The sequence below is a fragment of the Diplotaxodon limnothrissa genome, linkage group LG16, assembly GCF_057381915.1.
Source record: "Diplotaxodon limnothrissa isolate DT_005_m linkage group LG16, D_limnothrissa_male_GT1.1, whole genome shotgun sequence".
NCBI lineage: Eukaryota > Metazoa > Chordata > Actinopteri > Cichliformes > Cichlidae > Diplotaxodon > Diplotaxodon limnothrissa.
Genome location: NC_140611.1, coordinates 26,090,513 through 26,374,252, shown reverse-complemented (window position 1 = coordinate 26,374,252; position 283,740 = coordinate 26,090,513). Strand labels below are relative to the sequence as shown.

At 40.6% G+C, this 283,740-nt stretch overlaps 9 protein-coding genes, 1 non-coding gene and 2 pseudogenes across 15 annotated transcripts; 8 read left to right on the top strand and 4 right to left on the bottom strand.

The window, feature by feature from the left end:
- Nucleotides 1-4,381: 4,381 nt before the first annotated feature.
- Nucleotides 4,382-19,697, bottom strand: sona (SON DNA and RNA binding protein a). Its single transcript, XM_085374805.1, has 10 exons — nt 19,578-19,697; nt 17,289-17,384; nt 15,218-15,425; nt 13,956-14,029; nt 12,032-13,843; nt 11,449-11,836; nt 10,771-11,294; nt 10,105-10,592; nt 9,560-9,651; nt 4,382-6,156 (listed from the first exon to the last, which is right to left on the bottom strand). Exons 2-9 carry the CDS (start codon nt 17,314-17,316, stop codon nt 9,577-9,579), a joined length of 3,597 nt encoding a protein of 1,198 aa, XP_085230931.1. The 5' UTR covers nt 17,317-17,384; nt 19,578-19,697; the 3' UTR covers nt 4,382-6,156; nt 9,560-9,576.
- A 928-nt stretch (nt 19,698-20,625) lies between these two features.
- Nucleotides 20,626-26,458, top strand: ercc1 (excision repair cross-complementation group 1). Its single transcript, XM_085374602.1, has 9 exons — nt 20,626-20,772; nt 21,032-21,445; nt 22,105-22,208; nt 22,469-22,568; nt 25,402-25,478; nt 25,635-25,734; nt 25,945-26,016; nt 26,239-26,307; nt 26,396-26,458. Exons 1-9 carry the CDS (start codon nt 20,713-20,715, stop codon nt 26,456-26,458), a joined length of 1,059 nt encoding a protein of 352 aa, XP_085230728.1. The 5' UTR covers nt 20,626-20,712.
- A 1,390-nt stretch (nt 26,459-27,848) lies between these two features.
- Nucleotides 27,849-32,305, top strand: prmt2 (protein arginine methyltransferase 2). The gene is made up of 9 exons (XM_085374868.1): nt 27,849-27,929; nt 28,026-28,223; nt 28,947-29,108; nt 29,444-29,608; nt 29,754-29,929; nt 31,403-31,532; nt 31,619-31,755; nt 31,840-32,014; nt 32,219-32,305. Exons 1-9 carry the CDS (start codon nt 27,849-27,851, stop codon nt 32,249-32,251), a joined length of 1,257 nt encoding a protein of 418 aa, XP_085230994.1. The 3' UTR covers nt 32,252-32,305.
- Nucleotides 32,306-33,032: 727 nt separating this feature from the next.
- Nucleotides 33,033-34,573, bottom strand: LOC146616327 (uncharacterized). Its single transcript, XM_085374939.1, has 2 exons — nt 34,468-34,573; nt 33,033-34,128 (listed from the first exon to the last, which is right to left on the bottom strand). Exon 2 carries the CDS (start codon nt 34,062-34,064, stop codon nt 33,033-33,035), a length of 1,032 nt encoding a protein of 343 aa, XP_085231065.1. The 5' UTR covers nt 34,065-34,128; nt 34,468-34,573.
- A 329-nt stretch (nt 34,574-34,902) lies between these two features.
- LOC146616326 (sacsin-like) lies at nt 34,903-55,640 on the top strand. Its single transcript, XM_085373879.1, has 8 exons — nt 34,903-34,924; nt 35,486-35,531; nt 36,161-36,248; nt 42,314-42,425; nt 42,642-42,788; nt 42,878-44,306; nt 44,486-44,574; nt 44,686-55,640. The coding sequence occupies exons 2-8, from the start codon at nt 35,503-35,505 to the stop codon at nt 55,638-55,640; spliced, it is 12,849 nt and encodes a 4,282-aa protein (XP_085230005.1). The 5' UTR covers nt 34,903-34,924; nt 35,486-35,502.
- A 20,734-nt stretch (nt 55,641-76,374) lies between these two features.
- Nucleotides 76,375-83,062, top strand: LOC146616325 (sacsin-like; annotated as a pseudogene).
- Nucleotides 83,063-85,361: 2,299 nt separating this feature from the next.
- On the top strand, nt 85,362-92,823 carry LOC146616324 (uncharacterized; annotated as a pseudogene).
- A 4,152-nt stretch (nt 92,824-96,975) lies between these two features.
- LOC146616323 (sacsin-like) lies at nt 96,976-116,274 on the top strand. The gene is made up of 7 exons (XM_085373880.1): nt 96,976-97,007; nt 97,535-97,622; nt 100,340-100,451; nt 103,224-103,370; nt 103,462-104,893; nt 105,077-105,165; nt 105,278-116,274. The coding sequence occupies exons 1-7, from the start codon at nt 96,976-96,978 to the stop codon at nt 116,272-116,274; spliced, it is 12,897 nt and encodes a 4,298-aa protein (XP_085230006.1).
- Nucleotides 116,275-118,352: 2,078 nt separating this feature from the next.
- On the bottom strand, nt 118,353-207,689 carry dip2a (DIP2 acetate--CoA ligase A). 2 transcript variants are annotated; one of them, XM_085375284.1, is made up of 40 exons: nt 207,196-207,689; nt 154,234-154,305; nt 149,279-149,398; nt 149,070-149,189; nt 145,563-145,832; nt 143,220-143,357; nt 140,844-140,885; nt 137,644-137,763; nt 136,470-136,667; nt 136,194-136,285; nt 134,998-135,108; nt 133,921-134,044; nt 133,728-133,837; nt 133,473-133,575; nt 132,973-133,037; nt 132,420-132,513; nt 131,885-132,004; nt 131,614-131,728; nt 130,991-131,130; nt 130,457-130,593; nt 130,133-130,213; nt 129,059-129,186; nt 128,853-128,967; nt 128,496-128,697; nt 128,254-128,363; nt 126,167-126,247; nt 125,660-125,777; nt 125,433-125,554; nt 125,127-125,238; nt 124,935-125,044; nt 123,949-124,079; nt 123,666-123,834; nt 123,112-123,282; nt 122,222-122,251; nt 121,025-121,086; nt 120,813-120,870; nt 120,629-120,703; nt 119,729-119,903; nt 119,482-119,605; nt 118,353-119,328 (listed from the first exon to the last, which is right to left on the bottom strand). In XM_085375284.1, exons 1-40 carry the CDS (start codon nt 207,317-207,319, stop codon nt 119,076-119,078), a joined length of 4,842 nt encoding a protein of 1,613 aa, XP_085231410.1. In that variant the 5' UTR covers nt 207,320-207,689; the 3' UTR covers nt 118,353-119,075. The 2 variants fall into 2 exon arrangements, with proteins under 2 accessions (XP_085231410.1, XP_085231409.1); XM_085375283.1 differs by lacking the exon at nt 122,222-122,251.
- Nucleotides 207,690-209,703: 2,014 nt separating this feature from the next.
- Nucleotides 209,704-216,117, bottom strand: LOC146616321 (CASP8 and FADD-like apoptosis regulator). 2 transcript variants are annotated; one of them, XM_085374069.1, is made up of 10 exons: nt 215,912-216,117; nt 215,464-215,810; nt 215,276-215,381; nt 214,874-215,009; nt 213,232-213,287; nt 213,112-213,136; nt 212,889-212,935; nt 212,707-212,785; nt 211,375-211,876; nt 209,704-211,282 (listed from the first exon to the last, which is right to left on the bottom strand). In XM_085374069.1, exons 2-10 carry the CDS (start codon nt 215,748-215,750, stop codon nt 211,153-211,155), a joined length of 1,368 nt encoding a protein of 455 aa, XP_085230195.1. In that variant the 5' UTR covers nt 215,751-215,810; nt 215,912-216,117; the 3' UTR covers nt 209,704-211,152. The 2 variants fall into 2 exon arrangements, with proteins under 2 accessions (XP_085230195.1, XP_085230196.1); XM_085374070.1 differs by having other exon boundaries at nt 212,889-212,932.
- A 3,549-nt stretch (nt 216,118-219,666) lies between these two features.
- On the top strand, nt 219,667-269,602 carry LOC146616320 (hyccin 2). 4 transcript variants are annotated; one of them, XM_085373903.1, is made up of 13 exons: nt 219,667-219,914; nt 241,830-241,914; nt 247,411-247,492; nt 249,304-249,405; nt 251,154-251,333; nt 254,475-254,555; nt 256,411-256,526; nt 259,118-259,213; nt 259,944-260,060; nt 262,050-262,137; nt 262,367-262,523; nt 263,239-263,418; nt 266,969-269,602. In XM_085373903.1, the coding sequence occupies exons 3-13, from the start codon at nt 247,442-247,444 to the stop codon at nt 267,613-267,615; spliced, it is 1,815 nt and encodes a 604-aa protein (XP_085230029.1). In that variant the 5' UTR covers nt 219,667-219,914; nt 241,830-241,914; nt 247,411-247,441; the 3' UTR covers nt 267,616-269,602. The 4 variants fall into 4 exon arrangements, with proteins under 4 accessions (XP_085230029.1, XP_085230028.1, XP_085230032.1 ...); XM_085373902.1 differs by lacking the exon at nt 219,667-219,914 and adding an exon at nt 229,345-229,448; XM_085373905.1 differs by lacking the exon at nt 219,667-219,914 and adding an exon at nt 237,504-237,800.
- Nucleotides 269,603-274,816: 5,214 nt separating this feature from the next.
- Nucleotides 274,817-275,007, top strand: LOC146616319 (U2 spliceosomal RNA). The gene has a single exon (XR_014906978.1). It is a non-coding gene; the product is annotated as a U2 spliceosomal RNA (small nuclear RNA).
- Nucleotides 275,008-283,740: the final 8,733 nt, after the last annotated feature.

Sequence of the window (283,740 nt, the reverse complement as noted above, 5' to 3'; positions counted from 1 at the left end):
AAGACACTGACTGATTAATGTAATTACAGTCCACAAATTAAATGACTATAATTGGACCAGACTATTTAGACAGAGTCGTTCTTTTGGAGATTGCAGTTAACTGAGATTACAAACCCCAGCCCACACATAGTAATTAAGAAAATGACATTGGAATCTAAAGGTGGAATTGAAATACTGCCTTTGCATTTCTAAGTAAGGTAGTCCTTGTGGGGTTTTTTTGTTTTGTTTTTTTGTTTTCAAAACTATGCAAAAATCTAAAATGGGGGACCAGAAACAGGGTGGGGTGCACGTTTTCTTTTAATGCAATACTTTTTTCTATGTGTTATTTTTGCCTTAAAATTGAGTCACGAGCCACTTTATTAGGAACACCAGTGCATATGCTCATAAATGCAAATACTTAATCAGCCAATCACAAGGTAGCAACTCATAAAGATACCAAAGTTCAAACTGAGCATCAGAATGAGGAAGAAAAGTAATTAATGTCAATTTGAATGTGGCATGGTTGTTGCCAGACAGGCTGGCATAAGTGTTTATGATCTGCAGGGATTTTACAGAGAATACTCTGAAACAGAGAAAATATCCAGTGAGCATCAGTTTTCTGGGTGTAAATACCTTTTTCACGCCAAAAGTTAAGAGGAGAGCAGCTCATAGAAAGATGACAGTAACTCAAAAAAAATTTATTACAACCAAAGTATGCAGAAGAGCATCTTCTGAACAAACAATACAATACAATCTTGAATCAGACATGCAGCAGAAGACCACGCTGGATGTGAATTCTGTCAGCTAATGACAGAAAACTGACAATACGCATAGACTTACCAAAATCGACGTTGTCTCATCTGACGAGTCTCGGTTTCTGCTGCAACATTTGGATGGTAGGGTCAGAATTCAGCACAAACAACACGAAAGGACGGATCCGTCATGTCTTGTATTGACAATTAAGGCGATGGTGTAATGATGAGGGGGATATTTCCTTGGCACATCTAGGGACACTCAGTACCAACTGAATATTGTTTAAATTTCACAGCATACATGAATAATGTTGCCTGAGATATAAGGCATGCCTGTCCCTTTATGACTACAGCATACCCATTTTTTGATGGCTTCTGTCAACAGGAAATTGTATCATGTGCAAAAGCTCAAACAGATCGAGAACTGTTTTCTTGAACATGACAGTAAGTTATCTGTGGCCTCCACAGTCACCAGTTCTGAATCCAGTAGAGCACCTTTGGAACATGGTGGAAAAGGAGATTCTCATCAGGGATGTGTAGACAAATCTACAGTAACTCTGGGATGCTATTATGTCAATGTGGGGCAAAAACTCTGGAGAATGTTTTCAGCACCTTGTTGAATCTATGATATGAAGAACAGACAGCTCTGAACATAAAAGGAAATCAAACCAAGCTCTATCAATATGTACCTAATAAAGGTGTCAGTGACTCTACAGTCATTTTTTAAAATCTAGTGTTACAGGACTTAAAAATAATTCAATTAAATTAGCAATGAGAATGAATACATGTAGGGTTAATGGAATTTTCATGCTGTCTTTCATTTGTGTTTAGAAAAATACTGCAATATTCCTCGATATCTTTTTTATGTAAGGTTGCCCAATTAAGGTTTCAGACACGCAGGCACAAGTCGTTCACGTGGGTGTGCAGATACTTACAAAGTGTTACATCATACTGTAAATGAAGAAATGCAGGCAGGTAACAAATTAAAGGGAAAAGCAACATAACGTGTCTTTGTAAGATGTCAAGTCATCACAAACTGCCAAAGAACCTTCAGTCTGCTTTGGCATTAACTATACAAGTCTGTGTCATTGTTATGGAGGGATGTGACAGTATTCTTCTGAAGGATTTTTCCTCATTTGGTGATTTGATGATGGTGGCAAAGAGCATTCCAATAACAGGTCCAAGCTCTCCATCCAGAAATGATGATTTGATTTGTTTTTATACCTGGTGACTGTAGAGGTCAGAGCTTGTTCACATAAATTTCAGCCCAATGCATTTCTGTCCGGCAGTAAGGAGAAATAAGACCGAAATGTTTGAACAAAGGATAAAGGTCACTCAGAGCAACTTTGTATTGATTCTGTCCAAGAGGACCTAAAAATGCCAGAGAGATTCCCTCCACAGCAAAAACAGAGCCACTGGATTTCCTCACTCTAGGGTCAAAGGTTCAGGCTTTCCCTTCAATATGACGCCATTTTTTAATGGCCCGTGTATTGATTCGACAGGGCGTTGAATGTCCATCTCAATGGAGAGATTTTAAGGCAATGCTGAGAAACAAATGTGTTATCAAGCTTAAAATTCAAAGAGAAAAATCGGATAACTTTTGACAGCAAACCAACAAATAAAAAAGTCACTTCACTCGTGAGAGACTGAAGATGAAATAAATGAAAACGATCCACTGTCAGTCCAAAGCCTTTAATCCATGACCAGGTTGCAGATAAAGACTTAGGTAGAAACTCTCACTGTGGAGTGTTAAGCTTTTTATTTAATTCACCAAGAAAATCCACAGATTAAAGGCTTTCAAACTCTCTCCATGAAGGCTCTCCTGTGTAGCTCGGTCTGAGTAACACAAAAGGCTTGCATACTAAAAATAATATTTCAAGTGTCACTTCCCAAACAAACTTCTGTTAATGCAGTTCCTACACAATATTTAGGGATTCACATTAGTGTTTTAAGGGCATTTGTCGCAAATCACGGAGTGCGTGATTTCACAGACTTCATGTTTCTTGATTTAAGTGTCAAAACTTCCACGATGAAAGTACAGTGGAAATAAAGAGAAAGTGCACCACTTATAGGAGAGATTTATAACTACTGCTTTTTTCTGCCCTAAATCATTTTCTGAAAGGGCATTTTAATTATCTAAGCATTGAGGATATAGTAGCACAAGCCCAGTTCAAACATTATCATTATCTCTATCTATCTATCTTTTTTTTTTTTTTTTTTTAAACAGAGAAAATACAAACTGCTCACACACCAACAAACACTCTTCCAAATCAATAACTTGTATAGACTGTGCAGTTGAGCTCCATCGCTACGTATCCCTATTATGGAGTGTCTTAAACCATGCTCAATCATCAGGGTAAGGAAATCCCAAAAAGTTGATTCTGTTCATCTGGACGTAGCGTAGCCTGTTATGGAGGTTTCTGCCATCAACACAGCACTGATGTGTCAGCACCGGCTTCACACCATATAAATTTGATATTTCTTTTCATATAACTTGGCAATTTCTCTTGAATTCTATCACTTTAATATAATTGCATTTTTCTTTAAAAAGTGTCATGCCCACATTTTAGGAAGGTGTTATTATTTTCAATATGTTTCCACCAAAAATGGGTGCACTGTGGTCACAGAGGGATGGACATGGTCAGCAACAACACTTAGTTGCTGTTGTTTATTATGTAGTACACTGAGACCAAAGAAATATCCGGAGCCCTCTTCCTTGTATGTGTACAGACACTTTATCAGTAACAAGGATTCTGATTCTGTGATGTTTAAATTATGCTCAGTTTATACGAAAGGGCTAAAAAGGGTGCCAAGAAAACATCACCCACACAATTACATCGCCACCACAATTTAATATGACTCTACAAATTCAGTAGAGATCATTTAAACCATGCTGTTCCCTTCCCTTAAAAAATATATATATATTTAAAAACACCCCCGCAAACTGGTAAATTTAGAGAGAAGTCTTTGACTCCACTAGACAGAACCAAGAGACATTTGATGGAATATTGAGCAGTGCATTGTTTCAGAGTTTGGAGAATTTAATTCATTAAGGGTGGTTCTTACCATGCAATACAAGACACAAAATCAATTTCTTTAAACAATGTCATCTACTTATGCATCCAAGTGTTCACATCGCTTTGCCAAATAGTAGTACTAGTATCCATTCGTTTTTCTACATATCCAAAACCTCTAGCTTAAGTATGAACAAGATGTGTTAAATCCACTTCAAATCACCCATCATGCCAGTGTATCGCCACACACCTTTAAAATCACAACGGAAAATTTCTTCACACAAACACTATAAACTGTGGATAATTTTTTTTTTAAATTTATTTATTGCGATGCATGTTAGTACAGCACAGCTTGCAGCTGAAAATGCACACACCCTCTATGGGAAGCTTTACTAGTTAATATTTATACTAATTCTTGTAATATTCAAAATAATGTTTTGTAATGATGATGATGTCACTGGAAATTTCTCCAGAAATTAAGATCCACATAAAAATGACTAAAGTCAACAAAGAACAGGAGATCAGAAGTACTTATCATTGAGGTTTTTAATAATCATCGACACATTTATGTACAAAGCAAGCGATGTAATATTCAAATGACCAAAAAAGAAAAAGAAAAAATCCTAAAATGCATCACCTTGTTTTTTTCTTTCATTAAAATAGCTACCTCAGGGATCAAGTCAACCGAATAAGTCTTGTTAAAACTTTCAGATTCCCTCCAACAGTTAAACAGCCCTGGGCATGGGAGGAAGACAAAGCCAGATGGATTCAGGAATATTCCTCCCTCTAATGAAAACAAATGAATTATGAGTGCAAGATTTTTGTAAAACCAGCAAAAAAAAAAAAAAAGAAGAAGAAGAAGAAGAAGAAGAAGCTCGTCCCTGTCAGTTTTCCCAAGAGCACCAAGTTTGTCTTTGTTCTTCAGTTAGGGACAAATTAATTCTATGAAACATGTTTTCCCGGCCCACATAATACAGGATAATGTAATAGCATTTACATGGAAAGCAAATATTAAATGTGATGAAATTAAATCAAAAGGGTTTGTTGGGCGTTTCATGTTTGCACGATACACTTTTCTTGATATCAATTCACTTGTATTTGCCACCTGAGTACAAGACGTGTACATTTCAAGCAGCTACAGTTCTTTCTTCAAAACAAGCATATTGAGAGAAATAACCTGATTGTCAAATACACAAAAACAGAGCATCGTCAACTCATTCTACAGTATTAACCATGCGCTAACCCCAGCTCAGTACAATACAACCATACCTTTCTTGGTACTGACATGCCATGTCTGCCTCTTAAAAAAAAGGCCCATAAACACAAACAACTGACATTTAAATGTGTAAACTAAAAACCTGATAAACCTGTACTGATGAACTCTATGAATATGCACCCCTCTTTTTTCTCATCAGGAAACCTTCTCAACCGTTTCTGCCTGTGATCTGAATATAGGATATTCACCACTTGTCTTAAGTACCTCTAAGACAGCCCATCAATCTCGACTGCTTGTCATGCCTGACAAATGGCACTTGTTGCCATACTGATGGAAAAATAAACTCCCCTTTCAAAATTTGAAGCAAAACATGTTCCTAAGTTCAAAACATCCCAACAAAGCCCAAATGAAAGACCAGGACAGAATCAAAGATCAGCTTGGTGCTATAAAAACAGGGGGGAGGGGGAGAACACCCAGGGCAGTACAAACTGAATTAGTCATGTTTAGTGAAATGAAATTCTTTTTTTCATTGCCACAATTCAAGCACTCTTTTTTTTTTTGGCAACCTATATATTCAAATGACTCTTTCCTTCAAAAGAACCTGTGGTTACTCACACACCCTGGAGATCCAAGCTTATTAAAACACGTGAGGATCTACTATCTCTACCTTAATATGCATTATTTATTTATAAAATCAGGGACTAGAGATAACCGAGGGAAAAATACAGCAGAACAAGGAAACAGTCTCCACTGAACACAATTCTTAAGAAAGCATGAAGGTAAAACAAATGTAGAGAAATTTGGAGGCAGTTTACAAAAACACTTGCGCCACTAGTTTGGTTTGTTTCCTCTTCAGTCTTTACAACAGTGACTGCTTGCATAAGCAGAAACACTGAGGTGTTGGTGGTGTAAGTCACTATGTACAAACACACACGCACACACACACAGTACAGTCGTCCAACTGTTGCACGCCCCAGAGTCCCCAGTTTTCTCAGTGGCATCACAGGTGGAAGTCTGGTTGTATCTCACTCCTACAAACCGGGGAGCAGAGTGGGCAGTGGCCAGTACTCCTATGTTGTGTATGACAACTACAGTGCTCCTCCACTCAACCAAGTCATCTGTCTAACAGAGAGAAAAGTCCTTTTGGGGGGGAAAAGACAAAAAATGTTTTCCTTCAGTCCTTCGAGGGAAGAGGCTGTATAGAGACAAAGACAGAGGAAAATATAAATGTATGGTATTTTGTCTAGTTTGAATAATCGACAAAAATCACAAAACTGATTAAATGATCACCATCTATGCACAAAAACAGGGCTGTAATGTGCATTTATTTTTTCTGAATTATTTGGTTTGGTATAGCTGTTCTCAGGTCCGTATACCCTGTGAGCTTAAACTATAATAGCTCTACTGATGTTGACATGCTTGTGTTCTAAATTAGTACTAAAATTAGAGGGGGGCGCTCCACTCAAGGCGTTTTGGCAGTGCACAAGTTGTTGTCCACCAGCTATAGACTAAAAGCTGCATGCCTTTCCAGGCTAATATATGACCTAGTGCCTAAATATTTGCATGAACAAAAATAACATATTTAGAGGTCTCCGTTGCTATGGGGAACACAAATGGTGTCATTTACAAGAACAAAAGTAAAATTTATATTTTCAACTGTCAGATGAGCAGCTATAATAGTAAATGTGCAATTTTAAAGCTGAAATTGCACAGTTGGCTTTAGTGATTTAGTAATGTAGTTACCGTAAAACAAAGAACTTGTGAACTCTTTGGAATTGCCAAGATTTTAAAGTGATTACTTGTAAATGAGGCCTGACTTCATCACAATTATGGACAAACAATCAGCCCACACTAATCACAGCAAACAGTCAGATAAAAACTAGAGATGGACCGATCCGATATTACGTATCGGTATCGGTCCGATACTGACCTAAATTACTGGATCGGATATCGGAGAAAAATAAAAAATGTAATCCGATCCATTAAATATCACGAAAGCACCTCACAAAACTTGCAACACGCCGTAACTCAGAACGTCGGAGCAGTATGCATCACGTGATAGAGCAGCTGTGGCATGCGGGACCTGTCGGTGGTCTGGATAGCATTTGGAGCTTCGCTAGCAACCTGGCATTTCATCTCCGACAAAGTTATCCCCGAGAGAAGTAAAGCAAGTGTGTAAGTCCATCTCTGAATGTTTGTAAAGCATTCCCACGTTAAGCTTAACGAGCGACTGCCTCTCGCTCTCCGGCTGCTACTTCAATCGTGAAACTGCTAATGATCAGCTGATCGGCTTTTCTGTCGTGAGTCTCTCTTGTTTGTTTTTGGTCCACTTTGCGCCAGAAAGAGCAAACCAGCGGCTGAACAACAGCAGCACGTTTAAGCTTGATAAGCTGTTATTAGCATTTATTTAATATTACTTTCTACACCAGGATCTTTTTCTACGTAGCTGACGGCTGGTAACTGTGCAGGGGCGGATCTAGCAAAGTTTAGCCAGGGGGGCCGATAGGGCATTAACTGGGAAAAGGGGGCACAAAGACATACTTTTCTTTCTTATTCTCATTTAAAATGTCTAGCTTTTAATAAATAATTATCTGACAGCCAAAGTTTTAATTTGATGTAAAATGAATAGAAGTCAATTACTGTATATAGTAACTATTAAGTCTAATATATACCCTAGTAAGCTATAGTACATTTTCCTTTGGGAAGGTACCATCTGTGCAGTCTGCAATTTTGTTGAAGAAAGATGTTGAATCTATTTAATATTTCTTGAAAAATAATTGATTTCTGTGCATTTTTTTTTCACACTGCATCAAATTAAGGTTGATTACGTTGATTAAGCATCATGAGGTGGAGTGTGAGGGGTGGTTCCCTATTTTTTATTTATTTATTTTTGTTGTTGCTGGGAGTTGGAACCCTATTAGTTAGGTTGCTTAATATTTACACTAAGTACTCTTTAAAATACCAGAATAGGGAGGATGGTGTAGGTCTAAGTTTATTAGATTGATCAGTATTGCTGAACTATGAAATATTTTTTTTGTATACAGGTATAACAGAATAGCTTTAGTGTAGTTGTTGTTTTAAACTTGAGTATGAACTTGCAGACTTGCAAAATGCAGCAAGATATTTTAAAAAACAGTTTTGTTGATTAAAAAACACTATATCGGATTCATATCGGTATCGGCAGATATCCAAATTTATGATATCGGTATCGGTATCGGACATAAAAAAGTGGTATCGTGCCATCTCTAATAAAAACCAGACACATTATTCATTATCACTTTTAAAATGTTTATAATTTCAAAGAGTTTACAAGTCATTCCTTAGAAAATAATGAATGCTACACCTTTCTGAATGTACAACACGGACACTTCACATTTGATGGGCTATAACTTTGTGTGATTCAATTATATAAAAATTAAATTTAAAAAGTTTATTTGATGGAGCCTAATGACTAAGCTGCTGAAAGGTGTTGCAGCACATAGCAGAATGAGGAACCTACAGGAGAATAATGTATAATTTATGAAATTAATATAAAGACTAGGGCTGCCACGATTACTATCAAAATCGTCGAAGTTAATAGTCGACGTGTCGTTGGAAGCTTTGTAAGATCCCAAAAGACGCAGGAATAAGTAGTAGGATTTAAGAGTGTAATAACGGACTGAAACAGAAGATGGCAGCATTGCATGTACAAGGACGCCAGCTGCCATTAAACGCTGAAGAAGAAGAAACTGTGTCCCAGAATTCATAGCGCGGCCCATCGCAGCCCTGCTCAGTTTCCAACAATGGCGGCAGCTAGTTAGTTTTAATATTACTCTTATTATTCTTTCTGGGTCACAAAATAAATGTTTAACATATTTTCAGACGAGAATGTAGCTGTGTAAACTTCAAACATCTGCTCAGTTTATCAGACACCACATATTTTCAAAAGCGCTCCGTTTTCGGAGACGTCTGTTACCCACTAGCTCATTAGCTAGCCGAGGTTCAAGGCTCACTAGAGCCGGTGAGAACACCGGACTTCCGGCAAATCGTTTTCAAACCCACCGCCGTCTTTCGCTACTCAGGTTAAACATATATAAGTCACTTAGATAACTTAAAAATGTTATTGTTTGGCTTTTTTCAGTATTTTATTTGTCCCTGAGTAAATCTGAGGCTGAGATTAAAGTTATAGTTTTTACACAGCTGAATAAACGTCAAGCAGACAACTGATTACGGTATCAGAAGTGTGAGACGCTCGAGAATATACTCCAGTGTCCTGTTATATTTTAGATAGCAAGGAGCAGACGGCTGAGTTTATTAAACTCCACCGAAACAATCTGCAAACTTCATTAAAATTTAATAAACTATCATCCTGTCTTTATTTTTAGTTAGCACATACCTTAAACACTTAAAACTGTAAGCTAATGATTGTTATATAAGAGCAGATGCATGCTGGTGCAATAAGCTGTACGTTTTACATTCAATGGATGCATGATCTGATTAGTCGACTAATCGCAAAAATAATCGGTGACTAGTCGACTATCAAAATAATCGTTTGTGGCAGCCCTAATAAAGACGAAGGTACAGACTAATATAGAAATGAAATAAAGACAGACATTTACCTTGAGGGTTGGGGTGTTTAGCTTTCATCATCTGAGACATGTGGTTTAGCAGTGGCCATCTCCTCCTTGCTATTTGCTATCATCTTACACTTCTACAAAAAAAAAAAAAAAACATCAGGTAAAGAATGGTCCATACTTTACATATATGAACCATTACAGAAATGTTATGGGGTTCAAAAGTAGAAAACACAAGCAAAAGAAATTCCATTGTGTTCTTTGCATGGTGACAAACAACTTCACCTCAATATAACTGAACCCTGAAAAACATTATGTCACTATGTCAAATATTTAATATTCTAACTGCTTTCAATTTGCACTTACCGTGATTTGTTTTAGATGGCTATATCCAACACATTATTCTTTCAATAGACATAAACCTACTCAAATAAAAAGATAAATGTACTAAAGCCTTGAACGATTTAAAAAAAATTAATAAATAAAAACAAAAACAAAAAAAAATCACTGCACTACAATATTTTCTGTTCCACATGATTTCAGAAAAACAGCAACGTCAATCAAAATCTGAAGCAAAACCACACGTTTACCTCAGTAAGCTCTTTGATGGTATGTATGTTAGCCTGTTGAGTGACTTTCCTCTTGGCTTCCTCGATGTGGTCCAGGTTAAGAGATGGTGTTGGTGGGACAAGGCACGGGGGAGGCTTGTTAGTTATTGTAGGAAGTGGAGCAAGGGGAGGCATGGCCGCCAGGGCACCCATGTTGGTCAAGGCAGCGGTCATAGTAGCTGCTGTCATACTTGCCACAGCAGCACTCATAGTGATGTTTGACATGCTGGGTATTCCCGGAATATTTGGTAACCCCATTGGACCAATGTTGGGCATATTCGGCATGTTTGGCATTCCCATGCCCATTGGAAGGGGCAAAGGTAAAGGTAAGGAGATGGGGGAAGGAGATGGAGTAGGCAGAGGGAGCTGAAGGATGGCTTTTGGTCGAAGACTCTCAGGAATTGGAACCCCGGCCTTGGCACACATGGCAGCAGCATTAGCCTTGGCTATCTCGAGCAACTGATCCTTATCTGAGGAAAGGAGGGTAAAAGATTGACAGAATGAGGGGAAACACATTAGGGCAAAGGAAGCTTAGATAAAGCAAATGGAATTAAGAAACAAAACCTCTTGCATATGTGGAGCACAAAAAGAAAAATCACGTAAACACGTTGCATAAATGTTTAGAAATATGACATCAAAATGTCTTACCCAGATCAGTCAGCCGTGGAGGAGTCTTGCTGGTGCTGCGTCGTGTCCGGGAACCTGAGCGACGTTGTTTGCGGAGGATGAGAACTGGAGAGTGGCTAGGTTCCCTCTTCCACCTGTCTCGTCTGTCAAAGGATCGACTGCGAAATACTGGGCGCCTCCCTCGACCCCTCGACCTTGACCTGCGTCTACGATCCGGTGAACGAGATCTGGATCGCCTGCTTCTATCTCCTGATCTGGACCTTTTTCTGCGGCCAGTGGAGCGACTCTTAGAGCGCTTACTCCTTTCTGTGGACTTCCTCCTTCCTCTGGGATTTGGTGAGTGTGAACGAGATCGCCTCCTGCGGGTTGCAGAACGGGACTTGGACCGGCGCGTTTTGGTTCGTGACTTGGACCGTGAGCGCTTGCGTCGCGTGGCAGACCGTGACCTTGATCTCCGACGACGTGCAGGGCTCCGAGATTTGGACCGCCGCTTCTTCCTCTCTGATGGAGAAACAGATTCTCTTTTCTTCACTGGAGACTTGGACCTAAGGGAAGGTAAATGATAAGACTGATAACCGTACACTGTACTCACATTTAATATCTGTACACAGTCCAACAGTTTAACAACTACAGAACAAGCAAGAGGGAGAGATTTCTCTCGTTTACTATTTTGGTATCATGTAATACCACAAAACAAACCTGGACAGTTTTCTTCTGGATGTAGACTTTGATGCTGAACGCCGAGGTGATGAAGTTGAACGAGAAAGTTTTCTGTGCTCCGCAGGTGAGGGAGATGGGGAAAGCTGCTTTTTCTGTACTTCTGGAGATGCTGAACGTGAGGAGCTTCTCTGGCTTTTGGATCCCGTTTTAACTGGAGATTCCACTTCCTCATCTGAGCCTTCCGAACAATCTGACCCATCCGTGCCAGTGCCAGGCTCTTGAGAAACAGACCTGGACCTGGAAACATCTCCCCCTTTTTGAGGAGAATCTGAACTTGTCTGATTAACAAGTTCATCCTGCAACTTTTCTGAAGAATTCCCAATTTCAGAGCTGGAAGATGTTGCTGGGAGTACTGGCTTCCAAGCACCTGCAACGTCAATGACATATCATATGAAGATATGCACATTTGCATAAACTAAACCAATCAATCAATTAAATGATTGATTACTTGAATCTAATGGGCAATACATGAATTGGGACACTTATATGAAGATAAAAACATCTGGAGAAAAACATTGGTTTCAATGGCTTACTTAAATATTTTGAAGGGAAAAGGTCTCACCTTCTGTAGCTGCAAGTCCTCCATTTTCCCCAGCAACCTTAAGCAAGGGGGGCTTCTTCTGTTTAACTGGGGAAGGAGATGTGGATCTGGCTGGAGATGAGCTGTCAGAAAGCCCACCACTTGACTCAGACCTAGACCTGCAGTCGGCAGACTCAGATTTAGACTTTGATCTTCTTCCACTCTTCCTCGGAGTTTTGGACCTCCTTTTGCTAGGCGGTGGTGAATGTGACTTTAACCGGTGTCTTCGAGTCAATGAGCGAGACCTAGACCGTCTACTAGACCGTGGTGGTGAACGATTTCTCTTAGCAGGGGAACGAGAGCGCCTTCTGACTGGAGATCGGGATTTAGACCGCCGTCTGGAGGGAGGGGTCCTGGATTTTGTTCGTTTGCGGGGACTCCTGGATCTGGAGCGACGACTGCGCTTAAGCACTACAATAGAACGTGACCGAGTTCGTCTGCTCCTGCGGACCGACCGAGATCTTGAACGACGGGATCTGGGGAGTGGTGATCGCTTGCGCCGAGACAAGGATCGACTCCTGGAGCGTCTCCCTCCAGTACGTCTTGCTGGTGATCGTGATCTGGAGCGGCCAAAGGGACGTCTGGATCTAGAGTGGGAGCGGCGTGGTCTAGTGATTGAACGTGACAGCGAACGTCTGCCAACTCCACCCCCACGGCGAGGTGAGCGGGTCCTGGAGTGCCGCGTGCCTCCACGGGAACGAGACTTTGACCTTCGACTTCTCCTCGGAGACCGAGATAGAGATGGTGACCTCCGCCTGTCACGTTTAGGGGACCGTGATATCTTTCTTTTTGGAGACGGAGAAGGATGACGACGCTTTGGGGAAACAGATAGGGAACTCCTCCGCCGTTTCGGAGACCTGGACTTCCTTGGAGACTTTGACACTTTCTTTTTAGGGGTGACAGAGTGAGAAGTAGATCGGGACCGACGGCTTACTCTTTTCGGAGACTTGCGGGGGGGAGACAGTGACTTCGTCTGGGATTTAGGGGTCTCGGAGCGGGACCGAGAACGGGCGTGCTTTATAGGAGTTGCAGATCGTTTTCCCTTTGAGGTTGACCTGGAATGGGTTCTTGACCGTTCTTTCACTAATGATGTTGTCTGAGACTCCTGCCTGCTGGGACTACGTGATGGTGACCGACTTGGGCCTGACTCACTCTTCTTTATTTCTACGGTTCTGGAAGGTGAAGGAGAATTACGCAATTCATCCTCCGTGACTTTCGCCCCTTGAATTGAATTTGTCTGATCTTTCAGTACTGGGTCATCTCTTTGAGCAGCACCTTCCTGTTTTGGGATTATGTCAGGCAATTCCTGGGCATGGCTGAATGTACCATCTCCCTGACTGCACTCTGTTTTAACTGTTGCCATCTGGACTGCCTCTTCCTGGTCTACAGGGGGTGATCTCATAGGCTTCTCCTCCAATTCATTAATGTTACTGTCCTGCGCCTCAGTTGTGGGCACATCGATATCTGATGTCTCTTCTTTTTTGACTCCAAGCAATTCAGATTTCTGCTCAATGATGGGAAGGGGTTTCTCCTCCCCTCGTTTGCCTTTTGGAACCAGTCTGGATACTGGTTCTTTGAGGTCAGATGCCACAGCTGGAGAGTATTTACCACCACCAGATGCTTTGCCTCCTTCACCTTCAGAGTCTGAACCTGAGGCAGAGCTGCTTTCAGAAGGGGAGCGAGATGGGGATTTCCTTTCCTGCTTTTCATCTTTCTTTCTCTTTTTTTTCTTCTTTTTAGCTGCATGCCTTTTTTGTTTTTTGGATTTTGTCTCTCCCTCTGTATCAATACGATCTGAAGAAAATCACAATTTAGAAAGAAAAAGAAGACAAAAAAAAAAAAGTTGACATTACACCATTGCTTTTTAAGCAATTATCAATTATAGCCATGTCTGACTTTCTCCTACCTGTAATTGGATCCTTTTTGCTTTCTTCCTTGATTCCTTGGTCTCCAACTCCTGCAGCTGCTGCCAGTCTGGCACTAAAAATACAACAAAAACTAAGTTAAAGAGATTTTTCTTTGTTAATCTGCTAAAAAAAAAATTTAACACACTTGAAACAAAAAAATTCAGCTAATCTATCAAAAAAGGTTCACAGACAGTGAAAATTTATTGAAATAGCACACTGGGTTGATTCAGAATTCATTAAGTCTTTAGTCAAAGGCAAAACCTGCTACTTTTATGCGCAGATGTATAGATCTGTTAACTGGCTTTGAAGTGGAGGTCAGCCTAATTGCAACCATGGGCTCATTTAGACAAAATTGATTTGTCATGAGTGTTTTAAAAGAGATGCAGACAGTCATGCAATTTCAATTGAATGAATGGTACCAACAAAAGAAAGATACAACATGTAGACATAGACCTTTAGGAAATTCAGATAATGTGCACGTGTCTGTTCTGCACCACGGTTTAGAGAGGACACAGATCATTGGTTGTTGAGGTAGCTGATTAAATGTTGTGATTCCTCTCAAACTGCTCATCAAAAGAGAACAGATCCATCAAAAATCTTTATAATTCGTGCAGTCTGTGCCCAACAAAAAAGGCACCTTGTGACTTTTCTTAGAAAAGCTTCCCATTTAATATAGGCCTTTTTTAAAACAACTTCAACTTTTATATTATTTTAGTGGTTTACAATTTCAGTTATTTCTACTTACATTAAAAAGAAAAATGCAACGTCTATGTGTTGTTTTAGTCAGATTACATTTGTCTACAATTATGACTTACATAATGAACAATCACATCTTCATTTCATTTATTTATTTCACACTTGGTACAACAGATCAAACAAACAAACCACACTTTCTATCAATAAAGCACTACAACCATGTGTGAAAAGGAGCAGGAAGAAGAAAATATTCTTATTAAAATTTAAGATTGCAAATAATTTCCAATGGTTTGAATACAGGATTTTCCTTGGTCAAATGTAGGCCTTCAAGGCACAAGAGTAAGCATGAATCAGTCCATGTACAGTAACGGCAAAGAGTCAACTACAGAAATCTAAGCACTTCTGAATAACAAAACTGATTATTTTGTTTTGGAAAATGAAACTTTTATTAATCAATTGCTTTTGTATGCAAGAAAAAAAATCCTAAATATTAAGTAATGTACAATTTTTACTGTGCCAACTTATCAAGTCTCACATTTAGTTTAGAATTTTAAATTTTTCCAACCTGGCTCTGGTGGTCCTGACAGGTCTCGGTGGAGGTGGAGGCTCAACATCAGACTCTGCACCAGATTCTGAACTACTCTCCTTCTCGCCCTTCCTCCGCCTCTTCTTCTTCTTGCTCTTGTGTTTTCTGTGTTTCTTGTTTTTCTTGTGGGAAGGCTCAAGCTCTTCCTTGGCATTCATGTCATCTTTCTCAGGTGCCTCCCCCTCACCTGCACAGGGAATCCAATATTTCAAATTACACAAGTCTTTGACAAACAGAAAATGAAAAATCTACAGCAAGCAGATACCATTTAGTTCTGTACGGTTCATCTAGTTTATAGTGTAATGTTGTGAGCAAGCTGTTATGAGATAGTTTACAGATATTGGTTAGCACCAGCATTAGGGTTGGGTCATATCATACCGTTCACGGTAATACCGGTATAATGTCGGGCAACGATAATAAAATGAAATATTGCAATAGAATATGGGTAAAACTTACTGACAATACCCAGAGAACCATGTTGGGTAATTTACCACTTTTCATGTATAGTTGTTTTTTTTTTTTTGTAAGGCAAGAGCACCCAGTAGGAAGGGTGATGGCCACACACTCTGTGAATTCACTCAACAATTACCTGCGTAATTCGAACACTTTTGTAACAAAACATCACACAGACTTTGTGCTCCAAACTGGACTTTGTGTCCACGGAGCTGGTATCTTGAATATCCTGTTCAATATCAAATCCAACACTGGGTGAAAACAGTTCAAGAGAAAACTAGAACCATCTAGAGAGAGGGATAACTGTAACCAACTCTGTACATGGTTCTGGGGAATGCCAGATGGTGTTCAAGAGCGCTGGTCAAACATAATGAAGCATGAGATATTCTGAATGTTCAGTCTGTTTTGATAACCTTCTTCAGCCAGTTTCAAGCATCTAGTAGATGGGATGAGCAGCTGATCAATGATACTGACAGAACAGCAGGCAGCAAAACCTGTGCCCAAACAACTACATCATTCCCAACAGGCTTTAAGGTTGTGTTTCCCATACACTTGGAATACAAGGATTGACATCTCATTCACAATTTAGTTTTCACTGGCAATCACAGCCCACCCAAACAACTATCAAATTACAGTGCATACCTAGATAGTAGCTTTACCTGTTTGAGAGAATACTAGATCTAATTATTGGTAATTATTTTACCCAAGATGAAAAAACGACTTTTTGGCAGCTGCAGTGGCGTTTGGTTCTACATTTTCCTGTTTGTACAATGTAAACACATTTTTACTAATCAGATGCCTGCTTATTGTTTATTAGTGATAGGTAAACAGCTCTGATCAATACTACCACCACCTGGCACTAATAGGACATTACATCTTACACAGCATTGCAAAAGAACAATATTTTCAGACGGAACAGTCATGTAAACCATTACTTTTTTTTTTGTATTTTAATAATTTAATCACTATTGTAACTGTAACTTCGGTCATTGCTGTGCTTTTTTTTGGAAGTCGAATTTCCCAGAGGAACCCACCCGAGGGATTAATAAAGTTCTATCTTATCTTATCTATTCAAATATTCAACAATGATCGTATTTGTGTCCATGCCTAATAACAAGCAGTGTTTCCAGTGAGTCACTCTCGTTCTGAACAGATCATTATTTGTTGGGAAAATAACTAATTAACTGTAAACAGACTAATTAATCATTTAGTTATCTTCATGTCAATGGGCTTGCTATGTGCAAAGGGAAGTAAAGAGCTTTACACAAAGAGAGGAGAGAAACTAGCACAAATACTGTGGTTTATCCATCCCAAAAATGAATACTAAAAGGCATCCGCAATCATGCAGTGAGACCAGTTCAGCATGGAGCTTTACAGAAATTAAAAGCAACTTGATATTTTTTTGTACATTTATTTTAAATCTCACATAAATTAGAGATAACAATAAATATAAGTTATATTTTATTCATTTCACATAAATTTACTGAGGCACATACTTACACTTTAACACTGAAATCTGTGGGGCAAAAACAAACTTAAACAAAATGAGTCAAATCTGAACAGATTCGGACCTCTTTGGGGCTTGTGCATCGCTTACCTGAGGGGATGTCCACTGCACACTCCATTATGCTGTTATGCTGATCTTGTAAAAGATTATTTCAATGTCACTGTTGTGCTGTTCCCTCTCTCAACTCTAGGGAGAGAAAAAGGTAATTTAACTTGAGCAACAAACGGATGCCATACCAACAGAAGTATAGATTCACCATACTTTAGTATACATTTTGGTAACGCTACTGAAACTGCTAATATTTCCTCAAACTACATGTAAGGATGAAAACTTTCTACTGATTTGGAGCAAAACAGTAATCATTGGTTGTTATGAGTCAACCACTGTTGATGACTAAATACCATTTAAGTGGTATTCACGTATCTAATAAAAAAAACAGCCCGATCTAATTGGTTTTAAATGTCGTGGGAGAAATATTCTTAATGCCTAACATGAGTCTGAAGAAAAATTTGTTTTACTACACTTGTGTTTTATTTGCCCCTGCAATTATCCAAAGGTACAAAAACTGCCCCAAAGTAATCAGTAGGGCTGTGATTAAAGCTGCTCTGTTTTTCTAAAACAAAAGAAAGAAAAAAAAAAAAGACAGTGTACTCTACCCAGTCCCCATGGCAAGCCAACTTAATGCTCCCTCACAAATAATATAGCCATGGTGCGATTAATACTGATTTTGATTTTACCAAAACAAATGAATTATTTGAGAATAGCCTTCTACTAGGAAACTAAGGTAGCTCATCTATGAAAAAGGATATAAACCAGTACATCAAAATCAGACAATATTCTGAAAGAAAAACAGAATAGCTTGGCCTATATTTAATCACAAGTTTTACTGTGAAACAACAACAGACCATCAAACGGCCATCTTCCTACATTTCTCTAATTTTTAAAAAGACTGACGTTTAACACTTAAGTCCCTTGTCTTGAGCAGCAACTTCCATATTAAAACTGGTATATTTCTGGAAAATTATCAATTAACACTCTTCAAGATTACTCTGGAAATAAACAATGAAGTATCAACCAGAAAAATCAACATAGATAACACAGATTTAGCAGATGAGTATCCTTTAATATTTACATGTCCAAAGAACAAAACATCGCTCTTTTATTCCGCTACTGAAGAAAGTAGTTTTCTAGCACTTCCAGTAATATGTCTACTATAAGCCAATATCATAACCCATTTAGCACATAATAACCAGAATCAGGTAGTTTACCCTTGCCGTCTACCACACAAAGGTGAATCTTAAATGTGAAGGCAAACATATTTCAAAAGTATTCAACAGTGTAACTTAGCCACGTAGTTTTAAGCAATAATGCTTCGTTAGCCAAAATCTAAGATCAACGGACATCTTAAGTAACATCTAAAAAACGATTCTATAAATCTTTTACAATCAGGTCCCAATTGCTTATTTGAGGATTTTAATTCGGTTTTTTCTTTCCATTAAACTCTGCACATTACTCACGGACGAAGTGGTTTTGTAACGCTAAAGCTTTAACAAAGCCATCAGTAGTCCTTGCCAGCATGGATACATAACCTGCGAAAAGGACCAATGCTCACAAACATTATTAATAACGCCAATTTCGGGACGTAAAGGCTTCACTTAAGGATAAATTCAGAACTGGTTACTTCAACGAAAACAAAGACGATACTACGCTAAGATGCACACGGTGTTAAATAGCTAACACGTTTAGTGGACATTACGTTTCTCTATTAAAGCTAAGGCTAACGCCAGAGAACACATTATTTTTGGATTCAGTTACCTTGAGCTAGTTTAGCTGGCCTTTCAGCAACAGATATATTATAATACAGTTTTGATTAACTGCGAAATACAACCCTCCTGTACTCGCAGACCAAAAGCTAATTTTTTTTTTTTTTTTTTTTTTTTACCAAAAGCTAAATGAATGGCGAAAACAAGGGACACAAAGTTTCAAACTGCGACAGTTCGTTAACACGTTAGATAAGCCGCTGTCGGGCCTGCGCTGCTAAAGCTAACGTTCATTCACAGATGACTGCAGCTGGTTGCTGCTAGTTAACGTTAGCTTACTTTTAAAGAACAATAATTCCGATGTTTGTCAAACTATTATTCCCTTTAACCTAAACGATTACCAGCTAGGCAACACGAAAGCAGTAAAAGACAACTATACTGCCTGCACACCTCGGCCTCAATGTCGGCTCATTGCCCGCTTGCTCTCCAGCGAGGACATTACCGCTAGCCATAGCATGCTCGTTAGCTTAGTTTGCTAATCACTTGGCTGCTACTTCTTTCAACAAAACAGATTAGTTCGTTCGTTCATCATACAGCCCTTTCAGTGACGCAAACTTACTGTGTTAATGTTGGATGGCTGCGCTTCCCGCGTAGAGGATGCCAAATGAATGCAAATTGCCCGAAGCTAAGAAGTCACTGAATATGCTAACCGTAGTCGTTAGCCAACTAGATGCCCCGCCATGATGGGGAAGGTATCCCAACATGCCATGCTCCGCGGGTTTGAATGGCGGCGTCACTGTCTCCTAGGCAACTCCAAGCGCAGCCAAATGCATTAAAACTTGACATGTTTATATCTCGGTGTTTTCCTATTTATTAATTACTTTAGCTTGCAATGCAAAAAACCCTATATAGCCATATCGTGTACATAAGTGGTGGTGTGGAAATTTAGTCCACTGCACACATAGTTTAGGCATGTAGTTTAAGCTACTCTCTTGAACGCTATTTACTCAACAAACTTGGATTTTGGTTTTGATGCACTTCTGCTGATATTTGTTTAGAAATATCTTCGGCCTGAAGTGTTTTTCATAATTTTTCCAGAATTTGGTATGAATAGAAAGCTAGATTTATTTTTAAGATTTTTAATAAATAGTCTTCATAGACTCTTGTATCCATTCAATTTAGGGGTAAAAAACAGTTAAAACATATATTTAAGCCACCGTTCTCTCTTTGAATCGCCTTTGGATTTCAACAGGGATGCATAGGTGGTTTATCACAGACACGTTTCTTTGAGACATGTATTCACTTTGAAAATCAGAGCCAAACAGAATTAGGGGCAATGCTTTGACATGAGGAACGAATGCTAAAGTGGGACACCTAATCCCACTAATGAGGAATGACACGCATTAAAAATGTCCTTAAAATGAATGTTAAAAAACCTTCAAATCAGTTGCGGGTCTGTGTGAACGTGGACTAATTATTCGGAAATATCAAGACAAATTAAGGTCGTGTTGATAAAGTTGTTTTAACTTACTTGCATGTCATGCCAACAGTCTAGTTTAGTGCATAATTATCGCGTAATAACGCTTGTTTTTATCCTGTGACAGAAGGAACTGAAAAGGCTGTGTGTTTGTGCTTTTATTCTGAAAGGATTGGCCCGGAAGTGCCGTTGCAACCTTGCATTGTGTGTCAGAAAGCGAGTTCTTGCAAGTTCAACTTAATGTTTTTACTTGAGAATTCTCCAGCTGTCAACAGACATGAAGAAGAGATTTAACATCAACCTGGACGATTCTGCTTTCACTAAAGAAAGAACACCGGTCTGTATTTTGCTAAAAAAAATAAGTTCACGGTTACGTAGCAGGCTTGCTAGCAAACGAGTCTTCAAGCATACAATTTAAATTTTTAACGTAAGATTCGTTTAAAAATGAGCTATAAAAACGTATCTATAAAGGGTTTTCGTCAGGTGGATTTCCAGACTCGTGAATGTTGGTTTGATATGATTTAATTCATAGTTAAATTATCGGTTCTCAGAGAGTTGATTGTGATTGTTGATTGATCATTGTGATTGCGTTTCAGCCAAAGCCACAGTTTCAACTCGCTTCCAAAGTTGGACAAAGCACTTCAGCTTCAGCTACCACAAAGCCTGCTCAGTCAGTGACCCAGCCGGTCTCCTACGCAGAATACATCGTCCAGAGTAAAAGCAATGCGGCTGCTGCTTCACGTAGAGATGCTGCCTCCAAGTTGCCCAGGAGCGATAATGCTGAAGTTACCTGTGTGAGGCAAAGTGAACCATCTACAGTGTCCTCCAGCACAGAAAAATGTAAAACAGTGCAGGACTTGGCTAAAGGGCCCCATGTCAAACTGAGTGAAGAGGCACAAGAGGCTACAACGGGTCAAATAGAGGGAAGCGGCCAAAGGTCAGAACCGGGCATCAGCTCCGGTCCTAAACCAGTGGGATCTGGGAGCACCATTATTGTCAGTCCTCGACAGGTATGTATTAAAACTATATAGCTTTGATCCAACAGGTTATGGTTTACAGAAAACCGTAGCGTCCTTTCATGCATTCCTATTAGTGTCCCAGATTTTGGCTTGCACAGCTGTGGACTCCTCAGTGTCAAGCAGTCTGCACACGGAGAAGTGAAGTACAATTCATAATTCAAAGTATATATTAGACACATGAAAACAGGAAATAATTGTGATTGGCTGTTGATGGGAAGATGCGATGGTTTAGACTTGTCGCCCCCTGATTTGTTCTCCTCAGGGTTCTTCCGCATGGCAACGGTCATTAACCTCTAGTCAGGGATCTTGTGAGAAAACCGCTCCCTACCTTACAGTTGTTACCAGCGATGTTTTATTTTCATGTTGAAGTCAGCTTTAATTGACACAATGAAGTCTCTATTTCTTGTTGGCTATAGCACCCTGTTATTATACACTCAAGGTCAAGTAACCTTTCTTGTCTGATACTGTGTTCTGTAAGTGTGTAGCAATTTACCTTCTGCACCCAACTCTTTCTATCTCTCTTAGTTCATCCTTTACAACATGGGGTTAATGCTTTTAATGAGGAGTGTGTCAACTCTATTATGAGCATATATTGCAGTCGATGTTGAAAAGACACCCAAAAACCCCAAAACTTATTTCTAACACTACAGAGAGGAAACCCCATTCTGAAGTTTGTTAGGAGTGTCCCATGGGAGTTTGGAGATGTTGTGCCAGATTATGTCTTGGGACAGACAACCTGTGCTCTCTTCCTCAGGTGGGTTTTTGTGCTTCACAAACTCTGTTTATGTGAGCAAGAAAAAGTTGTTGTCACTGCACACACACTGGAACATTTTTGTTTTACTTTTTTCTGTTACTGTAATATCATGTTGTTATAAAAAAAAAAAAGGTTTCTATGCTTATATTTGTTGAAAAAATATGCTTTTTTCCTTTGCTTTATTTCTATTGTGTATTTTGCTTTGCTTTGATGTTGGTTTATGTTCTTTCTGTTTGTTTGTTTTTTGACTCGACATAAAGTCTGAGGTATCACAATCTCAACCCAAACTATATCCATGACCGTCTGAAACAGCTTGGACACACATTCACACTACGAGTGCTACTGGTTCAAGTAGACGTGGTAAGTAAAGATGCTCTTTAGCATTACCGATTATTTAAAGTATTCTCAACATTCAGTGGCCTGACTTCTTTGTGGTAACTTGGAGATTATTACTATTTATCAAACCATTAGGGGATGCTCTGTGTCAGTCATTGTCAAATCTAATCAAATTAAGATCTTTGAATGGCTGCAGCAGCTATTCTAAGGTGTCATTTCCTCTGATAAAGTAAAAATAGCACATGCTTATAATATACAGTCCAGTTTAGAGTTTTTTCTCAATTGTCTTAATGTGTTTATTGTTCTACTTTTATCAAAACCTTACTGACTGCAAAAACGTGAGCCTAATGTTAAGTGTTCAGATTCTTAAAAAGGAATGTAAAGGAGTGTATGTGCAGAAACAACAGCAGTTTGTACAGACGCAATGGGAAATGCTAAGGTTGGTGGGGAAGCGTGTTATTAATTTGAGAAGAGCGGTGAGAATGGTGTTCCTGATGTGAGAAATGCGTCAAAGTGATTTGAAACTGTAGTCACATAAATAATGCATTAAGGCACTTTTTTTCTATTTCAAATGCAGCTCCTGCATCTTTTTTAATCATTCAGTACCTCAGAAGCTGTTGAACATTACTCTTGTGAAATCTATATCTGAATAGCTTCAGTTTGTACATATCAGGAAAGGAGGAGGCTGTACAAAGTTTCCTGCTACAGGATTTCAAGACTGATACCATCTTCTTATTCTCTTTGTTTTCATCTAAATCTTTTACACTTCCTCCAAGCAACTAGAAGCCGTCTTGTGACAGGATCAAAACAGTGGTGATGCAAATTAATTTGCGCTCATGCTTCATTTTCTTTTGTTGTGCACTACACATCTGTGAAATATAATGACTGCATTTTGCACAGCTGTGTGGTATTACATTCAGAAGATTTGCACACAGACAGCAGACGTGGGTACACACCTGTGCAGTACCACTTGGTTTTAAAATTGTGTCGTTTTCTTGTAACTGGATTACATCTATGCTGAACAGAATTTGCTCTTAAAGTAACTCATTTTAGATCCTGTTTAGATCGACTATAATAAAAGCAGAATCAGTGCAGCTACTGCATTTTAGATCTTTTTATACTTTAATACTTTGTGTCCATCTTTATTTTTCACGACAGACTCAGTCCTCCTCCTCATGGAGTATACTTTTTCTTTTTCTTATTAGGTGGATGGTTTGTATTGCTCTATCCTTTCTCTTTAAACTGGTTCAGTTGGATTCAAGTCAGGCAGCATACTTGGTCTGACCTGAAAAGGGAAGGTCATAGTGTTTTTTCCCTCTACTTTTGAAACTCTATTGTGATGTGGGCAGTGTGCCTTGGATCATTATTATGCTGGAATATCCCTCTTCTGCCGGCTTCTGGAGATTAGGAGTCATGGTGTCAGACAGTATTTTGGTACATTCATAGTGCAAACTATAAAGGTCATCTCCCCAGCACCTTTTGCACCAATGTATCCACACCTCATCAAACATGTTTGATCCCATTTGAACTGAACATATTTATATTGTTCTCAACTGCCCAAAGAACGTGCTCCCAATATTCATCGGTTTGTTTTGGGTTTTTTTTTTTCCATGTCCTTTTTTTCTCCTCTAAGTTTAATATTACAGTTTTGTACTGAAGAACAAGCAAGTTCTTTTACTTGGACGCCATCCACTGAGCTTAATGTTATGCATTGTCCTTCACAGCTGTCACAAAAACTCTGATTTCCATTTATAACCCCTGTGCCAAGTCTTAAGCACTTACCCAACTGTTTCTCAGAGCTGGATTGTGCAAGCAGTGCACTGTTGGTGGCATCATTTTAGGAGGACAGCCACTGCAGCTCTGATGAGTGGCAATATGGCTCATTTTGTACCTCCTGATTACTGCTGCAGCAGCTGTGCTTCCACTGATTTTTAGGTGGAAATCAATCTTTCTTTATGTTTTTTCCATCTTTGTGGAGCTTCGTGTTGAGATTATTCAGTTCCTCTGACAGTTCTTTTCTATGTGGAACCATGAGGCAGACATACAGATCAGACAAAACCCACAGGTCCAAAATTGAGAAAGTCCAGCAAAGAGTGTTACTTTTCATAAGAATCACTACTCTAAATGTCAGCTCAGGAGAATGCAAGTGCCATAAGGTGATATAATTTACATCATTTATCATTTAAACACTGTTTCAAAGGATTATACTCACCTTTGTTAAATACTGTGTAAACATCTGCCACAGAACTCAAAAGTAAATTTGTGATAGTTCTGCAAGTGTTCGTGTCTCCAGGGCCGCTTTGGGACATCTGGGTAATACTAGAAACAAAATTTGAGGCTTTTAAGCAAGTGAACAACAGAAACGGGGAAACAAATTACCTCTATGAAACTGTGGATTATCTAACGATAACAGCTGTCAGGTTGGTAACGTCAGCTGGCCTTATGAATTGCTGACAAAAATGTAAACATCCAAAAGTTTTATATATTAACAAGACAACAATCTTTTCAGGACATTACAGCTCTCCTTTAGCAGCTTAATGTAAGTGATCAATGCAGATCTACTCATTTGTGAAGTATATCTTGCCTCAGCTGAATTAGTTTCGCTAACAGTGGTGTAAATGAAGTGTGAAGAGGTGCAGCTGGAGACTATTTTTGGCACTGTGCGTAGGAAAATAAAGATCTCAGAGCTGCCAAATAATAGATACTGTGTAAGAAGACTCAGATTTGGGTCAAAATGAAAAAATGTTACAACATCTCAATTTGTAGCAAATCTAAAGGAATAATGTGACTTCATGAAGTCTTTAAGAATGAATTGTTGTTGTATTTTGTTTTAACCCTAACATCTGTTCAACTACAGAAAGATCCTCATCATGCGTTAAAAGAGCTGGCTCGCATGTGCATCATGGCTGACTGCACTCTCATCTTGGCTTGGAGGTAAGCAGCTTGCTACAAGACACATATATAAAATAAATAATCAGTGTGATTCTGGCTCCAACATCTAAAAACTATAGTTCAAAGACAAAGTCAAACACTTCTTGTCTTTTTAAATGTGTTTTGTTGTTTTCTGTCGTTTTCATTTTGAACTGCCAGTCCAGAAGAGGCAGGTCGCTACCTGGAAACGTATAAGTCGTATGAAAAGAAGCCAGCTGACATGCTGAAGGAGCAAGTCGAAAAAGACTACCTGTCAAAGGTGTGTGTAGAGTCACTGTTTTCTATGTGAGCTCTTGGTGCTTTTTTTGTCTTTTCGCCTACTTGTGCCCATTTAATAAAAGAAATAGATGTTATAGAAATGTCATGGAAGATATGATAACATGGGAATGTACAGTATTTGCCAAAATGTTGCAGTAGCTTTAAGACCATGAATACTGAAAATGCTGATTGGATCTCTGCTTACTTCAAGGTTACAGATTGCCTGACAACTGTGAAGTCTATCAACAAAACTGATGCCATTACTTTGCTGTCTGCGTTCTCTGTGAGTGCCTCATTTTTTCACAATTTTCACTTCAAGTATTAATTAATCATGTTTATTAAATTTCTTTAAAGACTCACTATATATACCACAAGAGTCTGCAAAGCCTAAAGGGAGATGTGCAACTTGATTGGTTCATGAACAACTGCGAGTGTGTAATTGTAGTTCAGTCATGTTGTCAGTGGATATGATCCAATCAATAAACAGACATGATGTATTCTTCAGTCTGTAGAAGGAATCGTCAGTGCCTCTAAGGAAGATTTGGTTGTCTGCCCAGGACTTGGACCACAAAAAGTGAGGAAAACACATGTGCTGAGTATAAATATACACGGCGTAGATGAAGTGTTTGATGACTTAACATGTTGACATTTTGTGTTTACAGGCAAGACGACTCTTTGACGTCCTCCATAAGCCCTTTCTCAAGGCAAAGACAAAAGACAGCTGAGACTTTTGTTTTTTTTTTTACCAAGAATGTGATATGCTTCTGAAAACAGTTCTACATGTTTGATCATCATGTTGAACATCAAACTAAAACACTCAGGAGGACTGAATACTACAAAGTCTATCGATTTACAGAGTTAAGGGAGAAACATGTTTATCCCATACAAACTCAACTAGACCTCAAACTTCATGCCATGGCTTTTCTTTTGTGGATTCTTGACATGAACTGGTTAGTTTGAAGTGGTCCATGTTTAAAATGTACCTTCTTCCTCGCTGGAATCAGTGGATGTGTTTTAGGAATTTAAGTTGTGAACTGTTTGAGCTTCAAACTTATGTATTTTTTTTTCTGTGTGTGTGCGTGTGTTATTAATTTGTATAATTTGTTAATAAATATTTTTGTTATATTTTGGTTTTTACATTATTTTATTTTTAACTGTATAATATATCTTAATATTTCATTGCAGACACACAAGACAACAATGATTTTGCTTGAATCTCTGCAGAAAGTGCACTAGAAAAAAACTAGTGCTTTAAAAAAAACTCATTCAAAAAAGGAATAAATAAGGCAAAAAAAATTTAAAGTCTGATATAGAGGTATGGATAAACTGGCGACTTGTCCAGGATGCTTTCCTTTTTATAGCTTTTATGATCTAAGTTTTTGAGAAAGTGGATGGAAGGATATCTAAAATTCTTTGAGATGTCCAGCAGTATATTAAATCTGTTTTATCTTCTTGCAAAAATTTTTTTTAATGTATTTGCATGAATGGTCCAGGGTTATTTTTAATCAAGAACCTAATGTTTAAATTTGAGGCAACGGGAAAAGCGTGCAGATCAAAAATAAATTTTTCATACCCTCAAGTCATTTTCTTTTAAGTCAAACATTTTGTCCAGGAAATTGTGAAATTCTGTTCTTTGGTCTTTCAGGAAACTTTCAGTGAAGGGTCGCTTTACACAAGCTTCAAGTCGGCCAGTTACTTAACGTGATATTAACATAGAGGCCATTTGGAAATAGAAGTGAATATGACACCAGAAGAAGGACGAAAATGCAACTGTGAAACAAACCGAATATGAAGACCAACGTATCTCATAATGAAGCTTAATAATATTTGGTGCACAATGCAGTAAATGCAGGGTTAAATGTCGTGTTATTTCGTTTGAGATGAACTTACAGTTTCGAAACTTCCGACAGCACGTGAAGGCTTGATAACGCAACCTTACGTCGAAACAGGAAGTGTTTGCAGTGCGCGCTGTAGCTGAAAGTAGGAGTTTCGCCGCTCGATTCACTCTAAACACACAGTGGGGGTTTTTTGTAGTTTTTTTTAGTTGCTCTGCACGTGAAATGGTTTGGCTTGTTTGTTAGAGAAAAACAACCAGCGAAAGTGTCAAAAGCAAATATGCAGACGGAGGATGAGGATGAGGCGTCCTGTGAGGAGTACGTTGCCCGGTCAGATTTCACTGGAAGTAGCACCGATCAGGTCAGAGAGACCCGCAGACCTCCGAGATCCTAGCCTTAAAATGGGAGGTGGGGGTATCAGCAATAACCGTGTGACTTTTTTTTTTTGGTCTCACAGCTTAGTTTCAGCAGAGGGGACAGATTGCTCGTGCACGCGAAGCCCTCCTCAGAGTGGTGGTGGGCAGAGCTGCAGGGGGTCATAGGTTATGTCCCTGCCAGCTACATGAGCCAGGATGCTGCAGGGGAGGAGGAGGAGGACCCCTCAATAGAAGACCCGTGGCAAGATGAAGAATACTTTGGCAATTATGGAACGCTGGTTGGACATTTTAAAGAAGTGTATTGCTTTGCATATGTCCAGATTATTATCATGAACTTGAAGATAATGATGATTTGATCATAATATGCGAGTATAAACTGTTTCCCAGCGCGTTAAGCAGCCATGCGTCTAAGCATCGTCTTTTGTCGACACTACCCTGCAATGTAGCTGTGCTGGTTTAAGATGATGGTCCTCAGTGGTGCATGATTCAGAGTTTCCAGTGATATATTTACTCCTGAGATGCTGGGAAACCATGCTCAGAATAGATAAAAGATTGCTTTTAGACCCTGATTTCCAAATATACACATGTAAGCCTTTTCTTGAATGCATTACCCCTGATAAACAAGGGGGGGAAAGCATGTAACTAGACCCTGCTGTGTTTTGGGAATTTATTTGGATCCCATTTGGAGTCGTTTATTTATCAGTCGATTAATTATCAAAAACTCTTGTTTAATTCAAGCAAATTTTATATGTCTGATTTTATTTCATATTGCCATTTAGAAATTAACGTTTTATTTTATGAAGCCACTTTTCATTATAAAGAGTTAGGTTTAACAGGGGCACAGTTATGTGACTGATCACTGCTTTGATCAGTATTTTATTATAGTTAAAAAAATGTCTAACTTTTGAGCATTAAATAAACTGCCAGTGGCTACCTGTCAGTTTGCTGTACATACATTTTTTTAGGCACTGTGTTTCATTTAGTCATGTTTCACGACACAGAGGCTTCACCTGGAGATGCTGTCAGACAAGAGCCGCACTGAGGCATACCGGCAGGTTATTCTCAGCAACAGTGCTTCTCTCAGCAGCAAGAGGGTAATGGACCTCGGCTGTGGGACTGGCATCATCAGTCTGTTCTGCGCTCAGTTGGCACGCCCCTCAATGGTAATGTTGAATCTTGGATTTTGTGTTATAAGGAGAAATGAAATCAGATTGAAATGAAATGAGATTGCATTCATTTTTAAATAATGAGGAAAAATCTGCATATATTGTGAGTTAAGTTTAAGTTTCCTGCCAAATAACAAAAACGAATTAGAATCTAAGGGTCCAAAAGTAAAATCTTTCACATAAATGTGGTTACTTAGAGGAGCAAAATCACCAGTTAGGTATTGAACATTGGTGTACTTCTACTTCCATCTGCTGGACAAAGAGTGTTGCTGCATTGAGGAAACAGCATGATGTATAGAGTGCACGGAAGGAGATTATCTGTGGTGTTGTAGGTGTATGCTGTGGAGGCGAGTTCAATGGCAGAGTACACCAGGCAGCTGGTGAAGCAGAACGGCTATGATGAGGTGGTCACGGTGCTTCAGGGGCGGGCTGAGGAGATCGAGCTGCCTGAACAGGTGGACGTCCTGGTTTCTGAGTGGATGGGTAACTGCCTTCTGGTAATTATAACACTTCCTGTCCTGCTACTTTAAAAAAAATACATTGTTGTGGGACATCCTTTTCTGCTCTTACCCATGTTCAGGTTTTACTATACCACATTGCTTCTTTCGTTGTTGTTTGTTTTGCCTTTTCCCCATGCTCTAGTTTGAGTTCATGGTGGAGTCAGTTCTGCTGGCCAGGGACCGCTGGCTTAGAGATGGTGGCACGATATGGCCCTCCTCTGCGGCCCTCACCTTTGTGCCATGTCAGGCCGACAGCTATTATGCCGAGAAAATGGCCTTCTGGGAGCGGCCATATGGCCTCGACTTCACTCCTCTTCAGTAAGAGCCATTAGTTCACAGTTGACAGTGAGGAATGTCCTGTCACTTACAGATATGTTTGTGTGTGTATGTGTATGTGTATCTGTCTGTCTGTCTGTCTGTCTGTCTGTCTGTCTGTCTGTCTGTCTGTCTGTTTTATTAAGTCCAGTAATGGCTGATTTCTTACTTTATGTGCTTGTGTCAAAATCTGTTCTACCGCTAGATGGCCAGCTTTGAATGAATCATCCTCTCTGATTCATATCTGAGAGACAGCCTTGTGCCAGTTCATGCGTTGCCTTAAACACTTATATTGCAAAGCAAGTTCAACACATCCAGGCTTTCTTGATTTAGCTGGCTTGATAGAAACTAAAACCCCAGTCTGAGATAAGAGGCTTCATGATGCTGTGCTATCAACAGCCAGTCTTTCTGCTTCAGGCTCTGTGCACGTTCACACAAAAAGTCTTTTACACATCATTCTTTTTCCACACAAAATCAGCTGTGGACAGCATGGTGCAATCAGGGACAATATCAACAATATAAGAGCATCTAACCTCAATATGTAAAGATTATAAAACGATGAGAGCAAAATGCAGCACTGGAGCTGCAAATAATATGAGATTATTTCTTCAAAAACTCTACTCTGGTGATTTGATCATCACAAGCACACAGAGCAGTACAATAAATATATTTCTGTATTACTGCTCAGTGAGCTGTCTGTGTTGCTGTTTCTACCATGTCAGCAGCACGTTAGAGCTCTAGAACTTTAAACTTCTCAGGAAATGAAGAGTCAGTTTCAGCTCTTGTTCTGTCCTGCTGCCCGATCAATTAAACGTAGGAATTGCTGTAGTTTGTCACCAGTACAAAGTGAAATTACTTTTATTGATTGAATATTGATAGGTTGGTGATAAATAGCCCCAAAATGTAAGTGATCACTCTTTTAATGTGTGTTCCCATTACTACATTTCCACTAGTGTAAAATAAAAAAACCTGGCAGTATTAGGACCAAACTATGAAAGCTTGTGTCCATTACTGAAAAGTGATATGTCAGATTTTCAGGTTATTATCTTGTAAGTTGTAATTTTGAAATAATAACACAAAATTTGGCATCATCAGTTTTATGTATGTAAATTACAATTACAATGTAACATAGCCAGGTTTTTTACCACAAATTTCTGTAACAAGTAAATAAGGTTTACTTATATAGCGCTTTACAATACAGAAATAGGGATAACTGACTTATCTTTAATGTTGCAATTGAAATCTAACGTGAAACTTTTTCATCTGGGGACTTGTTTTTTGTTCATCAGTATTTACAATAATATTTTGTTTAGCTGACTAAATACAATGCACTTGGAGGTTAAGATGCTCCTGCATTTAACATTTTTATATATCAGAGTTCATCACATATTGGCTAGAAATATATAAGGTTAGAATAATTTACGAGTACACTGATAATTCATTTTACCCTTGTGCTAAATACTTTTGTTTCTGGAGGCCTTTGGCACAGCAGGAGTTCTTCACCAAGCCCAAGTTCAGCCACATCATTGAACCATGTGACTGCCTCGCTGCTCCTTGTGATGTCATCTCCCTCGACATGTACACTTTACAAGTGGGAGATCTCGAGGTCATTTTTTATTTATTTTTTATGGGAAAGTTATAAATGAGCCAACTTGGATTTTATTACTAATGCTTGACTGTTTCGTTTCTCAGGAAATGAAGGGTCAGTTTCATTTTTGTGTGGAGAAGTCTGGAGTTTTCCATGGATTCACCACCTGGTTCACTGTTTGCTTCGAGAGCCTGGAGGCAGGAGGCGCAACTGTGGAGCTAAACACCGGCCCCAACTCTGGGTGAAAACATGAAAAGCACAAAAACAATCTGATGCATAATTAGTTAAATATGATTTTATACTAACTAGTCCCTTTTCCCTACAGGCCAACACACTGGAAGCAGACATTGTTCATGCTAGACAGGCCAGTAAGTGTATGCGCAGGAGACTCGATCAGTGGAACCATTGTCCTCCAGAGAAATCCTGTCTGGAGGCGCCACATGACCGTTACCCTGCACTGGACCATTAAAGGGAGCACAGACAATCCAGACAACTCCCAGGCAAACATCTTCATTTACTATATGCACTTTATCTGAGATATGTATTGATTATAAGGAATTGGAAGGTTTCTTTATTACTTTTTATATGAGTGTTCTTTGGAAGGGTCTTTTGTTTGTCTTTTGCATTGTTGTTGCACAACCTCCTAACTTAACCCTGCCCATAAAGTTGTTCACTTGCTGTTTCCCCCTCCCCTCTGTCCTTAGGCTGGAACAAAGAGTTTCCCCATGTGGAGGTGACACATATTCGCTCATCACCGGTGAAGATCTAAAATAGAAAAACAGTCTAATAAAATTAAACTGTTCGGCTGTGAGACTGCTGCTGAAGCGGACTGGTGTGTTGCTCACATGTTGCAATGAATGTGCCAGAGGAATTCCTGCTATCATAGTGATGAGCCCGATTGCTGCAATCACACCACCCTAAGAGCACGTTTACTGCTCATTTTTATTGAAGGGCAAAAGTACTTTACATAAAGCAGCACTGTGTCGCACAGCTGGAACATCAGTTGTTGTTTTTTTTGTTTACTGAGATGCAAAAAAAAGACAAAGTTGAGTCACACTAGGTTACTTTTCATCAAATGGCATATTGTTTTACAATAAGCATTTAACTTACATTTTTTATTGTTTGTACATACATGCCACTAGGCTTTTATGCATTTAGAAGAACAGATTAATGAAAACCATAAATTACAATGGTTTAAGATATGACCTTTTTTTTTCATTTTAACATTGTAAGATCAGAACAATGTACGCCTCTGAAATGTTACAAACATTAGCCTAAAAGATACCTCAATAAAAATATTATAGTGCTTAAAGATAACTGCTCACAATGGAAATCACCATCTTAAAATAACAATTAGTGAACTCACATTGATATAAATTAAATAAAAATTGGAACTGTTTCAACTATCAATCTGGTGTTTGTCCCTTTCTTACCATCATCTGTAAACATTTAACCTTTTAAAACACCAACATTATACTACTGCCACCATCTCTGTCTCAGCTGACGCTCTCCTTCTGGCTATGGCTCTGTTTTAATCTTTGCTTTTGCTCTGGAGCGTGTGTTGACCTCCTGGGATAGCTGCTGAGCAGGTAAGGACTCAGGAGAAGAAGGCCTGGAGAGCGGAACAAACAGGGGAGGTTTGACGACTTTGTCTTCCACCCCCTTATTTTTATCCTTTTTCTGTCTCAGGTGTTTGTCACAGTGGTTCACAAATGTTTCCAGTTTGACAAAAGTCTTGTTGCACACTTTGCAGTGATAAGGTCTCTGTCCTTTGTTGAGGCGAATGTGCAGCCTGATATAAGATGACCTGACAAAAGTGCGACAGCAGACACCGCATTTCAGATCTTCGCCGTTGGTTTGTGTTTTCTGAGGCTGGCTGAGCGGTGGTGGCGACAGTGACTTGGCCTGTCCGGAAGCCTCTTGAGCCTTGTGAGAGAGCAGCAGTGACAAAGAGCGAAAGCCCTCGCCACACTGCTCGCACTTGTATGGTCTCTCCCCGGTGTGCAGACGAACGTGTGCCAGTAGCCCAGCCTTCTGGGTGAAGGACTTGTCACAGTAAGTGCATTTAAAAGGTTTTTCGCCTGTGTGGAGTCGACGGTGGGTCTTCAGGTGTGAAGCGCGCCCAAAGGTCTTACCACAATCTGGGCATTTAAACGGCCTGTCTCCGCTGTGGATTATCTTGTGTGCCATTAGGTGGGAGGACTGATGGAAGAACTTGCCACAGGTGTTACATTTGAACTTCCTTTCCTTATTGTGAGAAGCAAGGTGAAGGGTCAGGTGAGCGGAAGAGATGAAGGTTTTGGAGCACAGGCTGCAGCTGTGAGGGTCCAGGCGGATGCGCCGGTGTGGCCGGCGTCCATTCTGGGGGCTGCTGCCTGCCTGGCAGGATGGGCATTTGGAAGAACTGTCTGCTTTATTCTGCTGTTTAGGATCGGCTGGAGTGTCATCGGAATCAGGCTCAGAGTCAGGATGTGAAAGATCAAAACTGCACCCACAGTCTGAGCAGCGCCCAGACTGCTGCTCCACTTGATCACCGGTGTTATCCAGCATGGTGCCATCTACGCCCACAGCAGCAGGGGAGGGGTTTTCACGGTCCTACAGATGATGGGAGCATCTGAGAGACAAACATGACATAATTATTGTTATTTTTTGTGGGGGAAACGCACTGTTTAATCGATGCCCCCCCTGCTTACTGACCAAACAGTTTTATCGCTGTTTCAGGTGAAATATAAGCCGGATATCCTTCATCGGTTTTTGGGCATGTTGTATAGGTTATGATCGCATTAGCGCTCCTTGTCGGCCAAATAGGCGACAACAAGACCTGTGCGAATATAACAAGTATGTGCACTAGCTTACTTAGCAGCCTACCAACTATTGTAGGCCGTGGTTGGTTTTAAACAATGCGGAAGATATTTGAGGACGCAAGCAGCACACAAACAACAATTTCACATACCGTTCTCATCCTTCCTAAGCAATGTGCTTGAATGTAAGTACTTTTCGTGCGAACGCGGTAAAAACACCATATTAACAAGGGTTAAATAACGGCGGAACACTGTCGTCTACATTTTATCGTTTTCCTTTGAGATGATGCTGCAGCCCGTTTTCTGATAAAAACGGGCTGCAGCATCATCTAGCGAGCGGCGGGACAACTGTCCTCACTGGGAAGCTCTGAATGAGTTTCACGAGATGCTCTGAAAGTTTCGTTTCACTCAGAACATTTGAAGAATGTGGCTGTTTTTGTTTATTTCGGTTTCGTTTCTAACAGAATAAGGGCGAAAATGAGACAAAACCTGAGCAGAAGTCCACGTGCCACGCTGTGATTGGCCATCAGCAGCCTTTATATAAATCAGACTGATGTAGGATCATTACTTTAACTGGACCAGATGGGACCACTCACTTTCATAAGCGAGGTACTATGATTTTAATCTTTTAATATCATTGGTATTGCAGTTACCTACTTAGTATAATGTACTCCTTAAAGGATGTACAGATATGTACAAAGTGTGGCTCTTTAATAGTTTAATAGTTTAATTATTTATATAGCACATTTAATTACAACAGAAGAGTTGACCAAAGTGCTGTACAAGAATGCAACATACATAATAAAACAACTTAGAGTATTCATAGTTTAGTTTGCATAGTATTGCATTGTATCTAAAAACAGTGCAGCGTGTAGGTAGCTGATATTTGATTTTTTAAATTCCAGCTGATTAACAGGAAGTTGGCTGCTATTCAGCGATCGTGTATATTTCCTTCCTCTTAGAGGCCACCCAAACACATGAGATATCAATAAAAAGCCCAGAATGTCCTCTATTTAGTACATCAGGACTTAGTGGGATATCTCAAATAAGTCAAAAGATATAGACCAAAAAACAAATGTCTATTACAGAGGACATAAACGAATAGGCTGGTTCTCAGGAGGATATGTTATATGACTTTGTTCTGCTCACAATACCCTGAATTTCTTACAGGAACCAACCCTGGAACAATGAGTCTGAAAGCAAAAAAGAAAGCTCGGTGAGTTACTTTGATTTTACTTTAATGTTATGTATACAGTTCTTCCTACTGTATATAAAACAATAGGAAATACTGTTATGCACTTCCTACAGAACAGTATTTCTGTAGGAAGTACTGTACGCAAAAAATGTGTGGCTCTATAGTACTGTAGGAAGTGCTGATACATATTAATATGATTTTTGGCGCCAATGTTATTTTCTCATTTTACTTGTAGGTCAAATTATTTATTGAATTGAATTACTGCTCAGTCTGTAATTATTTGAATCACTATATGAAATGTTTTTAATAATCTTTGAGTGCACATCTTCATTCATCTCCATTTGTAACCAGTTCCCTACAATTACATACTAAATGCAAAGTTCGTATTCAACGTTTTATCATCCAAATTACATCAAGTACCTGCCCCTTTTCAATTTATCGTCCCATAAAGTATCTTCTGATTTCATCACAAGCTGTTATCTGATTTAAAGTTGAGAACTTTATGGCTAAGAATACAAGTAAAATACACAAGCTTGTTTAATATTAGCTCTTTCCTATAATCAGTGTATCAGGAGGACTCACTTTGTTTTAAATTAAATTCAAACTCGGTGCTTTTTAATTTCTCTGCTGATACTGTTGCTTTTTTATAGGACTTCTTTCGGGGCCACAGCACCGCCCTTCATTGACTACTTGAAAGATATTCTACGTCGATATCCAGATGGCGGACAAATTTTGAAGGTTGGTGTAATGTTTTGCCAAAAGTCCATTTCATCAGTTACTTCTTAAAGTACTTCATAGGGTTGCAAAAGGATTTTCAGTCCTTTAGAAATCCGGTTTCAAAACTGTCCCTTGACTCTGATCAGTAAATGCTTTCCTAATGATTGAATTGTCTCAGTTACTCATTTTGACATTTTGTACCTTGCTGATAAAAAAACATGAAGTCCATTTTGTAAATAACTTTTAAATAAATCATTATGTGATCATTTAAACTGTCACAAAGGAGGGTTATCTAGTCTGTGCTAACGGGCTAACTCCTTGTTATTAAAAAACACTATTTTCACAGTAAGATACACCATTGTGCACCCGGTTTCCAAAAAATAACAAGATAATGACAGCAAAAAAACACTAAGATTGTGGCCTCATAACAGACGTCAATGACTAATGTCACTGTGGTTCTGTCCAACTTTCATAGTGTGAAGAACTCATAAACTAATTTTGACCAAATTTCACACAAATGGATACGTTTTAGGAAATGATGATATTTTATATCCAAAGGGTCAAATTTCTGGTTTACAGTAACATAATATTAAAAAAAAAACCACTTTTCTGGCTATTGTTCAATACTGCAACACTAATCCTGGATGTGTACCTTGTGAGTATTGTCCGACTATTTGAACCTTTTTGCTGCTTGGATACAGTTTCTTTTTAGTAACAAATATATTTAAAACTCTTTTGGCTATCATAGCTATAAACTTGTGTGTGGAATCAGCTTTACAGGTCAAACGTGAGCACATGTAACATGTTTTTTGAGCTTCAAGATCTGTACCGCAAACAACATTCTCTATCCTAGATGCTTGACTTGGATAGGGATCAAATTAGTGGATTATTGGAAACATGGATGTAAACTGCAAACTGACTGCAAGCATTACTATAATTCTGTTTTTTCTGAGGTTTTGCACCACTTGCACCACATAAGCACCATGTGCATTAGGGTTCTTCTACATACTCAGTTGCCTTTTTTGTGTGCTTTAATGTTGGAAGAAAATGTGAAAATATAATACAGTACAATTCAACACTAATAGTATACAGTTGTGTTCAGAAGTTTACATACACAGGGGCATGAATGTCAGGATAAATTTTTCTTTGAAAACTAAGAATTGTATGCCCAAGTTTGGATTTATTTTGGATTTCCCCTAATCCACCAAGGGTCAAAGATATATATTAAGTTAGCCTTCTTTATCCATCTCAAAACCGGTTTTGATGTGCGTTTAGGATCATTGTCATGTTAGAACACTCAATGGTGTTTAAATTTTAACTGTCTGACTGTTGATTGGATGTAAAGTTGAAGAAGTCAATTTTCAATATTCCATCCCCTTCGTGTAATGTACCAGTACCATAGCAAAACAGCCCCAAAGCATGAAGCTATTGACATCATGCTTGACAATAGGGCTGAACGATTATGGAAAATAATCTAATTGCGATTTTTTTGCCCCAATATTGCGATTGCGATGCGATATGCGATTATTTTTTAAGGTATTTGTCTTCTGTATTATTAAACAAAGACAAGCAATACATCATATAGTATGGCCAATACTATATTACATTAATTTTAAACTGTTCTTTCCTGGAAGACAGACCTCTGTTATGATGACATGAGGTGATGCATGAATTGATGACTGACATTTTTATTTAACTTCTTCAATCACAACAGTATATTTGAACATACACAATAGTTTATTTTTAGCTTACAAACATCTGAGCATAAAGTGCTGACAAGGAACCCTGGTGTAAACATTAAAATGAAAGTCAGTACAATGTGCAGATTGCAGAAATATACATAAAAAAAATCAGTGGCTTTACCACACTCAGTTTTTCGACATCTGTGAACTACTAGACAGTCATTCAATTAAAAAATAATATTAAATAAATAAAACTAATAAATAAAAAATACACACATCTTACTGATCTCTGCAGTCAGTAACATTACACATAAAGTGCAAACATAATAGCAATTGTATAAACACACACACAAACACGCCTTTAAAGTTTAAAGGCGTGAAATTGGACGGTCTAGCCTTCTGATTAGCGTCACCGCTGTCTCGGTGGAGTTTAATAAACTCGGCCGTCTGCTTCTTGCTATCTAAAATATAACCAGACACTGGTGTAAATTCTCGACTGTCTCATACTTCTGTTTAATAAGTTTTCTGTTTGACGTTTAGTCAGCTGTGTGAAAACTAGTGATGTGCGGATCGATCCTGAAATATCGATTCCTCCGATACCAATCATTTATGTTCTAGAATCGATTCTCACATTAAAATATCGATATTTTAGTAATTTAGAGTAAATTTGTAGTTTATCATTAACAGGAACGCAGTGGAAAGAAACTATAACATTCGGATTGTCTACATTCAAAGGAACTACTTCCTCTTCCGCCTTTCATAGTCATGTGCGAAATACGGCTGTATAAATGTCTCGCAGCCCCTTGGCGTGCGCACTCACAACAATGGCTGAGCGTAATTGAAGTCATGTGCGGACGTATTTTACCTCCACACACAGCTGAGACGTGGTTTGCAATACATGTGGCAAAAAAAGTGCTCCTAGAGTGAGGTGTTGTGGCCATACTAGGGAGACATTCAAAAGGGCGTTTGGGGGGGGGGGGGAAATACATTTTACAGGGTTTATTTATCGGATAAAATACGTTAAATGTCACCGTTATTATTGGCCGGCCCGGAAACAGCAGGGGTGTCCAAATTCAGAGGCTGCTTCCACCTGAGGACCCGGCCTTCGCGGTCTAAAGAAAGCCGGGTAGTACGTCACAGGCTCCCTCGGTGGAGTGAAACTGCTGTCTGCTCCTTGCTCTCTAAAATATAACCGGGCACTGACGTAAACTCTCGACCGTCTCACACTTCTGTTTAACCATTTTCTGTTTGACGTTTATTCAGCTGTGTGAAAACCCCGGAGGAACCCTTCCGAAGGATTAATAAAGTCAAATTTAATTTAATCAAATCTAATAACTTTAATCTCAGCCAAACCGATTTACTCACGAACAAATAAAACACTGAAAAAGCCAAACAATAACATTTTTAAGTTATCAAAGTGACTTATATATCATGTTTAACCCGAGTAGCGAAAGACCACGGGGGTTTGAAGACGATGTGTCGGTCGGCTCAGATATTTGAAGTTTACACAGCTACATTCTCACCTGAAAATATGTTAAAAGTTTTTTTGCGACCCAAAAAGAGAAATAAGAGCAATATTAAAACTAAGTTGCTGCTGCCATTGTTGGAAACTGGAATTGGCTGGGCCACGCTATGAATTCTGCAATATGATTTTTCAATTTTGTTGTCTTAGAAAATCGGGCGAAATTCGGGAGAATGGTGGCTCCGGGAGATTTTCGGGAGGGCACTGAAATTCGGTATTCTCTCGGAAAAATCGGGAGGGTTGGCATGTATGGTTGTGGCAACATCACTAACCTTGTCAAACACCTCAGAGTAAATCATATCACAGAATATGACGAGCGTATGTTGAGGTGAACTGAAGAGGAGGAGAGAGACAGGTGCTGCTAGGGCGAGACAGACGTCTCTCACGGAGTCCTTTAGTGCTGCAGGCAGGCAAGCTGTTCAAATAGCACAACTTCATTTTTTTTATTTCTATATGATGAACCCTGCATTATTAAGTGATAAGAACAAATAATCTGTTGTCCTGGAATCATTATGATGCTATAATTTGAGATACAATAAATAAAATAAGTTTTTGTACAAAGTATCGGTATCGGATCAGTATCGCCGATACCACCCTGAATATTACTTGGTATCGGATCGGAAAGAAAATCAGTGGTATCGCACATCACTAGTGAAAACCAAGGAGGAACCCACCCGGGGGATTAATAAAGTTTTATTTTATCTAATCTAATAACTTTAATCTCAGCCAAACCGATTTACTCACGAACAAACAAAACACTGAAAAAAGCCCAACAATAACATTTTTAGGTTGTCTAAGTGACTTATATATTACGTTTAACCCGAGCAGCGAAACTCCGCGGTGATCTGAAAATGATGTGCCGGGAGTTGTGCCGTTCTCGGCCGCATCAGTAACCCTCGAGCTCCCGGCTAGCTGTCGAGCTGGTGGGTAGCAGACGCCTCTGAAAACGTCGAAGCACTTTTGCAAATATGGGATATCTTGATAAACCGAGCAGATATTTGATGTTTACACAACTACTTTCTCGCCTGAAAATATGTTAAAAGTTTATTTTGTGACCCAGAAAGATTAGTATGAGTAATTTTAAAACTTAGTAGCGGCCGCCATTGCTGGAAACTGGAGTTTGGCTGGGCCGCGCTATGAATTCTGGGATATGGTAGTAATTTGGACAGCCTTCGGCGCGTCGCTGTGACGTAATCGGTCTACAAATGCGGCCTCAGGAGGATGCAGCCCATGAATTGTATAATATAATCGCAGTATAATCGCAGCCTTTGCGGTTAGAAAATTGCACTTGATCATGTCGCGATATTATCGCAAATGCGATATATCGTTCAGCCCTACTTGACAAACTGGCACACTGTTCTTAGGTTTGAAAGACTCAGCTTCACTGCTTTTCATTGTGGCCAAATACCAGAATCTTTGTTTTCGTCTGACTATAAAACTTTTCTCCTGAATGTATTTGGCTTGTCCTTGTGGGAAGCTGCAAATTTTAGTTGAGCAGAAGGTGCCAATTTTGGAGCAGGTGCTTTTTTTCTTTGTTAGCACCGTCTAAGTCCAGGGCGAGGCAGAAATGGGTCTTTGGGTCTTCTCACAGACCAAGGTCTGTAAGAAATAAATGTAAATCCTGTAAACTTTCAGTTATAGCCAGTCATGATTTAATAATGATGATAAGAATTTAATAGGCCTTGGCATTGTAAAAGACACTGTAGAACCTTCAGTAGCACTTAAAAGATTTAAGTTACTGTATGTATATAATATATATATTATATGTTATATTTTGGCCTTCTGTGGATTAGAGAAAATCTAAAATAAATTCAACCTTGTGCATCCAATTCTTGTTTTTTAAATAATTCAAAATATATGATGTTACAGTAGGAAACCTAAATGGCTAATTAAAGCAGGGCTAGATCCCATTTAAACGAGTCACGTTCAGGGTTTAGTATGCTGGTTCACAGGAGAGATGGGACGCTTCTTGGAACAAAACCATTGTTCACATCACCTCTCCTGCTAAAGTAAGGAAAAATTGCTTGTAGGGGTGCGGCTATCAATTATTTTAGGGATCAAGTAATCTATCGATTATTCAATTGATTATTCGAGTAATTGATAAGAAATACTTTTGTCTTATTAATGAGCAATAATAAATAATCAAAAGAGAAAGAACCAGCAGTGCATTGGTTTCAATTTTACATACTGCAATGTTTTAAAGTTTAACTGCATACAAGATCTGTAAAAAATAAATAAATAAAATAAAATCTATATTGAAATTTTAGCTTTTAAAGAAAACAGTTTCTTAAATGCAAAATCTCAAATCTCAATCACAAAGTAAACTAAGGAATAAAAATGTACCTTTTCTCTGTCTTGTTGGAAGATTTTCTGACATTATTAAAAGGTAAGTTTAAAAACCCTCAGGTCAGGTACACCTCATCTCCCCCTTTAGCCTCACCCCTGTTTGCTGAAGGTATCGCTTTTATGAAATTAAATCATGATTTTACCAGTCTGGTGTCAGACTAAACTCCCAGGAGCTTTTTTCCAGTAAAGGTTTTAATGGTAATTACATGAACAGCCCTGCTGTTTTGGACGCTCATCCTGACCTCACCGTTCTTGGTAATGACTCTGACTCTTTGCTCTGTGTAAACAGACTCTGGCTCCACATTAAACTGTGCCAACATCAACATCACTGCTGCTATTGTGTTATCAGTGTTTTTGAAAAGCTAGCATTTACGTTGTTTTGGCAAATGAGCGCGCTACAGAGCCTTGCGTTAAACACAGCATAGAAGAATTTGTGTCGAATGTTTTTTAGAATTAAATTACTTGATGAATTTTTGCAGCCCTACTAGCTTCCATTGGCTGTCTAATGTTAATAGTTGGTTTTGTTGGTCAATCAGGAACTGATTCAAAATGCAGATGATGCTCAAGCCACAAAAGTGGTTTTCATCCATGATGAGCGAAGCTATGGGACTGAAAGCCTTTGGACTGAAGAACTGGGAAAATTTCAAGGTATTGATTGATTAACAATAAATAAAAAACCTTTTCTATAAAACATATGTTTCTAACGTTTCTTTTACTTTTACATGAAAAAATGTTAAAAAGAACAAAAATAGACAATAAGGAAAATAGATTGTTGGGGGGGGGGATAACTCTTTTTTTTCAGTCTTTCTTTTTCTTTTTTTATGTATTATCACCAATCCATGAGAATGTTTTATTTTTACGAAGGTCCTGCTCTCTATGCCTACAACAATGCCGCATTCACTGAGGACGACTGGGGAGGAATTCAGATGGCTGGAAGGAGTGTCAAGCGTGACGACCCGAACAAAGTCGGGAGGTTTGGAATCGGCTTCAACTCTGTTTACCACATAACAGGTGAAACTATGTATAGTTATCACACTTGATAAGAGTAATGTTTTTTTAAATAAACAATTGACAGTAGCATATCTTTACTTTGTTCATAGATGTTCCAAGTATATTCAGTTCAGGCCACCTTGGCATGATGGATCCCCAAGAAAAAGTATTTGGAGAGAGAAATGGAGGGTTTCGGTGGTCTTTGGATGATTCTGAAGACCAAGAAGTTCTGCTGAATATGCATCATCAGTTCCAACCATTTAGAGATATAGTCTCACTTGTATGTGAACATGGATGGTCAAAAGTTGTCATGGAGGATCAGCACTTCAATGGGACAATTTTTAGATTTCCTTTACGCAATGAAGCATCAGAGATTTCTGATAATCTGTATGACTCAGATAAAGTGGTTGAGCTTTTTGATAGCTTCATTGCAGATGCAGATTTGAGCCTCCTCTTCTTGAAAAATGTCACCTCTGTGTCCTTGTTACATATTAGTGAAGATGGAGCTGTTAACACCAGACTTGAAGTGAAATCCTCAGTCCCCACAGATGTTTTGGAGCCAGAAGAGGAGTCAGTCACTGAGGGTCTAACAAGGTTCAAAGTTATAACTGTGAGTTCAAAAGACCAAAAAGAGACAAAGTGGCTTCTGACAACATGTACCATGAAAGAGGGCGTTGCAGAAGATCTTGATTTGCTTACAAAGAAGTTGAGCTTTTTACCTCAAGTTGACCTGGCATTCCCCTGTGGTGAGAAGAGAGACTGTAGCCAGAGCAGACTGAGCTGCTTTCTCCCCCTTCCAAACAATGAATCCAATAAGACAGGACTCCCAGTTTATGTCAATGCATGCTTTGGCCTCACAGACAATAGAAGACACATCAAATGGCAAGAGGAAGACCAGAGACATGATGAACATGCTTTGTGGAATGAAATGCTGATGAAGAAGGTGTTTCCACAAGCATACATCAAGATCATTCAAGATGCCATTAAACTTGCCCAAAAATCTATCCTCCCTGTTTCCTCTGTGTACAATCTGTGGCCAGATCTCACTCAGATACAACACAAAGAAAAATGGCATGCTCTCACTCTGGATGTTTTTCATCACTTATTCAGACAGAACGTGGCCATCCTCTCTCTTGCTAAAGATGAAAGACAGTTTATCTCTCCATCAGAAGCTGTTTTCCCCTGCAATGGCCCAACAAGCACCAACATATTGTCTGCCATTAAAAGGGCTTTAGTGTCATGTGGAGAAAATCTTGTCACTTTACCAGCTAGTGTTGCAAGGGCTATAAATGAGGCCTACCCAAACCCTACTACCCTAAAACATGTGACTCCAGCATTCCTCAGGGCCATTCTCCACAGGACCGGTGTGGATAACATCACTAAAGATGACAAACTCAGTCTTTTGGAGTACATTTTAGGGGATGAACAATATAAAGAACTTGAGGGTCTTCACCTCCTTCCACTCAGTGATGGCTCTTTCAGATATTTCACATACGAAGAGGAAGACACTGCTTTGATTGACAGCCATGAATGTCCAAGGTAGGGTTTCCATACATCTATCAATATTTAAAATAATGTTATATTCATTATGACTAAAGTTGCCATTTTTATGTGTTATTCACATATTGATTGTAACTGAATATTTGGAAGGTTCAGGAATATTTCTATACTGAATGAACTCCTAACAGTTTGACAGAATCCATTGCACTTTTTTATAGAGTCTTGCTGCCATTCTGTAAACCCTTCTTCATCCCACATGATCTGACTCCAGCCTGCAGTGCACATCTGAAAGAACTGGCCAGAAGAAGTAAGTGAAAGTAATTTTAAACAATACAGAGTCATTTGTACACAGCTACACATTTTAGCACACACATTTATTCTTAACTTTAAAAAAAAATCTTTTTAATCTGCTCTTCAGATTTCTTCAAGATCACCAACATTGATGCATCCCATTTGGCTGAATATGCAAGACGATATTTGCCACCAGACTGGAAACAGACAGGGAAGAACCTTGTTGCATGGGACAACAACAACAGTCAGCATCCACCTTTAGACTGGTTTCAAGAATTCTGGAGGTTTCTCAACAATCATTTTGATGAGTTAAGTCCTTTCACTGACATACCTCTAATACCAGTTAGTCCTCTGTCTGGCAGTCAGACTGTATCAGTAGCAAAACTACAGCAGAACACAACTCTGATCTTTCAGAAAAGTAAACAGCTGAGTTTGCCAGACCGAATAGCTCAGCTGGTGAACAAAGTTGGTGGCACAGTGGTGAGAGGAAATGAGTGGCTCAAGCATGTAGACCTTGACTCGTATGTGCTGTGCCCATCTCCAAGGAGTGTTTTGAAGGTCCTGATGAATTTAGATTTCCAGCATCTTGTCACAGAACTCAAATCTGCCTCTTACACAGCACGAGAAGAACTGAAAGATTATCTCTCTTATCTGGATTCTCTCTCAAATACAGAGAAAGATTTTCTCTTGAGGTTGCCTTTGTTTCAAACCATGAAAGGATTCAGTGTTGCAGCTCAATCAAAACAAGCTGTGCTTCTGATCTCAGGCCTAACAGTACCAACAGAGCTCCCTATGCCTGATTCCATAATCCAGTGTTCTACTGAGACTGACCGCAGACTGTTACAGCTGCTCAAAGTTCATCTCTTGGACACCGCCGAAGCAGCCAATGTTCTTGTTGACAGCATAAGGAAAGGCGCTTGCAGCAGTGACAACACTAACAAAACAATGACTTGGATTTTACAGCATGGTAAGGTGCTTTTCTCACAAAACGAATCCCTGAAATGCAGCTGTAAGGACTTGAGCTTCATTGAGGTGAATGGACAGCTGAAAAAGGCATCTGACTTTTTTGATCCAAGAATTCAGACTTTTAAAGTCATCTTTGAGTCAGACTTCTTTCCACCGCCTTCATACACTCATTCACTGCAGATGCTGGAAAGCTTAACAGAAATCGGATTACTGAATAAAGAGATGGATGTCTCACCTGAACATTTGCTACATGCTGCCACGCTGACTGACAAACTGTGTGTGAACTCACAAACTGAGGCTCTGAGAAGAGCTCAGGTTCTGTTGGAAATGTTGGAAAGTAATGATCTACTGACAAAGTTTTCTCACAGACAGCTTCATTGCCTCAAAATGCTTAAATGGATCCCATGTGAACAACCTGGAAGTGAGAAACAATTCAGTGATAAATCTCAGAAGTATTGTTTGTTTTGCCCAAATGAAATAAGACATTCTGTTTATAAGGACATTGTTGGACATGTAATGCCACTAACAGGGAAGCTCAGTGACAGAGTTAGCAACAGACTTGGTCTCAAAGACCTACCACCACCTGAAAAAGTGATTGAAAATCTTTCAGTCTTGAAATCAAAAGCACTGGAAATGGCTAATCCTGACACAGATGTAGACTTCAAAAGACAGCTGCACAGCATTTACAAACACATGCAAGACAATGTCTCTGTATTTGTTACAATGATGGGCAATGAGACATGTTGGCTATGGGCCCAGAACGAGTTTGTTGCACCCCAGGATCTGGTTCTTGAATACCCAAATAATCTAGATCTGAGTTCTTACATTGGGAAGGTGCCAAGTGAATTTTTGCCATACAGAACATTGTTCCAGAGGTTTGGCCTGAGAAAAGTACTTTCCAATGAAGACATTTTGGGCATTCTGTACTCCATCCAGCAAACAATTGAAGCAAGACAACCGCCATTTGCAAGTTCCTCAGAGGTCAAAGTGTCAATAGAAATTCTCAACTGGCTCTGGAAAGAGAAGAAAACAGTTCAGGATGACATCCCAGTGCCAGTCATTGCTGAGGGAGGAAAATTTACCCTTAAACCACGATCAACAGCTCTTTTCTGTGATGTAAGCAAAAATGGACTGAAAGAACTAAACTGCAGAGAAGAGGAAATTTATGTCATACATGAGGAAATCCCAAAAGCAGCGGCTGAATGGCTGGAAATTCGTTTTCTCAGTACCCACATCCTTGATCCAGAGGAGATAGGAATAGAGCAGTGTGGACAATCTGAACCAATAACAATGAGGATAAAAAACATTCTTAAAGAGTACGATGAAGACAGTGACATCTTCAAAGAGCTCATCCAGAATGCAGAGGACGCTGGGGCAGATGTTTGCAAGTTCTTGGTGGATTTCAGAGTACACAGAGATGCCCCCGAAAGCCTGATTGACCCTGACATGGCTCTTTGTCAGGGACCTTGTCTTTGGGCTTTTAATAATGAGCAGTTCACAGCCGAGGATTGGAAAAATATTGTCAGAGTTGGCTCAGCCTCAAAGGAAAACAAAGTGGAAAAAATTGGAAAGTTTGGACTTGGATTCAACACTGTGTATCATGTGACAGATGTCCCCTCCATCCTTAGTGGCAACACTCTTCTCATACTTGATCCAAATGTTACTCATCTCACAAAGCATATCAAACATAAATCAAATCCTGGACTCAAGCTGGATCTCTCTCAACAGCGACTCTTTCATTGTTTTCCTGGTCAGTTTGGATCATATGAAAACATTTTTGACTGTAATTTCACTCGAAAAAGTCCTCCTGAACCCTATCCAGGCACTCTGATCAAATTACCTTTCCGAAGTGAAGAAGAAGTTGTCAAATCAGAAATAAGCACAAATGTGTATCAAAAACCCCATATCCTTGATTTTCAACATCTCTTTTCTAAGAATTCACAAACCCATCTGCTCTTTTTAAAGAACATCATTACATTATCCCTCCAAAATATCCCACACAATGGATCAACTCCACCAACAGAAAACGAAATAGAGACCATCTTCTCTGTGTCCAAAACCACTGTGAGTGCAATGGAGATTCCTGATGACACCAGTGTGTCCAAGCAACGTCATGCTGAGAAATCACTGATGAAAGTTGATGGTAAATGCAAAGGACTAATTGAATCTTGCACAGTCAGAATTATCCAAATATCCAGTCAGCAGTCTAATGAAAATGAAGTTCAGCTCTGGCTCCTGTACAACTGCTTTGGGACAGATGAGTCCTTTAAAATGGCCATTCACAAAAACAAGCAGGCCAGTTTCTCTTTGCCCATTGGAGGGATTGCTGTGCCTTTGCAAAACGATCCAGAAACTGGAAAATTCACCACATTACAAACAGAACTTGTTGGACAGGCCTTTTGCTTCCTTCCTCTTCCCATTCACACGGGTCTTCCTGTCAATGTAAATGGCACATTTGCTGTGACAAGCAACCGAAAAGGTCTGTGGGAAACTGGAGTGAAAAATGACTGGAACAAAGCTCTCCTTCAGGATCCAGTAGTGACAGCATATGTTACTGTACTCAAGGCACTAAAGAAAATGTCAGAAAATAAACAGCTGGTGAGTTACTGTTATCACACATTTTGGCCTGATAGAGAGAAAGTGAGTGAAACTTTCAAGCCTTTAGTGGATGCACTTTACTCAACCATTATTGACGACTCTGTTGGTCCAGAGCTCTTTAGTGATGGAGAACAATGGTTCTCAATGAACAATGCCATATTTCTTCATGAGAGCATTGAAAATGATGAAAAGATTGGTGACCTTGCAGTGCAAGTTTGTCAGAAATATGCAAAAGGACCCAATCATGTTGTTCCTCTTCCACTTTGGCTGAGAAATAGCTTCAAACAGGCTGGCCTAGAAAAGGTTTTACAAAACAGGACCTGGAACTGGGAGAAGTTCTACAGAGAAGCAGTGTTCAGTAACCTAACTACAATGGACTCGAAGAGTAGAGATACCCTTGTGCTGCATGCTATTGACCTTCATATCAAAGAAATTGACAATCTGCTGCTCTGCTATCCATGCATACCCACAAAGGGTGGACAGCTCCAACATGTCAGGAAACTTGTGAATCCTACAGGGAAATTGGCCTGTCTTTTTGAACCAAACGAGGGACGCTTGCTTGATGGATCCGAAAATGACTTCAGATCTCCAAAAAGGATTCAGCGTTTGTTGGAACTTGGTATGGCAAATGACCATCTCCCATTGGAAGACATCACAGAGAAAGCAGGCACAATTAATAAAACCTGGAGCATTGACAAAAAGAAAGCATTTGTCCACTTGAAGTGCCTTTTTGAACTTATGAAGAATCACATTTATGATGAAGGCTCTCACCACTGGAAAACACTGAGGACAACTGCATTTCTTCCAGCATATTCACCTGGTGATGCAAAAATGGAAGGAAATGTAACACTTAAAAAGCCCACTGATGTTTTTAGTGACAAATGCTCCCTTCTTGTTAACATGACACAACCAGTGCTGAATAATAGTAATTTGAAAATACACCACAGTGATCCAGTCCTAAAGATCTTGGGCGTGAACAGCACTCCGAAGCCAGAGGTGGTGCTCCAGCAGCTGCATGAAGGAAGCAAACAAGCACACTCCATTGACAGATCCATGCTTTACAAAATAGCATTTGAGTGCTATACGTGTCTGGATCAGTGGATCTATGACTCTGGAAATGCCTCTTACATTTCACAACAAGCAAATTCATTTCCATTCATCCTCATTGGTGATACATTTGTGAATGTTGATCGTGTAGCTGAGAACGGGCAATTTGAAGCAAAGCCCTATCTCCACGTACTTCCAGCTGCCTTCACAAGCTTCAGGAACCTCTGGAAATGTATAGGTGTTGAAAAACAATTCACGACCACTCAGTTTCTAACTGTGTTGCATGAATTAAAAGTTCAACATGGAAACAAGCCCCTAACAGAGAGTGATCTCTTAGTTTGCCTCACAATTTTAATCAAAGGGATATTTGAGGCCAAAGTCAAAATCACAGATGACTGTTTGATACCCAATGAGCATGGAGTTTTGCAGTTTGCTAGTGAGCTATTTTACAATGACAGCCCGTGGATGCCACTCACTTCAGGTGTCACATTATGTCACGAGAATATCCCACGAGCTATGGCTCGCCACCTTGGAATCAAAACAACAAGGCATCATTCTCTGGAAAACCACATAGTTGATGACATGTCACCATTTGCTTTTGACTTTGAACAGCAGGAACAGCTGACTGTTCGTATTAAAAACATAATTTCAGCCTATCCATCAAAGAAGGATATCCTTAAAGAGCTCATCCAAAATGCTGATGATGCAGAAGCAACAGAAATTCACTTCATCTGGGACAAAAGACAACATGGAAAAGAAAAAACATTTGGGAAGAAATGGAACAATCTCCAGGGTCCAGCACTTTGTGTGTTCAACAACAAAGTGTTTTCTGATGCTGACATTAAGGGAATTCAACAGCTGGGAGAGGGAGGAAAGCACAGAACCACAGGGAAGATAGGCAAGTACGGAGTTGGATTCAACTCTGTTTACCATCTGACTGACTGCCCTTCGATCCTTACAGGAGATGAAGTACTTTGCATTTCTGACCCCAATCAAAAATACATTGAAAATCATTCAAATAACCAGCGAAATGGCATTGGCTATAAACTCGCTGACACTTTCAAAGAAATGTACGTAGATGTCTACAAATCCTTTCTTCCAGACAAATTTTCTCTTAAAGACGGCACCATGTTCAGATTACCTCTGAGAATGGGTACAAATGCAAATGCCTCCAAAATATCACAGCAAGGAGTCACTGACCGTGACATGAAAGAACTGTGCTCTGCCCTGTCTGAAGATCCTGAAGGACTAATTCTCTTTCTGAAAAACATCTGCAAAATCAAAGTCCATGAAATCAGTGACTATTCAGGAGGACTTAAAACCATCTTTGAGGTTGAAAAAAATCTGCCACAGAAAAGTCGGGACGAGAAAGATGCTTTTGTGAAACATCTACAAAATGCACTGCAATCAGACAAAACAGCAACACCGCACAAGACTTTCTATGAAACTGTGATTTCCACCTCAGATAAAAGACAAACTACATGGATTGTTGCAGAACAATTTGGCTCCTTCAAAGACAGCTACGATTTAAAACTGTCAGACAAACTTCCCCAAGCATCATTAGCTGCACGTGTGAACACAAAAGGATCCAGCGTCATGGATTTTAAAGGAGAAGCCTTTTGTTCACTTCCTTTGCCAGGGAAAACTGGACTGCCAGTACATGTCAATGGAAACTTTGAGGTTGATTCTGCCAGGAGAAGCCTTTGGAAAGAAGATGGGAAGAGTAAGAAATCCAACTGGAATGAGATTTTGAAACAGAACGCCATTGCTCCGCTTTATGCAGACCTCCTGCATTACATCAGGCGAATGATCACAGTCAAGAAAGTTTCCCTTGCAAGGATTGAATCATGTTTCAGTACAGAATACTTGTGTTTTTGGCCAACTGTGTCCAAGGATGTTTGCCCAGACTGGCATGAAATGATACATGAAGTATACAGATCACTGAAAGAAAAAGGCCTTGATGTAATCCCTGTGATGAAGAGCTCAACACGGAAAATTGCAGATAAAAAAATTAAAGAATACTCATTTGACTGGTGTAATGTCAGCGAAACAGACTCAACTGAGGCACCTTACTTGACAACCTTGGGAAATTTCAAGCTGAATAACATTTTGGAAGATCTTGGAATGAAGCTGGTTCCTTATTCCACAAACATGCAGAGGATTTGGACAAGTTTCAGATCTGCTGGGGTTGAAGTGAAAGAGGTCAGTCCCTCCACTGTGCAGACTTTCCTACGAGCAAAACCTCTAAATGATCCAACCCAAACAGATGAGGATTTGCCTTTACCCATAAGCGCCACTTTGATCAAAGATGAGAAAAGATGTTCAGAGCTCCTGAGTTTTTGTTTAAAAGATTTCTCCTCACAAAAGGTCACACAGAATTTACTCAATGGCCTTCCACTTCTTCTCACAAGAGATAAAGTTTTAAGACTCTTCAACTCCCAAACACCCACGTGGATATCAAGGTATGAAGATCTCTTCTTTGACTGCCAGGCTCAATTTGCAGATTATCAAATCAACATTTGGCACACTGACCTTCTTCAAAGATTAAAACTTGTCAGAAATATGACTTTGCACCACTCAGAGAAATATCTGAAACCATTAATTCAGCATCTTCTTTATGACTGTGACATTGATCCACACAGTGGTTTTCATGTCCCCAATGAGAAAATGTTGGAGTGGCTGAAATCACTTTGGAAGTTCATAACAAGTGAAATTAGACTACCAACATCTAGCGATGACAAGTCAAGTCTGACACTAAGTGATGTGATGAAACTCTTCAGCGACTGCTACATTTTACCTGTTGTGTGTCCAAGGTTGAACAACAAGCTCTTCCTGCAAACAATGAAACACATGTCAAGTGTTGTGTTTGCCTCACAGAAACACAAAGACATATCAGGCATCCTCTTCAAACTTGGTTTTATGAGGTTTGATCATGTTTTCTTCTCTGAGATGGACCGATGGATATATTCATGTCTACAAGATGAACTTCTTGATGTAGATGATCAAAGCTCAGTGTTGGATCAAGTGTACAAAATTAATCGCTCAGAGTTTTCCCACCTTTCAAATGATAATATGAAAGAGTTTCAGATGTTCCTGCAATCAGGATTATCCAAGTCCAAAGACAATCAAGAGTATGTGAGGAAACTTAAATCCTTACCAATATTTGAAACAACACAAGGTGAACGAGTGAGGGTTGATGGAACTAAACAGGTTTATGTTCTCAACATCGAATATTCAGTGAAATTTCCAGATTTGTTCAACCTGCCCAACACCGGCAGCATTTTTCTCAAGTTCAACTCTGAGAACCGCACACTGTCAGAAACAGTCAACATTCAGGTCCTGGATGATTTGCAGTATTTCATGAAGTTTATACTGCCTGCTGTACACCAACTCACAGAGACACAGATTCTTCACAGCCTCAAGCTGTTGCTCTCACTACATTACTCTTCAGAGGACAAGAAAACTATCATCTCCTCACTGAAGACAGTGAAACTGATTCGTAGTTCCCAAGGTAGACTAGAGCCTGCATCATACTACTTTGATGAGAGTGTGGAGCTGTACAAAACAATGCTGCCTCAAGAGAAATTTGTTCCTGAGAGATTTTGGACTGAGCTGTGTGAAGGAAATGATTACCGGTACGCACCAGAAAAGGCAAAAGAGCTGGTCAGAGAACTTGGAATGAAGCATGTTGTGTCAAACGATGAAATAATAAATTTCGCGTACCAGCTGGAATCAGAAGCAAAAGGAAAAGGAAGAATTGAAGACCTGAAACGGAAATCATCATTACTTTTCAGTGAAGCCTTAAATAAAGCATGTGATCCCAAAGACAACAACGAAAGGTTGCTGGAAAGCATTGCTGACATCAAATTCATTTTTCCAGTTATGATTCGAAAAGAACTGTCCAACTACCACCAACCATTTGCTGCTGAAGGAACTACTGTTAAAATTAGAGGCTCGTTGATTGAAAAAAATCCAGGACATCAGGATTTGATTTGGACCTCAATGCCAATTATTCACTTACCATTTTATACAGCACAGAAACTTATGCAGATGATGAAAAATGCAGGAGCTCATGAAGAACCACCTCCAAACTGTGTAACCAGTAACATAAGAAACATCTGTCAGTCACCATGTGAAACTGACCAGCTGATCAAAACACGAGCTAAAGTGTTCAGAAGTTCCTACGCTTACCTGCAAGCAAAAAGATTTGAAGGAAACCAGCTGGCTGGTCTTCCTGTTGTGTTGGTTGAAAAAGACACAAAACTTATGAGGCCTGATGATGTGTGTCTGTCGCTCTATGATCTGGACTTCAGACCATATCTGTACAAGATTACTCCAGAAGATGCAATGTATGCACCGTTCTTTCAGAAAATTGGTGTGAAGAACGAAGCTACTGCAGAGCAATATTGTAATGTTTTGGCAGCAGTTTACGCTGATTCCTGTGATAAACAGGAACTACATTCAAACCAGCTGATAACTGTGAAACGAGCTGTTGAGCAGTTGTTTAAGTTAATCAATGCTCAGGGAAACCAGACGCTTCTTGAAAATGTTGAGACTCTGTATCTTCCTGCAGTAGATGGTAAATTATACCCATCATCCACACTCTGCTACAACGACACAGTGTTTGAGACCAAAAGGTTGGAAGAAGCGCTGGAGAACAAGTTCCTGCTGCTTCAGAAACTCAGTGAATGTCATTTGGGCAACGACAAATACAAGCATCATCAGCTGTTGGAACTTCTGCCTCAGAAATTTCAGCCAAAGATGCTGTCTGAGTTCACAGAGGAAAGAGTTGTGGAATCAGAGATGCAGCTTTGTGAACTTGAGACTGGCTGTAAATTTAGTGGATGGTTTGATAAACATCTCTCCTCAGGAGCCTTTAAATATGGATTAATTTGTCTTATTAGAGAGAATTCTCAAGGCAAAATAACACAAGAGGATGCCACTAAAATGTGTGAGAAGACTTTTGGCAGTATACAAATTATCTGCTGCAAAACATTGAAAACAACACTCTGGCTCGATAAACAGCCCCTTCCCAAAACAGATGAAGAAACAGATGTATCTGTGAAACGAGGGCAACAAGGGTGTACCTTTTACTTAAAGCACAATGATGACATGGCTCTCAAGGTAATAAATGAAGTCATCATGACACTGACAAAGGAGATTAATGCTCTTTTAGGGAACAGAATTGCATCGGTTCACCTTCCAGTGCTGGGACAACTCCTCATGTGTGACGATCTGCAAGATGTTCGGAAAACTCTGGCTAAAAATCAGATCCTTGACAGTGCTGAAACTGAAAGTTCCTCTTTTAGTCCAGCAGCCCCTGGGACAGAGGTTCCAGAAGAATGGCATGATTGCTTGGACATGAATGTCCTCAACAACTTTGAGGAGGGGGAATATGTTGGTTACAGCATTTATGACAAGTACATTTATGCAGTTATTGTTGAAGAACTGCCTGGTCACAATGGACGATATTCATGGAGATACAAAATAGAAGTAGGAGAAGATGAGCCCATTGAAGTCAGCTGTGTTGATCTGTTTCAGTTTAAACGAGAAAAGAAGGTAAAAACAGAAAGGAGGAAATGCATGGAGCCAGGACCACAGAAGAAGACGCTAAAACCAGAAGAAAACACTTGCATGGAGCTGGAACCACTGACAGGAGCTGTGCCACATTCTTCTGAATCATCAACAAATTCTTTACCAGCCTCTGTTGAGGAAGCTAAAAGGGAAATTGATAAATGTTTGGCAGAGATCTGGAGGCTTCCTGAGGAGGAGAGGCACAAAGCCATCAAGAGACTGTACCTCAGGTGGCACCCTGACAAAAATCTGGATTGTCAGTCTCTCGCCAATGAGGCATTCAAATATTTACAGAATCGAATTGATGAGCTCAGCAAACCCAAAGCTGCAGGCTCGACCTTTTCAAGCAGAAACACAAATTTCAGAGGCTTCTATGAAGAGTGGAATCAGGAGGCCAGGTATCACAGAAATAGTCGAGAGAGGTTCTCTAGAGGCTATAGAGGTTTCCATTCCTACAACTTCTGGACCCATAATGAAAATGTCCCAAGGCCAGACAGAGAAGAGGCCAGGCGCTGGTGTAGACAGGCTCGCTGCGATCTCAATGCAGCTCACAAAGACACTGGTGGAGGGAGCACAGAGTGGTGTCTGTTTAAGGTCCATCAAGCAGTAGAAAAGTCTCTCATAGCAGCATGCTATAAAAGAAATGGACAACGCCCCAACAGCAGCTCAATTTCAGCCACTGCTGCACAAGTTTCCCGCTACAGCCTCCAACTGAGAGATCTGCCTGAGATTGTGAAAAACCTGCAGACACTCGGAGTGGATCCCAAAAAGACTCAATATCCCAACTGCCATCCATATCCTCACATACCGAACGGACGATTCAGATCAGAGAATGAAATGCTGGCACTGAACAAGGCATCAGAGCTCCTTAATAAAATAGAAGCATATGTGAATTAAGGATTTAAGACAAGGTATTGGTCAGTGTAACTGTTTTTCTAAATGTTAAAAGGATGATTCCCACAGTGGAAAACTGAAATATTATTTAGCATCACAACCAAAAAGGAATTTAAGTTGTATTTTTTTTTTTTTGAGTAATGATCACTGAATGATGTTAGTATGAAGTATAAACAACAAAGGTTTTTGTGCACTTTCATGAATATTCACCTAGGAAACATGTAATGACTGTATGACTTTGTTTTGCTTTGCTTTCGTTTTGAAGCTGCTCATTTGTGATATTGATATATTATGTGTTTTGTTTTATTTTGAAAATGCGTATATCAAGTATTTTTTGTATGCAACTTAGTTGGGATTTTTGACTACTCTTTGGAGTAGGTCATTGGACTGCTTCATTGTTGTTTGGTAAATACCTGCTGGGAAGCAATATACTTACTGTAATATAACATTTATGAAAAGGCAAATGTGAAGACTACTTACTGATTGAAGCTGCAACTACTGTAGAAGTTCTGTCTAATGTATTTAGAGATTTTCTTACTTATTTTTCTTACATTTTAAACAGTTATTACTATTGACATCCATAACTTTTGGTGACAGAAGACACTCAGCATGTAATTTTGTTATGTTAAGTGCAAATGCAAATGAAATTGGCAGAAATCTGTCCCAACCTATTATTATCATTTAATAAAAGTTTTCTTATGAAAGAAAAGAAATGGCAATGCCTGTCATATTTCTAAAAAGGGGTCAAGGGTTAGCTAATATTACTATAATTAAGTATAATTATATAATAAGTTTAAGATTATTACTTCATTTCATTCCTTGTTCATTTACTGTATATTCAGGAGTTCTTAAAGGAATAAAGATTACCTACTTTACACTAACTGTGTCTGTTTAATGTGATTTCACTTTTTCACTGTATCATTTAATTTTAATGTGTCAGTGGCCAGTGTGACATAAAAACTGTACCCGGTAATACCAGTAAAATCTGACAGGAAAAAATCTCTGAAGTTTGCTGACTTTGACTCTCTCCCTAAACTTCGACCACCATCTATGGCAATGTAGAATTAAGGCTACGTCCAAACGTACACGGGTTTTTTTGAAAACGGAGATTTTCCGTTTTCGTTTTAAAAAATAATCCCGTCCACACGTAAAGGCAGAAATGAAGGAAAACGCTGCTAGGAACATGCCAAAGCAGCGCACACCTTTGATGCTGCGTTTTCTCCGTTTTTCTCATCCACACGTAAACGCAAAAACGGAGTTTTCAAAAATATCCATCCTGGCCAGAGTCTTTAAAAATCTCCGTTTTCAGTGACCGAAAACGCTGTTTACGTGTGGACGAAAGGTGCAAACGCATAGAAAAATCTGTGTTTTCAAAAATACCCGGGTACGTGTGGACGTAGCCTAAGATTGCTCAAATTCAGGATTACTTGAGCTCTGCAATTCATGAGCTGCGGCTGAGATGAACATACAAAAGACATCTATGCTAAGATGAGATCAGCCCTGCACAAGATTAGACAAACCATTGAATCAAAGTGTTTTGGGCAGTTTAAAGACAGTGATGCTCACTTAAAGATTACGTTTACATATACTGAACTCAAAGAAACGTAATTAGAGACGAGATCCGTTAGAAAGAATAAGAAATGATTGTACATGATCATTAAATGTACTTAAGTTTCTCAAAAATTGTCTGTGTGAATCTTAATCATCCATATTAGTAAATGGAGTTTGCTGAATTAGAATTCCAAGTGTACCTCCAACCACCTTCAAACCAACAAGTAGTATAATCAACCCAACTATGTAACATGTCTATATGGTCTCCACGAGAATCTTGTTTTCACAAAGGAAATTCTAATTTGGGTGTTAGCAGATAATGAACCTAAATCTAAAAAATGTCATTGGACCCCATTTGGATGTTCAGTTGTCAGTGAAGAGGAGCACGAGTTAAAGTTAAAAGCATTTTTTTTTATTCATTGTAAAGTCATGTTATGAATATAATGACACCTTAACAACATATCTGGCCAATACATGTTTCCATATATTGTTTGTAAGGAAAAAGTTCACATATATATCAGATTTGGTCCTTGTGTTTTGCCTCCTATTCTCTCTTCCTTCAACTGATAATTTACACTAAATCTCTACATACAGCAGGGTGGCGCCTGTAACTGAAGGGATGTGAAGATAATAATAATAATAATAATGGATTGGATTTATATAGCGCTTGTCAAGGCACCCAAAGCGCTTTACAATGCCACTATTCATTCACTCTCGCATTCACACAGTGGTGGAGGTAAGCTACGGTTGTAGCCACAGCTGCCCTGGGGCAGACTGACAGAAGCGAGGCTGCCATATCGCGCCATCGGCCCCTCTGGTCAACACCAGTAGGCGGTAGGGTAAAGTGTCTTGCCCAAGGACACAACGACCATGACCGGGGATCGAACCGGCGACCTTCCGGTTACAGATACGCTTCCCAACCCCCTGAGCCACGGTCGATAGAAAAAAGAAGTAAGGATCTTTACAAAGTTAGTGCGATACAATGGGAGCTCAAGGTGTTACAAGCATATTAGACACTTGCCTTAATGACACATCTAATCCAAGCCTGGAGGGAACTGCAATAGGTACATTCTTCTATTGGTATATTTTGTGTTGAAGAGACTCAACTCATTAACGCAAAGACATGTTTTGGGTTTTGGAGCTTAGGTTCTAGTTGTGAAGGTTGAGGTGGACACATCAGAGTTGTTATAAATGTGATGAATCACGAGCTCTGCAGTTTGTTAATAGCTGATCACGAGGCAACATGAAAACCGGTTTAGCTAGAACACCATGTATTATTACTGAATACCCACCTGGCAACTTTTCTGTTGCCAGGTGGGTATTAACAGAAAGTTCAGCACCTATTTTATCTAGAAGAGAACAAAAATACATCAGAGCTTATGAGAACATCTCTCAGAAAAACTTTGTTTTATTCAAGAGTGATGCAGCTTTTAGGACGGATATACATGATATAGCTAAATCACATCTCCCCTGCTAATGGCCAATTCAGCTTTGTTACTGTATCAAATAAAGTCACCATGACATGTAAAATTAGCCAAATGGGGAACAGCCTATGAATTACTGTAAGCTGTACTTCATTTTAAACAATGTGGAGCTTCCACATTCCACGGGAAGGAAGGACACTAGAAGTGGATAAAAATAGATTTTACTTTTACCACTCCTCTTTCTTCCTGAGAAAATGTGCTATTTACCTTGTGCAACACCATATTATCGGATTGAAATAAGCAGCTCCGTTTTCCTGCAAGAAAAAAACTGCAGTCCATTTCCTGGTGAAAAGCTGCTGAAGTGGAACAATTGTCCACAAGAGCAATATGTGCCCATATTTCCAGTGTCTGTCATAGCCTTTGATAAATGAATGGATTTTCTGTCACCTACATTTGATTCAACATCTCTTGCCTGTACAAGTAGAAGATCCATGCAGTAGTACAAGGAGGATGTTGCTTTAGCGACTCATATATTCACTCATATAGTCATAATTTGTTTTATGAAACACATGTTTACAATGAGTCTTACAAATTTTGTTGTATTATATTCAGTAATAGGGTGGGTATTGACAGAAAGTTCAGCACTTATTTTATCTAGAAGAAAGCATAAATACAGAAGAGCTGATGAGAAAATCTCAGAGAAACATAACATAGACTTTGTTTTACTTGAGAGCGATACAGCTTTTAGGACTGACATAGATGATATAGCTAAATCACATCTCTCCAGCTTATGGACAAATCAGCTTTGTTACTGTATCAAATACAATCGCCATGACATGTAAAATTAGCCAAATGGGGAACAGCCTATGAATTACTGTAAGCTGTACTTCACTTTAAACAATGTGGAGCTTCCAGATTCCACAGGAGGAAAGATACTAGACATGGATAAACATAGATTTTAATTAGTCTTCCTTCGTACTGAGAAAATACACTCAACAAAAATATAAACGCAACACCTTTGTTACTGCTCCCATTCCCCATGGGATGGACGTAGAGACCTAAAATTCATTCCAGATACACAATATAACCATCCCTCCCAAACAGTGGTCACAAATCAGTCCAAATGTGTGGTAGTGGGCACATCTGCTATATTGAGGTAATCCATCCCACCTCACAGGTGTGCCACATCAGGATGCTGATCTGACATCATGAGTAGTGCACAGGTGTACCTCAGACTGCCCACAACAAAAGGCCACCCTGGAATGTGCAGTTTTTTTGCGCTATTGGGGGTCTGGGGACCCAGAACCGGTCAGTATCTGGTGTGACCACCATTTGCCTCATGCAGTGCAACACATCGTCGCATGGAGTCTATCAGATTGTCAATTGTGGCCTGTGGAATGTTGGTCCACTCCACTTCAATGGCTGTGCGAGGTTGTTGGATATTCGTGGGAACTGGTACACGCTGTCGTATACGCCGGTCAAGCACATCCCGAACATGCTCAATGGGTGACATGTCCGGTGAGTATGCTGGCCATGCAAGAACTGGGACATTCTCAGCTGCCATCTGCCCTGAACAATGTGAACCATGATTCATCCGTGAAGCGCACACCTCTCCAACGTGCCAGACGCCATCGAATGTGAGCATTTGCCCACACAAGTCTGTTACGGCGACGAGCTGGAGTCAGGTCAAGACCCCGATGAGGACGACGGGCATGCAGTTGAGCGTCCCTGAGACGGTTTCTGACAGTTTGTGCAGAAATTGTTTGGTTGTGCAAACCAATTGTTCCAGCAGCTGTCTGGGTGGCTGGTCTCAGACGATCTTGGAGGTGAACCTGCTGGATGTGGAGGTCCTGGGCTGGTGTGGTTACACGAGGTCTGAGGTTGTGAGGCCGGTTGGATGTGCTGCCATATTCTCTGAAACGCCTGTGGAGACGGCTTATGGTTGAGAAATGAACATTCAATGCACGGGCGACAGATCTGGTTGACATTCCTGCTGTCAGCATGCCAATTGCACGCTCCCTCATTGCTTGTGGCATCTGTGGCATTTTGCTGTGAGACAAAACTGCACATTCCTGGGTGGCCTTTTGTTGTGGGCAGTCTGAGGTACACCTGTGCATTACTCATGGTGTCAGATCAGCATCCTGATGTGGCACCATGTGAGGTGGGATGGATTATCTCAATATAGCAGATGTGCCCACTACCACACATTTGGACTGATTTGTGACCACTGTTTGGGAGGGATGGTTATATTGTGTATCTGGAATGAATTTTAGGTCTCTACGTCCATCCCATGGGGAATGGGAGCAGTAACAAAGGTGTTGCGTTTATATTTTTGTTGAGTGTATGTTACTTACCTTGTGCAACACCATATTATCGGAATGAAATAATCAGCTCCGTTTTCCTGTAAGAAAAAACTGCAGCCCATTTCCTGATGAAGAGCTGCTGAAGTGGAACAATTGTCCACAAGAGCAATATGTGCCCATAGAGTCATGGGGATATTGGCACAATAGTTCTTTATTGTTTTAACTACTATTCTGCAGTCTCATAACAAATATAAACAACGAGAGTAGATATACTAAACCTGTATTCATTAATTATTACATCATGCTGCCGTATTTATTCATGACTGTGCTATACACTGCAAACAAACCTGTGACAAGTGCCATAATTTGGTTACAAGAAGAAGTTCCATAATTCCATAGCTTTGCCTAATAACAAATGCATGAATGTTTTTTTAAAATGTTTTGTTTATTTATTTATTTTTGCACTTTATATCAGTTGCAAGAAAGTAGCTGTCTACGTAAGTAATCTGGGTTCTACAGCTTTAAGCAGCTGCAATCACTTTCTGGCAGACAATCACTTTTTGGCACAACACCGGCAATGACTTTGCAGACATCCTGGAGTCAATCGACAAGCGATTGTCCAGTTTTGATGCGAGGATATCCCTGGTGGAGATTTCACACCGGGAATTTAAATCTCTGAGAGAATCCCTGGAGACTGCTGAAAACGCCACGCTATGGGAGTCGGTCAGATCTTTTACCGAAAATGTGACCCAGCTAAACATAGAAGAAGAAAAAAAAAGAGAGACTGTTATCATCTACAAGCCCGTAGCATGAGAGATAACCTTGTGCTCTCTTGTATTCCAGAATCTGCTGGAGAGGACACGGAAATAGCGGTGGAAAAGCTTCATTAAAAACACCTGAAGCTGCCTGAGGACACCGTGAAGAACATCACGTTTGAAAGAGTGCATCGTATCAGGGCCATGAGGTTGGCGACTGGGAGACCACGTCCAATTGCGACCAAATTTGGCCACTTCAAACAGAAGGAACAGGTGAAGAGTCGCGGCAGAGAGCTGAAAGGAACGGACTTCAGCGTACACGACCACCCCAAAGAGATCCTGGAACGACGCAAGGTCCTGTTCCCAGTCCGACATAGCTTCATCCAGAAAGGCTCCCGCGCTGTCATCGCTGTGGACCGACTCTACATGGACGGACAGCTCTAGCACGACCCCGGCATCACTCCGTGGTTGTATTGACTTCACTCCAGATAAGAATCCACTACACTCTTTTCTTATCCACTCACACTCTCTTGCATTAACATGTGTTTAACCTAGCAATACCAGTATGATGTCATAGCAGATATAACACTGTCACCCTCCGTCATTGTTAATTGGAACGTTTCAGGTTATTTTTCTTTTTTCTTTTTCTTTTTGTCGCATACCATTCTCGTTGGTTTTTTTCTTTCTCTTTTCTTTCACTGTGGATACTTTGAAAGGGAAGTTTCAGTTCCCAACCAGCTACAGCGCAAGTTATTTGCGCCCCATCAGTGTAGCCATCTTAAGTTTTGGCCTACGTTTGCACCATATAAAAAAGCTTAGCCAGGCATTCAGACCCTTCATTACCCTATTTGAAAATATAACCGGAATCATTTGGACAGGATATAACAGTCGAGGCAAAATATTCACCCGAGTGTAGTATTATATAATGCAGCAGGAAATTTTTTAAGCCATATGAAAAGAAACAATCTCCATATATTGACAACATAATGAGAGTATAAAAAAAACTATTTAAAAAAAGATGAAGCATTTTATAAAGTAGTTGTTATAATGAGTTTTTACAGACCATTATAACAACTTTTAAAATGTGTTCACCATCTGGGTATCGACGTAGAATATTTTTCAGGTAGTCATGAAGGGTGGCGCCGTTGCTCCAAAAAAAAAACTAAACAAAACAGCAAGATTAAACAGAAAAAAATTAAACTGGGGTTAAAATTCATATATACACGAGGTAAGTGCTGATGAAGTGATGATGGCAAGGATAAGGTCAACAAAAATGTATTTGATTTTCATGCTTAGCTATAAAGGGTTTTGGTTTTTTTTTGACATTTTATTTTATTTAAATGAGCTCATACATCGTCATAAAATTAAATGACTTCATTCCGAGATGTAATATTCACAAGTATATTGTAAACAAGAAAAATCAATGACGTAATTTTGATGATGACTGGTATAAATGTGTATTTTATGTGTGTATATATTTGTCAAAAACTAATCACAAAACAAAAGCTTCTACATAGCTCACTTGCAAATCTTCTTTCCTGCTCGGTAAGTATTGAAAAAGAATTACTATTATTATTCATTATTATTAATATCCATCCCTACTCAAGACGTAGGAAGAACAGGAATGTGTCATGTGAAGGCTGTGTGCAGGCAGGAAAAGGACCCAAAGTGCAGACTCCGGAGACAAACGTGAACTCAAACAGAACAAAATTAAGAATTCCAATAACTTACACGGGCATACAGAACACACAGCCTATATGATGGTAGATCACGACACGGACACAGAGAAACACAGGGCTTAAATACACAGATCGCTGGATTGGGACACAACCCATATATACATAGCACATGATGAGGCTAAGGGAGAACAGGTGGGAAACATGGCAGGAACAAATCAAGGTTAACTAGAAAAAGGGAGTTAAAGTGAAAATGACATACAAAAGGCAAGAGACTTAGCAAAAATAAAACAAAGTAACAAAATCACAAACAGGGATGGAAACTTGACAAGGAAAGGGGAACACAGGGGAAGGCTGATACCTGAAATAAGGGAATAAATACAAAGCAACAAAGGCCAAGAACATAACCTAAATATTCTAGACAGAGAATGTCAAACAGAATTTGAAAGCCCAAAACTGAAAACACTGGGTGAAGACCCAGGATCATGACAACTTCTGTTGTCATATTGTGCATATTAACAACAGAAGTACAAGGGAAATGACTTGATTTCGGAGTAAGCTTTAATTGGTCATTTGAGGAAGAGCAGTTGTTTATACTTTAATGTCAGCTTTTCAGACCATCCACCTCACACCTGAAAGTCTGTTTGTAATGGAGTTTAAATGCTGTTGTTTTCTTTTGAAGGCTATGGGAGTTTGAATTAGAGGATTTTGAGGAAGAAGAAGCCAAACCTTTTCTGAAACTGGTAAGACTTTAAAACTCACAAGAATTATAATTTGGAGGGGTTTTTTTTTCATTATGTTCACATAACCTCTAAACAAAACTGCACTGTATATGTGTTTTCTGTTTTAAGTGTGGGCAGTGAATGTAATTAATAAAATGAGGGACAGAGTTCCCAAATCCTCCTTAAATTTCTAGAGGCCATACTTCCTTTCAGTAAGTCACATCTGACATTCACAGGAGTCTTTACTAAAATATTCAACCTGTCCTTAACACAGGCCACCGTTCCACCCTGCCAGAAGTCCTCTACCATCATCCACATTCCAAAGAAAACTACCATCCAGTGCCTAAACGATTTCCGGCCAGAGGCTCTTACTCCAGTCATCTTGAAGCGTCTCGAGAAACTGGTCAGAACTCAGATCATTCGAGGACTCCCAGCCACATTCGATTCCCACCAATTTGCATACATGAAGAACAGATCAACAGAAGATGCCATAGCCACAGCCTGACAACCCTAATTCATTTAGAACAAAAGGACAGTGACGTCAGGCTTCTTTTTATTGATTTCAGCTCGGCTTTTAACACCATAATCCCTGCCAGGCTGGTAACCGAATTGAACGACCTCTGCCTCCCTCTGGATCAAGGACTTTCTCAGTGACCGCATATAGAGAGTCCAAGTAGGGCCTCGCCCATCCTCAGCACTCAGCCTCAAGACCGGCTCCCCTTCAGGGATGTGTGCAAAGTCCTCTGCTGTACACCCTATATACTGCAACACCATCCACCTGTACAACACTATTGTGAAGTTTCTGGATGACACAACTGTAATTGGGCTTATCACGGCGGGAAATAAGTCTGCATACAGGGACGAAGTGGAAAAACTGTCATCATGGTGCAGCCACAAAAAACAAAGAAATAATTGTTGACCTCAGAAGGAACAAATCTGACCCTCAGCCCATACACATAAATGGGGACTGTGTGGAGAGGGACTCTGCCTTCAAGTTCCTGGGCCTGAACCTGGGTGATGACCTAACCTGGAAAACAAACACTACAGCTATGATTAAAAAGGCACAGCAGCGACTCCATTGAAAGCACATTGACATATTGCATCCCAGTGTGTTTTGTACTGCTCAGGAAAAGGTAGCACAGAGAATCATCAGTTATGCTCTTCACTCTCTGGAGGAGCTGTACAGGTCCCGCTGCCACAAGAAAGCCTGCAGCATCCTGAAGGATACATCCCACCCCACCTGTCACCTATTCCACTTGTTACCCTCAGGTAACGACACGACACGTCGTTACACGGTACACGACAATAAAAGCCAAAACAAACAGACTGAGAAACAGCACATACACCGGGACTGTTGCATTAACAAATGTACTCAGGGATAAACCACTGTGAAAATACAAACTTTTAACTGTGCAATATTTTCTTTTTTTTAACTGTGCAATATATTCTAAGGGACTAATCACTGTACAACAACTGCATTTTCACTTGTTCATTCGTATATACTTTTGTATACACTATATTTATTTATTTATTTTTTGATTTATTGTACATGTATACTTTTTTCCCTCTTAAAGGTACGGTCTTTTCATTTGCACTGAACGGGGTTGCATTCAAAAGATTCTGATTCTGATGTTCTTCCCAGTGAAGAACCTTCTTCCGAAAGTCTGTCAATGCCTGATGTCCTTCCAGTGAGAAAGTCGTTTGTGAAAGTCACAGTGCCAGTCACTGATGTTCCATGTGAGGAACCTCCTTCTGAAACTTCATCCATGTCTCAGTCTGTAACACACACAAAAAGATTCTAGGTCTGACCAACCTCCTCAGCCGTGAGCAAAAAGATGACAGTCAATAAAATTCAAAAAGATAATTTATTAACACAATCAAAAAGGTAAAGGATTAAACAGCCCAGTGTCCCATTGGCAGATCAAGTAAAAACACACAGTCCAAGGCCAGAGCAAGCTATGCCACAATGCCAGTTGCACTCCACACGTTGACTTCAACAGAGTTAGGAGTTGTCCTCTGAGACCCACCACCCTGTAAGTAGATAGCCAGTGGTCACTCCAGCCTCTGCAACTCAGCTGCCTTTAGGCTGTGGCATATAATAGGCCCTGGCCTGCACAGAGAGACAAAATAACACCTTGAAATGTGACACACACACAACCACTCCCAACCCAGTGCAACTTCACACAATAATATGGAGGTGAATTAATACAGGCAGAGGTGGGACCAAGTCATTGTTTTGCAAGTCTCAAGTAAGTCTCAAGACTTTATCCTCAAGTCTCAAGTCAAGTCTCAAGTAATGTCAGGCAAGTCAGAGTCGAGTCTCAAGTCACTGGTGTAAAAGTCCGAGTCAAGTCACAAGTCTGAAATTTTGAATTTCAAGTCCTTTCGAGTCTTTAAAAAAAAACGAAAAAAGAATGTTGCAGTTATATGCTAAATGTAAATATTAGACCATGTAATTTTTAAATCTGTGTTTTTCTCAACACATGACAAAATAGTGAACTTAGAAAATATACACAAATTGTGAAATTGCACCTCTTTAAAATGCAGCTCAATTAAACCTAGCTTCAAGAATAATTTTCACCGACAGTTCTGAGATAAGCTGCATGTTATTCTTGGATGCGCTTGTAGGACCGGCTTTAAAATTGCATGACAAAAATATCATACACATTAAAAAAAAACTGTATCACCAACGTAGCCTGGACAACATTTGCTAGTTAGATGAAGTCAGCTATCTCATCCTAGCATATTTATATGCATATTTATAATTATACGCTTCTTGGAGTGAGTGCATACACTCATGAAGTTTAGTAACTTCCGGTCACTGCAACAAGCCCAGGTACAGTTTACCGACGGATGGGTGCAGGACCTTGAAATGCACCGTGTAGAACGAAAGACCATCGTACGTATCATAAGTTTACCAGTCTCACAAATCGTCTTCATAAATACACATTCGTTAACCGTTTATTAATAGGACCTTTAAGCTCAACGGTAATTAATTAGTAGTGGAAATAATTTCTGGTAGCATTACAGAAATGTAGCAGTGACAATAATACTGTATGCTGTAATCGTACTGGGCAATTAGTGATACAAAACAACTGTTTTACCCTGTGAATAAAAGTATATGTTTTTGTCAATGTACCATAATAACAGAAGCGAAACGCAATATTGTGTCAGGACAATTCACTATTTATGCACAATAAACAAAGGAGCATAGCGCGACAATTTCTGTTCAGCGCCAGACTTGCTTGTAACCTATATCACCAATTATTATGTTATGAAAATGACGTATTAACTACTACAAAACACTGACCTCTGTGGAAATGCTTGGAGCAGACTAACATGTGAGCTGGAGTGTTCTGGGACGTTATATTTGATCTTTGAATGGCTGCAATCCAGTCGCCTCTTTGTTACTTCGGAAACATGGCTCGAACAATTTCTCTTCAACGACATAATCCGATAAAAAAAACGATCTCTTTACCCGTCGGCTTCCCGTGGCTGTCATGTGACCGGCTATTGCAGTTAATAATAACAGCTTCTTGACATTTTTGTGTCTCTTTTTATCGCTGTGTGACTGATTTCAATTGAAAGCCTGCGTGCGCTAGTACCTCTTGCCACGAGTTCCCAGAATCCTTTGCGGTTCTACCCCGGAATGACGTCACATTTTCAATCTCCATATAATATACATGTTAAATTTTATGTTTGGGGTGAAATATCAAGTCTTTTCAAGTAAACCGGTTCAAGTCCAATTCAAGTCCCAGGTCATTGGTTTAAAAGTCCAAGTCAAGTCACAAGTCTTAGAACATTTTTTCAAGTCAAGTCTAAAGTCATAAAATTAATGACTCGAGTCTGACTCGAGTCCAAGTCATGTGACTCGAGTCCACACCTCTGAATACAGGCACATTAGTCTACCATGTTACACCGTCAGCTGTATTTGTTATCAGTGTAACAGAGAAGTCAGATGACCATAAAATCAGGAAGAAGAAAAAAGAAAGAAAAGAGCTTTGCAATAAATATTAACACTACTCCACATCTTTGTTAAACTAAAAGAGTTTAGGTGTATATAAATCTAAAGTTGATCAAGGTGAGTAAAAAAAAGTATAATAAAAGTTTTTTGTGTTTTCACCTCTAAAAGTTACTCTATACGGTTTACAAAGCACCTTATTTTCCTTGCCATCAAATTCAAAATGTGTCCATCATAAATTAATGCATGACAAAAATAACTATTTAGATTAAAAAAATGTCTTTATAACTTTAAAGTTTAATTCATTAATAATTGCTTATACTAAAGCATGTGTGAAATAGAGTCACTATAGAATTTGCTTAAATTATTCACAATTTTTTATTTTATCCAAACTTAAACTTTCTGTGGATATCAGCAATTTAATCTTTCACAAATGAGAAAAGGAAAACCCACCAGGGAAACTGCAGATTACCCAGGTGGGTTTGTCGTACCTGACCAGAAAAATATTGGATGTAACTTACATACGTTAAACATGCATGATTGTATTATGTGATTGTGGAGTTTGAAAGAGGTTTAAACTTAAGATTCTCGAACAAAAAGCCAGCATATTTATATAGAACAGTTAAATAGTGACAATAATCTTAAATTCATGTGAGGGTGTACAATACTGTTCAAAACTCTTTGGCAACTCACAAGGCACCAATCTTGTCAGGACTGGTGGAATTAACAACACAGAAAAATACCGTCAGATTTGTTCCAGCATGCAGTATCATCTGGTAAGGGTCTGATTGGCAACAGCTTCATTTTTCAGCCTTACAATGATCCCAAACACACTGCCAGTGCAGTAAATTCATACCTGGATAGAAAAACACAGAGTGGAAAAGTATCCGTCATGGATTTGCCTCCAGCTCTGTTCTAGTCAAATGTCCCTGTAAGTAAAGCATAAATAGGTCTTATTAATTTATTCTTTACACCTGATCTTTATTACTCCTGAGCACTCACATACTGCAACAGATCTTTTTTCAGGCATTTTGATAAGAAATTGTATTTGGAAAAAAAGTGATTTGGGAACCTTAATGATGGCTCTGTACCAAAAAAAAAAGCTACAGATTTTCTCACAAGTTTAATAGCATGTCTACCAACTATTACCTGTTTAAATAACTGCTGAGCATTACTCCAAATACTTTATTTGGTGGCTCCTCATTAAAATTTTTATTTATTTGTTAACATGAGCATCAGTTACTGTGTATTTTTAACACCTTAAATTCAATGTGATACCATTATCCTGCCTAACAACCTAAAAAGCTCCAAAAGGATTAAGTATGGAACATATTATAAATGGAAAATCATATATTGCACTCCAAACACAGCAGTTCTGAAATGGCTGAAAAGACCAATGCTCTGTTGCAGTATGCAGAGTACATGTGTAAATTGATCATAGTACAAAAAAATATAGTGCCTTTGTAGAGCGGTGATCAAATACAGAGATAGAGGTCGCTGACATTGAGACATTCAGAGCCATCATAAGGCAGTAACTGACAAATAAGACAGCACAGCAGTTACATGATTCGATCTTACCACAAGAGGTCAGTACAATACATTAATGTAGTAGACACAAATTATGCAGGTTGAGGCATAAAAATGTACAGAGTAAAAAGGTAAATGAGGTAACCAGGCTTAAAATCCATCTTTTCTTTTTCTGTACACAGTCAAGTAAAGACTGTAAGCTTTCCTCTGCTTTAGAGGAGTTCTTTCAGGCTTGCTAATTCTACTTTTGTCCTTCCAGAGATGGTTGTCTGGGAAAATCCCAGTAGATCAGCAGTTTCTGAAATACTCAGATCAGCCGATGCTCACTTTGAACTTAGCTGGGTCATCTTGGCCATGTCTACATGCCTAAATGCACTGATTTCCATTTCCTAAACTGACACTACAGTGTTTACACTAGACAGTATAAAGTTGGAATTCAGTGAATGAATCGAAGCATCACCAGTTTAAATGCAAATTTATCCCTGCTACACTTGATGTAACATAAGTCTGACCATCACAACCACAGCCACTGTGTATCAGTCTAACACAGATCTTTACTGTGAATTCACCACAGTCCTGCAAACTAACTAAAATGTGTAATTTCTTAAAGCACATCATATGAACTACTTTCAACCCACTTTCATTCCCAAACATTTCTGTTATAAATGACACCGCTTAACCAAAAGTAACAAGTCCGTTATGAAAATGTAAAAAGTAGAAAGTAATTATATTTGTGTTAAAATATAGGGAGTAAAAGTAAAAAGTTAATAAGTACTCAAGTAAAATATAGATACCTGAAAACCAAGGCTGGACTGGGACAAAAATTCGGCCCGGGCATTTTGACTAGAGACCGGCCCACCAGGATAAAGATTGAAAATGTGACGTCATTCAGGGGTAAAACCGCAAAGGATTCTGGGAACTTGTGGCAAGAGGTACTAGCGCACGCAGGCTTTCAATTGAACTCAGTTACACAGTGATAAAAAGAAACCCGAAAAATGGCAAGAAGCTGTTGTATTATTAACTGCAATAGCCGGTCGCATGACAGCCACGGGAAGCCGACGGGTAAAGAGATCGTTTTTTTTATCGGATTACGTCGTTGAAGAGAAATTTTTTAAGCCATGTTTCCGAAGTAAGAGCCGACAGATGGTCTGGATATACCAAATATAACGTCTCAGAACACTTCAGCTCACATGTTAGTGTGCTCCAAGCATTCCCACAAAGGTCAGTGTTTTGTAGTAGTTAATACGTCATTTTTCTTAACATAATTGGTGATATAGGTTACAAGCAAGTCTGGCGCTGAACAGAAATTGTCGCGCTATGCTCCTTTATTTATTGTGCATAAATAGTGAATTGTCCTGACACAATATTGCGTTTCGCTTCTGTTATTACCATGGTACATTGACAAAAACATATACTTTTATTCACAGGATAAAACAGGTTTTTTTGTATCACTAATTGCCCAGTGCGATTACAACATACAATATTATTGTCACTGCTACATTTCTGTAATGCTACCAGAAATTATTTCCACTACTAATTAATTACCGTTGAGCTCAAAGGTTATATTAATAAACGGTTAACGAATGTGTATTTATGAAGACGATTTGTGAGACTGGTAAACTTACCTTTGTTCGTACGATGGTCTTTCGTTCTACACGGTGCATTTCAAACCGCGGTAAAGTGAGCCGTCATTTGTGAGCCGCGGTCAAGCCAGCCGCCTCTTATCCGCAGCATAAATTTCCTTGCGCTTTTACACCAGTCTTTACGGTAGCGCCTTTTCGCTTTATGTGCCGATTGAAAACCTATACCCGCGCACACGTGCACGCGCGCGAACAGTCGCACGCACATGCGCGCACACAAATTACAATGAAACAGCCCGGTACAGTCAATGCAATTATGGAAATGTCAGAAATTCATGAAAAATCATCCTGAGTAGTTGATGTCCAACTTTCAACACATCCCTCCTCTGGGACACCTACTGTACCTGTGTGCCAAGTTCCATCCAGATTCACTGTAATATTCCTCAGAAATTACAGGAAACTTGTATTCAACGCAATACAGTCAATACAATAGAATTATGTCAATTTTCAAAAATTCATTAAAAGTCATCCTGAGTAGTTGAGGTCCAACTTTCAACAGATTACTTCTCTGGGACACCTACTGTACCTGTGTGCCAAGTTCCATCCAGATTCACTGTAATATTCCTCAGAAATTACAGGAAACTTGTATTCAACGCAATACAGTCAATACAATAGAATTATGTCAATTTTCAAAAATTCATTAAAAATCATTCTGAGTAGTGGAGGTCCAACTTTCAACACATCCCTCCTCTGGGACACCTACTGTACCTGTGTGCCAAGTTTCATCCAGATTTACTGTAGAATTCCTCAGAAATTAATGGAAACATTTATTCAATCTAATACAGTCAGTACAATAGAATTATGTCAATTTTCAAAAGTTCATTAAAAATCATCCTGAGTAGTTGATGTCCAACTTTCAACACATCCCTCCTCTGGGACACCTACTGTACCTGTGTGCCAAGTTTCATCCAGATTTACTGTAGAATTCCTCAGAAATTAATGGAAACATTTATTCAATCTAATACAGTCAGTACAATAGAATTATGTCAATTTTCAAAAGTTCATTAAAAATCATCCTGAGTAGTTGATGTCCAACTTTCAACACATCCCTCCTCTGGGACACCTACTGTACCTGTGTGCCAAGTTTCATCCAGATTTACTGTAGAATTCCTCAGAAATTAATGGAAACATTTATTCAATCTAATACAGTCAGTACAATAGAATTATGTCAATTTTCAAAAGTTCATTAAAAATCATCCTGAGTAGTTGATGTCCAACTTTCAACACATCCCTCCTCTGGGACACCTACTGTACCTGTGTGCCAAGTTTCAGCCAGATTTACTGTAGAATTCCTCAGAAATTAAAGGAAACTTGTATTCAATTCAATACAGTCAATACAATAGAATTATGTCAATTTTCAAAAATTCATTAAAAATCATCCTGCGTAGTTGAGGTCCAAATTTCAACAGATTCCTTCTCCGGGACACCTACTGTACCTGTCTGCCAGGTTACAGCCAAGATTTACTGTAGAACTCCTCAGAAATTAAAGGGTACTTGTATCCAATGCAGTCAGCCAATACAATAGAATTATGTCAATTTTCAAAAATTCATGAAAAATCATCCTGAGTAGTTGAGGTCCAACTTTCAACAGATTCCTTCTCTGGGACACCTACTGTACCTGTGTGCCAGGTTTCATCCAGATTTACTGTAAAATTCCTCAGAAATTAAAGGAAACTTATATTCAATTCAATACAGTCAATACAATAGAATTATGTCAATTTTCACCTTCTTCAAGCAGTGGTACAGGAAGAAGTCTGCATCCTTCAAGAAAAACATGATTTTCATGCAGGACAATGCTCCATCACACGCGTCCAAGTACTCCACAGCGTGGCTGGCAAGAAAGGGTATAAAAGAAGAAACACTAATGACATGGCCACCTTGTTCACCTGATCTGAACCCAATTGAGAACCTGTGGTCCATCATCAAATGTGAGATTTACAAGGAGGGAAAACAGTACACCTCTCCGAACAGTGTCTGGGAGGCTGTGGTTACTGCTGCATGCAATGTTGATGGTGAACAGATCAAAACACTGACAGAATCCATGGATGGCAGGCTTTTGAGTGTCCTTGCAAAGAAAGGTGGCTATATTGGTCGCTGATTTGTTGTTGTTTTGTTTTTGAATGTCAGAAATGTATATTTGTGAATGTGGAGATGTTATATTGGTTTCACTGGTAAAAATAAATAATTGAAATGGGTATATATTTGTTTTTTGTTAAGTTACCTAATAATTATGCACAGTAATAGTCACCTGCACACACAGATATCCCCCTAAAATAGCTAAAACTAAAAACAAACTAAAAACTACTTCCAAAAACATTCAGCTTTGCTAATGAGTTTTTTGGGTTCATTGAGAACATGGTTGTTGTTCAATAATAAAATTATTCCTCAAAAATACAACTTGCCTAATAATTCTGCACTCCCTGTAGGTCTGTTGACAGAGCTCTGTACAGGTCTGCTCGAGCTGACCTGAAAAGGGGTCCCACCTGTCCAGCAACAACACATGGCATGGAATAATAGACATCATAAACCACAGAGGCAGAACTGTGAAAACAGAAAACCTGAGTGTGCAGCTAGCAGAGGAAATAAACAGCTTCTTCGCCCGCTTTGAAACACCACAACAGCAGCATTCATCTGCCTCAGCCCTGCTCCCATCCTCATCCTCACCTGGTTCCTGCACCGCTCCATTCACTGTAACGGAGCACGATGTCAGATGTGTGTTCCTAGCAGTGAACCCCAGGAAGGCGGCCGGTCCAGACGGAATACGTGGTAAAGTGCTAAGACCATGTGCCCACCAGCTCACCCTCATCTCCACCAGAATCTTCAACCTCTCACTGGATGAAGCAGCCATCCCATCCTGTCTAAAATCAGCCACAATCATCCCAGTACCAAAGAAGTCTCCCATCACCAGCCTGAACTATTATTGCCCTGTGGCCCTCACACCGGTAATCATGAAATGCTTTGAGAGACTAGTCCTTCAGCACACCAAGGATTACCTCCCCCCAGAATTCGACCCCCACCAGTTTGCATACCGTGCAAACAGATTCACAGAAGATGCCATCACCCTCCACTCGGTGCTGAGTCACCTAGAACAGCGGCAGAGCTATGCCAGAATGCTCTTTGTGGACTACAGCTCACCCTTCCACCACTCGCCCATTGAGAGCCTACTAACTTACTGCATCACAGTATGGTACAGCAGCTGCACTAAGGCGGATAGAGCCACCCTCCCAGCATGTTTGCAATGAGTAGGAGATGCTCTGTATCTCACTGTACAACTGTATAGTGACAAAGGTATTGGGTTCTTTTCTAAAAATTGCTATAAACAGAGGAACCCAAACTGATGAAAAGTGGCGAATATTTTTTTTCAAATGACTATTTTTAGTGGATGTTTGATATGGAGGCAGAATGACAGAATGTTAAAAGAAGTTACTTTTAGTCATTCTAAGCCGGGCATTGCGTTCTCTGGCTGTTCAAAGCCATGGAACTTTAGACTTTCCAAGCAAATAATGATGGCCATACTGATGTTCTTTTCAGTACATTTTACTTTATGTTCATTTTCATTTTTATGATGTTTCTATTTTTACACAATTCCTCCCACATAGCAAAATTGGTATGGCCTGGATCTGTCCCACACAATGTGCTTACACATGGCCTGCGTACCGCAAAGAATGACGGCCCCATGGTAGAGTTCAAGGCTGGACTGGGACAAAAAATCGGCCCGGGCATTTTGACTAGAGACCGGCCCACCAGGATAAAGATTGAAAATGTGACGTCATTCAGGGGTAAAACACAAGTCTGGGAACTTGTGGCAAGAGGTACTAGCGCACGCAGGCTTTCAATTGAACTCAGTTACACAGCGATAAAAAGAAACCCAAAAAATGGCAAGAAGCTGTTATTATTAACTGCAATAGCCGGTCGCATGAGAGCCACAGGAAGCCGACGGGTAAAGAGATCGGGTTTTTTTTATCGGATTACGTCGTTGAAGAGAATTTTTTAAGCCATGTTTCCGAAGTAAGAGCCGACGGATGGTCTGGATATACCAAATATAACGTCCCAGAACACTCCAGCTCACAGGTTAGTCTGCTCCAAGCATTCCCACAAAGGTCAGTGTTTTGTAGTAGTTAATACGTCATTTTTCATAACATAATTGGTGATATAGGTTACAAGCAAGTCTGGCGCTGAACAGAAATTGTCGCGCTATGCTCCTTTATTTATTGTGCATAAATAGTAAATTGTCCTGACACAATATTGCGTTTCGCTTCTGTTATTATGGTACATTGACAAAAACATATACTTTTATTCACAGGGTAAAACAGTTGTTTTGTATCACTAATTGTCCAGTGCGATTACAGCATACAGTATTATTGTCACTGCTACATTTCTGTAATGCTACCAGAAATTATTTCCACTACTAATTAATTACCGTTGAGCTCAAAGGTTATATTAATAAACGGTTAACGAATGTGTATTTATGAAGACGATTTGTGAGACTGGTAAACTTATGATATGTACGATGGTCTTTCGTTCTACACGGTGCATTTCAAGGTCCTGTACCCATCCGTCGGTAAACTGTACCTGGGCTTGTTGCAGTGACCTGAAGTTACTAAACTTCATGAGTGTATGCACTCACTCCAAGAACCGTATGATTATAAATCTGAGCGTGGTGAAAGTTGGGCAGCACGCTAACGTATTTTGTCCCTCTGCGTGCTCGTAAGGGTCTGACCCTTTCACTCCTTTGATTTTTTCCTCGTATCTTTTCTTTGTCTTTTCGTCGAGTCTGTCTTTGTACGGACCGGCATTGTTCTCCTTTTGTTTTGTACATTCCTTTTTTGTGCGGCAAAGAAAAAACAAGAAGGTATTGGAACCAGAGAATGAACGTTTTGCGGTGCTGCAAATGCTTGCATTTGATGCGGTACTTGGATTGTTTTGCCACTAATTCCCGGCATGCAATGCGCGAAAACCACGTGATTGTTAAACAAGGGGGCGGGTGCATTCGGCCTCCTCGGCTGTAATTGGTCCAGCCCAGAGTCGATCATGAACAATTGGCCAATCCAACACCTTTCATTATATATACCCTTCCTAAAAAAAAATAAAAAAAATCCATCGGCCCATAAAAACAAAAAATCGCCAGCGGCCCACCGGGCAAATGCCCGGTATGCCCGATGGCCGGTCCAGCTATGGATGCCACTCACTTCAGGTGTCACATTGTGTCACGAGAATATCCCACGTGTGATGGCTTGCCACCTTGGAATCAAAACAACCAGGCATCATACTTTGGAAAATCACACATTTGATGACCTTTCACCATTAGCTTTTGACTTTGAACAGAAGGAAGAACTCACTGTTCGTATTAAAAACATAATTTCAGCCTATCCATCAAAGAAGGATATCCTTAAAGAGCTCATCCAAAATGCTGATGATGCAGAAGCAACAGAAATTCACTTCATCTGGGACAAAAGACAACATGGAAAAGTAAAAACATTTGGGAAGAAATGGAACAATCTCCAGGGTCCAGCACTTTGTGTGTTCAACAACAAAGTGTTTTCAGATGCTGACATTAAGGGAATTCAACAGCTGGGAGAGGGAGGAAAGCACAACACCCCAGGGAAGATAGGGAAGTACGGAGTTGGATTCAACTCTGTTTACCATCTGACTGACTGTCCTTCGATCCTTACAGGAGACGAAGTACTTTGCATTTCTGACCCCAATCAAAAATACATTGAAAATCATTCAAATAACCAGCGATATGGCATTGGCTATAAACTAACTGACACTTTCAAAGAAATGTACGTAGATGTCTACAAATCCTTTCTTCCAGACAAATTTTCTCTTAAAGACGGCACCATGTTCAGATTACCTCTGAGAATGGGTACAAATGCAAACACCTCCAAAATATCACAGCAAGGAGTCACTGACCGCGACATGAAAGAACTGTGCTCTGCCCTGTCTGAAGATCCTGAAGGACTAATTCTCTTTCTGAAAAACATCTGCAAAATCAAAGTCCATGAAATCAGTGAAGATTCAGGAGGACTTTGTCACGGTCCGCTGTGGCAGACCGTGTGGAGAGTGCGTGGAGGACTCAGGTGCAGACACGAGTGACACGGAAGTGAACTTAAACAAAAAGCGAACCTTTTATTGTGGCTGATGGATACAAAAGAAGCAAACCAGAATAAGGGCAGCACAAGAGCAATAACTAAACAGAAACCTAAACTGGGAATAAACTAAGGTAAGGCTATGACTTGGAATACAATAGACCGGGCATGGAAACACGGAGGGTGGGAACACAGACGACGCGACACAGACTGTACGAAACACAGAGACTAAATACACATGAGGGATGATCAGGGGAAGTGGATGCACACGGGGAACACAGGTGACACTGATAATCATAACAAGACACGGCAGGAGTGAACGTAACACTGATGGGAGATGGGCAAAGTAAAGCAGGAAGTACACAGAGGTTCAAACAGGAGGAGAGAGAGCACGGGGAGAACGCAGACATAACGGGCTGGGGAAAACATAGAATAAAGCACAAAGAGAGACGAGGGCTCATAAATACACAGAGGGGCACACAGGGGGTAAGAGTCACGAAGGGAAAACACATAAGGAACAACGTAACAGATCAACCCAGGAAGCATGGCCTAAATAAAGAACAAAATACAAAGATACATGAAAACTAAGAATACTGGGCCCACATGGCCCAGGACCATGACAGACTTAAAACCATCTTTGAGGTTGAAAAAAATCTGCCACAGAAAAGTCGGGAAGAAAAAGATGCTTTTGTCAAACATTTACAAAATGCACTGCAATCAGACAAACCAACACCGCACAAGACTTTCTATGAAACTGTGATTTCCACCTCAGATAAAAGACAAACTACATGGATTGTTGCAGAACAATTTGGCTCCTTCAAAGACAGCTACGATTTAAAACTGTCAGACAAACTTCCCCAAGCATCATTAGCTGCACGTGTGAACACAAAAGGATCCAGCGTCATGGATTTTAAAGGAGAAGCCTTTTGTTCACTTCCTTTGCCAGGGAAAACTGGACTGCCATTACATGTCAATGGAAACTTTGAGGTTGATTCTGCCAGGAGAAGCCTTTGGAAAGAAGATGGGAAGAGTAAGAAATCCAACTGGAATGACATTTTGAAACAGAACGCCATTGCTCCGCTTTATGCAGACCTCCTGCATTACATCAGGCGAATGATCACAGTCAAGAAAGTTTCCCTTGCAAGGATTGAATCATGTTTCAGAACAGAATACTTGTGTTTTTGGCCAACTGTGTCCAAGGATGTTTGCCCAGACTGGCATGAAATGATACATGAAGTATACAGATCACTGAAAGAAAAAGGCCTTGATGTAATCCCTGTGATGAAGAGCTCAACACGGAAAATTGCAGATAAAAAAATTAAAGAATACTCATTTGACTGGTGTAATGTCAGCGAAACAGACTCAACTGAGGCACCTTACTTGACAACCTTGGGAAATTTCAAGCTGAATAACATTTTGGAAGATCTTGGAATGAAGCTGGTTCCTTATTCCACAAACATGCAGAGGATTTGGACAAGTTTCAGATCTGCTGGGGTTGAAGTGAAAGAGGTCAGTCCCTCCACTGTGCAGACTTTCCTACGAAACCTCTAAATGATCCAACCCAAACAGATGAGGATTTGCCTTTACCCATAAGCGCCACTTTGATCAAAGATGAGAAAAGATGTTCAGAGCTCCTGAGTTTTTGTTTAAAAGATTTCTCCTCACAAAAGGTCACACAGAATTTACTCAATGGCCTTCCACTTCTTCTCACAAGAGATAAAGTTTTAAGACTCTTCAACTCCCAAACACCCACGTGGATATCAAGGTATGAAGATCTCTTCTTTGACTGCCAGGCTCAATTTGCAGATTATCAAATCAACATTTGGCACACTGACCTTCTTCAAAGATTAAAACTTGTCAGAAATATGACTTTGCACCACTCAGAGAAATATCTGAAACCATTAATTCAGCATCTTCTTTATGACTGTGACATTGATCCACACAGTGGTTTTCATGTCCCCAATGAGAAAATATTGAAGTGGCTAAAATTACTTTGGAAGTTCATAATGAATGAAATTAAACCGCCAACATCTAGAGATGACGAGTCCAGTCTGACATTAAATTATGTGAGGAAACTCTTCAGTGACTGCTATATTTTACCTGTTGTGTGTCCAAGGTTGAACAACAAGCTCTTCCTGCAAACAATGAAACACATGTCAAGTGTTGTGTTTGCCTCACAGAAACACAAAGACATATCAGGCATCCTCTTCAAACTTGGTTTTATGAGGTTTGATCATGTTTTCTTCTCTGAGATGGACCGATGGATATATTCATGTCTACAAGATGAACTTCTTGATGTAGATGATCAAAGCTCAGTGTTGGATCAAGTGTACAAAATTAATCGCTCAGAGTTTTCCCACCTTTCAAATGATAATATGAAAGAGTTTCAGATGTTCCTGCAATCAGGATTATCCAAGTCCAAAGTCAACCAAGAGTATGTGAGGAAGCTCAAATCCTTACCAATATTTGAAACAACACATGGTGAACGAGTGAGGATTGATGGACCTAAGAAGGTTTTCATCCTCAAAATCAAATATTCAGTCATGTTTCCAGATTTGTTTAACCTACCCCAAAACAGCAGCATCTTTCTCAAACAGAACTCTGAGAACTACATGCTGTCAGAAACACTCAACATTCAGGTCCTGGATGATTTGGAGTATTTCATGAAGTTCATTCTGCCTGCTGTACACCAACTCACAGAGACACAGATTCTTCACAGCCTCAAACTGTTGCTGTCACTAGATTATTCGTTGAAGGAAAGAAAAATTATCATCTCCTCACTGAAGACAGTGAAACTGATTCGCAGTTCTCAAGGTAGACTGGAGCCTGCATCATACTACTTTGATGAAAGTGTGGAGCTGTACAAACGAATGTTGCCCCACGAGAGATTTGTTCCTGAGACATTTTGGACTGAGCTTTGTGAAGGAGATGACTACACAACAGAAAAAGCAAAAGAGCTGGTCAGAGAACTGGGAATGAAGCATGTTGTGTCCGCGGACGAGATAATAAATTTTGCATACCAGCTTGAATCAGAAGCAAAAGTTAACAGAAGACTCAAAGACATGAAACAGAAATCATCACTACTTTTCAGGGAAGTCTTAAATAAAGCATGCAACATCAAAACTAAAAAGCAAAATTTGTTGGAGAGGATTGCCGACATCAAATTCATTTTTCCAGTGATAATTCGAAAAGAACTGTCCAACTACCACCAACCATTTGCTGCTGAAGGAACTACTGTGAAAATTAGAGGCTCTTTGATTGACAAAAATCCAGAGCATCAAGATTTGATTTGGACCTCAATGCCAATTATAGACCTGCCAATTATAGACCTACCATTTATGTCACAAGGTCTTCAGAAAATGATAAAAAATGTTGGAGCTCATGAAGAACCACCTCCAAACTGTGTAACCAGTAACATAAGAAACATCTGTCAGTCACCATGTGAAACTGACCAGCTGATCAAAACACGAGCTAAAGTGTTCAGAAGTTCCTACACTTACCTGCAAGCAAAAAGATTTGAAGGAAACCAGCTGGCTGGTCTTCCTGTTGTGTTGGTTGAAAAAGACACAAAACTTGTGAGGCCTGATGACGTGTGTCTGTCGCTCTCCTATGATCTGGACTTCAGACCATATCTGTACAAGATTACTCCAGAAGATGCAATGTATGCACCGTTCTTTCAGAAAATTGGTGTGACGAACGAAGCTACTGCAGAACAATATTGTAATGTTTTGGCAGCAGTTTACGCTGATTCCTGTGATAAACAGGAACTACATTCGAACCAGCTGAGAACTGTGAAACGAGCTGTTGAGCAGTTGTTTAAGTTAATCAATGCTCAGGGAAACCAGAAGCTTCTTGAATATGTGGAGACTCTTTATCTTCCTGCAGTAGATGGTAAATTATACCCATCATCCACACTCTGCTACAACGACACAGTGTTTGAGACCAAAAGGTTGGAAGAAGCGCTGGAGAACAAGTTCCTGCTGCTTGAGAAACTCAGTGAATGTCATTTGGGCAACGACAAATACAAGCATCATCAGCTGTTGCAACTGCTGCCTCAGAAATTTCAGCCAAAGATGCTGTCTGAGTTCACAGAGGAAAGAGTTGTGGAATCAAAGATGCAGCGTTGTGAACTTGGGACCGGCTGTGAATTTAGTGGATGGTTTGATAAACATCTCTCCTCAGGAGCCTTTAAATATGGATTAATTTGTCTTATTAGAGAGCAGTTGCAAGGCAAAATAACACAAGAAGATGCTTCTAACATATGTGAGAAGATTTTTGGCAGTATACAAATTATCTGCTGCAAAACGTTGGAAACAACACTCTGGCTCAATAAACAGCCACTTGCTAAAACTGATGAAGAAACTGATGTTTTTGTGGAACGAGGGCAACAAGGGTGTACCTTTTACTTAAAGCACAATGATGACATGGCTCTCAAAGTGATAAATGAAGTCATTACAACATTGACAAAAGAGATTAATGTTCTTTTAGGAAACAGAATTGCATCGGTTCATCTTCCAGTGCTGGGACAACTCCTCATGTGTAATGATCTGCAAGATGTTCGGAAAACTCTGGCTAAAAATCAGATCCGTGACAGTGCTGAAACTGAAAGTTCCTTTTTTAGTCCAGCAGCCCCTGGGACAGAAGTTCCAGGAGAATGGCATGATTGTTTGGACATGAATGTCCTCAACAACTTTGAAGAGGGGGAATATGTTGGCTACAGCATTGATGACAAGTACATTTATACAGTTATTGTTGAAGAACTGCCTGGTCACAATGGACGATATTCATGGAGATACAAAGTAGATATTGGAGAAGATGAGCCCATTGAAGTCAGCTGTGTTGATCTGTTTCAGTTTAAACGAGAAAAGAAGGTAAAAACAGAAAGGAGGAAATGCATGGAGCCAGGACCACAGAAGAAGACGCTAAAACCAGAAGAAAACACTTGCATGGAGCTGGAACCACTGACAGGAGCTGTGCCACATTCTTCTGAATTATCAACAAATTCTTTACCGGCCTCTGTTGAGGAAGCTAAAAGGGAAATTGATAAATGTTTGACAGAGATCTGGAGGCTTCCTGAGGAGGAGAGGCACAAAGCCATCAAGAGACTGTACCTCAGGTGGCACCCTGACAAAAATCCGGATTGCCAGTCTCTCGCCAGTGAGGCATTCAAATATTTACAGAATCGAATTGATGAGCTCAGCAAACCCAAAGCTGCAGGCTCGACCTTTTCAAGCAGAAACACAAATTTCAGAGGCTTCTATCAACAGTGGAATCAGGAGGCCAGGTATCACAGAAACAGTCGAGAGAGGTTCTCTAGAGGCTATAGAGGTTCCTACAACTTCTGGACCCACAATGAAAATGTCCCAAGGCCAGACAGAGAAGAGGCCAGGCGCTGGTGTAGACAGGCTCGCTGTGATCTCAATGCAGCTCACAAAGACACTGGTGGAGGGAGCACAGAGTGGTGTCTGTTTAAGGTCCATCAAGCAGTGGAAAAGTCTCTCATAGCAGCATGCTATAAAAAAAATGGACAACACCCCAACAGCAGCTCAATTTCAGCCACTGCTGCACAAGTTTCCCACTACAGCCTCCAACTGAGAGATCTGCCTGAGATTGTGAAAAACCTGCAGACACTCGGGGTGGATCCCAAAAGGACTCAATATCCCAACTGCCATCCATATCCTCACATACCGAACGGACAATTCAGATCAGAGAATGAAATGCTGGCACTGAACAAGGCATCTGAGCTCCTTAATAAAATAGAAGCATATGTGAATTAAGGATTTAAGACAGATGGACTATCAATTACTGTGACTGTGTTTTGACATGTTAAACAGATGATTTCTACAATCTAAAGCTGAAATATTATTTAGCATCACAACCAAAATCATTTCAAGTTGTCTAATTTTTCACAGTAATAATCACAGAAAACATTAAATGAAAAATGTTTTTATTTGTGTCAATGCTATTTACTCACTAGTGTTTTTATATACATTTAGAAATATTTACTTCAGCTTTCCTGACTTTGAGATATTCAATGTATGGTTTTGTTCTGAAAACAAAAAATCAAATATTCTTCTTGATTAAGTTTGTTGACATCTTTGAGTTGCAGCAGAATCACTGAACCATCTGCTGGAGATCAACATATTCACTGTAACACTGTCATGAAATGAAAAATGTCAAGGTTTCTATGTTTTAAACAGTTGTGACTACTTCTCAGAGCACAGTTTAACTACTTCATCTATAGATATTTTCCTATGTTTTAAGCAAGTTCTACTACTGTGACCCAAGTATGTATTGTTAAATTTATATGATTTATGATACTGAGGACCAAAACAATACTGTATGAATTTCCAATGAAAGTTTGTTTTTGCAAAGATTTTTTTAGCATTCAGATGAAACAAAATATTTAATGCAGTATTTGGCATTTGAGGGGTTTTAATGTAGTAGTTTTGTTCTGGAAATAAAAATACAAAAGATTTTAATGGAAACTTTTTCAATTTTTATTTAATTTTACCTATAAAATGAAATGATGAAACAGCAATCTCATATTTCAAACACTGATTCCCAGTCTTTCTAATACTTCTATAGTTACTTTTGGAATTTTACTGTCTCTTTTTATTAATCATGTACCCAAGACTTTTGAGAAATAAAGCGTACTTACTAAATAATGACACTGTGTATGTTTATGATGTGATTTCACTGAATGTTACAGCAAAGATTTACCACTTCTTTTATCTTTTATAAATTGTGGGGATTGAGCCCCCAGAGGTCCAATTCCATGTTTGAGAGGACATGCAGTAAGTCCATATGTTTTGACAGATTTCCTTTTACATCAGGCACACCGTCAGGGATCTGAGCAGAGAATAGCAAATGTGATCACAAAGAGCATATGAACAATAGTTTTCAAGTGTCATTATATCAAACATGTCTTTGCATAAAAGCTGCAAAACTTTATGGCCATAGTGTAAAAAAACCCCACAACATTTAAGCCTTACTAAAAATTATAAAGATATGAAACAATAATATATATAAAATACACAATTACTTAAAAGAAATCAATAAATACACAAACACTTCAACCAGTGCTTCCTCCAACTGGATGAGTAACGGGAACCACTCACTGTCGGATTTGTGAGTGCTAAAATTATACTGTTACTAGAGCCATCCAGTCGTTCTCTACAAGTGAACATTAAATTTTTTAAGAGTGCTTTTAAAGTCCAAACACGCACAGCTACAAACGTCTGACTGGCACTACCCCTTCTAAGTATCCTACAAGGATTCTCAGTGCATCATTAAATGCAACATGCAGTTTCTGCACGCTATATTGCTTGTTGGATGACCACAAGGGGGCAGTATATAGCAGTGTGCGATACGCTTTAAAAAAAGCCACTTTAACTGGAACTGAACAGAAGCTGAATTTGTGTGCAATAGTATTTGCCTGCACATAGAGCTTACAGCATTGTCTGTATATGTCATCATCATTTATTTGATCAATAATAAAGTGATCGAGGTATTTCACCTTTTTATGAACCTCAAGAGTATTGTAGGACAGTTTAAACACAGGGAAATTTAGCTGTTTATCCTGCTTGGTTCTACATATCAAGATAGCATTGTACTTTATATCATATAGCACACCATATTCAGTACAGATATTAAGAAGCTGCTGTAATCCAGCACTACTTCGACTAAAAACAACCAGGTCATCTGCATACGTAAGATGAGTTATCAATGTTTTACCTAACATACATCCAGTGTTACAGGTTCTCAGCTGTATGGGCAAATCTGGAGGGTAAACTATGGAGACCCAGAAACACCTTTAACAGTTGATGGTAGAGATGGTTTACGATTAAAGATTTTATTTACATATATACTACTCAATAAACATCCAACAATTAATGCAATACTTATACCCCTTAAATTAAACCTGAAAGACTGCGTTTTACTCCTAACTTCACTGTATGAAGAAAAATCCACTGTGCTAATATAGAAGCAAAATGACGGAAAAACAAGGAATTGGTGTCCATATATCTATGAACCTAAATTTGTCTCTGAGGTTTATTTGTGGCTTCTCCCTTCATGGTTGATGGCAGTGATGGAGGGTTCTACTTCCACCACAATCCCTATGATGAGGTAGCGCTTGACCAAAACTACTAGGTCCAGGGCCTCCTGCTTGGGTTCCTGCAGTTCTACAACAACCACAAGCAGGTTGGTCAATGTGAGTACTGCATCAGGAGTACAAGATGAAGAATGAAAGAAAATACATACAGTATAAATTAGTGGTCAGACCACCAAACTTCCTCATTAGTAGGCATTCTGCTCTACCACCTGAGCTACAGCCACCCCAAAATTACCCCAAATATGTAAAAGCTAGACTATAGCTAAAGGACTTCTGGACTAAATTATATTTACAGATGTTCCTTAACTTGTTTTCTTCCCCCTTACATATTTATTGTACACATCGAAAATAAATGTTGGCAGAATATAAGAAAACATTTCTGAATAAAGTTCAGTAAATCAATACTACAACCTTTGTATAACACATAATTGAAAGCTGAAAAAAGTTAACTGAAAAAATTGCTTTTCAGCCTAAAATGCTATTTTGTGTACAACTTGATTTTAGCTTTACTTTTTTTAATGTAAAGCTGCTTTGCTGCATACAAAATATCTGCTTTTCTATAGCCATCTTGTCTGAGATCTCTAATTTCTCATAATACACAATGTTGCCCATGTCATCATTTTCTCTTACAAATGAAGTAATATCAAGACTATATCTTACAATAATTTTTAAAATACAGCTTCTCTGAATAATTGCACAGATTCAAGACCAAAATTGACTGTGAACTTTTGATTGTCAGTCACTTTTGACTTTTCCCACACTCTTAGAAAAGATGTGTTAAAAAATGACACAAAAAATGTGTTGTTACACTATTAACACATTTTGTGTGAATTTTAACATAACATGTGTAAGAAAATGTGTAAACATTGAAAAAATGTGTAAAACGCTTAACACACTTGATGTGTTGCACAGTTTAACACATTTTGTGTGTTATTTTCAGAATCTAACAACATGACCTAAAATTAGTAGCTCAGTAATTTGATGCTAGCCCTGTGTTTAGTGAAATAAATTGTAGATTAACAATGTATTATAACTATATTAACTGAATAAATAAAATGTTTAGTTATTGTTTGTTTTCCTTAATCCTTTCCTCATTACGTTCAACAAATAAAACATTTTATAATTCAATGTGGACCAAGGTGTGTATGGTGTACTAAAATTCTGAAAGAGGATTAATTTTTTATTTCTCAATATGTATGGCATACCAATTAATGGCCATGGCTATACTACAAGCATAAGTATCCACAAAGAACAGGCTTAATTTTGACCGTAACATGTGAATACAATTGAAGCAAAAGTAGGAAATTAAGAATACACATGCTGAAAATTGAAACAAAATCTGCCCAGCAACATGACATACCAGCAGCGGGAAGGGGGCGCTATCTTTCGCGCCACTGAGACAAAGGAGACAAAGATGGAGGTTACGTCGCCTAGTATGTTGTCAGACCTTACAGTAAGTATCATTTACCAGTTTATCTTAATGTACTGAAAATATGCCGGGTTTCTGGAAGAATGTGAATTTATATAAAATATTGGAGTTATGTAGGAGTTTTGAGTTTAAGTTAATTACTGCTTAACTATACCTAGCTAACCTTAATGTAACAGTCTTGCTAACATATCCTACTCTTAATTTTATTATTAGTTCTTGGCTTTCGTGCCATACTCCATTAGAGTTAATGTGTTTTGGTAGTATTTTTATGTATTACTTTATTCATGTATTTATCTATTTACTTTATTTATGTATTGGAGTATTCAGAAATTGCTCTTAGAACCAGTGTGGTAGTTGGCTAGCGGCTCCGACAGGCATTATGTTGTCTATGAGCAACGCCAGAGTCAGCACCTAACCATAGCAGTGTTGAGTAAAATGACAATATTGTCATTAGCTCTGAATATAGCAAATGTAGTTATCACCACGACTACTAGCACAGAATAGGAATAAAGACTGAGTAACTTTAACATAAAATATACCTCATATTGACAGAGATAATTATTTTTTCAAGCAGTTAAAGCAGTTTTTGCATCTAGTATGATTAACTAAAGTATGTGCACATTATTTTTTAAGGCTTATTGCTGGAAACATGCTCTGATATAGTTTCTTTTTATGCAGAACTTCTGAGGAAGTAATATTTAGTGTTATTAAAAAAACCAAACAACAGCAACTTGACCATGCAAATTATCTTACTTATTTAGCCATGTGTTTCATTTTTTCAGCACACATATGACAACTTAGAATCTGTCAAAGTCCTTGTAACCACTTTTATAGATGAGAAAGAAATTTGTAAAAAAAGAAAATTCTTATTGTCAGCAGTGCCACAGACATCGTAGGTCAAAGCCAAGCTCAGCACATGGGCTGTGTGCTTGATAGTTGCTAAAGTATAACACTGATTTCATGGAATATATTGATGTTGACAGTGAGGTAGACGTGAGGCTATCGTCCTGTCAGCCGGAGGGCCACCGATGGAAACCTCTCTTGGGGAGACAAAATCAGGTACACTTTGCATTTCTCCTGTTTCCTAAGTCATGAAATGTGTTTTAACAGTTATTAACTATTAGTCAGGATCAGATTTATTCACCAAGTAGCAACTAGAAGAAAATCAATTTATTTATTATTCAGAATTTCTTTTATTCATTGCGTTATAATCACGGTAGTTAAGAAACCGCCTTCCAGCCCTGGAGCAGGGTGCCGCCGGTGTGTCGAGCCACCTGGGGGGCTCTTCAACTGGTGGGGGAGATTGTCACATCTTGCAGGAGCTTTCCTCTCCTCAGGAGCTCCCTCTGCAGGAGGGGGAGATACAGGAGAGGTGGAGGAAGATCTCAGCCTGGGTGTTTATTGTCTTATGTAGTCTGGAAGATGAGTGGATGGTGGGGTGGGTGCAGTTTTCTCTGTGGTGGGGTTGGGTGGACTGTCCCGGGCTCTGTGGGGCCGGGCGGTGCTGCTGCACTGGGCCCGGTCTGGATGGGCCTGGGCCCCCTTTCCCTGGCGGGTCGCGGAGTATGGGGGTGCCTACTGGGGTCAGCGGGGGAGCTGGCCCCAGGGAGGGGTCACTTGCCCCTCCCTTCCTTCCCTCCCCATCTCCAGCTGCCTCCCTCTTCCCGCTCCACCACAACCACCCACACATGCAGGGCCTTGGAGTAGGGGTATGTCACCAGGGTGCAGAGGAGGCTACCCCCCCCTCTGTCCCCTTCTGGCTGCCTCTGCCTCAATTTTATCCCACAACTTAGACATTCACATTATTCACACTCTCATTACACATACATATAGTATCTTGGGGGTGGGCACGATACACGGAGTCCAAAGTACCATCAGGGTGTACACCCCACTCCTGGCGTCGTTGCCCACCTCCCAATTTTAAATACACGTAGACATTGAGGGCTAGCAGGAGGGACCATGCGCTTACCTGCTGCTCTCTGGCAGGTAGCTCCAAGCCCTCCTGGGTTTTAAATGCACCTTAGAACACACATGCATCAACACTACAATGAGCGGGTGGAGGGAGGTTTGGAGTCTTCTCTCACCCCCGTTCTCTGCGACCTGCTGGAGCAGGGGGGCTAGGACTAGGAGGAGGAGTTGGCCGTCCGACTGCGGTCTGGAGTGTGGAGCCTTCCTGCTGCTGCGGAGTCGGGGCGGTCTGCCTCCCCCCACCGCAGGGAAAAGGGAAACACCACCTGGGTCTGGGTGCAGTTCCCCCCTCCAGGGGCGGGGGCACCTAGACCCGGTTTGTAGAGTACGCTTGGGGAGTGTGATCGTGTGTACAACGTCTCTTTATGTCTGTCTCCACGTTGGTTGAGTGTGGAGTAAGTGCATATGAGAGCATGAGGGTGGGAATGGATGTTTGTATCTGTGTGTGCCTGTATGTCTGTGTCTATATGTCAGCTTGGGTGTCAGGCGCCACCTCTCTGGGGACATCTCAGGCCCTCCAAGGTTTGGAGGCCTATCTCCCCCTACCACCACTTCCCCTGCCAGTGGCGGACCCCCTCAGACATTGGTGCGTTGGTGGTTCTTTGTGTCCGGGGATGGGCGTCCAGGTACACACCGGCTCACTCCTTGGCGGCCGCTTATCGGGGCCTGGAGCCTGGGGCTCGCTCGGGCCACTTCGGAGGTGGGGTGCCCCCGGCCTCTCGGCCTGGGGCTCGGTCACTCAGGCGCAGCTGGCTGCCGGCGGAGCTCACGGGCGCGTCACTGCAACTCCCCCTGGCTTCTGCTCCGCGGCTGCTGAGTGAGCCCTCATCTGGGACTCTCCTCAGCTCTTTCCGGGACAGTGGCGCAGCTGGCCCTCTGTTGGTCTTCCTTGGTCTCTTGTGTTCTGAGGGCCTCTGGATGTCTGGAGTTTTGATCTCCTCCACACCTGCTTCACGCCCTGGAGGACGGGGCTGTGGCCCCCCCCCCACACCCTCTAGCAGATTATTACATGAAGGAACCTTTTAAAAAACAAAAAACAAGCGCGTCCATGCTCACAGGTGTACACACGGGTGATCACACCCACAAACTACACCCTCTTTGGCTCCTACCTCAAAGCACACTGTGTTCTGTTGATCTTATGTGCTGCACAATAATGTTTAACATTTAGTATTTACTGTCATATTCCCATATATCATTGTGATGTTGTTTATTCTATTACTCTTGTTCTCTTCTGCTTGCTTTCTTTTTTCTTTCTCAGCAGGTGATCCAGGTGATTGATATATGCATTTTTTTTTTCTCTGCCCGTTCTGTTGGTTTTTGTCTTTTGCCCTTCTCCCCCGTCCCTCTTCTCAGCTGTTTCTCTTTCCCTCTTTCTTTCTCCCCTTCTTTCCCCCAGTCAAGTCTGTCCCGTATTCAAGAATACTTCATGGGGAAACAACTGAGGAAGTTCAGCAGTGCGGGATCCAATGACAAAATCATGTCTTTATTCTGTCTTCTTCCACTCACCCCAACCAGTCACAGCAGATGGCTCCGCCCCTCCCTGAGCCTGGTTCTATTTTCTTCCTGTTAAACGGGATTTTTTTCCTTCCCACTCTCAACAAATTGCTTGCTTACAGTGGGTCATTTCATTGTTGGGGTTTTCTGTGTTTTCTTTGTATTATTGTAGAGTCTTTATCCTAAAATGTAAAATGCCTTGAGCTGTTGTTGTGATTTGGTTCTCTATGAATAAAACCGAATTGAACTGAAAAAAAAAAAAAAAAAAAAGAAACCGCCTTCTTCTGCTGCAGCTTTTTGAGTAAACTCATGCTTTTATGCTCTGTGGAAATTTGCTGTCATGACTTTGAAGATTATTGCAGAGAGGTAAAGTCTCTGGTGTTGCCTTTACACAGTCTACCATTACCACAGAAGAACAAATTCAACCCCTGAAGTCACTCAGGAAAGCCCCACAGATTCTTAAGGAGTATGAAACCTGTCGGTGCCATCGAAGAAGCTCCTTGTGAAGACTTGCATTGGGGATTTGGTGGAGAGGTGTGGTTAGTAAGTATAGCACTTTACTGTACTTTGTTAAAATTTTGCAATGAATGTTTTCCTTTAAAATGTTGAAGTGCACAGAAGTAAAAAAGTTTACCTTTGTTTTCCAGTTACCCTCTTAGTGCAGAGAAGCTAACTGTAGCGAAAAGCATCATCACCACTTTTCCATCCCTGAGTGGCAGGACAGGGGGAAGGATTTGTAAGTAAATTTAGCATTTTAGTAATTTAAATTCCACTACATACTGTAAATTGCACTTGTTCCCACTTACTGTGTATCGTTTAACCTTTATCTAATTATTTATTAGAGCTTTTTTTCTCAGTTAAAATTGCTCAGCTGTTACCCATATACCTCTGTCCTTTCTAACTAAGGAGCATTATTATGATCCAGTCTCTCATTGTGGATTCCTAGAGACTAAACTGCGCAACCTTAGACGGAATCTCGACCAGGGGCAGAGACGTTATAAGAAGTGAGAAGTGACAGATGACTGTGGTGAAGACAAGAAGCTCATGCGAGAGGATGGGAATACCAGCAGCACAGATGAGTGGGTCACCCAAGTTATTGCGGCCCTCAGCTGAGAACCTTCCAATTATCATGTCAGGCATGGAAGAAACATACACCAGTCTCAGAGCCTGGAATATTCGGAGAGTACCCACGGTTTTTGGACTTGCCAAGTCTGGTAAGTTGCTTGGTTCCCTGGTAATGGTTTATGTACTCCTTCTCCACTCAGTTGTGTTTTGCATACAAGTATGTAACAGGAGTCGATACATTTGGAGGTATGTTTATGAGCTCCTAGTGAATATTTTGAAAGTTTTATAACTTCAGAGTTTGATCATTACTCACTGCGCACTGATTACAATGAGCATCACTTTTCACATGGTCCAAAATCTTAGTCGTACCACCAAATGACTATCTAATAGTAGGGACATCAAATAACAATGCAGAAAGTGCTGCTCGTGGAAGTGAAAACCCTACAAAAAAATCACCTAAATCTGTATGAAACTCTGCTTTCAGCAGCACTATTTTCGGCAAAAAAGTTCTACAGGACAAACCGCAGACAGACAAAATAAGAAATTGTCTGCTAGAAAGTTGAACATCAGCTAAAAAGTCCAAATTTTTTCTCAGGGTCTGATGGACCCAAATCATAGCTAAAATTAAGGAATAATGGACTTGTATTCAAATACCACTCCAAGTAAATTGTTATGTTTCACTGTGTAGTTAAGCTTGATGTGGAATGGGTAACAGAAATGTGATACTGTAAAGTTTTATTTTAGCCATACAGCTACCAAATGGACAGAATGTACTTTTGGTTTAATGTATTTAATGCTTCATTTTAAACTTAAACACTTCTTTTATTTCTATAAGCTGGACTTGGAGTTTGGCAATCTTACAGGAGGAAAGGTGGACCTCTTTTTGCGAAAATGGGAAGCCAGTATCATTCCGAAGCTCAAATCAGTAGCTGCCCTGGAAACAAGAAACCCCCCCCCCCCCCCCCCCGCCGTGTGTTGACACACCTACTCCCACCAGTTGGTGCCAGTCGTTGCAGCCTTTTTTGCACTGGTATGTATTCAGTAAAGTTCTCACGGTATTTACCTGAGGAAAGCATTTGTCTACACCTCACTGAATACTTCTCTAAAAATCTATCTTTATCTTCCCCATCTCCAAGCCTGGAACAAGTATTGCATCGCTTTGCAGTGATCCTGAAGCATCATCCACAACACACCAACCCCAGCTGATATGCATCGGTGATCTAAAGAGGGCAACCAGGCAGTACATCATTGTTGCTAAGAATGACAGATTAACCATTTCTCTGAATGATGGCCTGACGTGTGCTGTGGATAAGCTTTTCAAACTGTACTGGGTATGTAACTTGTCCTATCCAGCACCAATTGGCTCCGTCTTCACCTTCTTTGAGTTTGTCTATGACCTGCCGCTGTCCACCCAAAGGAAAACCAAAGTGCTGGAGCTGATTGCACAGATTAAAGGATGCAAGTAAAATGTTCACCTGTCCAAAATGTAGAGAGTCTCTGTTCACAGAGGTGAGAAACCTAATTTGGCATCTTTGTCAAATACACTGCTTATCAGGACTGACCATTTTTATGCCTATGCAATGGAAAGGTCAGACAATAAAAACTGATTGGCTGAATTTTTTGATTTTCGTATTTAAACCCAAGGTACAAAATTTTATATCCTAGATGCTATATTCGCCAAAATGTAAGTTTTTCTGTTCGCATGCAACTGCACATTTGTTAAATGTTGACAATTTGTTGAAGATGACAATTGTTGCCTTTTAAAATTTTTAATTCATGTATTGTCTGGATTATATCAGAACATATATATATATATATATATATATATATATATATATATATATATATATATATATATATATATATATATGTATATATATATATATATATATGTATATATATATATATATATATATATGTATATATATATGTATATGTATATATATGTATATATATATGTATATGTATATGTATGTATATATATATATATATATATATATATATAGATATATTGAAAAAAGGGCAATCATATATATATATGGTTGCCCTTTTTTCATTTTTTTTTGACATTTTAATGATCTAGAGAGATAGAAAGCTAGTCAGATATGAATTTTGTTTGATTTTGTCAAGTAAAAATTTTGAAAAAAAATGTTAGCTTTGGCTAAAATTGAATTTAAAACATTTTAATTGAAAAGATTCTGACAGCTGTTCATTCAGTTTGTAATGATTTATAATATGCCAAATAAAAAATGGAATTCAATAAATATATACTCATCTTTTTTCTCCTTTTTTTTAAAAAAAAATTGAAGTGTACACGTTTTAACACATCTTTGTGTCAAAATAACACATCCTTGTGTTTACATTTTTTAACACAGAAGATGTGTTAAAGGAGCAGACACATTAATTGTGTTAAAACTGACACATCATGTGTTGTCCTTAATCTGATGCAGCACATGTGTTAAAATTTAACACATGATGTGTCAATTTTAACACATCCCTTCTAAGAGTGCAGTCCAATCTTTTCTAATTTTTCTTAACCAACAACTTACCTGGATAAAGACTAAAACATTCACTCTGCAGCTGAAGGTGGTGCTGAGTAATGGCTACGTGGAGCCTTTCATCTGCTACCACCAGGCATGTAGACAGGGAAAATTTGCAACTGAATATAGAAAAAAAGTAAAAAAATTAAAAAAAATTAAAAAAAAAGATTATATTGAAAAGAAAAATTAATTTGAGTGTTTTAAATCAACATTTCTTTCCCGTTTGCAAGACTTTGGGGGGAATCCCATTTATAACTTGGACAAGTTATACAATTTCTAATTCAACAATAATTTCCAGTGGACCAGCTTCTAGATCTCACACATATTACAGTGTATGTTTGTGGGATCCACATATTTGTTTTTAACATGTAAATGGTAGCAAAGTGGCAATCCAGGCAGGAAAGTCAGTACCCTCCCCCCAATCCACCACCACCACCACAAAAATAAAATAAAATAAATTAAAAATAAAAAATTCAGTTCATATGGCAAATGTATTGTTGGAAAGATAAAGTGATTGCTCTTGTTTGATATGGTGAACCCATCCAGTCAATCTATGAGGACCTGTGGTTAGTTCCATGTTTATAGACATTACAGTTGGAATATAGACATACAGCTCAAATAATTGTCTCCCTTTCTCTGACCTTTGAGTCCAACTCCTGTCCATGGTGCTGATCAAAAGCTGGAATGATGATATTATTTCTGCACTTACAGAAATAATAGGGATATGAGATCAAGTGTACTTGACCTAGTATGACGTGGCAGTAAATGTTCAAAAATATCAGCACCAGGGTCTGTCATCAAGTTGTACATGGAGCTGAAAGGGCATTCTCATATTAATTTTTCTTACAGTGACTCAACTCATTAAAGTACAGACATGAGTTTCAAAAATAAATAAATAAAATATAAATTTAAATAACTCTTTAAAGGCCTGGACCTGGATGGACATTTGGAAGAACTGTCTGTTTTATTCTGCTGTTTAGGAGCAACTGGAATGTCATCAGAATCAAGGTCAGAGTCAGGAAAGACTAAAACTACACCAACAGTCTGAGCAGACTGCTGCTCTACTTGATCACTGTGTTATCCAGCATGGTGCAATCTGAACCCACAGCAGCAGGGGAGGGGTTTTCACTGTCCTACAGATGAGAAACATGACATAATCTTTATTTTTTACATAGTTATGCAGATTTTTGAGGAGACATGCACTGTTTTATAACCATCCCTCCCCTGCTTACTAACCTACAAGTTTATTACTGTTTTAAATAAACAATAAGTTATGTTTCCTTTTTCATCAATAGTTTTTGGCTATTTTATATCAATTATGATTGCACTGACTCATCCAATTACGCCCTTTATGGGTCAAACAGGCCACCATAAGAGACATGCAAACGTAGCAAGCAGGTGTACTAGCTTACTTAGAAGCCTACCAACTATTGTCTTGTATATATAAGGATGCAAAGATTGTTCATGTGGGGATTTTACTGCGTTTGTCAGATAAATATCTGTCTTCAAGTACATTTCTTAGGAAGGATGAACACAGTGAAAGTCGCTGTAAGTCGCATTTCCTCTGTTTTCCTGCAGCATCATCATCATCTAGCTAGGAGGCAGCTGGATGATGCGGGATGCGGGACAACTTTCCTCCGAAAGTTTCGTTTCTTCCAGGACATCAGAGGAAATTTAGTCTTGGATCTGCTGCTTCTGTTTCAGTCAGTTTCGTTTCTAACGAGATGACGGAACTCGGAGGAGAAAAAGAAGACAGGCGTTCGTTGCTGTGATTGGACATCAGCAGCCTTTATATACAGCAGACTGATGCAGCATCACTACTTTCCCTGGCACTGATAGGACCCTGCACTGGCATGACTGAGGTACTGTGATTGTATTTATTTGTTTTATTGGCGTATATAGGTAGGTTACTAGCTAAGTAATAACGAAAATCTTAAAAACAGAAATACACACAAAAATGATTTTGCTATTTTAAACACTGTGATCACAGAATAGAGAAAATCTTTATTTGTTAATTTACTAACTTTTTAAAAAATATATTTTTTACACTTTTGTCAAATTATATACAGATGATCTCATTTAGATCTGTGTTTAATTATATTTGCTGCTTTGTTGTTGTTTAATTCCAAAGTACAAATGCTTTGGAAGCAACAAAGTGAACAAAGATGGCTCACAAGGACAATTTCAGTGTGCATCATCAACCACAGCCCTGGTACTGTAGCTGTTTAGTCTGTTTGAGAGGTGGGTGAAGTAGCTAAATCATAAGATCATCTAGATTCAGGCTAAGTTACTTAAACACTTGAATTATTGATCGTTTCCTTGTGCAATACACTGTTACTCAGCAAAATGATCAGAACAAAACAAGAAATAAAACCTTGAATGACTCATAGTTCAAAGATTTGTTTCACATTTATATTTTCTTTGGTTTAAAGAGAGCACTATAAACCTAATTTGTAAACTAAGCAAAAGGTTTGCATGTGTTTCTAAATTGTTAAACCTTTGCTATCATCACACAATTATCTCAGTCATCTGATCCAGAGGAGTACAGTCTCCTTTCCCACATGGGTGTGGTTTACATCACACATTAAAAAGAATAAGTAAACAAAAGCATGCAATACTTGAAACAGAAATCAATCATCCTAATCTACTTTCTACAATAATGCTGCGTTTGTAGCTCTGTGCCTTGTGGCCAAACTTCTCCACTTTGGTGGGGAAGACTAGCAGCTGTCCTGAATGTTTTGCTATTAATGTCATTAATCACCTTCCAGCTCATGGGTGCTACCTACTACAGTAAGTACTGCAGAAGCAGTGTGTGTTTATTTGAGTTTTTTTGCACTGCTTCTGTATTTTGATTTCATTTTTGTTAAATAAATAATGACACGGTGTAATATGTCACGTTTAGATGTTCATCTGAGGTTTTATTGACCTATTTTTAAAACCCATTAAGCCCCATAGTTCATGTGTTTTTTTATTACATCCAGATATATAAAACCTTAAAACTAAAAGTGTGACAGTAAGTTTGCACTGCTGTAACACATGTCACAATTTTCTGAATTTCTTACAGGAACCCGTTCTGGCATGGTGAATCCAAAGGCAAAGAAGAAAGTCCGGTGAATTGCTTTCTTTTTAATATACTGTAAACAGTAGGAGGCAGTAACTATTCTCCTACATGCTGAGTAGACATTATATTAATAGGATTTGGGCACTAATGCCATTTTTGATTCTGCTTAAAGATCAGATTCTTTATTGATATCATTACTAACTACTAGTCAGTTTCCTGTGGTCAAAATAAATTAGGGAATAAATATGTTTTCAGCATTAAAGCAAATGTGTGGAATCTATACATGAAGTAAACATTTTGAAACCAGATGGCCAAAATTATTTTTATACTCGACTTTAGTGTCTCTTTTTAATTAAATATTAATTTTTGTCTAATTTCATAAAGATGATTCTATTTAATTTAAAGTAAAGAACCTCATCTCTAACAATATCAGTCAAATAGTCAAATATGTGCATGTGCTTTGCTAACTTAGCTCTCAACCTTATCCTTACTAACATTGCATCAGCAGGACCAACATGGTTTTAATTTGCCTTCAGACTCTAGTTTCTTTCTGTTTAATGCTTTTACTTTGTTTAGGACTTCCTTCGGGGCCACAGCACCACCCATCATTGACTATCTGAAAGATATTCTACGGCGATATCCAGATGGTGGACAAATTTTGAAGGTCAGTGTAATGTTGTAACAAAAACACACAACAGTTACTTTAGGTAATATTGGGATGCTGTGCAAATAATAATAACAATAATAAAATGTAAATGACAATAGAAAGCGACGGGTTTATGAGATTTACTACATTTTGCAGTTCTCACGAACATAAAAATGATTCACAATGGAACAACTGAAAACAGTAAAAATTTAAACTGAGACATTTTATTATTTCATGAAAAAAATTGTCTCATTTTGGATTTGGTGAAATCAACATGGTTGAATAAGTTGGGACGGGGCAACATTTAATGAGGTTAACTGGTAAAAAGTCAGTAACATGATTGGACAGAGACAAGTGAAGGGGCAGAGGTTCACCAATCTGTAAAGAAAAAAACATGTCTACAAGTTGTAGACATAGTGTCAGAATAATATTCCTCAATGCAAAATTGTGCAGATTTTGATTATTTCATCATCTACTGTATATAGATTCAGAGAATCTGGAGAAATCTCTGTGTGCAAGAGATAAGGCCAAAAGTCAGTACCACAGCCACACAGGATTTTCAAGGCCTCAGGCAGTTCTGCAAAACAGGCATGATTCTCTCATGCAAACCACTGCATTAGCTCCAGAACACTTCCACAAATCACTGTTTGTGAACACAGGTCACAGTGCCATCCACAAATGTGGGTTAAAGCTGTAGCTTGCAAAGAAAAAGCCATATGTCAATACGATTCAGAAAGGCCACAATCTTCTCAGAGCTAAAGCTTGTTTAAAATGGACTGAAGAAAAGTGAAAACCTATTCTGTAGTCTAGACAAAAAACTCAAAATTGTATTTATTTTTTACAAACATAGACGGGTATACAACTATTGCAAGAGCTTGTTCCGCATAGCCGGCAATAAGCCGGAGTTGCTCCCGGAGGGTGATGGGCTCTGCCAGGGCTGCCCTTTGTCACCGATTCTGTTCATAATTTTTACGGACCGAAGTTCTAGGCCCAGCCAAGTGGCGGAAGGCTTTGTCTCAGAAGGTGACAGAGGTGGTCTCAGAATCTCATCTCTGCTTTTTGCTGTGGTTTTTGATGTGGTTCAGTTGGCTTCTTCGAGTGATGGCGTCCAGCTCGCAGCTAAGTGTGAAGCAGTGGGAATGAGAATCAGCACCTCCAAATCTGAGGTCATGGTTCTCAGCCAGAACAGGGTAGAGTGCCCGCTCCCAGGTCAGGACAGGGACGAGTTCCTGCCCCAAGTGGAGGAGTTTAAGTATCTCGGGGTCTTGTTCACGAGCGACGGGAGAAGGGAGCTGGAGATCGACAGACGGATTGGTGCTGCGGATGCAGTGATGCGGATGCTGTACCAGTCCGTCATGGTGAAGAGAGAGCTGAGTGTAAAAGGAAGCTCTCAATTTACCGGTTGATCTACGTCTCTACCCTCACCTATGGTCATGAACTGTGGGTAGTGATCCAAGATCGCGGATACAAGCTTCCTCTGAAGTGTGGCTGGCCTCTTCCTAAGAGATAGGGTGAGAGGTTCAGCCGTCTGGGAGGGGCTCAGAGTAGAGCTGCTGCTCCTCCACATTGAAAGGTGCCAGTTGAGGTGGTTCAGACATTTGACAAGGATGCCTCCTGGGCGCCTCATGGGTGAGGTGTCCTGGGCATGTCCCACCGGGAGGGAGGAAGGAAGGAAGGAAGGAAGGAAGGAAGGAAGGAAGGAAGGAAGGAAGGATGGATGGATGGATGGATGGATGGATCATCTGCCAGAGTGAATAGAAGAGGGCCCATATGGCATATTATCATCACTATGCATGTCTGATGGTATGGGGGTGCATTAGTGCCTATGGAATTCGCAGCTTGCATATCTAAAGGCACCATCAATGCTGAAAGGTATACACAGGTTTTAGAGCAAAATGTTCTCAATGAGGTAATTTCTTTTGCAGGGCAGGCCTTGAATATTTTAGAAAGATAATCCTAAACTCCGTACTGCATCTAGTACAACAGCATGTTTTCACAGTAGAAGAGTCCAGCTGCTGAACTCGCCTGCCTGCAGTATGGACCTTTCACCCATTAAAAACATTTGAAAGTGAACCTACACATTAATTGTGTGAACACAGAAGAACAAGAACAACAATTATTTCTAAATTGAATGAAAGTGTAATTTATTTCTACATAACATTGTGACAAATCCAAAATATAAAACAATGAGCTTCATAATATGTACTGACTCTGTCCTTAGACCATCAGCTCAGATTAGAAAAAGCTCTATTTAATTGGCAAAATGGAAACATGGATGTTGGTGGAGGTGTAACTAAAATATGGTTGTAATTCACAGAAATCTCCCAGATTTTGTGCTGCTTGCAAATGATAAGAGCCTGCAAATTTTTGCTTTTTTGCAACCGACCATACTGAGCTGGCATTTTATCAGACAAAATATTAAAAATATAATGCAGTACAATTCATCAGTTTTACCACAGAGTTAAATTGACACAATTATTGACCATTTTTGAAGCTTAAAACATTTTTGCCATTGTATGCTAAAGAACAAGAATGACTACATCATATACTCTGATTGGACACTTTGGACTACAGTGTCCAGTGAGTCTGAGTTAGACTGAAATGGACCCTTTTTTGTTTTTCCTCTGTAGACATACTTGCTGTGAGAAAGATCTACCAGCTTTCTGTGCAGAACTGTGTCAGTGGCAGCGTTGTACTGCCATTTTCTGCTCAAGGTTGTTTTTATTTGTCAACAGGAGCTGATTCAAAATGCAGATGATGCTCGAGCCACAGAAGTGTTTTTCATCCATGACGAGCGAAGCTATGGGACTGAAAGCCTTTGGACTGAAGAACTGGAGACATACCAAGGTATTCACTGAATAAAAGAAATATATTTCACAAAAACTATTATTTATTTACATTTAAAAGTAATAAATAGAGCCAATACATCTCCAGTTAAGAATGTCTGTCCGGGTTTGCTGGGAACTTTTTGGTTTGTTTTTATTTAACATTCTGCTTCCTTTGGGGGTCACGTCGAAAAGTGGAGCTACTCACTGTGGCAATCCCTTGTGACTAAAGGAGCAGCTAAAAGTAGCAGGTTCTGTTTGTTTCAGTGTGTAATTTCTCCCAAAGTATAGTGTGTGGATGTTTTTCCCCATATTTTTCCACATTATCAAACATTTCCTAGGTGGCTGTTTTTAGAAAGCCCTATAAAACTGGATTCTGATTGTAGACTACATAAAATATGTGATGTCACATGGTGGGACTGCAGTTCTGAATCCTCAGCTTTGGAATTTTGGCTGTCACCATCATTGTTTATTCAAGCTGTCCAAGGCCCTGGAAAAACTAGATTTCCAACAACAACTGATTGGAAAAACAAGTACAAAAATTTTCTCATTTTATTTATTTATTTTCTATTGTATAATTTTTTAATAGTAGTAATAGTGGGTCTTAGGTTGCTTATATTCTTTCATGTCTCAGGTGGTGCATAACAGGACAGATTACATTTTCTTAGTCTATATTTTCTGTGCTTTCTTGGATATTTGTGCTTTCAGAGACCAACGTTATCACTGTTAATGTGCTTCACTTAAAGGCATTGGTCATATAAGAAAACATGAATAACCTATGTGCATTTACAGCATCATTAAATAATATAGCTCCTGCTTCCTAACAAATTCCCACACTCACTTAAACCCTTGGTAGAACCTCAAAATCCCATCCTTTCGTGAACCTCGGGACCAAAAAATGGTCCCGCCCCAAAAGTGCTCTAAAAATGTTATATATCAATATTTTTTTCTACTTTAAATTAGTCAATCTTTTAAAACTACTTCTGCTTAAAATATCCATGTCAAGTTTTAATTATATTTTCATTGTTTTAACCCTTTAAATCCCAGTTTTATTACATGAGCGCCCTGTTTTTTTAGCCCCAAAAAACAAAAAAACTAAATATTTTCCAAAAAAAACATTTGAAGTAATATTTGTTTGTTATTATAATTAGGCCTTTAGATGGACTAAAGATTGGCACCAACAGTCATTTCGATCGCCTTTTATTTTTTTTTCCAGGAGCGCATTTCATAAAATGCACACTATCGACCACGCCCAAAAAGTGCTATAAAAAATTTATATATTAATATTTTATTCCACTTTAAATTAGCCAATCTTTTAGACCTACTTCTCCTTGAAATATTCATGTCAAGTTTTAATTACATTTCGCGGATTTTAACCCTTTATATCCCGGTTTCGTCACATGAGCGCACTGCTTTTTTTGCCCCAAAAACATAAAACATAAAACATAAAATATTTTCCAAAAAAAACATTTGAAGTAATATTTTATTGTTATTATAATTAGGCCTTTAGATGGACAAAAGATTGGCACGAACATTAATTTCGATCCGGTTTTAATTTTTTTTGCAGAAGCCAAAAATGTCCCCAGGCGGCGCTGCTGCTCCTGCTCCCCCGGGGAGGAGTGCCTCTGCCGCGGGTGTGTTTCGCGCAGCGCCGGAGCATATGGTTCGGTTCCCGTGTCTGCAGCACACACTTCCGCTACCACGTGAAAACAAATACGTCATTTCCTGTTGATTAAAAAAATAAAATAAAATCAAACGAACCTAAGGGTAGAAAATGGTCCGGAACGAGCAGCGGGCCAAGCTGCTGCTGTACGCGGGAAATTAGTCTGCCTTTTCCGGGTATCTGTCTCGAGCAGGCCGCTGGAGAACATGTGTATGTTCCAGCAGGCGTCACATGTGGAGCAAGGGCGCCACCCGGTGGACAAATAAAAAAATTACAACTCTAAGGCCTGTAGTCCAAAACGAAACCTAAGCTGGAAACCTGACGATCGATTTGACCGTAATTTTTCTGGCGTGAAAAATAGCGTTTATAATGGGTTTCAATGGGGCACAAATCGGCCACGAGGTTCGGTAGTGGATGTATGCCTTTTATTCAGCCATTTAAGCTCATTTAAAAAACTCAGACTGAAATTTTAAAATAAAATGGGGAAAAAATACATGTTTGAAAATTTGGCTATACTCCATTAAACACAGTGGAAATGGCGTGGAATTAAAAAACGCAAAGGCCACGAAATGGTCCCAGGTTCTACAGAGTTCCATGTTTGTCTGAAAGGCAGAGCCTTGCAAAGTAAAAACTACTTGTTAACAAGCTACTGGCACTGTAATTCACTATGATAATGAATGTTGACTAGTGAAAACCAAATGTACTCACTTAATTAAACAGCCAAATAGTTTTATATGTATGTTCATGCAGCCCTCACCCTTAACACAGTTTAAACTTGCACAAGGTTGTTGAGCATTTTACTTTTGGAGCAAACCTCAGCTGTTCACAGCACTGCAGTTTTTAAAACTGGCTTCATTTTTCAACAATGGAGCTTTCAGCTTAATTATAATATGCAGATCAAGAGAGAAGATTTAGGATAGTCACTGTTAATATTGTCTCTAGTTACCGTTACACTCAAAGTGTTCTACATAAAATCCATTTGAATAGCAACTGAAAAGTGTCTCCTGTCTTCTGATTTCCTTTCTGGAAAAATCTCATTCAGTGCACGTTGGTATAGAGATTCCAGAGAATGTGTCACTAACACATAGATACCTAAAGCATAAGCCTTGAGTTTGTTATGTTTTTACGAAGGTCCTGCTCTCTATACCTACAACAATGCCGCATTCACTGATGAAGACTGGGAAGGAATTCAGATGGCTGGAAGGAGTGTAAAGCGTGATGACCCAAACAGAGTGGTAAGGTTTGGAATCGGCTTCAACTCTGTTTACCACATAACAGGTGAAACTATGTGTAGTTAGATCACAGATATGAGTAGTAATTTTTGAAAAGATAAACAGTTAGCAGTAACATATTTTTACTTTGTTCATAGATGTGCCAAGTATATTCAGTTCAGGCCACCTTGGCATGATGGATCCCCAAGAAAAAATATTTGGAGAGAGAAATGGAGGGTTTCGGTGGTCTTTGGATGATTCTGAAGACCAAGAAGTTCTGCTGAATATGCATCATCAGTTCCAACCATTTAGAGATATAGTCTCACTTGTATGTGAACATGGATGGTCAAAAGTTGTCATGGAGGATCAGCACTTCAGTGGGACAATTTTTAGATTTCCTTTACGCAATGAAGCATCAGAAATTTCTGATAATCTGTATGACTCAGATAAAGTGGTTGAGCTTTTTGATAGCTTCATTGCAGATGCAGATTTGAGCCTCCTCTTCTTGAAAAATGTCACCTCTGTGTCCTTGTTACATATTAGTGAAGATGGAGCTGTTAACACCAGACTTGAAGTGAAATCTTCAGTCCCCACAGATGATGTTTTAGAGCCAGAAGAGGAGTCAGTCACTGAGGGTCTAACAAGGTTCAAAGTTATAACTGTGAGTTCAAAAGACCAAAAAGAGACAAAGTGGCTTCTGACAACATGTACCATGAAAGAGGGCGTTGCAGAAGATCTTGATTTGCTTACAAAGAAGTTGAGCTTTTTACCTCAAGTTGACCTGGCATTCCCCTGTGGTGAGAAGAGAGACTGTAGCCAGAGCAGACTGAGCTGCTTTCTCCCCCTTCCAAACAATGAATCCAATAAGACAGGACTCCCAGTTTATGTCAATGCATGCTTTGGCCTCACAGACAATAGAAGACACATCAAATGGCAAGAGGAAGACCAGAGACATGATGAACATGCTTTGTGGAATGAAATGCTGATGAAGAAGGTGTTTCCACAAGCATACATCAAGATCATTCAAGATGCCATTAAACTTGCCCAAAAATCTATCCTCCCTGTTTCCTCTGTGTACAATCTGTGGCCAGATCTCACTCAGATACAACACAAAGAAAAATGGCATGCTCTCACTCTGGATGTTTTTCATCACTTATTCAGACAGAACGTGGCCATCCTCTCTCTTGCTAAAGATGAAAGACAGTTTATCTCTCCATCAGAAGCTGTTTTCCCCTGCAATGGCCCAACAAGCACCAACATATTGTCTGCCATTAAAAGGACTTTAGTGTCATGTGGAGAAAATCTTGTCACTTTACCAGCTAGTGTTGCAAAGGCTATACATGAGGCCTACCCAAACCCTTCTACCCTAAAACATGTGACTCCAGCATTCCTCAGGGCCATTCTCCACAGGACCGGTGTGGATAACATCACCAAAGATGACAAACTCAGTCTTTTGGAGTACATTTTAGGTGATGAACAATACAAAGAACTTGAGGGTCTTCACCTCCTTCCACTCAGTGATGGCTCTTTCAGATATTTCACATACAGAGAGGAAGACACTGCTTTGATTGACAGCCATGAATTTCCAAGGTAGGGTTTCCATACATCTATCAATATTTAAAATAATGTTATATTTATCATGACTAAAGTTGCCATTTTTATGTGTTATTCACATAATGATTGTAACTGAATATTTGGAAGGTTCAGGAATATTTCTATACTGAATGAACTCCTAACAGTTTGATCCACATAATCCATTACACTTTTTTATAGAGTCTTGCTGCCATTCTGTAAACCCTTCTTCATCCCACATGATCTGACTCCAGCCTGCAGTGCACATCTGAAAGAACTGGCCAGAAGAAGTAAGTGAAAGTAATTTTAAACAATACAGAGTCATTTGTACACAGCTACACATTTTAGCACACACATTTATTCTTATCTTTAAAAAACAAATCTTTTTGATCTGCTCTTCAGATTTCTTCAAGATCACCAACATTGATGCATCCCATGTGGCTGAATATGCAAGACGATATTTGCCACCAGACTGGAAACAGACAGGGAAGAACCTTGTTGTATGGGACAACAACAACAGTCAGCATCCACCTTTAGACTGGTTCCAAGAATTCTGGAGGTTTCTCAACAGTCATTTTAATGAGTTAAGTCCTTTCACTGACATACCTCTAATACCAGTTAGTCCTCTGTCTGGCAGTCAGACTGTATCAGTCGCAAAACTACAGCAGAGCACAACCCTGATCTTTCAGAAAAGTAAACAGCTGAGTTTGCCAGACCGAATAGCTCAGCTGGTGAACAAAGTTGGTGGCACAGTGGTGAGAGGAAATGAGTGGCTCAAGCATGTAGACCTTGACTCGTACGTGCTGTGCCCATCTCCAAGGAGTGTTTTGAAGGTCCTGATGAATTTAGATTTCCAGCATCTTATCACAGAACTCACATCTGCCTCTCACACAGCACACAATGAACTAAAAGATTATCTTTCTTATCTGGATTCTCTCTCAAAAACAGAGAAAGATTTTCTCTTGAGGTTGCCTTTGTTTCAAACCATGAAAGGATTCAGTGTTGCAGCTCAATCAAAACAAGCTGTGCTTCTGATCTCAGGCCTAACAGTACCAACAGAGCTCCCTATGCCTGATTCCATAATCCAGTGTTCTACTGAGACTGACCGCAGACTGTTACAGCTGCTCAAAGTTCATCTCTTGGACACCGCCGAAGCAGCCAATGTTCTTGTTGACAGCATAAGGAAAGGCGCTTGTAGCAGTGACAACACTAACAAAACAATGACTTGGATTTTACAGCATGGTAAGGTGCTTTTCTCACAAAACGAATCCCTGAAATGCAGCTGTAAGGACTTGAGCTTCATTGAGGTGAATGGACAGCTGAAAAAAGCCTCTGACTTTTTTGATCCAAGAATTCAGACTTTTAAAGTCATCTTTGAGTCAGACTTCTTTCCACCGCCTTCATACACTCATTCACTGCAGATGCTGGAAAGCTTAACAGAAATCGGATTACTGAATAAAGAGATAGATGTCTCACCTGAACATTTTCTACATGCTGCCACGCTGACTGACAAACTATACGTGAACTCACAAACCGAGGCCCTAAGAAGAGCTCAGGTTCTGTTGGAAATGTTGGAAAGTAATGATCTACTGACAAAGTTTTCTCACAAACCGCTTCATTGCCTCAAAATGCTTAAATGGATCCCATGTGAACAACCTGGAAGTGAGAAACAATTCAGTGATAAATCTCAGAAGTATTGTTTGTTTTGCCCAAATGAAATAAGACATTCTGTGTATAAGGACATTGTTGGACATGTAATGCCACTAACAGGGAAGCTCAGTGACAGAGTTAGCAACAGACTTGGTCTCAAAGACCTACCACCACCTGAAAAAGTGATTGAAAATCTGTCAGTCTTGAAATCAAAAGCACTGGAAATGGTTAATCCTGACACAGATGTAGACTTCAAAAGACAGCTGCACATCATTTACAAACACATGCAAGACAATGTCTCTGTATTTGTTACAATGATGGGCAATGAGACATGTTGGCTATGGGCCCAGAACCAGTTTGTTGCACCCCAGGATCTGGTTCTTGAATACCCAAATAATCTAGATCTGAGTTCTTACATTGGGAAGGTGCCAAGTGAATTTTTGCCATACAGAACATTGTTCCAGAGGTTTGGCCTGAGAAAAGTACTTTCCAATGAAGACATTTTGGGCATTCTGTACTCCATCCAGCAAACAATTGAAGCAAGACAGCCGCCATTTGCAAGTTCCTCAGAGGTCAAAGTGTCAATAGAAATTCTCAACTGGCTCTGGAAAGAGAAGAAAACAGTTCAGGATGACATCCCAGTGCCAGTCATTGCTGATGGAGGAAAATTTACCCTTAAACCACGATCAACAGCTCTTTTCTGTGATGTAAGCAAAAATGGACTGAAAGAACTAAACTGCAGAGAAGAGGAAATTTATGTCATACATGAGGAAATCCCAAAAGCAGCGGCTGAATGGCTGGAAATTCGTTTTCTCAGTACCCACATCCTTGATCCAGAGGAGCTAGGAATAGAGCAGTGTGGACAATCTGAACCAATAACAATGAGGATAAAAAATATTCTTAAAGAGTACGATGAAGACAGTGACATCTTCAAAGAGCTCATCCAGAATGCAGAGGATGCTGGGGCAGATGTTTGCAAGTTCTTGGTGGATTTCAGAGTACACAGAGATGCCCCCGAAAGCCTGATTGACCCTGACATGGCTCTTTGTCAGGGACCTTGTCTTTGGGCTTTCAATAATGAGCAGTTCACAGCCGAGGATTGGAAAAATATTGTCAGAGTTGGCTCAGCCTCAAAGGAAAACAAAGCAGAAAAAATTGGAAAGTTTGGACTTGGATTCAATACTGTGTATCATGTGACAGATGTCCCCTCCATCCTTAGTGGCAACACTCTTCTCATATTTGATCCAAATGTTACTCATCTCACAAAACATATCAAACACAAAACAAATCCTGGAATCAAGCTGGATCTCTCTCAACAGCGACTCTTTCATTGTTTTCCTGGTCAGTTTGGATCATATGAAAACATTTTTGACTGTAATTTTACCCGAAAAAGTCCTCCTGAACCCTATCCAGGCACTCTGATCAAACTACCTTTCCGAAGTGAAGAAGAGGCTGCCAAATCAGAAATAAACCCAAAAGTGTATGAAAAACCCAATATCCTTGATTTTCAACATCTCTTTTCTAAAAACTCACAAACCCATCTGCTTTTTTTAAAGAACATCATTACATTATCCCTCCAAAATATCCCACACAATGGATCAACTCCACCAACAGAAAACGAAATAGAGACCATCTTCTCTGTGTCCAAAACCACTGTGAGTGCAATGGAGATTCCTGATGACACCAGTGTGTCCAAGCAACGTCATGCTGAGAAATCACTGATGAAAGTTGATGGTAAATGCAAAGAGGTGATCAATTGCTGCAAAATCAGCATTGTGAAAATATCCAGTCAGCAGTCTAATGAAACTAAACTTCAGTTCTGGCTCCTGTACAACTGCTTTGGGACAGATGAGTCCTTTAAAATGGCCATTCACAAAAACAAGCAGGCCAGTTTCTCTTTGCCCATTGGAGGGATTGCTGTGCCTTTGCAAAACGATCCAGAAACTGGAAAATTCACCACATTACAAACAGATCTTGTTGGACAGGCCTTTTGCTTCCCTCCTCTTCCCATTCACACGGGTCTTCCTGTCAATGTAAATGGCACATTTGCTGTGACAAGCAACCGAAAAGGTCTGTGGGAAACTGGAGTGAAAAATGACTGGAACAAAGCTCTCCTTCAGGATCCAGTAGTGACAGCATATGTTACTGTACTCAAGGCACTAAAGAAAATGTCAGAAGATAAGCAGCTGGTGAGTTACTGTTATCACACCTTTTGGCCTGAGAGAGAGAAAGTGACTGAAACTTTCAAGCCTTTAGTGGATGCACTTTACTCAACCATTGTTGATGACTCTGTTGGTCCAGAGCTCTTTAGTGATGGAGAACAATGGTTCTCAATGAACAATGCCATATTTCTACATGAGAGCATTGAAAATGATGAAAAGATTGGTGACCTTGCAGTGCAAGTTTGTCAGAAATATGCAAAAGGACCCAATCATGTTGTTCCTCTTCCACTTTGGCTGAGAAATAGCTTCAAACAGGCTGGCCTAGAAAAGGTTTTACAAAACAGGACCTGGAACTGGGAGAAGTTCTACAGAGAAGCAGTGTTTGGTAACCTAACTACAATGGACTCGAAGAGTAGAGATACCCTTGTGCTGCATGCTATTGACCTTCATATCAAAGAAATTGACAATCTGCTGCTCTGCTATCCATGCATACCCACAAAGGGTGGACAGCTCCAACATGTCAGGAAACTTGTGAATCCTACAGGGAAAGTGGCCTGTCTTTTTGAACCAAACGAGGGACGCTTGCTGGATGGATCCGAAAATGACTTCAGATCTCCAAAAAGGATTCAGCGTTTGTTGGAACTTGGTATGGCAAATGACCATCTCCCATTGGAAGACATCACAGAGAAAGCAGGCACGATTAATAAAACCTGGAGCATTGACAAAAAGAAAGCATTTGTCGACTTGAAGTGTCTATTTGAACTTATGAAGAATCACATTTATGATAAAGACTCTCACCACTGGAAAACACTCAGGACAACTGCATTTCTTCCAGCATATTCACCTGGTGATGCAAAAATGGAAGGAAATGTAACACTTAAAAGGCCCACTGATGTTTTTAGTGACAAATGCTCCCTTCTCGTTAACATGACACAACCAGTGCTGAATAATAGTAATTTGAAAATACACCACAGTGATCCAGTCCTAAAGATCTTGGGCGTGAACAGCACCCCGAAGCCAGAGGTGGTGCTCCAGCAGCTGCATGAAGGAAGCAAACAAGCACACTCCATTGACAGATCCATGCTTTACAAAATAGCATTTGAGTGCTATACGTGTCTGGATCAGTGGATCTGTGACTCTGGAAATACCACTTACATTTCACAACAAGCAAGTTCATTTCCATTCATCCTCATTGGTGATACATTTGTGAATGTTGATCATGCAGCTGAGAACGGGCAATTTGAAGCAAAGCCCTATCTCCACGTACTTCCAGCTGCCTTCACAAGCTTCAGGAACCTCTGGAAATGTATAGGTGTTGAAAAACAATTCACGATCACTCAGTTTCTAACTGTGTTGCATGAATTAAAAGTTCAACATGGAAACAAGCCCCTAACAGAGAGTGATCTCTCAGTTGTCTTCACAATTTTAAACAAAGGGATTTTTGAGGCCAAATTGAAAATCACGGATGACTGTCTGATACCCAATGAGCATGGAGTTTTGCAACCTGCAAATGAGCTGTTTTACAATGACAGCCCGTGGATGCCACTCACTTCAGGTGTCACATTATGTCACGAGAATATCCCACGAGCTATGGCTCGCCACCTTGGAATCAAAACAACAAGGCATCATACTCTGGAAAACCACATAGTTGATGACCTTTCACCATTTGCTTTTGACTTTGAACAGCAGGAACAGCTGACTGTTCGTATTAAAAACATAATTTCAGCCTATCCATCAAAGAAGGATATCCTTAAAGAGCTTATCCAAAATGCTGATGATGCAGAAGCAACAGAAATTCACTTCATCTGGGACAAAAGACAACATGGAAAAGAAAAAACATTTGGGAAGAAATGGAACAATCTCCAGGGTCCAGCACTTTGTGTGTTCAACAACAAAGTGTTTTCTGATGCTGACATTAAGGGAATTCAACAGCTGGGAGAGGGAGGAAAGCACAACACCCCAGGGAAGATAGGGAAGTACGGAGTTGGATTCAACTCTGTTTACCATCTGACTGACTGCCCTTCGATCCTTACAGGAGATGAAGTACTTTGCATTTCTGACCCCAATCAAAAATACATTGAAAATCATTCAAATAACCAGCGATATGGCATTGGCTATAAACTAACTGACACTTTCAAAGAAATGTACGTAGATGTCTACAAATCCTTTCTTCCAGACAAATTTTCTCTTAAAGACGGCACCATGTTCAGATTACCTCTGAGAATGGGTACAAATGCAAATACCTCCAAAATATCACAGCAAGGAGTCACTGACCGCGACATGAAAGAACTGTGCTCTGCCCTGTCTGAAGATCCTGAAGGACTAATTCTCTTTCTGAAAAACATCTGCAAAATCAAAGTCCATGAAATCAGTGACTATTCAGGAGGACTTAAAACCATCTTTGAGGTTGAAAAAAATCTGCCACAAAGAAGTCGTGAAGAAAAAGATGCTTTTGTAAAACATCTACAAAATGCACTGCAATCAGACAAAACAGCAACACCGCACAAGACTTTCTATGAAACTGTGATTTCCACCTCAGATAAAAGACAAAGTAAGTGGATTGTTGCAGAACAATTTGGCTCCTTCAAAGACAGCTTTGAATTAAAACTATCAGAAAAACTTCCCCAAGCATCATTAGCTGCACGTGTGAACACAAAGGGATCCAGCGTCATGGATTTTAAAGGAGAAGCCTTTTGTTCACTTCCTTTGCCAGGGAAAACTGGACTGCCAGTACATGTCAATGGAAACTTTGAGGTTGATTCTGCCAGGACAAGCCTTTGGAAAGAAGATGGGAAGAGTAAGAAATCAGGCTGGAATGAGTCTTTGAAACAGCACGTCATTGCTCCGCTTTATGCAGATCTCCTGCATTACATCAGGCGCAGCATTGCAGTCAAGAAAGTTTTCTCGAAAGTAAGAAAACTTACTTTAATAGAAAATACTAACTCATGTTTCAATACAGAATATTTGTGTTTTTGGCCAACTGTGTCCAAAGATGTTTACCCAGACTGGCATGAAATGATACATGAAGTATACAGATCATTGAAAGAAAAAGGCCTTGATGTAATCCCTGTTATGACGACCATAACACGTATAACTACATATAGAGAAATTAAACAGCACTCTTTTGACTGGAGTAATGTCAGTGAAACAGACTCAACTGAGGCACCTTACTTGACAACCTTGGGAAATTTCCAGCTGAATAACATTTTGGAAGATCTTGGAATGAAGCTGGTTCCTTATTCCGCAAAGATGCAGAGGATTTGGACAAGTTTCAGATCTGCTGGGGTTGAAGTAAAAGAGGTCAGTCCCTCCACTGTGCAGACTTTCCTACGAGCAAAACCTCTAAATGATCCAACCCAAACAGATGAGGATTTGCCTTTACCCATAAGTGCTACTTTGATCAAAGATGAGAAAAGATGTTCAGAGCTCCTGAGTTTTTGTTTAAAAGATTTCTCCTCAGAAAAGGTCACCCAGGACAATGCCAGTTTGCTCGAAGGCCTTCCACTTCTTCTCACGAAAGATAATGTTTTGAAAATGTTCAGCTCCCAAACACCAAAGTGGATATCGAGGTATGCAAATCTTTTCTTTGACTACAAGGATGAATTTTCAAATTATAAGATCAACATTTGGCACATTGAGCTTCTTCAAAGATTAAAACTTGTCAGAAATATGACTTTGCACCACTCAGAGAAATATCTGAAACCATTAATTCAGCATCTTCTTTATGACTGTGACATTGATCCACACAGTGGTCTTCATGTCCCCAATGAGAAAATATTGAAGTGGCTAAAATTACTTTGGAAGTTCATAATGAGTGAAATTAAACTACCAACATCTAGAGATGACGAGTCCAGTCTTACACTCAGTGATGTAAGGAAACTCTTCAGCAACTGCTATATTTTACCTGTTGTGTGTCCAAGGTTGAACAACAAGCACTTCCTGCAAACAATGAAACACATGTCAAGTGTTGTGTTTGCCTCAGAAAAACACAAAGACATATCAGGCATCCTCTTTAAACTTGGTTTTATGACTTCTGATCATGTATTCTTCTCTGAGATGGATCGATGGATATATTCATATCTACAAGATGAACTTCTCGATGTAGATGATGAAAGCTCAGTGTTGGATCAAGTGTACAACATTAATTGCTCAGAGTTTTCCCACCTTTCAAATGATGATATGAAAGAGTTTCAGATGTTCCTGCAATCAGGATTATCCAAGTCCAAAGTCAGCAAAGAGTATGTGAGGAAACTTAAATCCTTACCAATATTTGAAACAACACAAGGTGAACGAGTGAGGATTGATGGACCTAAGAAGGTTTTCATCGTCAAAATCAAATATTCAGTCATATTTCCCGATTTGTTCAACCTACCTACAAACAGCAGCATTTTTCTGAAACACAACTCTGAGAACTACATGCTGTCAGAAACACTCAACATTCAGGTCCTGGATGATTTGCAGTATTTCATGAAGTTCATTCTGCCTGCTGTACACCAACTCACAGAGACACAGATTCTTCACAGCCTCAAACTGTTGCTGTCACTAGATTATTCGTTGAAGGAAAGAAAAATTATCATCTCCTCACTGAAGACGGTGAAACTGATTCGCAGTTCTCAAGGTAGACTGGAGCCTGCATCATACTACTTTGATGAGAGTGTTGAGCTGTACAAACGAATGTTGCCCCAGGAGAGATTTGTTCCTGAGACATTTTGGTCTGAACTGTGTGAAGGAGATGACTACACAACAGAAAAAGCAAAAGAGCTGGTCAGAAAACTTGGAATGAAGCATGTTGTGTCAGCGGACGAGATAATACATTTTGCACACCAGCTGGAATCAGAAGCAAAAGTTAACAGAAGACGCAAAGACATGAAACTAAAATCATCATTACTTTTCAGGGAAGCCTTAAATAAAGCATGTGATCCCAAAGACAACAACGAAAGGTTGCTGGAAAGCATTGCTGACATCAAATTCATTTTTCCAGTTATGATTCGAAAAGAACTGTCCAACTACCACCAACCATTTGCTGCTGAAGGAACTACTGTGAAAATTAGAGGCTCGTTGATTGAGAAAAATCCAGAGCATCAAGATTTGATTTGGACCTCCATGCCAATTATAGACCTCCCAATTATAGACCTACCATTTATGTCACAAGGTCTTCAGAAAATGATAAAAAATGTTGGAGCTCATGAAGAACCACCTCCAAACTGTGTAACCAGTAACATAAGAAACATCTGTCAGTCACCATGTGAAACTGACCAGCTGATCAAAACACGAGCTAAAGTGTTCAGAAGTTCCTACGCTTACCTGCAAGAAAAAAGATTTGAAGGAAACCAGCTGACTGGTCTTCCTGTTGTGTTGGTTGAAAAAGACACAAAACTTGTGACGGTTGATGACGTGTGTCTGTCGCTCTCCTATGATCGTGACTTCAGACCATATCTGTACAAGATTACTCCAGAAGATGCAATGTATGCACCGTTCTTTCGGAAAATTGGTGTGAAGAACAAAGCTACTGCAGAGCAATATTGTAATGTTTTGGCAGCAGTTTACGCTGATTCCTGTGATAAACAGAAACTACATTCAAACCAGCTGAGAACTGTGAAACGAGCTGTTGAGCAGTTGTTTAAGTTAATCAGAACTCAGGGAAATGAGACACTTCTTGAAAATGTTGAGACTCTGTATCTTCCTGCAGTAGATGGTAAATTATACCCATCATCCACACTCTGCTACAACGACACAGTGTTTGAGACCAAAAGGTTGGAAGAAGCGCTGGAGAACAAGTTCCTGCTGCTTCAGAAACTCAGTGAATGTCATTTGGGCAACGACAAATACAAGCATCATCAGCTGTTGCAACTGCTGCCTCAGAAATTTCAGCCAAAGATGCTGTCTGAGTTCACAGAGGAAAGAGTTGTGGAATCAGAGATGCAGCTTTGTGAACTTGAGACTGGCTGTGAATTTAGTGGATGGTTTGATAAACATCTCTCCTCAGGAGCCTTTAAATATGGATTCATTTGTCTTATTAGAGAGAATTCTCAAGGCAAAATAATACAAGAAGATGCCACTAAAATGTGTGAGAAGACTTTTGGCAGTATACAAATTTTGTGCTGCAAAACTTTGGAAACAACACTCTGGCTCAATAAACAGCCACTTCCCAAAACTGATGAGGAAACAGATGTTTTTGTGAAACGAGAGCAACAAGGGTGTACCTTTTACTTAAAGCACAATGATGACATGGCTCTCAAAGTGATAAATGAAGTCATCATGACACTGACAAAAGAGATTAATGCTCTTTTAGGAAACAGAATTGCATCGGTTCACCTTCCAGTGCTGGGACAACTCCTCATGTGTGACGATCTGCAAGATGTTCGGAAAACTCTGGCTAAAAATCAGATCCGTGACAGTGCTGAAACTGAAAGTTCCTCTTTTAGTCCAGCAGCCCCTGGGACAGAGGTTCCAGAAGAATGGCATGATTGCTTGGACATGAATGTCCTCAACAACTTTGAAGAGGGGGAATATGTTGGTTACAGCATTTATGACAAGTACATTTATGCAGTTATTGTTGAAGAACTGCCTGGTCACAATGGACGATATTCATGGAGATACAAAATAGAAGTAGGAGAAGATGAGCCCATTGAAGTCAGCTGTGTTGATCTGTTTCAGTTTAAACGAGAAAAGAAGGTAAAAACAGAAAGGAGGAAATGCATGGAGCCAGAACCACAGAAGAAGACGCTAAAACCAGAAGAAAACACTTGCATGGAGCTGGAACCACTGACAGGAGCTGTGCCACATTCTTCTGAATCATCAACAAATTCTTTACCAGCCTCTGTTGAGGAAGCTAAAAGGGAAATTGATAAATGTTTGACAGAGATCTGGAGGCTTCCTGAGGAGGAGAGGCACAAAGCCATCAAGAGACTGTACCTCAGGTGGCACCCTGACAAAAATCCGGATTGCCAGTCTCTCGCCAATGAGACATTCAAATATTTACAGAATCGAATTGATGAGCTCAGCAAACCCAAAGCTGCAGGCTCGACCTTTTCAAGCAGAAACACAAATTTCAGAGGCTTCTATGAAGAGTGGAATCAGGAGGCCAGGTATCACAGAAATAGTCGAGAGAGGTTCTCTAGAGGCTATAGAGGTTTCCATTCCTACAACTTCTGGACCCACAATGAAAATGTCCCAAGGCCAGACAGAGAAGAGGCCAGGCGCTGGTGTAGACAGGCTCGCTGCGATCTCAATGCAGCTCACAAAGACACTGGTGGAGGGAGCACAGAGTGGTGTCTGTTTAAGGTCCATCAAGCAGTGGAAAAGTCTCTCATAGCAGCATGCTATAAAAGAAATGGACAACGCCCCAACAGCAGCTCAATTTCAGCCACTGCTGCACAAGTTTCCTGCTACAGCCTCCAACTGAGAGATCTGCCTGAGATTGTGAAAAACCTGCAGACACTCGGGGTGGATCCTAAAAGGACTCAATATCCCAACTGCCATCCATATCCTCACATACCGAACGGACAATTCAGATCAGAGAATGAAATGCTGGCACTGAACAAGGCATCTGAGCTCCTTAATAAAATAGAAGCATATGTGAATTAAGGATTTAAAACAAGGTATTGGTCAGTGTAACTGGTTTTCTACATGTTAAAAGTAATGTAATGTAAAGTGTAAAACTGAAATATTATTTAACATCAGAAAGAAAAAAGAAAACTTTTATTTTACTTATTTGTCTCACTTCTCATACTCAGTACTTATTATTATGTTATGGTGTGCATGTATATGTAAACACACTGAAGAAAATTGTAAGTACTAAATTACTTTATTTTGGATTCTTGTCATTTAAAGCTGCTTATTGGTGATATCGATATATTCTGTGTTATGAAAATGAAAACATCAGATGTTCTTTGTAAGTCTTGTTGACACTGTTGACTACTCTCTGAGATCAAAACAGTCACTCAGTGAATTTCTTACTGTTTGTTAAAAACCTGCCTTGGATCAATATACTCACTGTATGCTTGTAATGTAAATGCAAATATGCAGTTTTGGTGTTTTAAAGTTATGACTATTTGCTGAGAGACAGTATAACTACCGCATACTGATTTTTACTTGTATCCAGTTTTGTCTTCTGAAAAACTTAAAATCTTTAAACTTAAATCCACATTGCAATTGGGGAATTTTTGTTTTGTTTTCCTTTTTTTTTTTAAATATTTGCTAGCAGAAAGATCTGAAGAGGACCTTAAATGATGTCTTTAATCATTTCTCCTCCCATGTAATTGGGACTTTTTTGTCTGATTAGTTAAACAGACCAAATTCTCCCTCTTTAAGTGTTTCCAAGTCTGGTCATGTCTCTGGACATGCATGTGGATGGTTAGAAACAATATTTACCCTTAAATGTCAATGTGATATAAAAGAAAATGCATCTAGAGAGTCACAGACCAAAGATCTGATCAATAACAGACAAGCCACTCACTGTGGAAAACCTTAGCCATATTTATTTTATCCAACACTGTAACACTATGATAATAGGTTCCTTTATGTATTGGACAGATCTGTTAGAAACAGTAACAAGTGCTTCACTGTTTAACATCACTCCTAAAACCTGGTTTACTTTTTATGAACAACTGATCAGACGTTCAGTAACCAATGAAGAGAAAGGCTTCAAGTTAAAAGAACTTTTTTTATTCATTATGAAATCATGTTATGAAAATAATGACAACTAACCATATATCAGACAAATGCATCTTTCCATATGTTAACAACGTTTTGCTGTAAAGGCTGTGACATCTCCGCCGTCACCAGAGCATAACTGTGTTCTGTTTGTGCTTGGCGTGTACTTCACCTCATCCTGCTGTTGTTTCATACCATAAAAATGTCTACAAGGCTTTTCACGTCTCCTTCCAGTGTTTCCACATGAAAATCCTTTGCAAATAACCTTCTGTTTGTAAGGGAGAAGTTCACATATATACCAGATTTAGTCTTTGTGTTCTGCTTCCTGTTGTCTAATCCTTCAATCAATAATTTACACAAAATCTGTACATACTTACAGCAGGCTGATGCCTGTTTCTGAAGGGTTGTGCACATAGAAAAAAGAAGCAAGAAAGTTGACGTGATACGATGGGAGGTCAGGGTGTTATGAGCATATTAGACACTTGCCTTAATGACAAATGTAACCCAACAACTTTCAGTCACTCAAAATGAGTCTGACATTCTGCAACAAAAGCCACACCCACTTCTTCCAGTCTTTTGCTATAAAACACACACTCGACACAGCTGACAGGGACGCACATTAAAATATTTATGGAATGAATGAGTGTGTGTTTGTAATGGCTGATGTTAGGATCAAGTATATTTATCTTAGCCAAAAAGATGCAAACCTTTGGGTACGATAAGAGCGAAATTTGCTATTTCTAACCTCCATCTGCATATTTACCCCCCCATATCCAACAGCTGATAAACTCCAGCTGGGCCTGGAACAGACGTCTGAAAAAAATACTTAAGGCTTTTATCGTTTAGCACGTTATTCTTCGACTGATCGGCACTTACTGTATGCAGTCATTCATCTTTCACATCACTCATATTGCATTTTTGTTCACATAAAACTCTGTTACACATTTCAGAATTAGAAAACGATGAGACTGAGTTACCACAGCATTATGTGGAAGCTACTGGAGCTACAAACTAAAGCACAAATGAGCGAAAAAGAAAATAACACGAACTGCTCCTCCTTCTCCTCGGACGCCGCTGCTGTGTGCTTCTTTATTGTTGCGATAACTTGATCTGTACTGAGCTGCAGAATAAAAATCTGGGGTTCATTTCAGGGTGCAGCTGCTCCTACAGGTGTAGCGGCAAATCCCGTGAAAAGCATTGGACCAGTAATGGTGCAGGAGGCTGAACATGAAACGTGTCGGAGGTCATTCGAGTCAGGGTTTGGGTACTGGCATCAGTTCTCTTCTATGGCACAAGTGTTTGGCAAACACAGTTAACATTCAACATTTTTGAGATTGACAAAATAAATTATGTCAATGGCACACCGCTGTATCATACCGTAACCACCTGCTCTGCCGCTCTCAGGTGTCCTGGGTTTAGATGAGGTTTTGTCATACATACAAAACTCACTTCAATAACACAAGAATGCCCTTTAAAAAGTTATTTGCTGAGACCAGAAATTGAGAGAAACAGGCTTGAGGTTTGTGTCCAAGTTTTGCATCCATGTTTCTTTCACATTTTTCCTGCACGAGTAGAAAAAAAAAAAGCGGGCAGATCGCTTTTGCACAACCGAAGCCATCCAGAGATCGAGCCTGCAACTGCTACAAGCCCCTGTAGATGCTTGTCCTGCTGTCTCCTGTAGTGTCATAAAGCCACATAGGGTAGTGGGGGTCAACCCTGCCACAATTAGCTCCTCACATGTTGTAAGCCACATATATGGGATCCAGCTGGTCAGCCAGGAATCCATCTCTGAGGTGCATGCGTTGTTTCTCCCCTCTGGAGTTGATGGGGATGACGCCGGGGTCTACCACCACCACCACCCCTACGATGAGGTAGTGCTCCTCCAGGACCACATTGGTGACCAGGGCCACCAGGTCGAGGGCCTCCTGCTCAGATCCCTCCAGTTCTACAACCACCACGAGCAGGTTGGTCCATGTGAACACCGCACTGGAGAGAGGAGGAGGAGGATGGTGGATGAAAGTAAATACAGAGAAGTCATGTAGAATTCATATTTCTTCGTCATTTTTAAAATTGATCAAGTAAATAAATCTCTGTTGTCATATTGACAACTAGCGACTAAAGGTGTTGTAGGTTTCTCACCATTCAGCTATGCTCTTGTGAGAACGGATAACAGAGGTCTCGATGTCAATTGGGTGATACCTCATCCCCCTCAGCTCCAGAGTCTCATCAAGAGAGCCCACCACATAGAGGGCGTCGTGACGCTCTGAGACACACAAACACCCACAGTCAGACTGTTCAGTTTATGTTTTGATACTAGAAAATACTTAAATTAGCTTTCCGTGGAAAGATTGCAGACTTTAAGTTAGACTAAGCATTGGTCACTCACCTCCGCTGGCATCGGTCAGCTCAGTGCGCCGCAGGAAGCCCAGGTAGCCGGTCCTTGCCCAGACTGTCTGAGTGTCTCCGAAGCTCAGCTTGGTGTTGAAGTGGTCAGCATGCAGCGCCTCCTCCCCATAAACTGTGTAGTATCCTGTGGCATTGTGGGGACTGCTCACCCAGATCTGATACACATATTAGTTACAATTGGTGACTGTTACATTCAGAAGCACACACTTTGCTCTTTCTTCTGGTCAAAGTTCTGAAGCGCTACAAACCCAATATGATGAGTCACAAGCTGCGTATTCCTCATGCTGATCCCATTAAAGGGTATCAAGTATAAAATCGGTGCCAAATCAACATACAGATCTATTTGTTGTGGTGACCTCTTGAAATAAGGGAGAAGCTGAAAGAACCCTGCAAACTTGTTCCAAAAAAAACAAAAGCCAAGTAAATTAATCACATTAACATTGAACTGCTGTTCAGCCTAAAAGGTCACTTTGTGTAGCTTTTACACAAATTTCAGCAAGATGTTTTAAAAAGCAGCACTGATATGTAAATAGACATTTGCTTCTACTGTGCTGAATGAATTCTGCTGCTAAAAACAAAAAAACAAAACACCTTAACTCTAAGATGTTTTTAGGTTATTGCAGAAAGCGACTGTAACCTGCTTTAAAGGGGACTGAATAATAAGTGGTTTTTCTTATTGTCTAGAGGTTGCCTTAGAGAGTGGATGGACTGAGGGACTTCAACAAGGTCTAGTATAAGATAAATATGGATTATTTTAAACTGTGAATCATCCAAATCCAAATCCAAATCTGGAGATGGAAACAAGCACAACAGGTTCCCTTTAAGCACACAGAAGAGTGACTGACTGACTGACAGCTCTGCTCTCTTAAAAACAACTCACCTCTCCTAGATGGGAGTCTCCCAAGGGTCCTTTAGTCTCCGTGTTTGCAATGATGACTTTTACTCCAGGGAGGATCTACAGCAGCAGACAGCCAGGACTCAAATTAACAAAAAAAGCCCTGGAAGCAGCAGCGTTACACACTATGTTGCTGTGTTTCAGTTCTTAGTTTTAAATTAGGCCGTACCTTTCCAGACTCCATCAGTGGCAGGCTGTGCGGTGACCCTCTCTCAACCAGGCGAACCCTGAAAAGACAAAGTGAGCAACGTCATATCCACTGTTTTTGTAAATATGACACGTAAATAAAGGAAAGAAAAAAACTTTGAGTACTAATTAGTTCAAAGTCGGGTCATGTTTTAAATGCATGTATATGAATGCATACTGTCACAGTGTTCCCACCTATCGTGCCGTAGTGCTCTCATGTCCACATAAACTGTGGTTGGATCTGGTCCAGCTGTACCCTGGGGAAAAAAGAAAGAAACAAGCAGATCCAGATATGAGCCAATAACCTATGTGCTACAGCTGTGGCATTAACGCTGCATGTTGCTTAAGTGGAGTGGGGTTTGGAAGCTGATTATGAAACTACTGCTGACAAAGCAAGGGGCAGCCAGAAGCCAACCAGCCAGGCTGCGATAGTTAGGACTCTGGCAAAACCTGGGCCATGTAAACACAAATACCTCCATCACCTGCTCTGTGGGAAAACCTGGAACATTTATTTAAATTCTAAATAATAATGCTTATAAAAAATGACTCAACAAAGTCTAAACATCATTTGTTTTGATTAAAAATCAAAGTACTTCAGTGCAGCTGAATTCTAAGTGATTCATTTTTCAAGTGCTGATTACAGCTGTCAGATATAGATCTCTTTGTGTGGGATTTGTCATCATTACTGCTGTGAGACTGGTCACAACAAGTTATGTTTTCCATCACTCGCTTTGCCAGTCTACAGCCAGAGCACAAGCCAGCAATGAGTCGCTGCACCGAGGTCTGTGAGTCACAGCCAAACACAGAAAGCAGGATTCAGTTTACTAAGCAGAGCACGTCTACCTGAACGACCACCTGTCAGTAACATAAAGGTTCCTCAGAACATACATAAGTAATTCATTAGTCTATATACTGAAAACAAGATAAAAACAAAATATGGTAAATTTTAAATATGTTCAAAAAGCTGAAAAACATTTATATATCCTAAAAACTGAATAAAAAGACACACAAACAATTATGCCCTGTTAGTTTGTATAATATTGTGGATTGAAGTATGAAAGTACGACATAAACTCTACTGATTATACCCTAATTTACTGAGTCGCAGCAGAGTTCATGCAGCCAGCTCATTGTATTATGTGTGGATCATGTATCTAAACCTGCTGTAGAGCAATGATCAGGAGCCAGCTGATAGAAGCAGGACTCGGCTGAAATAAATAGCGATACAGAAGCTGAAGCTCATCGGGAAGAGGAAAAAAAACGAGCTAAGTGCTGAAAAAAATAGTGAACTGTGGCTAAGCATGACAAAACTTCATGCAAAATAAATGACAAACGTGAACACACAGAAACAGACCAAGCAGCAGAGCAAACAGCCACTCTTATCACACAGTACCTGCTCAGCCAGTTTCCCTAACCTGTTGGGCTGACAGGACAGGGCAGGACAGATAAATAAAGAGATATATGTGTATGTATTCAGATACGTGGGCAACTCTCATACACACTCAGACACACACATAAATCATCAGGGACTGAAAAAAATAAATAAAACTATAAAACAAAAGAACAAGACCAAAAACTGACAAAAGTCAAAGTCAAAACACGACTTATTTCACAGTTTTTATAAACTGGAACTAAATGTAAGATGAACCATTGCACTTTCTAAACTCTTCCTTAACATGCAGTGAGCTGGTAAATCAAGGTCTTGTATTTCACGCTTTAATTATCTAATAAAATAGTTTTATTTAATAAAAAGTTTTAAATGCCCCATTTTTTCCAGTTAAAGTGTTTTGGCTTGTGTTTCAGGGTGTGTACAGAGCTGCACTGCAGGAGCTAGAAAAAATAACCAACCAGTTAAATAAACGAGGAAATGAAATCCATCGGTTAGAGATAAAATAAACAAAGCTGTCTGCAGAGACAAAAAACAACTGGACTGCGTAGCAGTTTTCTAATCGAATCTTAATTTTTGATGGATTTATGATGAATTCTAATTAACTTTTTCAGTTTCTTTACATCGATACATCAATAATTACATCTTGTTGTCTTTTATTCTTCTCAGCTAATGCAAGCATCCACAAACTTTCCAAGTTCAACATCACTAACATTCATGCTTTTATGAAGTGCTGTCAAACCGACACCGCACAAGAATTTCATTAACATCTTTGCCATGAATCTTTGCCCAGATTCATGGCCTGCTTTGGCTCTAAAACACTGACATTCATTCATTCTGAACTTTTCCCAGCCCTCCCCCTTTCGCTTCTAATTTTCCTTGACCAGTGGGCCTACCTGCAAACAGATCGCTACGTTCACCCTGCAGCCGAAGGTGGTGCTCACAGCTCTCGGTGAAAGCCCCAGGTCTTTGAAGATCTTCGAGAAGGACTGAGTGAGGGCTATGCGGGGCCTTTCCTCTGCTACCACCATGCAGGTACGCACACAGGACAGGTTCACATTTCTCAGCTGGATATGGGGGAAAAAGAAGATCAGCATCAGCGAAACCTACGAACTTGAGAGTGATAAGATTATTTTGGTCTTTGCAGAAAAAAGGAGAAAAATCGTTTCTGTGTTCTAATATTAATAATTATTTTCATTAGGCATCTATTAGACCACAGACAGACCAGTCTTAAGTGCTGCAGACAGTAATCAGCAGGCAGACACGGAGCAGTGAAGTGCTTCACCATTGAGTACCCTAACTTTGTCTAGATAATTATGGTGCTGTTGCAACAGCACCGCAGGGAAAAGGACCATTTGAAGAGAATCACTTCAATTTTGTGCAAGAAAAACGCTGTGGTTTGTTGTTTCCCCGCAGTGACACTGTTCAACAGCTGAAGAGACAAACTGACCCGCAGTGCTTCTGTCTGTGAACCCAGTCCTTTGGTGCACATCTCCATGACTGAGTACGAGCAGAACGTGACGCGCACTTTGTACTGGCTGACGGCTGCAAGCCACAGAGATGCGTTGCTCTCCAACTCCAGCGGTGGAACCAGGATCGACTGATGGCCCGAGTACACACTGAAACAAGAAGATGCAGGCGAGAGAGTAAACAGGAATCCACAGAAAGAAAAGATAATAATCTGTGTCCAGATTTTCAAATGTTACTGGTGGTCGTTTGTTGAGAGCCCCTACCTGCACAGGCACCAGAGAGCAAAGCCCAGGCCGCAGTACGGGTCCAGACAGATGGCGATCTGCCGGGATGGGTAGAGCTCACACTGCAGCTTAATGGAGCGACACAAGGCACTGGTGGCAGCATGAGACATCTAGAAGAGACAATATGATATAAAAAAAGAAAAGACTGGGCGCTGCAGTAACATTCAGGCATTCATTACTTCACAGCAGACTAAGAACCTTTTAAGCCTTTACTGTTGTCCCATAAAATCAATCATAACTCCAGAACGTGCTGAAGTTCACCCAGTCAAACATGCCGTTTGTTCCTCTTTTTAATTAGACTTGCAAATCTGTCAAATAGGACTTCATAGTTTTTTTTTTGTAGTTCATTTCATTTATAGGCAAGTATCTGAATCCAGTTTTTCCAAATTAAGTGTGAACAAGAGGTACAGCTAATGTTAAAATGTCCTGCGACCTGACACTGAATGCAAGAAAAGTGCTTAAAATCAAGGACTTCAAACCTTACTTTCTTTATATACCCTTCAAAAGATCAAATGTTTTTTATTGCCTCTTGAGTAGATTGTTGTAGTTAGTTACATGTCTGATAGGTACTAACATCCTGGGAAAAGGGGTTTTAAAGGGGGAAATTAGTCTCCTGATATATATGTCTAAAGATAAGCATTTGCCACCTTTTCTGATAATGATACACTTGATATCTGTTTGTAACAGGATTAATTGTAAAATCTTATTCATGAGTGCCTTAATGGGCTAGCCTCAGATTATCCCCATCACTCTCACGTGGTGGTCGTCTCAGGTCATTTGCTTAGGTCACTGGACCAACAGCTCTTCGTAGTCCCAAGATCCCACCTAGAACTTCATAAGCGTTTTCAGTTCCAGCTCTGGAACATCCTACCCCTCCATTTCAGGGTGTGCATTAACAGGAACAAAAAGAGGCAATATGATGGCAACATGTGAATCTACTGAACCAGACAGTTCCTTCAACATACTTTGACCCCTGCCAGGATGCCTGTCGTGGACACACTGAAGTCCAGGTAAGCCAGCATCTCTGGGGTTGGGGGCTTGTACATCTGGGGGCTCTTCTTCCTGGGGAGATCATCTGTAGGATGAAGAACGAGCGAATTAGGAGAACGTTCACTGCAGAAATTGATATTAAGCATTTGAGTGTGTACATAAATTACCAGTGTCCAGCACGGTGGGCCAGCTCTTGATGTCCACAGCAGCAGCAGCTTCTTTGGATTTCAGCAGCTTCGTTATTGCTTGGGTTGTCAGGATGCACACTGACTTGCTGACCTTTACCACAGATAGTAGAATCTAACTACATATGTTGTGTTGCTGTTCACACTGTTTTCTATTAGACAGTAAAGCGTCGCTAACAGAGCACAGATACATCTGAAGATCACTGACTTTAATGTATTTTTTAATGCATACAATCCACATTGACTGCCATAAGCACTTGATGTGTCCCCAAACAGCCTCTGTGTTACCTCAACGATCATTTTGACGGTGGGCAGAGTGGTGGCCAGGTTCTGTGGATGTGGCGGTCTGACGGTGACCGGCACACAGCCAGCGTACAGGCAGCCGTAGAAAGTGGCAATCAGGTCAATTCCTGCACATAATGTTTGTTTATATATATTTTTTCTCTTAAACCCAATGGAGTGAGGATGTTTTAAAAGGCCAAGAAGCACAGGGCAGCAGATGTTTGTTTTTTTACCTGGCGGATAGACAAGTGCTACGTGGTCTCCAGTGTTCAGGCGTCCCATCAGAGCTGCTGCCACTCGCTCTGCTCGCTTGTGCAGCTGCAGACAGGAAGCTGAGCTGGACACTGTGCCCTGACGAGAAAGCACAAGAGTAACATATATCTGCACCGTTCTCTTTATTTAATTCACCATTATCAAGATTTATCAGTCCACAAATGTCTAACAAGCTAACTTTGCATTACAACTTTTTTTCTTTCCTCTTATGAAAACTTGAGTTGCAGGAGTTTTGCATCACTTTAATGAAGTATCTTTATTCATGACTCACTTAATTTAACTGAATCAGGGTAACAGATAAACCTGAGACAACAATCTTTTTTGTAAAAAGGTTTTAAACTGAATTTCAAGGAAATTTACTGTAATAACACATCAGTGTTACTACCTTCAAAACCACATTCTATTTAGAGATCTTTCTATCGATCGTATTTGATCTTTCTTAAGTCAAACCCCAGTACAGACAATACCTTAGCATTGAGAACCAGAAACAGAGGATGGTCTGGAGTGGCCTGAGCTCTCCACTGTAGCACATCCTGAATGTAGAGGAACTAAAGGAAGAAAACACAAAATTAACTACAAAGATATCAAAGTGTCACACAGAAATAGGAGTTAACCTGTGGAATAGTTATGACAGTGATTTAAAAAGGTGTAGTTCATTTTCCTTGTTTAAAAACATGTTTAAAAATAGAGTAATAGAAAAATATAGAAATCAAGAATGAAAAGAGCAAAAAGGAGAAAAAAAAAAACAACCTCTTGATTCTTTTGCTTTGATGTAGTTACTTATCTAAGGTGGAAAGTTTTTTTTTTTTTTCTTTGTTTTGTTTGTTTGTTTGTTTGTTTGTTTGGTTTTTGCTTTGTTTTATTATTTTCTTCAAGCCCTGTGTACAGGAGCTGCATACAAAAAGATATTTTGTGAAAAGGGTTGGCGTAATAAGCAAATGCTTCAGCCAATACCTTTTGATTAGCCTTGTCTCATGCTTTCTTTCTTTATGGTAGATTTTTGTTCTGTTTTCACTGTTTGTTTGTTTTTTTTTTTGTTTTTTTTTCACTGTTTTCACTGAGATTTGAATTTGAATGTTAATCAATAAATCAATAAATCAAAAAATATCTTGTCTCACTTAATAAATGGTGTTAAATATTGTTGCATAATGGGACAAGGCTGTTTTTGCACATGAATAAGAAACATTTAAGGGGTAGAGCACATGTGCAGATGATGATCAAAAGGCAAAAAGGTGTAATGCATGATGGGAAAACAATCTGAGTTATGTGATGCCTGTGTTTTTTGCAGAAGGGAAGGCCATCTCTCAGTTGCATGTACACTCAAAAAAATAATTAATTGGATGAAGGTAATTTTATCTTGCCACTTATATTCCATCTAAACAAATCATGTTATATTAATCCATCTTGGTTGTGTTGTGTCAACACGATATATGTGTGTAGGTTTAACATAATATTAACATTAACATTCAATTAATTTGACTTTTGTTCAATCAACATGTTTGCACCACGTTAGTCTAATTAAATTTATTTAAATTCATCTTATATTGTTTAAACACTTTGGCACATCAAAAGTCAGTCTTGTCACATGAACTAGTAAAATATTTGTTTCTTACACCAATGATAATCTTGTTGAATGAATGAAATGTAACTTATGTCTGTAGTACATGTTGTATTCATATTACATAATGTTCAACAAAAAAATTTGTTTTACAGCAACTTCCAATCCACCCATCTTCTTATCTTTATCTGGGCTGTGGAAGTGATAGGGTAACAGGAGCAGGGTACAGACTGGACAGGTCACTAGTCTATCATACAGAGACAAACAACCATTTGCACTTCAACACATTTGGGTAATTTAGAATAACCAGCTACCCTTACAACTGCATGACTTTTAACTGTGGAGGAAACCAGAATACGCAGAGAGAACCCACTGCAAACTTTGCCACATTGTGGATTTGAACCCAGGATCTTCTTGCTCTGAGGCAACAGCACGAACCACCATGGCATTAATCTGTCAATACAGTCTTAACAAAAGTAGGAAAGCTATGCTTGATGATGCTTTATGTTGTTGTCCTTGACAAGTTAAACCATAAGAAATAGTAACAGCATACACGTGATGTGGTTGTCTGCCTCTTGTAACCCCAGTGATTTTCCTGTGGTTTGACATCTAATGTGATCTTCTGAATTTAGCGAGTCGACTCAAAAAAATGAAATTGGGTGGTTGTTACATGCACAAGATCCAGACTTGTAATTTGAACTAAATAATTCCATGTTTCTATGGTGAACGTAATTAAATCATGTAGCATCTGCATGAAATTCAGCAACTTAATTTGTTCTTGTTGAGATGACATCATACAATCTAGTAAGAGTGGCTGGATCCAGGCAACTCGTCTTTGTAACATCCGTGCTGTTCAATTTCCTGACTGAGGTTGTCCAACCAACTGAAGAGCACATAAATCTAGACTCAGATTTCTCCCTCAGGTGTGGATCCTTACCTGTGTCTGCAGTGTGTGAGAAGAGGTGTGGCATGGATGAAATGAGGATGACTATCTACCTTACGTGCCTGGTCATTGTCCTCCAGCTGTCCCAAGTCTCTCCCGCAGGCTTGTGCTATCCTCTTGCCTGCCACCAAGTTGCCCACTATCATAGAAGCAGGACCAACCTCTGTCCAGCACAACCAAAGCATCATCATCATACATCTCAGTGAAGTTAGCACCAAAAATCATTTTAAGGCAAACATATTGGAATAATTATTGTTGTGTTTTTGATCTCAGAGTGAGGTGTCTTGTGGTCTACCTGGCTGTTTCTGTCTCGGCTTGGGCAGGTTAGTGACGCATGTGTGAGGGCACATAAGGACATTGCAGGGGTGTAAAGCACCCTCCAGGAAGCGCTGCTTGGTCTCAGATATATGGATGCCGCCGAGGGGAGCCTTAGGAAGCGTGTTAGCAGGTACCAGAGCCAGGCAGTACACCCCAACCTGATGGATGCTGTCTATGGCCTGAAAACAAACAGCGAGGTTACACAAAGCTGTCAAGTGACGACTTTTACAGTGCCTGCTTTATATTTTTTTTGGTAAAGTTTGAGATTCATTTATTATTTTATAAACATGTAAATTCAAAAATAAACCAAATCAAAACAAAAAATATTGAGGACCTGGAGGACACGGCTCATCCACTGGAAGCTGTCTTCCTCTGAGGCGTCTGGCCTCTGCTCTGCCACCACGACGATCCTCTCGTCGTGCAGTACAGACACAGAAAACACTGCGATCCTGGGGAGCAAAGCAACACCGTCACAAACTGGCTGTCCTGCTCAACAAGAAGTGCAAACTTTCATAATTTCCATGCCGCTTCCTCCTTTACCTTCCCCTGTACACAAACTTCATGGGCTCCACGGCCAGCGCTGTGGCAACTACGTCATCAGCGTTATGTCTCCGCCCACTGACGACCATCAGTCCATCCATCTTTCCCACAACAAACACAAGGCTGTCCTGGAAAGAGTCACAAAAGTTCATGTGGTGATCCGCACAACACACGAGCTCCTGGTGCAAAGAAATCTGAATGCCTCAAAAGGTTTACAGACGTCTTATAAACTATCATCAAACTCTTCATCCAGGAGCTGTCATGTCCTCAAAGGGAAAACAATTATGCTTTAAACTTGGAAATTAAAAAAACATCACCATTTGTCAAGTGATAATGACACTGGTATGATCATCTCCATGATTTTAACAAATAAACTCAGGTCAGCTCCATCTTTCACTGGTTTGAAAGTCTATAAACACAAAAGCAATCCTTCAAAATAAAGAGATTTACGTTTCTTTCTTTCTTTTGAAACTGCTGAATAATCCAATTCAGAAATAAACTGCCGACAGGGAGTTTAGTGAAATATCCTAAAAGAAAAATTAATCTTTTAGACTAAAATCAAATGCCATAGCCTCAGAGACCGTTTTCTTCAATTCTGTGAGCACATTAAATTAAAATACGAACAAATACCTGCAACAATTACAGAGATGATTGGTCTTTGCGCATTGACTGGATGGACCCTTTAACTGGGCAATCTAATGTTGCAAATAGTTAGTTTAGTTAGTAAAACATTTGCATATTTGTTACTAAACTCACTGTTGACTAACAACCACTAACACAAACCATTGAGAGTCTTCCTGAGTAATTTAGAAAATCACAAACCAGAGTAGAGGCAACAAGATGGTAAAACTGATAATATTACATGTGGCGCTTCATGCTGATTATTTCTGACAGATATTAATATCTGTTCTATTAAGCAGAAAAACCCATTATCATTATTTTTTATTTTTTGCTGCCAGAACGGTCACAGAGGTACTAGAGATCTGAAAGGACAGTTAAAATGTACCTGTGTAAAGCTGTAAGACTGACATTAAATCAAGGGAAGGTTAAAAGGAAATCTAAAGAGGAACTTACTGGCCCTACAAAGCCCAGCAGTGAGGTTCTAGTGAAAGGTCGGCCACTGATCGGGATCCCAGACGGTGTTACAGGGACAGTCTGCAAGAAGATACAACACTATTAAAACCAAACATCAAAACAAACAGATACTGCCTTCACTTAATAGAAGTCCAATCAGATGATGACTCATTTAATTTTAGTGCTATCAATTAAGAAGATTTTTAGAAATGTGGTGCTATTACACTGCACATATGAAGTGACACTCATGAATAATAAGATTAGGAGAAAAGCGCTGAATCCTTTGTCACACCTGACCACTTACAGAAATAACGAAACACCAACCTCAAAGATGTTCTTGGTCATGCCTGGGAGGCCGTAGTAAGCGACACCGGTGCTGCCTGAGCTCACGCAGATCTCTCCGACCTCGTCTGTCTGACAGAGATAAGGTATTCCCTCGGCTCGCACCACACAGACCAAGGCTGGAAATGCAAAATGGACACAGAAGGATGGGCACAAGGAAGAATGAGTCATAAGGTCAATATTTAAATCGATTCAAAGATCCCGGTTTGCATTAAGCTTTTCAAAAACTTCTATGAAACACTTCAAAAAGTTCAAACAGTAAAATTTGGTAAATAATTTCATTTAAGTTGGATGTGGTGATTTATTGGTGATGCGTTTAAAATGTTGTTTTAAAAGAGGCTTTTAAGGTGAATATTTTGCTACAAGCACTTTTATATGGTTAGATATTTCAGTGTCAGCATGTACACATTTTTTTTTTTAATTTTTGAAAATCTCCTTTTTCTCAACCTTCTTCAGAATCAGTATTTTAGTCATTAACATCAGTAAAATGTTAATAATGTGCATGGTATACTGTACCTCCAGGCATGACCTGTCCCACATCCTGCACTGTAAGAACAGAGAGTTTCTCCTCAGTGTCCACACGGATCACCCCATGACTCAGCCCACCCATGGACAGCACCGCCTTCCCGGGAGGAGGAACCCCCATTTCTGGAGGTCTGCGGGACACACAGTCATGCTATTACTTAAGCCATACTATCACTTAAATTCTTCCTTTTCTGCTTACGGCAGTCAGACTGAGCCATCTACTGGTGTAGTACAGTGACAGCAGTACTAACACTTAAAAAGAAGATATGAACTGGTTCTGGAGAAATTTAATGACTCTGTGGCTCCATCACATTTCTTAACTCTTGCATATATTTAAATTTGCATTTCTCTCACTAAAAATAGTGCCAGCTTTTCAACTTGAAGCATTTTCTTGCCTCCCAATCCGTCTGGCATCGTAATCTTCCTCCAAAACTGAGCTTCACAATCAGCAGAAAGCTGTGAGACTCTACAGTCTGCGCTGTGATCAACAGAACAAATCTCCCTTCCTCCCTGCAGGAACCAGCTGATGTTGCAAGCATGGTGTGACATAACAGCAGCACAGAAAGCCAAAGAGGCTGCTTTTGTTCTCGTCAGGTGCAGTAACGGAAGCGCACCTGCGGATGGCGACAGTCATTGCTTCTGAAGAGCTGGCACATGGACAGATCACCTCAGGTCGCAGCCCACGTGACTGAAACACGTTGAGGAAGGCATCGCAGGAGGATATCGACCCTGGGGTAACACACACACACACACACACACACACACACACACACACACACACACACACACACAGAGCACCGGGCAGACAAACAAAGCAAATCAATAATAATTTCTTGGGACTCCAGGGTGTTGTTTTATTAAATGAGCCTCTGCAGATGGACTCACATGGGTTAGCTCCGTCAGCAACGATAAGCATTCGCAGTGAGCTCAGGCTGATGTCTCTCTGGTCTCTCTGGGCCAGCAGAGACCAGTGCATGTCCCTCGACTTCACCACTGCTACCCGAGCTGCACGGGGGACACAAAGACAAAAGCAATGACCGACACAATCATGACCTCTGTGGTCCAGTTTGACGAGATCATAAAACCAGACAGCAAGGAGCGACGCAAGCTGACTCAGTCGCCAACAGATGATTGAGCAGAGCTGTGGATCAGTTTTATTCAGGGCACACAACCCCAGAAATCAATAGGTCCAACAAATGATCTCTTTAATCCATCTACTCGTGTCAAACGTGCACTGAGAATCAAAACAGTAACAAGCAGGAATAAAATCTGGTCTTCTTAACAATAAAACACCTGAAGTGTATCTTCCCTAAGGTAGCTTCTTGTGAAAAGTGTGCTCTGTCCTCGTTTTCCGAATTAAACAGCAACAAAAAAAGATCTAAATTCCTTACTAACCCTAAATAGATGGACTGGCCCTTACCTTTATATGTGTGAACCTTCATTATCCAAGACAGAGGGTTGACTTTCATCAGGGAGTAGGGAATGCTGATCACATGCATCCGATTCATGACGCTCTGCCAGGAGAGCAGTAAGCATTGAGATGAGCTCCAATATATGCCAGAAATGCATCACAACTAAATGAGGTCACTGTAAACACGCTGCAGGTTATGATTTTATCTGCCAAGAGTACAAAAATAAGCCTGTTTATACACGTAACAACAAATCACGTATGACCTAAGGCACCGGGAATTCTCATGCATGTTTGAAAGCAGTCAATCAAAGCTGGGATGTCTGTGTCAGTGGAAGCAGCTTTATTTTTCACAGGTTTGAAACTCCTCAGTGGTTAGATAAGATGCTTTTTCCCCCCCATCAGGACTTCATTAGTTTGAATGCATTTACATACTGATAAAGGCCTCAGTGGGAAGCCGGTTAGATAAGTTTCAGTTTTTATCTGCAAACTGAGCTCAGATCTCCTCCATTTCTCATTATATAAGCGCCCCATTAGCTCTACTAGAGGTCTGGAGACTACTTACAGTGAGAACACCGTGCCATAATCCTGCTTCTCTCTTGAAGTCCAGGACGTTGGTTATCGTCTCACCTACAAATAAAAAAAAGGAGAATTTTTCAAGGTTAGGAGCACAACACAGTTACATAAGTTTCTGTAATTCTGACTGTAGCAGCAGTGGTTTGAGTAAGCCAAATTAAGTTACAGAAACAGATCCGGAGAGTCTCTGGGGGTTGCTGGTGCTGTTTGCAGTTACTCAGAACAAAAGTAGGACACTAGAAGAAAGGAGCTACTTTATGTTCTCTTTCTTTTTAAGCAGACCTGACCCAGGTATGATGGAAGGAACGCAACCAACTGAGCAGCTGCATTTATCAAATGAGACTGTATTTACACCTAAAAGTGTCTCAGAGCATTTCTCCTGCCAGCACCAACTGAACTTTCTCCATGTCGGAAGAAGTGATAAATGATGGAGGGAAAAATTGCAGAAACAAAGTATGACCAAAAAAGTAAATTAAGATTCCTCCTCACCTTCAGTGTAGCCACAGGCCTGCGTGAGGGCATGACAGTGAGCCAGCATGGCTGAATGGGACACTGTGATTCCCATGGTGCTTCCTTCTTTGCTGGTTTTATACTAGATGTAAGAAGCATAAAGGGAAAAAAAAACAGTTTCATTAGGAAGAAAAAGGATCTGGTAAAAACAAAAACTGCCTAATAAGTTGAATAAGTAAAAAACAAATCCAGTAAAAACCATCGCGTCACATCCTTTGATTAAACCCCACTTACTTCTATGTAGGCAATGTCGTTACTGGCTTCCCGTATTGGAGGGTGCCAGTCTTTTGGAGGCTTCACAACATGTTTTCCATCTGTCACAAACCACAGCAACCGCGGCCAGCCTGCAGAGACAGAGACATGAAGTCATCTCAAACCAAATGAAACTATGCACACACATTCACAATGAAAACAAAACAGGCTGTACCTTTGAAAGTGGCAACCTCCCCTGTTTGTGCTTTGGGCAGGCCTTTCTGACAGGCGTCAGTGGTCAGTGCCAACGTGACGCCGCAGCTGCCCAACAGAAAGCCGATCTGTTGACTTCCCGCATCCTGGGGGAGCAAAGAGAGTATCTGTCACACACAACGATCAACTACTAAAAACAGAAAAATTCAAAATAACTTTGAGAAAGGATGCGCCGAGGGAATGTGGGAATTGCTAATGGAGTGAAAACAAGGCAATGACAAGAAGAAGAAGAAGAAAACAAAGAAGAAGAAGAAACCTCAGAGCATCACAGCAGCATCAAAGCAGCAGCAGGTGAGCAAGCGGAGTGACGGCCAGTCACTATTAAAAACTCTACTGCTGTGCATCAAAGCCAGACTGTAGCAGGAATGAAACCCGAGATCTGACACACGCTCGCTCCTATTTGATTGGCTGTGCAAATGAGCTTATAGCTAAACTCGTGCTGTGCAAAGTGCGCTGCTCAGAAAAGCAAAAAAAAAAAAGGTGGGAGACTCAAGATGGGTGGGGAGAGGCGGAAAGAAAGAAGAGGAGGGTAATAGGGATAAAGAGAGGGACACAACGAGAGGACGAGGAATGATAGGAGCTGACAGAGTGAGCAAATGAGCGTCTGACTCCTGAGAACAGTTGGCCTGTGATCTAATATTTTGACTAGAATAACACATCATTTCACCTCACTCAAATCTCATTAATTACAGCACAGAGTCTGCCAACAGCATGCTTATAAAGGGCAATCACGAACAGGCATTAATATTCAGGCTGTGCAACTAATATGGATAAATTTAGATCGGCTTGAGCTGATCGATGCTCTGGGAACCGCAAAACATCATAAGCTAATACTCTGCATTTAAACATTTAAGAGATCAGATTTACAAAGATGTGATTTAGCGTAAGGAACGTCAAAGAGAGTGAAGATTAGCACTGAATCAAAAACTGCATCTGACTTAAGTACGTCTCTCATGTAAACACATTGAGGTCAGATGTCCAGTAGGGGTCAGTAAAACGTCAAAAATCACACATTCCCAGGAGACCCTCATTGCTTTACCTTTCTGGTCAGCGGCACTTCAATAGGTACAGGTACGAGCTCCGCCAGGAGACAGCCGTAGAAGGCCACCATGAACATCACCGGATCATTGTTGGGGAAAACAAGTGCAACCTGCAGGTGTGTTCAAGACATGGTTACAATACACCAACATTACTGTTTTAATGGACAGTATTGTGGACTGACGGTGACACTAAACATGTCATACAAATAATAAAGCTTTAAAGTTTAAGAAATCATTGCTTTCTACCAGAGAGTTAGTTGACAACTCTAGCTTCACAACAATAATATTTATATTTTCAATAAATCCTTGGTTTTAGTCAACAGTCAGTTATTCTATCTTGGCTTGGGTCTGTTTTCTGTTCACTGTAGCCCCCATTAAACGTGAAACTGCCGTTTTTGCATCAGACAAAAATCACACATGCACCATCTCGCACCAAAACAAACAGGCTTCTCAGCCAGCCTCCCCCATCTTTTTTGATTATTTTAGACAAGAAAAAAAGTCCAGCCACAACGATTAACCCAAGCAAGTCAACTAGACCCAAGCCGAGCCGTTTTTGCAGCTTTCCTCTGCTCAGGGTGAAACTGAAAGCAGAGGAGCAGAGGAGAGCCGCAAAACAACTTTAGAGACCCTGAAAATGAGATGAAATTAAATGTCTACACATAAATTAGGTTTTTAAACTTTACAGTTATGAACTGTGCCAGACTGGGCTCGCTCATTTCACTTTTACGTTCCCAGTCAAAGATTTCAAGGTAATAATGCAGATACAGACTTGGCTTAACACAAACATGTGAGGAATGGGACTTTCCTCTCTGCTAAGAAGTAAGGAAGCACTCCATTAATTATTTCATAGGAAAAAAAAAATTGTTTTCTGCTATATTAATGTTCCAAATTCAAATAGAATATTAAAGCTTTTAAGTGGATCTAAAACAACAAAAGTAAACGCAAATTAGAGAGCTGGTCACTTTTTCATCTAGCAGGAAAAGGCAGTAACTATATTTCCCAAAAGGTTCCTATGTAGGAATACTTTCAGCCCCCTGTTTTGTTTTGTTTTATTTTATTTTCTCACGTCATTGAATTTATTTGGTGATTAATTCCATGTTGAATATTTGTAATAGTGCTGATTGATTGAGTGAAATGCCAAAAAATGTAACACATTCAATCGCCACCGAACACACTGTAATATATCATGACTTACTCTGTCTCCAGGCACGAGCAGAGGCTCATTTCTGCTGCTCAGCTTATTAAGAAGCGTATAGGCCAGTTTCTGACTGCGGGTCCACAGTTTACCTGCAGAGGTTAACACACATTGTCAACGAGTGCCTTTGATTTAACTATTCTAACCTGCAAAACAACATTTAAACAGCAGAATACATCATGTCTGTTTTTCAAAGACACAGTGGATGAAAAGAGGTGCTATTCTTTTCCATCTGAATTGTCATTTCTGGGCCAACATCCACAGGCTAACACCTACCATAGGTGAGTGTGTAGACGGGCTTGCCAGCATTGTCGAGTGCTGTCAGGCAGGGGCTCTTGGGCTGAGTGGTTCCCCACCTTTGTAGGGCTGCTGGCAAGGAGGGAGGCCAGTTGGTCACCACCCCAAGAGGCTCCCCTTCCAGGGGACACATCTGCTGGCCTTCTGGCTTTGGCTGGTTGGGATCTGGCTGCTGGACTGAAAACATGAAGAAGATGAATTGGACATCTTTAAGACTTTGATTCGAATTGAGCGTAATATAAGCTCCTGAGCTGCTTGATAAAGAAGACCGGCTAGTCTGCAAAGAAATGGTAAATATGTAAATTAAACAACACTTGTAAGGAGGACAGGGGAGGAAAAAAAGAGTGTGAGAAAAAAAAGACAATGAGGAAGGTGTGATGGAAAAGGAAAAGCTGGAGGATATACAGTGAGCTGTGTTCTGTCCTCATGAGTCTAAGCTGCCTATTATTCCTACTTGTGAGAAACTCGAAGCTGCTGCTTACTGGAAATCAGTCTCGCCTCGCTCCTTCTTTAAGTACTCTATTGACTTCTGGATTTGACTTCCATCTCTTCATCTCTATTCTTACCTTCAGACTCTCTGAGCAGTAGAGTTCAGACCTGTTTAAAGAAGCAGGTAAGCCATATCTCTGCCAAATATAACATCTTTATCAGTGTTTGGATCCTACCTCTGAGTGTGTTTTTCTGCTCACACTGAAGCTTGCCATACCACAAGGAGAAGCTTTACAGTTACCTGCTGATGCACTGCTATTCCCGCAGCATTTTCATTCACTCAGTGTTTATTCAGAGTGGCAGAGTACCACCCAGACCCACCGATGGGTTTGGTTGGAATGGAGGAAATGGTTAGGAAGGGCTGGTCCAGTCCGTGTGCACTTCCCTAAAAAATTCCCTTTCAACACCTGGTGGTCTTCGGGGCCAAAATAACCACCACTGAGCTAAAACCGTGCCTTGGTGGTTTACTTGTGGGACCTGGCAAGGTCACAGTCACATTTTTATCTCAGCCACAACAAGAATTAGACAGATCACTATTATTAGAGCTGGAAAACCAACGCAATGTGAGCATCACATTCGAAAGAGTAGGAGTGTGAAAGAGTTTCTCTTCACGAAGATTTATTGATTCAGCAGAATCACTGTAATTACATTCAGGTGGGCTTACCATCCAAAAGCTCCTCAAAGTCGTCAACAAAGAACTCGCGCAACGGTGGACGCTTTGGTCTCTTCAGTGTATTGAGCAGCTGCTGGATTTTGTTGGAGACGCGACTGTTGACTGGAACACCTATAAAATGAGTTTTATGGAGATGAAAAGACAAAAAAAAAGGTTGGGAGGACATAAACATGACAAGAAAAAAAAACATGTAGAGAAATACAGACGGGAAAAAGTGGAGATAATTGTGATGGCGCAGGTGGGACGTGGGCATGTGCAGACAGATTGATTGAGAGATTGATGGAGGACGGGGGTGGATAAGGGAGGGACAGATAAGGAAAGAAAAGGAGACAAGGTCAGTGTGTTTTTCTAATGAGGCACAGAGGACAACCAGCTGTCAGTCACACTGTGGCAGGACAACAAAGCAGTGGAGCACGAGGTCCTGCGCTGTACAGTCACCTTAAAGACATAGTGTTTTAGTAGGAAGTCTCAGGAATCACTGCGAGACCTCAAAGGCTAAGAAAAAAGGAAATCAGGAAACGAGGAGCCGCCTCGCCTGCTGCCTAGCAACAAAGATGTACTCGCTGCAGAAAATGATTCATGAGGTGTCTCAAAAGGTGCCTATTTCATGCTATAAAATATAGACAGTGAGAGGCTAAAATCACCTAACCCCGACTTAAATCAGAACACAGATAAATGGTCTGACATGCATGTTACACTTTAAAATTAACCCTTAAATAGTTTTTTTTTTATATAAAAACTGAGCCAGATCATAAAAGGAGAGAAAACAAGACAAACAAAACAACAAACAAAATAATAGACTCCGAATGAAACTTGCGTTGTGCCGTTAGAGTCATGTTTGAGGTGAGGTTCAGTCTATAAACATCATCAGACATTATTTTTACCCGATAAATATACAGTTAGCTTTAAAAGGGGGGCAGCTGTGTTCGACAACCTAGACAGCCACGGGAGCTAAAGGCCACAGCTGCACACAGCTTGCCTGATTTATCTTACTATAATAAGCCTAGCTCAGACAGACCCTGCCTCCTCATGCAGGGACAGATGTACCAGGGATCGACCCTGTGGGGGTCAGTGCAGCACCTGATGGACCAATTAGACAGCAGCCCCTAACATCCTGGCTCTGAACTCCCCCACCCACCTCATCATGAGGCTTGATCGCTCATATCTGGACCAACCAGGACCCGTCTTTGATGATGACGATAATTTTTATGTTCATGATCTTATAATGAATGCATTTACAGCCATAAATTGCTGTAGTAATCTCTGGCTCTTCCTTAATGTGGGACAAAATGTTACACCACGTCTTTACAGTAAACAATAACAGAGTTATAGGATCGGGCTAGTATTAGTCCATCTTTTTCCTATTGTTAACAAATCCCAGCCAAAAATTGTCTCTGGGGCCCAGTCTTGCTGAGCACTTTAAACATAAAAATGCGTCATAAAAACACGGTCCTGTTTTTTAAAAACATTCAATTTCCTGTGTCAGCTGGGCACTGCAGCTTTTAGGATTTTCTATTCAGACATTTATATTTGCAAAGGTGTGTTTATAGTGACTATCTCCAGCCATGGATTTAGGCAGGATGGTGTACAGTATGTGAAACTGGCTCAAAATAACCCACAGTGACTCATAATGAGGGAACATGTTGCCCACTGCAACAGCATGGTTCACTTGATGCATTTGTCATTGTTTCTGGATGATAATGGAGGTCGGCGGGATAAAAATAAGCCTTATCAGGCTACGGATACAATAAACACCTGTTCGTAATAATAACTTACTGTTGCTTTTGGTCTTTTGATAGGATAAAGCGATGTGGAAAAGAAAGTTTGCATAGGGCTCTGTGCAGTGCTGTGAAAACTAACTATGGAGCATGACTCATCAGCTTGTAGAACCACATTTAGCAGCAATAACTTGAAGTAATAATTTTCTGTATGACTTTATCAGTCTCTCACATCGTTTTGAAGGTATTTTTGGCTGCTCTTCTTTATAACATTGCTTTAATTTCATTGAGGTTTGCCTCAATTCATTTATGCACAGCTCTGTTAGGTCTCGCGACATCATTTCAGCCAGCTTGAGGTTTGGACTTTGACTGGGTCATTGCAACACCTTGAGCATTTTCTTGTCTCTAATTCAGCCATTCTGTTTTCTGCTGTGGTTGGTATCACAGTCCTGTTGTATAACCTAATTTCAGCAGAGCTTTATCGGTCAGATATGACCTTGATGTACAGACGAGTTCATGGCTATCTTAATGACTGCAACGTCCCCAGGTCCTTTAGCCCAGATCATTGACAGATGGTCTGAGGTGTTTGTGTTGAGATGCTGTATAACACTTCCTAGACTGATGGACAGCAAGAGCTGTTTCTTTAAGATCACTGCTTCTTGTCTTTGTTCATTGTCACCATGTTAACAAACCTGAATGCCCCAGACCAGCAAACTGCCAAAACTTGTGCTTTTAAGAGTTATTAGATTAACTGCTACCTACCCTTTTAATTCCTATGGAAGTTGTAATGGTTTACTTTTCACAGTACTGCACAAAATTCTGTAAGAAATTAATTTTTTAAACGATTGCAAGCTGAAAACAGCGCGAAAATACTGAATTTGTATCGGCAAAATTTGTGCATAAAACACCAACACACACAGTGTCAGTATCCAAGTACAGATGGAGCCAAAGCTACTGCGTGACTTGTTTTTTCTTTACACACATCTATGTGTCAAAAAAATGCCAGCAGTCCTAGAGAGCTGCCATCAAAGAAGTCACTGCGTGGCTGCGGGCTAGCCGTCAAAGAAGAAGTGAGAAACAGACTGACAGTTGTTTTCAGTTTGAGATAAGAAAACAGTCTGTCAACATAGTAATTAGTCGCAAGGCCAAACGAAGAGTTACACCTCTGCTTAAACGCACTCACTTTCTAAAGACATTCAGGTTAGACGTTGCCTGAAGATGCTATAAACGGTAGAGCACTTGCAACATACTCAGCTATACAAACACAAACACACTCACATGCACACTGTATCACTGAATTCACTGTAGCTGTGCATATTTTTTTTATAACACACAAGATTTGGACAAGTGTCACAGTAAACCTGACAGTGGAGGTGAGAGGCAGAGATGCAAAGACACACAAATACAAACGCACATACAGCAGAGTGCACATACAGCAGGCTGCCATAGAGCTGAAGGAGCAGTTATAAATACCATCAATTAAACTGAGGGATCCTTCACCTCTCCACTCACATCCTAGAGGAGAGACACATCAGGATGTCAATGAAGCGCTCCTGTGAACTTTCTGGATGACGGGGGATTTATATGTCTGCACTGAATCATAAAACCACAGAACCCTTCTGAAAACCTTCGCCGTAACCCGAGGTGCACCTCCCCGAGGATGTAACTATGCATCGTGTTGACGCAACCAGTGAGAGAATAACAATCATTGCCTCACTATAAGGACTCACAGATGTCAGCAGATTGCTGCAAGGAGTTTCCACAAAGTACTGGACTTTGTGTGAGGGAATGTAAGAAGAAGTGGGAAAAACCTGAGGGGCAAATATGTTTGCGTGGGGACCAAGGAGGGAAAAGAGTGCCAGCATTTTATTTGTTTCCATTTTGGCTGGCATCTAAAAAAAAAAAAACACAACATAGGCTCTAGAAAGATTCGTGCAAAAGTCAAAATCGGCCGTGAGCGTGAATGTGTGAGAAATCTACAGCTGCCACAGGCAAGTGAGAGTGGGATTATAATGGAATCACACTGTTGTTTTACCACTTTCACCATGTTTAGTAATCAGCATAGGAAAACCTGCAGTTTAGATCCATAGATTTAACCACTACTTCCTGCTTTTGTGTCAGCTAGGTTGTTTAGTATTTAAGAATCCAGAGCACGGGTGGCAGGGAGATTATAGGCTCTCTGCTCAAGGTGTCCTCCGGTTTTCAAGCTGCCTGATTATTAACAAACTGAATGAATGAAGATGAACTCAGACAAAGAAAGTGGAGCAGATTTAATGAACCAGTCAACCTCATTGTCATCTGTAGCAAGATGCTGGTTTTCTTTCATAGGTCTCAAGTAATCTCAACTCATACAAAAAATAAAACACTGTCATATATGATGGAGATGTTTGGAAAATAGGCATTCAGGTCACTCACTCTGTTTCTTAGTAGTAAAATACAGTATAATGTATGATGATGCAGCACAGAGCACCTGACATTATGAAGAAAACAGATACTGGTATATAACCATTATGCCTTAAATGTAAATTGGTGACTGGGAAATATATGCATTGTTTCTAGAGTGGTCCATGTTCTGGTCCTACATAACTAAGGATACTTTCACAATATTAAACACACATTAAAAGTAAAGGCCCAGTCATGTGACAAACCGACCTATATGGGGCGTACCCTGCCTTTCACCCTATAACAGCTTGGATTGTCTCCAGCCCTAACGCAACTCTAAACTCAATAACCTGTTAAGATAATGGAAAAAAAGTTTTGTAAGGTTCAAAGACTATTGTGGACGCCACCTAAAATGGAATCACACTAGAAGATGTATATGTAAGTGGATTTACGAAAAACCTCTGCCTGTAACTCAGCGGTTTAGGAAAGTGTTCAGGGTTCTTCCAACGGCGAGACTCTCTGCCAAGTTAAAGGTGAACTGACAACTTTTTGGATATATGGGCCTCTTATAGACCGCTAAATGATGTCATGCTAAAGGGAAAAGGACTTGTTGGGTTAGAAATTTGAAGGAGACGGTGGGTGATAACAAGCGTAAGCACACAGCAGTTATAGGGAATGAGTGTGTCCTCCCTTACGGCAATTTGATAAACCAAAACATATTTTATGGTTGGGTAAATGAAACCCTGCTTACATTTTACTCCAATTCTGCTAATTTTCCTATAAGAGAAAGCCAAAACTTCTTTAGGACACCAAATTTGTTTTTATATGGAATAAAAACCACACTCCCTCACCCACCTCCCTTCTTTTCTTCTTAGCTCAGGCTGTAATTAATGTGCTCAACTGTGTTTTTTTTTTTTTAAACCTACCTTAAAATGAGGTGGAACATGACCTGTTAATACTGTATTTACTGTATTTGTATGTACCTATCCTCTGCAGCATCCACTGCCCCATGCTGGTAGCAGTACTGAAGCCATACAAGCAAAGGCACGGTTTGAATGACGAATAATGTTTGGAGGCTATTTTATGCACAGATCCACCAACAACATGGCAAAAACTGAGCGCAAAACCGAGCACCTAATGATCCGTTTTATGTCATGACTCAAATATTTGTTTGCCGCAGAGAAGCGAGACCATGATGCTGTGTAAATCTTTACTGTCTCAGTGTTTCTGTTAGTTAACAGAACCAAACATTACGGCAGGAACGTGATGGATTTTTCAGGGAGGGTGGGGGGTGGAGAGGTGCACCGTTACCATGGCAACATGAGCAGGTCAGTCAGTAGCTTTTGCCAGTCACGTTGGCAGACTGACTAAGGAGAAGACAGAGGGACAAACAGCAGGGGAGAAGGAAAACGGGAGTTGACTTTGCGTGTATATGTGTGTGTGAGTGTGAGTGGGCAGGAAACTCACCATCTGCGGTCTCCATGACGCTGGTGTGGTGGTTGAAGCCGCGGGAAACGCCTCGCACCGAGGCCACATGGGGCCGCTCTGCGTGATGCGAGGAGCGCTCCGACAGCCCCGTCACGTCAGGGGGCGCTGAGTGGTTATCTGTGATGAGTGGGGGTGTCGGGGGTTAAAAGGTCAAATTTAAGGCCAACTGTGGGTGCTCGCAACTTATATAAAGATCTAAGTCATGGATTAGCAAACAATATGATTTATCTGGTATTCTCTGAGCCGAAGCAAAGACTGTATTTCAGCTTTTCACCTTCCCTCAACACCACACATAAAAGTCTGTACCCAAGATGTCTTACACTATGTTACAGACCAACTGATGTCCAGACACTAAGAGTGCAAAGTTGCTCTCTTAATGTTAGATAGAAAGCACTCAGACATAGAAAAAGGTGCTTGTGTGAATGAAAGAGTATATAGGAAGCAGTCCATTTACGTCTGTGAAGGTTCTCAGTCATCCAGGTCATCGTAGTCAAAGGAGCTTGCAAAGAAAAGCGTCTGGACTTCTTTAAGTTAAACCCCCGCCTCTGTTCAAAGATGGTCGCTCACAGTGGACATAGATGGCTTCTTTCACCAACTCTCTGCCATCTATAATCCAGTTTTGAGTTCCCTCCCCAGACGCCTTAACGCCCACTCACATCCTGGGCCATCTGACCTCAGGAATTCGCATGATAAGGTGGGGCCAGGTTTCACAATGAACTCACCCGAAACTCTGGCTGATTGGGACCCACACCCAGTTTCACACCTTGGCTCAGGCGATTAGAGGATCATCAGGGGGTCCTTTTGTCCCTCTGTGGGGGGGAAACTTCCACTAGGTTTATATCTGGGACTCTCCACCATTTGACCTTAGAACTGAAGAAGCTTCTCGGATGAGAGGTAAAACGTCTTCAAGTAACTTAAAGAAGTCCAGACGCTTTTCTTTGCAAGCTCCTTTGACCAGTCCATTTACCATTAACGTCTGTGACAGGATCAGCTGTTCTGTTTTAAGTGTGTCATGAGAACTGGAGTTTACAGTCTAACATTGGAGTTGGATCCAAAACAGATACCTTGTTGCAGAGCCAAGCCATATTTTTGACAGGTGTCATAACTAATTATCAGATCACATTACTAGAAAGAATTTTGGGTAATTTCCAAGGTCTGAAAATTATGGAAAACAGTGTTTATGGGGAGCATCTGCCAATCGCAGTAACCCTGCTCATAACAGCTGATGTCAGTGGTTCCAACTTTTGGGATGAGCACTTGTGCATATTTTTTTCTTATGCAAATGTATGGAAGTGGTTTTCAAAGAGATTTAAAAAAAACTCCACATTGAGAACTGGTGTTCCTTTAACTACATATAGTATTTTTAGTGTCTCCTGTTGAAGTGGATGACAGAATCAGTGTCTGAGGGGCAGAGGAACAAGGCAATATGGGAGATTTATTTACAGCTTCATTCAGCACAAGTCGCTGCTGCTGTTTTATGACAGCAGCCTTGAGGGGAAACGAGCTAGTGAAAAAATAAAACCAGGCAGCTCCATCCTAATAGGATATCGCCTTACCAGCAACACATGCACACACATGTACGCACACATACAAACGAGACTAATGGTGATAAATCCACCAAATCTCATTAACTAGCCCGTGACACTCACGTGGCAACATGGAACAAGCGGTTTTGACAGATATGTGGCTGAGAGCTTCTCCACATGATCGAATGACAGTGAGATGGCAGACGAGGATGGCTAACTAGAAAGACGGGAATTAAAACTCAGTCGTTGGGTCCCTTTTGTCTTGTCATCATCGAGTGCTTTTTTGTATCTAGAGGGAGAGAAGGCTTCAGAAAGCAATCGATGTGTAGGACAGTGCTGTCTATCTGCGATTAAACAGTCTGCGGTACATAACACAGGTTAAGATGTCACCTTTGATATGATGACAAATCTGACTTGGAAGCAGTTATCGTATCTACCATATATTCTGCCGAATTTAACAAAATGAGGATAATGGAAAAAGCATAAAACTCAGTCTTCGACTCCCTAAATTGTTTGTATGTACATATATAAAACCTATCTGCATAAAGAACAAAGAATTTCAACGCAGACAGCTAAGAAGGCAAGTGTCCATTTATAAATTCCTGTTTGAACTGAACTGAAATGCAATCGAAACAGAAAAACCATTTATAATGGCTTTCTTGCTTGGCTTAAACACATCATCTCAATCTGGAATGAAGGAATGAAGGAGGTCAAAATAAATCATGAAATGCAATACTGACCAACTAAAAACTGCAACAGCTAAAAGTATCTGAAACTGTGTGCGTGCGTCACTGACCTAGATGGGTGTGTGCCATAAGGTCTGCCAGAGCGGTGGCTGCGGCATTGACGTTCAGGGCTGCGTGGGCAGTGGTGTTGGTGGTGGTGACGGATCTCCCTCCCGGGTGGGATGAAGTGGATGACGCGGAGGATGAGGTGGACGAACCCTGGATGACACGGTTAAACCAGTGCTCAACAGCTGGGTGGCTGTGGCCCTGGTAGGGCGTGGAGGTGGTCAGACGTCCCTGTCGGCGCAGCGAGCCCTCGTCTTCTGACGCTGAGGAGGTGTCTGTGTTTGACAGGTCAAGACAGGGCAGCGTCATAACAGAGGACAAAGAACATGGGGCTGTCTACAGTGTCACCAGGAAAAACAATCAAGATGGGAAAACCTGGAACACTTGCGCAGGGTTTAGATGATATGCAGATGACACTTTATTCTACTTATACATACTGATAGAGTACATATAAGCCAGGGGATGGGTAGGATGACTTTAATGGGGATGGAAGTTAATTCGGCTGAGAGATGCTTGTTTTTAAATCTCTCATGGCTTCACTACTATGTTTTTAATATTTGCCTGTAAGCAGCCACACTGCAACGACATGTGCAATATATATGTATAAAACTGCAACACATGTATCAAGGGAGAGACTGGGTGTTGCATATTTGAAGATGATGATGAAAAGGAGGGAGAGTAAATTAGGTGTCTGGTATACTGAGCTGCAGTCATCAAAAATATGAATGATCAAAAACAAAATAGATGGGAGCTTTCTTCTGAGCATGTCAGCACACTTACATATTGCCTAGCTATTAATTAAGGCTGAATTTCTACCTCAAGACAATTGCAATAACACATAACTACATACTGTAGTTGCACACAATACAAACATAAACTGTTAGTATAATAAATTCCCTTTTTCATGTCACTTGGACTCAAACTCAAAACCAGACACTGGTGATTTTATTTTCTCTCCCTCGAGGCAACTGTGAGCAGTTGGTCTCTTCAAAAATAGCCGAAACAGGAACAGCTTCAAAGTAATGTAATGATCATTTAAAATGAACATATTCCACTTCATCTGCCAAGTTACCCAGCAGCAGACTAGTCTTGCATTATGAATTCTGCTGAGAACAGAGTTCAGTGAAAGTGCAGTTCACTATCATGCATTTTTGGATAAAAACATTGTCCTAACTGTTTATAAAATCACCAAGAAACTTCCCAGCTTTTGGCATTATTCATCCCAGACCATGTAAAATAGCGTACCTACTCACTAAACCCCAAGAAAACAATAAAACTCATGCAATCATAGAAAACTGCTACACTAAAATTCATCGTGCTTTTGATTAACTGGACAACGAGTCACTGAGAGAAGAGGGGGAGAAAAAGAAAAAGAGTACTGTCTAGAAGAAAAGGGGCTATGACTTCATGTGTGATCAGCACGTGCCTGATGGATGTTCTCTAAGCTAATGAGCCTTCATGTAATTAATCCCACTAATCTCCCACAGTACACAGTTTCAAGTAAAGTCCAACAAATTGAGACATTGAAAGTACTGCTTCGACTTTCCTTAGTCTTGGAGAGGCTGTTAGCGGAAGGTTAAAGGAGGTGTGATTATAACAAACCAATTTAATGCCTCTACAGCCGGTGGACTCGTGCAGTTTATCTCACATTTATGATTCAGTTTGTTATTCCTCACTCCAATCTGCCTCCCTATCTTGGTAACCTTGGCACAGTTACCCTGCAGAAGAGTGAAATAGAGGGTTAAAGAAGACATGCAAAGCAGAAATTGAGAGGTGGACGGATACAAAAAAAAAAAAAAAGGGTGGAGAGGGGTGCTATTTTTCACCACAAAGTAGTCAAAAACCAGAAGAGGCAGTGAAGACTGAGCCAGAGAGATATTTAAGAGACAAACTGTGAGCAGGGAGAGTAGCAGATACGCTGAGATCGACTTCAAGTACAAATGAACAAAAACAGGGAAACTAACGAAGCTTCAGCAGTTAAAAGGCTGAGCTTATTTTCACTGATTTATGTCTATAGAAAATGAATTTTAATTGGCAAATGCAAGATCATGATGGAGAGTCTTTTTTTAACGCGACACATTAGCATTGTAAGCAAACTGACAACTGCTTTCTGCCTTGTTTCCTGTTTATTAAAAGACTTTCTTGTTGCACTCATATCAGGCTATGATCTAGGATACAGCATAGGATACAAGGCTAGGTACAATAATTCCAGTTTAGCAATCAAAGCGTTGCACTCGTGCACAGTTGGTTTTGAGTTCAATGTTGATAGCATCAGGGTACAGACGTGTTCTCAATTATGATGTCAACATGCTGATATTTATTGGATATATTGTACAGCACAGGCTGATGGGAATGTCTTTTGTTGGGCAGTTTTTTGTTCAGAAGCCAGAGAACGTGACACATTGAAATTTAATCCAGATACTAGATGATATATGAGAGTTATTACAGGGTTACTACAATTCCTCTTGAGGGGGGTATGATGTTATGTTGTAGTCTTTCCAACTTAAGCAAAGCAGTGGAACAAACAACCAACGGACTGATTGATTGCCATTACTAAAGTTTTGCGTATACTGCACCTACTGGTCTGTACATCCACTCACGCATTCATACTTAAAGTAAGTGTTTGACAAGTGTTTGGCTGAATGTGCAGAAGCTGTTCAGGTGACGGCCTGTGTTGCATGGTATAACCCTCATCTGATGTTTCTTGTCTGTTCTTGTCTTCTCTGCTGACTAACCAGACAAATGTAGAAACAATAGCTGCCGTCATCTTTACAAAAGCAGCAGATCATCAGATCACCTTGTATGTACATTACACATATATCAGTCTCATGTATGTGACTAATTCAAGTACAATAGTTCACTCAGAGAAACTCAAAACAGCCATGAAAAGTCCCTCTCCTTCTTCTATTCACACCACTGTGTCTGAGCTCTTAATCCGGTTACTTGCTCCACCGCTGTGTCCTCTCTTTTTATCCAAGACTTGAAGTTTTAAGGTCCCCCACTTGATAAAAATCACGGCAGTGTTTGAAAAGCCCTCTATAAAATCTCCTACAGATTATTTAATGAAAGATAACAACACATGCACAAGGCTCTTTTGGCCCTGAAACTCTTGGGAAAACAAGAAGCTGCTGGAAAGCTGTGAAATCACATAAATTCTAATGAACTGCCCACACAATACAAACTGTTATGCAAACAGGCAAAAGGTCGACATTTCAAGATGATGCTCAAAATCTGGTTATGCATTCATTCTGCCACTCGTGTAGGAAGGTCTCTCTGGGAACACAATGGTCAGAACCGAGTCTTTTATAGTCGCGAAGAATGGACACATTCAGCAAACCGCATATTTTCTTTCCAGCAGCAAATGCTTGACATCATAATTTTTGATCAGTGGACACAATGGAGTTTCAGCATCCTACACTCGACAGCTCATGGGAACATATCAAACAAACAACCCAGTGAGAACGAGCAGAACCAACTGGGATGCAGGTGATTTAAAGGAGCAGGGGTCTCACCTGGCGGGGTGCATGCCTCTACAGAAGACTGAACTAGCACGGACCGTCTCTTGGAGGGCATGGGCATCTTCCTCTCTTTGTACTTTGCCAAAGCTGCTTGGACGGCTTCTGTGTGCAGATCTAAGAAACGCATTAACTCGGCTTAGCTACAGAATAAAAGAGAAACACAAGACGTTTAAAACTTTTTGGCAGTACAGAAACATGATTACCAGATCTGAAGCGCTCATCCCGGGTGTTGGCAGCCCGAGACTTGTTGGATTTGGAACCTTGAAGAGCAACTTGGGACGAGGCTTGGATCCTGTTGTCGATTTGCAGAGATGGATCTACACCTGTAGAGAAACAAGGCAGGGAGAAGATCGTTTATAACAGAAACAAAAAAATATATATGTTCTTTAACAGTGTACCAATATCAATAACAGAGACGTGCCAACAAACTCTACGCAAAATGTGTCTTGGACATAGACCAATGGTGCCCAACACTGCTTGACTAGATAAAGTTTCCACAAGCTTAATGGTAATCCCTACTTAGACCGCTCTGTTTGAGTGCAGTAGTTTAGAATTGAGAAAGTTTTCACTTTAATTAAACCAGCCTCTCTCACTGCTTCTCTGCTGCCTCCAAGTTTTCCAAAGGAGGAAAATGCAAATTACACAGACGTAACTGGAAGGAGGTGATTAAGCACCATGAATGTCAAAAAGACAACATCTTCTAACTGTAATGTTCTAAAATTATTGAACCCACGAACCAGGCAACCTCACTGTGCACGAGGTTGTCAGGCAGTGATTCACACTTTGGCTTATGCAATCCTCATTTGAGCTTCATTAACTAAGTAGTGGTGAGCATCAGAGGGGAAACTGATGACTACTGCCTGAAGGAAGGTCACAATACAAACTCCATTAGTAATCTTCCTAGCACTGGCTTCTCTTCTCCCTCCGACGCTCTCAATGGGATGTATAAGAAGCATGTTGGAGGGAAAATAAATACGGGAAACTTAAAAACAACAGATGAGTGCAGAGGACTTAATGAGTCCAAATGAGATAAATGTAAATGTAAAGCACATCCAAAGTTTGAAAACAGCGAACTTTTTGACAGGGAGGTGAGCAATGGACATGTTGCCAGGGAACCATTTGCATAAAATCCCCAATTGTGTAATAGAGCAAATTTTTCTTCTTGTTTAAAATTTAAGTGCACACAGAAACGATCAATAATAAAATGTGCACATTAAAGAAATACATAGGCAACATCGCTGTAACAAGTACTGAGATGTTATTTTAAGCAGCACTAAAGGACAGCAGGAGGCACAATGGGATAGAGACTTTACTATCAACACCACATGCAAGGATTTATAACTACATTTTCCCCATCACAAGACAAAAAAAGGTCAAAATTCAGAAACAAAACAATTCAAACTAGTGCCATGTTTCCACTGATTCCTGCCAATTTTCACTTTCACTTTAGAAATGCATTTGAGTAGAAACATCCAGTTTGTGATACCTGAACACTGCACATTAAACCATCAAAGCTGCAAATACAGAACTGAATAAATACACAAACATTTTTATGTGAGTAACAAGCCGTCTCTGTGCATGAGATAAATTAGGATCAGATGTCTACCAAATAATCTAAAGTTACAGACAGCACAGCTGCACAAAACAAAAAGTACCATCCATTCATTCAATCCACCAACATGTCATCCATCCATATCTATCGCCTTCAACCTATCTGGTTCAAAGTCAAGGCGGCTGGAGCCTATCCCCGGTCTCATAGGGTTAGAAGCAAGACACACCTCTTGATAGGTAATCATGATTATAAAGTGGTTATCTAACATACATGTCAAAACATGTCATAGAGTACCAGAAAAGGCTAGGAGCAACGCTAATAATCATAATGTTTACAGACAGTTTACTGAAAATCTGGACACTCATGTAAATAAACATTGAGGGAATTGCACACCCCACCTCAAGGGCCGGTCTGACATATCATTAAAAAGCAGCAAGACAACTCCTCTGCATTATAATAGTACAACAACTTGTGCTTTTTAAATGTGAAAATATCAGGGTTTGTAATAAGCTATTATATTCAACCTGGAGACTAATGTTAATATGTTTGATTTAATTGGGTGGCTGTAGCTCAGGTGGCAGAGCAGGTCAGCCACTAATCAGAAGGTCGGTGGTTCGATCCCAGGCTGCCTCCGGGCTGCATGCCAAATATCCTTGGGCAAGATACTAACCCCATGTTTGCCTACTGGTGGTGGTCAGAGGGCCCGGTGGCGCCTGTGTCCGGCAGCCTCGCCTCTGTCAGTGCGCCCCAGGGCAGCTGTGGCTACAACGTAGCTTGCCATCGCCAGTGTGTGAATGTGTGTGTGAATGGGTGAATGACTGAATGTAGTGTAAAGCGCTTTGGGGTCCTATGGACTAGAAAAGCGCTATACAAATGCAGGCCATTTACCATTTAATCGTCGTTTTATGCCTACAGATGCATCCAGTCACATCTGGATCTGAATCCAGTTGGTTACAGTTGGTTAGACCAAGCCTCCTCTCATGATGATGGAAACTGTTTAACCATTTTCATCATTTTAACCCTGGAGAACCCATGGGGTCAAATTTGACCCCATGGTTTCCCTAGAAAACCAATGGGGTCGGCTCTGACCCCATTGGTTTTCTAGGGTTAAAATAAAATAACAAAGGTTCAAATAACATCATACAATGCAAATTTATATTTTAGGTTTATTTAAAATTAGCTTAGGCTAAAAAGGCTAGCAGGTAGAGTGAACTCAATGACCTTTCCAGTTTAGTTAATCAAAAGATGATGTGTTCATTTTCAATTCCTTGAATAATTGGTTAATTTTCTGTCAATCAAATGTTCTTTGGTTAACAACATCCCTAACTGACTATTCTGTACACATAAAATATATAAAAAAAAATGATAACACGGACCAGTTTCTAAATTATAGTTGAATGAGTGGTGTAAAAAGAACAGACAGTTCTTTAATACTGAACTGAGAGACATAAGAAGAACCAAACATGGATAAATGAGTGCCAACATTAATAGTTCCATCAAAAAAAATAACCTTGAGTACCAGACTGTCGTCAGTTTTGGAGCTTTTCTGGTGCTGTGGTCTCTTTTAACCTGATCCAATGAACCATGCAGAGTGGCTTCCCTCGTCAGTCTACCATTTAGTAAACAGGTTGTTGGGGACGGGCCACACCACATGCAGCCAGTTAGAACCAGCATTTAGCTTGCTGTTCCATCAGACACCCAGCCAGTCAGCTATCAGGCCGTCCTGGCTTTTCAGCGGCAGCTTAGTGGGGGATCAGTGAGCTCCACACTGTCAGCAACTCTCAGACAGCAGCAACAGACACGCTGCAAAGCTGAGCAACATTCACACGCTCCAACTAAACCTACAAAACAACATGAGTTTCAAACATTACACAGACAAAATAAAGCCTGAGGACATTTAAAGACATGCATCGCATGGTGTCTGACTCATAAAGCCACACTAAGCATGGATACACGCACACATTAATATATGCTGGTCCCTCATATAGCCGCTCTGACAGCTCAGTCACACGACGGCCTTTCCCCCACCTCCCAGAAGAAGCAGGTCTATAAAACAAGCCAGGACACCAGACCCGGTTGCTGGGCAGAACACACTACAGACACACGCCACACTGAGCCAATAAGAGGCGTGCTCCATCACAGCAGATGTCATTATTGGTCCACAGTGGGCCCTGATGAATTTTTACCACCTGTCTGATGCCAACGCTTACTTACGGCATGGTGGTTGATGACGTGTGTATCGCTTCCAAGGCTCAAATGTGCTTTAGCGAATGGCTGCATTCATAAACTGAAAATGAAAAAAACAATTAACTCAAGGCTGCTCTCTCTAGAAACTTAATTTGATGCTAATAAACCTTCTTTTACACACAGACAAGAAAGCTATCCAGTTTTATTGCACAGAGGAGCGAGCACTGACAGCGATAATTTGCAGCCCAAACAGTGAAATATAAACAAGTGATGACAACAGAAATATAAAGCCGTAAAACAGCTTATGAAATTGTATATGGAGGTCAGCAGAAACACATAGTCTACTTAACCACTTTAACAGTGCAGCTACTAAGGCTTAACCACCAATTCAATGAAGCAGCACTAAATAACAACACATCTATTCATTCCAATACGTGCATTTGTTGTATATAAAGAATATCACTGACTCATAAGCAATCTGATTTCTACTCTGTATCTATAACTTCTCTTATTTAAAAAAAAAAAAAAAGACTGAATGAACTACAGCATGAAAGACACAAAGACAACACACCGCCCCGTGTGATGACAAGAAATAAGGAGCTGGAGAATGAAGATGATGATCTGCCTTAAGCTAAATAACAGCCCTGCTAACTTCAGTGGAAACCCTTGTGCGAGGAGCCCACACCAGACTGGTTTCCACTTAGGCTTGGTGTCGAGAGATCAGGCCAAACCAAAAACTCCTCTGGACCCTAGATAGATAGAGGAGAAGCATGAAGCAAACAGACAGCAGCTCCTTTTTGGGATTCGCCGCAAACCACCTCGATTTATTGGCGGCCAGAAGCAACAGAAACGACTGCATAATCAGGGGCAAGAAGCACGCTGGATGCAAAAAAGTAGAAGAAGCTCCCAGCCCAGTCAAATACCAGGGATGAACTTCACACCGCCTCTCTTCTCCAAACACCTACTGCCCAACACAGGTTGGTGAGCACAAATATGCACAAGCTGGCTAAAATAAATAAAGAACAACAACGCATCATCACACAATGCAGAGCTCTGCATTTGCATTATTGGAACAGCATCGAAAAATATGTTCAGATACTCTTCATTGTGTCTTCCTCCTCTTGTTTTTAAATCAGTATGACAGAGGGCTAACAGAGCCAAGGGTCACATGACCACCAGAGATCACAGGAACCCCCTAACCATCTGAGTAAAGTCTAGATTGTGATAATCCACTCATTAAAATGATTTGTTTTGCTTGTCTCACCACTACACAGTGGTTTATCCTAAAAGTAAAGCTCATCCTGTACTCTGTATTGTTAACTTTTAAAATCCCATTCCTTGTTCTGTTTGTTGCTGTAGGGACACCGGGCTAACTGCTATGCTAATAGAGAGAATTTCTCACAGGCCTGTGTACCTTACCTTGTATCTGTGGGATGTACGGTGCCAACAGCTTGCCTCTTTTCTTCTCATAGCCCTTCTGAGTGATGTCCCCTGTACAGACAGAGACAGAGGAACAGAGAGAGGGAGAGCAAAAGAGAGAGAGAGATGAGTCATTAGCTCAGCCGGGCTGGTTACACTGGCACCACAGAGCACCAGAAGCAGGTTGGGTTTGCAAATGACCAGCCCTCTCCTAATTGTTCATGTGCACTAGAGTTCAAAAAGAAAGAAAAAATAACAGCTGATAAGTATGCTCGTGTTGCCTCTGAATTCCTCAATGGTGGTGTCAGCTGAGGAAGTGGTATTTAAAAAATCATTTGACTCATGCATCTGGAATTTTTCCCCCCTCATTATTTTCCCAAAAAGTCAAAAATGCTGCTGTCAGCACTACGCGAGTCCGCCTCAGTCAGTCTCCACACAGTATGTTAAATAGGATTGGAGGCTGCGCGTCATTTAGTAGTCACATTTGAAAAGAGTATCCATGCCTGGAAGTTAAATATAATAAATGAAGAAAGAGGCAAATGAGGTTAGAAGGAGGCAGACAGACAGAGAGAGGGTCGAGGTATTACATTAAGTAATAACGTATAGTATACGCTATTACTTAATGCGTCGCATACGTCGTATTCAACTGTGCAATGTTATAAGCAATAAAAGTATAATGCCATGAATATGTTTTCCTATTTCTATTAATTTCACACAAAGTGATGAAAGCACAAAAACATGAATCAAAGTAAAATCTTTGATGAGGCTACCTCTTCTCCAACATTTTTACATGTGACTGATGGCTTTTTCTTTGCAAGCATGAAAAACTTGCTACTGTCCTTTTAATTTAGGCCATCTCAGTGTTTTCTCCCTCTACTTGTAATCACACACTGAATGAATGATTTTCAGATCAGGGCTCTGCCAAGGTCAGACCATCTGCAACATTTCTTTACCAGCCACGCCTTTTCAGCCTTTTTTTGCTGCAAATCACATACAGCATCTTTTCAGGGTGACTTAAAAGCTTAGAAAAAGTGAACCCACCACTAAATGACAGTGTCACCAAAAGGCCAAAAATGTTGCAAGGCATCAGTGTCCACATGAGGTCTGTTCAAAAGACAGCAAAGTAGGTCGCTGAGTTCGGAGTGTTTCTGGCTCATGGGTGGTTCCGTGGTTGTAAAATGTCATTGTGTTTCTGTATAACAGGCACTGCTGTGGGCCAGGAGGAGGCTGACGGGGTGGAGACTTTTGTTGACAAAAGGCGCATTGATTCAATCAGAGAGGGCTGACTGACTGACAGCTTCTCTCTTCAAACACAAACCATCAGTGCACAGTTATGCTTCCATGTAACCTCTATAACAAGCTCCAACACCTCTGAAGATGGATGTAAACAAACAGAACTGGCAACAAAACTGTAAGAGAGGAGGTGCTTTGGGGAAAATGTGCCTGACAGACATCCAGGCTGTTTGTACAGCCAAGCAGACACTTGGTGCAACATATTCTTCTTTTAACCCTTTAGTAATGAACATAAAAGTCAAAGGAAGATTTCCATATCAGCTTCCACTGGGTTTTGGCACTTGAATAGATATCACACTGTGCTCTTTAAATCCATTTCTATAGGCTCTCAGTTGGGGTCATGAGGTTGGATGTCAAGTGTAAAGGATTTAGTCCACCATAAAGCTATCTGGAAAAAAAAACTTGATTAAACGTCCTCTCGTGTGATTCTACCTTAGGGAATATTCATGGATCTTGCCTCTTTAATACAATCTCAGAAAAGGTCAATATTGTTTAACTTCAGCCTGGTCACACAGTGCGTCCCATTTCTGTGCATCTACTTTAGAAATGTATTTAGTAATGTTGCGGTTATTCTAACAAAGTCTTCCCGTGGCTCGCTTTGCTTGTTGGTCTTTAAGCCTCTTAAACACAACAGTGCGACAGTGTGAGGGCAGGTGTTGTCGGTCCCGCTGGTTGCCACGCAGCGCGCTGGTCCTGAGTCACCAGTAACCGCAGAATGCCTGCACTGTTAAATGTGCAGGACAGACAGAGGCCAGCAACAATACAGCGCTGTCCACGGGCCGAGTCGGCTGACCTGACACTGACTCTTTCTGGTGATAAGTTCTCAGTTTGTGTGTGTTTGTGTGCTCGTGCATCAGTACGTGTCTGCGTGTGTGCCAGCCTGTCTGAGTTTGCACACCACAGCAGCCAACCAGCTTGACAAGCACACAATGGACGGCTATTCTCAGCTCCAAATTCTCAGCCTCAGTGGCCAAGCAGGCCCTAGCACACCCCGATCCATCAAGTTATGTCTCAGTGAAGCTAATCTTTTGATCTGGGAACAAACAGCATAGTCATTACATATGGAGGTATTGAGTGAGCGACAGTGACCTCCTAAATCGAATCTAAAAAGCAAAACAAAGGCTGAGGCACCATTACAATATGTCCAATCTAAGTGTGTATGTGTGTGTGAGTTTGCATATGTTTGCACATATGTGCATCGTTCAGACAGACACTTCATTTCCCCTTTCTGTCTGATCTTTGACTGCCTCCATAAGAGGAAAACGGGAGGGGTCAAGGGTCAATATGTGGCCTGCTGCCTGGGGAATAACAAAGGAGGGCGAGGATAGTAAGGTGGAGGGGCGGAGACAGATGGAAAGATGAACAGAGGGCAACGTAACATCTATGCTACACTGCACAGCCACAATGGATTCACAGTAACTTGCAGTATATTTACAGCAAAAGGGCAAACGCTCTTTTTGACCCCCTTTGACCTTCTGCACTTACAACAGTGCTGTGTACTGAGCAGTGAAGAAAAGACTACAACTCCAAAAATGCACCAGGGAGGTGAGACAAAAACTGAACTTGACAGGTCCAAAAATAAATAAATAAATAAAACATAAGAGGAAGGGATGAGAAAGACAGGGGGCTCAGCTGGAAAACCTTCTCTTTTTTCCCACTTCACCCCTCCACCATCACCTCTTCACCTTTATCTCAACCGCTGAGGGGTCGCCGTCCACACATACTAACCCTCCCTGTCATGTTGTTATCTCTAGACACTCTCTCGTTTCAAATAATGTCTCCAGCTTCCCAGAGGAGAAAAATAAAAACAACAGAGTGATATCTCTGCCCCATTTTTTCAAAGTATAAATGCTAGTCTTGTGAAGCTAACGTTCATCCATCTGAAGTGACAAAATGTCATTCATCTCAGGCCATAAGCTTTGTTTTTCCTGGCACATTACCCGATGCTATTACGGTCAACATTCCTCTCACCCAGGCCTGAATCCAATTTGGGGGGAGTAAAAAAAAAAAAAAGGATAGATGGCCAATCTTGTGACATGCTGAACAGTGACAGAGAGAGAGCCTGCTGTTCTCTGCTATGTGTTATGGACTATAATTGACTGATGGCTATTGAGCATAATTGACTGATAGCTACTGACTGGAGACGTTTCTCCAATGAGGCCCATTAGAGAATTGCCCTGCATCTCCCCAGATGGAGCTCTTCAATCAGGTGGGAGAGATTCTGAAACGCAGCACATTCCACTACAAGCCAGCACCAGCAAATCAGGGATATACCGGGTATATAATTAAACTTTGATTTACTTTAATGTGAAGAGTAACGGTACATCTGTAAGGTCAAACCCATCCTTTTGTCTTTTCTTTTAGATCCAAGGTGTCAACTCAGGCTCTCAACTCTGTCCTTTGGTATCACTTTCACGTGCAAAACCTCGAACAAACAAACTAAGTAGGAAAGACAGCAGCTCTGAGTGTGCGTGTGTGTGTGTAGATGGCAGACTGTGTGCTTGCTTTGCTATGAGTCTACCAGGGAAAGAAGCACATGATAACATGTCTCGACCTACATAGAGTCTGATTCTGTTGTTTGTGGTTCTCAGATTGAGATGTTTTGAGTTTTTTCTTACCTCAGCTTCCTAATACCGTTCTTAATGAATCAGCTAATAGCTTGATTCATAAAACATTAGAAAAATGTGCGTCGACTTCATTTATAAGCACATTTTAAAATGAAATTTAAAAAAACATGAAAAAAAATACAACATTTCAGCCTGGTTTAAAAGTCAATTTTAAAAATTTGGTTTTAAAAAGCATCTAATATTTGAGAGGTCCATCGTAACCTCTTGATAAAATGCCTTTTATCTATAGTCTTCCATTCGAGTACATGGAACATGGGGAAGCTTTATTAACCATATCGATAAACATATGCTGTGGTGATTAATGCTGTACAAATGTGTCCATTTTCCCCCCAACCAGCAGTCGAATAATTAAACCCCTTGTGCGTCTGCACCGCCCTCCCACCCTCTCTGAAGTGACCGCCAGCCAAGTAGGTGGCCCCACCCATCCGTAATGTCAGTTCCTGTGCCAGTCTGACCCTCAATGTGCCAACGCAGCTGCCAAGCCAGCAATCAAGCCGTCTGCCCTTCAGCCGCAGAAATCCACAGCTAAATATTTAGGCAGGACGGCATTTGCTCTCTAGGCTCGTGTGATGATTCCAGCAAAAAGCAGATGTGGCCAGCTGTCACTTAGCATTAGCTCTCTGGCAAACAACTGTCAGTTTTACACGCGTGGATTAAGCTTTACCCTAAACAGACGTTTAAATCTCGTCACTTTCTCACTGCATATTTGCAGCCGATCATTTGAGGAGCCAAAGTGACCTGTTTGGGGCATTATTCCTGTCATCAGCTGAGCTGAAATGAGTATCTTCTCCTGTTTTTTTTTAGAAAACATTCCCGTCATTGCTGAGAAAACAGAGCGCAGACACAAAACGAGGATGAGATAGACGGATAGATGGAGACAGAGCAGCGCACCACAGGCTCGACCACACGTCTAGCTTAATAGGACGTCTAGAAGACAAAAACACTAAGCGAGCAGCAGGGAGAAAAAGTAAAATAAAAAGGATAAAGTGTACAGAGACCACAGCCGACCCGTATTAAACTAAACCACACACACACACAGAAAGAGAGGCTGATTCACTCACATGCAGAAGCCAGATGCAGAGAAGCGAGGAGATGTCTTCAGCACAGATGGAGAGATGGAGGGGCAGCAGAAGAAGAGGCCAGCGGCAGATTTCAGGCAGTCAAGGCTAACCAGCTAAAACGGGCTACCAGGCAAACTCTTAAGAAGTCCTGCTGTCATAAGTCAAGCCCTTCAGCATCCTTTGTTTCCTTTCATAGTGAGAGCAGGAGGAATGAACAAACCCCATCACCCTCATCCTGCCTTCATATCACTCCCCTCCCTCTCGCCCTCTCTCAAAACCCATCTCTCCCAACACCCCCTCTTCATTCCACTGCCCCTGATACACCCCTCCTTTTTCCCCCCTCTTGCTCTCTCTCCCTCCATCCCTTGTTTCTCCTCCCAGCTAAGGTCTCTACAAAGCCACGTTAGGCTGCAGGATTAGGGTGTCAAAAGCAGACCCCTGCCCCCCACCTTCCCACATACCAGCCTCTCACACACTGTACAACTATAACGAAGGTTTGCTGGCCTGTAACAACACGTCCATACAGGTCATGTTACAGTACACAAAAATGGTTATCTGCCTCTGAAGGAAACCACAGCCTTAGATTTCTGAGCAGTGTTAGAGGGTGGCTGTAACCACACGCATCCACACGGACAGCCAGATCACGCCTGCCTTTAAATACACAACCACCCCGTCTCTGTTTGTAGAAATTAGACCGCAATTTCCAAAAACATTGCTTCCTGGACAATTCTGCCTTATTTTTCGAGGGAAACAGAAGCTATGCTGGGGTAGGATTAGGTTTACCTTTGATTCAGAGGAAAAAGCTGTCCCCTTTTTATTCTGTTTTATTCTAAAGTTCTTTTTTTTTTTGGGAGACAGCAGTCCCACCGGGCTTATCAGCCTTCTGTGTGCGCACATTAGTACTTCATTGTAGGATTTAGTTACCAATTCGCCCTATGGCAGCGAGTTTAAATGAATACCTGAATATAATTAAGCGCATTATTGCTTGAGAGAATGCACGCTAATGAACCTGGATTAGTAAACACACACACACACACACACACACACACACACACACACACACACACACACACACACACACACACACACACACACACACACGCTTGCACAATAAAAGACAGTAGATCATCTCACCTGTTTTTTTGCATAGATTTCAGGTTGGTCATCTACAATATGATCACAGGCAATTCAACCTAATGAAACTATTATGAATTTATACATGTAAAAATTGTCAATTAATTGATTGATTTGACTATAAAAGTTAATTGAGGAACAATTTGGTAACAAATTAGTAATTTCAGTTGTTGTTGAGGAAAACAGTAACTATTTAACGGCAATTTTTGTATTTATGATAATATATTTAGTCGACTGGATTTTACCATCTATTTGACAAAAGGTGGTTGAGAAATAATTTTTGTAGGCAGATCACTCACGAATGAACCTAACTTACATTCACGCTGCTGTGTTAATGGAGCTTTTGATAAATTTTAAGAGAAGAAAAGTTTAAGAGACATTATTAATCATCTAGGAATAGTCATTGCCTTTAGTACAAACTGCAGACACATGCATAATTGCGCTCCACAATCCCTCTAATTTAGGGAAAAGCCCTGATTAGGTTAGTAGAATCTGTATAAATATGAAGCTATACCTAAAGTTAGAGGCTGTTTGTGATACATGAGGCACAAAGTGCTGCCTCCAGTTTGTTGAGGTGACCAGGGTTGTTCTTGCACTGCTTTCTGTTGGACTTCCAAAGCTCTTCTTTAGATGTTGGCTGCCTTTTGTTCAGTTCCCTGTCAAGATGATCCCACACTGCTTCAATGATGTTGAGGAGAACAGTAGGTGGGATGAACTGAAGGGCCAGATGCATCTGTCAGGTCTTTGTTGGATTTTTTCCTATTTCTTAAGGACAAGACTGTCAGATACTGTTCATCGGCTGTAGTTCGGTTTTTAGGCCTGTCACTTGTGCTCTTGTCCTCCACTTGTCCTGTTTCAACAAACTTTTTAAGGACATACACCATGCTGAGATATACCGGATATTTCAGCTAACACTGTAGCTCTTTGGGAATCACCTTATTTGTGCAAAAATATTATCGAATGCCTGCCAAACCGTGTTATCGTTGACATTTTTCAAATTCTTTCTTTAGTGAGAGATTTTGTAACAACGTGCCTAAAGACACGGCAAATAACCAATTTTGAACAAAGTTGTCTTATGATTTTAGTACTTGTTTATTTTTTGATCTTTTATTTTTCTGATCTTTTAAATTGGTACACTCCTGCAAGATCACTGAGGTCTGCGGATCAATTGCTCCTGGCTGTCCCGAGGTCCAGATTAAAGCACAGAGGAGATCGGAGTTTGTATTACTTTTATTTATCTTACTTCTTACTCAAATCTTCTAATTTTATCATTCTTTTTCTTACCTTTTATCATGTTTCCCTATGCTTTTATTTCTTTTGATTATCTGAATTGTACAGCACCTTGGTCAACATTTGTTGTTTTAAATGTGCTATATAAATCAATTTTACTTTGACTTTATGTTTTATTATACATGAATGATTCATAGGTCAGCGTTAACTGGACTGAAAATGACTGAAAAAGCAGCCAATGTCCACAGAAAAACCTTCAGAAAACCTGGAGAACCGTTGCTCAAGACTACTTTAAAAAAACAAAACAATTGCAAGCAAGTCTGGCTCCTTGGAAGTAAAATACAAAAAGATGATGGGCGACTCACAACTTTTGCACAGTACTGTGTATAGTCTAGTTTTTTTTTTATTGCACTGTACACTGGACGAGAGTTTAGCAATAACAGACCAAATTATTTTGACTCGCATGCTCAATGTGGCTTCCCGCTGCACACTCCAATGTCGTACCTTTCAAAAAAAGAATTTAAAAAAACCCCAACCTCGAGGCAATAAGAAGATGTGATTGAACATTTATTATTTTGAACAGCTCAAGACAGGCTGAATGACACGAATGCACAGTGTAAGATCATTCATGTGGCATGCATCCTTGTGGAAGGTTAAAGACAGTCAGGGTTGGAAGGAAGAAGGATAAGCGCTGCAGAAAAGAGACCTGGGTTGATTGAGGATGACAAGGAGCTTGAAACTGAGAGCCAGCTGGAAAAACGGGAAAGGGGGGGATTTGGGGAGAGTTTCAAGACAGAAAGGAGGATGAAGAGAGAAAAGAGAGGAGAGAGAAAAAGGAGGAATAACAGAGGACATGATTAAAAGGTAATGACTTCCTCTTCCTTTCACACATGCTGAGAGAGGCGCGCACACGCACGCAGACAACCATGATCCTAAACCGCCTGGGCGTCTCTCGGTCTCCATCCATCAACAGCTTCAATCACACTGTCGTATCTCTTTTAATTAAGTAGTGCCAACGAATTAGGAAACCGAACAAACCCTCCATTACCACTTTGCTAATACATAACCCCCTCATCACACATGCACACACACTGAGAGCCTAAAATCCCCCTCCATCCCCCAGGCTCTGTGCGGCTGGTGAGCAGACAGACAGCGTGAATAATAAGACATTAGATGCAGCGCTGCCTTACACAGGGGGGCCCTGCAGCTGTGCACTGATTGGGGGTAGCAGACAAGAGAGGGAGGGCAGCGGGGTGGGGGGGCATAATTAACAGTCACAAATAAACACTGATACTGTACGCGCACACATCAAAGGAACACACGCAAAACGCTTCCACCAGCTCCCACAAAGAAGCAGATGCAGATCAATTCCACAGCGAATACCAAAGCAGAGCAGGGGTCAGGCCGGCGCACACACGCGAACACACAAAAATGTAAAAGCTGACACAGCGTGGTGATTAGTTTATGTTAAATTAAAAGCCTGAAGCCCTGGGGAAGACGGAGTGAACCGGTCACCTCAGTGTGTGTGTGCACATTTTCAGAATGACGACATTCTTGGGGAAGTGAGGCATTTTTGCCGTTTTAAAAGTTGCAATTTAGTCTCAGACTTAAAGTAAGATTTGGGGTTTAGGCTCGTACTGTTAGCATAAAGTGTCAGGAACTGCTTTGTACCAGTGAGGGTCTTCGCAAGCATCCCCTGGCTGCAGTCCAAACATATTAATCTCAGCTCCATTAAGACACATGACACGCAGGCTTGACTGAGCTGCACTCTAACTGAGCGATGTGCTGCTATTCTGGCTTTCAGCCAGAGTTTCACGATGTGCAAACACGCGTCTATTTCGGTCCTACCCACATGTCACGCACCGCAACTGTACACACAGTTCAATAAGCTGCTACAATACCTGTGCTGATGGTGAAAGTAATCAATAAGTCTACAGTGTATTCCTGTTGAGACTGTAATTTTCTGTTCACATTTACTTTTCAATTTAAGCCCGCTAAAAGGTTTTCGCACCGACAAGAGCAAGTCAAAGAAACTAATTTTATAGCTGTCAAAATAAAGCAATGGTAATTATATATCATGCAGTTTCTGCAGAGCTCGGGTGTTAAAATAAATAAATGCAGTCTCTTTGTGGAAGTGTTTTTATGTTGCCTGTGTTTTAGTATGCGCGCCACTCGAAGTGCGTGATTTGTAGAGCGAGATATCTGTGTGACAAGCGTGACCAGTGTGGGAGCCTCCAAACAGAGTGTTTGCCCTGAAACACAAGAACGTCTTCACAGTCAACGAGCACCACTGTGATGGACTAACTGCCTGTACTTCACATGTTTAGCTCCAAAGTGCCAGCCTTTCTGCACTCCCTGATGGCTCGCTTTTCCAGTAACATGCTTATAAATCCTCTCTGCCAGCGGTGGCTCTCGATGCTGCAGGAAATCATGTGTGCTGCTGTCATCCGGCCCACACATCCAACTTGATGGTGTTATTACGGAGAGAGCAGTGCTGCGGTGGTGAGCACAATAGAGCAAAAATAGTGGCAATTAACTAACTGGAGACTGAACCAACCTGTCTTCACTAACTCCAAGTCAAGTTTCCCAGTGGGAAAACCCTGCAGCCCCACATGCACCATGCATTCCCTCTGCCCCACATTTTAAATAACCCGAGCCGTTTTTCAAAAGCAATGAACTGGAATTTCTGCACAAGACAAGATGGTTTTAGGTTCCTAAGAAACAGTCACAGTTGCAGACTACTACCATAATACAGAACTTTTTCCTCTCTCTGATGGTATCACCCACCTCTTTAGCAGAAGCAGATTAATGCAGCATCAGCCTCTTTGATGAGAAACTCCTGTATCCCTGGCGTTTGAGATATGAGTCAGATAGTGTCCCATCTTAAGCTCCCAGCTCTGTGGCTCACCTCTCATAGGATAAAATGAGATTTATTGTCTGCTTCTTTGCCTGCTTATTACCATATGAATGCCCATGTTTCACAGGCTTGACACAAGCTTAGCCATTAAGCTCCTTGCATGTACACACACATACATAAACACTTTCGCTATAGCGAGGGACAGCCGGGTGGGAGAGCGTTGGGCGTGTTTGCACAAATGCACAAAAAACATCGACACACGGGCACCGTGGCAATCCAATTAATGGGCGTGCACGCAGATACACTTTGCAGTGTCAGAGCGCACGGTGTTTGCAGAAGTGCTGGATGTGCACCGGTACATAAGGGCGAAAGCTAACTAGCCCTGGTCAAAGTCTAACAAGCTGCACGGCAAGGTCTTTTGTTCCTCGCCTGTGATTCATGACAAGGTCTTGGTAGAAAGCCCAGCATCAGTGTGTGGCTGCACGAAACTGTGTATGCGCCTCTGTTTACCCGTCCAACAAAGAAACATACCATCGGCCCATTATTTCCTGTCATCACAACAGATGTGAAATGGTATGTTTCCAAATATATCCGTAGCTCTTTAGAGAGAGCACAGCGGGCGTGTCCAGGTGAGAGAGGATAAACACAGCAACGGTGCAGGTCAACAGAACGAGCAGGTGGACACATAATGTGGAACAAATACAGCCAAACATAATTATGAATATGAAGCCACAGTGGTTAGCACTGTTTTGCAAGGAGCGCGGTTATGTCCAGAGGTCACCTCTTCTGGAAGGGTGGGCCTGGTTTGATTTTTAATCTCATAACTGGAGCAGCATCTAAAAATTATTTTCACTTCATTTATTAGGGGATCCTTTTCTCTGATTCCTCTATTATATGTTCAACCCATAATAACAACAAATACTAAAGAAAAACAACTACTTTCCGGCGATCAGAGAAATGATTTTAAATTGTTTGCTTTGGCTGACAGCATGAACCCTAATGTTGCTATTATTCTTTGTTTGCATCCTGTTATAATTCTGTAAATAAACAAACGGAAACACCATTCACCGTGAGCTATAAACAGCACAACACTGCCTACTCGCAAACAACACATGCAGCCAGCGTTGCAGAGGTGATAAAAACAGGTTATATCTGAACTCAATAGGCAAATATAGAGAAGCACTTTCTTGGCATCATATATATAAAATGCCTCTTTTCAGTTCATCAAATTTACATAAATGTGAATCTATTCTGCAAATACAGGGAACAAGGAAGATGCTTTTCTAGCAGAACAAAGACCTAATGAACTAGCAAGCTGTAGCCTGTAATAATGTCAGGTGTAATAGCTCTGACAGTGAAGCTGTGAAGATGAAAGTGCTCTAATATTTATAATTATAAATATTAGAGCACTTTCATAACAGCAACTCCACTGTTCGGTTTAACTTTGTTTGACTGAACAAATAAAGTTTCTGCACTTCTTTTCTAATATGCATTGTACACCAATCATTATGAGAAATTGTCTAATATTGTGTTGACCTTCCTGTTGCTGCCAAAAGAGTCCTGAACCATCAAAACATGGACTCAGCCAGACCCCCGAAGGTGTACTGTGGTGGCTGCACCAAGATGTTAGCAACAAGTACATTAAATTATGGTGTGGGGGCTCCATAGATCAGACTTATTTGTCTAACACATCCCAAAGATGCTAAATTGCCATTCAAACCATTCCTGAACCTTTTTTCTTTTGTGTCAGGGCGGATTATCTTGCTGAAAGACGCCAGGGCCATCAGGGAATACCATTTCAAAGAAAAGGTGTATATCATCTGCAACAGTGCTTAGTTAGCTGGTGCGTGCCAAAGCAACATACACATGGATGGCAGGATCCAAGGTTTCCCAGCAGAACATTGCCCAAAGCATCACGCTGCCTCTGCTGGCTTGCCTTCTTCCCTTAACGCATCCTGTAAGCGACACACCTGGCCATCCACGTGATGCAGAAGTGTGATTCACTCTGTGATGCACTCTGTATTCTACCAAACAGCCAAACAGCAACAACTTTTTCAGCAATTTGAGCTACAGTAGCTCATCTGTTGACAGGGGTCAACCTTTGCTCCTCACGTGCATCAGCAAGTCTTGGCATGACCCTGTTCCAAATGCATGTTGTTGTAACACATTGACCTTGTGCACAAAATGTTCACTTGCTTCCTACAATATCCCACCCACATCAACAGGTAGGGCTGTTCGATATAACAATATATATCGGATGACGATATAAGTTTCAGTTTCATTTTACGCTATCATCTGTTTCGTGATGTCGCAAAATAAACTCTTTACAGCAATATTTTTTCATTGTTCTGATGGTCACTGTAGTGGCTATATTAATTTCTTAAAGTTCTCTCTTTCTCTTATATTTTATATAACCACACTATGGACGGACAAGCCCCTGTTTTTATGCTTTGTGGTTAGCAACAACGACGGTAACACCTTCGCGTGTCCGCTTGTTTATGTTCCACATAAACCTTTCACAATAAAGCTCAAGATCCTGTTGAGACTTTTCAAAATAAACTGAATCACGTGAAAGAGCAGATTATTTACGGATGAGAAGTAAAAAAAAAAGAGCCGCCAGGTGCTAAAAAATAAACCTTAGACTCAAACATTAGAACAGGCTTTTCCCCGCAGCACGCCGTGTAATAATTACTCACAAAGAAAACGGAGGCCGTTACAACTTATGTCTAAAAATGTATAGTTTCATACAGAGGTTAAACACTCGACTCCAGCTACATGACGCGCAGCTGGAAACACTTCACGCAAGTCGAGATTCACAGAATTTACAGAAAATGTTACATTTTTGTGATTTATATCGTTATCGGACGATAAAATTCTTATATCGGGATATGAGATTTTGGTCATATCGCACAGCCCTATCAACAGGTGTCGCGATGGTGATATAATCAGTGTTATTCACTTCCTCTGTCACTGGTCATAATGTTATGCCTGATCAGCGTATATACATGCGTTAAGGAATTTGATTTTCCACTATCCTGATCCTCACAATTACAAGCTACCCCAAGCAACTGCCACTATTCAATAAGCAAATGTAATGATGAGTCAAATCACTCTTTTAGTCATATCTAAGCTACAGGATTTTTAGAGATTCGCTCTTTCTGTCTGACATACACAAACAGCATGATCACCCCAGGCGCTGGACAGGATGACCAAGCCTCACCTCTTCTCAAACACCATCTGTTCCTCTCCTTCCATTTCCTGTCCACACTATATCACAAACACACTGCTCCAACACCTGCAAATATAGAAAGTATCAAAACCCCTCCTTCACGCTCTGCAGACTTTGTCTTTTTGTTCGTGTTGTGCTCACAAACCGCCTTGTTTGTATTGACATTTTACTTTGCAGTTATGTCTCTACAGAGAAATTAAGCAAAAGGGTGTTTAAAATTAAGCCGATTATGAGAAATCAATCTGAAAATTAATTTCCTTTCAGACTTTTTCTGGATTTTTCCATGTTTTTAAAAGTAAGGATTAAAGCTTGTGTCACATGGTACCAAATAAACAACTTTTTCTTCCTCCTTACACTCGCTTCCTCTCCCTCTGTCCTTCCTCTCACCCTGCTTAATTTTTTATGTCCGCCTGTGTCAAGTTAACAGTGCCCATCCTCCGCAGCTTATGCAGCAATGCTGAACATATAATTGGGAAAAGTCTTCCGTTGAAAACCAAGCTAGAGCACTCTTAAAAAAACTTTTGTTGCCATATGCTCCCTTACTCACTTTACAGCCCGTATAAGGACGCGATTGTTCATCTATAATGCACCAAATTGGCAATTTTACTCTCTCCACAACACAACACAACCAACTGAACTGCCTCCGGCTGCCCTCCAGCAGCTCAGCATGACAGTGAAAGTGCTCTCATGGCCAAACTTAATCCTTTTAAATTTTAACACCACGACTCAACACTGTCACAGCTGCTGTTAACAAGACCAGGACCGGCTAGAACATCTGGTTGCCCTCGGACAAGATATTTACTGCTGCAGGAGGAGAAGAACACATATTGGAGTAAACACACCGACAGCCTGCAAAGTTGAGTTCAGCATCAAGAGTAGCGTGACTACATTTCTGAAGCAACAATTCAAAGTTGAATAGCCCAATTATATTTACAGCTTTAGGCCACCCGGAGTGAGAATATTTTCCACCACCCTCTCTGTTTCACACCTCCTCTTACTGTTGATAGTTCAAATGTAGATAGAGTTACGATTCACACAACATGTATCTGTGTAGGTCCTTTCAGGGTAAAGTGGTTCCACCCACTGACTACCAGACTGAGGTCTACAATGACACATCATTCCTATAACAACCTTGTCAAGTGGACTGCTCCTGTTCATGTTTGTGTTGTTGTTGGGCCTTTAGGCTATGTTGAAGTTTGCTTTCATTTTCTTTTCAAGCCAACTTCCTAACCACTCATCATCCTAACTACACATAACAATAATATTGGGCTAAAGGCACCTGTTTAGCTCACAAGTTGAGCAGGTGCCCATATGCAGCGGCCTTGGTTCAACTCTGACCTGAGGCCATCTGCTGTGTGTCTTCCCACACACTCTCTCTCCCTGCTTTCCTCATTAATCTTCACTGCACCATCTAGTAATATTGGGCTCCGTCCTCCATCCTTTTTGGAGGTTTGCACGTGTTTCTAGCATCTCTGATGAGTGAATTCTCTCGCTCTCTACCTGTCAACCCCAACACCACCACACACATTGCATGCTTACAAATTACATGAAAAGAACGCACCACAAGTACAGTCAACAGAGTTCAAGATCTCTCACTGCTTGGTTGCTGCTCAGAGGTTTGAGAAGCAGGGGGAAACATTCTTTCAGCTTCTGAGATTCGTAATACCGGAGTCTGAGAATTACTGTTATTGTCCGGTGATCTGTAGGAGTCACAGCGTGGCATTCATGTCATCTTCCTATCCTTTAAATCACTGAGTGACTCTACACATGCTGTGGATGGGGACATTGTTTTATTACAGAACAAAGCGAGATCACTCACAACATTGATATTTAGTCACCGGAAAGTTAACAAAACCTTGCCTGCAAAATACAGACCAAAGCATAACAAAGCCACCGCATCCCTCACTCTGGGGGGGTCAAGGGTTCAGATTTTTCCTTTAATTTGTCACCAGTCTGCAACTGCTCTCATACACACACACATACATATACAATAAGAGGTAATGAGAGCAAAGGAAGCTTGAGGAGAGCCCAGCTGGAGCACATGTGCAGAGCTCCTGTTCTAATGAGTCCATTAGTCAGTGGCACAGCAACCACAACCACTACCGCACATGCAGGCACTCTCTAAGCACACACTTTTTACATATTCACACTGTCTGCCTCCAAGCGACAATCAAACCAACATCACCATGGCACATCCATTTTGCTGAGACAAACTGAATCTGCACACAACTGGGTAGCAGTGGGAATACAGTGGCGCTCCTGTGCCAACCCGAGAGCACGCTGACATTTTAACAGCGGCGGGCTTTTGTTTAATCCGTCCAACAGAGGGTGCTAGAGGGATGCGCAGCTCCCACGCCATCGCCTCTCAGACTTTCTTCAGATCGTCCTCTTCTGTCCTCTTTCACCTAGAAAGTCATTAAACAAACTCCACATGACATCCAAATGTGTGGATTCAATTTTGTTTTGGGAAGGTTTTTGTGTGTCCCAGGGTGCTACTTATTTGCCACACTTGGATATGGAGTTGATCTATCAAAACTGTTTCATCACTTAAAACTGAGAATCATTTTTCAGGGGTAAAAACTCTCATGAATAACACCCCATTATACCTCTATTCCTGACTGTACCAGCCTAATTTCACCATGGCCCGGGGCATCTCTGGGTTCTGTAATGAGTGTGTGAGATAAATTGCCTCCAAGTACAAGCAACTTGGAGACAGCACCCAATACCGTCATATAAAGCCGGAAAGGCTGAGCTGTGTCAGGAAACCTGGCATTCGGTTGCATGTATGTGTGACTGCATGGGAAGTGGCAGCACTCAGCCTGCGCTCGTCTATCACAGTGCTTGCGTGTTTCCTAATGAGTGAGCTCTTAATGAACCTGAGCTCTGTGTGATCAGCTCTCTTCAACAAAGGCCAAGCTATAAAAAACCAATCACTTTAGCTCCGCAGCACAAGTGAAGAGGTACTCGGACACAAACCAGCGGGCTCTTGACCTAACAAGAAGTAGCCATCATCAGCGTGTTTACAGCTGTGCTGAAATGATAATCTTTGCTATTTTGAAAGATTGAGTGCATGAATGAATGGGTAATCTGCTGCAGGTAAAGGTTAAAAGGTGCACAAGCCTCTGCATTTATTAATGTTTATGCAGATAAAGCTCAATTAAAAAAATAAAAAGGACGTGCTTTCCTTTTAAATTTAGTTAAAAAGAAAAACAGAAAAAAATGCAATGAAATAATTTGACTCCTTTCATATTCCTGCAATCTGACACAAAACAGGAGTAATAAATATTGGAAAGTATTGGAAAGGCGCCACTATTCTATTAAAGGTTTTTCAATCTCGTATTGCTGATTTAGATGTGCTTTGCTATTTATACTTGCATTTTGCTAATGAGAGCATGAGCCAAACATCGATATCAACACTAATGCGTTAAACCTTTGAACACAGGAGTAGCTACTGACGGCAGAGGCAGTTAAACACGTCCCTTAGAAACTAGCAGTGTCTCTTTATGTGAAACTGGAGTGCTGAGAGTGCAGATGTGGGCCAGCGCAGAGGGTGGGCGGGTGGATAGATGGGAGAGTTTGTGAACGACAGAAGGGGAGGGATGCACGGTGAGTGACGGATGTCTTGCTCTTTACTGTACCTCCGTGAGCACGATGCCGGCCCGTGACCTATACTCAAAGGCATCTGCAATGCTAATGAAACTGCACGGCTCCCTCCATGCTTAACTAATCTGCAGAGGGTCCCTTCCACCCCGATCCAGAAGGTCACCGCTGACTGAACAGGGACAAGAGCGTACAGGTCTCCCACCTTTCTGGATGCGCACCTGTGAGAATGGCTCTATACATATTTGTGCGTGTGAGTGAGTCATCGGTGAACCAACCCGCTACAGACAAAAGGGTCAGCGCAGTAACTTCAGTGCAACAGTACGCAACTGAGAATACAGATACCAGTTTACAGGCGGGTCTTTATTTTAAGCTTTATTTCAAAAGAGCACTTTGTGAGAAGTCTACTTTGACTTTGAAACGGTCCCTTGCTTTTACATGAGTGAAGGATGACAGATAGGAGAGAGTCGCAGAACAGGAAATTCGATAATAGCGGCATGTCCTTGGTTAAGCCTGCTATACAGTCCTAAATGAATGGAGATATTATGTGGTATGGAGTTCACAGCAGCTATTAAAACAGATGCCATACGGCGACTCTGAGTACTTGTACATATTTTGCACTTTGACTACTGCTTTTATGGCATTTCCTGGAAAATAGGAAGCTCCTCTAAAAATAGTTGTGAAGATGGAAACAGAGAAAAAGAAAGGTTAGTCGGTCTAGATTATAGCCTTGTCGTTAGAGCTCGGGCAGAGCTTCTTACGCTCTCTTTTTGGTCTCGGGGTGTAGACGAACAATAACTCATACACATTTTACCATTATTCCATACATTCCACCAAGTATGAACTATATCCTTATATGGGTCTTTATCTTTTTCACACACTCTCTCTTAGATATGGTGCAGTGTGTTTCCACGCTGTTCTGCATCCTCCCCTGAGGGTACCTGGCCTTGGCATGAAACCTGTCTGCCCGACTGAGTAAAAGAGGGGGAGACGTGCCTTTGATGTCTCTGGACTGGTGGGATTCACTCAAAGAGAGATGAGGGTCAGGAAAAGGAAGAAAAAAAAAACAGAGGGAGGCAGGGAGGGAGCAAGAAACAGATAAGGTGGTGAGAGACTGAGGAAAACAGGGAGAGAAAAGGAGCAGGAAAGGGGGAGATATTGATTGAACAATGGAAATAAGGGAGAGAGAATACAAATAAAGGAAGAGAGGGTCGACAGGAAAAACAGGAGGGGGCGCAGACTTTGAAGTTACGAGCCGAGCAAAGACCGGCCTCCCTAGAGCAAAGGCGAGGGAGAGTCTGAGAGCTGCAATCATGCAGAGTGGACGGCTGAAGGAAAGAGAAAGATGATGAATCATGATGGGGATTTTTTTTTTTTTGTCTCCATGTTTGATCTATTAAATAACAGAACAAAATAGAGAAAAAACTGAAAACATTCATTCTTCAGTGTGTTTTCTGGCATTCAGCTGGTTGACCATCTGCATTAATGCCTCTTTCTTTGATTTTTCTAGAGTTTGGCAGCCAGTAAGTGTCTCAGCTGTGGTTGTTTAAAGAAAGGCTTCCAGCATCTGCAGCGCTAGTCCACGGCGCGCTGCTGTCCAACATAGTCTGTCTCAAGCAAAGGTCACCATGGTGAAAGTAGCAGGGATTTCTTAAGTATTCAGCCTTCACTGAAAACTAAATTAACAAAAAACTAACAAAAAAAAAAAAACAGAGCACACTGGTCTGCAAATGTTCTCCACAGTGTATAACTCTAGATTTGTTCTAGGCTGGCTTGAGAATCATAGTAATAGGATGAAACAGAAATAGGATGTGTTTAATGGCCTCCAAGCGCAAATAAAAAGAAGTGATGGAAAATGAAACGAGAGGAGGAGCAGGCAAAGAAAGAGCAGTCAATAGGATAGAGAGAGCACTTTATCTTTCCTTCACACTCCTTACAGTTGCCAGGCGCTTCCTGCTCCATTGTGTAGAATGCTGGCTGTACGTACAGGAAGTGGGTTCTTTGTTTCCTTTTTTCCTTCCTGTTGGTGTCGAGCACAGCGTGGAGAGGAAAGTATGTGGTTCTGGGAGGGAAGGACAACACATGCTGTGTTTGCAAGTAACCAGGAAGGAGCTCGCGGTGCAAACCTTCTGGACTTGAAAACACTTAACAGCAGACTGTGGGGCTGCGCTATAAGTGAAAATGGGAGGTGGTTTGATTCACTAGATGAACAGATGGGCTGATACCAGATACTTAATATACAGACGTCATTTACCGCAGGCGCACAGGCGCACACTCACGTGCCAACCATTACATTTCTTCTGATTAGGCACCTGAGCTTTGCCGATTAACTGATCGGTTTCATGACTCATCGGGGAATGGAATAAATCACAAGTGGTAGGCTTTCAGCGACATCATATGTCATGTCAGCCAACTCTATTAACCACTCTTTATTGATTCACGCCTACACAATAGCCTTTGGCAACATGGAGCTCTGTTTTTGGCTTGAAATAACTCATCCATCCTCCACTTAATCTACTCCTTATAACTGACACCGGAGAAAAAAGGACTCCATCACAACGGTAAATACGTCAGATTACATGTTAAGTATATAACCCCGAATTTTTGGTAATTCCAACTAAAGGTTTGTTTGGTGTGAAATCGTCACAGCAAAAGCTTTCTAGAAACAAATCTTCCCACTGGGCAACCATCTGAACAACATCCTCGAGCAGGTATCTGGGCAGTTATTAAATGAGGAGAGGGCAATATAAAACACTACTCACCAGTCAAATATGCAAAAAAATTGTTAAATAATGTTGCTGATTTTCTCCAAAAGAGGCTTAAAAAGGCCTTTTCCCCCCTCTTAAGTTGTACTTCTACTTGACTTCATTACAAACTGCCGACATGTTCGAGGTCTTTGCTGCTCCCAGCAGAGCACTGATAAACTTCTATGCTTATTCGCATTATACAGCAAGCCACAACACCAGTCACCAACAACTAATAACTAGTAATAACTTACCCAGGTGATTACAGTTGACTCAAACTTAACCAAAAACCAAAACTAGGTGTGGAAAAATGAACATTTTGGAAAAAAAGCTAATTAAACAATTGTTTAAAACTGGAATTTAAATGAAATAAAAAAAAATAAAGAGTGAATATAGTATTTGTTAATTTGGTCAAATGTATAATCTCAATTTGCCTGATGAGGCTTTGAGGAACATGTTCATTGAGACTTTGGATGTCAACAAGACTGTGAGTCCACCTACACTGATTTAGTTAATTCTCATATCTGGGATATGCCCTAAATAGAATAATACTTGGAAGACTAAAACTAACACTAAAAGTACTAAAAACTGAACTAAAACAAGACATTTTTAAACAACAGAAACTAAACTGAATTACAAAACTCAAAGCTATAATAACTCTGACCCTTATCTACATGTTTGCTATGTTAGTGAGTAGATATGCTCACCACCACACAGCTGCAAATGTTTTAAAACTACTGTGTACGTGTACGCATGATTGAGTCATATGTTTCCCACTTCAGCTGCTGACTGGCTTTTTTGGAGTGAATTGCAAAATTCTCAGATTGACTTCTTTTCAGGATTCTTCTTTAATGTTATAAATGTCTGTAACGGTTTTGAACTGACAGATCAGTGTCAGTAATGATCATTAAAGATGTCACACGGTCCTTCTATGTGAAGGCGTGTGCGGATGTGTAGTTGGGAAACAGGAGTGGAGTGATTATGATATGAATGGCTTCAGTTAAACAGACTTTAAGCCAAATTTCAGGTTGCGCAGGGCTGCTTTTAACTACATCTGTCAGCACATCTTCACAAGACACTCAGGTCAGGCAGCCCATCTCTACACAGGTGTTGAGTTGTATATAAACAATAAAAGAGGGTAAGTAGCAGTGAGCTGCTGCATATCAGGTACACCTGATTATCTGACTATCAGCAAGTGTTGCTGCCACAAAAAACAGATTCACTAGCTTGAGATTTGGAGCATTCAGATGTGGTTAACATAATGCCGATATTAGAGAAGCAAATGCGACACACATGAATTTGGGAAGGGCTACAAGGCCATTTCAAACCATTTCAAAAGTCCAATATACTGTATAGTTAGAAAAACAGTTCACAAGTGGAAAACTTCAAGATGGTTGCAATCCACACAGGAGTGGATGGTCTTAGCAAATTCGCCACCAGGTCGTGCCGAGCTACGCTCAGAGAAACGGCAAAAAACTCGAGAGCTTCATCTCGGACTCTCCAGGCCCCAGTAAGCATGCTAAAAGTTCATGATGTGCTATTAGAAAAGGACTGAACAAGCGTGGCTTGTTTGAAAGGGTTGTGAGGAAAAGGCCTTTTTCCCAAAACACAACATAGTGGCATGACTTAGGTTTGCAAAGTAGCGTCTGAACAAAGCACAAGTTTTCTGGAGCAATGTGTTTTGAACAGGCAAGACCAAAGTGGAGATGTTTGGCTATAATGCACAGTTCTGCATTTGGTAAAAACCAAACACAGCATAAACACCTCATCCAACTGTTAAGCACGGTGGTAGAAGAACGATGATTTGGGCTCATTTTGCAGCCACAGAACCTGGGTCCCAATGGAAAGCTGAAAGTGAGGTTACTTTCTTTTTCACATGATTGTATGGAACTGGCCCAAATTTAATTTTTGGCAAATCAGATCTCATGTGACTTCTTCAAACCGTCAAAAGAGGAAAAAAGTCACCAAAAAAGCAAAAAAGGTAAACAAGGTCACCAGCTGGTAATTGAAGATCAAGCTGGTAGAGCAGGTAGGCTCAATGTCTGGCCCCTACACTCAACATGTCAACATGTCCTTGGGCAAGATCCTGAACTCTATACTGTGGTTTTAAAGAATGCTTTCTATCATAGTCCAAGTTCCCTTTTATGCTCTGCACGTTAGAGCGCTTGAAGTGGAATGTAAATTTGTCTAAAGGATCTGTAAATCTGTCAACAATCAGCAAGAAACCTTACCTGATTATTGCATTCCTACCTAGTGATTCATCCAGATGTGATATTTTTACAGATACACTGTTCACTTCGCTGCATGGAGGTTTGGTTTTGCAAATTTGCACCAACATTTTATGACCAAATCTCCATCACCCCTCTCCGTAACGTACAGTAAAGCATAGAGGGAAAGCGAAAGGTCGACATGCTGCTACAAACACCCGGCCAAACTTGTTCAACTGGTCAGGCGGGTTAGAAAAAGAAATAAAAAGCCATCAAGGGAAAGGAGCACGGAGGCTAGAGCGAGAGCAGCTGCTGGAAAGATTGATTTAAGGAGAGCAGAGGAACGACAGCCTGGCATCATCCAATCAGACCCTTGTTTCACAAGGCTGGCAGAGCAGATCCAGAGTGTGTGTCTGTCTGCATAGTAAATTCTCAGAGGAAAAGAAGAAAAAAAGGAAAGGAAACAGAGGTGGTGAGAGGCAGCAAGAGGAAACCTGCAATGTTGTGTTGCGCTGTCAAATGTCACTTTGAGTTCGACGATCTGTCACATCTCAGAGTAGCAATAAGAATAACGGAGGACACAGAGGGAGAAGCAAAACACAGAGTTCGTCTCTCTGTCAATTTCATCTGTTTTCTCATCTCACTGGCTCTGAAACTGTAGTGATACGCACTTTACGTTTAATTTTATTGACACACGCATCATATCTGCAACGCAATCTATGAGAGTTCTCCAGAAATACAGGAGAATGATAAAGATTTTGTTTTCCAGTGTTGTTTTTCTGCTGATTTCTCTCTCACTCATAATTTGCCTCTGCATTAAGTGAGTTTACCAACAAGACTCAGGCTCACTGTTGCAGTTTTTCATCGTTTTTTTTTTTATCCATTGTGTCCACATTTAGGCACCCTGTTCTGATTTTAAGGACAAAAAGCAGTTGTGACCTGAAGCAGAATGCCGAAGACAATCTGAAGATGAGGCTACAGATGACACAGCTGGGCCCTTGACTTCTTGGCCTTCTCAAGCGTTCATGGAAGTTTAATGGAGTGTAAGAACAAACGCAACTAATCTGTGGGGGTGACGGGAGGTCAAGTGACCCTGACTGACTGACTGGGGGTCAACGCAAGAAGAAAAGAAAGGGAGAAAGCATGTGTCATGTGGTAAACACTACAGATAAAGGGAAGATGAACAGAATGATAGGGAGCTTTTTGTGCACACCAGGAGATGAAGCTAATCTGAAACTAAATAACATCACATTAGTGCCTGAATTGCTACCTCCTGCATGCTGTCACTTGACAGACAATCAAAATTAGCTAGTAAAAAAGGGAGGCGAAGGGCACAACAGAGATGGAGCGTAAGTTGTAGAGAATGCGTCTGTTCTTTAATGATGTGGGCATCTTTTCCCAACAGGGGAAATCCCCCTTTGACAGGTTTGACATGGAAAACAAACAACTAAGCCATTTTCCACCCCTCGTTTCTCTCTTAAAGCTTATTTAAACCCCTGATTACTTCTTTTTCCTTCACAGTTTTATTGTCTGTCAGCCTCGCCTCTGCTGCTTGACAAATGACCCCCATGTCTAAATGCAGAGAAATCGCAGGAATGGGTAGGGCTTTTTTTCCAGATCTTTTCTTCCTTGTTTATCTCACTTTCTTTCCAAGCCTACACAGCAATTACAGCAGACGCATGAAGTCAGCTAGAGATGAAGCATTACCATCAACTATTCTCTAAAATAAAAATGTATATTCTGACTTGTTTTTCTGCGTCAAGGACAATTTTAAATACCAGCTTTAAATTTTACAGACGTCACAGTCATCTGAACAATTAACTGTAGCTTTACAGATAACCGTTTGCTCGCTTATCTTCAACATTTCTGTCTCAACATCACTCAACCAATTTTAAACAGAGTCTTTATACCTTCATATTTTTTTTCCCTCAGTATTATTTTTTTAATAAATGCTTTCAGCCTTTATTGTGATAGGACATTGGAGGGACGACAGGAAAGCCTCTGCATTAGCTTTGCGGCATATGGGTCGCCCGTTCAACCCAGTGAGCAAAGCTGACACCCTGATTTTAAATGCAATCTTCATGCACTTGGCCTGTAATATTTTAGCATAGCTGTTAACTTCCAAAAGCAAAAAGAAGGAGTAACAAGGTTAATTGTGCAGCTGGTTTGAAATCTATAGTCTGTGTGAACTGACGGTGCAGGGTGTAGGAGTTAATCAGCCGTTACTAAAGAGGAAATCCTCCAGTTTTCCAGCTGCCACCTGCCAGTCCACCTGACACCTGCCCCACTGGCTATCTCTGTCTGTCTCTCTTTTCCTCCCACACACACACACACACACACACAATACAGTATGAATGCCTTCACAAAGGTCTTTCCATATGACGCCACGCTTGCACGCAGTGGGAAAAGTAAGCAAATGTGTTAAAGCACATGTACACAGTGGTTAAACCGACATGCCTGTTTGCACATTATTTACCAGGCTGCAGTTCAATAAAACAGGGAAATAAAGAGCCAGCATATGAAATTAACAATACAGAGGAGCAGTGACACTCGGGGCTCAGAGACAGCAAGACCACACACGCAGTGCAAAGACACACAGGCAGTGGTAATTATACAGACTCATGTGCGCATCCCGTGTGCAACACTTAAAGAGGATGAGATGAAAGATGAGTGGGAGAAAGTGCAAAAAAATAGCCAATTTAGTTTAATTTTAAAAGAAAACATAAATATTTAAGTCTGAGATTTGTGTGAACACATTGACGTACAGGTCACCCGAGCTTTTTAAGGCAAGAGGGTAATCCTCCCAGTTCATCCCCACTGGTCACATCTGCGCAGACCTCCACACTAATGAGAGGCTGTGTTAAAACGCACAGGTCCATTCTTTCTCCATGTCTACCACACACACACACACACACACACACACACACACACACACACACACACACACACACACACACACACACGGTTTTAATCCTTTGTTTCAAGCTCGGATTCTCTTCCAAAACACATCCTGCACTGATCCTAATGTAGACGTGTGACTCACAAACCACTTCCCTTTTTTATACAGTACTTGAGTGCTGTGAGCCATTTTTACAACCCCCACCCCCTCACCTAACATCCATCCATTGACTCGGGATATCAGTGGGTTGTGTTTGTTTTTGTGAACCTGCAAAAGCTCTGTTTGTCTAGGAGTCTTCACAGCTCCGCACTGAGAGTGAGACCAGCTGAGTTAGTTTAGAGCCATCTGCTGCTGAACGCTTGCTCCTTTACAAGCTCCTCTACAAAGATCACTTTATTTTTATACGGATTTGTTTAAACAGATGCATGCAGGCTCATGCAAATACACGTATGCATTTGTGCAGACATATAGTCTTGTGCACCGACGCCACGTCCTCAATAAATACCTCAACACAGACATATCTATAGATAATCCTAATTCCTAATCCTTACAGATTCTCGAGATATGCAGACCTAACCTAAATATCTTGCAGCTTACCTCGCACAGATCTCCATTAAACCTGAACTGTTGGCACTCAGCTGGTATTATCTCTTTTCCAGCACACTGACCAGGGGCCTGTGCTTCGTACCGCGCTAAGTGAGTTAGCTGGATTAGATTGTTGACGATTTCGCGTGATCCTGGATCGTTCGGTTCCCCGAAGCCCATCCGGGACTTGCTGTCATAGCAACAGAGCCGTAAGCGTAAACCTGCTGGGGAGCAGGTTTACTTTATGTAAACAGGATTAGATCGCGGCCACGCAGGTATGCCCGCGTCATTCATACGAAAGCAACAGCGATATTCCACCACTGTTTCACCATAAATAAATAACATCAATGTAACTAAAGATAATGCAGCACTTGATCCTTTTATTGATTTCACACAGATACATACAGGTCATTCCCTAAAAAAGGGAAATGTACTATTAACATTCTATTACATGTATGTGATTATTACAGATGTAATTCATATTTCAGAGTAGTAATTGTAAATTACTTCGTGTAATCAAGATGAGAGACCACGGCTATAAAAGCGAAGGTGGATTTGGGAAGTCTGTCGCAGTCATATCCTGTCCGTTTACGCGAGCAACCCATTGCGGAAGGTGCAAGATTGATAAGGAGAGTCCTCAGAATTCAGCGTATATTGCGGGACAGACAGGATCCTTTAGCTCAGCGCGACAGTGTGCTCATAGAGAGATATCGATTTTCCCGTGAGGGTATTATTTACTTAACCAACTTGTTGAAGAGGGGGTGCAGGACCACCACCTGTCTTTTTTTTTTTGCTCTGCCCTTTTCTTGGTTGCTGTTATGAACAAACAAACAGAGTATTCCAGGGTCTCTTTCCAAGAGACGACAAGCAATATAAGTGATAAATATTACCATTCTGTAGAATATTCTTATATTTCACTTTTACTTGTTCCCATGTTCTAGTGGGTCCTGTTGTGGCTCTAATGTGAAAGGGGATATAATATAACATATTATAATATAATATAATGTAATATAATATTGGATAATATGGTGTGATATGATAAATCTACCCTACCGCCTACTGGTGTTGGCCAGAGGGGCCGATGGCGCAATATGGCAGCCTGGCTTCTGTCAGTCTGCCCCAGGGCAGCTGTGGCTACAACCGTAGCTGCCTCCACCAGTGTGTGAATGTGAGAGTGAATGAATAGTGGCATTGTAAAGCGCTTTGGGTGCCTTGAAAAGCGCTATATAAATCCACTCCATTATTATTGTTATTATTGAATTACTTACGAGTTTGATTTGTCAGCAACTTTCTGCCAGCCCTCTCTCCTTGCTTTTGCAGCCTTTGCAGTGTTCCCTTGCGTTTTAATTAAACTCTGAAACTCCTGAAATCCCTCACTCAAGAGTTCTTGCTCTGCTGCCGAAAAATACCGAGCGCGCTCCTTCGACATTTTCGCCGACCAATCAAAGGGTTGCCGATCAATGTTTCTACTATCGATGCGTAGCCCCTGTTGGGCCACCCAGTGATCTCACATTACTTCATCCAGCTATACTAATCGTCAACAACAGGTGTGTTCGGGGAACCGGAATAGCGAGCTCAGAGTTAGCGCGATGATTTGGTCTTGGATGTTTCATTTGATCTTGGATGTAGTAAGCGACGTACGAAGCACAGGGCCCAGGTCTAATGAGTGATATGGATAACACAGATCCATTGTGCTGAAAGGATTACTTATGTAAACATGGGCTCTCTGACTAAAGACACGGTCTAACAGCCTCGCTGACAGGTTTGAGTATTTCATCTGTCAATCTGAAACTCCAGCTGTGCAGGCTGGTTAATAAGGATAAAAACAGCAAAAGTGTAGTTGGATACCAAAACACTGTGAAAAACTCATTTCTTTATATTTTGGTTCCAAGTAGCCTGACTTTCTTGTAATTTTTTTCAGTGGTCTTTTAAAGTTTGGGTTTGTTTTGGACTTTTGCTGCTTTTTCCACTCATTTTTAGTCCAGTCCTTGTACTTGCCCCTTTTCACAGGAATGTTTTCTTTGTGTGTTAAGTTGCTTAACACTGACCCATGAATCATTCAAGTGTAAAGTAGTTACCTAAATCAAGGGATGAACCAGTGTTTCTCATGACAACAAGTTACTAGTCAGTTTACTAGCAGCCTGGTAATTTTCCCCCCCAATTTCTTTAGTTAAATCTGCAAAATACGCCAAAGATAACAGTTTTAGAGGCATAAAACTGTATTTTTGCACCAATAAGGTGATTACCAAAGAGCTATTAGCTGAAAACTCAGTATATGTCAGCATGGCGTGCAGATCAGATCAAACAGAGCAAAGAAAACATCCAGAGAAAAGCATTGAATGCCCTTCAGGAAGTCTGTGGAACTATTCTTAAGACTACTTAAAGAAATAAAAGCAAAGCATACCTAAGAGAGTTCAGGCTGAGTTGAAGAATAAAGGTGGTCATAAACATCAAATATTAAAACACGAGGAGTGACTCAAGACTTTTGTACAGTACAGAACTTTTGTGTCTTTATCGCACAATCAACTATAAATGCTGTACAATCATAAAGATAAAGATCATAAAGATCCAAAAACCCTAAAACTAAAGACAGCGCACTCAAAAAAGGAAATAAATAAAACAAACATCTCCCAAATCACGTGAATCCAAAACCTCTAAAATCAAAAAGTTGTAAGTCACACCTCTACATCGCTAACATCCCCACCCCACCCTCCCAAAGGCGCTTTAAAAAGACATAAATGATCAGGGAAATGATGTGACTGTTAGGCTAAATCATCCATAACTGTATATGAATAAGGTTAACTATTATTACGTGCCCTCATGTGGTTATAACCTGCCGTCTCCATTTCTCCATTCAGGGATCTTCGATTCATCCCACACAGCTAATGCTATAGCAGGTGGACAACATCGCTGAAATCATTTGAAAATTATGCCATGAACCTTTTCTGCATAATGTTCAGTAAAAAGCAAACGCACTTATCGGCCAATAATAAAACCAGTATATCAAGTGTGCACTAGCACTAGTGCCGTGTTTGGTCTACCACGTGTAGATTGCATTTAATAGTCCATTTAATGTGTTGAACTAAACATTTTATATGAGCAACATTTCATATAGAGAAATTTGTACAGCGTAACTGAATGCTATAAAAAAAAAAATCTACATTTTTCCAGAGATCCATACAAATGGCAACTTGGGTAAAGAAGATTTGCTATGGGCTCTAAAAATGAAACTCCAGAGGTGAGTCAGGAGAAAGGCCTTTCCAATAAAACATTAACTACACATCTCTCTCAGGTGGCCTAAGCTAATTGGATCATCTCCTTATAAGGACAAATCGGCAGGTTGTCTGCTGTAGGTTTAAAAAGGGACTTGCTTTTGGAAAGTCTTACTCAAGAAGAGTGGACAAAGACAGGAATAATGACTCTGGGGTGTAATGCAGCACAAGGACGAGAAACAGGAGATTTTAGTATGGAAACCAAAAAAAACTGTAAAAGACGTAAGAAAATAAAAGGATGAGAGAAAAATGGGAAATGAAAACATCACTACACTTGATAAAACACATTATCAGGAGACACAGCAAGAGAGACTGAGGTAAGCATTACGTAGACTTCCAAAAGGAAACCAGGGACATAAGTCACGGCCAGTCTACCTCTATGAGCTCAACACACACACTCCTTCTGTTACAAACACAGCCAAAAGAAAGACACGGCTGACTACAAGAGCCAACAAGACGCACACAAACAAAGAAACAGCCACTGACGATGCTCCTGTTTACACCACAAAACACAGACGGTGCTTCAACGCGTTCACCAACGGACATTCGGCTTTCAGAATAAACACATCTGATCAGACACCTGTGCAAAACGCACGTGCAACGTTTATTTTAGACCTCGGACACAATCCACGTAATGTCGATTTTTGCCACAGATCTGGTGCTTTTAATTATTTCAAATCTTTTTCTAGTGTGTGGTTTAAATGAGACCAAGTAAAGGTGAGAGAGTGGGGGACTTTAGAGCTGCTAAATGGACTCAAGTAAGCAGTAAAGACTTTGTTTTATTTGGGGTTATGCTGTCGGCCCGTTTGGTCTTCAACTTAGCATCACTAAAAGTACTTTTGGGGGGGAGAGTTTAAGGCAGCAGCTCCACATTTCCACATGAGCCTCTGTGCTGTTTTAGCTGGCCCCGTGCATTGGACTTCCCTCAGGATGACAAATGAAATCTTTTTTTCCCCTCCTTTTGGGGGAGGGAAGTGTCCGATATAAAACACACACACAAACACACGCACTCAAAGGTTTTTGTTCCTCCTTAATTTATTATCTGCAGGCTACACATAATTCACTGTGACCATGTATGGTGAGAAAGTTTCCACACACACACAAAAAAAGCACTACATCACTGGATAGTTTTGCAGATCAGTCATCTGGTTGCCATACCATTCGGTGCTACGCTGCTAGGAGAGATGCTAGCTGAGGTCAGAGATGTGTTGCATGACATCGGGGTAAAAGCAGTCTGGAGATCTGCCATGTACAACTTTGCACAAAAGACAGTTTCTCTCCTTTTGTTCATTTCCATCTCCTGCCTTTCTTTCTCCTCGTCTTCTTTTGTGTTTTCATTCTTCCATATTTCTATTTTTTTTATATACATCTTTCTCATACGAGCACCAAAGAATGAGGCTCTGTGTTGTGTCCTGAAGGGAATTTTGTAGTTTTGTCTCATCTTCCAACATCCAATTCTCAACCTCCTCGAGCTACAAGTGAGAAAATGGAAACTGTCTTTTGTTTAGGCGAGGATATATGATTCATGTAAAAAAAAAAAAAACCCCAAAAAAAAACCTGTAGGAGGCATATAAGAGTAGACTACATATAATACAATCGCTGTATTCCTCTGTCGCTCACTCGAGCGGAGGATACAGTAACTCAGCTTTATGCTCTTGATCCTAATGAAACCGCTGTTCCATTAATCTCTCCCACCAGGATTCAATAACATTAATCCTGCAGTTTCTCTCTCTCTCAGTTTCAGCCTCATGCACACACTGACACACCATGTGCTTCACAAACTGATGTCATCAAGCCCGGCCGCCTGCCCGATGTGACCTCAAAGACCTTTGGTTAATTTGTTGGCATTGTAAAGCTGCTCATCAGTGGCCATGATGGCCTTTAGCTTACCAGAGCAGCTTCCAGCCCCTAAGTATAATTGGCTGCACCAATGTGTTAAAGGTCATCCACAGGGCACAGGCTCTTTTGAAGCTTATGGCCCCTGACTGAGGGTAAAAACCATCGCATATGACCTCGGCATGTGGACAGAGACAGCCGGCTACAAAGTGAACATCTGAATCCAAACTGTCTGGCAGGTTCAAGAGGTCAAAAGTAAGGTAACATCAAGTGTGCAGTAAAGTCTGGAGGTAGACTGATTCAGAAAATTAAGTCGAGCTTGATTTGATGAGCTGCGTTTAATAAAAGCAATCCGTAACCGGAAATTAGCTCTCAGTATTGATTTAGAAGTAATTAAAAACACAGGTGCACATGGAGAAAGACACAAGCTCATCAGTGCACGACCCTTTTTAATATCCGACAAGAAGAACAGGATCTAGCCTTCGGAAATACCAGCGTGACGAAGCGCGGGGTTTGATCGCTCAGCTGTTGATGGACGCTTCCTCCTGCAGCCTTCCTGATAACACTAGTCATCTCACAGCAAACCCCTCATCCACATTTAGTACTTTACTGCACTACCGACCATCCAAATAAAACCCCAATACAAGAAAAATGGAGTAGCAGCAAACGCTTCTTCAGTACCAGCGAAACAGCCGCCGAATTTCAGAGCATGGCGGGTTTAATAATGCATCTCACTCACACATCGACAGACAGCCAACATTTCAGAGAGGTGAAATTTAATTAGCAAATCAAACTTGTTTGGTTTTGTTTGGGCCTCTAGGCTGTTACTTTGGCTGACTGAACACTATTTGACAACTGCGGTCCTGTGCTCTTACAAGTGATTACCGCTGAAAAGATGAGTTGCTTGCAATATAGCAGTAAATTCACAAAAAACATCTTTGTGCAAACACAAAAATGCACCTAAACTCATTTTCTTTGGTGTTTGCCAGCTGCCAGTGCACAGATACGCAGGAAACAAGAGCACGCATAGAAGAGACAAAGGTCAAATGGCTAGTTATCAAACCTTGCACACTAAGTTTAAGTGATATAACCACTTTATTTTTGAGTTATTACCATCGGTCAGTGTCAAAATTCAAGCCTTCACATGTGAACACGTGAAAACATCCTCAAATACGAACCATTATGCTTTTTTATTTTGATCTGTCATATTTATATAAACACGCTGCTACAATAGTGGATGCTCATATTAAACCCAGCCAAGGTTTCAATTAATGAAGTCCTCGTGTGTGTGAGTAATTCTTTTAAGAAAACAGCTCCGGCTTTATACGACTCAAAATACTTGCTTTCAGATATTTGTTTCTACTTATTTTATGATATCAAAGACAAATGGTTTCTAGCTATGGGCATAGAGGCCCCACCCATCTGCTACTTGAACCTCCTGTTTGTGAGTGGCAGCCAATCAGAAAAAAGTTAGGCTGGCCTTAATGGGAAAGGAGCTACAATACTTTATTTCAGAGGCTGAACTGAGGCTGGTGTATAATTTTAAAAAACAGGATTATTTTAACCCTGTAAAGCCAAAGCCATGAGGTGATTGGTGTATTTATTTTGACAATTTAAAAAATAAATAAAATAAATATCAATTTGCATATTAAGTTTCCATTTGCACCACATTTTCTGCATCCTTTTATTAATTTTTTGCAATTTACTGCTTAAAAAACTATCATAATATTACATACAGGTTTTTGGTGGGAAGCAAAAATCACACTGATGATGGTGACGCCTCAAAACTCTGAAAAACTCATCAAATAGGATAGACTTGGCATTACAGGCTTAAAGTTATTCTAGCAGAGGAGAAAAAGAAGCAGCTGCTCCCTTATTCACAAGTGGTTGCCACAGCAGGTAGCTCTGCATGATTGATTTGTCAAATCTTTATGCCAGATGCCCTTCCTGACGCAACCCCAAAGGGATTAGCGTCTCCCCCTGGGATCAAACCGAGGATCTTTTGCTTGTTAGGCGAATCTGTAAAGCACTAAACTATAAAGCAACACTAGCAGACTTTGAGAATAAAAGTATGAAGGTGGAAACGAGGATAATAGGTCCACTTCAATCTTTATTTGGCTAGTCAATTTCAGCACTGCTATAAAAGCAATATCCATACACTGACTCATCAGCTAATTACCGGGCCTCGATACACATCGAAGGATAATGTGGCCGGGAGCGCAGTGATTCTTTGAAGGATGCTGTTAACCTCACCACCTCCCTCTCCAGGCGAGATGCCCAGTTCCACGAAAGGTAGAGAGAAACAGGGTGGCAGGGAGGGAGAAAGGAGGAAATGTGTGACCGAGTAAGGCACTAGCTGACCCGTGACTGTGCTCTGCTTGCACACGCATCACACATTCCAGTCAGCAACCGCAGGACACATCCACTTTCACATTCATCTGAGCAGGCACCCATATATGTTGGTACACGCATGCATGACCTGCAAGCAGCTCTCACACAACACGGTTGAGGTCAGCAGGGGAAGAAGACCAGCCTTTTTTTTCATAGAAAAGAATAGGGATGCTTGGTAGTTGAGTCACAAATCCCAGCGTTTGGTTAAAGCCACTTTTGAAGACCTTATCTGAAGGCAGGAAGCACACAAATTGCTCCAATGGTCAGAGAATAAGAGAGAAAGTGCAGAGCTTTAGTAGTCCCCTGTGACCTGGTGGCTCATTAAATTCAGTAGCCAACAAGAGCAATGTAATGAGACGCAGCAGGATTGCGGCTTTACAGCGTGTATCTGGTGGCAACTGCACATTTCTTACCCCCATTTTCTACCACGGGGGCAGATGCGTCTCCGCGGATGCATTGAGCAAATGTCAAAAAATTTAAAAGGCAGAAATCTCAAAGAACACACCCTCAAGCGCCCTACTGTACACACAATCAGTCGAACACTGAGCAGTCAAACTAACCCTTCCATCACATCCCGAAGAAAGAGCTAGCTAATAAACAGTCCTGTTACTTTTAATAGCGCTAGCCCACTGAAACGAAGACTTTTTATTACTTGTTCAAATCTACCTTCAGTGCCTTGACCTGGATTTTTTTTTTAATGCCTTTGCTTAGTCATGAAAAAATTCACAAGCCTTTATTCTTCTCTGTCTTTTGTGTAACTCTGATTAATTACTACAATATAATTACCACACTGGGCTCAATCCCTCTGTTATTGATTGACCTCAAATATAAAACGCTGTAAACTCTGTCTCCTCACTCTCTGAATTCAAGCTAAGCAGACATGCTTTTGGGTTTTTTTACAGAGCTAATACTCAAAAAGGGCAGATAATAGGTTTAATGTCACAGCCTTTTAATGATGTCATCGTCAAATGATCCTTTCCTCTATGACCAGGTGCAAACAAACTCTCACAAACACCTGCTGGCTGAGGTAACCCAGCTATTCAGCTGTGCAGTTTGTTTTTTACAGTCTGATCATTTTACAGTTAGATGAATTCCAGCTTCTCAGCATTACTTTCTCACTCTAATACTGAAAGCAAGCCACGGAGAGTATCCCACAGCTGCTATACTTCAGCCTGAGGGCTAGGCCAGGTGAAACCCATAGACTTCTCTATCTGTCATACATAATGCACAATGCGTGATAACAAGCAGTGGATTCAGGGTTATTTTCTCACAGGAGAAACCAGTGAGAACTTAGTGCTGCATGTGGAAAACTTTGTCTTTCATTTAATTCACTTCTTCCTTATTTTAGAAAAAAAGAAGCGGCACTGGTTTAAAGTTGAGTTGTTTATTTTATTTTTTTTATTCAACAGAGGCCAGAAACATGATTGATACCTTGAAAGCTAGGAGCCAAAGTCACTACACCCTCTGTCTTTAATGTTTGGTCACACAGTGGCATATAATTTTAGACTGGCATGTCATGATTTATACAAATTCCCGGGAACAAATAGGAAACTGTGTGCGCATAAAAGAGCATCTATTTTGGGATAATTCATCCAGTTTAGCACCTCCCATCCTCTCTAATTTAATCCAGCAAAGCAGCCAACTTGTAACTGCATCCCATTTTTAAATCTAAAAATCGTCTGTGGTCCAACAAAAACTGTGGTACATCCTCAACTACAAAGTTGTGTTTTCACCGAATTGTTTTATGTTCTCAGGATTTTGTATTTAGGTTGTTTGGCTCACCTCTTTCCTGAGATTTTAGCAGTCGAATTCAGTGTGAAACATCGAAAATGCTCAGGACAAGCTTGAATTTTTAATCTCTTGAACACTTTAATTTTTGGTGTGATTCAGAATCCAGCCCCCTAAGGGTGGATGATTTTGATTTCCACAAACCATTTTATCATTTTATTCTGTATATCAGCAAGATTTTCAACTTTCAAAGATCCAATGTGTTTACAACTTTTATTATTCTGTGTGCAGTTTGCATGTTCTCCGTGTGCATTTTCTCAGGGCACAAAGGTCCAAAAGCATGCTTAAAAGATTCATCTGTGATTCTAAATTGGCCACAGATGTAAATGTTAGCAGGCATGATTGTCTGTCTCTCCGTATTAGCTTTGTGATAGACTTGCCACCTGCCCACCCTGCCTCTCACCCTAACACAGCTGGGACAGCCTACAGCCCAGCCGCAGCCCTGAATTAGATATGCAATCAAGCTCATTTTAAGCGGATTTACAAAATTTAAAATCAAAGTTTATCTTGAATTATTTTTTGCAGCTTCACAGCTCATCAGGGTCTCATGGCCCTCGATTTGGGAATCACTGCTCTAAAATCAATGAACTCGAATGCAATGTTGCATATAAAGATAGCCCTGGTATGACATTGACAGCATTAATATATCTGCTAATTTAGCTGGTTGTTGATATGTGGTTCAGACGAGCAGAATGTAGGACGACTGTAGGATCATTGCAGGTTACAGAATGATGCTCAGATTTCATAAAATCCTGACTTAAATGCTTCTACATGGTATAAGCAGTGATCTCAGTGAACTGCTGAAGAGGAACAAATGTCCGACTGAGGCTCCCCTAAAAATGATTCCTGAGCTCCTTTAAAAGCTGATCAGATTTTGGATTTCACAGAGTAAACATCACTTATTCACAAGGTTTCGCCATAGTGGGTAGCACCACATTTTTTGATTTGACAGTTTGTTTATTCCGGACACCCTTCCCGACACAATCCGAGTAGTAATTGTCTCCTCCCAGAATCGAACCAGGGATCCTTTGCTCGTAAGGCGAAAGTGTAAACTGCACCCAAATGGACCGTGTTTAACAGTGTGCATCATTTGGGAAAAGGCCTAACAAATTTTAAGAACATCTACAGACATGTTCACAGTCTTACCTTTCACGATCAATTGCTGTAAATCAATAAATCACTGAAAGGGCTACTTTGTCATAAATAGTATAAAAAATCCCAGGACAGGCGAATTGAATTTATCTATTCCTGGACACACATCACAAATCTCTCTACATGTTTCATCCCGTTCCCTACACCAAGGAGATATCTTTTGTTATCATTCCAGCCTTCACACTCTCATCTTTCTTCTGGTCATTATTTCCACCTATCAGTTCTTTAGTCTCCCCTCTCACCATCAGCCACTCCCTCATCCCGACTTTCGCTTTGCTTCGCCATCCTCTGGCTCCTCAATCAATATCTTCCCCTCTGAAACTTTGAGCATTATTTTCAGCAGTCACACCCTTCAGTGAGCCTCTCAGCAAGGAATCTGACAGGCAGAGAGAAGGAAACAAACCCAGGGAAAAAAGAAAAATACGGTAGATTCCAGCCTGAGGTGAGCCGAGGTTAGCCTCGCGCTCTTTAAAGCATGCATGAGGGAGAGAAGAAAGGGAAAGACTGACAGCAGACTTACAATATCCCCCAAAGAAACCCAACATCTCCTGAAGCATGTGTGAACGATCACTCTGACAAACATGTTTCCTCAGAGCCTTGAAGTGTAGCTTCAGAGGCTGAGAATTTACATCTTGCAGGAAAACAATCCCGGTGATTCATGATAGGTAATGTGCATTAAATCACATAAACAAACAGAATAGCAGCGACCAAAGAGGCTTGTTTGTCCATGTCTGTCAAACAGACTACTTCTTGGAGTCTATTTCACCAGTTGCTCGAGGTACTCTTAAACCTCTCACGGCCGCATGAAAAAAATAAAAAAATAACTGAATAATATGGTTGTTCTAAAATGCCTCAAAGCCCTCCAATGCCTTTTTGTCCGACCACACATTCCTCACACGCCCACAATTCAAAGGCGCAGGCTGGGCTGCTCGGCGTTCATCCAGGACATGCAGAAGATAAGGCACAGTAGAGAGTCAGCTGGAGTGATATCATTCACGGGGCTTTTGCTCAGTAACACTATCCAGCCGATACCATCTACTAAAAGCACTGAAGGTTAATCGGCCTCTATTTGCTAATATGCTGAAGCCTCTCCCTCACTGGGGACCCTCCAAAATCATTACATGGTGTTTCATACAGAAACACAGACAAATATTTGTGTATACTTCTTAGAAAGAGACCGTTTACGATTATCACGCATGTGCCAACTGTTGTGTGTAAATAGGTTCAATTCAAACCTCTGGAATTACTGGCCAATCTTCATGATCAAGCCAAAAGATTTACAAACTCACCACAGGAATGCCTGAACTTCTGTAACATATTGTTTCAAAATAAACATCCCCAAAAAATGCAATTAATAAATACCAGTCCGTTGCACCAGACAAAATATTCCTTATTTGTGGAACCAGTATTGGATTGCTATGGGTGGGGTTTAACTTGTGAGTTGATACTTCAAAAACAAGTGGAGCTAATTCCAAAGACGAAAACAAACTCTTTTCCTGGCTAAGTCTTGTAACAGCATTTTTCACTGAGAACAGCACTCTCCAGTGCTCTCCATCAGACCTCACAGGAGAGAAAAAACATAGGCAAAGAACCAGAATAAATGGTCAGTTCCACAGAGACCCAGACAAGACGTCCAGTACAGGGTCTGCTTTTGCACTTATACACATGTGAGCTGGGGGCCAAACTCACGCCTAAATCAACCAACAGACTGTGTGACACAAGAGAAAGACTGCCTGTGTGTTTTTTATCTGTACACACACATAAGGGGGGGAGAGCAGAGCAGGGGTCCCGTATGACCGTGAAGCCAGACTATCCTAGAGCACATGGTCTCCAGCCTGCGACCAGTTCCTTTCACCCCACAGAAAACTGCAGATTGATAGTAGCTCAGCTGAATTTTTGTCTTAGCCTTTATCATTCATCTTCTGTAACCTGCAGGGGATAAAACACTCATCCTGATGCGGCATCAGTGACAGCGGGTCGTTGGTCAAGGCCTTAAGGAGGACCCTGCTGGGGCCTGTAGAGAATACTTGACGATTCTTTACAGAGGATCAAAGAGATGATCCATGGAGTAGATTTAGATGCTGCAGTTATCTTTTTGAAAGCTTAGATCCTTTGCTTAAAAGAAAAAAAAAAAGACCTCGCCAATACTGATGATGTTTTTACTTCTGTATGCACCAGTACATGCAGTGATTAATGGGGCTACATTATGTTCATGTCCAAAAGTATATTTTTTATTCTTGGACTCTATTAGAGTAGCTTTGCATGACTGACAGTTCAAAATAATGCTTATTTATCTTATACGGGCCTTGGTGCAGACTCAGTTCATCCACAGCCTGACAGAAGGAGTTTCAGCTACTCTTCCTTTACTCTCTCCTTTCTTCTGATCGGCTGCCCATTGTAAACTGAATTTTCGGTGCTCACAGCCAGAGTCGAATGCCTCAGACAGATATTAAGGGTGTTCGTCCTCACTAACAGCATACAGAGCCACAAGTTAAAAAAAAAAAGTCTGAAACCAAGTGCTTAGAGCAGCTGTAAGCTAGAACTTGTGCCTCATATATGCTGACTTAAATATTTGAAACTTTGGCCATGTTTAGTATGAGCATGCATTGTTATTAAGAGTACTAATATTACAGTTCAGATGCAATACAATACCAAATGCACTTTTTCACTGGGTCCTTTCTGTATAGGGAAAATGTAAATGCAGGTCTTGTGATTTTCCTCGCTTCTCTTTTTTTCCAGTTGACTGTTTGAACGCAGACATGAAAATACAACTCTCTTTATAGATTCAACTTGGATGGAGTGGATTTAAGGCCAGAAAACCAGACCAAACTGCATGTCTGGAATTAAAGGTCACCTTTAAATAGAAATCATCTTCCCTCAGCGACTTCTTCCACATTTTCAGACATTTTCAGTAGCTTGGTCAGTATGACGATTACTGAATTTCTATGACTGCTTACAGTACACAACACAGAAAGGGGCAAAACTTTTTTTTTTTTTTATTTACAATAAAAAAGCGGAACTGTTAAAGGGATAACTTGAGGAGGTGCACAAGTTGAGAACCAGCAGGAACTGCATAATTCATCAGCGATATAGTTGGCATCTTCCCACTGAAGCAGACCTTTGGCAGCTGTGCAGAAATGTGTCTCGAGTTAACTAAAACTAGGTTTGGAAGAAGTTGTTGTTTTCCAGTCTGGGATAAAAATAAAAACTAGACTGGTGAAATGTAAGTAAAACTAGAGAGACAGTGATGCCTACATGACTGAGTCAGCTGCCTTCAAAGAAAATGCTGGGTTTGTAATGTAATACCTATTCTGAACTTCTTAAAATTTCCCTCTGATAACCACCAGAAATTCCCCCTTTGTTCCGAAACAAAACGTTGAAACCAGAAGACCCACTCTGGAAACTAAGTTAGAGTAAACCACATTTTTTAAAAGAAATACTGAAAACTAAATAAAGGTTCACGTATTGACTATAAATACTATAGATACTCTTTCTGCATCAAGTAAAATCACCTGGTTGCAAGAGTAGTATGATTTAATGTCCCGCTGGCTAAATATAGACCCAGCCTCACAGCAGTAAAATCAAATTTAGTTTGACTTATCAAATTAGATAACAAGGAGGGGACAAGGAAGCAGCAGCAGCAGCAATTCTGTCATGGGTTAGCTGTCTGATTTTCAGGTCATATGGCTTACTCGCTCACATACCGCACAAATGGAGGCTGCAGACAAAGCGTGTCGTCAGGGGCTTCACATACAAGCAGAGCCTGCCAGCAGATATCCGCCACTTGTTGGCAGCGGAGACTTAAGATTCGCTTTGCTAATGGAAGACAGAATAAAGCCAACGATGTGAAATAGCTAATCCAACACCTGTTTGATTCTTATGACTTAGAGAAGTTAAGACAAGGATTTAAGCAGCTTTAAAGCACACAAAAAAAACTACAGAAAAAAACTGTGCAATGCAGCAACATGTTCGTTACAAAGCTTGATTGGGTAAAAGGTACTGATGTAAGTACGTGTAATGTCTAGCAAGCACGACATCTGTGCAGCATCTGAGAGCACACAGCTAAAAATTTCAATAATAGACAAGTAAACTGCAGCTGTAAAAGAGAGGGGAATCGGGGTGCCTTATATGGGGTTGTGTAATTAGTTTCTTGGCCAACAGTCAAAGCAGACAAAGCAGAGGGAGCGCCGTTAATGGTGACCAGACATATGAGAATCAAAATGTAACAACTGAGCTTCACCTGTCATCGCGGGGCGAGTCGCACAAACTTGTTATAGGACGGCAGCCGTGAGCATTACCCACAGTCTGCTGAGGACTGAGACCTCTATGTCAGGAATGTTGTGAGCAATGACGTGTGTGTATATGTGTGTGTTATATTAGATTACGAGTCAGCTTAAAGTTGTATCCGTGCCATTGTTCACCCCAAAGTGCCTGGGATTCCACACGTAACACCGAGGAGGTTATTCAATATTTTCAGGGCGTGGCGGCAATCGCCAAAACTCCAAACACCAAATGTTTGATTTCATGAGAGCAGCCAGACACCACACCGCCGCACATTGGCACCTATACTGATATGATCTCAGTACGGACAAAGTGTTTCCTGAGTTCTGCTCATTTAAATGTATTCATTAGCTTGGAAAGGTTCTTCGGAGTAAAACACCTCAACCCCGCGCTCCACTGTGAGCGCAGTATCAGTAGAACATCAGTTAGTGGCAGAGAAAGTATCACACTGATTAGTTTAGACTTTGAACTTGCAGAGAATGAGACCAAATTCATACATCATTACTCAGGAATGGAGATTGCACACAACCTCCTTTGATAATAAGTCCTAGCTGACTTTTTTTTTTTTTTTTTTTTTACTTTAAAAGCCCAGCAAATTTACAGGAAAACTACTGTTTAGTTACAAAGACATACAGTTACTACATAGATAAGCCCAGTTGATACAATGCCAAACATGGACTTAGTAAGATGCTGCACCTCCCCTTTGATCAAGAAACCGTTTGCTGGCTCATCTTTAGAAGTTTTCAAGAGGCGGGAGAGAGGTTTTGTTCCTGACTATCACAACCTTTTATTGTGTTATTTCAAAGCTGAGGTGTGTTTAACACAGGAAGCTGATATTTAGAGGTTTAAACGTGGAGTTAAAACTCTCATCGTCTCGGACTCTCTCTGAGACGTGTTTGGCTTGCAGCAGATGGTTGTGTCAGTTAATTCAGCAGCAGGAAAGATGTCCCTATTGCTTTTTAACCCATCGCAACATCACGATTAGTGTTATTACTATTATTATTATTATGTCATTACCTAATCATTATCCTTTCAGCTTCTTATAACTTAGGCTGTATGTTAGTGGCTGCGGCTTTCATTTCTACTGGTCAAAATAACCAAAGCGATGACAATAAGGTTTGAAAACCGAAAGTTAAGCCAGATTTAAAAGTTTCTATTTGTGGGGAGCAGAGCGTTACAGCACCAGTCAGACAACTTGGATAATATCTTACCTTTTTAAACACCTTCTAGTGCTTTTGTGGAGCACGATAAGCCGAATCAATGTAAAAAGGTATTTGAGCGACATATCAGATCGAATGTTTTGTGTGCACAAACGCAGACACACACATAGATACACAAAGAGGTGGCTTTAATGAGCTGTCAATCAGCGATTTAATGAATGTGCGATTGCTATGTGATAGACACTCACTATCTAACATATCTCTGTGCAGTTAACTCATACAGCAGGCGACTTGTATAACAAGTTGTACACCATCAATAAGGTAAGTGTCAACGACAACAAAAAGAGATAAATGATGCATAGTTTTTTCTGGCAGGGAGTAAATCCTGTAAACAACAACGTTAGCAGACAGAGACAGCATATAAATAATGTAGCCTATTTCACAACTACAGATATTTCAAGCTTAAATCATCAAAGAACTCCAAGGCACTTGCTTTTCAAATAACGTTTATTCTCACAGCATGGTCAAGTTTAACCTTTAAAAAAAGTGTTTCGGCACACAACCCTTTATCAGGCAGTGAAATAGGGTTTATTAGAGTTCACTGGATCTTTTATAAAGGTGTTCCAGCAAGGACCTTGTGGAAAGCTTCCACTTAGAGTGAGAGGGGAATATTCCACCTGTGAAGCTCCACCAATCTTCAAAACCTGGACACATGCAGGAGCCCAGAAAATATCAATACCAAGCCCAAAACATTCATCATGCACACAGCAGCAGCAGCCACAGACAACAGGAATGCAAAGGCAAATAAGGTTTATTTTTAAAAAAAGGAAATAGAAAAAGCAAAGGGCGGGTGGGGAACGGGAGTATTTAGTGGTCTGTGATTTATAAATCCAGAAATGTTCCCTTTGGTTCAGACTCGTGTCTGTCACCAGTTCATATGGAAAGAGGAATATGGTCAATCTTAAACGCTTGTAATGTAGATGGGTTACTATTGTAACTACTTGTAAGCTTGTTATAGGTTCGCTAAGGTTCAAATTTGATGTTTTTGGGGTTTATTTTAACTTTTTTTTTGTTTTTTTACAAAAACCTATTCTGTTATAAAATAATGGTATATGGAGATTACTTTGACACAGTTAAACATGTGGCAAACCAAAAACAAAACCCCCATGGAAACGCCCTTCCCAATGGCAGAAGTGTATCCCCAGTACAGCTCCAGAGGGACAACGAAGTCACAGGCTTTGCTCCAGCCTCCAAACCCACATTAAAGATGCATATACGTCCTTAAGAAGGCCGATCCTGCAATTCACCAAAGCATGAAGAAGCAAGTTCTTGTCTGGTATCAGACACAATCAGGCAACCCCAGAAGAAACCTGTCCATGTCTCAAAACAAATTGTTAGGTTGATGGTTCAAATGTTGCGTTGATGTATATTTACATCTTCAGTTCAATTTTATTCATATATTACTAAATCACAACAACGGCCACCTCAATGAGCTTTAAATTACAAGAAAAACTCTTTGTTCTCCAAAACTCATTTTAACAGGAAGAAACCTCCTGCAGTTCAGGGTGAGTGGAGGGAGACAGGACAAAAAAATACTGTGAAAATCTCAAACATGTTATTTTGTGAGATTAACAGAATTTATCCACAAGCACAAAAAGTGTCAGAGCTTTTTAAAATTGTTTTTTAAATAATTAAAATGTGAAAAAAAGGAAAAAAAACTGACAAGTATTTTCAATTATTTTAACCCCAAGATCCTGACAGCACCTAAGCCCTGTGAAAACCTTGAGTTTGCCTTTGTTTTCCTTTACAAAAGAGTCGGGTAGCCCCAGGGCTTTTATTACAATCTCATGTGATTTTCCTTGTCCTATCTGAAGAGGCGTTATCAGCATTTGGCAAATATCTGCCTCACATTTTTAACGTTTTGACAGCCACTTCAGCTGTGCCCCCACACTGTCACAGTACAGAATCTGTCTGACTGGATGGGAAACTTTTATTTCAATGCCAAATTTGCTTTAGGTGCTTTAAGTGAACTAAAGATGCACTAGCTCGTAAAAGAATATACTTCAGACCCGTCCCTGTTTACATGCTACAACTTGAAAACATGGTAAACAACAGATTAAAATGTGGACATCATAACGCTACAAGTGCTTATTAAATTATTTATCCTACGGTTGGATAAAACCTTCAATAACGGCACCAGGCTGCTAAGTTCAAACAACATGTCCCACAGCAGCCGTAGTGTAATTGTATTGTTTGTTTTTATTTTTAAGAGTCTGTGCAGCAGATATTACATACCATGTGATGAAATGCAGCAATTACAACTTTCAGCCAAAAAAAGAAAGTCTCATAAAAAAATAAATAACTTGGATTTTATTGAGATGATTTACAGCCTTTTGCTTTTAGACACTAGTCGGTAATTATCAAATGCAGAAGGAGTCCCCATATTTTCTCGGTTATGCCTTAGGAGCTTTAAATGCAGTCCTGACTTGCCTTCGCTTTGCATCCCTGCTTTCTTTCTGGCTAAAGTTACGTGCTGAGAAGTCTCTGGAGAGAAACAGAAGCACAGCTCACCTAAAACTGTCTGCCTGTTCGGAGCGAACAGACTGAAAACACATTTTCTGGTATGTGAGTCGAGTCTGCCCCAACAATAAAAAAGAAATGAAACAAGCTGGTTCGTTTCTTGTGTGTTACTTCCCTCTTATATTCCACAGGGACACCTAAGGGAATGAGGAAAAGACGAGGGGGTAACCAGCCTTGTTCTTGTAAAAGGCTGGGACAACCTGCTATGCTAGCCTTCTCTTTTGCTGTATGCAGCTGTGCCCTCCAGCAGTGGTCGGGGGATTTGTTAAGCCCTCTCCTCATGGTTAAGTTGATAGGTCACAGCACATTCCCGGCATTTTCTGTATGTTTGTTTTTCACCAGGAAGGCTCACAATGCAGCTACAAAGGGCCGTGTTTGTCTTTGATCAGCGTATCACACCTGAGTGGGTCTAGACATTGACTGAATAGCGAGAAAAGAAAAATCAGAGTTTGTTTTTTGACTTTTCAGACAGCTCTCATTAGCTTTTATTCCAACATCAAAGTTGGGGTTTTTTTGGAATCCATCCCAAACTATTATCAGCGCAATCTAATTGGGCATCAATCTCTGCAACAAACAGCCCCAGAATCAAAATTTGACATTTTCTCAACAGCACATGCGGTCCTTATCATCCTTCCTCTTTACTGTTACTGACGTCTGATCGCCGTCTGGCCGGGTTCAGCAGACGCCACATGGTGCCGCCATGCTATGTAGGTTGAGCTCTGCAGGCTCCCGACCAGAAAGACTCAAAAGAAGCTGGTATGTGCCGACAGCGCTGACCAGACGCATCTCTGGAGTGAATTAGCATCACACATTTTACTTGAACGTGGAATTTTAAACACTGGCTGACTTAAAACAATCACAAAAGAAAAGGTGCTTCCACACAAGACAGTTCCACTCCTTATTATCCTGTGAATAAAATATCACCTGAAATACTCGACTTATTAGCTTACATCTTCATAAAGGCATTAATGAGTGCAGTGGATGAGATGTAGTGGTGTTGACGCTGTGTCAGAAGATTTTAACAGAAGCAGCCGATGTTACACAATGAATCTATGCATGAAAGGGTGCACGGGTAAGTACAGCTCTGATGTCTGGAAACGTGTTGTGAATATATTCAGCTGCAAATGCAGAAGTCAAATATTAAGCACGAAGAATTCTGATCAAATAAAACAGCAAGAGTGATGAAAGGCTGTGTGGATGAACTGATGATTTCACCTTGGGCTCTGAATAACTTTGTACAGTGGGAAGGCTTTCGGCACAGCTCACTAACCTCACGCCTGCACACCCTTCAATACTCTGCAAGCAATTCACTTTGCACTTAGAAAACACTGCAGTAAAAGTGTTGTGGACACTGTGTTCTTGTGGAGGGAAAATTCATTATCTTTTGGAGGTTTAATTTACAGCATTTAGGGAGATAAAAGCTACCCGATGAGAACACGCTGCAATTATCCCACTTTCTGTCCTGAGCTGGTTTCTACCCCTAATGTGAAGCCGTGCCTTTGGCAGGAATCAAGCACACCCACATACAGACAGGTGAACTGGCAGGAAAGAATTTACACCAGAAAGCTGATTGAGGCATAACGAAAGCCTTTTGGGGCAGAAGAATCCAGTGGACAGAGCGTGAAAATTGCAACGTGTCCTTGAAGTAAGGCATGCGGCTTGTTTGGTCAGCAGATCTCCCTGGCACCAGTGCCTGCCGCACAGCCATGCTTTCTATGCACATGCCATTTCTTCAGCAGCAAGGACACATACACTGAGTCACCGATAGCACCAAAGACACAATATCTGCCACACATCAAACAAAGGAAGCCATTCTGAACTTAAGGTGCAAAAAAAAAAAAAGAACACACCTTTATATCTATTTGTATTTTAACAGTGAGTAGCGCTTCTTAGCAGACTACAGAGCTCAGTGGAAGCTTTAGGCAGGATGGTGTCATAGCTGGAAGCTGGCACCATTGCACACAGCTATGTAGGTAGTGGAATTAGACAGAAAAAAACCCCCCAAAACCCCCTAATGATCTTAGTGCACAGAGACGCGATATACAAGAGAGCACAAAAGCAGGACACTCAAGCTAACATAAAAACACAGGGAAACATACATTATACTGTATGCAGCACATGCAGTAGCAGCCAGGTGAGCTGCCAGCATTTACCAATGTAAGTATAGCACAGCCTCTACTTTATAATAATTAATGAGCCCTGACCAGTGCAAAGGTCCAATGATTTCGGCTCTTTAATTAACTTTTTTTGGCTTCGTAATCTGATATATACCCACAAGAAATGCTAGAAAGTCCTTGTGGAACCAAGGCTCATCAGTCATCTTAGTAATGCCTCCAGTCAGCTATCTGAGCTTTCTAAATGAATGGATGAATGGAGAAAGAACTATTCTTTGCATTGCCACTGTCACTGGGAAAGAAAAACCTATACAATTAAATATGATTACAAATATACTTAAAATAGCATTTTTGGATTAAAATAGGTGTTAGTCCACCCCATAACTTATGCATGCAAAACGTTAAACAATCCACAACCCACAGTGCACTGCAGATATAATCAAGGTCACTGCTTCATCATACCAGAGTGCTGAATACGACAAGTACACTTACATAATTCGTTGCAACAATAGCAAGCAGACATGCATGCCACACTACAGTTAAACCTTCATGAGCCTTAACTGTGCCCATGTGCCAATGCAACAACTAAATGGGCTCATTTGCTTCTCATTTCGGCTGCTGATTGGCACTTAATCTCTGATTAAGCGTAACGTTTCTATAAAACTGCAAAAAAAACAAAAAAACAAAACACTCATCAATTTAGTTTTATGTTAATTAAAACAAGTCTACAGTCATTTGATCTTAATCGCAACATGCATTGGACGCTGCTGTATGTTGAGAGCTCCATACAGAAGATGGGTTTCACAGGGTGACCAAAATCAGCACTTTCTGCTATGAGTTTCAACCACAAGCAATAAAACACTGTTGAGACAGCACCAGTAAGTGTGTGTCATTTTATGGTTAAATCCATTACCAGAATCAAATGTCTCACCGAGATATTTGCTGAATGTGTTCAGAGACAGAGCGAGAAGCACTTGTGTGTTATCTGAGAACAAACTTTAAAATCCATCTAAGACAAAATCTGTCCCAATCCTTCCACGGAGAAAACAGCAGGGAATTTAAAAGAATGGTAAAACGTCACAATATTAACATGTATTAAAATTGTACTGATTGTTATTAATAAACATCAGTTGCACTTACAGAAACTGAAAGCATTATAACTCTAACACAGAGTGACACCAAGATTACAGAGCTGTTGAAAATGTAACAATGTACACTCATCCACAGCTGAAAAAACAAGTGGAGGAAAAGGTCATATTTTAGATATTACATTCACACACTACATCTATTAAATATTCAGAACTCCCATAAAAGACAAGAGTCAGGATGTTGAGACGTATTTAAAAAAAAAAACAAACAAAAAAAAAAGGACCTACAGTAGAGAGGAACAAAGCAGACTGGTATGACAATAGCTGCTTCTGTGGATCATTGCTGGTTTAAATGAAAAACACAGCTATGTGGTTTTGCATCCCATAAATAGAAAGGACCACCTCGACAAAGCATTCAGAGACACAAGCCGAGAGCAAACAGACTGGCATAAGCAGGGGGGTCTGTACATAAGAGCAGCGGGAGAATCCGAAGCTCTGCTGTGCTCTGAGGCACACCCGTGAAATATTTATGACCCACCACGTTCCACGCTCCACCACAGCAGGGGCACAGCTAAAGCAAAGCTGCCTCTCCATCCGCGAGCTGGACTTTGGAGCAGCTACCGCAACCTGCTAGATCACTCCAAAGCTCAACATTTTTCTCCTTTGGATCCTATTACAGAGCAAACTGGGAACCGTGTACAAAGCCCTCTAATCGCCCCAAATCCTACATGTTCTCGAAGCTCTTAGCATACAGCGTGATCCCATATTTATCTGATGTTTGGTTCTGCTCAACAATAGGCTGAACTCCATGTTTCTTTCTTCATGAGTCGGGCGGCGGGACCACAAGTGACCACAGTAAGCCGTGACTCAGGAGAATTAAGTGGGCTCACCCCTCAGTGAGTGGTCTTTCGTTAACAAAACCTCAGAGCCAGCTCACAGGGGTTTCCTGTACACTCATACTTTCCAAAGAGGTTCTGTTTTACAAAAGCGCTGGCCACCAAAGCTACTCACTCTCCACACCAAGTATCCAGGCTTTTGACCACGATCGATTCAGACGCCTCATGGTATGCTACTGTAGAGCTGCCCAATTATGGCAAAAAATAAAAAATGCTCGTCGCAATTATTTTGCTCCATATTGGGATCACGGTTACTGCGATTTTGCTCCTTACTGGACTTCTCGTCCTGTCTCGTTGTCTCAAGCTAAATTAAACCTACCACAGCCAGTAGGGGAGATAGTTTGAGGGGGTGTTTAGAGAAAGATGAAACCGCTGCAAAAAAAAAAAAATGCAGAAAATAATTGTTTTATCTCATTTTTAGCGTTTCATAAATTCCGGAAGCCATAACTGTAATCCATCCGTCCATTTCCTTAACCACTTATCCGAGTGAGAGTTGCAGACGGAGGCTGGAGCCCGTCCCAACTGACCAACTCTCAGCTAGTTTCCTTCTAACATGTATCTCAGTGTAGTTACAATGTGTGCTTTTGACGGCTACAATCCTCTGGGAAATTGGAAAAATCTCTCACAACAGCAACTTTCTGTGGCTCGTTTTGTTCTCCATCGCAGACACATTTGTTTCGTCTCTGTCCTCTCTGGCCGTTTCCACTCTGTCAAGTGCTGTAATGCGGTCTTGCCATTACTGTTTAGGGAGAATTTACTGCTGCTTGTTTTGACGCAGTGCATCCCCGCTCTGCAGCACAAGTGGCAGAATTGTCAGGTAAAAATGAGACTGTAGAGATGCAAAATTGAAATTGATTAATTGTGCAGCCTTTCATTAAGGCATATTTTGAGGGAGGGAATGGTGACAAAGTAAAGGTTTTTATCCATTAGCAGCGATTAGATGCAAACAACTCGTCATTACACCAGCAAGCCTTTGCTTGTGCCATTGGTTGACAGGCAAGTGTGAGCTTAATCGTCACCATCTCATTACTTCTTTACTACTTGACAGGGCAGTGCCTGATCACCTCTTTACCTGCGAGACTAAAGTTTCCTCTTATCTAAATGACTGGATAAATCGTTAATCTTTAATGATCTTCAGGGGTAATTGGGTCAGGACAGCGACTGAAACTAGAATATAGGTAAAAAAGTAGAACAAATTAAAAGAAAACCATGGCTTGCTGAACTGTGATAAGCACTTTTTTAAAATTGTGTTTGCAGAAAGCATTAGCCACACTTGTGCTGCTGGATCTTCCAAACACCTCAAAACTTCTACAAAGGTTTCAATGAGTCTAAACACTTATAAAAGAAGCGAGACGACATTTAAACTACCAGCAAAACTTGCCACGCACGTCTGTAAATGTTTACTGAAAGGGAGCAGGCAAGGAAAGCACAATGACCAACCAAGAGTTTGGCAGTTTCCCAGCAAACACCAGCAAGCACTGGACTAAAAAAGACTTCGTAATCAGAGGGTTTAGAGAGCAAAGAGAGGAGGAGGGCAGAAAAGCAGGGAATGATAGAGTGACCCTATGAATTACTCAGCAGACACGTCTTTCTCCCTCTTTCCTCCCTGCAGGAGATAATGGGGATCATTCGTCTTCTTGCCCTCCTTTAAGCCCCATCTCTTGGCCACTGATCTGCATCCAGGTCAGCAGAGAAACAACACAGGTCCGTTTTAATGATGTGTAGAATTTGGTGGGAGGAGAAGCAGCACTTTTGAAAAAGCTACGTGTCTCACAAAGCCAGCCTACATAAAGACTGAAGGCCGAAAACAAAACACAGTTTCTCAATCAGCTTCGTACTGCAAGTTTGATGAAAGTTGGAAAGTCTGATGACACCACACTTATCTCTGTAGAGCCGTTTTCACACACGCAATGAAGCCTGAACTTTTCAGAGAACACATTAGCTGAACTTCTCTCGCTGCTACGAATTCTGTGATAGGCAAAAGAGCCCACATGAGAAAGGAAGGGGTAAGCGTTCTGTTATATAGACAGCAAGCGTGTGGGCGCCGTGTATGATGCCTCCCCTGCACTCTAACCGGGCAGCTCCCTCAAAAACACGTCAAGATCAGACTATTCCCTGCTGTTGCCACACTTGGGATAGAACAACTGTGGAAAATATCCAGATGTGACTCCCGTGTATCTGTCTGAGGTCTACATGAGAGAAAGAGCAGAAATAGCAGCAACCAGAATGGATCTGGCTTTAAAGCACCAACATCTGGCTACCAGTAGCTATATTGCTGGAGATGCTTTAAGCTTTGAATGTCACTGGTTTAGTCATGAATTTCATGGAGGAATGCTAAGAATCGCACTTTTACTGACTTTAAACCACTTTCACATTTTATCCAGAGTTTAAGTAAGTCAGTGTGTTCACTTATCCTGCTCCAGCGGAGAAGCCTCAAGTCTGCACTGCAGAGCATTTTCCAATTATTAAAATATATGGGCCTTTTGAATAAGGAAACATCGCTGAAGTACGCTGCATATTCGCAATATTAAAGGGACAGAGAAAGAGTTACTTAGGCGACATTTTCCATGAAAAACAAAATCGGCTGAGGACACCAGCAGAGTGAAATCAAGCATTTCTGAACACGTACTCACTGTGATCCAAATACAAGATTTGAAAATACGAGAATCAATGCATCTCTGGAGAAAACAGTTTTTATTATAAGCTCAATCAGAGTGCACAGATTGTTTATTTCACACATCAGCAGGCCTAAGATGCTGACACTGGAATATCATCTCATGCTATCCAAACAGCTAGCTGCAGACAAACTGCTTAAGAAAACATACATGATGCATCTATTCAGCTTCATGAATTATACAATGCTAGTGCTCCCTCTCCCTCACAAGGACACACACAACTGTTGGCACTCTCGTGCATGGTAAAAAAACAAAAAACAAAACATCAAGATGCGTCTCGCCAACAGACATAGACGTGCCTCATGTGAAGTCCCAGAGAGAAGAGCTCAATGAACAGGATAGAAAACCTGTGCGACTCTCAAGTTCTCATCTACTTCTCATAAAATGAGTCATTTACTGAGCCCTGGGCCAGGATGGCAGAGGGGAGGTGACTGAGGAGCAACATCACAAGGTGAAAAGTTCACAGCAGCACACAGGGATATGCAGAGAGAAGGGGAAAATAAATGACATTCCCTTTTCTTTGATGTGAGAGAAAATAGAGAAAATACAGAGGTGAGGAGAGAAAGTGAGACCGAGCGGGTGGGGGGAGCAGGAGAGACAACAGCGTGTATCAGTGGAAGAGAAGCTAGAGGAGATAGAGCTATCAGAGCTTCAACATGGCAGGATGTGACATTTGGAGAGCAGGAAGAGGAAACTGGACAGATATAGATTAGTTTGGTGGCTGCTCCTGAAAACATGTCTATCCCATTAGAGGGTTTGGGTCGCAGTTAATGTGCTTATCAAAGCATGCACCTCGGGTGTACTCCTGAACCCGGCGTGATGCTGCTGCACGACACACAGGAAGAGAAGACTCAGTCCAGATTTTGACTTTTGACTTTCTGATCAGTGGGTTTTCTTTTACTTCACGCCATTTTTTTTTTTCAAGTTTATAGAGTTAACATCTTCTCCAGAGTTGATGGGAAAAGAGGTCCCACCCTGGGGTCAAATTCCAAATCTAATCAGACTTGAAGTAGGTCATTAATTAGTCAGACTTTGCTGCAGCTCGGCTAATTTCGCCACGTGAGAAATAAAGAAGTGGAGTTCAACAATGAGTCTCATTGAATTAACAGGAAACAATGGAAACTGTTGGTGAGAACAAGAGTCTTTTTCATCAAAAGCACTGCACATGAATATAAGCCCATCTTTATTTACTCTGTGCCGAGCTACGTGCCAATGCTTCAGTGTAATGATCACCAAATATGAGGAAGTTTAGGAGCTGTTTACAGAAAATATCAAGCGAATTTCAAGCTGCAACATTTAAAATTTCTTTAACTCGCTTCACTAGTAGTGAAATTAAATTTTTATGGATATAACCGCCAATAAAAACTCATTACTACCTTCTTATTGGAGACTATTATAACTGTTACAGTCTGTGCTGCAGAAACCTTAACTTTTATAAGTATTTGCAAGCAACCAACAAAGACCGAAAACCATCATGATTGGTCTAAAAGATTAAAAAACAAAAAAGATTCATAAAAAAAAAAATCACCTAAAAGTAAAATATAAAACCAAAATAATTGAGCAAATGATGAGATTTCAGCTTGTTCTAACTTTTTCTTTGCTTGGGTTTATAATTAAGAACTAATATAGCGTCAAACAGAAGACACGCCTACAAGTGCGACTTAAGCACAGTAATAAAACAAACAAGCAAATGAACAAGGAGCAATATCCACAAAACAAAATCACCCACATGCTTACTTTTCCCCTTCATTACACTTATTGGCACATATTTGAATAAATTGGCCAGCTTGTTAGGGTCAGGGTGTTAAGTGAGGCCTCTGACTTTGTAACTTACTTTTTCTACACCTTTTCAAATCTTTCCTCAGACCCTTTGGTGTTATGCTCTCACATATCAGTATCATGGGTGTGTCGGTGCATCTGTTAGGACAGAGCCACCCGATCAAATACTTGGAGTCGTAACTGTGTGGTATTTAAAAACTTCGGCACTGCCTTCATTATTAGGGAAACAAAACGCTGTCTGGTCTGGTTTAATGTGACCCGTCCCTGAGCAGTAGTCACCAGCCAAACTAAGGCAGAAGTTCAGTTTGATGCAAGATTCCTTGGATTGTTTTTTTCTGGTGATGCTGGCATATTTTCAAACACGAGTACAAAACCCAGATAAAAGGGCGGTGGTTCTGATTGCTGTCACACGCGTGGATAATGCGTAAAGCGCGCTCCGGGCCACTCGCTGTGCTAGTTTGTGTACATGTTGTTGGCAACTTACCCTCCGACAGCTCCAGTTCCAGCTCCGCCAGCTTCTCCCGGACCTCAGCAGGCAGGGTCATAGCGAGAGCCGGCGTGGGCTCTAACATCATCGTCAGCAGCCCGGTGGAGCTCCTCTCAGCCATGGTGGTCCAGCACGAAGGGCGAACGGATCCACTGGTGCCCGGTGAGGAGAGGACAATGCGACCAAGCCCAGAAGATTATCAATGAAACAACAACAGCCCCTCCTCACCTCACTTGGTTCAGGCTCAGAGCAAATAGGGTGTTGGTGCCTCCTCTCCCGTGTGGCTGCAACGTCGCACAGATGTGTGAGAAATGTCTCCAAACGTCATGACACGGCTAGCTGCGGGGCTAGCAGACACACCTGGATCCGTGTTTCCATGTAGGGTGTTGGGACAGGGCCTTGCCAGCGTCTCCCAGCCTCTAGTCTGTCCCTCCTCGGCACTGTCGGCGGCTGCCTGCCCTCAACTGTGGAGGGAACTCATTCAACTCCTCGCTCGCTTCCCACGGCGCAGTCGCCATTGCATCATAGCAACAGCAACAGCCCCAACCGTGCGCGTTCACGAGGCCCCCACTCGTGCGCTTGCACGGTGCATGTTTGTGCGCCGCCTGCTCCTCCGCGTACAGCTCGCCTGCCTCCTGCTGTCACCCAGCGGTTTCGTGGCACACATTATGACCTTTACCTTTACTGGATTTCTTTTGTACTGTGTTTCATTTCCGTACGTTGTCTTTCTTTTCATACATAAAAAAACAAACAAAAAAACAGCTAATTTTGATGAAGCTTTGTGAAGAGGTGGAACACGTGCTGAAGGGAGCTGAAGTTTTGATTTAAGTGTCTGCGCTTAAAGATTAAAGTTCAAGCGCTGAAAGAAATGTAAATGTTACACTTAGAAATGCACTGAGCTAAAAGTGGAAGCTGGAGTGGAATTCTTGAAATAAATCACTGGCGGTTCAAGTGGGCTTTCAGCTATAGAAGCATTATATTATAAGGCATATAAAGCATTATAAGGTAACATATAGATAGATGTGGACATTTAATAAAACAAAACACACTGTATATTATTCGTCTGTGTATAACCAACTGACATTTTAGGCTCTAAAGGAAGCAGGAAGAAGTATAACCTTATATGATCTTATCTCTCCTTCCTTTCTTATGACAGCAACATTCCTCTCATTTTTAAATGGCCAGCCAATGGCTTCTATACGCATACAGGTGCATTCATGCCTGCACATTCATATGCATACAACAAAGATATACAGTTAAACATACCTGTACCACAGCCACAGACACCATTACACTCACAGACCTACATAATCTGTGTTCCATTGTTTTATATTTATACTACAATATTTATGTATGTAGTCTTTCTCTCTGTGTGCCTGTGTGCATATATGTACATTTACCTTCAAATACCTCTGTACATTCACATATAGACATTCAAAGTATATTTAATTAATTTTTAAAAAATAGTTTGTTAAACTAGAAAATGTTTCATCATTGCTTCATAGCGTTTTTCATACTATTCCAGTAAATAAAGTTCATATGGCAGCACTCAAGGCTGGAAGCCTGGAGAGGTCAGCATCATCAAACCTAGTCCTGCTTCCAGAGCTTCACTTCGTACTGCTGTACTTCGCCTTTACAGAACCACAGCATATTTCATTATATTTATGTATACTTTCATTTTTTACATGTAGCATAACTGATATTGGAAGACAGAATCTGCAGTGTGCAGCTGCACATGGTTTGTGATTTTCTTGCAGAAGTGCCTGTCAGCGTTACTGAGACCAGTGGATCCAACTTTGATGCTCCCAGCAGGTTCTAAAGTGGACAGTACCACAGTGTCTGTGAAAAAGAGGTCAACATATGTCATAAAGAGAAAAATAATTACGCGTTAATTTCACATTGATGGCAATTGTGCGCAGAATCTTTAAAAAGCGTAATGAGGGGTCTTTAAGGTTGGATTTGTAGACTATTTATTTTATTTGCAGAACTCTTTGTTCAAAGTGGAGGCATGGGCATTTACATTTACATAACATGTGATGTCACTGCTTTTCTGTGATTCCAGAGTTTCTTGGGAAATAAAATACTACATGGCCTCGGTGAGTTGAACTTCTAAAAGGTCAAGTGATGCTCAAATCTAACCATTGTACCAGTCATTATTTTAATTTTTCTTTTAACCTTTTTGTAATACAACATGTCATAATATGATAGAAAATGTTAAAAATAAAAGTAAAAAACACATATAGACTATGCAAACATGTTTTTTCAGATGCAATATTAAATACAACACAATTAACTTTTATTAAAGGCGAAAAATAGCTTATGGATGTCAAATTTAACATTTCAATTCATACAAAAATCTTTGTATGAAATGTTAAATTTGTATCAACTATGTTAGCATCCTTCCAATTGCACTGCAGCACACTAACATAGATACATATTTTAAAACAAACGAAAAACTGTAATGTACTTACATGGTGACAAAAACAAACTACAGTAGTGGGTTAAATTACAACATGAATTAGAAGGAATTCTATTTACATATACATAAATATATATAAGTACTTAAAAAAAGCATGATAGTGTTTCCTTCATTAAGAGAAATTTTCAAGGTTTCTGCATACATTTTAAAAATAATAATTTAAAGTACAAATTAGCTCAGATTGTTTTCAACAAGACAAAAAAAAATGTTACAAATGCACAAATGTACAGTGTGGAGTATAAATAAATATTGCAAGTCATCTTTAAGATTTAAGCCTACTTTTTTTTTGCTTTCCCCCCATACACTGTAACTTTCATCACAGTCCAGATGACTGGGCGTCCTGTTTGGTAAACCGTTACGTTTTAAAATGTTGCTGCCTGTGGAGTTAACGTTGGGAACTGTTGTAGTTGATTTATCTGCTAAAATTATAAATCTGTTGAAACACAACATATATTATTAAACATGCACCAACACGCTGGGTGAAAATTAAAGTTAATAATAACAATAAATACACATTTAAAGTTTTCAGTTTTTACCTCCAACTATAACATGTCATGACTACATATGACCATTAGGTGTCACTATATACGCAATAAAAAACGTTCTTCTTGAGCAAGTTCTGAGCTGCATCAATACTTGTGTGTCTGACACTGTCAGCCGTAGTATACAACTGGAAGGGCAACAAACTTGATTGAGGGCCATTTGACTCATTTGCTACATAAAAAAATGAAATAAAATAAAGCGAAAAACAGAAATAAAAAGACAGAGAAGCCTTCATGCTGTCATTTATGTGTAATTGATTGTGTTCTCAAAGCAAACTATGTCTGCTATGTTTGTGAAGTTAATCCCCGATGAGCTCTGCAGTTAATGAGTCAGCAGTGTGGTAGTGACTCTAACGCACTATATACCTCAGCCCGACTGCACTCTACGACTTTAGCCGATCAGCCGCTGCATGGCTTAGCTGCTTTGGTCCCTAAAAATTTCATTTCCAATCGTACCATTGAGCTCTTTAGAATGGCCCATTTTTTCCACAAATGTTTGTAAGGGCAGACTTCACGGCTAGGTGCATGATTATGGAGACCCGGGGCATTGGGATGGAGACACCTGCATTCAAAGATTAAGAAGTCCACAAGTATAGTTTAGCTGCGCAAGCTGATGAATGTCCTATTTTTTTCATCACAAGGAAACAGGACCTGAACAGGTGCCTCCGCTCCAAAGTCGGTGGCCTCAGTGCTGCAAAAGCACTAAGTTACTGCTAAGCAAATAATTAACTTGAGTTCGAGCTGCCTTAACTAATTATCAGTGTGGCTGTTTAACTTTTTCATCCCCACACTAACTGAATTTAACATCTAGTTACATAAGGGTATCAGCACAATTCAGCTGAGGAGGCACAGTGACTCTAAGGCCTATCTGTAACACCAGTACTGGTGCCAGATACTTCACAGTGTTTAGCAAATAAAAAGTAAATAAATTCTTTATTGTAAGTACAGATCTCTCCTCAGGGTGTGTTTTACATCAAGGTGGTAGCTGGCTTGAGGATTACTTCTGCTGTGTTCAAAGATGACGTTGTTCACCTCCATTTGAATATCATCAATCTTAATTTTCCTGTAAGAGCACAAACAAATAACAGTTTAGCTTATAAGAAACTTATAAGAAAACTTCCATGATGATGAGGTAAAGTTAAATAGTGTTTATACCTGTTTTGGGCTTTGTTTAAAGCATTTGTCAGAGCCTTCACATACACAGAGCTATGTTCCTCTTCTTCCAGCTGACACTCATCTGTCCAGCAGTGACTCCAGAACACATCTGCATCCATAGGAATAGCTGCTGTGACAGCCCCATCACAGCCATCTGTCTCGAGGTGCCCATCGTCCGGGTTCATCCTGGGGCGCAGGGACAACTTAGGTACGTTGTATCTCTGGATGAAGAAAAGTTTGGGCTTGCCCGCCAACAACGGGCATCTGTTAGCATTGAAAAGACGCCTGACCTCGTTGATAGAAAATCCATTGCCAGTCGAATCTGTGCCCAAAAGTTGACTTTCTGTGCCACGGCTAATGATGCAGCACACAAAGCTATCATTTCTGAGTTTCTCCATCTTATCGAGAATATTTTCGAGAGCTGAAAACACCTCATCAGAACTCAGATACTGGTGGAGATTCACGCTGAAGCGAAGCGCCTTAAATGTTTGTTCCAATTTTTCTGAAGGAGTGAGCAAAGATGAAACGAGAATTTAAGCATCACCTTGACAATAATTTAAAAAGACAAATGTAGCTTTACATTTTTAAAACACAGATCAGTGGCAACCAAAACTACTGAAAGGGTAGGTGAACATTTATGATCTTAATACAATGATTAAAATGCACATTTTAACAGCAAAAACTTGCTACGTAAAAACCTGTTACGCAGTTATATGCAGCTGTAAGGCACTTTTAATTAAATTTGAGCTACTGTGCTACACTGTTTGTTTTTGAATTACACTAAATTTATGTTTCAGCTGTAGTTACAACAGACTTTTTATAATTATACTGCTACAATAAAACACACGTTAGGCTTATAAAATACAACACATTGCTCTTTCTTTCAGAAGCTCACAGCCTTTGAATTTCCCCTGCCTTCTAAAATAGCTACATTTTGACAACTGTTAATAAACCACAAATAAGTAAAATGAGCTTCCCTTTTCACGAAAGCTGCAGACATAAAAGAAATTCCCAAAGAAATACAAATCTGAGTAGCACAATAGTTTTCTTGTTCTTCTCCCATTAAGAATTTTTCTAGGATGGGGCTGGTCCCTCGTTTGGAAACTACCCAATAATACATCGAATACAGATAAGCGTATAACTGTAGGTTTATCCGGCGTACACAATGATGCATCAGCTTTAAAACCTACTACAGCATGTGGTGATCATCCTTTTATTTTTCTCCCCCAGCAGGATTATAAATGCATGACTATACCTCTAATTAAGGATTTCTACACTGTGATTTTGGTACTTCCGTTTAAGTAGAAAAGTACAAAGTGCTTTGTGTCTCACCTCCATCATTACCCACGCAGTCTATGATCACACAGTGTCCTCTGGGATTAGTGTTAAATTTATAGCAATCTGGCTGACTCTGAAATTCAAATGAGATTGTGGGGAAATGTCGTAAATGCAATTGAGTCATTCGACACTTGAAAATATAATCAAAATACTCAGAGAAGGAGGGGAATCCTCACCTCAGAGCTCGGCTCTAGGCAGGCACCTGATCGTGGGCTCACTCCTACTGCAAACAAAGAGTGATATGGTTAACAGAAGAAGAAAGTAAACACCAGGGCCAACAGGGGGTTTCCAGCTGTAAAGCCCCTGTGAGACTAGATATCAGTCTCATGGGGATGAAAAGGTATTTTGATTAAAAATATAGTCTTAGGCTACACATCTGTGGTATTTTGCTAGACTTACCAATGCGGCGCTCTTGTGTAACATGCTGTAGAGGAAACAAAAGAGGAGATATTTTTATGGTTTTAGTGGAGAAAACATTATGGGAAATGTGAACTAACATCTGCAAAGTGTCTCACTCACAGAAATTCTACGGGGTTGCTGCAGAGACAAATTTCGCTGCTGTTCAGGTGCCCCAGCTGTAAAAGACAGGCATATATACATACATAATGTCTCTGTGTTTGCTGTTCTATTGTTGTCGCTGTTTAAAGAAAAATTATCCTATTACATTTGAAACAAGCCAACACGTTAAATAAACAGCATTAAATTAGTACTGAAAATTGAATCTACCCTACTGCTGTGGTTGCAGGGGTTAAATAAAACTGAAATGCATTTGGATGTCATTTTTTCATGATCATAATCTTTTAACTTTTGCGTCAAAGTTGTTGAACATTATAACAGAGCACAGTCACAAAAAAAGTCCATCCATCCATTCATGTTATTAGCTGTTTATCCAGTTTTGGGTCAAGGGTTCCAGTCCCAGGTGAACAAGGGCCAAAGGAAGGCTACATTCAGAACAGGTCGTCACAAACTAAAAAAAGGTGTTTACCCTTAATACTGAGTTTTTGGTGAGGAAAATGTAATAAACTTCCTATTCTTTGCTTACTACACTCACCAGCCACATCATTAGGTACATCTTGCTAATACTGGGTAGGATGCCTTTTTGCTTTCAGAACTGCCTCCATTCTTCTCATTGGCATAGATTCAACAAGGTGAAGGAAAAACATTCCTCAGAGATTTTGGTCCATGACAACGTGATAGCGTCACACTTTGCTGCTAAGCATCAATGTGGAAAATCTCCCGTTCAACCACATCCCAGAGGTGCTCTATCAGACTGAGATCTGGTGACTGTGGGGGCCATTTGATTGCAGTGAACTCATCGTCATGTTCAAGAAACCAGTATGAGACGATGCGAGATTTGTCGTGTGGCGCGTTATCCTGTTGGAAGCAGCCATCAGAAGATGGGCACACTGTGGTCATAAAGGGATGGACATGATCCGCAACAATACTCAGGTAGGCTGTGGTGCCAATAAAATATCTCCCACACCATTACACCACCACCAACAACAGCACGAACCATTAATGCAAAGCACAATTGATCCAAATCCATGCTTTTTTATTATTTAAGCCAAATTTTGACCCTACCATCTGAACCATCAGAAAGTGAAACTCGGCAGACCAGACCACATTTTTCTGATCGTCTGTCGTCCAATTTTGGCGAACCCATGGAAATCACCTGGTGTGGTGTTCTGCTGCTGTTGCCCATCTCCTTCAAGCTTCAACCTGTTGCGCATTCAGAGCTCATCTGGGTACCTTGGTTGTAACGAGTAGTTATTTGGGTTACTGTTGCCTTCCTATCAGCTTGAAGCAGTCTGACCCTTGTCCTCTGACCTCTGAGATCAACATGGCATTTTCGCCCACTGGATAAGTTCTTGTTTTTGTTTCGTTTTCTGTAAACCCTAGAGATGGTGGCGTGGGAAAATCCAAGTAGATCAGCAGTTTCTGAAATACTGAAATAGATATTTGCATTAATTATGAGTGATTGTGAGTATCGATAGTTTCGGGTATGCTATACTGATGAGGAACATAAAACTTAACCCAGTTCTGTGTAACTAGTAGGGAAGTGTTTCCCACTTCTCACTGCATAACTGTTACAAACCTTTCTCGTGGCGATGCTATTTCAAGCCCTTCGGTATATAAAGCGAAAAGGGAAACACAGACTGACCTGAATTCTTATAAGTGGTCAGTTTTTTGACTAGATCGATCCTGCCAATGTTTGTCAAGCAGTCCTCTACGAAGTCAAGTCTTTCTGGAGAGACTGAATCCAGCTTTTCAAGTTCAACAATGATATCCAGAAAACTCTGTAACACAAAAGAAATGGCAAAAATGTCTAAAATGTTTTTGTTTTTTTTAAATTAATTAATTACTTAATTTTTTTTTTTTTTTTTTTTTTGGGGGGGGGGGGGGGGGTCCCCATCGTTGACTGCACCATGTTAATAATAATTTAAATTACATTAAAATTACCATGTTAATGCTGTTAGTAATAAATCCCCACCCACATAAATTTGAAAATGAGTGAAAACAGAATCATGTCTCATTCATTTGGGGTTTTTGTTGTTGTTTTTACCTTTGTCTTCTCAAGCTTTTCACGAGATAATTTGCAGCTTAACAGGAATTTAATACTGTCCAAATCTTCAGTGTCCAGCTCCTCACTTAGTTCTGTCATCAATACTCTGCAGTAAGTGGAACAAACACTGTTAACTTCGATTCTTCAAATCTTTACAATTCATCAGCTCATCTTAAAGGATGTCTTACCTGAAACGTGGGACCATTTGTCTGGTCCTCTCCAAGTCATCCCTGTTGACTTTACACACCTTCCTTAGGATATCCAAACGCCCCAAACGCCACATGAGCTCTGCCAGAAACAGGTGAGCGTTTTGATGCTGCGTCACTTTTGATCTGAGCATCTCCTTCATACAAGCCACACTGTGGTCCGTGTCCAAGCTTTCACATAAATAGAAGAGCCTACTGCGTTCATTGCTGCTGAGAGCTTCCGCGATTTCATTTATAGCAAGTAGCTGAAATTGATCCGGAACAGCCATGTGGACTTTGGTAAAACTTTAAGAGGAGATGAGCCCTTAATAAAGAATTATAGTCAAAGCCTGTGGGTCACAATAATCACAATGTTAAGATCCACAAAAAGTCGTGAAAATATAATAAGTCATTGCTAATGGATAGTTATTAAATTATAGAGAGACCTTACCGAAAAGAGTCCTGCAACAAACACGTAGCAAAGCAGAAGAAGGAAAACTATAGAATGACGCACCGCCTAAAAACGCGAGGAAGGGGATTTACCAAATACTCCCCAACTTAAAACGAAACCAGCGAGGATCCGCTTAACAAGCAATACCATATAAGTAATTCCTGATTCTGTCCTTTTACAAAAACTGCGCAACGCACTCTGTCTAATCCAACGTAAAGCGAAAGCAAAGAAAAATAGCAGACCACACCCACAAATGAAGTCATGGCGGAAGCACGAGAGGTGTTCTGGGAATCCATCCTTTTTTCTTTTTTTTTTAAATTGAAAAAGCACAAAATACAGATATACAAATACAAAATAGCAAACACAATGTCAGGGGGTTCGTATAAAAAAGCAAAATAGACACAGTCTATTATAGAATCACATGATATTGAACAGGGAACATAGGTTTATGGTTTTGACAGCTTTTTGATTTTGAGAATGTTGTATGGTTTTAACATATTGTTTGGTTTCATTTAAAAAGCACCGAAAGGATGGTTTTGCGTTAGAAAATTTCGACTTATGTATATGAAATTTGGCCAATAATATCAATAAGTTAATCAAATAAAATTCGTTTGCCCTGTGCATGGGGTACTTAAAGAAACCAAACAATATTTTCTCGTAACAAAGAGAGAACTCAGAAAGGATAAAGGAAACAACAAAAACACAAAATTCTTGCCAGAAAAGATTCGTGTATAAGCATGACCAAAATAAATGAGAAATATCTTCCTTCACACAACTACAAAATGTACAGTTAACATCAATGTCCTTTTTATAACGTACAAGAAAAGACCTAGTTGGGTAAAAACGATGAATAACTTTAAAAGATATTTCCTTTACTTTGTTATTTAATAGAAATTTCGACGGTAAGGTCCAAATCTTCTCCCATTCCAAGTCCTGGTATAAGTTATTCCAGTAGGCGACAGCCGTTGGGACACAAGTTCTGTCTTTTTGAAACAGAGTTCGTATTTCACGGTTGTTTTTCCTCCTTACAGAAGGGAAACACACCTGACCGACATAAGTAACAGCAGGATCCAGTGGTAAAGGGGTCAAATCACTAACAAGATTTCTAAACAACATTAAGACCCCAGCAGGGATAGCATCAAACACTATGGCATATTCCTTTGGTGGAACAGGAAGACCATATGTATTCAAAAATTCTGAGTAAGAGAGTAAACCTCCAGCTGGATTTATAAGTTGTGCAACACGATGAATCCCATTATCAAACCAATTACTTAAAAACACAGATTTATGTTTGTATAAAATGTCTCTATTGTTCCAAATATAGTATCTATGTGGAGAAAAATTGTGTTTATAAATCAATGACCAGGAAAGAAGCATTTGTTTATGAAAGTTGGATAGTTTTAAAGGGATTTTATCGATATTGTAATTACAAAGCAAAAGAAAGTTAAGACCACCAATTTTTGAGAAGCTGTTGAGAAATGCTAGGAGCTAACTGGGCGCTAACCGCATCATTCAAATATATTGAATGTCGCAAAGAGAGGAAGTGACGTAAGATTTGCGCATGCGGGGTACCGATCGGGTTTCCGGTACGGATCGGGTAGTGACACTACCCATTGTTTCTGCGCATGCGCCCAACACGAAATGAAGTAGCGAGCCGTCCTACTTTTGTGAATATTAGCCAGAAAAATACTCTGACGGGTAAAATTAAGTGCCAAACCATCCTACCTTTGTGAGTGTGACCTACAAGCATACTAACAGCTAAAATTTAGTGGCAAATCGTCCTACCTTTGTTAATCTCAGCTAGAAGCATATTTTAACAGCTAAGATTTAGTGATAATGTGATGGGCAAAGTTAAGTGGCAGACCGTCATACCTACTTAAATTTGTGCTGGAATTACTCTGTGACAGCAGAAATGTACATAAACTACTTAGGGTAGGACGTTTTGCACCTTGCAAAATTGTGCAAGATTGCTATTGTTTTGCCTTTGCACGGTGTGGGATTTTCTACTTTAAAACTATATATATATTCTTTTGCGGCTATTTTGTTGACGTACTTTTTTTGTTTACATACTTCACTGCAGAGGTATGTGCCACCGTGCCTAGACCTGCACATGTAAAACTTTCGACATCTGCCACTAAAGAAAATATACTGTCTGCAGATTTTTTTTAAAAGCACTGAAAAATATGGAATAATCAGGACACGAATATGGTTCACAGAGAACCTAGTTCTTCAGTTACAAAATTAGATCTAAATGCGGTGAGGGTGTTTTCAGTTAAGGTTGACTTCTGCGAAAAGTTTACAGTCTAATTTATGACGAAACCCCCTTTAACTGTCAGCTGCAACCTTCCACACGCCACTCAATCGTTGTCGGCTGCATCGACCCCAACGTAGGGTTACATGTCTTGGGAGGTGCACCTCATGTCATTTAGAAGGTTGCTGCGAAGGGTTAAAGGACTTTTCGAGGTTACATTGTAAGTTATGATGCAGATTTCCCGCGGAAGTCTAAATCAGGCATAGCTGTGGTGCTGAGGTCAGTTACAACTCTGTCTAATCCAAAAACAGACTCAAAACCTTGTTTTTTTCTCACAGGCCTAAATTTAACTGTGTTTAACTCTCTGTAAAGTGTTTTTGCTTCTATGTTAAGCATTTTGATTTTTACATACAATTAAATGTGCTATATGAATTTGTCATTGCAATAGATTTTTTTGTTTTGTTTTGTTTTATTGTTTCTTTGTTTTTACCAGAGAGAAAATAAATTTCTCATACAAGCTGGAAAAAATATAAATGTATCACTTAACTGGATCATAATTTGCAATAACCTGACTTTTTCCCTTAGCAAATAATCTTTTTGGCCGTTTGAACGCCTATGACTGCATTTTCCACAACAAAGTGACATTAGTTCATTCTTTGGATTTTGTGTGTATCATGCTGTGTCATGCTGGGATAGTCGTGTGCTGAGAGATTTGAGCCTCACGTTAAACACTGAACCACTATGGATGATAATCCTGCTTCTCTGTCTGTAAAATCTCTCGAGGTTCAACCAGAAGCCTGACTGAACTCTGTAAAAATAAACTCTTTAGAAACAGCTTCCTGTCTAACACCTTTCACCCACTGAGTGTTGCAGCAAGGGGTAGGTGGACCCTCATACTGTGGAACAAAACAGTCATGCTTGCCCTGTTGCACAGAGGCAAATCTGTGTCAGAGGCAAATATGCTATAATAAGTCCCTTTATTATTCATACATTGTCTGGTAACATTATGTTTAAATTGTAACAATTTAAAGTTAATTTAATGTAATTTAAATTATTCTTCATTAAAAATTAAACAGCAAAGCTCTGAATATTTGTTTAAGTTATGTATTTGCTATGCTGGTTTTACTACATTTATTAAGCTGTATTTATTCTGATTTCACAATAGTCTTACCTTCTCTAGATATATGCTTTGTCATGCTGTATTGTTTTACTGAGCTGCATACCATTCAGCTATTTAAGATATCACATCTCATATATTTGTTCGGTTTAATTTTTTAACTGCTGTAACAACGGGATATTAAATTCTTATCTTAATCTTTTTATCTTTTCTTTCTTAAACAGATTCAGTGGCTTATGGTGGGTTTCAGACTCTGAAGGGATAATCATACACATTTAAAAAAATAAATAAATAAATAAAATAACGGCTATCTGTGGCAATATGAGCGTGTTAAACCATTGATTGTAACTTTTCCAACGGGCTTGAACGCACCACTGCTACTCCCCCTGCAGGTCGCCGGAGATTTCTGCTTACCAAAGCTCACTGAGTTCCGCTCAGCCTGGCCAATCGTGTCTCGCTGTGCCTCAGCACCATCATTGCAGTGTGGAGAGATCATACGGAGGTACTGCTGGCGGAGCGAGGGACCATTTGAAGAAGGGAAGATACACGACCTGGGTGACCGCTCTGACCAAACACGGTTCCCGATTCCCCAAAAGAGCCACTGTGTAGCATCACTATAACCAGCTTCAGTTCGAGTGAGTATTGAATTTACTATTACAAGAGGAAGGATTTTCCAGGTAGTCGCAGACCGGGGCTGCTGCTGCTGATGAGTTGGAACATCACAGCACAGTTGTTGTGTTGATGTGGATGTAAAACCGCGGCAAGGAAGCTTCAACGTCTGCGGGGTGTCTTTTAGGAAAAGGACCACACAGCAGATTGCTCTGGGCTGGAGCCAGGCTGGCAGCAGTCAGCAGCCCCGGCCTGGTCACGACTGATGGAAAAACGAGGATGTCCAACAGCTGCTGACTGTAACAGGCGTGCTAACGGCATTCGAGCCGAGCTAAGGTAGCTAACGTTGGCGTACAGGTTCAGGCTTCGTGGCAGTGTCGGAGCAACCGTTTGCTAGCAGTTAACTACCTGGCTAACATAGCTGCGTGACCGTTAGGACTGCACGGTGTCTTCAGTGTTTAAGGTTAAACAGTGATTGTGTTGTGACATTACCCCGCCAACTACATGTATCCACCGCAATTTATACAAACATAAATTTATACGTAGTTGAATCGCACAATACGTTGCAGCATATTTTTTTTTAACAAACGGTTTTATTTTTGATATTTTTATAAAAAACAAACAAACCAAAAAAAACAAACAAACAAACAAGCGGAAGTCCCAGGTTTAAAACTCTCGACTGCATTTATAACTTTTTTTTTTTAAGGCGGATTCGTTGCTTCTGAATAAATAACCCATGTGTAGAAACACGCTAGCATGGCCAGTCTGTTTATGTGTGTGCATTTATACCATAATAACCTTAAACTTGCAGCAGCTTCAAGGTGATTTCAGGTCCCGTCATAGATGCATTCCTATAGTTATATGCTGGAATGGCTTAGGTATGAACAAATAACTTAAACAATGCTCTGCTAATTCACCTAATACATGCCTCTGCTGCTCAATCAATTAATCAGTCAATAAGTTAATCAAACTTTATTGATATAGCATCATTCATGGAGGTTAGGGCTGTTCAAGCTGTTTAATAGATGACTGATAAGCTGATCATGAGGAAAAATTACTGAAACTAAAGTAAGGCTGGATTTAAAAAACAAAACAAAACTGGGTGCTGAGGTCTATTTGTATGCTTTGACCCAAGTGCCTTGGAACTGAGTGTCAACCAAGCAGTATTAGTGTAACTGCACCTACATTTAAATATGCTTTATTAATACACATCAAATGGCCATCATTGAGATGGGGAGGGGGATCCTGATTGATAGTGGGATAACTAATGCAAGCCACTTGAAAACCCACAAAAACCTCCTTTAAAACAGCACAGGTTATGAACTGGAGATGGTGGAGGTTTTTCAAAGTGATCATAAAGCTAAGCATGTTTGTGTCTTACTTTTTACATTCCTTCTTCCATACTGAAATTTTGCTGTGGCTCAAGACAGCAAACAGTAAATTAAAAGGATACTGCTTGGAGTGATATTGGTCTAGGCTAATAAGCCACCATTACACTAATGGCATAATGAGCAAAGGTGTGGAGCTCAAGCTCTAGATAATTCCAAGTTATCTGCTGCTCATCCTCAGCCTTCATCCTCCTCTGTCCTCCTCCTGCCTTGCTGTATTTCCACCACCATGTGTTTTGGGACTAGGCTATCATCAGAGCAGCGGCCTATTTTAGACAGAAACTCCAGTTACCCACTTAATCTGTGTCTCATGTCTCCAGGAGTTGGGTTTCATGTGCTGCTCAGTGGAGTAAATGGTAACCTTGTCGGTGACTTTGGATCATATTGTGAAGCTGGTGGATTTGCTCGATGAAGGATTGTATGCTCATAAAACTATTGGCTGATGGTTTAAGGACTCTTATGACCTTTGTATTAATATAGTGTATGTAAGATTTGACAGCATATTGGTTCCACCTCTGCACCGTTTGTGAGTAAATGGAGACATCTTTGAGCCAAGCCAGTTTTGCCATAACAGTATTGAGCCCAGTAGTGTGTTGCCTCCTTCCCACCCACCAACAGTGATGCACACGCTTAGGGGATCAAAGCTGTAATTAGCCTGCCATGGATTAGCAATGGGGACTATTTTCCATTGTACTCACCCACAGCGCCAGAGGATCACACAGGCAGGCAGCCCCCTGCCCTTCCTTTCCTTCCAGCAGAGAAGAGCTGCATCACCATGTTTGTTGTTGTCACTATGAGTCCACAAGCAGACAAGAAACCTCACAATTCCTCCCTGTAGAGTCTGAATATGTGGGGATTTCAGATTAGAGCCTTTTTGTTTTTGTTGGCTATTATTTAACATTTAAATTGGTTTCTACGCATACTTTAAAGTCTTCAAAGGAGTCCGTTTTATCATGTTGCGTGCGGTCTTGAGTCAGCTGGATATGTGGTTGGCATGCAGAGAGAGCCGCGGGGTGGTTGATTCACTGCGCTGCCAGGTATGAGCTCTGTCAGTGTGTTGGCTGTCTCAGTGATGTACAGTGAATCTCTCCAACATGAGTTCATGAGAGGCCGAGACGCATGATGTTTGTGCTGAACTACTCCTACAGCTACCAGTATTCGTAGGGATCCACTGATGTATAATCACGGCCACGTGTTTCACATTGGTTTTGTGATGCCTAAATGTTCACTGATGTTAACTTTACAGTTAATCTTAATGAAGGCTTCTTTGTTTCTTTTGTACAAAAGAGGAAATAAATTACACAGAAACAACAAAATTAACAAAATTTTAACATTGGCATCAGCACAGAATTTAACCATCATGCATATATCGCTGTAACAATATTTTTTACCTGCAGATTATTTACTTAGTGTTTAAAATATAAGAGAATATTGTAAATGTGTGTTAAAGTTATTGATGACCAATAAATCTTACAATATGTGATTTAAAAACACTGCAAAACATTCCTTGACATAGATTAGGAACTTTCATCTATATGAACCTAATGGTTGCTGTAATGTTCAAAATAGTATTTTTTTTTGTTACAAATAAAGCAGAAAGTAATAGCATCTGTATAGCCAACATATATCGTTGCACTGTTAAACATTGTCGCATAATTACAGCTTTTTGTCGTATCGTGAAAGCCAAACTGTAGTTTTGAACATCTTAAAGTGTATTCAGAAGGTGAGCAAATATTCAAAACCCAAAGATAAAAGGTTTATATTAAGTCATACATTTTATTTATTTGATCTAAATGGATACATAGTGTATGGGTTTACACACTCACCTAACAAGCAAAAGATCGCTGGTTATGTCCTGGGAGTAGATATGAATCACTTGAAAAGGCCATAAATCAGGAAGGGTGTCTGAAAAAATCCTAATATGCTGAGCTATCCAGTAGGGGTGGGCGATATAAACGATATAGATAGAAACGATATAAATTTGGCCAACGATAGAGATTTTGACTATACTGCTCTATCGCGATAGCATATGTTGATGATGTCACCAAGCTGCGCCTGTTTTGGTCAAAAGCATCACAGTGGCTACAACCATTATCATCTGCAAATTATGCCGAGAGTCATAGCAAAGAGATGACGCACTTTTGAAATATGGGGAAAGCCAAAAACTCTGCACAACCAGAATTCATACATAAGGTACACTCTCGATTTTTGAGAAAATTAAAGGATTTTAAGTGTGCCTTATAGTGTGGAAAATACGTTATACAGAAGAAAAGAATATATCGCGATATATATCGTTACCGCACATGCTTCAAATTATATCGCGATATGAATTTTAGGCCATATCGCCCAGCCCTACTATCCAGTGGGATATCATAGCCACTAATATCTGCTAATATGATAAATTTCTTATTAACTCATTCACTGCCATTGACGTCTATAGCCGTCAATGGCAGTGAATGAGTCAATGGGTTTAACTCATTCACTGCCAATGGCTGGCAGTGAATGAGTTAAGGTGGTTGTTGAGTAATTTTCTGTCAATTCATTCATTGACTTACTGACACATTAATGCCGTAGTTGTTTTACTTATGAATTGCATCTTAAAAAAGCAGCCATCACTTCTAAATTGTCAGTTGTACAAAAGTGTATGAGAAAATACCCAAAGCCTTTAAAACACACATATAGTTGACATATATAGGAACTGTTAAACATACTGTTTGGACAGAACATTTAATAACCAGTGCTTGTGGACACTGCATCAAATATGAGACAAAGGGAGAACACATCACTGTACCAGCTCTTTATTAAACACCTGTGTCAAACCTGTCTGATATGATGTGAAAGACATTTACATGTGCTTGAAGCGGAAACATTTAAAGCCGTCCCTGTTTATATTTAGGTGGTGCTTGCTGGCAGTATTTGCTTTTATGTTTGCGGAGTCTGTGTGAATGTTTTGATTGTGTAAGATTAACTGTACTATCCCCTAAGGGAAGTTGCCTATTCCCATGTGAGACAATATCAGGCTTTATCTTCGTTCTTTTGTACAGTAAGACTGGTTGATACTAGTGTCACAAGCTTTCACCTGCTTTAGTGCATTTCTGTCACTGACTGCTATGTTTGCATACCTCTGTTGATAAAGTTGTGCCGTTAGATCAAGTTAAATTTTAAGCCGCCGCTATACTCAGGCACAGCGAATAGGTAATTACCGGCAGGTATTTATCAACCATGCTCAAACCTGTCTTATACACTGTTAATGGCAAATTGAGAAAACAAACAAGGCTTTTAGTGCATAATGAAAGTTGTGTTTTTCATACTTTAAAAATTGACATTGACATTAAATGGAAAACCAAAGAAGTAGAAATGTTGCTAATGGCTCAGTCACACTAGAATTAAAATAGGACCGCAACCTCCTCCTTGTGCACATTTGGTGACCGATTCGAAGTACTTGCAGCAGCTAATTGATCTCTGACAGACTGAGCATGAAACACCTTCAACCTCGATTGCTTTTAAGGTAATTGCAAAGGTCGCTTAGTGGGAGGCAACCTGTCTCCAGAGAATCCTGGCCCAACTCATACTAACTGCAATCACTCACAGGTGGATTGGCAAATGTTATAATTGTCTGGTTTAACAGACAGGTTGCTTGCACATTGCAGTCGATCTCCGTCTGCTCCAGTGAGCATAACTCATCTGCAACGTTTCTTTGCAACAGAGGACTTGACGCAACTGGTTGCCAACTGGTTGTTGTCTTGTTATAGTCATATATAAAAGCAAGGTTAAGACACAGTGCCTGTGTCTTTTTGCAGTTATATCATCACAATTTTTGAATTTCTTTTTCACATCTGTGAGGTTATGGCTAGACTCTGAATTAACGTAGTTAACATGAGTTTGCATGTTCTCCTTCTCCCTGTGTGGGTTCTCTCAAAGTACTCCGGCGTCCTCCCACAGTCTAGAGATATGACTGCATGTTAGGTTAATTGGTGATTGTGACTTGTCAAAAGGTGTGATTGCAAGTGTGAAGGGTTGTTTTGTCTCTGTGTTAGCCCTTGAACAGACTGGCGAGCTGTCCAGGGTGTAGCCTGCTTCTTGCCCTGTGACAGCTGGGATAGGCTCTGCCATGACCCTGAATTGGATAAGTGGAAGAAGATGGATGGAATGATCAGTGAGAGTCAAAGTTGGAAGCAATAGGATACATCTTAACCTTTTTTCATGACATGGCATGCACTACCTCCATGTGGGTGCAGCTGTAGCTGTGGAGAGAGAGAACCCAGCAGGATAGCAGTGCGAGTAGCAAAGCAATATTGTCTAAAGATTTTTTTCTTAGGCACTTTTGTGGCAAGATTTTACTAAATAGGTTTGACAGGTCGCTAATAGATGATGACAAAGTCACTAATTAGAAACAGTTAGGTGACCTGAAGGTGATCATCGCTTCTGAGAGGTGAGAGAGATGTCATGTACCCAATCCAGAAGTTGAAAACACAATATTTACACAACAACACAATATCCAAACAGTTGAATATTTGAGTGAATCCCTAATTATTTGATCAACTGTTGGGGTTTTCTGGAGCCCATAATGTCTACCTTTAAATTGGTAGACATTTAACTACGTATAGAGGGGCATCTAGTTTAATAATAAGTTTTAGCACAAGTAGACTAAATCTCCAGTTTAGTCTGGTTGCTCCATTTCTCATAAACAAATAACACTTTGTCAGCAAGCATAAACTGATGTGCAGTCATCAGTTAACAGTAAAGCAGAAATCAGCAAGTCCTTAAGAAGGGGGAGCTTGCAAACGTTTTTGCTTCGGATTCCTCCTCTGTTGTAGAGACCGAGAGGTGACAAGGGCCAGTAATGTTCGGCCATCATATTCTTAGAAGTTCCTGTTCTCTGCTGGGCTTTACCTTCCCTTCAGTCAGCTTTCCGCTCTCCTGCTTAGCTTGCCAGTCACGACTCAGCGCCTGTCTGAAGTTGAGCAGATGCCAAAGCTTGTTTGATTCCAGGAGCCTTTGAATTATTGGCAGTTATTTGTTGTTGTGATATGATGGAAACGATAAGGAAGAATGTGGAGGCTTGTGATGTTTTCTGGAGGGTTTATATAAACCTTGCCCATGAAATATACATTTAGAGAAACTCTGAAATGCAGTAAAATTGGTTTACTTAGTCTGATTGTTTTAAGATGTGTAGGTCCTAAAGTAACTGAGCAAGAGAATGACCAGATCTTTGAGGCTAATGCTTATTAACTTGGCTACAGTCCCTTGCAGATTTCATAGAACAGTGCCATGCGCAGCTGATGTAATTTCTTTGAGTCTGCTGCAGTGATATGAATGGAGCCAAAATGCGGTCCACATTGTTCTCGATCATACAGTATGACTGGGGTGGAAGGAAGTTCAGGGACTAAGTTCTCTGATCCAAATCCTCGGGTTGCGGTCTCAGCCTGTGGGCAGTCCAGTGGTCTTGGCATGTCATGAAAGCTCAGAGTTGCTCATTGTTAAAAAGACTGAGGGCTTAAACAGCAGTAGAGCGCTTTCCTCTATTTCACTAGAGTGACATTAAATATAAGACACACGCTCTGAAAACACTGCCAGTAGTGGGATTAGTGGTCATGTGTCTTTATTTAAAATGTCAGGGAACTTGTGACTGAGAAAAGCACTCTCCTCCACCTCATGGCTCCTGTTTTACAATTGTAAATGTAATGCAGCACAGTAGGCATTTGTGTGGTGCAGAGTAATGTTAACACGTAGCTTGTGTTCGTGCATTGGAGCACAGTGGTGCCTAGCCCTAAGCCAGCTTTGCAAAGTAGCTTTGCACTTATATCTATCCATTAATAGATAATAGACAAAGATCTTATTTGTAGTTAAATGTTAAAAATAATAATAGGTTGGCCATTTAACCATTATTATTATATTAAAAGAGGCAGCGCTGGTGGAGTCAAACTCTGCTGAGGAACATGTCTGAGTTATTACTGGTAATGTGACCATGCCTCCCAATAGGATACCCCAGAATGTGGTTTACATGCATTTTCCAGTTCAATAAAACGCATATAGACTGACTGGGCAAAAGCCCACGAAAGCCCACAGACCTGGTACAATCAAGATCTCTACTCTCTTTTGCAGATGATATGGTTCTGTTAACGTCATTGGCTGATGACCTATAGCTTGCATTGAAGCTGTATGCTTCTGAGTGTGAGGTGGGTGGGCCTCAAGTGGAGGAACTCAACTATTTTGGGTTCTTTTTCACAAGACCTGGATGTACTGACGCAAGTATCACGGGAAGAGGCATGAGGGTGACTGACAGATTAAGACAGTCTGTAGTGTTGTGGATGCTGTTGTGGTGAAGATCGAGCTGTGAGTGGTGGACTTGAGCTTCCTGAAAACCTTGTCTGAGATCTTTTTTGGAGATATGATCTGGAGCTCGGTTATTTAGAAGTGGCTTCAAGATAGTCTTGGTAGAGATGGGCTGCACTTGGTTGCATTTTTTAAAAAATCACTTCCTGGGTGTCTCATTTGGACCCTTTGCACTTGTATGTGCAGTGTGTCAAAACAGTGACATGTCAACTTGAATTTCATTTAGGGATGAGGACAAAGTTGCATGGAGCAAAATGTAATCTGTGGGGCAGATGATAACCAAGGCTGCATAGCTTTGGCCCAACACTGTGCTATATGCCAACATGGGCCTAGTAAGATGGTTTGTGCTGAATGCTTTTCCTTAGATGTTACAGTGGAACTCACCAGTGCAGGTGGGCTGGGTGTGTGGGTGGGTGGGCAGACAGCATAGACACCCGAATTTGTGAATGCGATAACTCAAGAACAGGGTGATGTGGATTTTGGAAATTGATACCCTTGGTGCATTTACTAAAAATTTCAGTGATGTCAAGGTCAACGTAAGAGGTCAAATTTAGAGAAAATCTTGTGAATTCGATAACTGAAGAAGGAAGTCACTTAGGACTTTCAAATTGATACCATAGGTGCAGGTACTAAAATTCTTGGACGAGTTTGAATATCAGTGACCTTGGAGTCAAGGTCAAGATCAGGGTCAAGTTTTCTGAAAATCACCTAAGATTTTCAAATGTATAGGTGCATCTACTGTGACACTGCAGGGTAGCAATGGTGGCCATCAGTATTTGTTTATTTTTGTTAAACAGGTGATGTTTCTGCTATATCTGTAATTTCCTCACTTGTATACATGTCTCTGTGTGTAGTAAAATTGTTTCTGATATCTCAAGAATATCACCTCAAGGTACATGTTTTATTTATGATAAAATAAACAGTACCACTCCGCTTTCTTCACAGGAAATTGCCCTACAGTATAGTGGAATTTACTTTAAAAAGAGGCAATAGCTGTGTAAAAATTATGTTCACTCAAACTCACTGTAGATTATTCACTGTAAAGAATCAAACTGAACGGGCACTATGGAGAACCCTGCTCTTGTCAGACTGCACCTGTTTATCCTGTGTCTGGATTTGTGTACACACAACATTTGCATTGAAAGCATTTGTGTGTCTCAGTTTGATGAGCACAGGATGGGGGCTGGATGCCGTTGGCAGTCACCTGTGTTGTTGTGTGTTGTGGTTCACCCTGTCTAATTGGTGGAACCTCTCTGTGTGTGTGTGTGTACGCGTGGGTGCGTGTGTGTGTGGACTTAGATGCACGGGCCCATCCCAACACGTCTGGCCCTGCAGCTGCAGCAGAGCTAATTTTAGCCCAGGATGTGCGTACGCCTCAGTTCCCCTTTGCCTGGCCTATGAGAGATGAGGGGAGAGAATGAGGGAGAAATGGCAGCCAATTTTTCACTTTCTCTACCTCTCCTATTATTCACACCTGTATTTTTTTTCTTTCTATTAATATCTGCCTGCTATATATATATATTTCATCTGTTAAAGAAGTAGGTAGTTGTGACTCTGTCCACGTGTCCGAGGGGTAGCGGTATTGATTTGCACAGGAGCACATTGATCTTTTAGTCATTGTTGCCTGCTTCTTAGTGACCTTTACTCACCAAAATGTCCTTTTGGTCAGTTAGTGTCCCGCAGAGGCGTGTGTTTACCTGTCTGCCCCTCTCTCTTCAAACTGTATGTGGCTATCATTCTGTGCAGACTGGGGAAAAGGGCTTTAGGTTGTTTTTTTGTTTTTTTTTAACTATAAATAAACTTATTCCATTCCTGAGTGGACAGCCTACTCTGCAGGTGAGTGGCAGGCTGGAGTTACAGTGGGTATAGGCACAGGGAGATTATACCAGATTGCCCCACCATAGTCAGGTATTAGAGTTAATCCACCTACCAAGGGAAAATGTCTGGATAAAGTCTGTGATGATAATAATGAGCACCAACGAGGAACATTTTAGTCATCTGGTAACGTCAGTGATTTGAATTTTGCTGCATGTTAATGGGCAAGGTTGTGACTGATCATTCTCTTTGCACAGTATTAGTACAAAAATAGCCTAACTTGAAACACGTAGTACGTTGACGACCTAAAAATAGGCAAAACAGTTCTTATAGATCATTGTATTCATCCAGTCCATCTATCTTAAGGGAAATTATCTCAGAGGAAAAAATACTCCCTGTACCAGCTTTGTCTGAGATGTGTGTAAATGTTTAGTCTAAACCAGCTATCCGGTTGTTCAGTGATGACACGACGAATCCTACTTCCGGGCCTAAAGTAGTCTGCGTTTAATATGGCTTTTGTGTTGTTAACATGTTTAATGTTATGTATTTTCTTCTATTTGATCTCAAAAAGCTCCTAAAACAGTCAGTGATCACTGTTGACCTCCCTCGGCTTTTATTACCGCTAATCATTTATTTAAGCTCAGTTTTTAAAACCTTAGGATGTAACTACAGCCCAGCCCATGCAGCAGTATATGAATGACTAACCTCCTATTGTGGATGGATTATCTCAGTTGTTCTCCTGGCTGACGTTTGGTCCTTTTACAGCATCCTGCCATGCGATTACATTTGTTCCTGACCACCGAGAACACTCACGTTAACTTTTATCGAGTGGAAAAAAAGTTAGCTTGTTTATATTATGCTAACATAGCTGTGTCGCTAGCGGTCACGTAGCACATCATTATATACCAGCTAGCCAAACTTCAGTAACCCTACAAACGTCACTGCTGTTTAGTTTTCTGTCTTCATTTATGCTGGAAGTGATAACAGAGCTGTACGTTTTAATTTGTTTCCAAAACCCCGCAGTCAGGACATGCTATATTGTATTTAGATAGAAGCTTATAAGGGCGACTGTGGCTCAGGGGGTTGGGAATCGCATCTGTAACCGGAAGGTCGCCGGTTCGATCCCTGGGCTCTCTGTCCTGGTCGTTGTGTCCCTGGGCAAGACACTTTACCCTACTTGCCTACTGGTGTTGGCCAGAGGGGCCGATGGCGCGATATGGCAGCCTCGCTTCTGTCAGTCTGCCCCAGGGCAGCTGTGGCTACAACTGTAGCTTGCCTCCACCAGTGTATGAATGTGAGAGTGAATGAATAGTGGTGTTGTAAAGCGCTTTGGGTGCCTTGAAAAGCGCTATATAAATCCAATCCATTATTATTATTATTATTATTAAGCTAGCTAGCTAACTCCCTGCTAACTTCTAACTCCGTTAAATGTCATAAATTCCGTTTTCATGGATGCCTGGATGTTAAACTCAATTGTTACACCTGGTAGAGCAGAACGCTGATCATTTTATTAAAGATGAAAGACTTTAGACAGTTTTTCAACTCTCAGTAAGCCCATAGTGATCGTTTGATATATGGACCTGCAGCAGAGTTTAGGTCCACACACGGCTAGTGACGTCAGACTGAACAACCGGATTAAGCCTCTCTAGACTATCTTTACAAAACTATATAATGGTACTAGAGTATAATTGGAGTTGATTGGAGAATATCTGTTTGTACTGATGGTCGAAACATAGACTGTATTTGACTCTGGGTTCTGACTTTCTTGCTAAACAGATTTTTAAAGCAAAGGAAATGTACACAACAGAGATCATTAAACGGTCGCTGGTAATGATGTCATTTGTTATGGTCATAGCGAGCAAACTTGAAGGCAAAAGGATGGCGTTAGAAGGGGGCCAAACTGCAGGGAGAGACAGCTTGCTCAGGTTCAATAATTCATGGCTGACTGAGCTAAGCTGACCTTGAAACGTCCCCAGTGTTGGACTGTTGAAACCTGGCCCAGCTCATTTAGGGCAGAGAAGTTGAAACAAGTACTCATATGTGTGCAGCCTCCGTTTAGGGAATTTTTTTCTTGTCCCGCATTTTTTGGGGGATGTGTCACTATTTCTCACATAGCATTTATGACTTTGGTTCACATGTGTTCTTGACTTTGATTATGTTTCATATCAAGTTTTACTTCACTTTTAGGATGAGTAGAGGTGTTGTTGTTTTTTTTGTTTTTTTTATATGACGAAAAGAAATGCACCCTTGCCATGAGAAATAAGTTTTAGTGTCATAAAGTGAAGTAGGTAATGCAAAAAACTCAATTACACCTACCTCTTCATGAGTATCAAGAATTTGATTAGATTAGATTACAACAGAGTGAAAGCAAACAGTAATCCCAATTTGCTCTTGCCTGATAACTTACCTGTGCAAATATTAAAATGGCAAACAGCCTGTAAGCATGAGCTCGCCTCCTTTACCATATTTCCCATAGATACATTTGCATGTGCATCAGCAAAGGCGTTTTAAAAACGAATCATTATTAAATAATACCATTTAGAAATTTCTCCTCTTTGTGACAGATAAATCATTGAGCAGTAGTATTAGCTGCCTCTTAAGCGAGTCCACCAAATGGACTCTAACATCTTAGCCTACAGTTGGGAATTATAATCTTTTTTCTGCTTTGCTCTTGATGGGTTCAGTGTACCAAAGGAGTTCCCTACCTACTGTGGCGTGATCCTGTGGCTCACAGATCTCCTCAGCAGAATAAAGACTATTAACTCCAGCTGCATTTCAACAAGCTATAGCTGAAGTCTAACTTTCAGATGAGATCCTCTCTGGAGAAGCAGCTGCTTGATATCAAAGTCTGCCATAATTGTGGGAGTGAGCCAGTTTAAACCCAACTGTAATCCAAATAGCTGCCAAAGTTGGAGCAAGGGGAGTTGCCCACTTGTAGGTTGATGGTGGCATAATCAAAATGTTAATGACTCACCAAAAATACTTGGAAGGCTGTTGGTATTTGGTGTTGGGAAACACTGCTTTGCTTGATGAAGTTATCCGGTCGTTAAGTCTGACGTCACTAGCCGTGTCTGGGCCTAAACTCAGCTGCAGGTCCATATATCAAACGATCACTATGGGCTTACTGAGAGTTGAAAAACTGTCTAAAGTCTTTCATCTTTAATAAAATGATCAGCGTTCTGCTCTACCAGGTGTAACAATTGAGTTTAACATCCAGGCATCCATGAAAACGGAATTTATGACATTTAACAGAGTTAGAAGTTAGCAGGAAGTTAGCTCGCTAGCTTCTATCTAAATACAGTATAGCATGTCTTGACTGCGGGGTTTTGGAAACAAATTAAAACGTACAGCTCTGTTATCACTTCCAGCATAAATGAAGACAGAAAACTAAACAGCAGTGACGTTTGTAGGGTTACTGAAGTTTGGCTAGCTGGTATATAATGATGTGCTACGTGACCGCTAGCGACACAGCTATGTTAGCATAATATAAACAAGCTAACTTTTTTCCCACTCGATAAAAGTTAACGTGAGTGTTCTCGGTGGTCAGGAACAAATGTAATCGCATGGCAGGATGCTGTAAAAGGACCAAACTTCAGCCAGGAGAACAACTGAGATAATCCATCTACAATACAAGGTTAGTCATTCATATACTGCTGCATGGGCTGGGCTGTAGTTACATCCTAAGGTTTTAAAAACTGAGCTTAAATAAATGATTAGCGGTAATAAAAGCCGAGGGAGGTCAACAGTGATCACTGACTGTTTTAGGAGCTTTTTGAGATTAAATAGAAGAAAATACAAAACATTAAACATGTTAACAACACAAAAGCCATATTAAACGCAGACTACTTTAGGCCCGGAAGTAGGATTCGTCACGTCATCACTGAACGACCGGATAGTGACTGAAATCCGCTTTTCAAAATGGACACTGAATATTTGAATTACTGAACTTTGTGGGTGTTTATCAGTTTTGATTACAGCTGCTGGCTCATATTAAGTTGAAATGCTGGTGGTGTAGATGAAAGAAACTACTGGTGTGATCACAAACCACTTGTCACAGTATCTGCAGAACATGACTTACATTTTTGCCAGAGTATTAGGACTTTGCAAGTTCTACTTAAAGGTACTGCACCCAGTTTTCACACTGCTGGCTAACGCTACTCGAACATTTGCATCTGTTGTGAAAACATTTCTGTTTCTCCTTTTTGTTGCAGATGGTTCTAAAGTCTGTTTTGAACCCTCACTTTCCAACATATGTTTGTTGCATGTGGTGAAAGATAAATTTGTAGCACATCTACCTTGACTTGGTTGTGAATTTTTTTTTTTTTTTTTTTTTTAATTTCCAAAAAAGTTGAAAATTTTTTCCTCGGCATGCTCATTGGAAAAAGTCTGATTGTCTGATTGGGTCTGTTCATGACCGCTCGTCAACAGGGATTCATTCAGCAGCAAAAACAACAAAGCTGCCATCACTTGCTAGAAAAAATTTAAACTGTGTCGCCAAAAAGTCCAAGCTGATTAGTTTATCTTTGTTTACACAAACAAGCATAGTTTGTTTCTGCTGTTGATTATAACCAGGACAGAATAACTGTAACGCTCTTGAGTGCTGATCTTGTCTCCCCTGCTCCGAGTGCAAAGAGTGGCTCTCTGTACCTTGTGTGGCTTTAACCTTGCGTTTGTTGACATTGGTTTAATAAGTCTCTCAGTCACGGAAACCTGTGTGATTCATCTGTCTGTAGTGAATGATGGCTATTGTACACACAGCTGCTAAGGCGTCAAGTTCCTAAGGTTGTGTGTTTTTTCATGTCACGCATTGTCGCCCATGTGTCTCCTGTTATTTTACTGACACAATCATCGGTTGTACAGTATATTGCCCATCAGTAAAACTCAAGTTTAAAGGGTTTACGTATTAAGACAGTAAGATAAACACAGATGGCACACATACTCATTACTTAATGTCATAAACGTGTTTGTCCATTAGGGTTGAACACGTCTCAGTGTTGCATCTGTTAGCTGTGTACGTCCATCCAGTCAGTACAGGAGAGGAGACGGCTCATGGCACACACAGCAGCTTTGACCCAGCATTTAAGATTATGTTGTTTTTGGATTTTACCAGCTTGACAGATTTTAAGATGGTTTTTTCATTTGAAAGCTTAGCCTATGGGCACAGTGTTTAGACTCAGAGATTCCAGGTTTCACAGAGTATGTCTGTGTGACTAGGCTACTCAGCTTTCTAAGTTGTAACAGGTGATGTGAATGAAATCACTCTTTCACCTTAATACTGTGAGGATTTTAATAAAATATTCTTCTGTTGAGACTAAACTCTTGCAATATTTTTATCAAATAGAGGAGGTTTTTGCTAGTTATATGGACACGCATGTTATTTCATCAGGTTACCATTTATCTTCATTATATCAGCGAATATAGTGAGATCACAAAAATGGCTAGCAAAAACGTATTTACAAATGTCACATAATTTCAACAACATACACATGAAGTAGTTGTAATGTTGCAGTTTGTTTTGAGGTCATCTAAAGTATATCATTTGTAAGGATGTGAGTTTTTTATATAGCTTTGGGGAATTAGTTTATATGCTGATTATCCTGGTACCCTAGGCAGTTTTATATAGTACGTTTCACCCAATTCAAAGCAATTTAAAAAAAAAAATGTATTTATAGTCCCAAATCACAACAATAGTCTCCTAAAGGTGCTTTATCTTGTAAGCTAAAGACCCTACAATAATTATATAAACCAGACTGATTAACACGTCTAGGAGGAGTTGAGGAACAGGCATTCAGACATGTATACAGTGGGGCAAAAAAGTATTTAGTCAGCCACCGATTGTGCAAGTTCCCCCACCTAAAATGATGACAGAGGTCAGTAATTTGCACCAGAGGTACACTTCAACTGTGAGAGACAGAATGTGAAAAAAAAATCCATGAATCCACATGGTAGGATTTGTAAAGAATTTATTCGTAAATCAGGGTGGAAAATAAGTATTTGGTCAATAACAAAAATACAACTCAATACTTTGTAACATAACCTTTGTTGGCAATAACAGAGGTCAAACGTTTACTATAGGTCTTTACCAGGTTTGCACACACAGTAGCTGGTATTTTGGCCCATTCCTCCATGCAGATCTTCTCGAGAGCAGTGATGTTTTGGGGCTGTCGCCGAGCAACACGGACTTTCAACTCCCGCCACAGATTTTCTATGGGGTTGAGGTCTGGAGACTGGCTAGGCCACTCCAGGACTTTCAAATGCTTCTTACGGAGCCACTCCTTTGTTGCCCGGGCGGTGTGTTTTGGATCATTGTCATGTTGGAAGACCCAGCCTCGTTTCATCTTCAAAGTTCTCACTGATGGAAGGAGGTTTTGGCTCAAAATCTCACGATACATGGCCCCATTCATTCTGTCCTTAACACGGATCAGTCGTCCTGTCCCCTTGGCAGAAAAACAGCCCCATAGCATGATGTTTCCACCCCCATGCTTCACAGTAGGTATGGTGTTCTTGGGATGCAACTCAGTATTCTTCTTCCTCCAAACACGACGAGTTGAGTTTATACCAAAAAGTTCTACTTTGGTTTCATCTGACCACATGACATTCTCCCAATCCTCTGCTGTATCATCCATGTGCTCTCTGGCAAACTTCAGACGGGCCTGGACATGCACTGGCTTCAGCAGCGGAACACGTCTGGCACTGCGGGATTTGATTCCCTGCCGTTGTAGTGTGTTACTGATGGTGACCTTTGTTACTTTGGTCCCAGCTCTCTGCAGGTCATTCACCAGGTCCCCCCGTGTGGTTCTGGGATCTTTGCTCACCGTTCTCATGATCATTTTGACCCCACGGGATGAGATCTTGCGTGGAGCCCCAGATCGAGGGAGATTATCAGTGGTCTTGTATGTCTTCCATTTTCTGATGATTGCTCCCACAGTTGATTTTTTCACACCAAGCTGCTTGCCTATTGTAGATTCACTCTTCCCAGTCTGGTGCAGGTCTACAATACTTTTCCTGGTGTCCTTCGAAAGCTCTTTGGTCTTGGCCATGGCGGAGTTTGGAGTCTGACTGTTTGAGGCTGTGGACAGGTGTCTTTTATACAGATGATGAGTTCAAACAGGTGCCATTCATACAGGTAACGAGTGGGGGACAGAAAAGCTTCTTACAGAAGACGTTACAGGTCTGTGGGAGCCAGAGATTTTCCTTGTTTGAGGTGACCAAATACTTATTTTCCACCCTAATTTACGAATAAATTCTTTACAAATCCTACCATGTGGATTCATGGATTTTTTTTTCACATTCTGTCTCTCACAGTTGAAGTGTACCTCTGGTGCAAATTACTGACCTCTGTCATCATTTTAGGTGGGGGAACTTGCACAATGGGTGGCTGACTAAATACTTTTTTGCCCCACTGTACATGCATATGCACACTACGATCATTATAGTAAGATTATTATAAATATTAAGAAAAAAGTCCTCAGACCATTTTTACAAATTCTGTACTCTAGTCTATTACACCGTAAACTGCAAAACTTTTTACATCCCAATCAATCTTAACTTGGTATCTTTAGCAAAACACATATAAGTTTGAATTTCAAAGCATCAGCGTTTAACTTAGTATAGCTTTACGGAGCCGCCCTCATGTCTGTAGCACTGTGCAATCTGACGACTGCTGTGAACCCTTGTGACTCCTTCCACATGCTAAAATGATGCAGGACTCCTTGCAGCTTCTGAGTTAGGGTAATAGGGGTAATGTATGTTGTTGAATTACAAGGCTGAACAACTTAAAACTGGGGTTTGGGGGGTTTGTTAGTTACATGAGAGTCGAGACTTCCACATGGCAGCTTTGCTCTCCAGTACTTAATGTCAGACATGCCTGAATTAACTTCTTTTTTTCTTTTTTTACTTTCCATTGAATAGCTGAGCTTTTAGTTTTTTATCAAATAAAAGTTCAAATAAAATGTTAACTTTTATTTGCCTCATTGCAAATTTACAGTGGAGCGTGTTGTGTGTTAACTGGTCTGTCTTGGAACAAAGTGCACAAATTACTTAGTGTAGTTTAATAGGTTGGTTAGTTGGCTTTGTTTTAGCTGTATGCACTGTTTAGCAGAGTGTTGAGCACAGGAATTGTGACACAAGATTGGAAGCGTTGTAAACAGGATGGGTTGGCACACTACTGATCCCTTGTGAGCCCCGCCAAAGGACAATGAGCAGGTCTTGCATAGAGGAAGAGCATTCCTTCAAGGAAAGTTTGCCTATTGTCATTGGCCGGGACCTCATTAGGTGCATGACATATTTAGCCAACAGTGACGGCTGGCTGGAGTGCACAGTTTACACGCAAATATGGGAATGAGATGGTTGGAGACGGGAGGAATCACCCAAGTAAGTGTCAGCTAATTTTGTGTTGTTGTAATTGGCTGGTTTAAAAGTTTTAAAGTTTGGAGGCCAGATTAATGCCTTGGGATTATGTCATGTTCTTCAAATATTCCTGAGCAGCTTGTGTGTTGGGTAGGGCCTGATAAAGTCCTTTCATGTTAATGAAAAAACTATTATAGACCCACCCTGGGGTTGAAGATACTGCGTTTTATACCATATAGAGTCAGTGAGACACAGTGATCACATTTAATGGGAACTATTCTAACTTCTGTTTCTAAAGAACTAATGATAAAATCTTTCAAACCTTATCTTTATATAACACGTTTCTGTCCTCGTACATGTAATCTACTTAGGTCACAGATTTTGTTTGTATTCTATTATTCAGTCCTTGTCCCTCTCTTTGATCTATTCACTCAACCCGGAGCCGCTGTTACCCTTAGATTTGATGAGTCATACAGAATGAATATACTCGATCTGGTGACGGAAAATAAACACCTTCTTTAGAGCTTACAATAGGTGGAGAGGGTACACACATCATCCCAGACAGATGGGACTGCCTTGGCTCTTAGTGATGAATTGCTAATGTAAGACTCGGTCAGATAAACACAAGGCTGTGTTCGAAATACTTAACAGCAAATGGGTCGCTCGGTGATGTGGCTCTTTCTGCTTCTCAGGGATCTGCAGAGGCCTTTTTGCGTGTCACTAAACAATGATTTATTTTGTCAAATGCAGTGAAATGTTATGGGTGTGGATCCTCAGGATGCATTTTTAGCAGGCGAGGACAACAAGTTGGCCAGCTGACTGTTGCTATGCAACAATAAGAGCTTGAAAATTTCCTTGTGCCGTGACTCAAAATAACCTTCAAAAGTACTAGAGAAAAATGCACACGGGTTTCCATTATGACACAGAAATGATTTTGCTTGTTGGTAATGCATCTCTCCATAGTAGAAATGTTTCTCACAATTGCTGTGTGTCTTTTAGTGAACTGTTGTAGCAACTGTCCCCCTGGTTTCCGTATCGTCAGCTGCTTTGTCCATTTTCATGACTGCATATTGAGTCATTTGAGTCACTTGAGTCATTTGCTGTTGCTCATTTTGGAGTTTATTTGCAATTACTACAAAGCATCAATCTTTAGAGCAGAAAAGATAAGTTGATGACTCAGTTTGCTGACATTTTTTGGACAAAATGGGTGTTTAACGTCACTCCTTGTGGATGTGCTTTTTTGTTTTCAGACGTGTCATAGACCAAACAGGCAATACACTGGAAAACAATTGACATGTTGATTAAAATGAATTGTTAACTGAATCTTATTTTTTTTGCCATAGATATTATAAAGGCGGTCGTAACAAAGGCGACCCTGGGTAGTTACGGATTAGGTATTTTGAAGCCATTAGTGTTTTGGTCAGCACCGTGGGCTATTTTGGAACTGTTACCATTTTATGAACAAAAGCCTAATTAGTGCTAGACAGCAGATTAATAAATACAAAATTTTAACTCATCAAAACTTCAGCAAAAACATCTTGTACAGTTTATATAAGGCAGCGGTAGGGCTGCTCGATTATGGCAAAAATGATAATCACGATTATTTTCACTGAAATTGAGATCACGATTATTTGACGATATTTATTTAACCCTTTAAGACCTACTATAGAACCAAGTCCACCAGAGCTTATATTATTTTTTTACATGCTGTAGTGCCATTTGTGGGAGCATTTCAAGTTGCTATACATCAATACAACTGTTATAGCCCATATTTTAATAATATGTATGCATTAAGTCCATAGTAATTACATAAATTGCAAAAAAGTGCAATAAACTACAAAAAAAATTGAAAATCGCTTTTGTTTTGTTTATATATATTTCTACTTGGAGAAATTCAAGAGGTTTATCCCTCAAAACTTTAAATACAATAAAGTTGCAAAAAATAGTTTCCCACCACAGGAAATTTATTTTGAGTGTCTTCATAGTTTTATTTTGGAGATACAGCAATTTTTATATACTGCAGGAAAAACGAAAAACAATCCTATGATGCAAATTTGCAAAGAAAACAGCATGTGCATCATTTCACTGTGGGAAGTGTTACGAACAGCTGATAGGAACGGCAAAGCGTGTTTCTGGAATATTATGTTTTTGTTCCTGCAAGCGCTTTTTATGCAATTTTTGCAAAGCTATATGTGGAACGAAACCGTGACCGAGGACAAGCTGATGGCATAAGATGTAAGTACAACTCCTCCGGTTTCATATGCAAAACAAATTATTGCGCTAGCTTACACGGTTCAGGTTCTACAGGGATTTAACAATAGTTACGCAAAACGGAGCGTGCAGCTCTGACCGGCTTTAAAGGGTTAACAATGACTTAAAAAAAAATAATATAAAATAGTGTGCAACACCACTGAAGTTTTTTTTTTTAAACTCTCTTTTCAACCAACATCAGTCACTCTCCAAATAACTTCTGCTTAGCTTTTCGAGCTTCCCTCGGGTCCTCTTAATCAGCGGTCTCCAACCTTTTTTGCACCACGGACCGGTTTATGCCCAACAATATTTTCACGGACCGGCCTTTAAGGTGTCGCGGATAAATGAGGGAGGGGCTAATAATCGGCTCAGTCATTTTTAATGATCGTTGAAAGCCCAGATCGTAATCGTAATTAAAATTCGATTAATTGAGCAGCCCTAGGCAGCGGGCCTTATTATTTGTAGTATAATTTGATTATAATGCTGTAACAGCACAAAGATAGCTACAGCTCCTTCTGTGGGTGCACCTATGACAAGGTGGCCGTGCCTCTGACCCCGGTATCCAAGAAGAGTTTTAAAATAAAGATTCACTCACTGTCAGGTTGTTGTAAAGGTGTTTATTATCCATAGAGACCAACCTCTCTTTGTACTAGGCTGTAAACATGCTTTTCAATTCTCTAAAGTTAACATGACAGTCTGTGGGGATTGTCTCTCTCTTGGAGCCAGCCTCAAGTGGCCATTAGATTAACCCCGCAAGGTCGTCCCTGTTGTTTTATTTTTGCAAACCTTTAGTACCAGGTTTTATAATCATTTGGGCTGGCAGATTATTGAGCATATGAGTATTGGACTTGTGAGCTTGTGATTTGCAGAATATTTTCCTGTTATATTGATTGTTGGGTTTTTCTCTGTATGTATTATTGTAGGGTCTACCTTACAATATAAAGCGCCTTGAGGCGACTGTTGTTGTGATTTGGCGCTATATAAATAAAATTGAATTGAATTGTTGCTGCACAGCAAGAAGGTCCTGAGTTCAATTCCACCATAAGGCCGGGGTCTTTCTGTGTGGAGTTTGCATGTTCTCCCCGTGTTTGCATGGGTTCTCTCCGGGTACTCCGGCTTCCTCCCACAGTCCAAAGACATGCAGTTAGTGGGGATAGGTTAATTGGTCAATCTAAATTGCCCATAGGTGTGAATCTGTGAGTGAATGTGAGTGCGAATGGTTGTCTGTGTCTCTATGTGTTAGCCCTGCGACAGACTGGCGACCTGTCCAGGGTGTACCCCGCCTCTCGCCCTATGACAGCTGGGATGGGCTCCAGTACTCCCCGCGACCCTGGAAAGGATAAGCGGAAGCGAATGGATGGATGGATGAATTGAATTGTGACATCTGTAAAGCCATACACAGGTGTTTCTAAACAAAAGCAACTAAACTAAAAATTTAAGTGATAAAAATGGGGCTGTTTAAAGGTTGCTAACATTTCAGAAATTTCCATTCCTACATTGATTTATTCTGTGTCACCCCAAGTTACTTGCTTGACTGACTAGCATGTTGCTTACACTGCATCGTCTGTTTGGATGTCAGTTTCTAATGAGGATAGCACTAATGTTTAAATTTTTTTAAATTCTAGCCAATGCCAGCAAAGATGGGTCAAACACATTTATGAAATCTCTGGGGAAATTATGGATAGACACTGTTCACCATCATCGACGACAGTAATTTTAAACAGTACGACTGTAGTTAAATGTCTTGAGGATGATTCTCCTGTGATGGTGATTGATGGGTCTCTTCTTTTCTTGTTGTTGCAGGTGACCCTCAGTGAGTGACAGATGTGTGACACTGTGGAGAACCATTTGCATCTCCCAGCGGAGATTTGAGTTCTGGGACACTGAGGTAAGTGCATAGATGTATACTGCATTATGTTGTTCACATTGTTTGTAGTGTTGATATTCATGACCGTCTTGTTCATTGCTCGTTTCTTGATCATTTTCTGCTTATTTTCTTTGAAAACCATTTTAACATTGCGGTGCTAAAGACATACGAAGGAGAACAAATGCTGGCACACATCATGTTGCGTTGTATCCAACCTCTGACTTACAGCGATATAATCTAAATTATGTTTGTGAAAACGAAGAGTTATTATTTGGGAATATTTACCAGTGGCTGAAAAGGACTTGACTATTGTTCCCATGGTAACTGACAAGCTTGCCTCAGCGACGGTTTGACAAGCCGGAGGAAACAAATGAGTCAGCCTCATAAAGAGCCGAACAAGCTGACTAAAAGAGAGCCTTTCAATTCACAGACTCGGATTTAAGAAGTGCGCGCACACACACACACACACACACACACACACACACACACACACACACACACACACACACACACACACAAAATTCCACCAGTTCATCTCATCATCTGCTCAGCTCCTGCAGCCCTGCAGCAAATCAGATATCTTTCTCCTTTGAGCCTGTTTTGTAACATTGTCAAGCTTATCTGCAGCACCCTGAGATTTGTGCATTAAAGTTTAGCCTCTGGATGTGGATGTTCTGCTTCTACACGTCTGTCTGCAGTTCATTTTTAAAATAAAGACTGAGAGGTACAGTTGGAGGAAGACATGTTGTAAGCTGTGAAACTCTTTGACCAGTGTGCAAACAAATGATATCTGTATTAATAAGTAGCCAGACGAAACTTTATTTAAATTGTTTATTGTCAACAAAAGTCACATGATTGGGAATGATCTGTAACTCTCAGGTTACGGACAAGTTACAGACAGGTTACAGGTAGTGAAGTAATTAAGTATTGCATAAAAACATTTGAATTAAGGAGAGTTGATTACAGATCATTTGCTTTCTTAGCATTGATTAATGCTATCAAGGTCATTCCATAGAAAATCCACTTGTGCATCTAACCTGACCCGCTTATTTAATTTTTCTCAAAGGGCCATGTGAGAAACTGAGACTACTGTGGAAGACTGCACCAATAATCTAAACTCAATTCTGCGAAGTCTTCATTTTATTTCTTTATAAGCCAATTGGTGGGACCCTCCAAAACATGTGAGCCCTGGGGAAAATTAATTGCCCATTTTTCATTTGTTAAACAATTGGTGCTCTCTTTGCAGTTTGTTTCTAAATTGCCTGATTAGCTTGTGAAAATTTTCTTTTGGCACAAGTTGTTCCTTGTACCTAATTTACTAAACTTTAAAGGGGAACATCCTATTCCTTGTGATTAGTGTCAGTAGTTCTCATCTGCAGCTCTATTGATCCTGAGACCCTCTGTGAACCTTCACATTTTAAGTATTTAAAAAAAACAAACGGCAACAACTAATTCAGGACCTAGAGATTCATCAGTGTCCACACTGGTGTTTAGATGTTCTATATAACAGTTTTTCTTTCTATTTCACAGCAATAAGCTACATTTGTGGCTATTAAAATGTAAAAGTATGAAGATGAGCTTGGTATCAAAATGTAGATTTAAAAAAGAGAAGCTCAACTGAGAGCTTTTCCACATTTGATTCATTTTATCCAGCTATTGGTGTCTGTATCTGTTGGCAGGAAGAACACAGTTTTGTTTTTAATTATATTTTATTTAAACTGTGCAGAATGGTCTAAATTTAAAAAAAAAAAAAAAAAAGCATGTACATTCAAACAGGCCTTAGAGTTTGTGCCCATTTTCTGGCCTGGAAGGATTCGAGTTTAACGAATAAGATTAAACAGGGGTTTCACAGCAGTATGGCTTACTGTCAGTGTGAGCAGTGGGACTGTGCACATGTAGTCTTACAATGTTTCAGGCTTACAAGATAAAAGCAGTTTTTTGCTAAATCTAGTTGTCTGACAAAGTCATTTTTATGCATATTTCCAAATTTGCCCACACGCAGCTGTTGAATCTAAAGAGTACTGTGTGCCGTAACTGCCTGCATAATCTCTGTTTTTATGAACTTTTTCAGTTCTGTTAACTTGCACATTTTAGAGTGTTATCTCAGTACACTGACCCAGATGCAGCTGTAATGAGTTTATTTGCAACTCTCTGCTATCACATGTCGCATTCTGTGGGGGCACGTTTTTGTGACAAGGCAGGAGCAGAAGACCGAGCGATTGAGAGTGTGGTCAGCACCATACACGTGTATAAATGGAGACGGCAATGGTGTCACTTAATGTGTTACTGTGTTGGAGTGTGTTAGTGTTTTGGGTATATTTACGTTGGCCAGAAGTCACCATATTTAGACCACATGACACATTTAAACGTATCTATCAGCAAGTTAGTGGTAAGCAACAGCAAAAAAAAGAAAATACTGAAACCACACCTTCACCAAAACTGAGGCACAAACCTATTGCATGGGCTGAAATTTATAAGATATCTGCATTCAAATGCTGTAAAAGACTCCAGGGGTCAAGTTCACTGACCACGAATTAAGTGGGGAAAAGCCAAGCAAATGCTGAATGCCTGACAAATAAATAAACCTCTATATTGTTAGGAAGGGAGAAAAACATTTTACTGTTTAGTGTACGTGAGTGAAGTAACACCCCCCCCACCCCCACCCCCACCCCCACGCCCACCCCCACGCCCAGTGCTTAATTTAGAATCTGCATTTTTGTGCCAGTAAGAGGCATAACACCGCAAAATTGCTGGCCCCACAGCTAGAATCACTGACATAAGTCACTTTGGGAGTGACTGCTGTGAGAAATTCACAGATAATTCACAGATGCAGTACAGATTCTTCCCAGCATGATTTTCCTCGTCATTTAAATTTTGCCAATTTCCACTGAGCACCTTTCGGTTTTTCACTCCCACAGAAATGTGGGTTCGTTTTCAAAAGGCACCAGGGCAAAACAGACAGCGCTCTAGCACCAGAGGTTGGTGGAAGGAGACGTCAGTGAGTTTTTAGAAAGGTTCAGTGTCCTCGAAGTAACAAGATCATTAAAGAAGACTCAGAGGTTTTTCCTAGAAAAAGCACTGGGCCGAGCTGATGTTATGTTAAATGTTGAGTCATATTCGCAGAAAGTCTGACCACAGCTCAGCCAGTAAATAGGTTTTACAAGACCTAATAAGCAATGTGAATTTTGTTTTTAGTTTAAAAAAAGTCTTTCTACTAAAATACAATTAAAGAGCCATTAAAGTGGATGTGGACGTGAAAGAGCACAGCATCTTTAACTTAATGTTACAGTGTATCTTTGGGTTGTGAGAGTAGTCAGACTAATTGTCATTCTTGTTAAGCAATAATTCTTCTTAGGCTACGTTCACACTGTAGGCGAAAGCACATCAAATCCGACTTTTTTGACCCTATGCGACCCATATCCGATCATGACAGTGTGAACAGCACAAATCCGATATTTTCAAATCCGATCTGGGTCACTTTCGTATGTGGTACTGAATCCAATACATATCTGATGTTTTAGAAAGCGACTGCTGTTTGAACGGTCATGTCGCATTAAATCCATCTTTTACGTCACTGACACAAGACAGACACCAATTATCAGCGCCAGAGAAGCGCCCGAAAAGACATCGCGAACGCTTCCTGGCCATCCCGTGTAGATGTTAGTGAAACTGTGGGGAGACAGCGTTGGAGAAACGTGAACATTTTATTTGTATTGTATAATCTGCAGATTATTTGTAGTGTGAACAAGCAGACCAAAAAATCGGATTTGATCAAAAAATCGGAATTGAGCTTTAGGACCTGCAATGTGAACGTAGCCTTAGTAGCTTTCCTAAAGGTTAGTGATGGTAAATTAATCCTGGTAGTCTTTGGTGAAGGGCATTGGTGTCAAATCAAGAGAGAGGATGGCCTTGATTTTAAGCTGCAGAGTGCATCTGCTGTTACATAAGTATTGTTTATTTCTGTCACTGTGGCAGCTTGGCACACTGGGTCCATGCAACATCACCTTCAGTGTGTATCCAAACTGTCACTGCCTGTGACTGTTCACCACCTCTCACTCAGCCAATCCACACACACACACACACACACAGTTCCTCTCCCTTGCTGAGACACACGTCTCGTTCATAGCAAATCTTTTCACGGGATAAATAATGAGAATATATTTTCCATGGGGTGAGTTCTGTAGGAGAAATGGCTTTGCACAGTTTGCTGAAGTTAATTTTAGCTGCTGGAAATGGAGAAGAGAACCAAGGATAACTGTGCGGCCGAAGCCGAAGATGCTATCCCATTACTCATTTCTCTTTATGAATTACAAGCTAGAAAATGTCCTGTTTGTAAATGTTAAAAACCCTCGCCATTTTTAACCACCATATCGTTCTGCTCTGTGACGTTCTTTGACGTTACAAATATATGAAAGAAGACATGAGCTCGTCATCTATGATTTGAATTGTAGAGTGAAAGCTCAAAGGAATTCCTGTGGTGGTTCATGTTTGCAGTGACAGGTACTGGCTCCGAGCTGACTTGTTACATAACATTGTAATGAGGATAAGAACAGCATGCTGCTGATTTTATATGTTGCCGCTTGTGTTAACTGGAACTGATGTGCACTTAGCATCACTGTGTTTCATGTTTGATTGTTTATTTCAAAACCCATGAGATTTAATGTTGTCTTTCAGAATGATTTTTTTTTTTTTTGCTGTTGCTGGGTTATAATCACAGGCCAAGGTAAATGGTTTCTGGGGTACTGCCTTTGCACTGTACAGAGTTTTTTAGTTTTTTGTTTTTTTCCCCCCCCCCCTGCATATAAAATCAAATGTTGGCACACACCAGAGAGCTTTTGACCTGACACCAAAGGAAAATCACCAGTGTGTAGTACACAACTAGTTGGTTAGTTATGTTGAGCTTAAATGAAGAGTTCCGTGTCATTAAAGTAGCTCTCTTTTTATCTGGCCGATTTAGGTTACACTGAAGATTTAACCTGGTTAGAAGCTGGTTATGTGGTAACACTTCCAGAAAAAAATGACATTCATTTTCTAGTGAAAAATACAAATGTCCTATTAAATACATATGAACATGAGTTGCCTGAAAGAGCTTTTGTTTTTGACCTTCATTATCACTGAAAAATCTAAATCTAAATGTTAGCTGTTATCGAGAAACAGATGGGACTTTGTTTAATAAGGAAGCCCAAAAAGCACCAAGCACAGCTTTTACTAAGCCTGGTTTTTATTGGGCTTAGTCACAGCTTGGATATTTTCATACTTATGTGGAGTACATACACTTGCCTGTTCTGTATTTGAAATCTTTGGGAAGTTTTGTTGTGTTGTTTATTGCCTTAAGACATTGTAAACTACATATTTTTTTTATGTTATCTTCTTTAGTAAGCACCTTGAGGTTATGTGTAATGAAAGGTTCCTTGTAAATAAAATTGACATTGCTGTCTTCATTCTCCTCCTGTGTTTTCCTTTCTCCCTTCCCATTACTGTACCCACCACCTTCCTCTGCCTCTGTTTGTCCACCAGGCAGCCAAAGGGGGGGGTGTCTCTGAGGAAGATGCTGGGCTCAGAACGCAGTGTTGTCGAAGAATGGCTCTCAGAATTCAAGGTAAAGGCCCTCGATTGCGCTACTCTCATTCATGAGTCATAACTATGAAATCTACTCCTGGAGGCTATTTTTTCTCTCTCTCTTTTTTTTTTTTTCGAGAGAGGAACTGCGTACTGTGTGTGTAACAGCTGTGGCGAAGAGTGTTGAGAGTAAAAACTGTGTGCATCTGTCATCTCGTTAACATTTCAGTCCTTTGTAAATTCTAATTAAATGTAGTGAACGCTAGCAAGAACAGTGGCTAGCTTAGGTCAACTCGGGCCTATCGTCAGCTGTGTTTAATCAGCATAACCTCTCTGTACTACACAAAATGTACTGTGCATAGTTTGTTCTTTGAACTCACAAGCAAAGTAGCTGCTTATATCTGCTTCATCATGTTTTCACATACATTTTTATTTTCCTTTTTTTTTTTTTTTTTTTTTTTTTTTGATGCATATAAATTATGGGATTATTCAGCTTTCAGTAATCAGTTAGCTTTTATATAAGAACAGTGCAAGAGTTGCTGTTCCAGCCTCATGTCCTCATGTTCTTGTAAATGCTAGTAGATACTGAAAGCAATTTCACATACTCATTAATTGTGAAGCGCTAACAATAGTTTTTCTGTGTTTGCGGTTTCTCAATGTATTGCACAGTGCCGCTTGTCATTTCCAGTATAGATTTAAGCTCAGCTGCATTGTCAGCTATTAGTGACAAAAGGCTAATATTATCTCAACAATTGATTTTTTTTTTTTTTTTTAACAATACAAATAGCAAATCTAAAAGGCTAAAGACTACAATAGCAGGCTAGCAAGCGTCTCATTATTTTTTTCATTCATATTCTTGTAATGAAAAAATAGCTTTAAAAATATCACAGTGGCATGCAAAATATACACAAATGACCCCACTCAGTAAAATTTGGGTTAAGACAGTTTGGCTAGTAGGCAATGCAAATGATTTTTTTTGGGGGGGGGGTGCTGGTATTTGTAGTGTTTCAGTTGAAGTAGTTAGTTGACTGTAATTAATTAATAATAAATGTTGCTTCACTCTTGGTGTTCCAGACTAGTTTAAAAAAGTGTTTATGTCACTTTTCTTTCTCATTCTGTGAAGAAGGAATGGGTTCCTTTAAGCACTGTGGTTTGTACAGTGCATTAAACCGTTATGACACGGCCACAAAGTTTCTGTCACCTTAGCAATCATAAATCTGATGCAAAAGTCTGTTCAGCACATTTACAAAACAGAAAAGTGCAAAGGTGATGACGAGCTAAAAAGAAGGAAATAATGTGCAGTACATTAAGAGGAATGGAAAAAGACAGCAGAAAACTAGAGAAAGGAGGAAAGATGAGAATAGAATGGTATGACTCATGGTGGTGCAGACCAGGCACATTGTGTTCTGCCCTCAAAATGATCATACTCTCACGCTGAGAGGCTATAGCTGCCGTCTGTCATCTACAAAACACGATCTTGACCATTTGAAGGATTTCACCCCAGGATGTTCTGAGGATGTCAGACATCATCAATCTGTTAGGTTCAGAGTTATTTTATCAAAAAGCTATGCTTTCCTAAAAGTTTTCTTTTCTTACTTCACCTACCACATTGTCAAACTCATCAACTGGGGAAGTCAATCTTTTCAAGTCTTTTTTTGATGCTTCCATTTTTAATCAAGGGACTTCTTACATGTCACAGCATGCTGACACACAGTTAAGTCACTGTGTGCTGTGAAACAATTGAATACAGGATGTAGAATTACACACAGTCTTTACTTGTTCTCTAGTTTTGTGGCTAGACGTAGAAGTTGTTTGCATCACTCAACAGTCCTTTGTGTCTCCTTGCTTTAGTCCTTACCAGAAACCCACATCCCCAGCTACGCCGGCAGCCTTCATCTAAAGAAGTCCTTGGTCCCAGCTCTCTACAGAGTCATCCAGGACCCCAACAACGAGGTAATACACGGAGGACGCGCACATGCAGACGGATGGTTTTTAGCTCAAGGAAATGTGCTGCTTGTGAGTCATGATGTTGTTTCTGTTGGCACTGAGCAAAAAAACTTGACACACAGCCGTGTCTGCAGGGCGTACATGCACACCGCAACACACTCTGCTGTTGTGTATGATGGAAGGCACAATGGCGGTGCCGTCTGCGTTGCCTGTGAGACGGTACACTGTGTTCCCTGTATGCAGTGCTTTGCCTAACAAACTAAAGCGTCCGCAGCCAAAGCTGGAAAAGACACAGTCACCGCAGTGCCCAAGCACCTCAATATCTTTTTCTTACTAAGCAGATGTTTCTTGCACCTGCACAGCTAGACCGGTGTTTTGTACTTTAAAGGGACCTAATGACACAGTTTCTAAGCAAAGGCCTGAGGTACTCAATGAGAGAGGACTTTAATTTGGCTCTAATGACACACTTGGTGCCTCCAGTTCTTTCTGGCCCCGTTTTCACCTCGATTTCACGGTCGAATTTGAGTGTCAAGCAACTAGGGATCTAACTTCCATTAGTGCTGTCAGTCTGGCTGCACAATCCCATTAATGATGACACAAGTGATTGAGGAGTGCATGCATGTCTGTGTGTGAGAGATAAAGTAGGGGAGAGTGTAATGTGCTTGAATTTTGCATGTTTTTTTGTTGCTGTTGTTTTTTGTTGTCAAGCTGAGGACATGAAGGGCAAATGCCTTGCCAAGTTCTTTGCCGCCTTTTTCCCCAGTCAGCCATGTACAACACACTTACACAGTCGTGCTGTGTGGGCATTCACTCACACTGACCCCTGGACTGTATAAACGCTGTGGCTCAGCTGGCCTCCCCTGACACTACATCTGCCGAGGCTTTCGTTGTAGTGAATTATCCCCTCTGCTTCTATGCATCTCGCACTATCAACTGGAAGCGAGACTCTCCCTCCATCTGTCCATTCTGTCGTGTTACGTTTACAATGGCGTTCGTTCATGTTTTGAAACGAGAGCTATGTGAGTCCATTTCTGCAGGCTATTAAAAAGGCTGCTGCTGAGGCTAATGGGAGGTAATAGTTTATAGCAGTTTATAGCAGTCATCCTGAACCTATTGTTCTTTAATATTAACCTAGACATACATTTCCATGAATTTAATTATCTTAAAGTGGACCTATTATGCTCATTTTTAACTCTATAGGTCTTTATATCTTATACCAGGCATTGGTGCATCCCAGCAGTTCATTCTTTCTCTGAAACGAGCTGTTTTAGCTCCTCTTCCTTTAAAGCCACCCTCCCTTGAAGCTAGCTTTTATCTTACTGGCTGTTCCTCGCAGACAGAAGGTTTGAACAGCAGGTGGAGAAGGATACTGTCTCTCATCAGCATTATACGGAGCCAGTGGAAGAAACTACCTCATTGATGAAACTTGGCTATGCTTAATATGAGCATCCAGGAGCTTAAAAATACACCCCCGTATAACAAAAATAAAGAGGACCATTTTAGATGTTCTATAAACTGTTTTTGTTTTGTGTTAATGGTATTAATGACAGCTTTTATTGGTTTTTATGATATTGGGGTTAAATATAAATGGATTAAACATTTTATATACAGAAAAATACAGTTCAGTTTCCATATTTAGTTTTGTTTACTGCCTTATTGGGAGAGCCTAACAAGCATGGTGTAAATTCCAGTAAGGTGTCAGACCTCGTGTTAATTTGTTAATTTGCATTTTCTTGTTTCCATCTGTGATCCAGCTCTTGGAGCCTGTGTGCCACCAGCTGTTCGAGCTGTACCGGAGCTCCGAAGACCGCTTGCGACGCTTCACCCTGCAGTTCCTGCCCGAGCTGGTGTGGGTTTATCTGCGCATCACTGCCAGCAGGGATCGTCAGAGCAATGGCTGCATCGAGGCCCTGCTTCTGGGCATTTATAACTTGGTAGGTGTTCACCTTTCTGGGTCTGGTTACAGTAGCATGCCCGATGCAGAGCGATGGTCTTGTTACTGGCTGAGCCTTAAACGCGACCTTGTGGATAACCAGGTCCACCATAAAGTGTTGCAGTGCATACCAGTAGAGTTCCTGCAATCAGCCGTGAAGTAACTTGAACAGAGATTTCAGTTATTTTGTTTTTAGCAGGCAATGCTAATATCTTTGTTTTGTTTCATTTGTTTAAGGCTCATTTGCAAATTGTTAAAAGTTAAATACAATTTAGCCTTAAAGGACTTTTTTAAAAAACCGAAATGTTGAAATGCTCCCTGGATCATTAATTCAACAAATCCATGTGGTATCCCGACAGTAAAAACAAACAAGCAACGACTATTCAAATCTTCACAGTGAACTGCCAAATGTGATTTGACTGTCAAAATTCAGAATCAGGGACAGACTCATTCTGAAATATGGAGCAAGGGTGGCTGCAGTGTCCAGTTTCACACTGTTAAACCCTTCACATGATCTGTCAACTGATTACCCTGCAAACATAACCAGTATCTTCTGTTTGCTGCTGAGCTTTTTTTCCTCCTCAGTTTTGAGTACTGCTTATTAGGTGTCCTGGTTCTAGTTTGACGACTGCTCTTACAACATCATCATCCATAAAGGGATATCTCTGCCAAAGCTAAAGCTTCCCCACCATGCCAAGCATGAATCTGATTGTAATAGTTTGTAGTTGTGAGAACATCAACACTTTGTCTCACAGTAGTCAAAAGTTGATTGATCCAGACTTAAGGTTTCAAGTAATCCTCCTAACCCATAACCTCGTTGGCAGAAGTTAATTTGTGAGGTGTGACTAGACTGCTATAGGGTTATATGGATGAATATAGGTCGTTGCATTATTTTGAGCCTTTACAATTCTTAAGATGCATTTAAATGGATAAAGTGTAAAGTAAAGTGTGCGTGTTAGTCCCCATAGGGAAATAGTTCCTCTGCATTTAACCCATTCACCCAGTGAAACAGTGGGCAGCCACCAGTGCAGCGCCCGAGGAGCAGTGTGTAGGGACGGTACCTTGCTCAGGGGTACCTCAGGGTAGCCGTTCAGTGGAGTCGAACCCCCGACCTTCCGATCATGGGGCCACCACTCTACCTACTGAGCTATCCCTGGATAAGAATGTGGGAAAGTGCATTTTTTAAATGGAAATCACAGGTGCTTTAGATCTAATACAAGTGAAACATTGTTAAGGTTGAACGTCTGTTGACTTGAAAGACGACCTACAGGGAAAACCCTGGATAATGGGACGAGCGCAGATAGATTGCATCACCAGGAAACACCCCTGGGGAAATGTGCTAAGAGCTTGAGATATCAATAGAAAGAGCTCCATGACAGCCAGCAGAGCTAAGGGTATATCCATGCATAATTCATCCCTCAGTCTATACCACTCACCCTACACACACACGCATAGGTACATACTGCTCGTGCTCATTGACATCTTGCCTGTCTTCAGCGATGACTTCTCCTTGATAAACAGCCTTGCTTTCAGCAGTCGCCGCAGATATTCAGAGATGTACTGTTACCCAGTGAAGGGCACACCAAGGCATGAATCAACAACAAATTCAAGGAGAAGTGCAGATAAGAAAGATTGTCTGAAAAACCAGAAAAGCTCACCACTTTGATTAGTGTAAGGGGGATGGGGGGAGAGATCAAACTGAAACAAGAAAAGTTGTCTCAACTTTACTCATTCTGTTAACAGTGTCCGTCATGCTCACATGTAATAGCCACTTGAGTCCTATTGAGTTGCTCATAATTGAATTTCAGGATAAATCTGGGAAATGAGAAAGTTTCACAAATGTTCTCATGTACATCCGTAAATGTTTATTTTTTCCTCTTTTAATATATATCAGGAACACAGATAATCAGGTATTACTTGTAGAAATGGCATCATTCTCAGAGAAGCGTTAATCTTTGTGCAACCCATCGCAGTGTGAAATTGGAATTGAGTGGCACCGGTTCTGGCAGTGACATTTAATCTGCCAGCAGAATAGACGAACACCAGGCTTAACCGCGTGCGTGATAGGCGGTTCTACAACAGTACTGATAAATGTTTGCACCTTAACCACCACAGAGGGGAAAAAAATCACATTTACAAGCTTAATATACACTCATCAGCCTCTTCTTTAAGTACACATGTTCAGTTGCTTACAAATATCTAATCAGCCAATCACATGGCAGCGTTTGGGCATGTAGAAATGATGAAGATGATCTGCTTAAATGTGCTTAAATCACATTGTTCCAGGATGTGGAACAATGTGATTTAAGTGACTCTGAATGTGACACTTTTGGCGTTTTTGATGTCATACGGCTGGTCTGAGTATTGCAGAAACAGCTGGGATTTTCCCAACCAACCATCTCTAGTGTTTACATGCTCAGAAAAAGAGAAACTATGCAGTGACCGGCATTGTAGGTTGCTTCAGAATGACATGAAAGCAACACAAACTCAAATAACCACTCATTAAAAGAAAGGTATGCAGAGAAGCATCTCTGAACATGCAACATGTTGAACATTGAAACAGATGGACTGCAACAGCAGGCATTCACACTAGGTGTCCGTTCTGTCTCCACTAAGAACGGACTGAGGCTACAATTCACCAGAACTGGACAATAGAAGACTGGAAAAATGTTGCCAGGTCTGATAAGTCTTGATTTCTGCTGCAACATTCAGACTGTAGGGCCAGAGTTTAGAGTAAACGACATGAAAAGCAGGGATCCACCTGTCTTGTATTAAGGCTGCTGCTAGTGTAATAGAGTGGAAGATATTTTTTGGCACAGTTTGGACCTTGTTGGCTTTCCTGACATTGTCCATCTCTTTATTACCACAGTGTACCCATCTTCTGATGGCTGCTTCCAGCAGGATACTGCACTATGCCACAAAGATCAAGCTATTTCTAACTGTGTACAAGGCTATTCTTAGTGGTTTTCAAATTTTGTTTGCTATACCTAATTCTGTAGCTGATTTAAAAAAAAAAAAAAAAAAAAAAAAGGTTGTGGATGTCCCACAGAGCAGGCCCACCTCACAGTATCAGAATCATTGTTTCAAATGCAAACCTGCATTCCTTCAGTAACACACCTTCTCTGTTTCTTTGGGTTTGCAGGAAATCGTGGACAAAGATGGCAACAGCAAGCTCCTTTCCTTCACTATTCCATCTCTCTCCAAACCATCGATATATCATGAGGTAAGCCTCTCTTCACTGCAACTTGCAGAGTTGCAGAAGGACTTACTTAAATGGCTATTTAGAAGGTGGCAGCTCAACATCCCAGCACTGCAGGTCTTTTTTTCATTAACATCACCTTGAGGAGTTAGCTGTCTGTATGTGTTAGTCCCTCTCTGCCAGATCTGTGTCTTTCAAAAATCTAATAAGAAAAGATTTAACAATTTATGCACTTGTCGATTTCTTTGATTTTAAAATGAGAGCATTTCAACTTTCGTTCATTTTGTGTTTGAGTCGCTTTTGGTCGCTGTCACCGTCACGCTGGCTTCGTGCAAACGCTGACCTGTCTGCTACAACAGGCACAGTATTGACTGTTGCTTTGACCTGGAATTCCATTACCAAGAGGTTTTAAAGGACATACCGACTGTTTACTGGCAGCTCATAGCCAGATTTTAGAGCCTTTTTTACTCCTCATAGCACAGAGTGACAGCCCTCAGTAGGTGCTTGTCTCTGAGTTGTGCGTGCGAGTGTTGATGAGACTTGAGTGTGTAGCATGTGCTGAGGGCGATTTATTGCTGTAATTATAAGCTTGAAAGGCTCTATCCTCCATGCTGAGAGAGTGAAGAAAGCATGGAGGAGAGTGAGTGAGTGAGAGAGAGAGAGAGAGAGAGTCACAACAAGCTTCCTCAGCTGTAGTACGGCTCTGCACGTCACGTGGCCTTATCCCTTGGCCTCCAGCATTAGCATACACTCCGCTCACTTGCTTTTTGTTTTTTCTCAGCGCCACTGCCTCGCCTTCTCTGCTCAGTGTCACACAAGATACCTAGGACAGAATATCAATTCAATTTAGAGGTGACTTTTGGTCTGCACACCATCAGAATAAAATGGCCTTGTGACACATCCTCACTTGGACATAGCCAAAGAGGCCACGCACTCGGTCGTTACCTCTTCCTCTTTTTATTTCAACATGAAGATTTAAGATGACTTTGTTTGTTAACCTGAATACCTTAGCTTGTCTCTGGAATGACACAGTGCTGGACAGCGAAATACACCTTGGTTATTCAGTTTATCCTCTGTGCTTATGGTAACCTAGAGATATCAGATCTGTAACAGGGCAAGGATTAAAATAGGAAGTTAAACCATGTCAGACCATATAGCAGTCACATTGCTGAGGATATAAAACTATCCTTAAGGCCACGTGACATGCTAATTCATGTTGTATAATTGAGGTTGAAGGCTTTGGATTTTGGTCAGCGAAACTACACAGCAGATCCACACAGCAAATTCTGCTGTCTTGTCTTATGATCAGTATGATGACAAGATCATGAATGCACAAGTGCTCTGTTTATAGAATTTTTTTCCCCACAATATTGCAGGATTTCTGGTGCCCTTCAGAGTTTTTAGCTAAAGAGAATTCAAAAACAATTCTTTTTGAACAAGTTTTGTTGATTTGATCCATTTAAGTATATGACGTATTTGATGAAATGGTCAAATAAGGAGTCATTGGCTTTACCGACTGTTCAGTAGTCATGCTTTCTGTCATGATATGTATGAACTAATACATGAACAAATTTAACTCGGGTAATTTTTGTGAAGACTTACTTTCTTTTGTATAATAAAAATAAAGAGAATGAAACAAAACAACAAAAATTACGACATCAGGCCATGAACAAGCTGGATTACTTTGTCTCTACTGTCTCCACAGTTTGTTTTTGTGACATGTAAACCTAGTCTGGTTCTTCCATTTTTCTCAACACGTTTCCACAAAGTTTTGTTATAGTTTTCCATTTAAACAAAGAAAAGGGCCATTTATCATTTACTGTCATGCTATAAAGGTGCCACAGCTGGGAAATGTTTAATGAACTGTTTTTCTTTATAGCCTTCTAGCCTGGGGTCAATGGCACTGACAGAGGGAGCGCTCTGTCAACATGACCTGATCAGAGTGGTGTACAGCGGCCTCCATCCTCAGAGAGAGACCTTCACTGCGCAGAACAGGTACTGATTTAGATTTAGATTAGATGTTTAGCTGTAGTTTATACACACTGAGATCCCTGTTTGTTCAATTGGGGGCAGTGGTAGAGGTCTTTCAAGGTGCAACTCGTCATACTGAATCAAACTTTGACTAATTTATTTTCATTAATAAAATACTTTATTTATTGTACACCATCTATAAAACCTTTTTAAGATGATCAGATCGTAAGCCTTGATGCTCGCCCAGCCTCCTCTGGCCAGACTTGGCAGGTCTGAAAGCTTTTTTGGCTCTAAAATACTTTATGCTGCTATGGTGATCTTTGCATAGAAATGAAGCAATAGAATGAGCAGATATACATAAATGCCCGTGACATATACAGTGGTGTGAAAAAGTATTTGCCCCCTTCCTGATTTTTCATATGAACTACCTTTTTAAGGTCATGCCACAGTATCTCAATCAGATTCAGGTCAGGACTTTGATTAGGCTACTCCAAAGTCTTCATTTTGTTTTTCTTAAGCCATAGAGGTGGACTTGCTAATGTGTTCTGGATCATTGTCCTGCTGCACAACCGAACAGATGGGCAGACATTCTCCTTGAGGATGTTTTCTTAGATAGCAAAATTCATGGTTCCATTTACCACAGCAAGTCTCCCAAGTCCTGAGGCAGCAAAACAGCCCCAAACCATCACACTACCACTACCATGTTTCACTGTTGGTATGATGTTCCTTTCCTGAAATACCAGATTTAATAGGACAAAAGTCTTGGGGATCATCAAGATGTTTCTTGACAAAAGTGAGACAAGCTTTTGTCTTCTTTTTGGTCAGCAGCGGTTTTGTCCTTGATAAGAAAGAAACTGGCAGAAATGGAATCCAGTTTTGCCAGTTTCTTTCTTATTGTTGAATCATGAACTCTGTGTTTAACTGAATCGTCAATGCACGCTTGGAGTAATTTTGGTCGGGCAGGGGAAGGAAGGGGGCTAACGTTTTGTCACACCACCATAGCAGATAATCTAGGGGAAGCACAGATAACACTCATCATCTTTAGTGTTTTCCAGAGCAGGGTGGCCCCCTGGTTTCCATAAACACAGAGCATCATAAATATACTGAATGGTTTTCAGCAGGACCAAGCCTCTTAGCTTATCTGGAAATCCATTTGTTGAGTTGGGCGTGAGATAGTGTTTATGAGAAGAAGGCTCAAAGCTCCAGAGAGGTGCCAGCTCAGTGCTACTGATGATCTAGCACCAAGCAATTTACATCCACCTTGCACACAGACTCAGTTAGGCCACTTAGATTCAAGGGCTTCCTCATTGTCCTCCCTCAATATGCACTTAAGGAAATAAAGTATGCTATATGGAAGCTGAAGGCTAATAATAACAAAGGGAGAGTTCTGTATCGATTCCATTTGAGTACCACCAACTTTTTATTCTCTCTCTCTATTTTTTTTTAAACAACTATCAAACAGTTTTGTCACAACACAGAGGGTCACGGATGAGTTGTTGTCATGGAAATTTTTGTATTAAATAATTCACAGTTTCTGTGTTGTTGTTTGGGGTGGCTGTGGCTTAGGAGGTAGAGCAGGTCCCCTATAAAGGTTGGTGGTTCGATCCCCTGTCTGTTCCAGTCTGCGTGCCAATCATCCTTGGGCTCCAAGTTGCTCGTAAGAATGTGTGAAAGTTGGATAGAAAGCACTTCCATTTAAGAAAATAAAAAGTGCCCATATGAATGGGTGAATGAGGCAAGTTGTATGAAAGTGCCTTGAGTGGTCAATTACAGTAGAAAAGCTCTATATATATATATATATATATATATATATATATGAACTGCTCCATTTGTCACGCTTACATGTGGGCCTGATCAGCCTTTGCCATAACTTCTAGAAGGAAGAGCACTTTCCCCCACAGAACTTATGCTACAGTTGCTTTTCAGTGACTTTATTAGTAATTTGTACATATACTACCCAAATCTCACCTGTGTGTTCTACAGCACCACCCTCTTTAGTTTTATGCATGACTCCTAGTGATGTAAATTTTGCCATCACTGGGTAAAGTGAGGTTTTGTGTCTGACAGTTGTGTGTGTCCATGTTGCTCTACATTGAAATGGACCATCTACTTATGTGTCCTTCAGGAGAAACTATTTGTACACAACTGTCCGTGCTTGTGCCCAGAAGCTAGTATAATCTTGGCCCCTCTCTGTCAAAGCTTCTGAGTTGCGTAGGTTTGCCAAATATTTTAACAATAATCTCTTTACTGGGTGAACCCGCAGCAACAAGTATGCTATCCACTATGAGTTCAAGATGACTTAAATCTTTAGTGTCACTGATTCTGCATCATTGATAAGAAGTCTGTGGAGAGCTTAAGGGCGATTACTGCAGTATGTAAGGCTATGCACCTACAAGCGGCACACTGGCTGACAATGCACAAAAGTGCTTAGGCAAGCAGACTGTTTAACACTTCATAGAGTTGATAAATTGCTTGAACCACGCTGCATAATTGTTCTCAGTGAAAGTGTCATACTTTAAAGGTATGATATTGATTAAAAGTGATATTTCCTTTTTTCCCAACTTTTTTTTTTTTGGACTAAGTTGATTAGATTAACAGTGTGTTTTTGGTTGCAGGTTTGAGGTGCTGTGTTTCCTCATGCTCTGCTACAACTCTGCTGTGGTCTACATGCCCCTTTCTTCCTATCAGTCAGTCTGTAGGATGAGCTCACGGTAAGAAAAACAAAAACGCGTGTACCTTCTTTTGTTTTGCATTTTCTCCACCCAAGTGATAACCAGCCTCTGCAATGACACATTTTTTGTATTACCTGCTTTCCAGAAATTAGGATTAAAACACCTCATAGGCCGTGTAACCATATCTCAGTACAGACTGCCATCTTTGCAGGAGGATTTGATAAATGCAGTTTTATTTGAAATGAGTTGAACTGACTGTGCTTTTGGCCAATCAAAAACCTTACTGCTGGATACCTGTCTCCATCTGTCTATTTTGGAAACACTGAGACGCCCTAAGGAGAAAGGATCAATGTGGAATTCACAATATGACGCAGATAATTATTCCACCGCAGCATGTAGACGATTCAGGATATGAATCGCTGCCTACTGTTACCGATCAGACAGACAACGCCTGAAGCAAGCTCAGTCTAGTCTAGACAGATGGCAAACTGTGACTGTGAAGACTTCAGAGCACGAGAACAGCACTCACTCTTTCAGTTTAGCCTCACAGTAAAGACGTGAGCGCCCTGCTGGCTGACCTTGCCTAACCTTCTATGAGTCTCAAGAAGTTAAGATTTTGTTCCCCTCGCTCAGTGTTTGATGTGTTTCCTCAGGAAGTGTCTGATGTTTCCTTTAGTTGTTCTTCCCATTTAGCCTCATCTTATCTGATGTGTGCTTTCCACAGAGGTTAAAGGGATGTTGTTTAACCAGTAAAAATCTCTATTCACAGGTTGTGTGTATGCGGCTTCCCGCGGCAACAGCAGAAGCTTTGGAGGGAACCTTGCAACCGAGTGCTGTTGGACCCTGAGTTCATGGTGCAGATGCTGACTGCAGTGTATCATGCCATGTACGTGTCTTTAAAGCAGGAAAAGTGTTTCGGTTTTTGCTTATTTCATTATATTATGATTTTTTGGCAGTTCCACGGCTGCAGAAACAAGTTTCATGCATCATCACTTGTTATATATGCAATATACACATGCTGTTGTTATAAAGGAACATTATCACTTATTTTCAGCTCTATTTTTAGTCTTGAGCTGGCTTTAGAGCTTTTTAGCTACCCGCTACAGCCAGAATCGGTTTTGGTTGACTTTCATGAAGGATCAATGCATCAGGTCCAGTTTGGGGTCCAGTTTCTTGCCCAAAGGCATTTCTTTATGCTGACTGGAGGAGTCTGGGATCAAACTACTAACCCTCTGACTAGTAAACAAACCCATATGTCTGTTGACCTTTTCCAACAAAAAACACTCGACTTCTGATTAGTAGCTGACCCGATCTACCTCCAGAGCTGCAACCACCTTACTGCTCTGAGAGCAGTCTGAAGCTGCACAGGCCAGAGCGAATGGTGTAAATGAAGCTGAAAAGAGATTCTGTATTTATTGTGGCTGTAGCCAGCTGCTCGTTGTGGGCAACACAACATAATGTTGTTTTTGCCACTGGAACATTGCTAATGAGGGTCTTCTTGATTCTAGTTTGCCATGAGCTGCTGCAGAAATTCTCCTCACAGCATATGCTAGTGCGCCACCAAGGGCAGAAGCTACCCACTGTAGAGAGCGATTACATCAGCAGCGCATTGTGGAAGCAGGTGATTTCATCCCCTACGAGGACAGTCATTGCAAAGCTGATTATAGCTCCTCGATGACAGCAAGTCCTCAGATATGGATATCCTGATACGATGGTGACTGGAATCACTACTGTTGCAGTAGTGGTGTAGCAGAGCGGTTGGGAGAGGATGAGCATGCATTCTGCCTCATCACCTCCATGAGGATGCAGAGCAGAAATCAGTAGGTTGGAGCAGGCGATGCACAAAAAAAAGGAAAAAAAAAAGGGCTGTGTGTGAGTGTGAGTTTAGATGACAGAAAATAATGGCCTTTTTAGTAATCCCTACCATAGGTCACCTCAGTGCTCACTCACGTGAAGGCCAGATGAACATGAATCCAAGCTTCACACTTGGCACTAGCTGAGGACAGTCTGGGATTTAGGTTAATATGGCCGCTAATGCCGAGAGAGGAAGCAAAATGTGCTGGGATATCAGAACATCACAAACAGAAACAGCGTTCACTTGTGCTGTTCAGATTGGAAATTTATTCTACTGTAGAGTAATTTTCAGCCTCGTGAACATCAGAGTCTGTTTTACCTGCCCATTCATCCCATTTCTTTTGATCTTAAGACTAAAAGGAAGCCCAGAACATTTGTCCCCGCTCGCATGACTGTTGCATTTGCAGGACCACATCAAAGAGTTCAGCCATTCACTTCCTGGTGTTTTTGCAATTTTAATTTATTATTTCCATAGTACTTTTTTTTTCATGGTCATCAGTCCAGGTAGTATCTTGCAGTATCTTGCTCTGCAAAGATAATATTCAGTATTTATTGGACATTTTCAAGTTAAATACATGTTTATCAGTCTTTGCTGATTTTCAATTGGAATTTTATAATATGTTTCCATATCCTGCATTTACACAATTTTACACAAATTAGCAGCCATTAATGTGCCAGTATTCTATTTAGTAACTGTGAAAACCATTTATGTGTGACATAAAGTTTGCTTTTCTAAATGCTTTATATTTTATTTCACTGCGAGGAAAAAAATTCAGCCTATTTTCTTGCATTTCAACAGCGTGACAAAGAGTATAATCCCTCTGTTTAGATACGTGCCCAAGTTATCTACCACGCCCTCGCTGTAGCTGCAGGCATTACTAAATAACTAATAATAGATTAGAGGATATGATTCAGACGTCAAGGCACCTTGTGAGACATTCCAGATAGGCTCGCAGCATGACATTGTTAAATGCCGGTGTGTGTGTGTGTGTGTGTGTGTGTCTTTTGTTGTGATTTGCAGATACAATGGAGAGTGGGAGATGGGGCGAGAAGCTCTGGAGGACATTCTGTACCGAGCCCAGCTGGAGCTTTACTCCCAGCCTCTCCTGGTAAGACCTGCAGCACAGCAGTAAACTCCCACCTGTCTATAATTAAATCCCGAGACAAAATAAAAACCATGAAGTAAAATAATGGCTTTGATCTGCCTTTTTTTTTTTTTTTTTTTTTTTTTTTTGTCCTCAAATTCGAACCATAACCAGGCTTTAAATCTTGTTATACCTCCTGGCTTTGCTCCTTTAATTGTTTATTGATCTGCACCTGTGCATGTGTCGACTTCAGCTGGGGAACGCCATGAAAAACTCGCTGCCGGAAAGCGCTCCCGACGCACCGCGGGGCCGCAAGGTGCTGCAGGTGGAGGTGACTCCCACCATCAGGCGTATATCAATCTCGGCCATCACCACCGCCTCGATACGACGCCACCGCTGGAAGAGAGAGGGTGAGACTTAAAATCTGCCATCTTGGCTGCAGCACACAGGAACGCGAGCCAGGCCGCAGTGCAGGAAGTAAATCTGGACGCAGAGTAGATTACTTTTTTTTTTCCCGCCCTTTCATCAACCTCATGAATTATCCGTAGCACTTGAGGATAGTTTGAAGAAGAAAGTTAAGCAAGTGCATGGTTATGATTTAAACTGTAATCTTACAGGTTATTACTTTTTTCCCTGATCTATAAAAGCCCGCAAGAAGGAGCTATTTGGTGAGAAAATGACTTCTCTGGTGTTTTTTTTCCCCCCTTTCCAGTGAGAAGAAAACCCGTTTCCTCTGTACTTCAGTTACACCATTAGCATAATCTAAATGGTGTTTCATGTCAGTTATTGTATGCAACTGTGGTCATATAGTCTGTGTTTGCAGTGTTTGTGCCACTCACTGCTCCTTATTGCTCTTTTTTTCCTTTTCTTTTCTCTGTTTTTGCTTGTCCTGTCTATTACGTGCTTTGTTTCACTGGTTACGATGAAGAGCGAAATGGTGCCTGTAGTTTCTACTGTCTCCATTTTACCAAGTATTTATGGGGTAGTTCCTATTTTTTCCATATCTTGTGGATATGAATTTAGAGACAGTAGTTAGGCCTGCTCTGGCTATGATGAGGCCCGAATTGATTGAAGCTTGCTGCTACTAAAGCGACACATTTCCTCATCTGTGTTGTTGACTCCCAGATTGTTTTGACTACTCAACCGATGCAGAGTTGAGCCTCATCGTCAATCCTAGCCTCGCCCAGCACCAACACCGCCACCGCACCCACTGGGATCCCACAGCTAAAGAGGAAAGAGGAGGGCGGCAACACAGCCACCACAGCAGCAGCAGCAGCAGCATCATTCCCCCCATCACTCTCGAGGGTAGGGGACGGGGGCAGACGCTCAGAGCAGGGCGGGTCTCAGGAGGAGGTGCCCCCTTCGATCTGTATCATCCCAACCCTCCTCCTACTACCCCTTCTCGGCTTGAGGCGGTTAACTCTGCCCTTTCCATTGTGGCTGCCTCTTCACTTCCCCAGAGTATACTAACTCATCCAGTCTTATAAGACGCTCAGCCAACAACCCCTCTAATGCAAAACCTTTGCTATGTTTTTGCCTCATTTAAGAGTGGAAGAGTCGCCTATTCTGGGTTTGAAGGAAGTGTGGTTGGCTAGTGGCCGTTCTGCATGGGCCTGTCGTCATGTCATGTTCTCTCTTTCTTCCCCTCATCATGCCTTCAACGTTAAACTGCCACCCTTGTCACTCACTGAGCATGTTTAGTGTCCAGCTTGACCTTCTACTCTGCGCTTTCCAAACTCTCCCTGTTTGATAATTGGGTTTATTGATTTATATTTTCTACAGCTTTGACAGGGAATATGTATCAGTTTTACAAAACGGGCTCAGAGTATCCGGCATCTTCTTTCTGAACTCGCCCCTTGAGGTGTTTGATAGCATCAAGTTTTGGGTCTGTGAGGCCAGCAGCACCCATCTGCTGCTACCACCCTTCCCTGCAGAAAGAGAACCTCCGATTTGTTTGTGGTGTTTTCTTTTTCTTTCTTTTTTTATTAGTCCAGCACCTTTACTCTGTCCTAAGTTTGTGTTCCGTTATGTTGCATTTCTTTTCCCCAGCTCAGTGAGTGAAAACAAGCCCTGCATGCACACGCTACAGCAAGCTTCAGTGATTTCTGCTCAAACAAGAAACGTCGGATCTTTTAGCTTATCAGAAAAAAAGGCCAAGTTATAAATTGAATGCCGTCAGTCCACTATTTCGAGCGGGGATTGTAGGCCCATTTTGCATCCTTTAAATGTGTGTCCATTTCCATTCATAAACATTTAGAAATCTTGAAACGTCAGACGCATTTCCTGGCTTGTGGTCAGTGTATGTCTGAGTGCCATCTCGTCTTCTTCCAGTGAGTTTTCATTGAACGCCGCTCTGAAAGAATCCTTTATCATGATTTTGTTAGATAGAAATCTGCCACATATTAAAGAGAAACATGGGATTATTTCAAAAGCAGTCAGTTAGTTGCGATTCTCTTGCAGGAAGTCGAAACCTGTTTGTTTGCCTCTCCATTGCATTGAAATTGAAAGTTGCTTGTGCCTTTGCATGTTTAAACTTCTTATAGCATATTCTTTGCACCGCAACCATTTTTCTTTTTTGTTTTGAGTTCCTTAGAGGAAATTATTCATTCAGCTCAGATCACTTCAAAGTAAAAGTATAAAATGTGCTATTTTAATATTGCTAAATCTGAGGTGGGGGCAGTTTTAAAAACTCTGAACTGATGATGTCAGATTTTTAAAAGAGCCCGACTGATGCAGGAGCTTTAGTTTATTTCGAAACTTTGTGGTTTTAAAAACAATCTGAAAATTAATTTAAATATCAGTCTTTATTAGAAATCTTTAATGTCTGTCCTCTTTAGTTCTAAAGCGATCCTATCTCATACGTTCTGCGTTGTAACCAGAACATATGAGAATGAGCCGCTGAAGATCATCAAAGACTCTTAAGGAAGAATTCCTTATGTGTATTTATTGATATGTATGGACTCTGTTTATGGTAGGAAAACAGGTCCTTTTTCAAATATACACTGCTGTAGTCAAAATTCATCAAACACGCAGGTATGTAAAAACACAGTTACCCATAATGCCTTCTACTGGACAAATCTTCCATTAGTGACGATCATTATATAGTTAAAGTTTACTTCTTTTGTATGTTGGTTTATATTTTACATAATACAAACTCTGATGCTTATGTGCAGTGAGCTTAACTTCTGCAGATGAAATTCGCCTACGGATTGAAAAGTGCTGTTTTAGCTTGTAACACCAAATTTCTGTTATGCAAAGCACAAAGTTCATCCTCATTAATAATGTGACCAACGATTTAACTTTTAAACATAAACAAAGCATTGAACTTTACAGGGAAAATATGGATAGTTTGTATGCTAAGTAGCACTTCCTCCCTTTATTTTTGTTTTGAATTGCAAAGCTAACACTGACCCTCTCAGCTATATTGCGGGTTATGTGTATTTTCTTTTTTCTGCAGAAGCAATGATTTTTGCAGGTTTACTTTAAAATGCTGCTCCTCAGATTGACCTTGAATGCACCATGAAGAGTTTTTAAAATGCTCCCCACTTAAAAACTGAAATACAAAATATGGTTATTTCAGATATTTCCGGCTAAATTTCACAGCGCATTGAAATGACTGGGAACCGGCAGGAAGTATATAAATCTGTTGCATGAGCAGACATAAGCAAAGTGTAGTCAAAAGGCTAAAACATGGAAAAACCACTGGCTGCAGCCTTGTTGGTAAAGATCACCAATACCACTCTTCATTTGGGGGGACTGGGTTGGCCTGTGGTGGTTTGCAGACTGGCTCATTAAGCCTCGCGGGCTGTCAGCTCTAACTGGAAGGCTATTGATCTGGCGAGGTGTTTGGACTCGCATCAGCGCTTTCCACAGATTGGCAGGCACATCTCGGCCGGCCAACCACGTGACCGCTGGGCCAGTGCTGCAGGAGAGACGAGGGATGGGGCAGGAGAGCATGTGTCTTCTCCTCATGTTATGTGCATGTCAGTCCAGACCTTTTTCTTCTCAGTTTTCTGCATTCCTTTTTCTGGTGCTGTCTGTGGTTTCCCTGTCATCCGGGTCTGCTTGTCCCAACGATGCATGACAGAGAGAGACAGCTGATCATCTCTCTTCTTTTAACAGCCTTTACCCTGCATACTGTATGTCAATAACTTGCTTTTTTTCTAACACTTTATCATCTTTTTTCCTTTTCAGCTTTCAAAGTGAGGATACAAATGGATTAAAAATGTTTTAATCTTTAGGTCTTTATCCAAATATCGTGCCTATTAGGCTATAGATTATTGACGATTGCATATTGTGATTAAAAAAAACTCAGCTCTTTGAGCCAGGGTATTGAACTCTCACTTTGCCCAAACAAACAGCTGGTCAGATTTCAGTCAATCTGTGTTACATCAGAGGATCAGAGCTCAGGGTCATTATGCAGTCTATTGAACTGAACCTCTGTTTGGTGCTTAATGACTGAGATAATGAAGAAGCACAGTCTGTCGAGCGTAAAGTGTTGCACTTTTAGAAGGGGAACTAATTAAGTCTGCTAATTTGTTTTGGAGTATTTCTAATCATCTAATCATAGTCATTATTACTGCTAAAATTTTTACAAGCCATTTGACAACACTGTAAATAAAAATTAGAAGACACGGCTTTGTGTTAACGAGCCAGAGCAGCAACTTCTGTGACATGTGGACGAGATTATAGATTATGAAACTTTGCAGTTATGAAGTGTTTGGAAGGTTTTATAAAATGAGAGTAAAAGTTTTGCTCAGTCAGGTCATACTCAGCTCAGCATTTTGTGATTTCACTCACATTTCTCTTTGCTTTTGTTTTGCTTCTGTCTATGTTCATTCATCGTCACATTCAGACGCTGATGGCATGAGCGGCGGGGAGGACTCCTTCAATATCAACGACCCAGACGAGGGTTTCTCCTCTGGGGCGTCGAACAGCAGCCAGCCCAGCGGCACCAAACTTGGCGGCAGCGTGGGGCCCAGGGGTGGCAGCCTGAACAGCAGCACGAGCAGCATCAAGAAAGCCATTACTGCGCGACTGTCTCGGGACAAGGAGCGAGAGCGGGAGAAAGAGCGGGAGACAGACAAACAGGTGGAGTTGTCTGCGGATCTTCAGGCCGCCACGAGGAGGCATCAACAGAGGCAGCAGTCGCCTCCAGCGAGCATCAACTTGGACGCCATCCAGCTGAGCCCCATAAAGAAGCACCTGAGCTTCCCCGCGGGCCCCATGCTAGTGAGGACTGGCAGCACCTCCTCCAGCAAGTCCTTTGACTGCACGAATTTCAACCTGAACGGAGGCGATGGCGAGGAACACGAGGAGGCAGGAGGCTCTGAGAGGGAAGGGCTTCTAGCTGGGGGTTCTCACCGGCACTCCACCATCAGTTTGCAGGAGGAACACCTGCTCAGGCCGGAGGAGGCTCAGGCCCTGCTGTCTCCTGGAGCACCTCTTACCAAGCAGTCACGCTCCCCCAGCTTCAACATGCAGATCATATCACAGGTCTAACGTCCAGTGCAGGGAATGGCGCGCACACTCACACGCACGAATACCTACATAACACACACAGATTCATGCAGTTTCTCTCCGCGACTCTCTACAGCTCGACTATGACGTCTTTCTACCTGTGCGTCTGTCTGTGTATGTGTGTGTGTGTGTCTAAGAAATTGAAACACATTTGAGATCTCCAGAGCTGTGTTTCCACCCCGTTAAACATCCATTAAAATTTGTAATTGAGACCTGCTGTCGTCGTGGGTGGATGAAGTCACTGACAGCACAACGTGAAAAGTAGTGAATCGTGACCGGCTGCTCCTGCTGTAACTACGGTCGAGTGTAAGAGTCCAGCGTGTCACTGCGTCCTCCTCTCTGCCAAGCTGAGCATTCCACATAGAAACTCTCCTCAAAGGGAGGCTGTGACGAGAGGAGATCTACAAGGATTTCAGGCTAGCTGTAGGTCATCCGTGACATTTCAGATTATTACGTTTTCCAGACTGAATCAGTCAAAAATGAATCAGCAATAACACTTACCGTCGCTCATTTGGAGAAGAGTGGGGGACTTGGTTGGTCTGTCTCTTCATTCCTTCTCCTTCATTCCCGGGGCTCACGTGCAATCGTTCTTGCTGATTATCTTCCTTGTTAATTGCTGTTTTTTTGGGGTTTTTTGTTTTAATTCGACAGAGAGTTTTATGAATAACAGATCTTTAAATGTTTTAAATCAGAGTCCAAAGAAGGGTTTTCTTTTGTGTGTGTGTGTGTGTGTGTGTGTCAGTAGTTTGTCAGGCCCAAGTGATTCTTTAGGGTTAAGGCCATGACCTGTTTTTTGTCACAGAAACAATTCTCATTTCATCTGTAAAATCTAACAAAGAGGATTGTTGTAAAACCAAACTGGAAGGGTGTCGAGGCTTTGTCCTTCCCCGAGATTTTAAATGGTTAAATCTAGAGAAATAAATACTGTGCAGCTATGGGAAGACTTTTGTCTTGCGGTTTGGTTTAAAATCTGAATCTCGATGAATAACTGCATTGGACCGTGCACACTTTTGCTGACTGTATGTTAAATTTGCGGTTCAAACTGCTCAATGGATCCTTCCGTCTAAGAGCACTCGTTAGTGAGCGTTTAGGTCTGTGTTAAAGCTTGTGTGTTGGCGTCATGTCTGAGCCGGTGAAGTGCTGCCCTCTGGAGGTGTATAGCAGTCACTGCTGACCGCCTGTTTTTGTGCTCTGATTGGATGCTTATAAAACATTTTGTTCTACCTCATTGTGTGTTCACCTGCCACTCAGACACGTGTCTCCCAATCAGAATGCAGAATGGTTCAAAATCAGACTGATGACCAATTGGGAGGATTGCAAATGGTTTCACACTGCAGCTGTGACGACACTGTAAAGATTTGTGCGCATTCGTGTGACAAGTGTGGCTGAATATCCTGGCCTTGCATTTCAGTTGAGTACCATCATGTGCAGTTTTTACCTGCAAAACAAAAACCATCAGACTTTTCTTCTTTTTTTTTCCTGTCATATATCAATCAGTCTCATTTGGGTTATTATTTTAAGTCCCTAAAATGCCCTGCTTTGATTTTTATTTTTATTTTTTGGAAGTGCAATTTCAATCACATACATGGAGTTAGATCTCTGCTGTGAAACGGCTGCATCTGCGCGCAGTGCTCGCTGGCCTTCTGTAGTACCCCCTGTCTGGGCTGAGGGATTTGAGCACGGCGTGCTTGTCTGCATGTTTAGTGCCCTGCGAAGCGCCGGCTGTTTCATTGGCATGAAATGCCCGGTGAGCCAAACCCGAGTTTTGTCCTCGTCTTTGCCAGATGTGCCGATACGCATCCTCTCCTTAAGGACTTTCGGTTTCCCCTCCTTTGGATGTCTTAAATTTAAAAATGCCTTCTTTTTTTTTCTCCTGTCTGCTGTTCTTATTTTAAAATAAAATTTAAAAAAAAAAAGGGATCTCTAGACACATGGTTCAACGTGCCCTTAGATGCAGCTTCACCTTTATTTGCCATTTAAAAAAAAAAAAAAAAAAAAAAAATATCATCACTTAGTATAGCTGTTCACATATAAAAGCAGTATATGAAGCGTCTGTGTACTGTAGTAGTCAGCGGTTGTACTGCATTTCCATGTTTTGCTCAAGTGCTTGTTTAAAAAGAGAATGAATGATTAATATATATACATATGCATATATATATATATTTATAAAAGTCAGTTCAGTGTGCAGTGAAAATCCCACACGCTCGTGCTCCTGTGCTTGAAACCCTCACAGCTGCTGCTCCTGGTCCTGAGTGAGTCCTGTGTGTGCTTTAGCCTTACACATTTCAGGCCAAAAAGCCTCAGTAGTCAGCTCTTTGGCCTCACATCATCTTCCTCCTCCTCCTGAACTGGACTGGACTGTGGAGGATGAAGAAGAGAGGAGAGTAGCTACAGTTCACACTCTCACCTGGTCCACTGTCTGCTGTCATCGTGCTGTGTGGCTCTCGGCGAGCCGTGTTTTCCCATTTACTGTATTTTGCTGTGAGTCGAGTGGCACCTTTTGGCTGTTGTTTGTTTTTGTTTTGTTTTTTAAACTGTTAACGTGTTCTTGTCATTCACACGACTCCCCCTCACCTGAGGGGTACCAGCAGCCACTTTGGTGCTGCACGCTGCCACAGAGTGACAAATGTCCGAGAGTGTGTGTGTGGGAGTGTGTGCGTACGCAGTGTTATTTGCATGTGATCAGGGTGGGAAATGAACGTTAAAGTTTGACTGTGGTTGGAAATTTTAGCTGCCATAGATAAGCTTATAAATCCTTAAGTCTATTTGAATTTCAATAAAGGAAAAAATATATTTTATTTAAATAAAGTTCATTTCCTGTCCTGCATGTGACAACTGTGGGCTTTGTTTTCATACAGTAGAATGCACTTTAATCCATCCACCTCTCTCAAGATAGTAATCGAAATGACATCCATTTATGTGCAAATACACTCAATGCAGGGTTTTAGTCTCTTTTAAAGTAGCATTGTGTTGGATGTGACATCCAACACAATACTATTTTTTTTTTTTTGTTAAAGTCAAAGGGTACAGCTATTTATTATATTTTTTTCTTTTTAAAACCAAAAATATATATATATATAGATATATAGATATATATAAAATGGGGTCTGGAAGGTCTCAGGAGATTATCAGAAAGCCACATTTAAAAAAAAAAAAAAAAAATGGCAGCACTAAAATTTCTGTTCTTGACATCAGAATTGATTCTATGCAACATTTCCCCCACCCTCTCCTTTTTATTTTTTTATTTTGGTGGACGGGCTTTCGCCGATCCTCGTCGGGTGGGAGGGGCCACATGCATTTAAGATGATTTTTAAAGGTGCAAGACCTCAACAGTGTCGCCATTCAAAGATTCTGTTTATACACCCTGCCGTGGTGCTACAGAGCAAACGACTTCTCTTACATGGGTGAATTAAGAGGACCATGGACACCTGGACTCTGAGTGCATGTTGAGCCCTTCTGTCAGTTTGCTGCTCTGTGGCTCAAAGACGCCAGTCGGTGTATTAAATAGATTAGCAATTATGAATGCTTCAAGGGAAGCTGCTGGATGATGTGATTACACTGTACTAATGATGTTATATAAATGGAGAAAGACTTATTTTAAATCTTGTAAATAAATGTACAAAGGTGAAGCAAGATGAATATAAAAAAAATGAACATAAGTCTGAAATGTAGAGAAATTAATGTATATTGTTGAATAAATATTGTGCTGTAAGGGATCTGAGTGTGTGTGAGTGCTTTAGTACACTCATCATTACACATCACATGACTACTTCCAGTTTTAGTACCCAGTTTGGTTTCACTATATAACTGCAAAAGTCTCAAGTCACCTGTCATTTCTTTACATTTCATTTAAATGAGCCAGACTTTATTGTAAGTGGGGGTTTTTAAGTGGTCTTGAGCAAGAGAAGTCTTTATTTAAATTTAAAAGACTATCCTTTATTATAATATCTGTATACAATACAGAGCATTGTATCAAAAAATGCAAAAATAAATATTTTAAATACATCAGAATAACCCATTGTCTACAATATAAAAACTTAGTCGTCTGAATTCAGTCAGCTAATTTTGTGAACTGACTGTGTTAGCTTATTTGCTGTTAGCTAATGGTTCCAGTGAGTCAGAACAGCTTTGCTGGCAGGGAAAACGGAAATTGGAAAGAAAATTAGAACAGCTACTGTGAAACAAGCAACGCTGGTAACAGTCAATAGTGCTGAATGCAGAGCGACCTTATGGCCGGTGTCTCTGGGCTTTTTGAGTCTTCAATCCTGCCTGATCACATTTTTAAAGAAGGGAACTGGGCGGACCGCCATATTTGACGGAAATTACGTCACTAATGTTAATCTTCACTCCGGTTTTTCGTAATGGATTTGGCTCAGTTGTCACAGCAGAGAAGTAATTCTCACCACTCTTAATGCAGTTCTGAAAACAGTTGAGGCATTTTTCATATCACAGACTCGCCTCTGCAAAAGACAATCAAATCCTTTCTCACATTTGTCAGAACATGAATAGTCAGTCAAGCACTTCAACTTTGTGATGAATGAATAAAGACTTTTCATCACTCATTAAAGACTGAGTTATCAAAACTGATGAAATGGAGACAAGCTAAATAATACTCATTAAAATATATGCATAGGAAAACAAACAGAAAATCTATACAATCTAAGAACATAGCACAAACTACTGCATAGTCCTGTAAATTCATGCTTCATACGTTCAGCAACCGCTTTATTAGGTACACCTGTTCCTGTACTGAGTCTCCTGCACAGCCATCTTCAGGGTTTACAGGGATGAAATGAGAAAATATCCAGTGAGCAAGCGTTCTCTGGGTGAAAATCCTGGTTATGTCAGAGGGAAATGGCCAGATGGCTTCAAGCTGATAGAAAGGTAACAAAAAAAAACATTTATACAAACAAGCTACGCAGAAGAGCATATCTGAAAGCACAACTCATTTGACCTGGAAACAGATGGTCTACAGCAACTTCTTCAGTCTGTGACTTCTGACACTGAAGAAGTCACTTGGGTGAGTGGCAAAACTGTTCTCCCACTGAAAACACTACATCCAGAAGAACAGAATTAACTTTTTGGGATTTCCTTACCTGGATGATTGAGCATGCATCAACACAAATGGTGGACAGTCCCAGATATGTAACCCCTAGTGAATTGTTTCTTAACAGGGTTGTTGACCCACTATTGATCATGTGCCTCGACATCTGCACCAAGGTGTGAAAAAAGGCGTGGGTCATTATCAGCAGAGGTTTTGGGTGACACCATTGTGAGACCTTGCCTCACCCTATTATGTGACCCATTGAGATCACCTGAAGGAAGATGTGAGTGGAGGTTGAGATCCCTTCCCAGGCACTTCAACCCCAAAAAGAAATTGAGAATATAAATTCTATGTACAATTCTAATGGTGTAACCAGGGCATTTTTGAGAAAAGAGCTAACGCTTTTACATTTAAGGTGCGGAGAGTCCTGCTGAAGTTCTGCAGAGCTCCGGGGGCCTAAGGGTACATCTTTCGCCATCTTACAATGCTGTGATTGCAGCCATTCCCCAACTTTTTGTGAATGGTACTCATGGCCATTGATCAGTGGGTTTTGGTCAGTGGTTGTTGATCAATGGTCATAAGAATTTGCATAATTAAGATTAAGAAACTGACCTCCCAGCCCATTGTTCCCTCCCTCAGTCATTATGCAAATGTACTGTTTATAAGATTGGGGAAACAGTCAGCTGAGACTGAAGAAGTCACTTGGATGAGTGACGAAACGTTTCACCCACAAAACGCTACGTCCAGATGAACAGAATCAACTTTTGGAGATAGTTTTTAAATTATTTATTAAGTTCTGTTTAAGAGTTATTGTAATATGACATGTTGTTGATTTATTTATTTTTTAATTTAGTCTCTTAAATCGATTTTCTATCTTGTTTATGAACAAATACTTTTCAAAAATAAATGCAAAATTAACGGGCTTTAGTCATGAAGTCAAAAACTGTGCGCTTCTTCCAATGCAAACGCTCTCACGACTTTGCGCATGACCGTTAGAAACATATGACCTTCAAATGGCCGAAGACATAAACAGCAGCAGACATGGCTAAGTTAATATGGCCCTTATCATTTTAAATATTTAGGGCAAGGAGCTAGGTTTTTGTTGTCTGTGGAAGCTTGTTTCCGTCTCTGTAATATCATAATAATAATACAAAACAATAATAATAAAAAGGGTGGGTTATCTTGACTTAAGAACTCGAAATTTCAAGTTTGCTTTTTTTGAGATAATTTTGATTTTATTGACTGCAGTTTTGACAGCAAGTTTTACCGGGCCGGAAATTCCCGTCCATAGTTGTCTGGTCAATTTAGCTAGCTAACTAGCTACTCTTCAGAAACTCTTCAGGTAAACTGACACGTACTCATACACGAAATTCTCGTCAAGGTGAGGTGGCCGCACAGCTTCCAGTATTAGTTACTGACTTCTTCATAGACAGAACTGTTTATTCCCACATTTACTGAGAGAGAGGTGTTCCAGCTAACTGAATGTCAGTTCATTGCCTCCGCTTAATTCTGTTTTGGCTCTCATATCTGTCACCGTCAGTCAACTGGACTCTTCTCAGTGTTATAATTTAAACCGCATTTTATTCATTTATTTATTTGTAAATAAATTTGTAAATTTATCTGTAAATACGAAGACCTTGAGCCAGGACCGTGTCATTTAATTCAGCTCCTGAGTCTTGCTAGACCAGTTTCTGAGTGTGGTGCAGTTTACCCTCCTCTTCACTAGGGGGCTCTACAAGACGTATATTTATTATGAGTCGATCTGTAAAACACCTTATTCATCCCAGGTTTCACTCCGCTTCATTGAGTAAAGTCTAAAGACTTTATAAATGGATAAATAAATTGCGTGTATTTATAATTAGCGTGTATGTAGTGAAAGTATTTGTGATATTTGTGTTGGTCTTTCTATTGGATCAAAGCGTGTCACGTGTCCAGGAAGCCGCAATAACGTTTGCGTTATAAATGCTCGCAAGTTAAATTTACCGCAACACAAACCCAGCGATATAAGATGTGTGAGGGAACATGGTTGCTCTTGTTTGTGTGATAATTCAGTACAAAATATCAGCAGTTCAGCTTCCAAACCATGAGTCAGAGAGACGGCGCTGGGAACCAGGCCGTTTCCTCCGAGCTGAATGCGACATCGCTTCTCGGCCTTTTGGCTAAGATCAAGTGTAGTATCTGTTCTTATCAGTTTAATATCTGATACGTCCCCTACCCGGGGACCATATATTAAATTGATTTTTGGAACAGGGAGATGGAATAGGGGCTTGCTCCGTCCACTCCACGCATCGACTTGGTATTGCAGTACTTCCAAGAACGGTGCACCCACCCCTTATTATGTTTAAAGTTAATATGATGGCTACGACTGCGTTTTCAGGATACTTAGTTCAAAGCTGAAATTAATTTTGGATTATTTGCAGTGAATAAATAATGTACCCTTTTTGATCCCATTGTGTGGAAAATTTTCAAAACAAAACAGTGTATGCACAACTGATGTCAGTAAATTTTGAAAGTCTGGTTTATTTTGATGTGAGAAACGTGGAGAAAGAACACTTTTTTCCACTTATGAGTGTGATTGTTCTAAGAAAACCAAATTATGGCACAGAAAAATGGCCAAAGCGTGAACTTTACTGTAGAAATAACAAAAAAAATAAATTTTAAATTACAGTTACATTATTTGAAAAAGTTCTAATGAAAATACAACCGTGTGTTCACAGCTCTGAGTTAAAGCCGGCACTTGCCTCTGTTTTCCAGTAGAGACCGACAGCTCTCCTAACTGAAGTGTAAACAGCGCATTCTGTTCTTCATCCACAGAGGACTCATACTGAAATAGGTTAATAGGTTTAACTCTTCTTTTTGCCATCTTGGTAAAAATTTGGTTAATGCTCTGCACAGCACTGAGCGTGATAAAGCTCACAGTGTAGTTATCCCCCTGTCGACCACCAGAGAGTGACAGAGCTCTGTAGGTTTTCTGCTCTCTTTGGACCTTGCTCCCTGATGAATTCACACATTTTACTGGTAACAATTAAAATAATCCAACTTTAAGGCACTTGTATGTTGGCTTTACATTTCAGAACCTACATCCATATTTTATATACTGTCTGTGGTTGTGTTGCCAACAACCAATAAACATCAAGAAGCACAAGATAGTCTCTTGCTGTTAAAGACCAAGTTGTCTGATTACAATATATTCCTGGTATTCATGCTTTAAAGGAAACATTTGCCTTTGAGTCCAGAGTCTTATCATTTCCAAAGTAGTACAGCTAAGCAGCAGTAGTTGTTTCCGTTCTTATTAACTCTGATATTTCCTACTTGTTGCCTGGCAAAAACAATAAGCAGAAACAAAAATACAGAGAAAACATCAACAATCAGACGGCCCTCTATGAGCAGCCACTTGGCGAGAGTGGAAAAGAAAATCTCCCTTTAACAGGGAGAAACCTTCTAATGGGTGAGTCTGGGTTTCTTTGCCTAGGCTGCTGCCTTTGTGACAGGGAGTGCAGAATTATTAGGCAAGTTGTATTTTTGAGGAATAATTTTCTTATTGAACAACAACCATGTTCTCAATGAACCCAAAAAACTCATTAATATCAAAGCTGAATGTTTTTGGAAGTAGTTTTTAGTTTGTTTTTAGTTTTAGCTATTTTAGGGGGATATCTGTGTGTGCAGGTGACTATTACTGTGCATAATTATTAGGCAACTTAACAAAAAACAAATATATACCCATTTCAATTATTTATTTTTACCAGTGACACCAATATAACATCTCCACATTCACAAATATACATTTCTGACATTCAAAAACTAAACAAAAACAAATCAGTGACCAATATAGCCACCTTTCTTTGCAAGGACACTCAAAAGCCTGCCATCCATGGATTCTGTCAGTGTTTTGATCTGTTCACCATCAACATTGCGTGCAGCAGCAACCACAGCCTCCCAGACACTGTTCAGAGAGGTGTACTGTTTTCCCTCCTTGTAAATCTCACATTTGATGATGGACCACAGGTTCTCAATGGGGTTCAGATCAGGTGAACAAGGTGGCCATGTCATCAGTTTTTCTTCTTTTATACCCTTTCTTGCCAGCCACGCTGTGGAGTACTTGGACGCGTGTGATGGAGCATTGTCCTGCATGGAAATCATGTTTTTCTTGAAGGATGCAGACTTCTTCCTGTACCACTGCTTGAAGAAGGTGTCTTCCAGAAACTGGCAGTAGGACTGGGAGTTGAGCTTGACTCCATCCTCAACCCGAAAAGGCCCCACAAGCTCATCTTTGATGATACCAGCCCAAACCAGTACTCCACCTCCACCTTGCTGGCGTCTGAGTCGGACTGGAGCTCTCTGCCCTTTACCAATCCAGCCACGGGCCCATCCATCTGGCCCATCAAGACTCACTCTCATTTCATCAGTCCATAAAACCTTAGAAAAACCAGTCTTGAGATATTTCTTGGCCCAGTCTTGACGTTTCAGCTTGTGTGTCTTGTTCAGTGGTGGTCGTCTTTCAGCCTTTCTTACCTTGGCCATGTCTCTGAGTATTGCACACCTTGTGCTTTTGGGCACTCCAGTGATGTTGCAGCTCTGAAATATGGCCAAACTGGTGGCAAGTGGCATCTTGGCAGCTGCACGCTTGACTTTTCTCAGTTCATGGGCAGTTATTTTGCGCCTTGGTTTTTCCACACGCTTCTTGCGACCCTGTTGACTATTTTGAATGAAACGCTTGATTGTTCGATGATCACGCTTCAGAAGCTTTGCAATTTTGAGACTGCTGCATCCCTCTGCAAGATATCTCACTATTTTTGACTTTTCTGAGCCTGTCAAGTCCTTCTTTTGACCCATTTTGCCAAAGGAAAGGACGTTGCCTAATAATTATGCACACCTGATATAGGGTGTTGATGTCATTAGACCACACCCCTTCTCATTACAGAGATGCACATCACCTAATATGCTTAATTGGTAGTAGGCTTTCGAGCCTATACAGCTTGGAGTAAGACAACATGCATGAAGAGGATGATGTGGACAAAATACTAATTTGCCTAATAATTCTGCACTCCCTGTAATCATGAATTGACATTAAAACAAAGCCAATGAATTGAACTGAGGAGGCCTTAGTTTGTACTGGGGAAAATAATAGCGGTGAGAGATGCCAAATGCCGGTACCGGGAACGTGTGGAGTCCCGCTTCCAACAGGGCGACACACGGAGTATGTGGCACGGACTACGCACCATTACGGACTACAAAGCCAGGGACACTGCGCCGATCAACGCCGACTCTGCATTCACCAACGAACTGAATCAGTTCTACGCCCGTTTCGAGGTTAGCCAGGCGGCTAATGCTATCTACCGCCTGACTACCGAGGACAGTGACGTCATCAGCGAGAGACCGGTGACCAGCATCGCGGAGCATGACGTCCGAGCGGCATTGAGGAGAGTGAACACAAGGAAAGCGGCGGGGCCAGACGGCATCACCTGCCGTCTGCTGCGCTGCTGTGCTGACCAGCTAGCAGGTGTGTTCACTTCCATCTTCAACGAGTCCCTGGCGAAGTCTGTGGTCCCCACATGCTTCAAAAGATCCACCATCATCCCTGTGCCCAAGAACAGCAAACCCTCAACCCTGAACGAACGATTACCGGCCAGTTGCACTGACCTCGGTAGTAATGAAGGTGTTTGAGAGGCTGCTGAAGAACATCATCTCCTCCTCCATCCCAGACACCACAGATCCACTGCAGTTCGCCTACAGATCCACAGAGGATGCCATCGCCCACGTCCTACACACCACTCTCACCCACGTGGACAAGAAACAGGGTAACTATGTGCGAATGCTGTTTGTTGATTACAGCTCAGCGTTTAACACAATAGTGCCCTGCAGACTGTTCACAAAGCTCAGGGATCTGGGACTTAACAGCCGTCTGTGTGCATGGGTGTTGGACTTCCTCACTGGCAGAACTCAGGTGGTGAGGGTGGGTAGATGCGTCTCTAACAGCATCATCATCAACACAGGAGCACCTCAGGGATGTGTCCTCTTGCCACTGCTCCATCTATACTTCAGACTGTGTGGCCACCCATGGCTCCAACACCATTGTGAAGTTTGCTGACGACACAGTGGTGTTGGGTGCCATCTCCAACAACGATGAGGCGGCCTACATGGATGAAGTGAAGAATCTGGCATCATGGTGCCAGGATAACCACCTCCAGCTGAACGTCGGCAAGACCAAGGAGCTGGTGGTGGACTTCAGAAGGGGTCAGCACAGAGACTACAAGCCCATTATCATCAATGGAGCTCCAGTGGAGAGGGTGCAGTCCTTCAAGTATCTTGGTGTCCACATCTCCTCAGACCTGACATGGGCTGCCCACATTCAGGTCCAGACCAAAAAGGCTAGGCAGCGCCTGTATCACCTACAACAACTGAGGAAGTTCAGGGTCTCTCCAAAGATCCTCAGGATTTTCTATACAGGCGCTGTGGAGAGCATCCTCACACAGAACATGACATCGTGGTTTGGGAACAGCTGTGTGAAGGACCAAAAAGCTCTCCAGAGAGTGATCCGTACAGCAGAACGCTGCTGCAGGATTGCTCTCCCCCCGCTTCAGGACACCTACACCAGGAGATGCCGGACTAGAGCAGCGCAGATACTGAAGGACCCGTCCCATCCTGGCAACAAACTGTTCCAACTTCTGCAATCTGGTAGAAGGTTCCGCATCTTCCGGGCAAGGACAGAGAGACTCAAGAGGAGCTTCTATCCCCAAGCCATCCATGCCCTAAACACACACACCCGCCCTCTCACATCATCTATAATTGACTGAGACAGGACTCTTCCAGACACTCTAAACCAAGGCACAATGTACATTTCAAATTCCTTTAATTTTAAATATGTTTATATTGTCTATCCTGTAAAATAGTCAGATGTCTATTCATATTAATGTACAGAATTCACCTGCTTGCTGGTACTACTGCACATTCACCCAATGTATATACTATAAAAAAATTTTTAAAAAAAACACCCAGCACGCCCCTGCGGGCGGTTTATCCTTCAAGCTCGGGTCCTCTACCAGAGGCCTGGGAGCTTGAGGGTCCTGCGCAGTATCTTAGCTGTTCCCAGGACTGCGCTCTTCTGGACAGAGATCTCCGATGTTATTCCCGGGATCTGCTGGAGCCACTCGCCTAGCATGCATGAATAAATATATATAGATATAGATATAGAGATATAGATATAGATATAGAGATATATAGATATAGATATATATATATATATATATATATATATATATAGATATATAGAGATATATATAGAGATATATATATATAGATATATAGAGATATATATAGATATATATATATATATATATATATATATATATATATATATATATATATATATATATATATATCTTCCTCTACCCCCCCCCCAATTTTTGCACATGTCGAGGAGCGTGTCAGGCTACATTTCACTGTGTGTTATACTTGTATAACTATGCATGTGACAAATAAAGAACCTTTAACCTTGAATAATAGGGTGGTCGTGACTGGACTGAGAAAGACGAACTGCTCTGCTTTCACCAAGATGTAAAAGACCCTCTGACAACAACTTCAGTCTGTCAAAGATTAATTATTCTTCGAATGAAACCAGTGTCTTTATGTCCTGATTTCTGTCTTTGTCTGCTTTGATAGTCTGGTAAAACTGGTAAAACAAAACGAGTGACGCCAAACAAAACCATTTAGACTTATGGAAGTGCCATACTGGAGTTGTGCTTATAGTACTGAGACCTGCCTTATTTCTTTCTCAAATGACAACTGAAATCATGAGCCCTTCACTTCAGAGTGTCCACTTTTGTCTTGTCCCTACACCTGCAGGTAGAGCTGCTCCCAATCCTGGTTACAAAGACAAAGGCCATGCTGTGCAACATAAACTCCAGTACTGAGATCACATCTTCAGATTTTACCCTGACTTCAGTGCAGCCCAGTGTAATCGGTCTGGTGCATTTAAGAGATTCAAGCCTAAAGCCTAATGTACCATTTTATTCTAATCTTTATGCTCTAATTTCCGAGTAATTTTACTTTTAACGTAAATGCATTTTCATGCTTGAGTAAGACTTACTCTCCAACTTAAGTGACAGTTTAAGGTGTTTTTACTGTGTGCTCACTGTAATTTTACTGAATGATCAGAGCGCTTCCTCCATCACTGGTGGAATTTTTTTGTTAAAGATTAAGATCAAGACAAAACCTCTAATATCATTTGCTAAATGCAATTTGAAAGAAATTTTAAAAATCATTCTATATCATCTATATCATTCCCAGTATGCCTGTCTGTTGTTAATACAAACAATGGTAGTAAGAAATGTATTTTAAATACCTCTATAATTATTCTCTTTGAGCTTGAAGGAGAGGTCAGAAGTCACATTTATTAAATTAACTAAATCTTTATACTGTGCTTTCTGTATGTTGACAATAAATACCACATTTAGTTAGTTTTTTGTCAGTTGTTGACCAATAAATCATTAAGTTGACCTTGGAGACCTTAGGGCATGGAGGTCAAATTTTAATGGACTGTCTACATGATCCCACTCTACACCTCTAGTAGGTTTTAGAAGAATTCATGCAAAACTCTTTGTGCTATCATGCTTACAGATTACGCATGCAAACTCTGCCAAAAACATGACCTTACTGGAGGCCAATTATAGAGCAGACACTGGACAATCATTACATTTATAGTGGATCAGCACTGATAACAAACTTTGTGTCAAAATATGTAACAGAAACTTAAATTTGATTACTTGCCGCAATAACCGCAGTATATTTATCTCCTGATAGTGAACCAGTGCTCAGTTCAGTAACTTGATCCCATCTGTGTTACCTGGCAACTAGTGCCATACCACATAAAACACACCGTTTTCATAAACCTGGGAATGTGCGACATTCAAAGAAGTCCCAAGAAGTGATTTCATGTCCTTCTTGTTGTATTTTTAAATGAAAGGAGGATCTAGGAGGTAAGTGTGTGTGTGTGTGTGTGTGTGTGTGTGTGTGTGTGTGTGTGTGTGTGTGCAAACGATTCTGTAAAGCGTTCTTATATATGATACTAAAATGTGTATAGGCATGTTACATAATTGGTGAATCTAATCTCATTCAGCGTGTTGAACTCACATTTTTGAATATACACTCATCGTCCGGTTCATTAGGTACACCTGTTCATCTGCTTGTTAATGCAGGTAATAAATCAGACAGTCACACGGTAGCAACCCAAAGTACTTCAATATGGAGACATGGTCAGAACAGCCTCCTGAGGCTCAAACTGAACATCAGGGAAAGAAAGGTGGTTTAAGTGACTGAACATGATGCAGTTGTTGGTGCTAGATTTTTTTCCCCAATGGTTTGAAAAATAGCAAAAATCCAGTGAGCAGCAGTTCTCTGGGTGAAAATGCCTTGTTGATGTTGCAGAATAGAGGAAAATAGCCAGACTGCATCAAGCTAATGGGCAGAAAACACAACACAAAAAATTCAAATAACTACTCGTTACAATCAAAGTATGTACAGGAGCTTCTCTGAGTGCACAGCTCAGATGGACTACAGCAGCAGAAGACCACACTGGGTGCCCCTCCTGTCAGCGAGGAAATGGAAATTGAGGCTACAATTCTTACATACTCACCAAAATTGGACAATGGAAGCTTGGAAAAATTTCTCGTCTCATGAGTCTGCTGCAACATTTGGATGTTGGACTCAGACTTTGGCGTTAACAACATTGCATGGACGCTTTGCATCTATGCTTTGGCTTGGTTGATGGTGGTGGGAGATCTTGTTACACTTTGGGCGCCTCATTACCAACTGACCACTGCTTAAACACTACAGCTGACCATGTCCATCCCTTTGATTGCGGTGTACCCAGATTCTGATGGCTGCTTCCAGCAGGATAATGCATTATGTCACAAGCTCAAATCATCTCAAACTGGTTTCTTGAATATGACACTGAGTTCACCTTAATCAAAAAGCATCCACAGTCACAAGATCTCAATCCAATAGAGCACCTTTAGTATGTGGTGAAATGGGAGATTCACATCATTCATGTGCAGCCAACTCCAGCAGCTGTGTGATGCTATCAACTAAACATGGACCAGAAATCTTGAAAGACAAAAGGGGGTCCAACCCAGTACTAGCAAGGTGTACCTCATGAAGTGGCCAGTGAGGGTATATCTCAGGCTATGTAACTGTGAGTAATACGAAGCCTGGCTAGATAGCAGATTATGTCATCTAGTGAAATCCCTTGGTGGTTTATATTGTTTTCTGAGGGAGGAGCCAGTTTAACAGTGTGATGTGATAAAGTCACGTAGCCTCTCACTCTCTCATGTGAGGCGTCTTGAAGGCTTCGTTGATGATGTCTGAAACAGCTGGTCAGTGTGGGCTTAAACATGTTGTGTTATCTGTGTGTAACTAGCTGTAAATTATTTCTTGTTGTTGTTTTTGGACGCTAGCTCTTCAAGAAATCTTTTACACAGCAAGCTTTTCTTTTTTTTATTATTGCGCTTTCAGATATGCTACCTAAATTTGAGAGCAAGGTTCACCCACACCAAATGACTCAGCAGTTGCAGCAGCAAAAAACACATGGAATAAATCAAGGATTGGTTTCTGCTTTGTATAAGGTGGGTGTTTATCTGTCACAAGCTTTTATTTTTCACACAGGATTAGGATTAAGAAAACTGGCATTGTAACTATATCATATCCATATTAAAAGTACTGTTTTCTAAACTTCACTATAAATGGGGTAATATATCACAACCAAAAGTATTCATGTAATGACTTATATTACATTAACCTATCATGAGTTTCATATATACAATATTAATCTACAAAGTGTAGCTGGCAAATAGCTCCTGTGATGAAAAGTGCTGTATAGAGTGGAGGAGAAGCCAGACATCATGAAATCAAGATACTTAATTAAAATGTGTGAGCAAAGTAGAGTACAGTAACTGAATAAATGTGCTTTGATTTCTACTATTTCATGTTATGTTAAACCTAAACTGTCTTTCATGTTTTGTTCACAAGTATAATAGTTTGGCTATAATGATAGGAATTATTTTTAAATT

Coding starts and splice junctions, on each gene's coding strand:
- LOC146616320 (XM_085373903.1), top strand. CDS start 247,442: ATGCTGGGCTCAGAACGCAGTGTTGTCGAAGAATGGCTCTCAGAATTC. Junction 247,493..249,303: donor AATGGCTCTCAGAATTCAAG/GTAAAGGCCCTC, acceptor TCCTTGCTTTAG/TCCTTACCAGAAACCCACAT. Junction 262,138..262,366: donor TTTACTCCCAGCCTCTCCTG/GTAAGACCTGCA, acceptor TGTCGACTTCAG/CTGGGGAACGCCATGAAAAA.
- sona (XM_085374805.1), bottom strand. CDS start 17,316: ATGGAGTGTGCAGTGGACATCCCCTCAG. Junction 13,844..13,955: donor CAAAAAGGATCCAATTACAG/GTAGGAGAAAGT, acceptor GATTTTCTTCAG/ATCGTATTGATACAGAGGGA. Junction 10,593..10,770: donor TCCACGGCTGACTGATCTGG/GTAAGACATTTT, acceptor TCCTTTCCTCAG/ATAAGGATCAGTTGCTCGAG.
- LOC146616327 (XM_085374939.1), bottom strand. CDS start 34,064: ATGCTGGATAACACCGGTGATCAAGTGGAGCAGCAGTCTGGGCGCTGC.
- dip2a (XM_085375284.1), bottom strand. CDS start 207,319: ATGGCTGAGAGGAGCTCCACCGGGCTGCTGACGATGATGTTAGAGCCC. Junction 140,886..143,219: donor CGTCATGGAGACCGCAGATG/GTGAGTTTCCTG, acceptor TCTCTCCTCTAG/GATGTGAGTGGAGAGGTGAA. Junction 132,514..132,972: donor TATGGCACGGTGTTCTCACT/GTAAGTAGTCTC, acceptor CTCTCCTGGCAG/AGCGTCATGAATCGGATGCA.
- LOC146616321 (XM_085374069.1), bottom strand. CDS start 215,750: ATGGCTGTTCCGGATCAATTTCAGCTACTTGCTATAAATGAAATCGCG. Junction 212,786..212,888: donor GCCTAGAGCCGAGCTCTGAG/GTGAGGATTCCC, acceptor TTTGAATTTCAG/AGTCAGCCAGATTGCTATAA. Junction 211,283..211,374: donor TTAAACAAAGCCCAAAACAG/GTATAAACACTA, acceptor GTGCTCTTACAG/GAAAATTAAGATTGATGATA.
- LOC146616323 (XM_085373880.1), top strand. CDS start 96,976: ATGGTGAATCCAAAGGCAAAGAAGAAAGTCCG. Junction 97,623..100,339: donor ATGGTGGACAAATTTTGAAG/GTCAGTGTAATG, acceptor ATTTGTCAACAG/GAGCTGATTCAAAATGCAGA. Junction 103,371..103,461: donor CTCTGTTTACCACATAACAG/GTGAAACTATGT, acceptor CTTTGTTCATAG/ATGTGCCAAGTATATTCAGT.
- ercc1 (XM_085374602.1), top strand. CDS start 20,713: ATGAAGAAGAGATTTAACATCAACCTGGACGATTCTGCTTTCACTAAA. Junction 20,773..21,031: donor TCACTAAAGAAAGAACACCG/GTCTGTATTTTG, acceptor ATTGCGTTTCAG/CCAAAGCCACAGTTTCAACT. Junction 22,569..25,401: donor TACTGGTTCAAGTAGACGTG/GTAAGTAAAGAT, acceptor GTTCAACTACAG/AAAGATCCTCATCATGCGTT.
- LOC146616326 (XM_085373879.1), top strand. CDS start 35,503: ATGAGTCTGAAAGCAAAAAAGAAAGCTCG. Junction 35,532..36,160: donor AAAGCAAAAAAGAAAGCTCG/GTGAGTTACTTT, acceptor GCTTTTTTATAG/GACTTCTTTCGGGGCCACAG. Junction 42,426..42,641: donor AGAACTGGGAAAATTTCAAG/GTATTGATTGAT, acceptor ATTTTTACGAAG/GTCCTGCTCTCTATGCCTAC.
- prmt2 (XM_085374868.1), top strand. CDS start 27,849: ATGCAGACGGAGGATGAGGATGAGGCGTCCTGTGAGGAGTACGTTGCC. Junction 31,533..31,618: donor TACAAGTGGGAGATCTCGAG/GTCATTTTTTAT, acceptor TTCGTTTCTCAG/GAAATGAAGGGTCAGTTTCA. Junction 31,756..31,839: donor AACACCGGCCCCAACTCTGG/GTGAAAACATGA, acceptor TTTTCCCTACAG/GCCAACACACTGGAAGCAGA.